General features: G+C 43.2%; 3 protein-coding genes and 1 long non-coding RNA gene across 8 annotated transcripts in view; 2 read left to right on the top strand and 2 right to left on the bottom strand.

Moving 5' to 3' along the window:
- Nucleotides 1-2,755: 2,755 nt before the first annotated feature.
- On the bottom strand, nt 2,756-133,724 carry LOC115196816 (guanine nucleotide-binding protein G(o) subunit alpha). 2 transcript variants are annotated; one of them, XM_029757736.1, is made up of 8 exons: nt 133,240-133,723; nt 133,017-133,059; nt 97,339-97,480; nt 25,677-25,837; nt 16,018-16,146; nt 13,359-13,488; nt 4,190-4,343; nt 2,756-3,112 (listed from the first exon to the last, which is right to left on the bottom strand). In XM_029757736.1, the coding sequence occupies exons 1-8, from the start codon at nt 133,355-133,357 to the stop codon at nt 2,925-2,927; spliced, it is 1,065 nt and encodes a 354-aa protein (XP_029613596.1). In that variant the 5' UTR covers nt 133,358-133,723; the 3' UTR covers nt 2,756-2,924. The 2 variants fall into 2 exon arrangements, with proteins under 2 accessions (XP_029613596.1, XP_029613597.1); XM_029757737.1 differs by lacking the exons at nt 2,756-3,112; nt 4,190-4,343 and adding exons at nt 5,266-8,294; nt 8,841-8,994 and having other exon boundaries at nt 133,240-133,724.
- A 65,121-nt stretch (nt 133,725-198,845) lies between these two features.
- LOC115196814 (heat shock factor protein 1-like) lies at nt 198,846-209,734 on the top strand. The gene is made up of 13 exons (XM_029757735.1): nt 198,846-199,071; nt 200,263-200,371; nt 200,559-200,686; nt 200,767-200,891; nt 201,476-201,551; nt 201,840-201,907; nt 203,153-203,252; nt 203,447-203,568; nt 203,692-203,883; nt 204,001-204,109; nt 204,293-204,358; nt 204,847-204,951; nt 208,338-209,734. The coding sequence occupies exons 1-12, from the start codon at nt 198,946-198,948 to the stop codon at nt 204,904-204,906; spliced, it is 1,281 nt and encodes a 426-aa protein (XP_029613595.1). The 5' UTR covers nt 198,846-198,945; the 3' UTR covers nt 204,907-204,951; nt 208,338-209,734.
- Nucleotides 209,735-211,595: 1,861 nt separating this feature from the next.
- Nucleotides 211,596-224,184, top strand: LOC115196815 (uncharacterized). Of its 2 annotated transcripts, XR_003878913.1 has the most exons (5): nt 212,532-212,644; nt 212,739-212,773; nt 223,243-223,318; nt 223,464-223,626; nt 223,775-224,184. It is a non-coding gene; the product is annotated as an uncharacterized LOC115196815 (long non-coding RNA). The 2 variants fall into 2 exon arrangements; XR_003878914.1 differs by lacking the exons at nt 212,532-212,644; nt 212,739-212,773 and adding an exon at nt 211,596-212,088.
- An 11,144-nt stretch (nt 224,185-235,328) lies between these two features.
- Nucleotides 235,329-241,504, bottom strand: part of LOC115196808 (breast cancer anti-estrogen resistance protein 1) — a 119,648-nt gene continuing 113,472 nt past the window's right edge. For 2 of the 3 annotated variants that reach the window (XM_029757729.1, XM_029757728.1), the window contains exons 4-7: nt 240,669-240,773; nt 239,214-240,428; nt 238,009-238,092; nt 235,329-237,546 (exon numbers count right to left, since the gene is read on the bottom strand). In XM_029757729.1, the coding sequence (XP_029613589.1) occupies nt 237,031-237,546; nt 238,009-238,092; nt 239,214-240,428; nt 240,669-240,773 (1,920 nt within the window). In that variant the 3' untranslated portion in view covers nt 235,329-237,030. The remainder of the gene's footprint in view (nt 237,547-238,008; nt 238,093-239,213; nt 240,429-240,668; nt 240,774-241,504) is intronic. The other variant, XM_029757730.1, reaches the window with a different exon arrangement.

Genomic DNA, 241,504 nt, shown 5'->3' with positions numbered 1-241,504 from the left:
TTTCTATTGTGACGCGTTTATCTCTCTCTTTTTTTCTACAAAGGCTGAAGGGTTGCTCATGCTATTTGTGTCAGGAGGCGTGACGAGGGACACCACTACCCAGCTAATGGCCAACCCAAAACATTGAAACGATAGGTGAGAGAGGTGGGTGCTAGGAAAAGATGAGTGAAGGAATAAAGTACAAGGTGTGTGGTGAGTGCAGAGGTGGTGTGTGGGACAGACAATAAATAAATAAATTAATAAATGATCATAAAAAAGTAGAAGTTCCTTACATGATCATGTTAATAGGTATTCATTACAGTAACAACGTGTTCCTAGGACTATCTCCAAACCTGTCATTCTCCTGGGGTTGGCACTGATATGACACTTTTCAGATATCCGGTTCAGAGGCTTTGGGTCACACGCTGTGACTCCCCGCTCCAAAATCCACACAACCAATGGCAAAGGCCCACCGGAGTGACAGGAAGGGATGGGTGGAAAAAGGGCGCATCAATCCTGGGTGTTTCCTTTGAACTAAATGATCAAATAGCTGAACAGAACTTCTAGGATTACCATGAAAACCCAGTCTGGTACAAAAGAAAGAAACTGATCTTGACTGTCGTACTCACGACCATCATACCTATCATAGCCACTGTTAGAGCTAGAGCAGTTTTCAGCATAATTACCACAGTAATATACTCAGGCATATGTGTACAGGTCACCCATGGACTGATATTCATGTAATAAATATAGACATGATAAACAAAAACATAAAAAAATTACAAAAACATTATGAAAAACAGGGTTGTTTTGTTAAAAACAAAAAGACACAGTCGGGAAGGGGAAAAAACAAACATTAAACGAGTTCTCAACTTTGTTCTAAAATTTTAAAGGCTGGGTTTCTATAAGAAATCAGTTCTGTTGGCAGCTCTTCGAAGACAAACTAAAAACAATGGGGCCATACTTGCGAACATTAGAACGTTTACATTTAAATCCACACCAGTCAATTAAAATCGTTGATGTAGTTGCACGTGATAGAACGCTACTTGTTAGCTTTTCCCATTAGATAACCTGGCATATTTAGCCCAATGCTAACACCACCAGCTGGACATGATTATTTCCTGTAACAAATTCTGTATCAGCCAATTACCAATGTTGACATAGTTGGACGTGACCAAATGTGACCAAAGTCGCACATTGATCTGCTAATCAAAGTTACTAAAACACACACACAATTTCAATTGGACAGATAGCTCACTGTTGTGATCTTGGCTTCTGGTAATTTTTGTTGTTTGCAGCAAGTTCGAATTCCAGGTGAGGTATAGTTTTTTTCCTATGAAATGTAGAATTACATTTATTGTGATAGTGTGTTAGTTAGTTGTGATAGTGTGTTGCGAAAACCTTGTAAATTACAAATATATTTAATGAGACGCTTCTTGGAGTCCCTCTTGCAGACTGACATATAGGCCACTGCTATACTGGGGTGCAGATCTGCTGGAGCACACCGGAGCCACACTTCGCCACTTAGAATGGTGCATGTTTAATAAAGTTTAGGTCAAAGCTGAATCAATGTCTCGCAATTCGTCGCCAGCCCCACTGGTCATCTAGAAGTCTTTGCTAGGTAAAGCTCCGCCTTATCTCACTGGTCACCACAACACCCACCCGTAGCATGCGCTCCAGCAGGTATGTCTCACTGGTCATCCCCAAAGCCAACACCTCCTTTGGCCGCCTTTCCTTCCAGTTCTCTGCTGCCAATGACTGGAACGAATTGCAAAAATCGCTGAAGTTGGAGACTTATATCTCCCTCACTAACTTTAAGCATCAGCTATCTGAGCAGCAAACCGATGGCTGCAGCTGTACACAGCCCATCTGTAAATAGCCCATCCAATCTACCTACCTCATCCCCACATTGTTTTTAATTGACTTTTTTTGCTCTTTTACACACCAGTATTTCTACTTGCCCATCATCATCTGCACAAATTGTAATGACTTCGCTACTACGGCCTATTTATTGCCTTACCTCCTTACTCCATTTGCACACAATGTATATAGATTTTTCTATTGTTATTGACTGTACTTTTGTTTATTCCATGTGTAACTCTGTGTTGTTGTTTGTGTCTCACTGCTTTGCTTTATCTTGGCCAGGTCGCAGTCGTAAATGAGAACTTGTTCTCAACTGGCCTACCTGGTTAAATAAAGGTGAAATAAAAAAACTTTTCAAAAAAACGTAATGATGAATTTGTGTTCTACATAGGCCTAACATACCATAGCAAATAGGTTTAAAATATCCCTCTGGTGGCCAGGGTTAACCTATTTCAAGAAATGCCATTGGTTGGTGGATAAAAAGTCTCATATCTTTGTGGAATTTGCTATACAGAATAATCACTGTCAGCTGATGAGGTTAGGATAGGGCTAAAATGTGCCAGGTTATTTGATAGAACAACGATACTAATCAACGATATTAATTGGCTGATGCGCATTTTGAGAGGGAGAAGCAGTTTAAAGGTAAACTGTTCCTAATGTTTGCAAGTACGGCCCCATTATATACAGGACCAGTCAAAAGTTTAGACACACTTAGTCATTCAAGGGTCTTTCTTTATTTGTACTAGTTAAGAGAAGGCCAAGAGTGTGCAAAGCTGTCATCAAGGCAAAGGGTGGCTACTTTGAAGAATCTCAAATATATTTTGATTTGTTTAACACTTTTGTGGTTTCTACATGATTCCATATGTGTTATTTCATAGTTTGATGTCTTCACTATCATTCTACAATGTAGAAAATAGTAAAAATAAAGAAAAACCCTGGAATGAGTAGGTGTGTCCAAACTTTTGACTGGTACTGTATATATATTTATATATACGTATGCCTATTTTTAAATTTCATTATTTACCAAGTTGCATTTTCAATTCGAATAATTTCCAGAGGTGAGGCGAGGGGGCGGTCAGGGCTTAGTACAAACCACAGCCTCGCAGGTTGTTGGCGATGATGATGTCAGTGACAGCGTCAAACACCACCTGGATGTTCCCTGTATCCGTGGCACACGTCAGGTGACAGTAGATCTCCTTATTAGGCGAGCGGTTCTTGCTCTCAAATTGTGCTTGGATGTAGGCAGCTGCATCATCATAGGTGTTAGAACCTGTAATGGAGGTAATGGAGAGAGTAAAGGAAAGGAAAGGACGAGGGAGAAAGGAGGAAAGACAGAACAGAGAGAAATGTAACAGTGAAAGAGTAAGAACTAAGCTGAAGAAAGCTTTTAGGGCCTGAATTCATTCCATTCAATATGTTTTAACATTCTGCTACATAAATATATTAACATAACAAACATAACTATGCAAATGTAGGATATTAGTTTGAGTCAGTTTGCTACAGAAGGAAAATAATCCTGCAGCAACAGGAAATGTGAATTACGTGGATTATAATTAATGGACATAATTAATGGACGTCCAAGTCTGAAATTTCAAACTTCAGAAGCCTTTTTAAACCTCAACTACACTACAAGTTTTTGTATTTCCTGCAACAGGGGGATCAAATTAAGATCTTACATCTGTAGTTAGCTCTATTGCAAAAATCCCAATACTCTATTGAGAGAACCCATGTGACTTTAGTTACCATGAGAATACAGCAGTCCCATTGGCTTAGCTTTGTGTGCCAGATGTGGAAGGCTGCAGAATAACGTCCACTTCTGCAGTGTTTATTTAGTTATTATTTATTGCACTGCGTTTCCCAGTCGTCACTGGCCAGGCCGTCATTGTAAATAAGAATTTGTTCCTTAAATTGACTCGCCTGGATAAATAAAGGCCAGAAAAAATATATAAAAGTGTCCCCTGCGGCTCTCTAAGCAGGGAGAGGAAAGAGTATGGTGTCTGTCTGTCTGTGCCTGAGCAGACAGTGACGGAGACAGCCCTCACTGGCCATCCCTTCTCCATGACTGCTCAAGCGTGGCTCTGCTTTTATTCTCTCTTAGGCTATGGTTGACCATCTCACCTTGTCAGATAGGGGAGGGAGAGGGGGCAAGGGGGGGTTAGAGAAACTAAATATTTGTATACCCCTGTGGTTGAATATACCACAATGTCAACTTCTTTTAAGATCACATAGTCAAGACCTAGGTGGATTTTTGCAGACTCAACGGCAGGGTTTCAGCTAGCAGATATGATTTGGCCAATTCTTACATTTACAAAAGGTACAAAAGTGTCCATTAAGTTACAAATCTTACCGGTATACTCAGGGAAACAGATACTCAAGGCAGATTTCTTGATCTTTTCGGCAAACAGATCTTTCTTGTTGAGGAAGAGAATGATGGAAGTGTCAATGAAGAATTTGTTGTTACAGATGGAATCGAACAGCATAAGAGACTCGTGCATGCGATTCTGCAGTGGAGAGAAAAGGAGGAAGAGAGAAAGGAGGACAGAAGCAGAGGGAGGAAGAGAGAGAGGAGGAAGAGCGGTAGGGAGGGAGAGAGAGAGAAACAGATCACGTGGAAAGGTTAGCACCAGAGCAATAAAAACCAAGCTGGAATAGTTGAACCAAGCTTCATGACTTGAGGACAGTAGAGAGAGAGAGCCTCCCAAAGCACTCGGACAGGACAGACTGCTAAGTACGAGAAGAAAGGGTTTCTAATGAAACTTTGTTGAACCAATCCGAACAATTGCGCTCTGCGATAAAGAACATTGAATGGTTAGAATCAGACATAATGAGATGTTTCTAGGAGACAGCTAGCAGCTGCTGTGTTCAGTGTCTGTGTGTCTGAAAATGACTCAGGTGATAAACAGGGGGCAGGGGAGAGAGAGAGACAGGACCAGACCAATCCTCCCTTCACAGTTCTCATCAACATGCATACAGAGAGAGATAGAGAAAGAGGATGGAGAGACATAGTGAAATATTGTGTGTCTGTAAGAGTGTGTGTTGTGGTACTGAGAGGTGTTGTGTTAGTGTAAAGTGTGTGTGAGTGTGCTGTGCAATGGGTAGTAGTTTGTTTCTCATAGTCCCCTGGGCTCTGTACTGCAGGCGGTGACACTCTCATAGTTAGTTCAGTAGCATCCCATCGCGCAAGGGAAGAGAGTAGAGAGAGAGCGAGAGAGAGAGAGAAAGAGAGCAAAACACTCACTGCACAGCGCATACACAAACTTGATCATCCTCCAACTTGAATCAAGCCCATGACCTCTATTTACATAATCCCCTTTTCCAGGGTAAACATGACGCAGAGCGAGGGCCATGAGTCATAAAGAAGCAGGCACTTGGCCTGGGAGAGAGTGACAGAGGGAGAGAGAGAAAAAAGAGAGCGAGGGAGGGTCAGAGTTTCATGTGGTGCTTTATTATTTCCTTCATATAAATACACCCTTCAATAAATAATCATAACAGTGAACAAGACGAATGAGCAAACAATAATTACATCAGTGAGACACAAACAACACCTACTAGAGAACAGGCACTAAATCATACCATGACGTACTGTACTGTCAGCATCCTAGTGCCGCTTGTGGGTTGGTGGCTTGGTACGTGTGGTATGGTTTGGACGGACACTACATTTTCAAATGAACAACAATTGAATTTCCTCATAGGGGTTGTGGTAAGCTCCAGAGAATAGTCTCCAATGTATTCCTCCCATGCTCATGCAGAGGCAGTCTTTGTGTAACACATGGTGAAATGCCTTCAGGGAAAGAATTCTCCTTTTCAAAAGTTATATTGTGCCGATTGTTTTATTATTTATGGCTGCAGTTGAAATATTGGAATGTTTAGCCTGCTGTGATTGGGAGTACCTTGGTGTGTGTATGCGTGCGCGTGTTTTATATGTGTGTGCGTGTGTGTGCTTGACTGGGACTGACACACTGGGTACTGGGAGAGCCTGACAGATAATCAACTGTATTACAGCTCCAGACAGCTTCTGTACATCACGTGAACCATCTCCACCAAGGCAAAGTGCAGACGTGGTAAACTAACCTCTATTACATCAGAGGACCACACTACTGTATATCATATCCACTGCTGTCTCTCTCTCTCTCTCTCTCTCTCTCTCTCTCTCTCGGTAACCACCAGACTGGAGATCCAGTTTACTCAGGGCCACATATTGTACCTCCCATCTGTGTCTCTCCAGCAGACACACTTACCAATCTGTCTCTTTACCTTGGCCCTAAGACTCCATTATCCATCAGCCTCACTGCTGTGCACATAAACTCTATTACCCAGCGTTCTCTCTGCCTGCCGTTCCCTGATCTTATTAGCCTTCATTCCCTGGACCAAGGACACAGGCTTTATAGGCCATCAGTCAGGTGTGAGGCCAAGCTATAAGATGAGCAGAGAGACCATCTGGGTGGGTGCTCTGGGACACACACATGCCCTGCTAGACTTCTGATGGCTTCCATCTTAGTTTAGCCTCTGGTATAGAAAACTCCAGCTGTGACTCTGCTTGCCGACACCGCAGCACGGACAAGCTTTTTATTCATCTTAAAATGTGGCACACCAACACTGTCTCAACAGATTTGGCACAGAATGAGATTTTTTCTGCCCATGAGAACTCAGAGACCATGTCCTGTTGTGGAGCTGGCAAAGCCTTTGCTTCCTGCTGCGCACCTACCGAAGCAACACAGTAACTTACTGCAATGGTGTTGTAGTGTACTGCAGTACAGTCAACAAATCTTTCACAGAGCCCAGAGAATCAACGCAGTGGCTGTCAGAGTCACCTGACACACAAGAGGCTGCACCTGCCAGCTAAGGCAGGCGTGGTGCTGAGAACGATCGTCATGGAAACATCTGCCCTACCCACACTCACCCGGCACCTGCATGGGTGTGACAAACGAGTGATTTCGTAGAGAGCTTCCTACAGCCATGACAAGAGCTCAGCTAAAAGAGGAGGACGGAATCAAACCTCAGGGAGCAGGGTTTATTTGGCAAGAAACCAACAGGTTTTCCCCCTTCTCGGAGTGGTTTGGCATTCTCTGGCAAATGACAGGGAGGGTGTTGTGACATTTGGTTTCCTCCCCGAGGTTCTGTGTAATGAGGAATGGAACAGCTGTTTCCTGGATAACCTCATCCTACACACGCTCTCTCTTGCAGTTTACTACAAACAGATACTAACGTATTTGACCTCGCACACATTAAATACTTCCTGCTTATCCTATTGACTCTCCCATTAAGAATATAGCATTGGCACCGGTAAGGCAAAGTAGTTACTGTCATAGCCAGGCCAATCACCATGAACGTAAGTCAAACAACTCCCAGTGCTTGATTGAGACTGCTGAGGCACCTAAACCTCAACAAGAAGATCTGGACTAAATATGACGGGTGAATATTTCTACAGCTCTAACTCAACAGGCAGTGACTTTTCTGAAGATTACCACTGCTACCAATTTCCATTATAAATGGGCTACAATTAGTTACGCAAATACACTGTACGGTTTGGGGAAATGTACCCTTCAGTGAGACCACTGCAGTGTAAAGGGCTCAAAACATCTTTGGCTGTACTTTCAAATCTTATACTGAATCATTGAATCGTACAAATATTAGACAATAGCCAAAAAAAGCCATCCAATACAAAAATCTTAGAACCCACATGACATATAAGCGGAACAACAAATAATATTTCAACCCAAAAAATAAATCCTGAAATTCACATTATTTACACGGTAACATCTTCCACCAGCCACAAACACATCTCCAACTCTTCAACTCTAATTCCCACTTCAAAGTGTTTCACAAAACTGTCCAGGCACAAATTCCTCTCATATCAGATGACTACTACTCAATAAGCAACAGAGATACTTCGTTGGTAAAGATGGGCTTTCCTTGTAAACTGTATATTCTTGTTTATGGTGGTGACCCAATTCCAGTTAGGCAATCATTACTGTTGTGTAACATTGTGTAAGTGTTTTAGTAAACAATGCAGCATATTGCCAAACATAAAATGACTTTTGTATCAAATTGTCAAAATGTATATTCTTTATCAAACTAAACTAATTGTTCCACTCAGGAGTCCTCTCTTTTTCCTGTCTTCACCTCTCCTTGTGATGTGCAAAGCCTGAGGCCTAAAATACAGCTGTCTCTCCTTCTACAACTGAATGAAAATGTTTTATTATATAAACAAATCTAAAAGCAAAAAAGACTGAGGAAAAAGTGGAGAAGGGTCTATCCTCTGGGTTAATACAGGCCACAACCACGCAGGTTGTTGGCGATGATGACGTCGGTGACCGCGTCAAACACAAACTGGATGTTGTTGGTGTCGGTGGCACAGGTGACGTGGGCATACACTTCCTTTTGGAGGGACTTGTTCCTGCTCTCGTACTGAGACTGGATGTGGCCCACCGCCTCCATGAAGGTGCCCGTGCCTGCAGAAAGGTGTGAAAAAGCAGGAGAAAAAGGAAATGGAGAAAATATATGGCCCAAGACAGGATGTGGAAAGGAAGTTGGTTAACAAAAGAAAGAAGAAGTAGAAAGATGAAAATAAAAGGGGAAGATAAGCAGACAAAAAAAATGAAAAGATATAAGGACAAGAACGGACACAAAACAATGTTTTTCCCCCAAATATTACACACCCAATGTAAAACCTAGTGCTTGTCTTAGTGGCTTGATTATGCTGTAACTGCAGAGGGAGGCCTTGGTTTACACAGCGAGTACAGCAGGCCAGACTCCTTGGCTGCTCTGCACTATAAGCCCTAAGATCATAACATGGAGTCATGCCAGGTAAGGCATGAGTAAATGACAAGACAGAATCCTCTTCTCCTGTTCTGATTCTGAAAGCTAATCATCCCTCTTCAAGCATTTCTACACATTATCCCTCATTACCACACTACCCCTTCTTCTAGTTGTCCTTCCTGCTGCTACTCCATCCCTCTTTTCTCCTAGCTCAATAGCCTCCACTCTACATCAATTACCTGTGTACTCCGGGAAGCAGATACTAAGGGGAGATTTCTTAATTTTCTGCTCGAATATGTCCTTCTTGTTGAGAAATAGAATGATGGAGGTGTCTGTGAACCATTTGTTGTTACAGATGCTGTCGAACAGCTTCATAGACTCATGCATGCGGTTCTGTGGGTATAGAGAAAACAACGTCAGTCAGTCTGCTGTGGGACTCTCTAACTACGTCACACCCACACAAAAATAGAGAAACAAGTGAAGAAAGGAAACTACAAAAGAACAGAAACTAAACTTTAAATGCCCCTTCCAGGAGCTAAAGCGTTAACTGTATATGAGCCACTTCCCCCCGAGATCCAAGAACATTCTAAAAGAAAGTGTCTACAGTATTTCATTACCATGATCCCGTTTGCCACAGTGTCATGGTAATATGTTAAGTATGACAAGTATTCAGCTTCCTGGGAGGGTAGCCTTGTTCATGCACAATGTTATTAGGTGCGTAGCCTTGGTCTAGGACAAACCCTGTGTGTTTCTCTCTAGAACAGGGATGGGAGGACATGCAAATACATTTCTAGACAATTGATATGTAATTTCACCAGGGTGTTTGTAGAGTTGGAAGCAGACACTCTCTCTGGTGTGAGTGAATTGTTGCCTTGTTCTCAATAACAGTGGAAAAGACACAAAGAACAAAGTCACGACTGCTCCTTTACAGCCAATCACCTTCCACTTAGAGCAGCAGCGAGGGCTCGCACAACCCAATCAGATGAAATAGAGCAGAGGAAAAAGCCAATCATAATCTGTTGATAGAACAAGATGAGTCACAGAGACTGTTCTTGGTGTGTTAGTAATTCTTAGAAAATGTAAGAGAGAGAAAGAGAAGAGATAGGAAAACTAATGACCATAGTTTAGCATTTATCTCATCAGTTGATTGAGCCTCTGACAAGTAACTCTGAGAACAAGGCAACACATACTAGAGTACAGACAGTGTCATATCATCCTCACAGTGCAAGTCACAGGCACTCACAGGTAAATACACACAGAATCACATTACAACCAGAACGAGTGCTGCTTTTAACTCTTTCCAGATGATTTTGGACTCTTTGTCCTTGTTTAAGGTTTCATACCTGTACACATGTTTGGTGGGAGGGTCCTCTGTGGAACCAGGTGGGTTTTTAGCATTTGGCGATTGGTTAGAGAGGACAGCCGATGGCGAGAGATGACAGGAGAGGAGCTGAGACGAGAAGACGTTGAAGGAGAGACGAGAGCTGCTGGGGGGGCTCAGTGGTGCGGAGATGGACATGCACAAGAGCCCAACTCATCTCCCCCCTCTTAAACACACACACGTGCACGCTCGCACAAGCAGAAACGCACCCACAGTCATGTGCCAGCACGCACACACACACTCCCCCCCAACGATGAAAGGAGAAAACTGTAGAGCAGGCAGGAAGGACCGAAACCAAACCTTGCAGTTACATTTATTGAACAGGATTGCTGTAGAAATTTTATTCGGTGCCCTGCTGTGCACGTCTTTGAGTGGGTGCCAGTACTTGCATGAAGGGGAAAAACAGGGAAAGGAAGCCAGATAGAGGGAGCGAGAAATTAATGCAAATGTGTGTGTGTGTGTACGTGCTGATACACACGTGCGGCCATATGTATAGGAGTCCAGGAGTAAACTTTGATTTAGGAGCCCGTCAACCTGTTAGAAGCATAGTTCAATAGAACCATTGTTCCTTCCTTGTTCGGTTTATCATGTCTGTTAATCAGTCTGTACTGAATTAAGGGAATTGCCTATTCTATTCTCAAACATTTTGTTGCATTTTCAAATAGGATTATCCTGAACTATAGAAATATTTCTAAAATAAACCCAGCTGCTTTTGGAAATGGCAGTAGAATAAATGTGATGAGGCTTTTAAACAGGCCTGGGAGAGATTATACTGGATGTTAGAGTTGTATATCGCACATATAGGCCCCCGAAAACACTGTTCACGCACTGCCATTGGCCATGGGGATGCTCAGGGATGCTCACTAACTAAGCAACTGGATGGAAATCAACTAATTTGCCTGGGCATTAACACCAGCTGATACAACCAGAGGTTATGGTAGAGAACTGGGTGGAACCAGATGGGAAGTGTGACTTCTACTGTGTTTGCAAAGAGAGAAATACAGTAACTATGTGGTCTAATCTAATGCTGTGTTATGTAAAGCTCCTCACATATTTTTGCTTATCAAAAAACGAATCCAAAATGAATCTACACTTGCATGTAAACGGTCATATCAATGTAAGCTACTGTACATTAGCAATGTGTTTCAGAGCAGAGATAAACCTGAGGATCCATAGATAAAAGGCCTGGTAATGGTAATTGTGAACCCTTCATTTCAACATGAGTAGCAGGAAACCAGGGATGTTTGTACACTGGCGTACCACACCTCCCCGCAGCCCTAGCAGGCACTCACTCTTAGTGTAAGAGCTGTTTGAAAAGATTGACTGAAATTTCAGACTGTTTTAGTGGGATGGAGATATGACATGCCTGTTGACATCACCAGACAGTAAATTAGTAGACCAATAAGAAAGAGAGTTCCAAACCTCTCTGCCAATAACAGCTAGTTTTCAGTTTTCCCCTCCCCACTCAGACCAGTCCCAGACAGTCCTAGCTAAATGTGTAGAAATGCAAGAAGTTAGACGTTTTCATTGCTCGGACCTCGCGAAACTGCGTTACGCCACTGGATGTGTACTGTACATACAGTGCCTTGTAAAAGTATTCATCCCCCTTGGCGTTTTCCTATTTTGTTGCATTACAACCTGTAATTTCAATGGATTTTTATTTGGATTTCATGTAATGGACATAAAGAAAATAGTCCAAATTGGTGAAGTGAAATGAAAAAAATAAATATATATAATAATAATATATAAAATAAAAAATGGAAAAGTGGTGCGTGCATATGTATTCACCCCCTCTGCCATGAAGCCCCTAAATAAGATCTGGTGCAACCAATTACCTTCAGAAGTCACATAATTAGTTAAATAAAGTCCACCTGTGTGCAATCTAAGTGTCACATGATCTGTCACATGATCTCAGTATATATACACCTGTTCTGAAAGGCCCCAGAGTCTGCAACACCACTAAGCAAGGGGCACCACCAAGCAAGCAGCACCATGAAGACCAAGGAGCTCTCCAAACAGGTCAGGGACAAAATTGTGGAGAAGTACAGATCAGGGTTGGGTTATAAAAAAAGAAACGTTGAACATCCCACGGAGCAACATTAAATCCATTATTAAAAAATTGAAAGAATATGGCACCACAACAAACCTGCCAAGAGAGGCTGCCCACCAAAACTCATGGACCAGGCAAGGAGGGCATTAAGCAGAGAGGCAACAAAGAGACCAAAGATAACCCTGAAGGAGCTGCAAAGCTCCACAGCGGAGATTGGAGTATCTGTCCATAGGACTACTTTAAGCCGTACACTCCCCAGAGCTGGGGTTTACGGAAGAGTGGCCAGAAAAAGAAGCCATTGCTTAAATAAAAAAATAAGCTAACACATTTGGTGTTCGCCAGAAGGCGTGTGGTTGACTCCCCAAACATATGGAAGAAGGTACTCTGGTCAGATGAGACAAAAATTGAGCTTTATGGCCATCAAGGAAAATGCTATGTCGGGCGCAAACCCAACACCTTATCACCCAGAGAACACCATCCCTACAGTGAAGCATGGTGGTGGCAGCATCATGCTGTGGGGATGTTTTTCATCGGAAGGGACTGGGAAACTGGTCAAAATTGAAGGAATGATGGATGGCGCTAAATACAGGGAAATTCTTGAGGGAAACCTGTTTCAGTCTTCCAGAGATTTGAGACTGGAACGGAGGTTCACCTTCCAGCAGGATAATGGCCCTAAGCATACTGCTAAAGCCACTCGAGTGGTTTAAGGGAAAACTTTTAAATGTCTTGGAATGGCCTTTTCAAAGCCAAGACCTCAATCCAATTGAGAATCTGTGGTACGACTTAAAGATTGCTGTACACCAGCGGAACCCATCCTACTTGAAGGAGCTGGAGCAGTTTTGCCTTGAAGAATGGGCAAAAATCCCAGTGGTTAGATGTGCCAAGCTTATAGAGACATGCCCCAAGAGACTTGCAGCTGTAATTGCTGCAAAAGGTGGCTCTACAAAGTATTGCCTTTGGGGAGGTGAATAGTTATGCACAACTGTTCTGTTTTGTTGTCTTATTTCTTGTTTGTTTCACTAGAAAAAATATTTTGCATCTTCAAAGCAGTAGGCATGTTGTGTAAATCAAATGATACAAACCTATAAAAAATACATTTTAATTCCAGGTTGTAAGAAAACAAAATAGGAAAAATGCCAAGGGGGTGAATACTTTCACAAGGCACTGTAGCCCCGGTGTAGGAAACTGTTGTTCATTATGTTGACGTATTCAACAAAGGAAACATACATGACTCATATTAAAAGGAATTTACTGTGCTGCATTGTAGAGTGTTTTATGGCGATATAGACACAACTAATTAAGTGTGTGTGTGTGTGCGAGACTCACCGTGGTTTCGTCTTCATGCAGCACCTGGTCGTACCCACTCAGTGCCACACAGAAGATAATGGCTGTCACGTCCTCAAAGCAGTGGATCCATTTCTTCCTCTCCGACCTCTGACCTCCCACATCAAACAGCCTATGGAACACACACCATCCATTACACGTGCACAGAAAAACCAAAAGCAACCACTCAGAGGATCACATACTGTAGTATAAAGTATACAGTATCAGTACAATATCTACCACATACAGTCAGTCTGACATAGCAAAAACACATTGGTATGGCATATCTCTATTCATTTTGAAATTGCTCCCACTTATAGTTTCTGAGAAACATAGCTACTGTAATTTTCCCATTGAGGTTAGGCTCATGCACAGATTTCCAACCCCTCCCTACATCTGAAGAACAATGGATTTCAAAAGGTTTGCTGCCACAGGCCAGCAAACAGAAGACTGTAGAGGTCTCTGTACTGTAGATACAGCATTTCAGGTCAGGGGCAGGGCACACCCACAACTGCTGGGGTTACTGGAACAGGTCTGGGAAAGGACAACAGTCCAGTACCACTAGACTAGAACATTCTTCAGTACCGGAACACTACATTAGCTCTTGCAAAAAGCCTGTCAGAGAGCAAGTTTTAGGATCAGGAATTAATGGAACATCACAGCCTGACAGTCCTGCAGCCTCTCTATGCACACCACTGTTTTATATTAAAGGCCCAGTGTAGTCAAACACGTGATTTCCCTGTGTTTTCTATATATTTCCACACTGAGGTTGGAATAATACTGTGAAATTGTGAAAAGTATGATAATGCCATTTTAGTGTAAGAGTTGTTTGAAAAGATGGTCTGAAATTTCAGCCTGTTTTGGCATGATAGATATTTTGCCCTGCCTGTTGACATCACCACACAGTTAATAGACCAATAAGAGAGCTCCAAACCTCTCTGCCAATAACAGCTAGTTTTCAGTTTTCAGTTTAGACCACTCCTAGAAATCCAAGCAAAATTATTTCTTGAGAAATTGAAAACAATCATAGTAAGGTTCCTAATTGTTACCCAGAAATGATTTAATATTGAGATAAAAACAGCTGAATTGGACCTTTAACACATTATTTTCATAATGTATTTTTTGTTCTCAATCAGCTGAGTCAGAGAAGGAGATGAACAAAGAGCTGCTTTGTGCTAGCAGGCCTTCAGGCAGGCAGGCAGGCAGGCCGCTGTGTGAGGAGCAGAGGAAAAATACAAGCCCTCTGTTTTGTGATAGAAAAACAACTGATATTAACATGACCATGTTAAACCAAGCAAATTGAAAGGAAAGGGGGATACCTAGTCAGTTGTACAACTGATTGCATTCAACTGAAATGTATCTTCCGCATTTAACCCAACCCCTCTGTATCAGAGAGGTGTGGGGGGCTGCCTTAATAGACAATCACGTCTTTGGTGCCCGGGGAACAGTGGGTTAACTGCCTTGCTCAGGGGCAGAACAACAGATTCTTACCTTGTCAAAAAACAAGATGAATTGTTGATTTTTATTGCACATCCTGCTTTTTCAATGTACATCCCACTTTAAAAAAGAATGAGTAATATAATGAATTGGTAGCACTAGATTTTACAGTGCATTAAATACCACAAAATATCCAGGTAATACTTAATGACTTATACAGTATGTCTTCAGGTTTGGCAGTTCTAGAATAATTAACTAGAGCTTATAATTTAAATGTAGATTCAGTCACAGCTCCTTTTCTCCCAGCGCTCTGTGCTGGTCCCAGCGCTCATTCATTTAAAAAAAGAAAATGTTAATTGCCATGGTACAATAATGAAAAAAAAAACATTAATCTAGGGTACAATCCATGTATGACACATCATAATCACCATTTAACCACACAAACTGTAGCTACAGAAGAATACCCTTTACACAACCAGGTCTCAGAGCATTTCGTATGATTCTGTATGTAAATCCGAGACACTCCATTTAGTATGATATGTTATGTTTCGTATGGTATGCATTAATTTGGGGATGTCCATCACCCATTTCGTACGATATATTGCGAATTACAATTCATATTATTTGTTCCGAATTTGCAAAATGTACAATATGTTATGAATTTGCAAAACGTATGATATGTTATGAATTCTAGCTAGGTGGCTAATGTTTGCAAGCTGGCTAACGTTAGCTAGGCTAGGGGTTAGGAGTTAGGTTTAAGGTTAAGTTTAGGAGTTATGGTAAAGGGTTAATTAAGGTTAGGGTTAAGGGAAGGGATAGCTAACATGCTAAGTAGTTGCAAAGTAGCTAAAAAGTAGTAAGTAGTTGAAAAGTTGCTAATTAGCTTACAAATGTTTTCCGTGATGAGATTCAAGCTTGCAACTTTTGGGTTGCTAGACATACACGTTATACGCCCACCCAACCACCCTACTTTTGTTTTTGCCTAAAGTGACCATCTGTCTTGTGCAACCATACCAAACTTAACATATCATACTCATTAGTGTCCCGGATTTACATTTACTATGTTACGTCTAGTCTATGAGACTAGACGTCTAGTCATGGTTCCATGAAAAGGTCAATGTAAATGCAGCATAACCAGCTGGAATATATATTAAAAAATAATCATTAAGTAGTTAGAGAAGAGAGATATTTGAGGAGTAAGAGGAGCACTGAGCCAGTGTCTTACCTGAAGTGCAGGTTCTTGAAGACAAAGTGAGTTTCTACAATGCCAGTGGTCTTGACTCGGGTTCTGAGGATGTCCTGCTCTGTGGGCTGGTAGTCAGGTGCACCGATCCGGTCTAAACTGTCTAGGTAGCTGAGGAGAGACAGAGGCCAGTTAGGATCAATCCATTGGACTAAACTGTAAGGACTGAAACAGGGCCTCAGTGTAATTCTGGGTCTGTAAGTACACACTGGTTTTCATTGTACCACAGAACTAAATTAATTGATTCAAATAATTGATTGGCGAGACAGTCTGGCCCACTACCCCAAGGACTAGATAAGGGACTGATAAAAAATATTATAATGACAACCTAACATTGGACTCTGAAGGGCTGGAACAGTGCACTCCAGTTACGAGGCCAATAATGGACATTTTGGACAGGAAATATCAAAGACTGGTCTATTGTTCAAAATATAGCACAACATCAGCTAGAGCAGCTGGGATTGCTTAGGACTGGGTGCAAATCTACTGCTCCACATGCAGGAGTGGTGACAATCAATATAAGGGGAAATAGACAAGGATGACAACCCAGGAAAAACAAGCTGTCGCTCCCTCCGTGTGGAGAGAGGATCATAAATCACACCCAAGACTAACAGTCAGCACCCAGTAATGTGGTAGAGAGGATCATCACACCCAAGACTAACAGTCAGCACCCAGTAATGTGGTAGAGGATCATCACACCCAAGACTAACAAACAGTCAGCACCCAGTAATGTGGTAGAGGATCATCACACCCAAGACTAACCAACAGTCAGCACCCAGTAATGTGGTAGAGGTTCATCACACCCAAGACTAACCAACAGTCAGCACCCAGTAATGTGGTAGAGGTTCATCACACCCAAGACTAACCAACAGTCAGCACCCAGTAATGTGGTAGAGGATCATCACACCCAAGACTAACCAACAGTCAGCACCCAGTAATGTGGTAGAGGATCATCACACCCAAGACTAACCAACAGTCAGCACCCAGTAATGTGGTAGAGAGGATCATCACACCCAAGACTAACCAACAGTCAGCACCCAGTAATGTGGTAGAGGATCATCACACCCAAGACTAACCAACAGTCAGCACCCAGTAATGTGGTAGAGAGGATCATCACACCCAAGACTAACCAACAGTCAACACCCAGTAATGTGGTAGAGGTTCATCACACCCAAGACTAACCAACAGTCAACACCCAGTAATGTGGTACACTTGAAGAAAACAACTACACTTAAACTGGCACAAACATACCACATACAAACATCTTCTCTCCCTTCATCTGTGTTTATGTGTAATGGTGTCATTCACTGATCTGTGTCCATTTGAGTGCTGTGAGACTTCGCTGGGAAGCTGCAATATTTGGCAGCAGTGTGTGAACATTCCACCCTGGCCACTGGCCTGGTGACACAACCCAATGAGGGGGTCACTTCCACTGTACAACACAACCCTACACTGCATGGAGCCGCAGTACAGTATGTTGCTGAATGGTTTTAAATGTGTGTACACGTGAAATGATTGATAAATGACTAACACAAGCCGATGTTCAGTAGTAAATGTGCTGCATCCATTGCCAAGCTCTCTGTTTGGGTGGCAGGCTGCCCAGCACTAATGCAGCTCATTAACAGTAGTGCCTAAAAAAACTGGGCTTTGTCCATAGTACTGCTTCCCTGTTCATAATATAAGGAGGGGGGCAGAGAAAATGACACAGGGAGAAAGAAAGAAAGAAAGAGGATGGAGGCAGGCCAGGGAGATAGAGGAAGAGCAGTGGGGGAGACCTATGATGCAACTGCTGGAAGTGGAATGAGATGTCAGATCTCATGTCCAAAGCTAACACTGACATGGCCATTTAAATTCAGATGAAACTTCTCCATAGAGCGGATTCACCCTGCCCTGCCTTAACAGGCCAGCCCACCTGCACAGAGAGATGAAGTCCACCTCACTGCATCCAGGGGGCGACATCAACACAACAAGGAACACAGTCATTTCTGTCTATGAATGTTTGATTCATGCACGTCTTATTCATACCACAACATCAGTTTTTATAACATATCAACCAGCCCTAACAAAATGCACATTTCCCCTCTAAAAGTTATTCTTCTAAACCAAAAGAGCATTAACAAGATATAATGAGAATATAGGTTACAGCCTCCAGCTTCTCCTTACATTTACTGTTTCAATATTACAAGGTAGCACACTCTCCTCTGCCACCCGCTCTGTCTCTCCCCTCTTTGTCCATCACTGATTTGTTCTCTCTCTCTCCTTTCTATCTTCCATCCCTCCTATCTGTGATTGCCTCTCTCCCCATTATGATGTATTGTTTATCCTCAAATAAAAACTGCCAATGCAAATTTCAGCTGGCTATATAAGAGGGATTTCCATGAAGGACTGTGAGTGGTAACTTGTACAGTCGAGTCTCATACAATAGTGTCATAGTTTCATTGCCGTCTACTTTGGAACAGAACGAGCACAGTCCAATGAGGAGTAAGCAGCAGAACGTGTCTAAGTGTGTTTACTCCTCTGCAATGACACAATTAACATTTCTATCCAACTGGATATCAGCGTGGTCTTGAATGAAATACTATTTCTGCCTTATCTGCCAGCCAAACATCTCTTGAAATATTTACTGGAGTTCATTAAACTAACATCCATATTGTCCACCAATGACTAATACGATGAATACAATCCCAAGGGATTTGAGGTCTGATATCTGATGTAATATGTCATGAAAATATAGCAGTTCTGTGGCTCTGAGATCCAGTGGTGCTGTGACCGTCATGCTCTCCCTAGCAATATGAATAGTGATGAGGTCCTATCTATGCTGGGAGGATAAGATTGGGTCATCTGGGGTCTGTTGAAATGGTGTAGAGGTGGGGTGCGTAGGAGGGGGCTCTCTTTTGTATGGGGGACTCATATCTGTCCCTTACTACTGGCTCCCTGCCAGTAACTCCCTCCAAAACACACCATCCGCCCTTCTCTCTTCCCACCTTTCCCCTCCTCCTCCTCATCGTCCAGCTTGAGTGCTCTGCATGGCAAAACCTCTCAGCACTATGCCTGCTGTCGGCTGCTTCCAATCACTCCACAGGCTGGTGTTGGAGGGAGGAGAGAGGGAGGAAAGGAGAGAGAGAGGGGAGCAGGGATGGTTGATATGGCAGGAAAGAAAGGAGTTGGTGAGATCTAGGGGAGGGAAATAGCAAGGAAAGAGGTGGCGCTAAAGAGAGCGATTCACAGAAAAAAGAGATCAGAAAGTAGAGGACTGAAAGAGAAGCGCAGAGAAAACAGAGAGAACTAAGTGTCCTGTGGTATACCTAGGGTTGCAAAATTCTGGAAGCTTTCAATAAATTCTCTGGTTTCCCCAAAATTCCAGTTGGAAGATTCTTGGCATAGGCGAAATTGCCACGAGGGATGGGGGGGGGGGTATGTCAGAACAGGTTGATTCGTCCCCCCAAATCATTTCTTTAAAATAAATATGAGTAACTCTTCATATTAGAATTAATGACAATGAGTGAAATATTATTAATACATTTTTGTATTTGGATGGAAGCTGTGGAGATCGGTAAGAAATGGCACTACTGTAGCCAAATATCTTATTCATGAAACATTTTTAAGCATGAAATGACCTGGTATGATGATGCATTGATCAGTTATACATTTCTAAAGCCTTTATTTTTGCGCTTTTGCCCAGAGGGAACACAGCCATACCATCAGTTATTTCCACTGTGCATCTACTGTATAGACCTGCCTGTGGCCCTGTGCTGAAAAACTCCAGAAAGGATAGTCATTTTGGCTATTCATTAAAGCCAAAACAACTATCCATTATAGCCAAAATGACTACCCAAGGGGTCAAGAAAACATCACAGTGAGTGCCTCATGCTGTTTCTGTCTCGCACGCATGAATACACACACACACACACACACACACACACACACACACACACACACACACACACACACACTTACTTTCACTCTTGATTCCCGGAACCACACCACAGTTCAGAGTGGCATGGTAGGGCTGTGGCCTAAGCACAGCCAGGGAGTGGGGATGAGCCACACATGGTAACAACTTATCTGATGGGCCTCTGGCAAAGTTTGTGGTAAATCACAGCATTGCTTCTGCGATGCTGATGGGTGGTGAGCTCTGTAGCACAAAATGGCTGCCATGTATGATCTAGTTGGGAGCTAGATCATAGTTGGGAGCTCTATGTAATCTTTTTTATTATTCTTTAAATAGCAACATATTATTTCAATTGATGAGAAGAACAATGTGTATTTTTGACTACATATCTTAAAATGGTGCTTTTGGTAAACATACTCCTCACAAGACACTGTACCAGTATAATAAATGTGCACATTGAAACTAAATGGGTCACAAATGAAGAGCATCCACACACTGATAATACATCAATGAGGTCATATCCAGGGTCACTGAGGTCATATCCAGGGTCACTGAGGTCATATCCAGGGTCAACTGAGGTCATATCCAGGGTCACTGAGAGAGAGAGACTGCTCTGAGTACCATGACTCTTAACTCTATATATCATGAGGGCTGCTTTCATATGTCAAAAGACATTGATAGACATATCCATCCATATCACCTCAAAGTGTTATGCAACGTTTCTATAATGCAGATCCGGACAAAACTGAATCCGTCAAGTTCTGCATGGTGTGTCAAGTTCCTGAATGAAATCCTGGACTGCTAGTAATCAAACATCATTCCTAAATGCTATGACATTTACAACACAATTAATTGAGTTCCATGTAAATGTGAAATAAATGTGTTTCGTGACCTTTCGCAGGACACACTAATGTAAATGAATTTTCTCAGGAATGCAATACTATGGGCTTAAGCCATCTCAGAGAAGCTGAGCAACTCGCTACTGGCTATGTCCTTTAATCATTCTCTCTGTAGCCTGCTCCAGTCTACAGTGTCACGGTGTATCACTGCTGCTCTACATGCTGTTGTTCTCCACAATGGTCCTCAGGGTTGGGTAGGTTACTTTCTAAAAGCAATTGTTTACAGTTATCTGTCCAAAATTGTAATCAGTAACATAACTTTTGAATTACCCAAACTGAGTAACATAATCTGATTACTTTCAGTTACTTTTAGATTACTTTCCAGCAACTCAGATTTTTTAACCAGCCCAATTTTTGGGGGGTTGTTGCTAAAATTACACCAACAAAACACAAAATAACAGATGAGCATGCTTTGTAATGTTTCTAAAAACAATACATCTATTACTAGTAAGAAGTAATGTGGTATATTGTTTAATTTCATATTTTTTGACCCGAGTCTTTTAACCAAAATATCACAGATGAGAGAAAAATGTTCACCTGCCCTTTTAATGGTTACCGTGGTAATGTGACTCAAGTCATGTTTGTGCCTGTGAGATTGAGAGCATGGCTGCATTCCAAACATGTTATTTTTACCCCCTCAGCCCTCGTAATAGCCACTTTCTCTCTGGGGAATCCCCATCGAAACCGGATGCAGTTTGTTTGCCATCTTAACTAGAGGTCCAATTCACAAACGTTGCCCTCTCGGCCCTCAATTTAGCTTGACGGAGCGAGTGAAGAACTTTGATCCCTTGTGGGGTTGATATGACCCACAATTCATAATGCTAGCTTGCTAAAAAAAAAATATATAAAAACTACATTGATTTTAGCATTGGCAAATTGGTTTAGTCTCGTAGTGAGGAGCCTATAAAACGTAGTTAGCTTCATAAACATATTTTTGGGAATTCTGAAATGTATTGGAATAAATGACCAAACTATAAAACAAGCTTGCCAGCTATGGGTAGCTAACTACCTGACAGCTAACGTACCTAGCTACGTTAGCTAGATAAGTACATTAATATCTATAGGTTGATTGTTTTTAAGCACAACTTCAAGATTTCCACCAAGGACGTTGCCTCTCCAAACATCTCTCCCTCTCCAAACACTCGGATGTAAAACGTCATTCAAAGAAAGGATGAGGGTTTAGGGCCGAGGGCTGTCTACTTTGAGTTTGGACTGCAGCCCCTGACTAGTAGCCGCCTTGTCTTCTCTTCCCTAGCAGTTGAAACTCAAACATTGAAAAACAACCTAGCTTGTGAACAAAACAATGTAAATAGCCAAGAAAGACAAGGACAAAGTCTCACTTCAGTAGACTTTCCTTTCAAGCAAAATAGACTGACTTTTATGCCTGTGCGCAGCTCTCCTAAAAATGAATCCTTCACTTCGTTGTTCATGTGCGCACAGTCCTCAGCCAGGCAGTGTTGAAGCTTGAGGTGGGATAGGCTATAGGAACAAAACGGCAGAAATACTTTGAAAACAGCTACTGTAGCATTTATTTAGCTATAAATGTAATCATACTTGACGATTTTTATTCACAAATGCGAGTGAAATGCTCGCACTGTAGAGCCCTGTCCACCTGCCAACGTGGCTGGTGAAACAGACATCTTACCCACCAATGCCAAAATCGACCCGCATTGTCATTTGGTGAATGTCGGTTGTTAATTTTAGGCCCTGATCATACATACACTACAGGTCAAAAGTTTTAGAACACCTACTCATTCAAGGGTTTATCTTTATTTTTTACTATTTTCTACATTGTAGAATGATAGTGAAGACATCACAACTATGAAATAACACCTATGGAATCATGTAGTAACCAAAAATGTGTTAAACAAATCAAATTATACTTTATATTTGAGACTTAAAATAGCCACCCTTTGCATTGATGACAGCTTTGTACACTCTTGGCATTCTCTCAACCAGCTTCACCTAGAACACTTTTCCAACAGTCTTGAAGGAGTTCCCACATATGCTGAGCACTTGTTGGCTGCTTTTCCTTCACTCTGCGGTCCGACTCATCCCAAACCCTCTCAATTTGGTGGAGGCCAGGTCATCTGATGCAGCATTCCATCACTTTCCTTCTTGGTAAAATAGCCCTTTCACAGACCTACTAGCACCATCACCCACTGTCACTGGACACTATCACCCACTTATCCCAAGGCAGCTCAACTGACCTTGTCCCGATGCTCAAATTACCCCATACCCGGGTTAAGTTGTGCCAAGAGACCACTTTTTTCAACAAGCAATGTTTTCAAAACTGTTATGTTTACAAAAATTCAGATTATTTCCAGGGATACACAACATCTTGAAACATATAAATATGTCTTTGTTAGAAAGAATTCTATATTTCCCTTGACGTAGTGATGCTGAATGTAACATTTTTGGGGGACAGACCACACTCTCCCCTACCAGATCCAAGATGGCTTCTCAAATACAGCTTTATAACACAGATTAAATAATTCGACTGATAGCCATTGTGATCGATGACTGAGTTAGGCTACATGTTTTTTGATTGGACAAGGGGGGCTCTGTCTCCTCCCTCCTAGTAAGCCTAACCTTTAAGTACAGGCCCTGTGAACTCAGTTGGATGGAGCCCTGTAGGCCAGACCTCCTCCACTATAGACGGTTTCAACAGTCAAAACAGAAACAAATCCACGCACGGCCTGATAAGAACGATCTCCACTGACCCCTGACTGATATAAACTCAAAAGGGCATTTATCTCCAACTGACACCCACTGCCTCTGACTCAGATTGCCTCCACACTCCACATCCATTCAACTGTTCAAAAGGCAGCTTAGGGCCATATCCCTGTGTCATCTCCCACTACTGGCCCTTAGAGAAGGCCACACATTTTATCAGGCCTTTACTGTCCAGCAGTCAAGCATAATATGGCGGTTGAACACTAGAAAACTGTTTTGTGCGACTCAAATGGTCTCATGATATTGGACGGCTAACCATCTTACAATAAAAATGGGCACATACTGTTTATGTGTTGTAGGCCTACAGGCAGTGACTTGTCCAGAACATTTTGAATGGGATGGACAATGCAAGATGGAAGTTTTCAATATAGTGAAGACATCAACACTATGAAATAACACCTATGGAATTATGTAGTAACCAAAAAAGTGTTAAAGAAATAAAAATATACTATATATTTTAGATTCTTCGAAGTAGCCACCCTTTGCCTTGATGACAGCTTTGTACACTCTTGGCATTCTCTCAACCAGCTTCATGAGGAATTATTTTCCAACAGTCTTGAAGGAGTTCCCACATATGCTGAGCACTTGTTGGCTGCTTTTCCTTCATTCTGTGGTCCGACTCATCCCAAACCCTCTCAATTTGGTGGAGGCCAGATCATCTGATGCAGCATTCCATCACTTTCCTTCTTGGTAAAATAGCCCTTTCACAGCCTGGAGGTGTGTTGGGTCATTGTCCTGTTGAAAAATAAATGATAGTGGGACTAAGTCCAAACCAGATGGGATGGTGTTTCGCTGCAGAATGCTGTGGTAGCCATGCTGGTTAAGTGTGCCGATGAATTCTAAATATTTCAGAGAGTGTCACCAGCAAAACACACCCACACCATAACACCTCCACCTCCATGCTTCACGGTGGGAAATACACATGCAGAGATCATCCATTCACCCACACTATGTCTCACAAAGACACAGAGGTTGGAATCAAAAATCTCAAATTTCCACCGGTCTAATGTCCATTGCTTGCAAGTCTCTTCTTATTATTGGTGTCCTTCAGTAGTGGTTTATTTGCAGCAATTCAAAAGGCACTCGCACATCAGAGCAATCTTTTTTGCAGGCGCAGCAATTCGACCATGAAGGCCTGATTCACATAATCTCCTGTGAACAGTTGATGTTGAGATGTGTCTGTTACTTGAACTCTGTGAAGCATTTATTTGGGATGCAATTTCGGAGGCTGGTAACTCTAAAGAACTTATCCTCTGCAGCAGAGGTAACTCTGAGTCTTCCTTTCCTGTGGCTGTCCTCATGAGAGACAGTTTCATCATAGCGCTTGATGGTTTATGCGACTGCACTTTCAATGTTCTTGACATTTTTCATATTGACTTACCTTCATGTCTTAAAGTAATGATGGACTGTCATTACTCTTTGCTTATTTGAGCTGTTCTTGCCATAATAGGGCTATCTTCGGTATACCCCCCTTACCTTGTCACAACACAACTGATTGGCTCAAACGCATTAAGGAGGAAATAAATTCCACAAATTAACTTTTAAGAAGGCACACCTGTTAATTGAAATGCATTCCAGGTGACTACCTCCTGAAGCTGGTTGAGAGAATGCCAAGAGTGTGCAAAGCTGTCATCAAGGCAAAGGGTGGCTATTTGAAGAATCTCAAATATAAAATATATTTTCATTTGTTAAATACTTTTTTGGTAACTACATGATTCCATGTGTTATTTCATTGTTTTGATATATTCACTATTATTCTACAATGTAGAAAATAGTAAAAATAAAGAAAAACCCTAAAATGAGTAGGTGTTCTAAAACTTTTGATCGGTAGTGTATGTGTTTGATTCCAATTGATTTACAACCTAGCACAGGAATTTACCAATTCACTTTGGGCCACATAAACTACTTTGTCTATAAAACACCAAATAATTGCTTCATATTTGTTGTATATGACTAATGTCACATGGACATCAATTCATGTAGTAAGTGGATGACATTTACGTATGTGTTATCCATAAACATTTTCATCGATTGGAGAAGAGTAATGAGAGTTGTATTGATCCTGCAGCACTAGGTCCTCCTGTGGGGGGCAGTAGAGGTAAAGTAGTACTCACTATTGGGCAGAGTCATTGAGCTGGTATTCTCGGGCACGGCTGAAGCACTCCTGGATGCCAGAGTCAGACCACAGGCGGATCATAGCCCCCAGGAGCTCAGGAGAGTAGGGCTCAGTGTCCTCCATACGACTCACCACGTCACACACCATCTTAGCATCAGCCTGAGGAGGGAGAGGAACAACAGGTACATTATACATAGCACTTTAAATACAGTACATTTTTGTCATTTAGTAACCACTCTTATCCAGAGAGACTTACAGGAGCAATTATGGTTAAGTGCCTTGCTCAAGGGCACATTGGCAGATTTTTCACATAGTCGGCTCAGGGATTTGAACCAGCATCTTTTCAGTTACTTTCCCAACACTCTTAACCACTAGGCTACCTGCCGCCCAATACACACAAGCCTGTAGAGAGGAAAACATCAGCCTGTAGATAGGAACAGATATAGCACTCACATTTAAGTATCCATATCACAATACAATCAGAGAGGTATTTCCTGTGCAAAGATAATACTTCCAAAATTACAGTGTAATTAGAAAATACCCTTTCGAAAAACAATTGCAGTTAGAGTGCAGTATAACTGTAGTACGCTGCAAATACTGCTTCCAAAATAAAAAAAATTTACTCAGTAATTTTGCAGAGTAACTGCAGTTACAGTGCAGTATAGTTGCAGTTTCACTGCAATTATTTCACAATTTCACAATTGCAGTTATTCTGCAATTACTGCGTCCAAAACGCCACAGTCGACTGCAGTTACTGCAGTTTCAAAACTGCATTATTTTTTTGTAAGGGTAGAGATATCTAAATCTAGGAGCTGAAATGAAATAACTGTTTTTCATTCCACTAGTGTCTACAAATGCGAAGGTCACAGGAAAGGAGCATCCTGGAAGGAGTGATCCTGCCTTCCCCGCATAACCCCAAACACTAGTCACGAATCACAATGTCCCGACCTGAGCACTGGGTCTGGGAAAGTGTTTCAGCTCTTATTACCGACCCCCCACTGCCTGGCTAGAGAGGCCTACAACAGTGACTCTATTACAGGCTGGGCGTTCTGTGTGTGTGTGTGTTTATGGACCACTACTCTGCCTCTCCTCTCTGCAGCTGCTAATCCCACCCACTTCCTGTGGGCTCTGCTCCTAGTCCATATTGAAACGGAACAACCACCCACCAACCCACCCTGTGTATTGGAGCGTGATAACATAGTAGTGTAGGGAGTCATTGACCTGTGTGTCTCTCTGAATGACCATGTGCAGTTGACACCCACCACAGAGTTTGATTGACAGGCTCTAGTATGTGCTGGGACATGCTACAGCTTTGACACAGCAGCTTCAGCCTGTTTGTCACTCACAGCACCAATCAGGTCCCTAGTTACCAACAGAGTAAAGGTCATGGGCGTCACTAACTCCTCAGCCTCTATGTTTCACCGGCTGCTGCTGCTCTGAAGCTGATCAATACCCAGAATCATTGATAATGATCTACACACCAGATACACGTTGGTCTGCACACACACACACACACACACACACACACACACACACACACACACACACACACACACCTACCTGCAATCCCCTCTCTAATAGTGGACAGGATGAGGCATGCAAAAAAATAAATCAGTGCTTTCTCCCTTCCTCTAATCTCCTCACTTGCTCAACACTTCCCTTCCTTACATAATTGCCCTGATGTCATTCTCACTTCTTTATGTAGCATTGGTCCAAAGTTACACTAACACAAAGCCATGCAGTGTCTGCAGCCAAGGTCCTGAAAAGAGCGTTTTGTTCCTTTTAGCAGGAGAGCTGGGCAGCTTAGCTGTGACAAAGCCCAGCGTTTTAGGTCAGACTCACTCTGCAGTCCTAACCTGGGGGAGAGAGGCTAGGCCAGCCAACTGAGCAAGGAGAGGGAGGAACACTTCAACCCAAATCTGCACAAAACCAAGCGTGGGAAATAGAGAATAGTTTTGATAAGGGGAGAGAGAGAAAACGAGAATCAGGTTGGAATTGCCAATTTGGTATCTCAGGAGATTCTCTCTATGCCATACAGTATTTTCCCTGGTGGGAGAGAGAGAGACTGCTGTGTTCACATCAACACAAAACGGCTGGAGACATCTGGAACCCAGCACAGGAGAAGTGACAGGAACTGCTATCACCATTTAGGTCTGACACACTAAAATACATCTCACTGGGAGATAAACTGAGATTAGGAAACCAAGAAGCTCCAGCTGTAATATTACCATACCACCTGTATTTCCATGCTAGGGGAGAGTGTGGTAAGTTGAGTCAAATGGTTAGTTGAGCCACCCCTTGTTTCTAGGAAACCATACACAAAAGTAGAGGAGTCTGAAGAAACCACATGGAAAAAGTGGTAAGCAAGTTAGGTCCAAAACACGGATTTTTACCAAGTCAAATGAATGTATTGTGTTATAGGTTTCATGATGCTTGTATCTAAGCCAAAGTAGATACATCATTTGGGGTCTCTATAAGTGCCAATAAGAGGTCCTAAATCTACACTCTTAGAAAAAAGGGTTCCAAAAGGGTTCTTCCACGGTGCCCCTTTGTGGTTCCAGGTAGAACTCTTTTATGTTTCATGTACAACTCTTTGTGTAAAGGGTTCCACATGGAACTCAAAAGGGTTCTACCTGGAACCAAAAGGGTTCTACCTGGAACCAAACGGGTTCTACCTAGAACCAAACAAGGTTCTTCAAAGGGTTCTACCTGGAACCAAACAGGGTTCTTCAAAGGGTTATCCTATAGAAAAGACTAAAAACCCTTTTAAGTTCTAGATAGTACCTTTTTTTCTAAGAGTGTAGCATGAAAGTGCATCCTTGTAGCTGTGTGGACAAAAGTAGCCAACATGTCTGCCATGGGGTAAGTTGAGCCAATGGCTACCATGCCTCATACAAATGATTACATTTAGTCAGTTTTATGCATAATACGCATCGTAGTGCATTTGTATTGTTACAGGCAGATATCATCATGTCCAGTGTATACAGACGTAAAACAAGCCGGGGCTAACCCCCCTTCAGGTTCTTCACAGCCAAGGAAGTAAGAAAAGGGAAGATGTCCATTTGAGCAGCAGCAAGGGCTAAATAAAATGGACTGAATGACACTGATATGTACATTGACAAAAAAGAAAAGAAACACGTATCTGTGTGAAAGAGAGGCGATGACAGAGTAGCAGAGGAACATAAGACATGACATGGAGTCTGAGCTGGCTAAACATATCAAGAATCACAGGACCCGTTTCATGGGCTTAGTTGCCTCAAATGCAGAGAACTTGCCTACGAATTGGCACATTGAAACAACATCCCTGACCCATACAACTGGTCAAGAAATGGAAGGGTAAGTGATATTGAACAGCGAGATCTATATTTGAATGTAGGCATACATTTAAGATATACAATATACCACCACACCCCCATTCCATGAATTAAACTTTGACCTACTAGCACCATCACCCACTGTCACTGGACACTATCACCCACTTATCCCAAGGCAGCTCAACTGACCTTGTCCCGATGCTCAAATTACCCCATACCCGGGTTAAGTTGTGCCAAGAGACCACTTTTTTCAACAAGCAATGTTTTCAAAACTGTTATGTTTACAAAAATTCAGATTATTTCCAGGGATACACAACATCTTGAAACATATAAATATGTCTTTGTTAGAAAGAATTCTATATTTCCCTTGACGTAGTGATGCTGAATGTAACATTTTTGGGGGACAGACCACACTCTCCCCTACCAGATCCAAGATGGCTTCTCAAATACAGCTTTATAACACAGATTAAATAATTCGACTGATAGCCATTGTGATCGATGACTGAGTTAGGCTACATGTTTTTTGATTGGACAAGGGGGGCTCTGTCTCCTCCCTCCTAGTAAGCCTAACCTTTAAGTACAGGCCCTGTGAACTCAGTTGGATGGAGCCCTGTAGGCCAGACCTCCTCCACTATAGACGGTTTCAACAGTCAAAACAGAAACAAATCCACGCACGGCCTGATAAGAACGATCTCCACTGACCCCTGACTGATATAAACTCAAAAGGGCATTTATCTCCAACTGACACCCACTGCCTCTGACTCAGATTGCCTCCACACTCCACATCCATTCAACTGTTCAAAAGGCAGCTTAGGGCCATATCCCTGTGTCATCTCCCACTACTGGCCCTTAGAGAAGGCCACGCATTTTATCAGGCCTTTACTGTCCAGCAGTCAAGCATAATATGGCGGTTGAACACTAGAAAACTGTTTTGTGCGACTCAAATGGTCTCATGATATTGGACGGCTAACCATCTTACAATAAAAATGGGCACATACTGTTTATGTGTTGTAGGCCTACAGGCAGTGACTTGTCCAGAACATTTTGAATGGGATGGACAATGCAAGATGGAAGTTTTCAATATAGTGAAGACATCAACACTATGAAATAACACCTATGGAATTATGTAGTAACCAAAAAAGTGTTAAAGAAATAAAAATATACTATATATTTTAGATTCTTCGAAGTAGCCACCCTTTGCCTTGATGACAGCTTTGTACACTCTTGGCATTCTCTCAACCAGCTTCATGAGGAATTCTTTTCCAACAGTCTTGAAGGAGTTCCCACATATGCTGAGCACTTGTTGGCTGCTTTTCCTTCATTCTGTGGTCCAACTCATCCCAAACCATCTCAATTGGGTTGAGGTCGGGTGATTGTGGAGGCCAGGTCATCTGATGCAGCACTCCAGCAATCTCCTTCTTGGTCAAATAGCCCTTACACAAAAACAAATGATAGTGGGACTAAGCGCAAACCAGATGGGATGGCGTATCGCTGCAGAATGATTTGGTAGCCATGCTGGTCAAGTGTGACTTGAATTCTGAATGAATCCATGACAATGTCACCAGCAAAGCATTCCCACAGCATCACACCTCCTCCTCCATGCTTCACGGTGGGAACCACACATGCAGAGATCATTTGTTCACCTACTCTCGATAAAGACACGGCGGTTGGAACCAAAAATCTCAAATTTGGACTCATCAGACCAAAGGACAGATTTCCACCGGTCTAATGTCCATTGCTCGTGTTTCTTGGCCCAAGCAAGTCTCTTCTTTTTATTGGTGTCCTTTAGTAGTGGTTTCGTTGCAGCAATTCGACCATGAAGGCTTGATTCACGCCGTCTCCTCTGAACGGGGGGGGGGGGGGGGCCTCCCGAGTGGCGCAGCGGTCTAAGGCACTGCATCTCAGTGCTAGAGGCATCACTACAGACCCTGGCTTGATTCCAGGCTGTATCACAACCGGCCGATATTGGGAGTCCCATAGGGCAGTGCACAATTGGCCCAGTGTCATCCGGGTTAGGGTTTGGCCAGGGTAGGGTGTCATTGTAAACATTAATTTGTTCTTAACTGGCTTGCCTAGTTAAAAAAAAGCTTAAAAAAATACAAATAGAAAAACAGTTGAACTCTGTGCAGCATTTATTTGGGCTGCAATTTTTGAGGCTGGTAACTCTAATGAACTTATCCTCTGCAACAGAGATACAGTTGAAGTCGGAAGTTTCCATACACAAAGGTTGGAGTCATTAAAACTTGTTTTACAACCACTCCACAAATTTCTTGTTAACAAACTATAGTTTTGGCAAGTCGGTTAGGACATCTGTTTGTGCATGACACAAGTCATTTTTCCAACAATTGCTTACAGACAGATTATTTCACTTAGAAAATGCCAGAAAATGATGTCATGGCTTTAGAAGTTTCTGACAGGCTAATTGACATCATTTGAGTCAATTGGAGTTGTACCTGTGGATGTATTTCAAGGCCTACCTTCAAGCTCAGTGCGTCTTTGCTTGACATCATGGGAAAATCAGAAATCAGCCAAGACCTCAGAAAAAAAATTGTAGACCAAAAGTCTGGTTCATCTTTGGGAGCAATTTCCAAACGCCTGAAGGTACCACGTTCATCTGTACAAACAATAGTATGCAAGTATAAACACCATGGGACCATGCAGCCGTCAGGCCGCTCAGGAAGGAGACGCATTCTGTCTCCTAGAGATGAACGTACTTTGGTGCGAAAAGTGCAAATCAATCCCAGAACAACAGCAAAGGACCTTGTGAAGTTGCTGGAGGAAACAGGTACAAAGTATCTATATCCACAGTAAAACGAGTCTATCGACATAACCTGAAAGGCCACTCAGCAAGGAAGAAGCCACTGCTACAAAACCGGCATAAAAAAGCCAGACTACGGTTTGCAACTGCACATGGGGACAAAGATCGTACTTTTTGGAGAAATGTCCTCTAGTCTGATGAAACAAAAATAGAACTGTTTTGCCATAATGACCATCGTTATGTTTGGAGGAAAAATGGGGAGGCTTGCAAGCCGAAGAACAACATCCCAACCGTGAAGCACGGGGGTGGTAGCATCATGTTGTGGGGGTGCTTTGCTGCAGGAGGGACTGGGGGACTTCCCAAAATAGATGGCATCATGAGAAAGGAAAATTATGTGGATATATTGAAGCAACATCTCAAGACATCAGTCAGGAAGTTAAAGCTTGGTCGCAAATGGGTCTTCCAAATGGGCAAAGACCCCAAGCATACTTCCAAAGTTGTGGCAAAATGGCTTGAGGACAACAAAGTCAAGGTATTGGAGTGGCCATCACAAAGCCCTGACCTCAAGCCTATTGAAAATTTGTGGGCAAAACTGAAAAAGCGTGTGCGAGCAAGGAGGCCTACAAACCCGACTCAGTTACACCAACTCTGTCAGGAGGAATGGACCAATATTCACCCAACTTATTGTGGGAAGCTTGTGGAAGGCTACCCAAAACATTTGACCCAAGTTAAACAATTTTAAGGCAATGCTACCAAACACGAATTGAGTGTATGTAAACTTCTGACCCACTGGGAACAGTGAAGAGGAGACTCCGGGATGCTGGCCTTCTAGGCAGAGTTGCAAAGAAAAAGCCATATCTCAGACTGACCAACAAAAATAATAGATTAAGATGGGCAAAAGAACACAGACACTAGACAGAGGAACTCTGCCTAGAAGACCAGCATCCCAGAGTTGCCTCTTCACTGTTGACGTTGAGATTTATGTTTTGCGGGTACTATTTAATGAAGCTGCCAGTTGAGGATGTGAGGTGTTTGTTTCTCAAACTAGACACTATAAAGTGCTTATCCTCTTGCTCAGTTGTGCACCGGGGCCTCCCACTCCTCTTTCTATTCTGGTTAGAGCCAGTTTGCGCTGTTCTGTGAAGGGAGTACTTTGAGTCAAAGTATCAATATAATATCGTCCAAAATAATATTGCGATATGTAACTACTGATTTTTTCCCCCATCACTCTCTCGTTTTTATTTTGCTACATAAAATGACGCACACATGGATAATGGGGTCTGTGATTGCCTACTGAATTTAAATCAGTTTCAAACAAACACATCATAGCGATTCATTATGACCCTTGTGCCAGGCTGGGGAGAATAGAGCAATCTTCATCAGCATTCATTCATTAGAGTAAGCAGGCAACCTTTAAAGGGATGCTGAGGGATTTGAATAATGTATATCTCTCTCTCTCGCTCCATGAAAAAGAGACGGTACACATTCCTTACTCCCCCTGAATCCCAAATTGACATTTTCCAACGTGAAAAGAAGAAAAGCTGTTAGGCCAATACAGGGAATGCCTGATAGCACCTTAATGCATAAACCTCATCCCACCTTTGTAGTGAGGAAACCTACGAACCGTGAAATGTAAAATTATTAGTGTGAACTATGGTGCATTTTAAACTCCATGGGCCAGTCTAGTCAAGGTGGCCTCCATTTATTTAGTGCCAACGCAGCGACAGAGGTGACCTTTCCTTCCTAATTAGGGCAGGGCCATCAGAGGCGATCTACTTCCTGCTGAGATATACGGTCCCTGGTCCCTCCCTGAGCCTGGCTGCAGCCTGCCTGCTCCCTGCTCCTGTGTGGGTCCACATCAAACAGGTGACTCCCTGCCTGCCTGCCTGCCCTTCTCACCCAGCCCTGTGAGATCCAGTACCAGCACCACTACTCCCCAGCACCAGCACAGATTAGGATTAAAACAAGGCCACAAAGTGCCTGTTTATTGGTATTATAATATACCCTTCTCAGACTGTATCACCACAACACCCTATGTTCTAAAGTACTCCCATTCTTAGCTACTGTTATCGTATCTTCAAAAATACATATTTTGATCACAGCTCAAAATTGAGGATTAGGATAGTGATGGGGATAAAGGGGTGCAGGTTAAATGTAATGTAGGACATTTTTAGGTTTCATACAGTACTATACTAGTCTGGTCCCAGATCTGTTATGTTTGGCATAACAATGACCATACAGTAGGACTTGGCTATACAGCACAAACAGATCTGGGACTAGGCTAATAGGCTTGTACTTTTCCCCCGGGTTACACAACTTCCTGTTCCACTGTAACAGTCTGTGTGGTGGGTGCGCTGAACAGCACTCCACTCCACTGATGATCCTGAGAGACTGCACAGTAATTATGAACAGTCAGGTGCTGGACATTATGCACAGATGGCTATCCATCACTGAGGGTTAATTATCCCAATGTGTGTGTGGTCATGATCACTTGGCTGGCTCTGTCAGCAGCTGCTGCTCAGGCCTCATGGTCCACTACTCATGGTACTGTACAGGGAGCCTCTGTGGCAGAAGACGCCTGCTCTGAGTTCTTCAGATGGAGAGATGCTACTCTGATTACAGCAGAACCACAGCAGAGGCTGTTTAACCACCCCTGGGGCCTCCACTACGGGCCTAGAACAGATAAGGATATAGAAAATATTGATCACTTCAGTTTACGGCTCTCCCTTTACCACATACATTTACATTACATTTTAGTAATTTAGCAGACGCTCTTATCCAGAGCGACTTACAGTAATGAATGCATACATTTCATTTCATGCACTTTTTTTTTTGTACTGGCCCCCCGTGGGACTCAAACCCACAACCCTGGCATTGCACACACCATGCTGGCGTTGCAAACACCATGCTCTACCAACTGAGCCACAGGGAAGGTACATGTTGTGTACTGTACTGTACAGTAACTATACAGAGGGATGAGGGGTCTGTGGACAAACTGTCCAACGATTAAACAGTGGGCTGCTTCCTCTTCCTCTCCCAGGAGAGACCAGTGGTCTGATCCAATTTCCTGAGCCCAAGCTCTGATATTACATGAACAGTTATTTTCATAAACAATTACTGTATATACTTAGTGACCTATAAAATGTATTTTTCTCTGCCAACATCTGTGTTCTCCATTTCGTTTTTCCAATTTTCAGTTTTTTCAGGGTTTCGCTCTATAAATCACACTTTTTTAATAAAACAAAAAAACAAAATTGGATGTTCTAAGTTCACAACAATCCTTAAACCACATCAGGAGAACAGAAAATCTAAATCAACGAAATGTAGATTTTTGGGTGTAGTTACTCTGTAATACAAGTGTGCACCCGCCAGATACCGTTGCTTGGTTAGCAATGCTTCTGTAGTGCTACTGTGACTGCAAAGTGTGCAAAACAAATGGCCACTGGATTGATGCAAACAATCATGATATCATTCTGCCAGGTAGGCACTAGCTACTTTGTTGTTAACATTTAATTGAGAAGGTTTTTGGGAAAGTTTTTCCACCTACCAGAAGACGGTTGTCATGACATTAGCATCATCGCTAAGTGGTAGACAAACGTGCACACACATACAGGGGCATTCTTGTGCCGTTGCGCTCTAAGAAAGTTGAAGGAACATACGAATCACCGATGCATTTTGTTCATGTCTTATGATAATCTTGGGCAAATTATTTACTTTTCTAATAAATTCAATACATTTAGTTGAACCCATTGTTTACTGCATGGTTTCTGTGATACCGTCCGCGTTCTCCGCAATGCCGATTTTACAGAGCCCTATATACTTCTTTTATCTGTCTCTTTCCTCTCTTGTATTCTCTGTGTTTGTGAATAGGGCCTCCAGATGAAGAGGGAGACCAGTGAGTGGATGTCTTTCTGTGAGCAGCACACACAGTTGAATTAGCAATGAAGGAAAAGGTCAAAGATCAATGCTCAGCAGCATTAGCCGTCCTGGGGCACAACATGGACGTTCTTCAGGAAGGTCACTGCAGCCGTCACCGTGGAGCTCCATGTGAAAACCAAATGTCCTCCGGTATCGACATCTATGATAATCACCTGGCCACAAATGTAGAGCATAATCCAGCAGAGAAGAATGTAGCTGAAGGGAAACCCAGAACGCAGCTAGAAAAAGTCCACTGTGATCAATAGCTCTGCGTGGGAATTCTATAGCCACCATCATGACAGCATCACCTCTTATTTAATATATTCAATAGAAAAGAACATAGTACATTAGAATACAGTATCTACAGTTATACTCAAAGCACAAGTTATGCCATCCATGTCAAAGTGTGTCCTTCTCTGTATGTATGGTGACACTGACATCATAGTAGACTGTGTCCATAAACATGGTTTCCTACACCTTTCTCACCTTTCTCACCTTTCTCTCAACCCCTCGTGTCCTTCGCTACCTCTCCCTTCTCCTTTCTACACCCCTCCCTTTCCCTGTGTGTTTTTTCTATCCCCTCTTAAACCTCTCCCACCCTCTCTCACCACTTCTGGACATACTAGATTGTTATGTCATTACTCTCCACGAGGCGCTTCTGATTTACCTGATAGACATAGTGCCTTTTCTAGATGGACACTGAATTGAAACGACACACAACTCAGATATGTACTACACCCCTCACTGCTGCCAACCCTCCACTTCATTATAGTCTCTCTTTCTCTGTCGCTTGCTCACTGGTTCCTCCCTCCCTCCCCCTTCACTACTCTGCATCATGACATTCAGCTCCAGTTACCATGGTTATCAGGCCCTTCCTGGGGAATGCGATCTTGGGTCTGATGCTCACTCTACCTCGCTCCCTCGCTCCCGCTACCTCTCTCCCTCCCTCTCTCTCCCTCCCTCACTACTCCGCTCTCACCTTTCTCCTATCTCTGTGCCTCCCATGGCAGCTGCTGAATTATTGACCTGATAAAATATTGAACTGTTATTCTGCTTTCCTACAGTTGTGGCCTAATGGTTGTCAGCCTTAAAGGCCATACTGTAGGCTACTATGTGTTGTGGCTGTGTCTCTATTGCCACGCTGAGTGGAGAGGAGACTAGGGGCCACGCCCACCATGGCTGCCACTCTCTTCACACAAACAGAGCTGACCCCCAGAGCTCCTGCCTGCCCCGAGCCACACCATTAACCTCCTGCCTGACCCGAGCCACACCATTAACCTCCTGCCTGCCCAGAGCCACACCATTAACCTCCTGCCTGCCCCGAACCACACCATTAACCTCCTGCCTGCCCAGAGCCACACCATTAACCTCCTGCCTGCCCCGAACCACACCATTAACCTCCTGCCTGCCCAGAGCCACACCATTAACCTCCTGCCTGACCCGAGCCACACCATTAACCTCCTGCCTGCCCAGAGCCACACCATTAACCTCCTGCCTGCCCCGAACCACACCATTAACCTCCTGCCTGCCCAGAGCCACACCATTAACCTCCTGCCTGCCCAGAGCCACACCATTAACCTCCTGCCTGCCCCGAGCCACATCATTAACCTCCTGCCTGCCCCGAGCCACACCATTAACCTCCTGCATGCCCCGAGCCACACCATTAACCTCCTGCCTGCCCCGAGCCACACCATTAACCTCCTGCCTCCCGCTGCTATGTCATCAGGGCCTGAAATGAACACCCGCCACCTGTCAAATGCGGGTAGATTTTGGCATTGGCATTGGCATTGGTAAGACGTCTATTTCATCAACCATGTTGATGGGTGGTCAGGGCTCTACAGTGCGAGCATTTGACTCGCATTTGTGAATAAAATAGTCAAGTATGATCACATTTATAGCTAAATAAATGCTGCAACAGCTATTTTCAAAGTATTTCTGCAGCTTTAGTTCATAGCTGGAAATTTCATCTCACAAAGTCAAAGAACTATGAATCCTACAATAGCCTATCCCACCTCGTGCTGCAACGCTGCCTGGCTTGGGGCTGTGTGCACGTGAAGAGTTGAGTGAAATATTTATTTTTAGGAGTGCTGGCACAGGTATAAAAGCTGGTCTAATTTACTTGAAAGCGAAAGTCTACTGAAGTGAGACTTTATCCTTGTGTTTCTTGGTTATTAACATGGTTTCAACTGTTAGGGCAGAGAAGACAAGGCGGCTACTAGTCAGTCTCAATCTCACAAGCACAAACATGACTGCAGTCACATTACCACGGTAACCTCCCGCCCTTAAAGGGGATGTAAAAATAATTTTGTTAAAAGAGTCCCTCCTGCAACAAAGCACCTCCACAACATGATGCTGCTGTAACAGTTTAGCTTCTGTCCCTCTCCTCGCCCCAACCTGGGCTTGAACCAGGGACCTTCTGCACACAGACAATAGTCACCCTCGAAGCATCGTTACCCATCGCGCCACAAAAGCCACAGCCCTTGCAGAGCAAGGGGAACAACTACTTCAGGTCTCAGAGCGAGTGACGTCACCCGATTGAACCGCTATTAGCGCGCACCACCACTAACTAACTAGCCATTTCACATCGGTTACATCGGTTCCGTCCCTCTCCTCGCCCCAACCTGGGCTTGAACCAGGGACCCTCTGCACACGGACAACAGTCACCCTCGAAGTATCGTTACCCATTGCGCCACAAAAGCTGCGGCCCTTGCAAGGGGAACAACTACTTCAGGTCTCAGAGCGAGTTACGTCACCCGATTGAACCGCTCCACCGCTAACTAACTAGCCATTTCATATCGGTTACACTGCCACCCCCGAACTTCGCGGTTGGGATGGTGTTCTTCAGCTTGCAAGCATCCCTCTTTTTCCTCCAAACATAATGATGGTCATTATGGCCAAAAGTATGATCTTTGTCCCCATGTGCAGTCGCAAACCGTAGTCTGGGTTTTTTATTGCGGTTTTGGCTTCTTCCTTGCTGAGCGGCCTTTCAAGTTATGTCGATATAGGACTTGTTTTACTGTGGAGATGTACTTTTGTACCTGTTTCCTCCAGCATATTCACAAGGTCCTTTGCTGTTGTTCTGGGATTGATTTGCACTTTTCACATGTAACGCCCTGGCCATAGAGAGGGGTTTTTGTTCTTTATTTTGGTTAGGCCAGTGTGTTACATTGGGTGGGCGTTCTATGTTCCTTTTTCTATGTTTTTCAAATCAAATCAAATTTATTTATATAGCCCTTCGTATATCAGCTGAAATCTCAAAGTGCTGTACAGAAACCCAGCCTAAAACCGCAAACAGCAAGCAATGCATGTGAAAGAAGCACGGTGGCTAGGAAAAACTCCCTAGGAAAAACTCCCTAGAAAGGCCAAAAACCTAGGAAGAAACCTAGAGAGGAACCAGGCTATGAGGGGTGGCCAGTCCTCTTCTGGCTGTGCCGGGTGGATATTATAACAGAACATGGTCAAGATGTTAAAATGTTCATAAATGACCAGCATGGTCAAATAATAATAATAATAATCATTGTAGTTGTCGAGGGTGCAACAAGCACGTCCGGTGAACAGGTCAGGCTTCCGTAGCCGCAGGCAGAACAGTTGAAACAGAACAGTTTTTGTATTTCTCTGTTTTTTTTGTAAAGTCAGGAGCCGCCAAAGCCGCCCGCCAGTCAGGAGCCGCCCGCCTGTCCGGAGCCGCCAGAGCCGCCCGCCTGTCCGGAGCCGCCAGAGCCGCCCGCCTGTCCGGAGCCGCCCGCCTGTCCAGAGCCGCCCGCCAGCCCGGTGAGTCCTTTGCCTGCGCCTAGGGCCAGGTCTCTTACATGTTGTCTCCTCAGCCTGGTGAATCCTGGGTCAGTGCCGCCGGAGCCGCCAGGGACGCCCGCCAGCCGGGCGCAGCCAGGGACGCCTGCCAGCCGGGCTCAGCCATCGCCGCCCGCCAGCCGGGCGCAACCAGGGTTGCCCGCCAGCCGGGCGCAACCAGGGTCGCCCACCAGAACTTCGGCGCAGCCAGGTGCGCCACCTAAGAGGGCGACGCCGAGGGTGGAGCAGAGGCCACGTCCCGCACCTGAGCCGCCGCCGTAAGAAGGCCCACCCGGACCCTCCCCTTCAGAGTCAGGTTTTGCGGTCGGAGTCCGCACCTGGGGGGGGGGGGTACTGTAACTCCCTGGCCATAGTCTTTGTTCTTTTGTTCTTTATTTTGGTTAGGCCAGGGTGTTACATTGGGTGGGCGTTCTATGTTCCTTTTTCTATGTTTTTGTATTTCTTTGTTTAGGGCCGTGTGTGGCTCCCAATCAGGCACAGCTGAAGTTCGTTGTTGCTGATTGGGAGTCACACATAAGGAGCATGTTTTTCCTTTGGGTTTTGTGGGTAAATGTTTCTGTTCAGTGTGTTTCCTGACAGGACTGTTTCTGGTCGTTTTTGTTTCGTTTTTGTAAAGTGTTCTCTTTTTTTAATTAAAATTCTAATGATGAACACATCCTCTGCTGCACCTTGGTCTAATTCTGACGACGGCCGTTACATCACACCAAAGTACGTTCATCTCTAGGAGACAGAACGCGTCTCCCTCCTGAGCGGTATGACGGCTGCGTGGTCCCATTGTGTTTATACTTGCGTACTATTGTTTGTACATATGAACGTGGTACCTTCATGCGTTTGGAAATTGCTCCGAAGGATGAACCAGACTTGTGGAGGTCTACAATTTTTTTTCTGAGGTCTTGGCTGATTTCTTTTGATTTTCCCATGATGTCAAGCAAAGAGGCACTGAGCTTGAAGGTAGGCCTTGAAATACATCCACAGGTACATCTACAATTGACTCAAATTATGTCAATTAGCCTATCAGAAGCTTCTAAAGCCGTGACATCATTTTCTGGAATTTTCCAAGCTTTTTAAAGGCACAGTCAATTTAGTGTATGTAAACTTCTGACCCACTGGAATTGTGATACAGTGAATTATAAGTGACATAATCTGTCTGTAAACAATTGTTGGAAAAATTACTTGTGTCATGCATAAAGTAGATGTCCGAACCGACATGCCAAAACTATAGTTTGCTAACAAGAAATTTGTGGAGTGGTTGAAAAAAATGAGTTTTATTGACTCTAACCTAAGTGTATGTAAACTTCCGACTTCAACTGTATCTAGTACGTAGCTATCTCTCTCTCTATCTAGTAGCTATCTCTATCTAGTAGCTATCTATCTCTCTATCTAGTAGCTATCTATCTATCTATCTCTCTCGTAGCTATCTATCTATCTATCTAATCTATCTATCTATCGTATCTATCTCTCTATCGTATCTATCTCGTATCTATCTATCTATCTATCTCTCTCGTAGCTATCTATCTATCTATCTATCTATCTATCTATCGTATCTATCTATCTATCTATCGTATCTATCTATCGTATCTATCTATCTATCTATCTATCGTATCTATCTATCTATCGTAGCTATCTCGTATCTATCTATCTATCTATCGTATCTATCGTATCTATCTATCTATCTATCGTAGCTATCTCGTATCTATCTATCTATCGTATCTATCCATCTATCTATCGTATCTATCGTATCTATCTATCTATCGTATCTATCTATCTATCTATCGTATCTATCTATCGTATCTATCTATCTATCTATCGTAGCTATCTATCGTAGCTATCTATCTATCGTATCTATCTATCTCTCGTATCTATCTATCGTAGCTATCTATCTATCTATCGTATCTATCTATCGTATCTATCTATCGTAGCTATCTATCTATCGTAGCTATCTCGTACCTATCTATCTATCTATCTATCTATCTATCTATCTCGTATCTATCTATCTATCTATCTCGTATCTATCTATCTATCTCGTATCTATCTATCTATCTCTCTCGTATCTATCTATCTCGTATCTATCTATCTATCTATCTCGTATCTATCTATCGTATCTATCTCGTATCTATCTATCTATCGTATCTATCTATCTATCTATCGTATCTATCTATCTATCGTATCTATCTCTCGTATCTATCTATCTCGTATCTATCTATCTATCTCGTATCTATCTATCTCGTATCTATCTAGCGTATCTATCTAGCGTATCTATCTATCGTATCTATCTATCTATCGTATCTATCGTAGCTATCTCGTATCTATCTATCTCGTATCTATCTAGCGTATCTATCTAGCGTATCTATCTATCGTATCTATCTATCTATCGTATCTATCTATCTATCGTATCTATCTCTCGTATCTATCTATCTCGTATCTATCTATCTATCTCGTATCTATCTATCTCGTATCTATCTAGCGTATCTATCTAGCGTATCTATCTATCGTATCTATCTATCTATCGTATCTCTCGTAGCTATCTCGTATCTATCTATCTATCTCTCTCATAGCTATCTATCTATCTATCGTATCTATCTATCTATCGTATCTATCTATCTATCGTATCTATCTCTCTCTCTATCGTAGCTATCTCATATCTATCTATCTCGTATCTATCTTTATCTCGTATCTATCTATCTCGTATCTATCTATCTATCTATCTATCTCTCTCTCTCTCTCTCTCTCTCGTAGCTATCTATCTATCGTAGCTATCTATCTATCGTATCTATCTCTCTCTCTATCGTAGCTATCTCGTATCTATCTATCGTATCTCTCTCTCTCGCTATCGTAGCTATCTCGTATCTATCTATCTCGTATCTATCTATCTATCTCTCTAGTAGCTATCTATCTCTCTCGTAGCTATCTATCTATTTCTCTCGTATCTATCTATCGTATCTATCTATGTATCGTATCTATCTATCTATCGTATCTATCTCCCTCTCTATCGTAGCTATCTCGTATCTATCTATCTATCTATCTCTCTCGTATCTATCTATCTCGTATCTATCTATCTATCTCTCTATCTTATCTATCGTATCTATCTATCGTATCTATCTATCTATCTATCTATCGTATCTATCTATCTATCGTATCTATCTAATCTATCTCTCTCGTAGCTATCTATCTATCGCTCTCGTAGCTATCTAACTATATCTATCGTATCGTATCGTATCGTATCTATCTATCTATCTATCTATCTATCTATCTATCTATCTATCTATCTATCTATCTATCTCTCTCTCTCTCTATCGTAGCTATCTCGTATCTATCTATCGCGTATCTATCGTATCTATCTATCGTATCTATCTCGTATCTATCTCTCTGGTAGCTATCTATCTATCTCTCTCGTAGCTATCTATCTATCTATCTCGTAGCTATCTATCGTATCTATCTATCGTATCTATCTCTCTCTATCGTAGCTATCTCATATCTATCGTATCTATCTCTCTCTCTATCGTAGCTATCTCATATCTATCTATCTCGTATCTATCTATCTCGTATCTATCTATCTCGTATCTATCTCTCTCGTATCTATCTCTCTCGTAGCTATCTATCTATCTATCGTATCTATCTCTCTATCGTAGCTATCTCGTATCCATCTATCGCGTATCTATCGATCTATCTATCTCTCTCTCTCTCTATCGTATCTATCTCGTATCTATCTCTCTCGGAGCTATCTATCTATCTCTCTCGTAGCTATCTATCTATCTATCGTATCTATCTCGTATCTATCTCTCTCGTAGCTATCTATCTCTCTCGTAGCTATCTATCTATCTCTCTCGTAGCTATCTATCTAGCTATCTATCTATCGTATCTCTCTCTATCGTAGCTATCTCATATCTATCTATCTATCTCTCTCGTAGCTATCTATCTATCGTATCTATCTCGTATCTATCTCTCTCGTAGCTATCTATCTCTCTCGTAGCTATCTATCTATCTATCTAATCTATCTATCTATCGTATCTATCTCTCTATCGTAGCTATCTCGTATCTATCTATCTATCTCTCTCGTAGCTATCTATCTATCTATCGTATCTATCTATCTATCGTATCTATCTATCTATCGTAGCTATCTCGTATCTATCTATCTATCTATCGTATCTATCGTATCTATCTATCTATCTATCGTAGCTATCTCGTATCTATCTATCTATCGTATCTATCTATCTATCTATCTATCTATCGTATCTATCTATCGTATCTATCTATTGTAGCTATCTCGTATCTATCTCTCTATCGTAGCTATCTCGTATCTATCTATCTATCTATCTCGTATCTATCTATCTCGTATCTATCTATCTATCTATCTCTCTCGTAGCTATCTATCTATCTATCTATCTATCTATCGTATCTATCTATCTATCTATCGTAGCTATCTCGTATCTATCTATCTATCTATCGTATCTATCGTATCTATCTATCTATCTATCTATCGTAGCTATCTATCTATTGTATCTATCTATCTATCTATCTATCGTATCTATCTATTGTAGCTATCTCGTATCTATCTATCTATCGTATCTATCTATCTATCTATCTATCGTAGCTATCTCGTATCTATCTATCTATCTATCTATCGTAGCTATCTCGTATCTATCTATCTATCGTATCTATCTATCTATCTATCTATCGTATCTATCTATCTATCGTATCTATCGTATCTATCTATCTATCTATCGTATCTATCTATCTATCTATCTATCTATCGTAGCTATCTATCGTAGATATCTATCTATCGTATCTATCTATCTATCGTATCTATCTATCTATCTATCTATCTATCGTATCTATCTATCGTATCTATCTATCTATCGTATCTATCTATCGTATCTATCTATCGTATCTATCTATCTATCTATCGTATCTATCTATCGTATCTATCTATCGTAGCTATCTATCTATCGTAGCTATCTCGTATCTATCTATCTATCTATCTCGTATCTATCTCGTATCTATCTCGTATCTATCTCGTATCTATCGTATCTATGTATCGTATCTATCTATCTATCATATCTATATATCGTATCTATCTAGCGTATCTATCTATCTCTCTCGTAGCTATCTATCTATCTATCGTATCTATCTATCTCGTATCTATCTATCTCGTATCTATCTATCTATCTATCTCGTATCTATCTCGTATCTATCTATCTATCTCGTATCTATCTATCTATCTATCGTATCTATGTATCGTATCTATCTATCTATCGTATCTATATATCGTATCTATCTATCTCTCTCGTATCTATCTATCTATCTATCTCGTATCTATCTATCTCGTATCTATCTATCTATCTCGTATCTATCTATCTCGCATCTATCTATCTATCTATCTATCTATCTCTCTCGTATCTATCTATCTCGTATCTATCTATCTATCTATCTATCTCGTATCTATCTATCGTATCTATCTCGTATCTATCTATCTATCTATCTATCGTATCTATCGTATCTATGTATCGTATCTATCTATCTATCATATCTATATATCGTATCTATCTAGCGTATCTATCTATCTCTCTCGTAGCTATCTATCTATCTATCGTATCTATCTATCTCGTATATATCTATCTCGTATCTATCTATCTATCTCGTATCTATCTCGTATCTATCTATCTATCTCGTATCTATCTATCTATCGTATCTATGTATCGTATCTATCTATCGTATCTATATATCGTATCTATCTAGCGTATCTATCTATCTCTCTCGTAGCTATCTATCTATCTATCGTATCTATCTATCTCGTATCTATCTATCTCGTATCTATCTATCTATCTCGTATCTATCTATCTCGTATCTATCTATCTATCTATCTATCTATCTCGTATCTATCTATCTATCTATCTCTCTCGTATCTATCTATCTCGTATCTATCTATCTATCTATCTATCTCGTATCTATCTATCGTATCTATCTCGTATCTATCTATCTATCTATCGTATCTATCTATCTATCGTATCTATCTATCTCGTATCTATCTATCTATCTCGTATCTATCTATCTCGTATCTATCTAGCGTATCTATCTAGCGTATCTATCTATCTATCGTATCTATCTATCTATCGTATCTATCGTAGCTATCTCGTATCTATCTATCTCGTATCTATCTATCTCGTATCTATCTATCTATCTATCTCGTAGCTATCTATCTATCTATCTCTCGTAGCTATCTCGTATCTATCTATCTATCTCGTATCTATCTCTCGTAGCTATCTATCTATCTATCTATCGTATCTATCTATCTCGTATCTATCTATCTATCTCTCTCATAGCTATCTATCTATCTATCGTATCTATCTATCTATCGTATCTATCTATCTATCGTATCTATCTCTCTCTCTATCGTAGCTATCTCATATCTATCTATCTCGTATCTATCTTTATCTCGTATCTATCTATCTCGTATCTATCTATCTATCTCTCTCTCTCTCTCTCGTAGCTATCTATCTATCGTAGCTATCTATCTATCGTATCTATCTCTCTCTCTATCGTAGCTATCTCGTATCTATCTCTCTCTCTATCGTAGCTATCTCGTATCTATCTATCTCGTATCTATCTATCTCGTATCTATCTATCTATCTCTCTCTCTCGTAGCTATCTATCTATCGTAGCTATCTATCTATCGTAGCTATCTATCTATCGTATCTATCTATCTCTCTATCGTAGCTATCTCGTATCTATCTATCTATCTATCTATCTCGTATCTATCTATCTATCTATCTCTCTCGTAGCTATCTATCTATCTATCTATCTATCTATCTATCGTAGCTATCTCGTATCTATCTATCTATCTATCTATCTATCTATCGTATCTATCGTATCTATCGTATCTATCTATCTATCGTATCTATCTATCTATCTATCTATCTATCGTATCTATCTATCGTAGCTATCTATCTATCGTATCTATCTATCTATCTATCTCTCGTATCTATCTATCGTAGCTATCTATCTATCGTATCTATCTATCTATCGTATCTATCTATCTCTCGTATCTATCTATCGTAGCTATCTATCTATCTATCTATCTATCGTATCTATCTATCTATCGTATCTATCTCTCTCTCTATCGTAGCTATCTCATATCTATCTATCTCGTATCTATCTTTATCTCGTATCTATCTATCTCGTATCTATCTATCTATCTCTCTCTCTCTCTCGTAGCTATCTATCTATCGTAGCTATCTATCTATCGTATCTATCTCTCTCTCTATCGTAGCTATCTCGTATCTATCTCTCTCTCTATCGTAGCTATCTCGTATCTATCTATCTCGTATCTATCTATCTATCTCTCTCTCTCGTAGCTATCTATCTATCGTAGCTATCTATCTATCGTATCTATCTATCTCTCTATCGTAGCTATCTCGTATCTATCTATCTATCTATCTCTCTCGTAGCTATCTATCTATCTATCTATCGTAGCTATCTCGTATCTATCTATCTATCTATCTATCTATCGTATCTATCTATCTATCGTATCTATCGTATCTATCTATCTATCGTATCTATCTATCTATCTATCGTATCTATCTATCTATCTATCGTATCTATCTATCGTAGCTATCTATCTATCGTATCTATCTATCTATCGTATCTATCTATCTATCGTATCTATCTATCTCTCGTATCTATCTCTCGTATCTATCTATCGTAGCTATCTATCTATCTATCTATCGTATTTATCTATCGTATCTATCTATCGTAGCTATCTATCTATCGTAGCTATCTCGTACCTATCTATCTATCTATCTCGTATCTATCTCGTATCTATCTCGTATCTATCTCGTATCTATCTATCTATCGTATCTATGTATCGTATCTATCTATCTATCGTATCTATATATCGTATCTATCTAGCGTATCTATCTATCTCTCTCGTAGCTATCTATCTATCGTATCTATCTATCTCGTATCTATCTATCTATCTCGTATCTATCTATCTATCTCTCTCGTATCTATCTATCTCGTATCTATCTATCTATCTATCTCTCGTATCTATCTATCGTATCTATCTCGTATCTATCTATCTATCGTATCTATCTATCTATCGTATCTATCGTAGCTATCTCGTATCTATCTATCTCGTATCTATCTATCTCGTATCTATCGATCTATCTCGTATCTATCTATCTATCTCTCGTAGCTATCTCGTATCTATCTATCTATCTCGTATCTATCTCTCGTAGCTATCTATCTATCTATCTATCTATCTATCTATCTATCGTATCTATCTATCTCGTATCTATCTATCTATCTCTCTCATAGCTATCTATCTATCGTATCTATCTATCTATCGTATCTATCTATCGTATCTATCTCTCTCTCTATCGTAGCTATCTCATATCTATCTATCTCGTATCTATCTTTATCTCGTATCTATCTATCTCGTATCTATCTATCTATCTATCTCTCTCTCTCTCTCTCTCTCGTAGCTATCTATCTATCGTAGCTATCTATCTATCGTATCTATCTCTCTCTCTATCGTAGCTATCTCGTATCTATCTATCGTATCTCTCTCTCTCTCTATCGTAGCTATCTCGTATCTATCTATCTCGTATCTATCTATCTATCTCTCTAGTAGCTATCTATCTATCTCTCTCGTAGCTATCTATCTATTTCTCTCGTATCTATCTATCGTATCTATCTATGTATCGTATCTATCTATCTATCGTATCTATCTCCCTCTCTATCGTAGCTATCTCGTATCTATCTATCTATCTCTCTCGTATCTATCTATCTCGTATCTATCTATCTATCTCTCTATCTTATCTATCTTATCTATCTATCGTATCTATCTATCTATCTATCGTATCTATCTATCTATCTATCTATCTATCTAATCTATCTCTCTCGTAGCTATCTATCTATCGCTCTCGTAGCTATCTATCTATATCTATCGTATCTATCTATCTATCGTATCTATCTCTCTCTCTCTCTCTATCGTAGCTATCTCGTATCTATCTATCGTATCTATCTCTCTCTCTATCGTATCTATCTCGTATCTATCTCTCTCGTAGCTATCTATCTATCTCTCTCGTAGCTATCTATCTATCTCTCTCGTAGCTATCTATCGTAGCTATCTATCGTATCTATCTCTCTCTCTCTCTATCGTAGCTATCTCATATCTATCGTATCTATCTCTCTCTCTATCGTAGCTTCTCATATCTATCTATCTTGTATCTATCTATCTCGTATCTATCTATCTCGTATCTATCTATCTCGTATCTATCTCTCTCGTATCTATCTATCGTATCTATCTCTCTCTCTATCGTAGCTATCTCGTATCCATCTATCGCGTATCTATCGATCTATCTATCTCTCTCTCTCTATCGTATCTATCTCGTATCTATCTCTCTCGTAGCTATCTATCTATCTCGTATCTATCTCTCTCGTAGCTATCTATCTATCTCTCTCGTAGCTATCTATCTATCTATCGTATCTATCTCGTATCTACCTCTCTCGTAGCTATCTATCTCTCTCGTAGCTATCTATCTATCTCTCTCGTAGCTATCTATCTAGCTATCTATCTATCGTATCTCTCTCTATCGTAGCTATCTCATATCTATCTATCTCTCTCGTAGCTATCTATCTATCGTATCTATCTCGTATCTATCTCTCTCGTAGCTATCTATCTCTCTCGTAGCTATCTATCTATCTCTCTCGTAACTATCTATCTATCATCTCTCTCTCTCTCTATCGTATCTATCTCGTATCTATCTATCTCGTATCTATCTATCTATCTCGTATCTATCTCTCTCGTAGCTATCTATCTATCTCGTATCTATCTCTCTCGTAGCTATCTATCTTTCTCTCTCGTAGCTATCTATCTATCTATCGTATCTATCTCGTATCTATCTCTCTCGTAGCTATCTATCTCTCTCGTAGCTATCTATCTATCTATCTATCTATCGTATCTATCTCTCTCTCTATCGTAGCTATCTCATATCTATCTATCTCGTATCTATCTTTATCTCGTATCTATCTATCTCGTATCTATCTATCTATCTCTCTCTCTCTCTCTCTCGTAGCTATCTATCGTAGCTATCTATCTATCGTATCTATCTCTCTCTCTATCGTAGCTATCTCGTATCTATCTCTCTCTCTATCGTAGCTATCTCGTATCTATCTATCTCGTATCTATCTATCTATCTCTCTCTCTCGTAGCTATCTATCTCTCGTAGCTATCTATCTATCGTATCTATCTATCTCTCTATCGTAGCTATCTCGTATCTATCTATCTATCTATCTCTCTCGTAGCTATCTATCTATCTATCTATCTATCTATCGTAGCTATCTCGTATCTATCTATCTATCTATCTATCTATCGTATCTATCGTATCTATCTATCTATCGTATCTATCTATCTATCTCTCGTATCTATCTATCGTAGCTATCTATCTATCGTATCTATCTCTCGTATCTATCTATCGTAGCTATCTATCTATCTATCTATCTATCTATCTATCGTATCTATCTATCGTATCTATCTATCGTAGCTATCTATCTATCGTAGCTATCTCGTACCTATCTATCTATCTCGTATCTATCTCGTATCTATCTCGTATCTATCTCGTATCTATCTATCTATCATATCTATGTATCGTATCTATCTATCTATCGTATCTATATATCGTATCTATCTAGCGTATCTATCTATCTCTCTCGTAGCTATCTATCGTATCTATCTATCTCGTATCTATCTATCTATCTCGTATCTATCTATCTATCTCGTATCTATCTATCTCGTATCTATCTATCTATCTCGTATCTATCTATCTATCTCTCTCGTATCTATCTATCTCGTATCTATCTATCGTATCTATCTCGTATCTATCTATCTATCTATCTATCGTATCTATCTCGTATCTATCTATCTATCGTATCTATCTATCTCGTATCTATCTATCTCGTATCTATCTATCTATCTCGTATCTATCTATCTCGTATCTATCTAGCGTATCTATCTATCGTATCTATCTATCTATCGTATCTATCGTAGCTATCTCGTATCTATCTATCTCGTATCTATCTATCTCGTATCTATCTATCTCGTATCTATCGATCTCTCGTATCTATCTATCTATCTCTCGTAGCTATCTCGTATCTATCTATCTATCTCGTATCTATCTCTCGTAGCTATCTATCTATCTATCTATCGTATCTATCTATCTCGTATCTATCTATCTATCTCTCTCATAGCTATCTATCTATCTATCGTATCTATCTATCTATCGTATCTATCTATCTATCGTATCTATCTCTCTCTCTATCGTAGCTATCTCATATCTATCTATCGCGTATCTATCTTTATCTCGTATCTATCTATCTCATATCTATCTATCTCTCTCTCTCTCTCTCTCTCGTAGCTATCTATCTATCGTAGCTATCTATCTATCGTATCTATCTCTCTCTCTATCGTAGCTATCTCGTATCTATCTATCGTATCTCTCTCTCTCTCTCTATCGTAGCTATCTCGTATCTATCTATCTCGTATCTATCTATCTATCTCTCTAGTAGCTATCTATCTATCTCTCTCGTAGCTATCTATCTATTTCTCTCGTATCTATCTATCGTATCTATCTATGTATCGTATCTATCTATCTATCGTATCTATCTCCCTCTCTATCGTAGCTATCTCGTATCTATCTATCTATCTATCTCTCTCGTATCTATCTATCTCGTATCTATCTATCTATCTCTCTATCTTATCTATCTTATCTATCTATCGTATCTATCTATCGTATCTATCTATCTATCTATCGTATCTATCTATCTAATCTATCTCTCTCGTAGCTATCTATCTATCGCTCTCGTAGCTATCTATCTATATCTATCGTATCTATCTATCTATCGTATCTATCTCTCTCTCTCTCTCTATCGTAGCTATCTCGTATCTATCTATCGTATCTATCTCTCTCTCTATCGTATCTATCTCGTATCTATCTCTCTCGTAGCTATCTATCTATCTCTCTCGTAGCTATCTATCTATCTCTCTCGTAGCTATCTATTGTAGCTATCTATCGTATCTCTCTCTCTCTCTCTCTATCGTAGCTATCTCATATCTATCGTATCTATCTCTCTCTCTATCGTAGCTTCTCATATCTATCTATCTCGTATCTATCTATCTCGTATCTATCTATCTCGTATCTATCTCTCTCGTATCTATCTATCTATCTATCGTATCTATCTCTCTCTCTATCGTAGCTATCTCGTATCCATCTATCGCGTATCTATCGATCTATCTATCTCTCTCTCTCTATCGTATCTATCTCGTATCTATCTCTCTCGTAGCTATCTATCTATCTCGTATCTATCTCTCTCGTAGCTATCTATCTATCTCTCTCGTAGCTATCTATCTATCTATCGTATCTATCTCGTATCTACCTCTCTCGTAGCTATCTATCTATCTCTCTCGTAGCTATCTATCTATCGTATCTCTCTCTATCGTAGCTATCTCATATCTATCTATCTATCTCTCTCGTAGCTATCTATCGTAGCTATCTCATATCTATCTATCTATCTCTCTCGTAGCTATCTATCTCTCTCGTAGCTATCTATCTATCTCTCTCGTAACTATCTATCTATCATCTATCTCTCTCTCTATCGTATCTATCTCGTATCTATCTATCTCGTATCTATCTATCTATCTCGTATCTATCTCTCTCGTAGCTATCTATCTATCTCGTATCTATCTCTCTCGTAGCTATCTATCTTTCTCTCTCGTAGCTATCTATCTATCTATCGTATCTATCTCGTATCTATCTCTCTCGTAGCTATCTATCTCTCTCGTAGCTATCTATCTATCTATCTATCTATCGTATCTCTCTCTATCGTAGCTATCTCATATCTATCTATCTATCTATCTCTCTCTCTCGTAGCTATCTATCTATCGTATCTATCTCGTATCTATCTCTCTCGTAGCTATCTATCTCTCTCGTAGCTATCTATCTATCTCTCTCGTAGCTATCTATCTATCATCTATCTATCGTATCTCTCTCTATCGTAGCTATCGCATATCTATCTATCTCTCTCGTAGCTATCTATCTATCTAATCTATCTATCGTATCTATCTATCTATCTATCTCTCTCTCTATCGTAGCTATCTCGTATCTATCTATCGCGTATCTATCTATCTATCTCTCTCGTAGCTATCTATCTCTCTCGTAGCTATCTATCTATCTATCTATCTATCTATCTATCTATCGTATCTCTCTCTATCGTAGCTATCTCATATCTATCTATCTATCTCTCTCGTAGCTATCTATCTCTCTCGTAGCTATCTATCTATCATCTATCTATCGTATCTCTCTCTATCGTAGCTATCTCATATCTATCTATCTATCTATCTATCTCTCTCTCTATCGTAGCTATCTCGTATCTATCTATCGCGTATCTATCTATCTATCTATCTCTCTCGTAGCTATCTATCTCTCTCGTAGCTATCTATCTATCTATCTATCTATCTATCGTATCTCTCTCTATCGTAGCTATCTCATATCTATCTATCTCTCTCGTAGCTATCTATCTCTCTCGTAGCTATCTATCTATCATCTATCTATCGTATCTCTCTCTATCGTAGCTATCTCATATCTATCTATCTCGTATCTATCTATCTCTCTCGTAGCTATCTATCTCTCTCGTAGCTATCTATCTCTCTCGTAGCTATCTATCTATCTAATCTATCTCTCTCTCTCTATCGTAGCTATCTCGTATCTATCTATCGCGTATCTATCTATCTATCTATCGTATCTCTCTCTCTCTATCGTAGATATCTCGTATCTATCTATCTCGTATCTATCTATCTATCTCGTATCTATCTCTCTCGTAGCTATCTATCTATCTCTCTCGTAGCTATCTATCGTATCTCTCTCTCTCTCTCTATCGTAGCTATCTCGTATCTATCTATCTCGTATCTATCTATCTATCTCTCTCGTAGCTATCTATCTATCTATCGCTCGTAGCTATCCATCTATTTAGCATCTATCTAGTCTCTCTCCCCTCTCATAGCTATTAGCTACAGCAAGGTGTGAGTTTGTGTGAGTGTAGTGTACAGACTGACGATGGATTTGGCAGTGGGTGTGGTGCTGTCTGTCTGTAGGCCTGCGGGTTGCTGCTGTGTCAGCTGAGGCCTGGCATTTATTAAAGAGCAATCTACTCTCCACTGTCGGCTCCAATAACAGCAGAATTAACCTTGGCCTGCTCCTCTCCTCTCTGCTCCTCTCTGCCTCAACACAGACACTTATTTTTCAGAAGCAGCACAAAGCTACCACCCCCACCCCTCTGAAACACACCTCAGTGAGATTCCTCATTTGTCTAGGTGTCAGTCTCTCTCATCATTTTGTAGACAGTAGGCTATGTGGTTAACGCCATACCTACCAGTAGGTAGGTAGCTACATGGCTTCAGTATGGTTGCTGGATGCACTATGAATGTTACCAGAAAATCTCAGCTATCTCACTCCTCAGCCTCTGTCTGGGCGCAGGTCCACAGAAGTTACAGCATGCAGTAAAAACACTCCATCCTTTCTGTCAACACATTGTTTAGGAGTGCACCCCCATATGGGACTATCCCCAACCCTTAACCTCACCCCTCTCAGGCGTCCCAGAGCAGTTCGCAGGGCACTCAGGGGAGCCAGCGAGAGGAGGAAATCAAATTAAGTGGCAGCCTGCGAATAACAAACAACATGGGCGTCAGGGCGTTGTCTCTGTGCTGTGGCAGGCTGGCAGGCCAGTAATTACGCTGGCCTGTGTGCCCAGCCAGGTGGAAATGACATGCCCACAGGTGGAGGTTGCACACAGTGGCGCCCGTCTGGCAAGACCCCTGGGACACCACACAGGGAGGAGGAGTAATTAGACAGAGTGCAAAAGGATCCATATCTTCTCCTGTCTTAATGTTACTGCTTTGTCATCATCCTGACCTATACCTTTTAATTTCATACTTAAGTTGTAGTAGTAGTGGTCCATTGGTGCAGTAGTGGGTGAGAGGTGAGTTCAAATGATGGAAAAGGGATCTGGTACCATATTCTCTGTATCAAGTGTATGGAAGTATTGACCACTCATAAAAATTCAATTCCAGCCCTTAAACCACCCATAATAGCATCAATAGTCATAGTATCATTCCACCAAAGACAGAGATAATGTGTTACATAGGGAGGGTGGGAAAATGTAAAAGAAAGAAAGTCTGGGCCCTATTCAGAGCCATCCCAACCAATGAAACACTGAGAAAACTTAGATGCCGTGTTCCTATTCTTCTTTAAGTCTCCGATGAGCTATGTCTCTGTGGCAACCACCTGTTTCCTAGCAGCACAGCTCCGCTTATGGAAAAATGAATAAAAATCCACCCTGAGAGAGCGGGAAGGGAAGAGAGCAGACAGGACGGAAAACCAGATGTCCACAGAGTTACCGACAACTCCCTCCGTGTGGAAAGAGGATCATAAATCACACCCAAGACTAACCAACAGTCAGCACCCAGTAATGTGGTAGAGGATCATCACACCCAAGACTAACCAACAGTCAGCACCCAGTAATGTGGTAGAGAGGTTCATCACACCCAAGACTAACCAACAGTCAGCACCCAGTAATGTGGTAGAGGTTCATCACACCCAAGACTAATCAACAGTCAGCACCCAGTAATGTGGTAGAGGATCATCACACCCAAGACTAACCAACAGTCAGCACCCAGTAATGTGGTAGAGGTTCATCACACCCAAGACTAATCAACAGTCAGCACCCAGTAATGTGGTAGAGGATCATCACACCCAAGACTAACCAACAGTCAGCACCCAGTAATGTGGTAGAGAGGTTCATCACACCCAAGACTAACCAACAGTCAACACCCAGTAATGTGGTAGAGGATCATCACACCCAAGACTAACCAACAGTCAGCACCCAGTAATGTGGTAGAGAGGATCATCACACCCAAGACTAACCAACAGTCAGCACCCAGTAATGTGGTAGAGAGGATCATCACACCCAAGACTAATCAACAGTCAGCACCCAGTAATGTGGTAGAGGATCATCACACCCAAGACTAACCAACAGTCAGCACCCAGTAATGTGGTAGAGAGGACACTGGACACACACTACACTTAAACTGGCACACACACACACACACACACACACACACACACACACACACACACACACACGTGCTGCTTATCAGCTGAAGAGGAGCACCTTGCTTCATGGACCTAAATATATATCTAGCCCCTGAATGCATTAGTTTGATAGTGATAACTGTAATGAAGAGCTATTGAATTAGATTATCTTATTTTCTCAGGGTGTCAGATGAAAAAGTACACACAGTACCCTTCTAAATCAGCTATAAATAACACAGAAAAGTAGTCACTCAAACCATTGTCCCTAGCCCCCTCTATGTAACCCACAGACAAATACACACGTGTGTGTGTGTGTGTGTGTGTGTGTGTGTGTGTGTGTGTGTGTGTGTGAGTATGCCTTGCCTGGTTGTCTCTATGCTAACTAGCATTAGTGGCGGCAGGTAGCCTAGTGGTTAGAGCGTTGGACTAGTAACCGAAAGGTTGCAAGATTGAATCCCCGAGCTGACAAGGTAAAAATCTGTCGTTCTGCCCCTGAACAAAGCAGTTAACCCACTGTTCCTAGGCCGTCATTGAAAATAAGAATTTGTTCTTACCTGACCTACCTAATTAAATAAAGGTAAAATAAATAAAAAATTAGCCACACTTGGACAGTCAATCACCAACTCAACTGGAACATACTGTGTTAACAAAGGGAGACAGAATAGGACCTTCACACTGGAGCTCATTCTCTCTGACTACTACTAACAGCACCACTTAGTGCACTGAAACTTTGGTACTTTTTTGATAATACAAAATGAAAAACGATTCGGTACTAGAATTTTTGTTACTTTCGGTACTTCTGTCAAATGTGTCTAACGTCATATACGGATTGAGGGGATCGAGTTTGGATAGTAATTTGTCTGAATCTTCTCAAAGGGCAGTAGCTAGCCAGGCAACTTGTGCTTGGGCATGCAGCTGACACAGGTGCTTAGTCCCAGGGTCCTTAGCTTAGTGATGAGCTTTGAGGGCACTATGGTGTCGAACGCTGAGCTGTAGTCAATGAATAGCATTCTCACATAGGTGTTCCTTTTGTCCAGGTGTGAAAGGGCAGTGTGGAGTACATCTGTGGATCTGTTGGGGCGGTATGCAAATTGGAGTGGGTCTAGGGTTTCTGGGATAATGGTGTTGATGTGAGCCATGACCAGCCTTTCAAAGCATTTCATGGCTACAGACGTGAGTGCTACGGGTCGGTAGTCATTTAGGCAGGTTACCTTAGTGTTCTTGGGCACAGGGACTATGGTGGTCTGCTTGAAACATGGTGGTATTACAGACTCAGACAGGGAAAGGTTGAAAATGTCAGTGAAGACATTTGCCAGTTGGTTAGCGCAATGCTCGGAGTACATGTCCTTGTAATCCGTCTGGCCCTTCGGCTTGTGAATGTTGACCTGTTTAAAGGTCTTACTCACATCGGCTGCTGAGAGTGTGATCACACAGTCATCTGGAACAGCTGATGCTCTCATCCATATTTCAGTGTTACTTTCCTCGAAGTGAGCATAGAAGTTATTTACCTTGTCTGGTAGGCCCGTGTCACTGAGCAGCTCTCGGCTGTGCTTCCCTTTGTAGTCTGTAATAGTTTGCAAGCCCTGCCACATCCGACGAGCATCGGAGCCGATGTAGTACGATTCGATCTTAGTCCTGTATTGACGCTTTGCCTGTTTGATGGTTCGTCGGAGGGCATAGCGGGATTTCCAATAAGCTTCCGGGTTAGAGTTCCGCTCCTTGAAAGCGGCAGCTCTAACCAGTGTGAATGTTGCCTGTAATCCATGGCTTCTGGTTGGGGTATGTACGTACAGTCACTGTGGGGACGACGTCATCGATGCACTTATTGATGAAGCCAGTGACCGATGTGGTGTACCCCTCAATGCCATCGGAAGAATCCCGGAACATTTTCCAGTCTGTGCTAACAAAACAGTCCTGTAGTTTAGCATCTGCTTCATCTGACCACTTTTTTATAGACCGAGTCACTTGTGCTTCCCTGCATTAAAGTCCCCGGCCACTAGGAGTGCCGCCTCTGGATGAGCGTTTTCCTGTTTGCTTATGGCGGTATGCAGCTCATTGAGTGTGGTTTTAGTGCCAGCATTGGTCTGTGGTGGTATGTAGACAGCTACAAAAAATACAGATGAAAACTCACTAGGTAGATAGTGTGGTTTACAGCTTATCATGAGATACTCTACCTCAGGCGAGCAAAACCTTGAGACTTCCTTAGATATCGTGCACCAGCTGTTGTTTACAAATATGCATAGGCCCCTGCCCCGTGTCTTACCAGAGTCTGCTGTTCAATCCTGCCGATAGAGTGTATAACCCTCCAGCTGTATGTCATTAATGTCGTCATTCAGCCACGACTCGGTGAAACATAAGATATTACAGTTTTTAATGTCCCGTTGGTAGGATATACGTGCTTTCAGTTTGTCCCATTTATTTTCCATTGAACGCTAGCTAACAGTACTGATGGCAAAGGCAGATTAGCCACTCGTCACCTGATCCTCACAAGTCACCCCGTGAAATCTCAGTTTCTTTCTCCAGCGATTGACGGGGATGAGGGCCTGTTTGGATATTTGGAGTATATCCTTCCCATCCGACTCATTAAAGAATAATTATTTTTCCAATTTGAGGTGAATAATCACTGTTCTGATGTCCAGAAGTTATTTTCGGTCATAAGAGATGGTAGCAGCAACATTATGTACAAAATAAGTTACAAGCAATGCGAAAAAACTAACAAAATAGCACGGTTGGTTAAGAGCCAATAAAACAGCAGCCATCCCTTCCGGTGCCATCTTGCATTACAAGATGACAAGAACCCTGATATTTATGAAATTACATTTTAAAACAGTTTAGATACTTGTAAAATTATTTTGTATTCTCTGAGTCAGATATGGTTCTGCATGAGGAAACTTAAGATATTCTTCTGATATTTAAAATTGTGTTTTATTTTTTGCAAGAAATTTTATATAGAATATAATATATTCTATTTGTTATTTTAGTTGTTCTACCAGTTCTACATATTGTTCAATGTAAAAATAAATAAAGCCAAGTGGTTATTTTGTGACTAGCTAATATGCTTTCTTTTTTTTGCCGTGGTATCGTTCCAGTTTTGAGTATCGTGATACTAAACCTGGTATTGAAGTCAAAAATCTGGTATTGTGACAACACTACTACCACCACCACTACTACTACTACCATCTGATCATAAGGGTCTAATTGTAAGCCTACTGTATCTGATACCTGTCCTTTCATCGTGGGCATTCCCATCCATATTTCAATCAAATCAAAATGATTTTTACCTCAGAATTGTGTTCTTATGCTTATATTAATCTGCAAACTATTTCAATTACACAAAGGCCAGATTATTTGGGATGTCAAATTCGATTCAATCTGCATGAGCGCAGGGTTCGGGGACGATATTAAGCTATTTAGACTTAGCCAGTGCTTTTCAATTTGGAGTGATTTGTATTAATTGCCGATGATGGCTTCTTTCCTCATCTGCCCATTGAGAAGTAGGGTGCAGTAGAGCTGACTTGGTGATGCCATCCGGCTGCTTCTCTAATGCTTCCATTTAATTTTGCATATAGAACATTACTCAGAATTACATTTGGAATGCTGACAGAAAACGACTTACGCTAAAGACTTAAAGTCATATTGTGGGTAGATTAACATCTACTGTGGCTGCCAATACAAATATAAATCATTCTACAACGGGTTGGTCAAAACAAGCATTGTGATTGGTTGAGATGCATTCTAAGCCATACTAAAAAAAACTGTTTAGCACGGCTAAGCCTATGACGCAAAAATGGGCATCTTGTTTTCTGTTCCATCTGAGAAATCCCTGCACATCCACTGTCCCATCAGCCCAGCCAGCCAATCCATTAACTTGATTTCCACTGTAAAAATCCTCGATATTATTTCTTCTAGCCTAACATTTGGTTTGCAACAACGGGAGTTTGCACAAATGTTGTCTGTCTCGATATTTGCAACATTGTTTCAATATTGAAATTCGATCTCCACTGTCCAATTGTGTAACGAGTGTACTGAGAGTCGGGACGCAAGTACAGGGAGTGAGTGTTTTAATAAATAAACAACACAATAAACACAAACAACGCACCGACATGAAACAGAGTCAATAACACCTGAGGAAAGAACCAAGGGGAGTGACAGATATAGGGAAGATAATCAAGGAGGTGATGGAGTCCAGGTGAGTGTCATGAGGTGCAGGTGCGCGTAACGATGGTGACAGGTGTGCGGGATAATCAGCAGCCTGATGACCTAGAGGCCGGAGAGGGAGTACACGTGACAAATTGAGAATTAACGTGTCAGGACGAGACAGACATCTTTTCTCAGCCAGTCGAAATCATGAATCAGCATAATTTTTATGGATATATACAAAGAAATGTCAATAAAAAAAAACAGGTCAAACTAAATTAACTGCAGCTATTTTGCTGTTTTTCAGGGATTGATTTGCACTTTTCGCACCAAAGAACATTATTGTTTGTACAGATGAACGTGGTACCTTCAGGTGTTTGGAAATTGCTCCCAAGGATGAACCAGACTTGTGGAGGTCTACAATCTTTTTTCTGAGGTCCTGGCTGATTTATTTTGATTTTCCCATGATGTCAAGCAAAGAGGCACTGAGTTTGAAGGTAGGCCTTGAAATATATCCACAGGTACACCTCCAGTTGACTCAAATTATGTCAATTAGCCTATCAAAAGCTTCTAAAGCCATGACATCATTATCTGGAATTTTCCAAGCTGTTTAAAGGCACAGTCAACTTAGTGTATGTAAACTTCTGACCCACTGGAATTGTGATACAGTAAATTATAAGTGATATAATCTGTCTATAAACAATTGTTGGAAAAATTATTTGTGTCATGCACAAAGTAGATGTCCTAACTGACTTGCAAAAACTATAGTTTGTTAACAAGAAATTTGTGGAGTGGTTGAAAAACGAGTTTTAATGACTCCAACCTAAGTGTATGTAAACTTCTGACTTCAACTGTATGTGTGTGGTTTGTGCTCATGCATGTGTGTGTGTGCGACTGTGTGTGTGCAACTGTGTGTGTGTGTGTGTGTTGAACTCCTGGAAGACAGCACATGGGCTCAGCTCTCTGCAGCAGACAGATAGTAGAACTCCTGGAAGACAGCACATGGGCTCAGCTCTCTGCAGCAGACGGTTAGAAAGCAGCAGCTCCGCACCAGCTAAGCAGATGACTAGGCTCTTTGAGATGACATCTACCACCCCCCTAACACATTTCACATCTTCCATCCTTTTCTGTCCTTTCTCTTCCTCCCCTCTCCTCTCCTCTCCTCACCACCCCATCCCACTCTCCATTCCCCCTCCAATCCATTACCTCCATTCAATCGGGCTCTATTAAGCCTAGGCTTCACACTAGCTACCCACTCTGCTTGCCAGTCTGCTCTCAGCTGGGCCCTGCACGGAGCACCGCTTTCAGGGGCTAGATTGAGAAAAGTGTTCTACATTAACCCACAACAACCGGCAGGCACTGTTCACACACACACACACACACACACACACACACACACACACACACACAGCAGAGGCATAAAAACGTATGCCTGGCAAACAGGAGCATGCCTGCCCATAAGGAATCCAATGCAGTGCTGTTATTCTATTTACGGGATGTGAGCACAAATAAAGGCCAAAGATAATATTCAAATATCAGTTGAATAATAGAAAGAGATGATACTGTACAGTTCCTGAGGTTTTCACCAGGGCCTGTGGATGAAGAGTAATGGGTATTTTTTTTTAACTAGCCAAGTCAGTTAAGAACAAATTCTTATTTATAATGACGGCCTACCCCAGCCAAACCCAGACGATGCTGGGCCAATTGTGATCCACCCGACAGGACTCCCAATCACGGCCAGTTGTGATACAGCCTGGAATCGAACCAGGGTCTGTAGTGAGGCCTCTCCCACTTAGATGCAGTACCTTAGGCCGCTGCGCCACTCTGGATGTGATGGCTGAGGTGATGTGATGTTAAGTCTGCTCTGCTCTTCTAGCAGTTTTAAGTACAGCTTCTACAATACACTTATCCTGATGTCTAGTCAAAGAGATGGCAGAACAGATACATACTTACATAAATATTGTTGCTCTTTGGCTTGCAGTGAAACATTAAACCAAGGCCGACAGTATTGATGGCCCACTGAACGACAACTAGATATGTTCAGTGCTTTCGCAAAGTATTCAGACCCATTGACTTTATCCACATTTTGTTATGTTACAGCCTTATTCTAAAATAGATTTTTTTTCTCCTCATCAATCTACACACAATACCCCATAACAACAAAGCAAAAACATGTTTAAAAAATAAATGAAAAATGACATTTACATAAGTATTCAGACCCTTTACTCAGTACTTTGTTGAAGCACCTTTGACAGTGATTACAGCCTTGAGTGTTCTTGGGTATGATGTTACAAGCTTGGCACACCTGTATTTGGGGAGTTTCTCCCATTCTTCTCTACAGATCCTCTCAAGCTATGTCAGGTTGGATGGGAAACGTTGCTGCACAGATATTTTCAGGTCTCTCCTGAAATATTTGATCGGGTTCAAGTCCAGGCTCTGGCTGGGCCACTCAAGGACATTCTGAGACTTGTCCCAAAGTCAGTCCTGCGTCGTCTTGGCTGTGTGCTTAGTGTCGTTGAACCTTCATCACAGTCTGAGGTCCTGAGTGCTCTGGAGCAGGTTTTCCTCAAGGATCTCTCTGTTCTTTGCTCCGTTCATCTTTCCCTCGATCCTGACTAGTCTACCAGTCCCTGCCGCTGAAAAACATCCCTACAGCATGATGCTGCCACCACCACCATGCTTCACCATAGGGACAGTGCCAGGTTTCCTCCAGATGTGACACTTGGCATTCATGCCAAAGAGTTCAATCTTGTTTTCATCAGACCAGAGAATCTTGTTTCTCATGGTCTGAGAGTCCTTTAGGTGCCTTTTGGCAAACTCCAAGCTGGCTGTCATGTACCTTTTACTGAGGAGTGGCTTCCGTCTGGCCATTCTACCATAAAGGCCTGATATAGGTCATAAAGTCTTGGTGGCTCCAAACTTCTTCCATTTAAGAATGATGGAGGTCACTGTGTTCTTCGGGACCTTCAATGCTGCAGACATTTTTTGGTACCCTTCCCCAGATCTGTGCCTCGACACAATCCTGTCTTGGAGCTCTACGGACAATTCCTTCAATCTCAGGGCTTGGTTTTTGCTCTGACGTGCACTGTCAACTGTGGGACCTTATATAGACAGGTGTGTACCTTTCCAAATGACTGGACATGATTTGGATTTACCACATCCTCTAATCAAGGATGATCAATGGAAACAGGATGCACCTGATCTCAATTTCAAGTCTCATAGCAGAGGGTCTGAATACTTATAGAAATAAGGTATCTGTTTTTTATTTTTAATACATTTGCAAACATTTATAAAAACCTGTTTTTGCTTTGTCATTATGGGGTATTGTGTGTAGCTTGATGAAAAATGTTTATTTAATACATTTTAGAATAAGGCTGTAGCGTATCAAAATGTGGAAAGGGTCAAGGGGTCTGAATACTTTTGGAATGCACTGTCACTGTACTGATGGATGGCTTGTAGGGTTTACCAAGATCTTTCCATGAGTTTCAAATGGTGCCCATGGGTGGCAACACCGCTACAGCGTAGGATTATTTTCACATGCATATTCTTCTCGATCCATTTCAGATTGGGCAGACGTTGTAAACCGTTTCAGGGAGACTGCTATTTGACTGTTTGATCGTCAATAATTCAAACAGCATCTTAAATAAGTAAACAAGTGGGGTTGTCTAGCATCAGAAATACGTGAAAGGCATTTCACGGGTAAACAGGTCAATGCAGGCCTGGGGGCTAGGAGCAGGTCACTGCCTGGTCCAGCTGCCTGGCATCAAGTGTCCAGAAGGCTCTGTCTAACATCAGGGTGAGAGGGGGAGAGAGAGAGAGAAACAGAGAGAGAGAGAAACAGATGGGCGGAGAGAGAAAGAGAGAGAGAGAGAATGGGAACGGGAAGCAAGAGTGAAAGAAAGAGACTTGTGGAAGAGCACCCCATTACGAGTCCAGACACATTGGGGCCGTCTTCTTCTCATATCATCTCACACTCCCCTTCACCCCCTCTTCAGCCTATTCTCTTCCCCATACAGCCTCTTCCCTTCCTCCAGCAGCCCAACACAACACTCCCATTTAATCAACCGTGGAGCACTTTAAACTGAAACACAAAGAGCATTAAAGCCAGGGAGAGACCTAGTTGCTCATTGCACTCATAATGGAGGGGTTTGGTAGGGAGGGATAGCTGTAGAGATGGAGTATAGTCCACACGGAATACTGAATGACGCTCCCACAGCCATTAACGCTTATCACTAAGCGAAAGGTCCATGATGATCCGGAGAGATACCAACATTGCCTATGATAGTGTAAGGGCTGGAGATGCATCATGGTTGTATTGGATCCTGTTTGTGTTATTGTGTACTGTCGGTTACTGTCTAGACTGTGAAATTATACTGACTACATACAGAGGTAGTGTGTGAATCAGCAGCCATTTATCTGCAGGTTTCCAATGATGAACTGCACCACAGTTACACAGCAATGACATGATCTCAAACCACAACATTCGATAGCCTACTGTTTATCATTCTGCTCAATGGCAATGTCGGGTTAATAGGTTATCTACTTAGTTCACCGGGTTTAGATAAGGTCCTTTATCTCAAACAGTAGGGTTCCTTATATTAGCTTCAACATCATTTATGTTTGTCAGTCAGTTGGCTGATCACACGGCAATGGGAATTATCTGCCTTTGAATTATTCTTGAAAATGAGTCAGACGTTGAGCACAGATCTCTCTTGGTGTGGAGCTGTGGACTGGTGGTGAGAGCAGAGCACCTCTCTGGGAAGAACATTACCAGGACGCTCTAGCCAGCTCACTGGGCTCAGGTATTGAGCGTGGAAGGCTGTAACATCCAGCCCTGTCTGCTCTGATCGTACCACTACATCTCCCTGCCTGGCTGGTAGAATGGATGGGGATACAGTATATGGGCTGGCTCATACACCTGCTAGTCCCTTCTCTCCTCTCCCTGACCCTTCCTACCTCCTCTCCAGTGGAACACCCATTTCAACAGTCAATAATTCATCCACAGACAGATGCAGCTTTCTATTGAGTTCATAATTAAAAGCTATTTCCCCCAATGTAGATCTGTGCAGCCCTCTATCCTAGCCTCTTCCTGGTGGGCCCTGGTCAGTGCAGCAGCCCTCTATCCTAGCCTCTTCCTGGTGGGCTCTGCTCAGTGCAGCAGCCCTCTATCCTAGCCTCTTCCTGGTGGGCCCTGGTCAGTGCAGCAGCCCTCTATCCTAGCCTCTTCCTGGTGGGCCCTGGTCAGTGCAGCAGCCCTCTATCCTAGCCTCTTCCTGGTGGGCTCTGGTCAGTGCAGCAGCCCTCTATCCTAGCCTCTTCCTGGTGGGCTCTGCTCAGTGTGAGAGGGAATGGAGGCCTATTGTACCTCACAACTCATAACTAAAATGGTGCCCCTCCCTGGCTCCCGTTTCTATTCCCCTTTTCATTTCACTGGCTGCACATAGTGAACTAGAGGCTCCTCCACGTCTTCACTGCACTGTGTTTCCCCTCATTTACTAGCGTATGCAAATGCGTCTAACTGTGGCTCGTTATCAGACCAGAAAACACACACACCCACTCACGCAAACACCCACACACAGAAACAAGCATAACACACAACACAGCTCCGATTCTGGGGTGTGTCTGTTGTGTTGACCAGCTAGTCAGATGGATGGGGGTGTCACACACTGAAAGCTATGCATGAACCCAAATCTCAAGAGCAACCGCAGTTATGAACCAAACCCAATAATACCACACTTTAATGGTCTTATTTACAACGGCCATTTCCATTCCATGATAATGCACTCTTGTTCAATGTGTGAGTGGGAGAGTGAGAGTGTTGACTCTGATAGTGAGTGAGGAGGGAGAGAGAAGTGTGTGGGAGGGAAAGGGTAAAAATAACACAAACAACAAATGATGATCACCAACAACAACACCCTCAGTGTAGTTGGTTGGATAAAAGAAACACACGATTTATCCCTGGACATACATATACCGTAAAACTTCAATTAAACGCAGTCTCTCAAACAGCCGCCCGTCCCTTTTTAATAACCGTTACGGGGTTGTTTACGGGGTTACAATGGGCACAGCTCTGATGTTCTCATGGTCATGTGCATTAAAAACATTGTATTTGTATTCTGTCATCGTTGCTAGCCATGTCATCGTTGCTAGCCATGGCGCCACCAAAAATAAAACACAACATCAAATTCAAGCTAGCAGCGGTACCGCTCCCCGCGGTGCTGAAGCGCCAAATCGTGGGTGTATGATAGGCAGCCTAGTCTTTGCGAGTCCGATCTACGATGGATTTGTTATTATAATGTTTATACTGGTCATACTTGTCACAACACACAGTGTGGTAGTCTTTTCAACATTTTATTGTGCAAAAGCTGTGTGCATTAAGGAAATGGACGCCTGGCTTAAAAAGAAGTCTGTCTGTAAAAAGCACCGGACGTGTTCAGTGATTGAAGCAAATAAACGGCCGGTTCATTAATTGAAGTTCTACAGTACTGTGCTCTATGTCTTCAAAGAGGAACCAATCTAGATCCGCTTCAACACCAGTTATTTATTCTGCCTTAAGCTCCACATACCTGGAATCTACATTTTAACAGTAGGTTGCCAGATTAGCCTCACATTGTTCTAAGTATTGTGCCCTAACTCTTAGTCACACAAAGGCAAGGCCAGTCAGGTCCTTTCAACTGCACTCTCTTTTCCTCTATTTGTGTGTCTTAACATTTCACCCTCTGTCTCCACTGTCTATTTCTCTTCCTGTCCCTCCCATTCCTCTAATCTGAGTCCCCCTCCAGAGGTGGAGGGGGAAAGAATACCACCAGACATCAGAATGAATCACCAATGACCTGCAGCAGGGTTGTTCCCCGCTCCTCCTCCTGCTGCTGCTGACACCGTGCAGCATCATGGTCCGATCACAGCCAGCAATCATCATTCTCCGTGTTCTGCCCATTCAGCAGAGAATTGACAGCTCAAATTCATTTGTAAACCCCTGGCTCATGTGACCAGAGGTGCTGCAGATCCCCAGAAATAAATTGCTAGGTAGCCTTTGTATTGATTTCAAACAGGACGTAAAAGGGCAGAGAGATGAGTAAGAGAGTGAGGTAGGGAGAGGCTGTGGCTGGTGATGTTCTGCTCTATTCCACAGTGAGCACCGGCTCATGCTGCTGTTCTCTCTTAACCTTCAATTAGCAGCACCAGGCAGCGCAGGGGATTGATTAGGTGCTAAATGCCAGCGCGTGTCCGCACACCAGCTGTATACTCAGCCACACAGTCAGGGTATTCCTTAGGCCCTGCATTATTGAAGACCAGCCACTAATTGCAGCGCCAGCGTGGACAGAGATACGCGTGCACAAGCACACACACACACACACACACACACACACAAATACAAACACACCCTCACACAATAGCAAACAACAATACCAATTCTAACATGCTCAAACATGCTCCTCAGCACATCCTATTCACCCCATTGAAAAGAACATATAAAATCACTTCCAGTCACAATACATCAACAAGCTGTCTACTAGACTAGTAGATTCTGGATTCTTTCCTGTTACTTTATGACCAGTTCAATCAGGAGAAAGGACAGGGTTTATCCAGCCGCTGTACATTTGAATGACCTGAAACATGACAATTCTACCTTTAGATTTTGTGGCATAGAGAAAGTTAAGACATCAGACAGGGGAGGTGATATTAATAATACTCTGAGCAAAAGGTCATGTTTTGGGATTTTCACCCTCCAGACATTATTTCCTAAAGGTCTAAATGATGAAATGCCTATGTATGTTATGTTGTGAATGAGAACATGAATTCATGCCTCCACTTCAGATTACTCGGACGTTTTCCTTGCGCTGTACCCAATGATTTATGAAAACTTACTTGATGGGTCGATGTCTTCATTGTGGTTTTACAGATGTGTTTAATACACACTTTATTCTAATATTTATGAAATGCACATTGTTATGTTTGGTAGCACTTATTTGTTTTCCCTCGACTCCAACCCCATTCGATGCGGGGAACGGATGTGGGCGGGGTTATGTCTACATAAGGGTGCTAATGAAAAAAGCTCTGACAAAGACCTGGAAGTCGATACGTAAAGATTACTAAACACCAGTGTGCAGGTTTCTCCTTTCTTCTTACTTGCAAACCATCAAATGTGCTATGGCCCAAATGTACTTCTATAAAGGCTTTGTGAGGCGGATAGAGAGCCAATGCTGTATCTCTGACGTGGACATGAGCAGAGAATGGGCTTTGAAAGCACTGAGTCAGTTTGTTCATTACCTGCAGTAGCACAAGGCCAAGGATCATTAAGCTGCCGGTGCTGAATCAACCACACACACACACACACACAAGAGAAACAATGACAAGTAATGGTATCTTCGGGGGGAAAAAACTCTTGCAAAATACATCTTGATAACAACCGGTACATCAGAGTCTGTCTCATAAGACTGGCCCAACGACTACAGAACCTGTGTTTTTACATTCACTGGAGGCATCCTAGAGATGAATTATTCTGACAATGGAAAAAGCCAGCTGAAGTCAAGGTCACATTAATAAAGCTGAATCGGGAGTCAGGGTAGGCTGGTCTGCTCAGAGGAAGTGCTCTCACCTCTGCCCTGTGGAAAGCTGGGAACATGAATGTTTTCTTATCAGGACGGAGGTTTAACAAACGGTCACGTTCAGTTCTCTTTTCCCCCACAGAAGATGCTAAAGATAAACCCTCTTATAGTCCCAAACCAGATGTTGATGTTTCCATCGGTCTACAAAGAGAGGAATGTGCCTGACTTCACCTACCTCCAACCCGATGAACTCAGACTGTTAAATATGCAGAACACTGTGTGTGGTTACTATGTGTCAGGATTATAAGCCACACAGCTTGGAGATGATCTCCATTGATGTAGAGTATCTGACACCAAAAGAGCTGGGAACTATCGGTGCACCCCTGCTGAGGTGGTACAGTCCACTGAGCTAGATAGCAAGCTGATTGACAAGATGAGACAGGGGACTACACCAATCCCATGTAACAGGGTAGTTCTCAGGAGTCTGGGAACGGCTTTGAATCCAAATAAAATACTAAAGAAAGAGCTATGAGCAAAGAAATCAGTAGTGTCAGAACAGTGGAGTGACATGTTGTGGAACGAGGTGCAAAGTGACGTATCACCTGTACTGAGGTTCAATAACACCGTCTGGGGCTGAAAGTGATCCTGCGAGATGGATCGGTTTGTCTTCGTCAAGGACACAGATCTGTCAATCAATCTATCTGGGAGTGGGGACAACGTGGGAGTTGATATACTTTACCCAGAGGACCATACACATGCTCCCTGGTGAAAGTGTCTACATCCTGTACTGTTGAGGGGATTTCTTGGAAAATGTAGGGTACGGTAACTCATCTTTCATCCTGTGACTAACCCCCATCCAGCAGTCACCCCCTGAACCACATACCCTCTACACACATTCATTATTCTACAGGCCTGTCATGGCACGGGAGGTGGCAGACAAGTGGAATTTGGGAAGGACACGTCATAGCGCCGTTTGTTGTCAGGCAGACAATCTGGGGTTCTCTGGGATAGGCTGGAGTGGAGAGCTACACTACCTCACATACAGTACACATACACTGTACACTGTACACAATTGTTCACACATGCACAAAACCACATGGCCCAAAGTCCCTTCTGTGTAGTGCATATTGCGCCCATAACAACACAATCTTAGCCGACATAGGCACTCAGTCTGCCACCGGAACAGGGAGCCAACCTCCGGGACAGGGAGCCAACCTCCGGAGCAGAAACTGACTGGGCATAGACCCACATGGCTTTAACATTTTTACCTCTCACCCTCCTATTCTGATCCAAACAACACCTCTAATTCTGCCTCCAAGCTGCCAAATGTATCAGCCAGTTATAAATAAGATTAAATATTTAAATAGAAATTCATACTGTATTATTTAGTGCTACAAGCAAAATCATTGTTCATAGGCAGCTCAGTCGGGACATGAACTGAAGACAGGGGGAAAGGAGGGATGTAGGTGGGGTGGGGGGGATAGAAAAGTCACAAAGTAGGAAACTTGGGAAACGGAGCAAGCATGGCCAAAAAGGCCCTCCGCTCAGCGTGCTCTCTCCCGGTCCCCGTTTCCACCAGCTCCGACTTCGGGTTTACTAGGCCTAGTCAGTGGGCCAGGGGAGGAAGGAGAGAGAGATAACCCCCCCCCCATCCCCCAGTCCTAGCCCCAGTCTGTGACGGAGAGCGGCTCTCTCCACTCCTCTTTTCTATGACGGGCCCAGCTGCCCTTCTCATTCCTCCCCACCTGCTGGGAGACGCCTTAACTTCCTCTCTGTGATGTGTCAGCCTTCTCAGAGCTCCGGCCAACACCCCCTTCCTGCCTCGCCCCGCTACCCCTCAGCTTCCACAACACCATGCCGTTTACAATCCTAACATTTAGCAGGAATCCAGTTAGAGAGGATTTATATCTTAATTATATTCCTTAATTAACGGCAGGCATTCAGATTCATTACCGACACACTGGCCTTATATTCAGACCGTGCTGCTGGCTGAGGGCTGATGCATTATTAAAGACAGATGTTTCTGTTGCTGAATTGAGCTCACGAAAATACAGAAATATGGTATTCTCATATGAGCAATGAGAACATACAACTCACATAGTGTATAAAGTAAACAGCAGCACACATCACAGAACACACACGCAAAACAAACAGACAACCAGAAACGCACTGAAGCACGTAGTAAGAGAACACTGGGTTCTCTACTTGATCACAATGTTCCATCTTTTTCACTCCTGCATTGTATTTATAGACTGTCTTTTCCTCTGTCCTCTCCCTTTCTCTCCCATCCCCCATCTTTCACTGTCTTATTCTTCCCTCTCTCATTTCAATTCAATTTATTGGCATGGCAAACATATGTTAACATTGCCAAAGCAGGTGAAGTAGATAATAAACAAAAGTGAGATAAACAGTACAAATTAACAGTAAACATTACACTCACAAATGTTCCAAAAGAATAAAGACACAAAAGGCAAAATAAATAAACATAAATATGGGTTGTGTTTACAATGGTGTTTGTTCTTCACTGGTTGCCCTTTTCTTGTGGCAACAGGTCACAAATCTTGCTGCTGTGATGGCACACTGTGGTATTTAACCCAAAAAATATGGGAGTTAATCAAAATTGCTTGAGAGCCAGGTCTGCCTACGGCAGCCTTTCTCAATAGCAAGGCTATGCTCACTGAGTCTGTACATAATCAAAACCTTCCTTAAGTTGGGGTCGGTTACAGTGGTCAGGTATTCTGCCACTGTGTACTCTCTGTTTAGGGCCAAATAGCATTCTATTTTGCTGTTTGTTGTTGTTGTTAATTCTTTCCAATGTGTCAAGTAATTATCTTTTAGTTTTCCCATGATTTGGTTGGGTCTAATTGTGTTGCTGTCCTGGGGCTCTGTGGGGTCTGTTTGTGTTTGTGAACAGAGCCCCAGGACCAGCTTGCTTAGGGGACTCATCACTCTCTGTAGGTGATGGCTTTGTTATGGAAGGTTTGGGAATCGCTTCCTTTTAAATGGTTGTAGAATTTAACGGCTCTTTTCTGGATTTTGATAATTAGCGAGTATCGGCTTAATTCTGCTTTGCTTGCATTATTTGGGGATATTTTTGCAGAATACTGCATGCAGTCTCAATTTGGTGTTAAATTCTGGGTTGGTGAGTAGACCCAGACCTCACAACCATAAAGGGCAATGGGTTCTATAACTGATTCAAGTATTTTTAGCCAGATCCTAATTGGTATGTTGAACGTTATGTTCCTTTTGATGGCATAGAAGACCCTTCTGACTTGTCTCTCAGATCGTTCACAGCCTTGTGGAAGTTACCTGTGGCGCTGATGTTTAGGCTGAGGTATGTATTGTTTTTTGTGTGCTCTAGGGCAACAGTGTCTAGATGGAATTTGTATTTGTGGTCCTGGCAACTGGGCCTTTTTTGGAACACTATTTTTGTCTTACTGAGATTTACTGTCAGGGACCAGGTCTGACAGAATCTGTGCAGAAGATCTAGATGCTGCTGTAGGCCCTCCTTGGTTGGGGACAGAAGCACCAGATCATCAGCAAACAGTAGACATTTGACTTCAGATTCTAGTAGGGTGAGGCCGGGTGCTGCAGACTCTTCTAGTGCCCTCGCCAATTCGTTGGTAAATATGTTGAAGACGGTAGGGGCTTAAGCTGCCTTCCTGTCTCACCCAACGGCCCTGTGGAAAGAAATGTGTTTTATGCCAATTTTAACCGCACACATGTTGTTTGTGTACATGGATTTTATAATGTTGTATGTTTATCCCCCATTTCTCTCACTCCCCCTCGTCTGTCCCTCTCTTTAATAACTCTCCTCTCTGTGTGTCTCATGACTTCTTACGGCTGGGGCTGAGGGAAACAGAAGCAGGGCCTTGTGGTCCCCAGTGTGTGGAGCCGAGCATGTAGATCCACTGAGAGAACACTGTGGCCCTCTTGTCCTTTCAGCTCTGGTTAACAGAGCCATGGAGGTTCAGCTGTTCTCTAGAGATTTTAATCCAGTTCATCAGACAGCTCTGTTTCCCCCTGACCTCCTTGATATGACAGAGCCAGTCGGCAGCGTGGAGCGGAGCGGAGCTGAGTTGTGGGAGGAGGAACTGTTCCTTGAAGCACATTTAATGCTGGGATGCATGCCGCAGCCCAACTAAACCCCTTGCTCTGCAGAGGAATGAACAACTGGGTTCTGTGCTTGAGGTCTCATGGGAGAGAGCGATGTTCATTTCTCTGACTGTCGGCATCTGTGACCATCCCCGAAGGCATGTTATTCCCCATAGGTATCTGACCTGACATACACTCGCACACACTGGCGTCAAGCCCCCACCACACATCTGAAACACACATGGGATACACACCAGATACACTGTGTGTATAAGCCTTCTATGAATGACCTCAATACTAGACCTGACCACATCTGATTTGCTACATTGACTGTTCAGAGCCAGTGAATAAATACTAAGGGTATCATGTTCTGTATAGATCTGGACAAACCTCAAAGCGAGGCCACTACAATAAAACTCCTTACTACCTAGTGGGTGGGCACCAGCGGTACTTTCATAACTCATGACAATGTGGATAATTTGGAAAATCCTTCGGGTTTCCAGTCTAATGACTGAGTGGTGATGGAATGAGTGCCAGGCTGTGTCTCGTCCTCCTCCTCATCACCCAGGACCAGAGATGTGATGTGCTGACAGGAAGACCCCACCACGCTGAGGGCAGAGCAGAAGACATCTCATCTATCTGCCTGGCTGCAGAGGAGCTGAGGTGTACACCCTCAGAGCCAATCCTCTCTGACTGGGTCCTCTAATGGTGATGATAAATCTTGTGTAATGGTTTGACTGAGCTGTGAGCCCGCCGAGCCATAGGAGAGCTCCCCAGACAGAGTCACAGCACTGCCTCAAACAAACCAACAGCTACTGAGTAAACAAGGAAATACAAAACTGCCAACACTGGGACAACAGACGGTGTCTGACAGTCAGCCCACTCTCCTGCTCTGCTCTGCCAACCCCGTCCGCAGTCTCTCTCCTCACCTCCCCTCTCTCATCCCCTTGCAGTGCATTAGAATGCAGCACAGCTCACTGAGGGCCTGTCAACATGACTGATAGATGGCACGCAATAAAACACAAAGGGGCTCAGACACCATGAACACAGGGAACCGATCAGAGGCAGGAAGGCCAAGGTGACCAATGAATAGAACCCATCACCTGGGGGAGGGGCATGTCATCCTCGGGAGTGTCACAGAAAGATATGGAGAAATCTGAGATAAGGAAGGGAAAAGGGCCCAGGTTATCTGAATACTAACACAGTCACAACAAACAACATCTGTGAGATGCTAAACAAGATTAAGCCTGATTCAGCAGTGGCATTTCTCTAGCTGCTTCTCTTCGGTGATTGGACCTCTAAATCACAAATGGCACATTTCCAAACTCTCTGCTGAGATGCACTGAGAATACACACTCGCCAAAATGAGTAGCTTTCTTAGTAGCCAATATCAGATGTGAATTTCTGTATGACATTTCCAGCACCATGCAACTGTAGCAGATATGAGTCGGTCATGGTCATGTGGTGAGCAGCACCGCCTGCGAACTTCAAAACCATTGTCTGCCCTGAGGTCCACTCTTGGTCCGATGGTCTAAGACGTTAGTTGCTCACGTGGGAGACCCCGGTTCATATTCCGACGAGCATCATAGTACCACCCAAATAGAGCATCTACTGCAAGTACAATACTGATCCTCACCTTGCTGAAAGCAGTGGTGGAAAAAGTCTTGATCTACAGTGGGCTCATAGTTACTGTACTGAGGGGAGCTTTGCATACCCCTCCTTATAAGGAGAACTTTGTGGACCACCATTTCCTCTGTGGAGAGTGGCTTTGGCTCACATAAACATGAAGAGTGATGCAGAGCGGAGCTGAGCATCCACCATCTGCTGAGCTAACCCACCTCCAGAGCCTCATCTCCCTAACGGCACCACACTCCAACAGAGAGAGCAACAAAGAGCAGCCTGATATCTGGCTATATAACTATAGACCTACTGAGGTAGGGCATTGTTATGACAGAGAAAAACAATGACAAATTGTCTCCCCCACCAATTTTGTATAATTATTTTTTAAAGACATACCACACAATCAGGTACATGGCTGAATGTTAACGTGAATGTAAAAAGGCCATAGAGAAACTGAAAACCATATAATTACATATAGGACAATTGAAGGATCTCTATGCTCTCTAAGCACAAGCACAATTGTGGATACACCAAAAAATTGAAAAAGCAATGATGTTGAATTATTACAATAACTGGCTTAAATGTGAAGTTCAACCTAGCAGTGGCTAGGAGTAAACAGTCATTCTGGGGAGGGAGAGCAGCGTTAAGTGACCTTTATCAAAATGGACTGATGATGTGTTTTTGGGGCTATTTTCAATCTTCCACAGAATCGTCAATGCCATCTCTACCCAGAGGAAATCAAGTCCAATCTCAACCTGGCCATTATTACAACACAGAGTAAAAAATCCTCTTGTGACGATGTGGATTTATACCCACTCGTCATGAACACGCAAACACTGTCTATTCTGCCGTTAGGCCCTGTATTAAAATAGCTTGTTTCATGTCTCTTGTGAATTTTGCCATTTATTTCTAAAAGCATTATACTCCACATGGCTAGATTATTCTTTAGCTCCTTTGTTAGCAGTTACTGTTTATAGTTCATGCTCGGTTCGGTTGGAAAATGTTTATAGAAAAGTATTTCCGTATAATCGGTTCCACACATAAACGCTGTTATTTTCCTGTCTGTAACCTACCAGAGTGAAGGGATGTTTCGGTGCACAGAATCCTCATAACACTCACGAGCTAGAAACCGTTTCATTCTGTTAATGCTCGACTTTGTTCATCCTTCCCACGTTGTGTCGGTCCTTTGTGCGTCCTGCCTTGTCTGTGTCGTTGCGCACCACTACATGTTGCTGGGCTGCCGTTATTCGCCAGTTTCATTCATGTAAAAATTCCTGATTAATGTTTAACGTGTGCCAAATTTAAAGTGTACATGGAAGTGGTCACGTCTGTTTTAGACGGAATGTGTGTAACGGGGTAATTATGAGAGAGACAGATACATTTGTATACCAGTTATGTGGTTACTTGTCATTGGACATGGGCATGTCCCAGGGAGGGGCTTAGAGGATATAAGCGCCTGTTTTGGGGTTTCTAAGTAGATTGGGTTTGGTGATAGAGTGGGGAGGCTGCTTGAGACAGGTACACCACTAACCTCTAATAGCGATGGAAGCTTCAAGGTAAGCCTCTTATGGGCTTATAATGAGGTTTGTTATTTTGTTTGAGAAGTCTATTGTCTACCTGTTTGTCTTGTAAATATTTGTTGCCGGCTATCACTATCACTGAAAATAAATATGGTCACCTTTGCATCAGAAGCTTCTGTCTCCTCCTGAATATCTGCTCTCAAGACCGCATCTCTACATGCCCTATTTCACACTTCTTCCCTCCAGATGAGTCACTGAGAATGTTTAAAGGCACACGAATAATTCGCCATTAAACTGATTATGGCAGTAGGCAGGTTTTGCGATAGTCATGTAAACACCTTACTCTGCTTATCTTAATCGGTGTCAGGTCAAAACTGAAGTAAGCATAAGCCGATTAAAACACATGGTTTTCTGAGCAATCTTTCAAATTATTAGGACATTTAAACACCTGAGTCGGCGTTCCAGCGGTGTATTTAATATGAGCACCAGCCGAGCCAGCCTCCCTCTTTAGCGCAGGTGAAGTGAGTTCGGAACAACTGAATGTATACATCTTAGAAGTAGTTTTCACATACAAACTTTATATGTCCGGGCCTCCCGAGTGGCGCAGTGGCCTAAGCTGTGAAAGTGGTCTAAGCTGTGCCACTAGAGATTCTGGGTTCGAGTCCAGGCTCTGTCGCAGCTGGCCGTGACCGGGAGGCCCATGGGGCGGCGCACAATTGGCCCAGCGTAGTCCGGGTTAGGGATGGTTTGGCCGGCAGGGATATCCTTGTCTCATCGTGCACTAATGACTCCTGTGGCGGGCCGGGCGCAGTGCACGCTGACACGGTCGCCAGGTGTACGGTGTTTCCTCCGACACATTGGTGCGTCTGGCTACCACGTTGGATGGGCATTGTGTCAAGAAGCAGTGCGGTTTGGTTGGGTTGTGTTTCGGAGGACGCATGGCTCTCGACCTTCACCTCTCCTGGGAGAGAAAAAGGGGGTGAAAAAATATATATACTTTATGTCTGTACTTTATATGTAGAACGTTTATTTTGATTGGTGATTTTCTGCATTTATTAGAGTGGCATCAGGTTGCCTGATTTCAGATGTGTCCATGTAAACAGGATTATTAGGGAAATTGTTCTTGCAAAGCATGTAAACGGTTTAATCAAACTATTATATTAATTGCATTATTGTGTGCATGTAACGGCACTCACTGTGACAGCTCTGTTTGAAATGCCAGCGCCGAGCCATGGAAGTGTAGTCAGCTTAGTGTGATACCCAAATAGAACAACACACTCACTTCCTGTTATTATCACTAGCTACAGTACTATTCACAACAAACTACCAAGATCAAGCACACCTCCCCCGTCTCCTCTGTGAACTCCAGCTAATTCTACCACCTTGTGATGGTGTCTGACAAACAAGGGGAGACAAGCAACGCATCATGGCTCCATTTTTAGCAGGAATGTCCACCTTGAATGGGCTGTGCTTTTTGAGTAGATCATATGATGTGAGGGATCGGTCCTGGCAACAAAGACAAAGATGTCTCTCAGGCGGCTCCAAATAATAATCCTAAATAACAAGTCAGAGTGAATTCAACTCAAGCTGGTGTCCAGGGGCTGTACTTACAGGATGAGTGGCTGAACCCACCACAACCCAACACTTCAGACCAGTCATGACGCAGACACACAGCAGCAACATTATGCCTCAGACTATCCATGGACCTCAGCTACACCCGAGTTAATAACACGGCCAAGGTGCTGCTGACTGATAAAGGTAACAAATCACTGTTCGTTTCTGCCTTGCATGGTATCTGTGGATACAAGGTGCTGAATCCTGCGATCCATGAAGAGTTAGGCAGTATATAAACTACCCTCTCTTGTCCAAGGAGCTTTCACCCTATTATGTCTGCCTTCCCACTCCCTCATCAGTGAATGAGAGAACAGTGGGTGTTCACACGACCAGTGTAGAAGGTCTTGGTAAAAGAGAAATTCTCTCCTGTCATTAAAGCACTAAAAGGGCAATAAGTTCACGCCTACAACTATCGACTTCCTATTACCAGCAATTTTTTCTAATTTGTGTCATTGTGCTTTTGAAGCTGGGCCAGCTCTTGCCCACGTTCAAGGGCCCTTTAAACGAATGCAGATAGTTTGTTAGCCTGGGGGAGAAGTGAAGAGAGACCCTGTAGGGCTGGGAATTGCCAGGGACCTTACGATATGACATTCTCACCATACTTAGGGGCCGGAACTATATGTACTGCAATTCTCACGATTCTATATGTATTTAGACTCGATCCTGTGATTTTATTGCGATTTGATGTTCCAAAACATATTTCTCACTATATGTCTCCTACAGAGAGACAAAGAGCATGAGAATAGTTTTTTTGATCAGTCATGGAAATAAAAGTGAAAAGAAGACTGAGAACAAGCTATAGGATGAACAATACTTGAGTTTTGGCGCAGGTACAGCCGACTACCGCTAGCTAAAGCTACCTAGTCAAAAAAATTAAACATATATTATATACACTACCGTTCAAAGGTTTGGGGTCACTTAGAAATGTCCTTGTTTTTGAAAGAAAAGCACATTTTTTGTCCATTAAAATAAAATAGATCAGAAATACAGTGTATACATTGTTAATGTTGTAAATGACTATTGTAGCTGGAAACATCTGATTTTTTATGGAATATCTACATAGGCGTACAGAGGCCCATTATCAGCAACCATCACTCCTGTGTTCCAATGGCACGTTGTGTTAGCTAATCCAAGTTTATCATTTTAAAAGGCTAATTAGAAAACCCTTTTGCAATTATGTTAGCACAGCTGAAAACTGTTGTTCTGATTAAAGAAACAATAAAACTGGCCTTCTTTAGACTAGCTGAGTATCTGGAGCATCAGCATTTGTGGGTTCGATTACAGGCTCAAAATGGCCAGAAACAAAGACCTTTCTTCTGAAACTCGTCAGTCTATTCTTGTTCTGAGAAATGAAGGCTATTCCATGCGAGAAATTGCCAAGAAACTGAAGAACTCATGCAACGCTGTGTACTACTCCCTTCATAGAACAACGCAAACTGTCTCTAACCAGAATAGAAAGAGGAGTGGGAAGCCCTGGTGCACAACTGAGCAAGAGGACAAGTACATTAGAGTGTCTAGTTTGAGAATCAGATGCCTCACAAGTCCTCAACTGGCAGCTTCATTAAATAGTGCCCGCAAAACACCAGTCTCAACGTCAACAGGGAAGAGGCGACTCCGGGATGCTGGTCATTGTTACAGCCTTATGTTAAAATGGATTAAATAGATTTTTCCCCCCCTATTCAATCTACAAACAATACCCATAATGACAAATCAAAAACTGCACTGTAACAGTACTGTAAATAGCCGTATTAGACTAAAATATATAAGGTAATATTGTCAAACTTGTGAGTCTCTCCATGCTCATTTGTTGTTCATTCAACATATTTTCTGCTACTTCACTCAATCCCGTTAAACAAATCTCCCTACCTAACTGTTACATTCCCTGAGACAAACAAGAAATGTTTACTTGGTCAAATATTTCCAGATTTTCATTAAACAGCCACAAGTGGTTAACTGAATAGTAAATAAAATGTATCATGCGGCCACTAAGCAGAATGTGCTTTGATTGTAACATACAGCAAGGCTATATAGTTTAACACCGTCTGCTCTAATTCACTCACCAAACAGTTAATGTAGAAGATCTAAATGCATGTTCCAATGAAACTGATTGACATCGATTGGCATGAAGACGCAGTTTGGACATTTCACCGGTAAAATGTGAAGAATGATCAGTGATGACAGTGATGATGGCCTATTTTGAAATGAGGTATGCCTAACTTGGTGTTTGAGGGTATTAAAAATAGAAAATATTATTGAGACATTATGTGTGGGCATAGAAAAATATTGCAATTTGAGTATGCAAATTGGGGGGGGTATTCATGTGGTCACGCAAGATGCTAGCCTGGGATGGTGGTTGCCTGATGAAGATAGTCTCTGAGAAGATGAGGGGAGGCCATCAGGGAATATTTTAACAGCTGCAGAAGTAAGTTATGTAGGTTCTTTCTTTAAAGCTGCCTGTGTGCTGCTTTCTTTCTCTCTCTATCTATCTCTCTCTCTCTGTCGAGTTAACAAATCTGAGAGAGAAAACTCTTCCTAAACAAAGCAAAACCACACCCGCCATTTCATAGACTGGTTACTGCAGTGGTACCATGACAAACGCACACATGCACTCACACATACACACACAGTATTTGTGCTCTAATGAGAGGTGTCGGGTGGGTGTGAGTGGTGGCTAGCTCGTCACCACTCCAAAGATCGTCTGGATGAGGTACCGCTCGTTGTTCTAACGGCATAATGTTTTCAACTCCATGGCAGGGGCATCATCACTGGCAGAGAAGCCATGAAAAGGAACTTGATACCATGACATAAAACTCCGGCTACTGGAATGTGTGAAGTCTATGATTGGTAGGTACAGAGCAAATCATTGTGATTGGTTAATAAGCCCCAGCTAAAATGAGTGCAGGGTCAATATATTGATTGAGTGACAGAACATTTATCACAGCTAGTGAAGGCTATTGACAGGGAGGAATCAGACGACCCGACACCAGTCATCCTCCAGGGGAATATCACTAGGCTCAGTCAGAAGGTCTGTGCAGCACTGGCTTAGCTAGCTGAGCTCCATTCATTTACAGACTGAAATGAATTAGTCTTAACCAAATTGGATGAGATCATTCTGAATATTAGAGGATCTGTGGGTTTCCCTCCCAACCCTCAGCCCTGTAATGAGGTTCAATGATTTGTATCAATGAAATTGTATAAATGAACACAGACATAATCCTCTCAGGGAGACATTCTCTGCCCTGCTCTGATCTGCCAGGGAAAGAAGTCTTCTAGTAGTTCCCGGGGGCATTCATTCTCAGAATCTATAAATGACCACATTACCCCTTGGATGAAGCCCATGGAACTGACCATTTAGCCATCAGAGCTGCTCATTACTGAAGATTACTGAAGTTCACTAAAGTAACAGCTGATATCAGTGGAAATCTTACAGAGGTTTGCATTTATACGGAGTATGGGTTTAGATTGTTTAGTGTGATAATGATGCTACTGCATTGGAAATGGCATCCCTTTCTGACACAGGAAAATACACAAGTGCTTTATCAATAACCTAAAGTAATTGATTTATGTCTAAATACAAACCTTGGCTAAGCCAAAAGCAGCTCATAGATAATGTGAAAGTAGCCACTCATGCCCACCACATCTGAAATGATGTCCCATAAATGGGAGTTGCATGTGTAGTGTAATCATCACTAATAATATATGTCTACAGTGTGTTAGGGGTTACTCAGCAAACGCATTTAGAATATTAAACATATACTCCCACATATATTTTCCTGGGCTATCAAAACGAATCATGTCGACCAAACAGTATGATAATATATTTTCCTGGGCTATCAAAATGAATCACGTCGACCAAACAGTATGATAACATTGTTTACTTGGGGTAACAAAATTGGACAAAATGCAACAATGATGCAGGAATATATTTTTCAGGTATTCCTCAAAGTTATCATAGTTGCTAAAATACTGTTCATTTTTCTGCTAAGATGCATTTAGTTTCTCGGCTAATAAGCCAACAGCCAGGTGACCCAGAGTTTTAATGACATCTTCTGGGATGTGCAGCATTAATGATATGACTTCATTAAGCTGGCTGTCTAGCAATGTCACCAACATGGAGATCACCAGTGGGAGGCAGAAACCTGCTCTAAACATCAGAGGTGATTGATTGATTATCAACTGATTGTTTAAAAGTCTAATGGATCAATCCTTTGGGACTGTTTGTGTGCTTCTGTGGATATTTGGAACCTTCTCTGGCAGAGAGCTGTGGGATCAGAGGAGGGAACAGGGGATCAGAGGAGGGTAGGGTGGAGGGGAAGGGAGGGGAAGGAGAGGACAGATGAAAGGTGCCCACCTCTGCTGGACTACACCCAGCTGCACAGATGAGAGAAGAGAGACCATACACTTCAAAAAAAATGTGATCTGTTCTCCCCAGCTCTGAGTCGATGAGCTCCCTCTAAATGTGGAAGGCTTTTTCTTTTAAAAAATGACCTTCATAACCTGGTTAGAGTTCATACTGCTTTCACCCCCACAGGGGGACCTTCAAAGCACCACACACACTCATCAAACGCCTCTCATGTCTGTCACTGGCACAGACACACCAGAAGTGCATTTTACAGAGAACATTAGACTGATGATTCAACACATACAGAGCAAATGGCATGAAGCATTGGTTTCCAGTAGGAGGCAGGATGTCAACAGAACAGTGATGTATTAACCCATAAACACAAATTGGCTGTGTTGCCAGGGGAGGGACAAATATCTGGCTATGCCAGGGACTGATATTTAGACCGGTATTATAGTACATTCACAAAGCATTGGTGATACTGGGAAAAAGTTATCATTACAGATCATAGCACAGGAAACAAATATGTTCGCAAAACAGAAGGATACGGAGGTTGAGAAGCCAGTTGCTCTCAATATGATGGCTGGGTTGCGTCACTCTGACAGAGGGGTGAATTTGTGCAAGTGTTTTTACCTGACCCTTTGTCTCTTTGTCTCTGTGGTTGTTTCCTCTAATGAGGAGTGGGAGTTTAATCAGCACCACGGCGTCGCTGTGACATGCAGGAATAGACAGGCGCCAGCCCTCCTCTCAGCCTCAAAACACAGCTTGGGGGACAAGAGGGCAAAGCGGGAGCCAGGTGGACTATACCATCACACTCACAACACTTCCCCTTCCAGACCACCACCCCAGTGCTTAAGAACCGCACCACCAGTCTCCCTCAACAGCAACAGACACCCAGACTTCCAGGCTGGCTGAGGCACTGTGGACATCTGCCACCTCCTCTCCTCACTGGAGGCCCTCCCTCCTCCCTCTGTTCACCTGTCCACAGGGACAGCCCTTGCCCCTCCTTTCCTCCACCTGTTGTTCTGTTGTGTTCTCTCACTAACCCAGCACTGACAGCACTACCTCTTTAAAGGGGCAATCAGCAGTTGCTAAATCCAATTTTGGACTTAAATTAATTATATGTACCCATTGATTCTTGAAGAATATAACTTATAAATGACTTTTGAGCTTAGTTCAACTGTCATACCCCATCACAACCAAGAATATAAACATGTTTTACTCCAATGTTTGTCAACAAAGTTAATGTAAACAAACGCTATATCGCCTCAAAACATGTTTAAAACTACAATTTTGATATCATAGATGGTCAGTCCTTGCATCCACAGCTCTATAGCTCTATGAATTTGAGAGTTGGTTACATTTCTCCAGACCCATCCCTTAGCTTTTTACCGAAACAGGGGTGAGGAGTATGCTTTGTTATTGTTTCTACTGTTGACTGCAGCTTTAATAAACTATACTGTGTATGTATTATGTCAGCGGTGAACATCACTGATGTCACACCCTGATCTGTTTCACCTGTCTTTGTGATTGTCTCCACCCACCTCCAGGTGTCACCCTTTTTCCCCATTAGTCCCTGGGTATTTATTCCGGTGTTCCCTGTTTGTCTGTTGCCAGTTCGTCTTGGCAAGTCAACCAGCGTGTTTTTCCGTGCTTCTGCTTCTTATTATCTCTCTTTTTGCTAGTCCTCCCGGTATTGCCTGCCTTGACTCTGTACTCGCCAGCCTGACCATACTACCTGCCCTGACCTCGAACCTGCCTGTCACTCTGTACCTCCTGGACTCTGACCTTGTTATGATCTTTTGCCTGTCCACGACCATTCTCTTGCCTGCCCCTTGGATACTAATAAATATCAGAGACTCAAACCATCTGCCTCCCGTGTCTGCATCTGGGTCTCGCCCTGTGCCCTTAAAGTACGAACTGGCCATTACAGACCCAGCGGACTTGAACCAGTTCTGCCACGCTGTCTCCCTGCAGGGAGCCACCATTGGGAGGCATGAGGAGCTAAGGCTGGACCTTTTGGAAGGGCTTCGTTCCCTGACGGAACGCCACGACCAAGGGTTCAAGGCTATTATGGAGCAAATCAGTGAGTTAGTTCATAGGCAGCCCGCCACCTCTGAGACCTCCCAACCACCCAGTAACCTTTTTACTATTAGTGGTGGGTTTGTACAGCCTAACCTGGCTCCCCGAGAACCCCGCTTACCTCCTTCAGAGTGATATTCTGGGGATCCTGGAACCTGTCAGGGTTTTCTTATTCAATGCTCCCTCATTTTTGAGCTGCAACCATCTTCGTTCTCTTCGGATCGGTCAAAGATAGCGTATATTATTACACTAATGTTGGGAAGGGCGCTCTCCTGGGCTACGGCAGTTTGGGAGCAACAATCCGCTATTTTTCGTGATCTGGAAGACTTCATGGCAGAGGTGAGGAAGGTTTTTGATTCTCCGGTATCCAGGAGAGATGCGGCCCGAAAACTACTGGAATTACGTCAAGACTCCCGCAGTGTGGCAGACTACGCTGTAGACTTTCGCACGTTGGCCGCGGAGAGTCACTGGAATCCAGAGTCCCTATTCGATACCTTCCTTCACAGATTATCAGAGGTGATAAAAGATGAGCTAGCTGCTCGGGAGTTACTGGTGGATCTCGATTCCCTCATTGCCCTTACCATTAGGATTGATGGACGTCTACTGGAATGCAGGAATGAGAAGAGGTTTGGCCTAGGTCACATTCGTCCATCCGCTGCGGCTCGCTAAACCTACGAAGGAATCCGGAAGTCCCCGAAGGCTGTTTTTCCGAGAGGATCCGAGGCCACCCGAGCTCCCTCGAGAATCATCGACGATGGGTGAGTCGGACACACCGGAACCTATGTAACTGGCAAGAGCTAGATTATCGCCTAGGGAACGTTCACGCAGGCTAAGCTCCAATAGTTGTCTGTACTGTGGTGCTGTTGGGCATTACATAGCCACCTGCCCAGTGAAGAGACCTGAATCCTTAGTAGGTACACGTACACTGGTGAGCCGGACTGGGAACCCTCTAATTCCCATTACCCGAACTCCTTTTTATGTGATCTTGCTGTGGGGAGACCAGTCTGTCTCTCCGGGTGCTCATTGACTCTGGGGCAGATGAGAGTTTCATGGACGCTACCCTGGTATCGGAACTAAGTATCCCTACTCAACTCCTCTCCGTTCCCATAGATGCCAGGGCTCTGGACGGCCGCTCCATTGGAAAAGTCACGCAGAGCACAGTTCCCATTAATATGTGGGTATCTGGAAACCACAGTGAGTCAATACAGCTTCTCCTCATTGTGTCTCCCCACATCCCTATTGTTTTGGGATTTTCTTGGCTCCAGAAGCACAACACCGATATTAACTGGACTACGGGCTCAATCCTGGGTTGGAGCCCGTTCTGCCATTCACATTGCCTGAAGGCGGCGCAGCCTTCCCCGGAACATCTGCCTCCAGGTTTGAGTACGGCCTCGGATTTCTCTGCCTTTCCCGCAGAGCACCATGATCTTCTGGAGGTTTTCAGCAAGGCTCGTGCTACCTCCCTTACTCCACATCGTCCTTACGATTGTGCTATTGACCTCCCAGGCACCACACCGCCTCGAGACTGGCTATATTCCCTGTCTGGTCCTGAGACCAAGGCCATGGAGGAGTACATCGAGGACTCACTGGCTGTTCGTCCTTCTGCCTCTCCTGCTGGCGCAAGATTTTTATTTTGGGGGAAGAAGGACAAGACACTGCATCCATGTATTGATTACTGGGGCCTCAATGACATAACGATCAAAAATCGGTACCCTCTACCACTCCTCTCCTCGGCTTTCGAACCTCTCCAGGGGGCTACCATCTTTTCCCAACTGGACCTTCAGAATGCCTACCACCTTGTGCGGATACGCGAAGGAGTTGAGTGGAAGACGGCTTTCAACACTGCCAGTGGACACTATGAGTACCTGGTCAAGCCGTTTGGACTCGCCAACGCACCCGCTGTCTTCCAGGTCCTGGTCAACGATGTGCTCCGTGACATGTTTTGTCTACCTCAACAACACCCTGGTTCTCTCGTTCTGCCCAGGAACACATTCTCCATGTTTGACAGGTTCTTCAGTGCTTCCTGGAAAATCAGTTGTTTGTAAAAGCTGAGAAGTGCGAGTTCCACTGCTCCACTATCTCCTTTCTGGGATACATCATCGCTGAAGGGAATGTTCAGATGGATCCGGAAAAGGTGAGAGTGGTGGTGGATCGGCCCCAGCCCACATCCATTGTGCAGCTACAACGGTTTCTGGGGTTTGCTAATTTCTACTGCCGTTTCATTCCAGGCTCAGCAACCTGGCGGCTCCCCTCTCTGCACTCACCTCTCCCAAGGTACCGTTCACATGGTCTCCAGCAGCGGACAAGGCTTCTGGCGATCTAAAGCAGCGATTCATTACTGTCCCCATCCTCATCCATCCGGACCAGACTCGTCAGTTTGTTGTTGAGGTTGATGCTTACGACGTGAGAGTAGGGACCGTACTTTCCCAGCGATCTGTCCAGGACCAAAAGCTTCATCCCCTGTGCCTTCATGTTCCATCATCTCAACCCTGCAGAAAGGAACTATGACGTTGAGAATCGGGAACTCCTAGCGGTTAAGATGGCTCTGGAGGAGTGGAGGCACTGGCTGGAAAGGGCGGAACATCCATTTTTGGTATGGACGGACTATAAGAATTTAGAATAACTCCGCACTTCCAAGCGCCTCAACCCAAGGCAAGCTCGCCAGGTTCAATTTCACCATCTCCTACCGCCCAGGGTCCAAAAACGTGAAGCCAGACGCTCTCTCCCATCTGCACAGTTCCATTGCCACTCCTTCTGAATATGAGACCATCCTCCCTGCTTCATGTTTGGCGGCTTCGGTTGTTTGGGGTATTGAGGCTCTGGTCCGCAAGGCACAATGATCCCAGCCGGACCCTGGGGGGGTGGGGGGGGGGCGGCTAACCTGATGTTCGTTCTTGATTCCGGCCTCAGGTCCTGGAATGGGCTCACTCCTCCAGGCTTACCTGTCATCCTGGTGCTCGTCGTACCCTGGCTTTCCTCCGACAACGCTTCTGGTGGCCCACTCTGGCTCCTGATGTCTCGGCCTTTGTCGCCGCATGCATGGTGTGCGCTCAAAGCAAGACTCCGCGGCAAGCTCCGTCTGGCCTCCTTCAGCCACTCCCTGTCCCTCATTGCCCCTGGTCCCATATTTCCCAGGATTTTGTCACTGGGCTTCCCCCGTCAGATGGTAACCCCACCATTCTGACGGTGGTGGATAGGTTTTCCAAAGCCGCCCATTTCATCCCTCTTCACAAGTTAACTTCAGCCAAGGAGATGACCCAGTTCATGGTGCAGCACATCTTCCGAACCCTTGGACTCCCAGTTGACATTGTCTCGGATCGGGGTCCTCAGTTCTCGTCCCAATTCTGGAAGGCGTTCTGCATCCTTATCGGGTTTTGGCCAGTCTGTCCTCCGGGTTTCAACCCCAATCCAAAGGCCAGTCGCAGCGAGCCAATCAAGACATGGATACAACACTTCGGTGTCTCGTTGCTAGTAACCCCACCACCTGGAGCCAGCAACTGGTCTGGGTGGAATATGCTAGGAACACTCTTCCCTGCTCGGCTACTGGACTCACCCCATGGAGCATTCGAAGGGGGAATCAGCCTCCGCTCTTCCCAGAGCAAGAAGTTGAGGTCAACATACCCTCAGCCAAGGTGTTTGTCCGCTGCTGTCGGCGTACCTGGAAATAAGCTTGGGCGGCTCTTCTCAAGACCACCTCCGGGTATCGTCGACAAGGGGACCGCCACCGGACTCTGGCTCCCCGCTATCGGGTCGAGCAGAGGGTATGGTTGTTTACACAGGACCTGCCCCTCCGGGTGGAATCCCGCAAACTTTCCCCCCATTTCATTGGTCCATTCCCCATTTCTAGAGTCTTTAGTCACACTGCTGTCGCCTGCTGTTAGCCCGTACCCTCATTGTTCACCCTACTTTTCATGTGTCCAAGATTAAGCCCTTGTCTCACAGTCCTTTGTCTTCTGTTTCTCGGCCCATCTCTCCCCCCTGTGTCATCGACGGTCAGCCAGTGTACACAGTGCGACGTCTCCTGAGGGTTCGACCACGGGGCAGGGGTTTCCAGTACCTGGTTGACTGGGAGGGTTACGGCCCGGAGGAGAGGTGTTGGGTTCCCGCTAAAGACATCCTGGACCCGGCCCTCATCACCGACTTTCACCGCCGGCACCCCGGTCAGCCAGGTATGCGCCCAGGTAGGACGCCAGGTGGTGCCCCTAGGGGGGGTACTGTCACGCCCTGATCTGTTTCACCTGTCTTTGTGATTGTCTCCACCCACCTCCAGGTGTCACCCATTTTCCCCATTAGTCCCTGGGTATTTATTCCGGTGTTCCCTGTTTGTCTGTTGCCAGGTCGTCTTGTCTTGTCAGCCAGTGTTTTTCCGTACACCTGCTTCTTCTAATCTCTCTTTTTGCTAGTCCTCCCAGTTTTGACCCTTGCCTGCCTTGACTCTGTACCCGCCTACCTGGCCATACTGCCTGCCCTGACCTTGAGCATGCCTGCCACTCTGTACCTCCTGGACTCTGACCATTCTCTTACATGCTGCTTGGATTATAATAAATATCAGAGCCTCGAACCATCTGCCTCCCGTGTCTGCATCTGGGTCTCACCCTGTGCCCTTATTACTGAAGGTTGCAGACTACAACAGGCCCTGGGTGGTGAAAAGAAGCAAGCCAGTGGAAGAAATATGGGCCATGTCCGAATACCCATACTACATACTATGTACTCATCGTCACATACTATTCATGCAAAAAGTATGCAGTATGCCACGGCAACAGCCCCTGACTGGTTATCCTATTTAAAAAGGACTGAAGACAGAAAATATAATTTGGTTCCATTTCAACAAATGTATTAGTGAAACCAAAGTCCTATAACATACATTACTAGTCAAAATGTGGACTCCCCCTACTCATTCAAAGGTTTTTCATTATTTTTACTATTTTCAACAGTGTAGAATAATAGTGAAGACATCAGAACTATGAAATAACACACATGGAATCATGTAGTAACCAAAAAAGTGTTAAACAAATCCAAATATATTTTAGATTCTTCAAAGTAGCCACCTTTTGCCTTGACAGCCTTGTACACTCTTGGCATTCTCTCAACCAGCTCCAACTGGAATGCTTTTCCAACAATCTTGAAGGAGTTCCCACATATGCTGAGCACTTGTTGGCTGCTTTTCCTTCATTCTGTGGTCCAACTCATCCCAAACCATCTCAATTGGGTTGAGGTCGGGTGATTGTGGAGGCCAGGTATACTGATGCAGCACTCCATCACTCTCCTTCTTGGTCAAATAGCCCTTACACAGTCTGGAGGTGTATTGGGTCATTGTCCTGCTGAAAGACAAATGATAGTCCCACTAAGCGCAAACCAGATGGAATGGTGTATTGCTGCAGAATGCTGTGATAGGCATGCTGGTTAAGTGTGCCTTGAATCATAAATAAATCCCAGACAGTGTCACCAGCTAAGCATCCCCACACCTCCTCCTCCATGGTGGGAACCACACATGCAGAGATAATCTGTTCACCTACTCTGCGTCTCACAAAGACATGGCGGTTGGAACCAAAAATCTCAATTTGGACTCATCAGACCAAAGGACAGATTTCCACCGGTCTAATGTCCATTGCTCCTGTTTCTTGGCCCAAGCAAGTCTCTTCTTCTTATTGGTGTCCTTTAATAGTGGTTTATTTGCAGCAATTCGACCAGGCCTGATTCACGCAGTCTCCTCTGAACAATTTATGTTGAGATGTGTCTGTTACTTGAACTCTGTGAAGCATTTATTTGGGCTGCAATCTGAGGCCGGTAACTCTAATGAACTTATCCTCTGCAGCAGAGGTAACTCTGGGTGTTCCATTCCTGTGGCTGTCCTCATGAGAGCCAGTTTCTTTAAATGTTTTTGACATTTTAAAGTAATGGACTGTCCTTTTTCTTTGCTTATTTGTGCTGTTCTTGCCATAATATAGACTTGGTCTTTTACCAAATAGGGCTATTTTCTGTATACCACCCCTACCTTGTCACAACACAACTGATTGGCTCAAGAGCACTCAGAAGGAAATCAATTCCACAAATGAACTTTTAACAAGGCACGCCTGTTAATTGAAATGCATTCCAGGTGACTACCTCATGAAATTGGTTGAGAGAATGACAACAGTGTGCAAAGCTGTCATCAAGGCAAAGGGTGGCTACTTTGAAGAATCTCAAATATAAAATATATTTTGATTTGTTGAACACTTTTTTGGTTACTACATGATTCCATGTGTTATTTCATAGTTTTGATGTCTTCACTAATATTCTACAACATAGGGAATAGTAAAAATAAAGAAAAACCTTTGAATGAGTAGGTGTGTCAACTTTTGACTAGTACTGTATATAAAATAAATAAAATAGCCTAGTACATACCAATTTTTTTTCAAATAAAAAGGCTATTTGCACAGAAAAACGTGGACAGTCGGGAACATCACATATTCAGAACCGTTGAAAAGCAACATAATAAACTAAAGCACCGATCATTAGGAACGAGATCAGAATGACTGCTAAGGCTTGATCCATGAATGAAATAATTAAATAGATAGCCACGCCTACAAAACTAAAACAATCCATGTGTTCAAATCAAAAGGCCTGATTAACATGACATCATTACCGCAGCCACATCCCGAGTCCCCGGTGCCGACACATTCAGAAATCAAAAGATGGCTTAGTATTTAGTTTATAAGCTCTGACGAAGGCCAAGAGAACAATAAACACTTTTCAATGAGAAATCAGCAATCCCCCCCCCCAAAAAAAGAAAAAGACTTCTGTTTTCAAAGACGTAGCCTAGGATGCAATACTCATTATCAATTTAAGGAGAACAAAAACTACTCAGCCTACATTGTAACACCACCACAGAAGCTTCGCTATTCGGCATCTTCCCAATTAAGTAGCATAGTTTTGTTGATTGGCTACTTGAAGAGAACTAGGGCCCATCACTCACAGCCCACCTCTTCCAATGCATTGTGTGCATCAAATTCTACTAAATGAAGAGCCGAAATGACAATAAGATCCTAGCATACCTCATTTTGGAAAATTCACATACTATAAGTCATATTTTATATACTGAGAATGCGTCATGTGCCATTGTGTTGTTTCCCGCTATTTGTTATTTTCGATAGCACATCCCCATTTCTAATTGATCAGCTGTTGTCGAAGCAGAAATTAGTATGGCATCCGGGCATTTAGCGTATGTTTGAATTTCAAAATGTTGTATGCTATTAAACGGCCTACTATTTAGGACACAAGTAAGGGTATCCGGACACGGCCATGGTCTCTGATGTGCCCTTCAGCCACTTCTTACATAAACCGCTTTGCTGATAAAGTGCAGCTGACCTATAAATACGATGCTGTGTAAGAAATGTGGCCTATGTAATTTGTTCTGGGCATCTGATAAGTGAATAAACAAGATAATAAATGGTGCCATGAGCAATTGCATGCGTCAGTCAGTGACTAGGTGAATTACTAGGTGAATTACTAGGTGAATTACTAGGTGAATTACTAGGTGAATTACTAGGTGAATTACTTAGTGACTCTAAAAAACGTTGATATTATAATATCAGTGCTGCCATGGTCCATTTCAGATCCCTTGTGCATATATTTACATGTGTAGCACACAGTCTGGTCGTTCCCAGATTGGGGTGTTGGTCAAATTAACCATGTTGGCAGCTAAATGTAAGAGGACCAGGGGAGGCCACATGGGTGCCTTCGGATGGCCAGCAGTCGTGTTTGGTGCCAGGCCAGAGACTGGCTTTTTGACTGGGTTATCATGGCACGACACGAGGCCTCTACCACCAACCATGCAAACCACACCCATATGATCCAGGAACACGGAGATCACAGTGAAAGTTGCTTTCCTTACCTTAACTAAACCTTGCCGTATTGGATCAGTTGAATGCTCCACCATGGCTGCTTTTGTGAGCATAGCCGTAGCAGAGATGAAATGAATGTCAGAGAGTCACTGGGCTGGACAGAGGGAGGGAGCCAGGGAGGAAATGGATGCTGGCTCATTGGGGTTTTATCATGTGTGGTGAGCACAGGGAAATGGATCATAAAGAGTGAAAAGCTTCGGAAGCTGGAACAATGGAAATAGTTCTGCCAGCTATGGGACTGGAGTCATCCACACTCTCCAATGAGCAGGGAGATGATAACACTGGCAGGGCTCAGAGTCAGAACATCATTAAACCATATTGATAGAAACACATCAAGTAGGCCTATATATGGCTGCATACAGAGGAGTGGGTGTGGCAGCGAGTGACTGCATGGACTGCCTCTCCACAGTTCCAGGGCTGATGTATAGGAGTGTTTTCTCCCTTCATGTAAGTGACATTGCCCTTGGACAAAGACTTGTGGAATGTGTTGAGAGGAAGGAAAAACACAAGGTAGCCATGGCAACAGGATTATACTGAGAGAAGGAAGTAGAGGAGGGAGACAATCAGATGACTAGTGAGAGGAAGGGAGAGAAAGAAAGGCTAAGGACAAGGACACATTTGAAAGATGGCAGGAGCGAGAAGGAGAAGAGAGAGAGGAAAAGGGAGAGAGTTTGAGAGAAAGACAGAAGGAGCGAGAGCGGTTGCTTGACTGTTGAGAGAGCAGCTCCAATAAAAGCTTCACACTTCAGATAAAGAGGTGTGAGCCAGCTGGCCAGCCGGGGGGGGGGGGGGGGGGGGGGGGGGGGGGGGGGGACTCCGTTCCATGCTGCCACACCCCTGTCTGCACATTAGAGGTTGACACAGAAAAAGGTATGGGAGTGAAGTTCTAGAGTCAAGTTCGGGACAGGACAGGATCGACAGTCCACAGGAAAGGGCAGTACAGGAATAGTTAGAAACATTATTTTTGGGGGGGAGGGGGATTAGAAATATGTGATCAACCGGCTCGATTCGGTCTTATGTAGCATAAGAGACTCAGTAGAGACTCAGAGCTAGAAAATTGAGTATCATACACTACAGTTGAGGAACAATGAGAAATTAATTCTGCTTTGAAAGTTGATAAACTTGTAACCTTACTTTTGGTCCTTGAATATTTTGGTACACCTACTGGAGGGCTCTTTGTCTACACCCATTCAACATCGTTCACACCCTCTAAAGCCTTAGCCCCACCCATGTCTTTAAGGATTCCCATGTGAGGCCATGTACTAAACAACCAAAGATTTCAAAACTAAAGGCTGGTTTAAATTTGTGTTTGTAAATTTAATCTGGAATGCCAGAGTGTGCTCAGTGTGCTCTGGGTGTTCATAAACTCAGAGCATTGCCAGATTGTTCATACGTAAATTCAGAGTGTTTCGCTCAATGAGCATTCAGAGTGCACGCAGGACGCTATGGCCGAGGAGTTGGGTTGATCCGTTCGTTCTGACACAACAACAGCAGTCAAGCACACAAGCTAACTGGTTAATGTTGGCTAGCTTGCTAGCTACTTTCAGACACAAATGAGAGAACAGTTCACTCTGATCATTTTACTCACCCTAGCAGAGCTGGTTAGGCTGTTTTTATGTTATCCAGAGCGTTGATGACTGCAAATGTGCTGCTGGCAACAATTTAATTACGCTTTTTTGCCAACGTTTACTGACACTGGCAATATTCAACGGGTGTTGAGCGTTCATAAATTCATTAGTTATTCTGCGCTCTGGCACACTCGGACGAGAGTGCTCTGAAATCGTGGTAGAGAGCGAATTTACCAACCATGTCTATCGACAGTTGTCGTAGTGACATCATGAACATTCTATTGAAATGGTTACTTGCATAGTGGAGTCTTTTGTTTAGACATGTAGCTAGCTAGCTAAACAATGAACCATAATCCCAACTCATAAAGTTACTACCCTGCATGAATCTCAGGTAGCTAACATACCAGGTTCAATGTTAGCAAGCTAACATTAAGCTATAACTAGCAATGCAAATGTCTCTGAGATACAAATAATATAACTACACAGATCATACACGTAACGTTAGCTAACGAGCCAGCCATCTAACGTTAGGTAGCTAGCTAACAGTACACTTTAACTTTAACAAAATTAGAAATGTGTAATATCTGAAAATGGTGCTAGCTAGACTATCTCACCCGTATACATGGATGGACGCTTCTCCCTCTCTGTCATGGATGCCATGGTTGCCTTAGTTTGAAGATGTAATCCGGAGACAGGTGTTTTATACAACAGCCTTCTGTGTGTTCTCTTTTCGACTCCATCTGCATATTTGCAATCAAACGCCTGAATTTTCTCCATCTCCTTGGCTATCATACTCCAATTCTACCGTGCATTCCACTGATTTCAAAACTCGGTCCTCCAGAAAGTGGAGAGCAACACCTTTGCAGTTCTACTATGTGATATATCTTTTAAAAAGCAGCGTTAGAAAGGGTTACCTACACATACTGACCAGCTCATGTTATAGACAGAAGTGTGTCTAAACCAACTAGGCTCGTAATTTAACAATTTTATTCGTATTTACAGATGGCATACAAGTTTGTTATTAAGGCACATGAAAGTTCACATGTTCCAGAAGGCATTTCTGACAAAAAAAACACATTTTGATTTTTAAAAAAAAGTTTCCATTCAAATGGCTCTCCTGTGAAGTAGTAACAGACACCTAGTTTCCTGAAATGAGTCACATATTTGTTTTCCTCCATTCAGGGTTCATACACATTTTGATAAATGGAATTTCATGACTTTTCCATGACTTTTAACCTAATTTCCATGACCAACAATTGGTGGCCTCTCTATGTACAATACGTATAAAAAAGTAAGTGTAATGTGGTATCGACACTGGAGGCTGCTCTCTGATTCCATGTACCATCTCCTGTCTTTGAGCAAGGCACTTATCCTCCCACAAAGTAGAATACCTGTTAGGCAACTGTCTAAAACACATGCAGTCAACCCTCAGTCTGGAAAGATACTGGGTGTGCAGGCTTTTGATCAAGCCCTGCTCAAACACGTCAGAGACAGTTTATCAAGGTCAGTTGAGCAACTCATTTCTAAAATGTGGTTTGTTCGAGGGGGAGAGGAATAAAAGCCTGCCCACCCATTAGCTCTCCTGGAGGATGGTTGACCACCCGTGACGTAAAACATTGCAACATTACAACCAAATACGTTTTATGCCTTTTCGAAATCATTTGCTCATTCAATATATTAAAGATTAAATGGCTATGATAGGCGAAAAATCTTTTTATTCACCTGTAGTCATATTTAGCTACCTTAGAAGTGTTTACTTTGCAGGCTGACTAGCATCATTGAGTTACAATGCTCCATACATTGGATCCCCAAATCAACTGGAAGTATCCAGAAAACAAGTTTTGTATAATCATAATCCAAAAGGAAAGGCTACATATCATTTGTTTTCCTAAAATGAATGTTCACGATTCACAAATGATTCATTTGATTCACATGATTCGATTCAATGCGATTGAACCGATTCAAATAATACAATGATGAAGTGAATCATTAGTTTCATCAAAAATATTTGTTTTAATGAATCATATGAATCGTTCAAAAAAGTAAAACTTTGTATGGCCTTATTCACGAGTGTCAGTGGATGTTTTTTGGGACATTGATGACATGACAAAAACATTTATAGCTTAACAGTTAACTAGAGGGTACAAGATATGTTTTGAATTGTCTACCTACCTAGTTAGTCTCTTCTTTATCATATTTTACAGGCTAGGCCTACCTGATGCTGCATTGTCCGACTGCCTCACTCTCCTTGACCAACGGCCCACACTTCTCGCACACATGCAGGTGATGCGTGCAAACACAGAAGCGCTAAAGTGTCGTCCTGTGCCTGGCTGATTTTTATTTGATTATTAAAATATTTAAAAACTGTGCCTGAATAAATTACATTAAAATAAATTAAATACATTTCCATGACATTTTCAAAACTTTTCAGATTTGAACATTTTCCAAAACTTTTCCAGGCCTGGAAAACACAATCGTGAAACTCCACTACTTTTCCAGGATTTTTATGACCGTACAAACCCTGTCCATTCGAGTACTAGGAAAAAAATCATGCGAGTACTCGAACAGTCAAAAAAGGTCAAATGAGCATCCCGGTGAGCAGCTATGGAAGGAAGTTATTTCTGATTTCTGCCGTGTAAAAATTAACATGGGATGGGATAGAAGTGATTTTTATTGGGACCGGACCACTGGAAAGGACAGGAATTAATTTTCACTCCCGTGTCAACCTCTACTGCACATATTGGCTATATGGAGAAACACTCACACATTCACACTAAAATACAAGTCTAAACAGGGGTCCTCAACAGGACACACCGTTCAGGGACTCACCTACCCTTCATTCCCTATTCTCCCTCTCACATTCATTCTCTCCTCTAATTCTCCCCGCCCGTCTCTCTGAGGCAGCTAATCATCTCTCTTTCTGTGGCGGTACCTCGTTCTCTCTCTTCATTAGGGAGAGAAAGAGAGATTCTCCACCTGGGGACAGTGACCTCCGACCGATATCACAAATTGCTTTTGGGGAGTTTACTTTTGGGTCATAGACACACACACACACAGGCATGCATGCAGGGACGAACACAAACTCACGCATGTGCACAAACACACGCAAGGACGCGCACACACACACGCACGGACGCACACACACGCACACACGCACGCACAAACACACACTCGCGCGCACACACACTCTAAATTACTTGACTGAGAATGGCAAAAGCATAGAGAAAAGTATTTCTAAGTACACAACCCCTGTGGCCTGTCATCTCCTGGCTCAGGTTCTAGTAGCAGAAAGAGATAATATCACAATCAATAGCAGCTGGGTATTTCAGAGGCCTTGTCCCAAGGTATTGATAGCATTGGTTTGATTAAAATATAAAGGACTTCCTGGAAAGGTCAGAGTCAGTGGTGTGCCTCCTGTTTTAGAGAGGGAACAGAGCACGGCAGGGGAATGGATACAACACAACACATGAGAGGAGGCATTAGGAGGGCAGCTCAGATATCCTACTGTACACATTCCTTCACCCTGTCTTGTCCTCTTAATAAGGCCACTCTGAGGTCATGTACTGACACAGCTATGGACCCTTGACCCCATTACCCTCCAGCTCACACTGCAATCCAGCTATCGGCAGTTTAACATTGTGGATAGAACCAATACCCAAACCATTCCCACCATCTTCGTCATTCATCATCGTCATTGTTGGCCCCACCGTAATTTAACAATGCTGCTATAAACGAATCATGGCACAGTACAAGTGACATGTCTACTGAACACATGTATCTGATGTTCTTCCTGACCGTATATTCATCATGGTCTGAATGCAGTATTAGAATTTGAACTGTCTGCTTACCTCCTTGGTGCTGGGTAATAATAGTATAATATTAAAGACAGATAGTGTGTTGTGTGAATCTACATGTTCTCCTGCACTCCTCCTCTCAGTATGTGCTCTGTTCCACATCCTGTCAGAGCCTTGTGGCCAATTATCTGCTAAAACATTGAGGTTACGGATTTTCACAGATGGATAAGGATGGATGGGTGTTTTGACTGGTTTCACGTGTTAAAATCCCGTGGGTGAATATATCGGTGTCCGTCAGTGTTTGACAGTTTGTGTATTTGTTAATATAAACATGTTTGGGAGGCCTTCACTACAGTATATAGTGGTAACGGCACACAATGCTCTGCTTACTAATGTTCGTGACAGTGGGTATGCATGTGTGTGTGTGTGTGTGTGTGTCTGTGTGTCTGTCTGTCTAGTTGTAGTCCATTCCCTCAGTGCTACAGTGTACAGATGGAGCAGTAGAGAGACTCACTTTTCTCTCCTTGTCTCCGTACTCCAGGCCCAGGGTGTCCATGGCACGGACGATGGCAGCCAGAGACTGGATTGTGTTGCTGTAGACCACAGGCTTGTACTGCTTCACATCATCTCCAGAGAAGCCATCCTCATGGATAATCCTGCAAACATGAATGTGATTCATACAGGTCAGGTGGGCATTTACCTAAACAGGGACATCATGTCCACGGTACACATACTGGTGGCAGACACGCAGAGGCACACATACTGGTGGCAGACACACAGAGTCACACATACTGGTGGCAGACACACAGAGTCACACATACTGGTGGCAGACACACAGAGGCACACATACTGGTGGTAGACACACAGAGGCACACATACTGGTGGTAGACACACAGAGGCACACATACTGGTGGCAGACACACAGAGGCACACATACTGGTGGCAGACACACAGAGGCACACATACTGGTGGCAGACACACAGAGGCACACATACTGGTGGCAGACACACAGAGGCACACATACAGAGGCACACATACTGGTAGCAGACACACAGAGGCACACATACTGGTGGTAGACACACAGAGGCACACATACTGGTGGTAGACACACAGAGGCACACATACTGGTGGTAGACACACATAGGCACACATACTGGTGGCAGACACGCAGAGGCACACATACTGGTGGCAGACACGCAGAGGCACACATACTGGTGGCAGACACACAGAGGCACACATACTGGTGGCAGACACGCAGAGGCACACATACTGGTGGCAGACACACAGAGGCACACATACTGGTGGCAGACACACAGAGGCACACATACTGGTGGCAGACACACAGAGGCACACATACTGGTGGCAGACACACAGAGGCACACATACAGAGGCACACATACAGAGGCACACATTCTGGTAGCAGACACACAGAGGCACACATACAGAGGCACACATACAGAGGCACACATACTGGTAGCAGACACACAGAGGCACACATACTGGTGGCAGACACAGAGGCACACATACTGGTGGCAGACACACAGAGGCACACATACTGGTGGCAGACACACAGAGGCACACATACTGGTGGCAGACACACAGAGGCACACATACTGTATCACACACACACACACACACACACACACACACACACACACACACACACACACACACACACACGCGCACAGCCAAGCGCGCACAGCCAAGCGCGCACAGCCAAGCGCGCGCAGCCAAGCGCACGCAGCCAAGCAGGCACAGCCACACGCACACAGAAACAGAGGCTTGGGTAGCCCTGAGCTCCTCTCTCTTCCTCAGCCTGGCTCCATCTTAATTCTATTTTTCTTTCATTTGCTCCGTTGCCGCTGTAGATGGCCGTTGAAGAAAGGGGGAGAGAGGGGAGATCTGAGAGTTTCTCCCCCACCCAGCAGCCAGAGCTAGTCCAGGACCAGATGTGGAGAGTGCGCCCCATTAGGCAGATACACATGGAGACACATTGACCCCAGGCCTGAGATCTCCTCTTCACGACACAAACACCACAGCAGAGAGAGGCTCAGCCTATTTACCCCCGACAGGCACCATTAACACCTCACCTCACCGCCCAGCCCTACACTCTCACTGGTCATGATATCCAGATCCCCAGTCCATTTAATGGACCAGATGGAGCACGAGCTCCTACCAACAAAGAGTACAGTCTGAGCATTGTGTTTGTGAAAGTGAGCGTGTGTGTGCCCTTTGAAGTAGGCCAAGCATATAAAAAGAAAAGGCAGAGAGATGTCAGTGCCCTAAGCCCTGACTTACTGCGCAAGAGAGAGGCAGAGTGTCCCAGCCCAAGAAGCCTGCGGCTGTAACATACAGATACAGTTTGTGATCCTCCAACAGCAATATGCCTCCTCTCCAGTAACATGCCTTTCATAAGACTCTTTGCAATGACTCCATGTCTGTCTCAACTCATATCACTACTCTCCCAATACACTGACAAGCCTGAACTTGCCCTGCTGTGTGTGTGTGTGTGTGTGTGTGTGTACTTAAGTAAAAATACTTTAAAGGTACTACTTAAGTAGTTTATCTGTACTTTACTGTACTATTTATATTTGGACTATTTTTACTTCACTACATTCCTTAAGAAAATATTATATTTTTTACTCCATACATTTTCCTTGACATTCAAAAGTACTATTTACATTTTGAATGCTTAGAAAGACAGGAAAATAGTCAAATTCACACACTTATCAACAGAACATCCCTGGTCATCCCTACTGTCGCTGATCTGCTGGACTCACTAAAACACACATGCTTAGTTTGTAAATGATGTCTGAATGTTGGAGTGTGACCCTGGCTTTCAGTAAATAAATAAAAACAAGAAAATGGTGCCGTCTGGTTTGGTTAATATAAGGAATTAGAAATTATTTATACTTTTACTTTTGATACTTAAGTATATTTTAAACCAAATACTTTTATACTTTTACTCAAGTAGAATTTTACTGGGTGACTTTTACTTTTACTTCAGTTATTTTCTATTAAGGTATCTTTACTTTTACCCAAGTATGATAGTTGGGTACTTTTTCCACCACTGATTATCTGGAGCCCAATGTCCTAACATTTCACCCAAATGTCCTGAAAAGGTAGGAAAATAACTTTTTAGAGGTCCTGAATTTGTTAAAATGCCATTTTAAGTTTAAGGGTTAGGATTAGGTTTTGGGGTTAAGGTTAGGGTTAGGTTTTGGGGTTAAGGTTAAGGTTAGGTTTAGGGTTCTGGGGTTAAGGTTAGGGTTAGGGTTCTGGGGGTTAAGGTTAGAGTTGGGGGTAAGGGTGTTGTTAGGGTTAGGGAAAATATGATTTTTAATGGTCAACATTTTTATACTCCAAAAAGTCCTGAAATGTCACAAAAACAAAGCTGTGTGTGTGTGTGTGTGGCAGGCTGACATTTACTGTCATGAGTCTTGTCCTGGAGGCAAAACTGAGAGTTTTAAACAGCTGCAAAGTCAAAATTGGCTATGTTGTAAACATTCATGAAAACAAAAATTAACTTTTTGGTCTTTATTTAAGGTTAGGGTTAGGCATAAGGGTTAGCAGTGTGGTTAAGGTTAGGGTTAGGCATAATGGTTAGCAGTGTGGTAAGGTTAGGGTTAGGCATAAGGGTTAGCAGTGTGATTAAGGCTAGGGTTAGGCATAAGGGTTAGCAGTGTGGTTAAGGTTAGGGTTAAGCATAAGGGTTAGCAGTGTGGTTAAGGTTAGGGTTAAGCATAAGGGTTAGCAGTGTGGATAAGGTTAGGCATAAGGGTTAGCAGTGTGGTTAAGGTTAGGGTTAAGCATAAGGGTTAGCAGTGTGGTTAAGGTTAGGGTTAGGCATAAGGGTTAGCAGTGTGGTTAAGGTTAGGCATAAGGGTTAGCAGTGTGATTAAGGTTAGGCATAAGGGTTAGCAGTGTGGTTAAGGTTAGGCATAAGGGTTAGCAGTGTGGTTAAGGTTAGGCATAAGGGTTAGCAGTGTGGTTAGGGTTAGGCATAAGGGTTAGCAGTGTGGCTAAGGTTAGGCATAAGGGTTAGCAGTGTGGTTAAGGTTAGGGTTAGGCATAAGGGTTAGCAGTGTGGATAAGGTTAGGGTTAGATTTGATGACTTTGTGGCTGTGCCAGCTAGTGACCACTCTGCAGAGCTGCCTCCAGAACAACATTCATGACGAAATGGCTAACTTGCATGTGTGTGTGTGTGTGTGTGTGAGAGACAGTGACTTACCTACAGCTCAGCAGTAATGCTGCTGTGACACAGACATGTGCGTGTCAACGACAAGAGAATATTGCCTCTTTATCTCCCCTTTACTCTCCCTGTCTTCTCTCTCCCTCCCTCCCTCCCTCCCTCCCTCAACAATAATCTTCCTATGACAAATGCTTTATCTGTGGGTGTAATAAACAGCAGGGGGAGACACTGGTTCTGCATTACTGATACCTGGGCTGGTGGGCGGGGGTTCCAGAGGAGAGGGGGGAAGGTTCCTACTCTCCCCAGCACAGAGCATATGTGGAAGGGTTGAGGAAAGTACAGAAGGGAGGGGAGCTTTGCATTATATAGCCTACTGCAAACTGTGTGTAGTTGTGTGAGTCACCTTACTTTGAGTAGTCCCATAATCCTGTGGTCAATGACTCTGGTTTCGATTGTCAGAGCTTAGCTCCTCTCCAGGGGAAATGAAAGCTCTCTCAGACACTGTTTTCCTTCCTCTTTAACAGACTTGTTTTACTTACCCCCCCCCCCCCAAGTAGTATGGTGCTGAGGCTTGGAGTATTGTCATGATTGTCTCGATGGTGATGTCTCCCCCACCCCTGATCAGATAAATGAGTCCATGCCGTCCCTAGGAGGGGTGTGTCACTTGAGTGGCTTGAGTCACTGACGTGGTCTTCCTGTCTGGGTTTCCTAATTCCATTCTTTTACTTTTAGATGTATGCGTATTGTTGTGAATCGTTTTTAGATACTACTGCACTGTTAGATACTACTGCACTGTTAGATACTACTGCACTGTTGGAGCTAGGAACACAAGCATTTTGATACACCTGCAATAACATCTGCTAAATATGTATATGTCACCAATAAGATTTGATTTGATATACTGTATATACACTGAACAAAAATGTAAATGCAACATGCAACCAGTCAGTATCCATTTGCCTCATGCAGCACGACACATCTCCTTCGCATGCAGGCAACGGAAGAACTGGGACCTTTGCAGCTTCCAGGAATTGTGTACAGATCCTTGCGACATGGTCATGCTGAAGCATGAGATGATGGTGGCGGATGAATGGCACGACAATGGGCCTCAGGACAATATTTCGAGCCGCAGCTCCATATTACTTGCCAGACATAGAGAACTGATACTATATACTCATTGTGTTGGGATTGGAGTGGGACCTGGGGTATCTGTGGGTGGCTTTTGACCAGTTCTTTGGATTCCTCATGTCTAACTCATTGTTTGGTCCAAATCAGATGTTGGGTACCATAGTTATTGAATATTATATGAATCCTATAAATTAAAATGGCCAATTTGGGTGCAATCAATTCTCTTAATTTCTCAGAGATAAAATTATATTTCAACAAAATAATGATGCAGGAATGCAAATCTTATCTGTTTCTAACAGAAACAATTTTGGAACAATCTGAGATGGAGGGTGTCGAAATCCTTTTTCTTATGCTTTTGAGGTGGAACGACCCACCTGGCAAAGACCTGCCAGCATACCTGCTCTGTACATGTTCCACGGGACCACCACCACACTGGACATTACATTTACTAAACAAACACTGCTGCTCAATGTCTTAACCACAGAGCCAACAGAAAGCAGAACATCCGTCTCCACATCTCTCCACACTGACCACTGCCCCATTGGGATGACCCATAGTGACCACAGCTCTACTCTGACCCTACACAACCACAGATCTCTAAATCACCATTAAAACAACACTCTACACCTGCAACCTTGCAAACGTTTAGTAAATATCACGTCAAGCCAATATCCCCCAGCACCGCTGCCAGCTGTGCCTCTGTTTTCCTCTGTGCTGAAACTCCAGTGAGCGCACCATCTCAGGTGACTGATTAATAATCCAGGGGTTCAAAACAACACGTCTTTAAGCAATCTCTAAATCACAAAGCTAAGTGCATGTCCCAGGGGTTGCTGATGTCCCAGGGGTTGCTGATGTCCCAGGGGTTGCTGATGCCCCAGGGGTTGCTGATGTCCCAGGGGTTGCTGATGCCCCAGGGGTTGCTGATGCCCCAGGGGTTGCTGATGCCCCAGGGGTTGCTGATGTCCCAGGGGTTGCTGCTGTCCCAGGGGTTTCTGCTGTCCCAGGGGTTTCTGCTGTCCCAGGGGTTTCTGCTGTCCCAGGGGTTTCTGCTGTCCCAGGGGTTTCTGCTGTCCCAGGGGTTGCTGATGTCCCAGGGGTTGCTGATGTCCCAGGGGTTTCTGATGTCCCAGGGGTTGCTGATGTCCCAGGGGTTTCTGATGTCCCAGGGGTTTCTGATGTCCCAGGGGTTTCTGATGTCCCAGGGGTTGCTGATGTCCCAGGGGTTGCTGATGTCCCAGGGGTTTCTGATTCTCACAGGGGCCGAATGACTCATTGTTCTGTTTCTGATAGGAGACACTGAAAGGACAGCAAGTCCTTATACCAGGCCACCTGTCAGAAAGAGCAGATCCAGGCCCACACACAGTACAGTCTGCAGAGCGCATGTCAGGAGCTGATACAAGAGTGATTACAAGTCACTCTACAAGGGTGATTAAAAGTCTTGTCTTTCCCCCTGTGTCCCATTGCAGAGCAGTGGAGGGAGAGAGCTCTGAAATGAGACTGCAGGATTTACCATACCACACTGTGCAGTGTAACCTGCTGTCTAGTACAGTATATGGTAAAACCAGCCTTCCCAGTAAGAAGGGTCAAAAGGCTCTGCTATACCCTTGAGTGCAAGGACATGAAAAGTACAGATGATTTTTTTTTAATCGTTATGGCTTTCATTAGTGTGCTACATTTTCAAAGTCATCTTCCCTTGGTTTCCATTCCTCTCTGCAAAGCCTCATCAGGCAGTGTGTGGGTGGAACACCACAGGAGAGCTCAGATCATTATTACTGCCTTCCCTTCCCACCAACTTTATTAAGGGACCCTCATTAAGTAACAGATAGAGAGAGAGGGAGAGAGGGGGAGAGAAAGAAAGAGAAAATAGGTACAGAGTAACGGAGCAGCACAATTGGAGGATAATTTTAATGTTCGAAGGGTCTGTGCTTTTCACGCTTGAGGACTTTTCTCATTTGGGTCTCTCTCGGCCGTCTGTCAGCTGGGAGGAGAGGAGAGGAGGGAGGGGAGGGCGGCAGGTAGCCGCTGGGGAGGGCAGAACAGAGAGCACATTAGGCCCTCCTTGGTGTCTGACACGTGGAGATCTGTGAACTGGAACCTCTACCACCACGTCACTGTCACTGGCTCTCACACAGAGGGAGGGGCTTCTAAGAAGGGATGGAGTGGTCATTTTGCATTCTAGCCATGTACTGTACTGTACTGTACTGACTAAATGCAACGTACTTGTTTACATAATGCTTTTGGTCTTACAATAAATGGAGCGCCTTGTATTGTGTACAGGTTTATTACACCTATTTCACTGTTGAGAGAAGTACGAGGGGGATGAATGGGATTTTGAAGCCAGTAATTTTGAGTTTGCAAATCGTCATGCCAAACAAATGATCCTTTGTGCTCCCGGCACGCTCCAGTGCTGTTGCTGTCATCGGCCCCGGGACAGAGCTACTTTGATTCCCTACCAGCGTTGGGGGCGCTATTTATAACCTCTGCAATCAGAGGAGCGCTGCCTCCCAAGCATCAGATGCTCCAGCCTTTAGCACCAATCTGTCCCCCACACCCCGAGGTCGACCCACAGACACACACATGGACTGCTACCTAAATGGCACCCCCTTTCCTTTTTAGTGCCCATAGACCCCATTGGACTGTGATAAAAAGTAGTGCACTATATTGGGAATAGGATGTCATTTGGGATGCACAGACACAGCCAGGGTTACGGCAGCACCACACCTCGGCTAGCCCTAGATTGGAACAGGCACACAACATCACTCCCTCACCGCTCCCTCACCGCTCCCTCACCGCTCCCTCACCGCTCCCTCACCATTCCCGCACCGCTCCCTCACCGCTCCCTCACCGCTCCCTCACCGCTCCCTCACCGCTCCCTCACCGCTCCCTCACCGCTCCCTCACCGCTCCCTCACCGCATTCAACTTCCATCTCACATTAGCTTTCTGATATCAAACCACAATGTCTATATTCATACAAAAACACAATCACACAACAGTAATTATAGGGTGTATCTAAGGACCCGCTGTATTTTCCCCTCCCCCCTCTCTCTTGCTAAAACGCTGCATCTTCCTGACTATGTCTGCTGATCTCTCCTCTCACCCTCCCAGACCCCGCTCAGAGCTAAATCCTACCACTGAGATTATGAAGTGTCCTCCCTCAGTTGGGACTTGCCAGCTGGTTGCTGGGAGAGGGTGACAGTAATTTTGGGTTTGCTTCACACCCAGCCTTGATCAGTCACAAACGCTGAATAATTACAGCGACAGATCTGCATATCTACAGCTGTCATTAAATCCCAGCCTGATCCCTCCCTAAACAGCAGCCATTGTCCCCTCATTCACACAGTCCTCTGCTTCCACCCCTCTTCCTCCTCTCCCTCCTGGTCGTTTGTCATCCTGTAATTATATCTGCCATTGTCATCTCCCCTGGAACCCAAGGAGGAGAAGGAGCAGGGGAAGAAAATAAGAGGTGTATTGCTGAGTCAGCAGAATATCATCGCTGAGGCCTGCAGGGTTTTGGGCTCTAACCCACCAGCCTGTTCTGATCACAGCTATTTTTAACCAGTTTGGAGGATACAGGGTGGCATCTCAGCCCTGCATAAACTAGTTGTCACGTCCTGACCAGTGAGAAGGGTCATTTTTCCATAGTAGAATGGTCAGGGCGTGGCAGGGGGGTTATTTTGTGTGTTTTGGGGTTGGTTTGTTTCTAGGGGAATTTGTTCTAGTTTTCTGTTTCTATGTTTCATTTTCCTTGTGTGGCCGAGTATGGTTTCCAATCAGAGGCAGGTGTCTTTCGTTGTCTCTGATTGGAAGCCATACTTAGGCAGCTTGTTTTTCTTTGAGTTTTGTGGGTGTTTATTTTCCGTTTAGTTATTGTACCTGACGGAACTGTTGGTCGTTTTTGTTATTTTGTAAGTGTTACTCATTAAAGTATTCAGAATGAGCACTATCCACGCTGCGCCTTGGTCTAATCCTTTCGACGCCTGTGACACTAGTGTTGCATGGTATACCGAAATATCTGTACTTTTCAGTACTAAAACATGAAAAACGGTTCCGTACTTTTTGTTAGTAGCTCTAGCCTGTCCCGGGAGTCTTGGCTACATCATGTTAGCTCCCCACTCATGCTGCACAGAAGTTAACACACTTAAATAATGGAACACGGCATGTAGAAATGTTTCAACTTAATTACTGTTCGCAAAACAATGTCTATACAGGCTAGCCTAGAACACACTAACTACAATGCAAGAAGATACCATCAGCTTTGTAGGCTTACAGTACTTTCCTTGCTAGTTTACAGCTAAAGATAACATCAATTCACTACCCTTGTACTTTGTTTGTGATAATATGCAAACCATAATGCAAAATATGCTGATTTCAAAGCTGATTTCACTTAACCGTCTCTCCCTCACGTCTCCCCCTTGAACTGACTGTAGCCTCTATTTAACAAACCTAACGTAACGGTACATCTTAGTGCTAGTGGTAGCGGCATAGGTCAAGGAGTGTGTCAGAAATATGTTTGCTATTTTCACTGCGGGAATTATGAGCACAAGAGCTGCCGGTAGCCAGTTATAAATAAATTAGTGTTGGTGTGTCGAGGCTTGACTCCTCACTGGCTTATCAGATTGTGCTCCATAGATGGATATGTGGTTGCTTCAAGTTGTGTATTTACGTTTATGCATTGCGTCGTTTGTCACCAATTCGAATGTTAGTTCATTATAGCCTAGTTTGATAAATAGCCTACAGAAACAAAATAACTAAATGTAGACCTATCCCATCCTTGCTAAATATGTTGAACGTTTGCAGTCCACATTGTTCTAAGTAATTGCATGGCTTCAATATGGAAATGTAACATGGCATTCGCACTGATATAGGGGCAAGATCTGCTGTAAATTGCATTATGCATATGTCTCAGCCATGGGCATGCCAAACTTTGTCAATTTACTATCGATAGGGCCTAAAAAGACTGAATAATTGTAATGAAATTCTAATAAAAACTAAACTTGTTTTAAATAAACAGGCACCGTAATTGCTCCCAATGGGCATATAATATTAAGACAACTTAGACTGGAGGGTTTAACACATAACCAACGTTTTCACAGAACCTGGACAAAGATCCAATATGAAGAGAAAGGGGTCGACTCACCGTTACACAGCTCCCAAATGTTTTAGAAACATCATGGAATCTTACAGATCGCACTGATACTTCTCCAGAAATAGCAGAAGGCTCCTAAATTGCATTGCATGCGAGCCATGGACATTCTCACCATAAAGTCAGGATGGTGAATCATTCTAATAACTTTGGTTTTTAATCAAATTAAAACAAAAAACAAACAATCCGGTTTTTTTCAAACAGGATAAAAATCGTCAAAAAAGACATGAACAGGCCTTTGTTATAGTAGCCCAGCGGTAAGGGTAGCCTATGGAGGGCTTGTTTTTTAATCATATGAAACGGAAAACAGGCAATTGTTACAGGAAAATAACTTCTAAATACGTGGGTCACCAGCATCATGCCATCTCTCATTTCATTATGGGAATATGCGCATATGTAGCCTACACGGAGGGGGTTTTACGCATGTTCAAAATGGGAGTTAGCTAAAATAATGTAGACCTACAGATACAAAGGGGATGTCCAAAATGTGATCTTTTAATAAGGTTTTGGTGATTAAGATTTATTTCAAAGCAGTCTCATGAGCCAAACCCTTTATTGATAGGCTTGGCTACTTGGTGATGTCACAACTTCCGCCGAAGTCGGTCCCTCTCCTTGTTCGGGCGGCGTTCGACGTCACCGACCTTCTAGCCATCGCTGATCCATTTTTCATTTTCCATTGGTTTTGTCTTGTCTTCCATCACACCTGGTTTCAATCCCATTAATTACATGTTGTGTATTGAACCCTCTGTTGCCCCTCATGTCTTTGTCGGTGATTGTTTGTTGTATGTTTTGTGCAAGTCATGTTCTGGTGTGCGACGGATTTTGTACCCTTTTATATTATTTTTGTATATATTGGTTTTCTGAGTTTTTTAGCATTTATTAAACTGCTCCGTTTATACCAAGTTCACTCTCCTGCGCCTGACTTTCCTGCCACCAGCACGCACCCATTACAGCTGAACGCATTGGGCATGACAAAAAAAATACAGCCTTCATTGAGGGGAGGCTATACTTGGTTTTTAATCAAATGAAACGAAATGGCAAAAAACATTTGTTTTTATGTTTATTAATATGAGGGTTACCAGCACAAAAAGCGCATCTCCTCTCTTGTTCAATGAGCATAAGGGCACTGTGCTTCATAGCTGGATAGGTTGAACTTCCGCTGACATATGTTATAATAAAAAAATAATAGCATGAGAAATAAATACACAATGAGTAACGATAACTTGTTTATTACACAGGGTACCAGTACCGAGGCGATGTGCAGGGCTACGAGGTAACTCAGGTAAATATGTACATATAAGTAAGGGTAAAGTGACTACTGTAAGGCAACAGGATAGATAATAATCAATAGCTGCAGCGACGTGATGAATCAAAAGAGTTGGTGCAAATGGGGGGGTCAATGCAGATAGTCCAGGTAGCTATTTGGTGAACTATTTATCAGTCTTATGGCTTGGGGGTAGAAGCTGTTCAGGGTCCTGTTGGTTCCAGACTTGCTGCATCGGTACCGCTTTCCGTGCAGTCGCAGAGAGAACAGTTTATGACTTGGGTGGCTGGAGTCTTTGACAATTTTTAGGGCCTTCTGACACCATCTGGTATCTAGGTCCTGGATGGCAGGGAGTTCGACCCCAGTGATGTACTGGGCCTCACTACCCTGTGTAGCGCCTTATAGTCAGATGCCAAGCGGTTGCCATACCAAGCGGCGATGCAGCCAATCAAGATGCTCTCAATGGTGCAGCTGTAGAACTTTTTGAGGATCTGAGGGCCCATGACAAGTCTATTCAGCCTCCTGAGGGGGAAGAGGCGTTGTCATGCCTTCTTCACAACTGTGTTGGTGTGTGTAGACCATGCTAATTTCTTAGAGATGTGAACACAGAGGAACTTAAAGCTCTCGACCCTCTCCACTACAGCCCCGTCAATGTGGATGGGGATGTGCTCAGCACTTCCAAATGGAAGGGTAATTGTTTGTCACCTGTAGCTCCATGAAATCAGCAGAAACCAGCTCAATAACTGAATGCAAGCACACACTTCTATCAAATCTGCATTTCCCTGTATTGTGGATAGGTCTAAGCTGCATCTTGAGATCAATAGATTTACCATTCAAATAAATGATTACCATTATATTATGTAGTTAGATTGGTAAAAACAAAGTCAAATTGACTGTATGATTCTATAATTGATTCATTAATGCATACGTGGCTATCTGAAAAATGGACATACAAATGTTCTAATGTAATGATATTGCATTCAGAAGATGCCCAATGATTGAACAGAGCAGTAGCAGAGTATATCTGTCTGGATCAAGTGCCATTTTGGGACTGGCTAATACACCTTCTTTTCTGCTGAGGAGGGCTGTTCCTACTAGTCTGATGACAACGAACAGTGACACACCAGGCCTGAGGTGTAGAGGTGCTGGTAGAGGGCAAAGCACTGTGACTCCACGTAGAATTGACTGCCTCTGAATTTACTGCTTCTGCCCCTCACCCTGCCCGGCGCTGTCCTCCTCTCCACGCTGTTCCACCTGCATCTGTAATTAACATTAAAAGCAGCTAGAGCTAATTTACAGCCTCCTCCTCCTCGTCCCCCTGGAGGCTATCTGCCGGTGGGAGGGTGTTGCTTGCCACACAGGCCAATTTAGCTACCCCACACCTATCTGGCAAAGGTTACTCTGACACAACCCAGTAAACACTGTCACAACCTCCTCCAATTAACACCGCTCACAGCAACACAAACCAGAACAACTACGTAACTGACTATTACTCCGAGTAGCTAAAGAAGCCGGTCAACACATGGTTACACCATTCTGATTGTCATGGATAAAATGACAGTCCAGGTCTATAGTATTCATATAGATGTTTCAATTCACACAATGATATAAGAGCTCCGTGTTGTAATGTACATCAGCGTTCGTACCATATAATTAGACTGCGCATGGTTACAGTAGTTAGGTATTGGCTAAATTCAGACATCAGACATGTCACAGATGTGCTCCGGATCACCTGACCTCAGATCAGCTGAGGGGCCCAACACAAACAGCCGTTCCAACAAGGCCCCTTTGTCTGATCTGTACAGGACCTGACCGTGGATCTGCTGCCCGACACAAACACCTCCCAGACCACAGACAAAGCCCCTTTGTTCCCCTGCATGGACCTGACTGGCTGTACTCACTGACTGGCTGGTTGGTCAGTTCTGGCTCTGCAATCGACGAGTGCATCTGGACCACAGTGAGAAAGGGAGGGAGGGTGGTAGAGAGGGAGAGAGAGTCATAAAGAGAGCAAAGGAGGGTCCAGATGGGAGAGCGAAAGAATCGGAGAAATAGAGAAAGGTTAGAGGCAGAAAGAGCATAAGTGAAGTAGCAGACTGTCCCAGTGCACTAGCAGCACTGCCATCATTCCCCTCAGTGCACAGACAGAGAGGAGGAGATATGGGGAATATGCCACATTCCTCTTTTCCAGATACTAATCATGTCCTCCAGGCAGCCCTCCTGGCAGTAGCAACAACAGCAGAGCCAACCAGAGCTTAGTCCCTCTGCCCAGCCCAGCCTTCAACTACCTGTCCCACTCCATCCTGGTACAAGGGCCTTGATCACACACTGACACATTAACTGTGATACTCTAGTGTAGTTGAGTACAGTGGAGAGAAAGAGAGGACCTCACATTAGCGAAACCCTCACAAGTAGTGCATCTCCTCACTCCATTTATTCTGTAGATGAGTGAGAGCATATACAAAAATTGCATTCGGAAAGTATTCAGACCCCTTGACCTTTTCCACATTTTGTTACATTACAGCTTTATTCTAAAATTGATTAAATCGTTTTTTGCTTCTTAACAATCTACACACAATACCTCATAATGACAAAGCAAAAACAGGTTACTTGACATTTTTGCAAATTTAAAAAACGGAACTATTACATTTACATAAGTATTCAGCCCCTTTACTCAGTACTTTGTTGAAGCACCTTTGGCAGCGATTACAGCCTCGAGTCTTCTTGGGTATGGCGCTACAGGCTTGGCACACCTGTATTTGGGGAGTTTCTCCCATTCTTCTCTGCATATCCTCTCAGGCTATGTCAGGTTGTATGGAGAACGTCGCTGCACAGCTATTTTCAGGTCTCTCCAGAGATGTTAGATAGAGTTGAAGTCCAGGCTCTGGCTGGGCCACTCAAGGACATTCAGAGACTTGTCCCAAGCCACTCCTGCGTTGTCTTGGCTGTGTGCTTAGGGTCGTTGTCCTGTTGGAAGGTGAAACTTCCTGAGCGCTCTGGAGCATATTTTCAAAAAGGATCTCTGTCCTTTTCTCCGTTCATCTTTGCCTCGATCCTGACTAGTCTCCCAGTCCCTGCCGGCAAAAAAAATCTTCACAGCATGATGCTGCCACCACCATGCTTCACCATAGGGATGGTGCTAGGTTTCCTCCAGACGTGATGCTTTGCATTCAGGCCAAAGAGTTCAATCTTGGTTTCATCAGACTAGATAATCTTGCTTCTCAGTCAAAGAGTCTTTAGGTGTCTTTGGCAAACTCCAAGCGGGCTGTCATGTGTCTTTAACTGAGGAGTGGCTTCCATCCAGACACTCTACCATAAAGGCCTGATTGGTGGAGTACTGCAGAGATTATTGGCCATCTGAAAGGTTCTCCCATCTCCACAGAGGAACTCTAGAGCTCTGTCAGAGAGACCATCGGGTTCTTGTCACCTCCCTGACCAAGGCCCTTTTTCCCCGATTGCTCAATTTGGCCGGGTGGCCAGCTCTAGGAAGAGTCTTGGTGGTTCCAAACTTCTTCCATTTAAGAATGATGGAGGCCCTTCCCCAGATCTGTGCCTCGACACAATCCTGTCTCGGAGCTCTACGGACAATTCCTTCAACCTCATGGCTTGGTTTTTGCTCTGACATGCACTGTCAACTGTGGGACCTTATATAGACAGGTGTGTGCCTTTCCAAATCATGTCCAATCAATTGAATTTACCACAGGTGGACTCCAATCAAGTTGTAGAAACATCTCAAAGATGATCAATGGAATCAGGATGCACCTGAGCTCAATTTCAAGTCTCGTAGCAAAGGGTCTGAATAGTTATGTAAATAAGCATTACTGGTTTTTTCTGGGTTTTTTATAAATGTGCAAAACATTCTAAAAATCTGTTTTCGCTTTGTCATTATGGGGTGTAGTGTAGATTGAGGAGGAGCCTTTTTAATTGAATCAATTTTAGAATAAGGCTGTAATGTAACAGAATGTGGAAAAAGTGAAGGGTTCTGAATACTTTCCGAATGCACTGTATGCCTAAGTTGTACTAGAGCTCCTGGCTACACATCTCACGTGACCTGCAGTTACTCAGGCAGGCACAAGAAAAACATTTGTCCACATAATGAATGCTGATGATTATCATGCGTTATAATGCAGTGCAGATAGACTCAAGGGAACACAGATTAATATCTCGCTGAGACCATGAATGGCTCAACAGCTTAAGATTCCTTTGAAGCAGGGCTTCTCCACCTTCTTCCCTCTCAGACCTAATGACATTCCACCTAAAGCCAGGGACCCAACGACAGACCAAACTTTAACAGCGGCGCTAATTTGATAAATGCTGTAAACTGCTAGAGCTAGCTGAATCCATTGTTGGCCTGAAATGTGAACAAAGATTGTGTTACTGTGATCTTCCCTGACCCATTGAAAACCCACCGAGGCCCCTTAGGGAAAAGGTTAAGAGGACTCAAGTGGCTGGAAAAATCCCATCCTGAACTCTCCCTGGGTCTGGACGTCTGATGTGATGTGATGATGTCAAATGTGTGTCTACATTGTGCTTAAGCAGTTCAAGCATGGCTATAATTAGACCACACGGTCTTTGCCCTGTGTTTTGCATGTCTCTCTCTATGACGGTAGCTAATGCAAAGTGGATGCAAACCTAGCATGATATGGCAACACAAGGACAGCTATCTAGAGATACTGTATGTTACCATGAGCTTCAGTGTTCTGCAGCGCTGGGTGTCTGTCACTGAACCAGCAAACAAACAACAAACCCATAAGAGAGCTCAGCCAATGTATGGCAGAGCATGGGACTGTTAGATGGCGACTGCGGGTGTGAGACAAACACGTAGGCTATATTCAATTTGTGACTTCCCGTTATGTAACACCCCCCCCCCCCCCCTTCTCTGCCGTCTGAGCCCTAAATGAAACCTGTTCTGGAGGGAAGGCAGACCTATGTGCCAGAGCGGATCAGCATCCTCCAACCCCCTACCCCCACCACTTCGGGCCTCACGGTGGGAAAATTACAGTAAGGGTCTGGGAATGGTGCAGCCTGGCCGGCTGGCCCTTGTTTGTTCTTGCTCCGGTCAGTCACCTCCAATCACGTCATCAGAGGTGGCTAGACTGGCCCTCTTAACGTGATTAGCATCCCAACGCTAAGTGTGGAAGCAGCACCGAATGAGGAACAGAGAGAGACTACAGAGATACAGGGCCCAAAGAGCGAGAGAGCAGCCATAGAGAAAGAGAGAAACAGGAGAAAACAGAGAGAGAGGGAACAGAGAGTGAACGAGAGCAGGGCGAGTGTATAATGAGTGTCTAGGAGAAGAGAGACTTTCAAGAGATGAGAGTGGACATAGCGCCTGAAACAGATAGAGTAGGCATGGGGGACTTTCCAGAGCTTAGTGACAAGGATAAGCAGAAGCGGGGGAAGTTCAGTATAGACCATATTGAGCGTACAGAACATGCTTCACAACCCAGCAGTGTGCCACGCTGCACCTTTTCTTTTCTATGTCAGCTCAGCTTAGCCAGAGATGCTATATATAATGACAAGATGGTCTTGTCTCTGCTCTAACAATGGGAGTCGTTGTCCCAAAGGCGGGAAGGCAGGCGGTCTGCTTATTAAGCAGAATCGTGTGTTCACGCGTGGACAGATTTTGACGGGAGTGGACCCTCTCGTTTCGCCTCTTCCTCTCTGGCTTAGCTCAGTGAGTCAGTTTCCTCTGAAGGCAGATAAAGGGAGTGGTCCCTTTCCTAGGCCATCAGGATGAGAACACACACAATACAATTTTATGGTCTTCATTTGTATTGTCCCTCGCACATTTACCTATAGAAATGAGTCATTTTAGCAAATCAGCTCATACTAAAGCATGCTGGTTGCACACTCCCACGTCTTCACACACAGTCTGCTCTCGACACTGTTCCAAAGCGTGTCATTTTGGCACTACATTGCAGCTCGATTTCAATTCACATTTGGGACTGTCCTGGGGACATTCTATAGAACATTCCACAGTTACATTTTTTATACCCAAGAAAAGGGAACCATCTCTATTGTGTCCAATAAACTGATTGCCTATTTCCTAATAGAAAGGTTAGCTAAACAAACTAAGGTTCATAGTATTATGTGACCACAGTACAGATATGAATGTAGCTGTTATTCAGGCTCATAAATAGATGTAAAACACAACGACGGCTGTGGAACAAAACCTTCAAGTCTGCATATCCAATGAGATCCACAGCGAGTGTGTGTGTCAATACAGCCCAGTTCTATTGATTCTTCTGACAGCAGTAATTCAGTGGAGGGTGCTCTGTGTCTTTGTTGCTCTCCTTTTATCACTGCCTCTGCATCAGAAAGAGCCATCAACAAAACACTGGCCTCTTCAGGTTACACCAGGAGGGAATCTAGGGGTTGTTTAAACTACAACATGAACACAAAAATCGCTTTTTCTGATATGAAGAGGAGACAGCTGGTTTAAAGGAAGAAGGTTTGACGTGTGTTCTATACTATACCACTGTTCATTTTGGCACTCTGTTTTAGATTTAGTCTAGCCTTAGTCATTTTGACTAAAATAGCATTGTCTTAGTCCCATTTTTGTCGTTTTAGTAGTTATTTAGTCTAGTTATTGTCAAAATGATGAAAACAGTGGACCGTTTTAGTCAACTAAATAAACATTTATTTTTTGTCCTTTTTTGTCACATCACATTTGTATTGCCTCATTAACCTATAGTAAACATAAATCACTGACTTCCATGTGCACCAACATAAATAGGCTGGTTCTATCAACATGTTTTCCTGCATAACATCCGATCGCATGATTTTCTTCCCAACAGCCAACAGCAGATTACAAATCACACCCCTTAACAGGACTCCAGCCTAACATTTCACCAGCGCCACCAACTTTTCCAGTGCCACCAGCCCATGACTTGGTAGCACCCAATTTTTTTTTTTGCGGCGTCACGCAATAGAAAAAATGCTTTTTCATTCACCTTTTAAAGTATTCCATAGTGCTTTAGACTGTGTAATAGACTACTGAGATATTTTGTGGGGCAACCTAATCCAGTGATTGTCATGAATTGTGAGTTAACAATAGGGTATTGTTATATTTTACTGTTAAAATAGGGCTCCCGAAATGTCAAATTTTTTGGGTTCAATAGAGATGAATTTGCCTACATCTTTAAATACATCAATATCATAGGCTAATTTTGGGGCTTATTCAACATGAGGAAGTGAAAACTCAAAACACATTAGCTAGATCACTAACACTAAATACAATACCCACTGCTAGTAGCCATGTGTTAATCCAACAGTAAATATGTCACTTTTTTTGTGCAATTGCGCATTTCGCACGCTTCATATCTGAAAGCCATATCAAATATCTCGGTTGTAAAAATAGTTGCTATTGAGCTGAAATAAAAAGTATACCCACAGAAAGCTGAGAACAACAGTAGTTTCCAAAGCCATGTACAGTGCATTCGGAAAGCGTCTTTACGTTACAGCCTTATTCTAAAATTGATTAAATATAATTTTTTTCCTCAGCAATCTACACACAATACCACATAAGGAAAGTCAAAACAGGTTTTTGGACATTTTTGCAAATCTATTAAAAATCGAAACCGAAATACCGAAATAAGAATTCAGACCCTTTGCTATGAGACTCGAAATTGAGCTCAAGTGGATCATGTTTCCATTTATCATCATTGAGATGTTTCTACAACTGGATTAGAGTCCACTTGTGGTAAATTCAATTGATTGGACATGATTTGGAAAGGCACAGACTTTTCTATATGAAGTATAAGGAATTGTCCGTAGAGCTACGAGACAGGATTGTGTCGAGGCACAGATCTGGGGAAGGGTACCAAAAAATATCTGCAGCATTGAAGATCCCCAAGAACACAGTGGCCTCCATCACTCTTAAATGGAAGAAGTTTGGAACCACCAAGACTCTTCCTAGAGCTGGCCGCCCGGCCAAACTGAGCAATCGGGGAAGAAGGGCCTTGGTCAGGGAGGTGACCAAGAACCCGATGGTCACTCTGACAGAGCTCTAGAGTTCTTCTGTGGAGAAGGGAGAACCTTCCAGAAGGACAACCATCTCTGCAGCACTCCACCAATCAGGCCTTTATGGTAGAGTGGCCAGACGGAAGCCACTCATCAGTAAAAAAACACATGACAGCCCGTTTGGAGTTTGCCAAAAGACACCTAAAGACTCAGACCTGAATACCAAGCATCACGTCTGGAGAAAACCTGGCACCATCCCTACAGTGAAGCACGGTGGTGGCAGCATCAAGCTGTGGGGATTTTTTCAGCGGCAGGGACTGGGAGACTAGCCAGGATTGAGGAAAAGATGAACGGAGCAAAGTACAGAGAGATCCTTGATGAAAACCTGCTCCAGAGTCCTCAGGCAGTAATCGCTGCCAAAGCTGTTTCAACAAAGTACTAAGTACTTAAATAAAATATATAAAAACCAGTTTTTGCTTTGTTATTATGGGGTACTGTGTGTAGATTGATGAGGGGAAAAAAACTATTTCATTTTAGAATAAGGCTGTAACGTAACAAAATGTTGAAAAAGTCAAGGGGTCTGAATACTTTCCGAATGCACTGTATTTCCTGCAATTGGACTTTTTACAATTAGATTTAATCAGAAGCCTTTTTTCTCTCTCCCGGAGGGCACATACAGTGGCTCGCTCATCACAGCAGCCGGTCCCAGCAGAACAGTCCCCAGCAAACAGGCCCAGGGGGTGGGCAGACACTTTCATTACTGGAATCATGAGGTTTTTATAATGCACTTTACTGTTTGACCAAATCATGGTTGTAGCCGCCCCAAAAAATAGGACATTTTAAAACTTTTGAGTGAGGTGAATGTTCAGCTCGCACACAATCAATTACAAATTTAACTCACACAGCCAAGTTAAAGGGTCACAACATGCCAGAAGATGGTTGCAGTCTGGTGCCCTGCTCCTTTGCATGTTGTAGTTATATTGTAATCAAAGTAGTGGAATGATAGGCTGCAGAAAACAACTAGCTAGCAGTATCAATCTGTTAGCCTACCTAAGCGTATATATTGGGATGGTGCTCTTTCAGATGTCTCTTGAGGTAGGTAGTTTTTTTCCCCGTCAACTTGTGGGTGCTAACTCTATCTTCTCTTGTGGTAATGTTGCATTCAGTCTTCGTTGAATCTACACGATAAGTAAAATGTCTCCAAACATTTCCCCTTTTTCTACCGGGAGATTTTACCACGGCATGCCTTTATTGGCATCAGTGATTTGTTGCCGCCAGATTGCAAATAACATCTCAATCTATCCAAAAACTCTTGTCCAGTCCACTTACTAGTCAGATTTTAGTCACAGAGATAATTTAGTATTGTCTCGTTTTCATCAACCCTAATGAAAAATTATGTTTATTTACACTGTATAAAAACATAAATGCAACATGTAAAGTGTTGGTCCCATGTTTCATAAACTGAAAATAAATATCCCAAAAATGTTCCATACGCACAAACAAATGATTTCTCTCAAATTCTGTGCACAAATTTGTTTACATCCCTGTTAGTGAGCATTTCTCCTTTGCCGAGATAATCCATCCACCTGACAGGTGAGAAGCTGATTAAGAAGCTGATTAAACAGCATGATCATTACACAGATGCTGGGGGCAATAAAAGGCCACTCTAAAATGTGCCGTTTTGTCACACAACAATGTGCAATTGGCATGCTGACTGTAGGAATGTCCACCAGAGCTGTTTCCAGAGAATTTAATAATAATTTCTCTACCATAAGCTGCCTCCAATGTTGTTTTAGAGAATTTGTCAGTACACCCAACCGGCCTCACAACCGCCAACCATGTATAACCATGCCAGCCCAGGACCTCCGCATCTGGCTTCTTCACATGCGGGATCGTCTGAGACCAGTCAACCGGACAGCTGATGAAACTGTGGGTTTACACAACCAAAGAATTACTGCACAAACTGTCAGAAACCGTCTCAGGGAAGCTGATCGTCATCACCAGGGTCTTGACCTGACTGTAGTTCAGCGTCGTAACCAATGTGGGCAAATGCTCACCTTCGATGGCCACTGGCACGCTGGAGAAGTGTCCTCTTCACGGATGAATCCTGGTTTCAACTGTACCGGGCAGATGGCAGACAGAGTGTATGGCGTCGTGTGGGCGAGCGGTTTGCTGATGTCAACCTGGTGAACAGAGTGCCCCATGGTGGTGGTGGGGTTATGGTATGGGCAGGCATAAACTTCTGACAATGAACACAATTGTATTTTATCGATGGCAATTTGAATGCACAGAGATACTGTGATGAGATCTTGAGGCTCATTGTTGTGCCGTTCATCCGTCGCCATCACCTCATGTTTCAGCATGATAATGCACAGACCCATGTCACAAGGATCTGTACACAATTCCTGGAAGCTGTAAATGTCCCAGTTCTTCAATGGCCTGCATACTCATCAGACATGTCACCCATTGAGCATGTTTGGGATGCTCTGAATCTACGTTTACGACAGCGTGTTCCAGTTCCTGCCAATATCCAGCAACTTCGCACAGCCATTGAAGAGGAGTGGGACACAGGCAACGATCAACAGCCTGATCAACTCTATGCGAAGGAGATGTGTCACATTGCATGAGGCAAATGGTGGTGACACCAGATACTGACTGGGTTTCTGATCCATGCCCCTACCTTTTTTAAAGGTATCTGTGACAAACAGATGCATATCTGTATTCCCAGTCGTGAAATTCATAGATTATGGCCTAATTTATTTATTTAAATTCACTGATTTCTTTACATGAACTGTAACTCAGTAAAATCTTTGAAATTATTGCATGTTGCATTTATGTTTTTGTTCAGTGTAGTCATAGTTTATACTGGGTCTATTTAGTCAGTTATCGTCTCCTCAATTGCCACTGAAAAATATTATTTTGACGAATATTTGTGTCACTATTTTAACACTGTGGTATACTGTGGATGTTCTAGGATGACAAAACATTGTCAGAGTTGAGATTATTTCACAGAAAACAATAATGTTTTATGAGTTTTGTCAGAGTTTAGAGTGATGAAAAGTAGCTCGCTAACAGCTATTTCACATCTCGTCATTAAGCAAGCTAACAAAAGTGGAGCCGTTGCTATGGATACTCACACACGGAACGGAGGGGGCTGTGCGGGGGACAGATAGAGACTAGCAGTTAATGGATATACTAACTATGTGGGCCTTAAATTTGGCAGAAGCAATTTGGGCCCCGGTATGGTAGGGCCTGAACGTCACAGGCATGGGTAGGGCTCGGCCTAAATTTCATGCCCGTGCAGGGCTTTAGTGTATGTGTGTGTGAGAGGCTGGACCACAGACGGAGGTAAAGAGAACAACAGGGACTGCCTCACACAACAGAGACTGCTAATGAGCAGAACAGAGACCAGAGAATCATGGAAACTAATGTAGACAGGCTGAGGAAATGCTTGACAAACATCTAAAACCTCTCCTACTGTTTTCACTATCAAACTCAGTCATATTTTGAAAGGAGAATAGTGGTGACTGCTGTGATGAACATCACAGTCCAATCAAAGAGGAGGACACATAGGCCATGTGACCAATATAAGCAGAGTCATCAGACTGCTCTACCCTTAGAACTTCAACGATCATGTCAGTTATCCAGGTCTAATAAAATACCAACTTAGATATAGGCTACTTTATGCTGTTAAACTCTAAATGTCAGCAATTCCTTTCCTTTATCCAATCATTTAATAAACTGTTAATACATCCAAACTTGACTTACAAAGCCCCTTACAGTGCCTTGCAAAAGTATTCACCCCCTTGTTATTTTTCCTATTTTGTTGCATTACAACCTGTAATTTAAATGGATATTTATTTGGATTTCATGTAATGGACAATAATTCTAAAAAATAAAAAACTGAAAAGTGGTGCGTCCATATGTATTCACCCCCTTTGCTATGAAGCCCATAAATAAGATCTGGTGCAACCAATTACCTCCAGAAGTCACATAATTTGTTAAATAAAGTCCACTTGTGTCACATGATCTGTCACATGTTCTGAAAGGCCCCAGAGTCTGCAACACCACCAAGCAAGCGGCACAATGAAGACCAAGGAGCTCTCCAAACAGGTCCGGGACAATGTTGTGGAGAAGTACAGATCAGGGTTGGGTTATAAAAAAATATCAGAAACTTTGAACATCCCACAGAGCAACATTAAATCCATTATTAAAAAATGGAAAGAATAGGACACCACAACAAACCTGCCAAGAGAAGGCCGCCTATCAAAACTCACGGACCAGGCAAGGAGGGCATTAATCAGAGAGGCAACAAAGAGACCAATGATAACCCTGAAGGAGCTGCAAAGCTCCACAGCAGAGATTGGAGTATCTGTCCATAGGACCACTTTAAGCCATACACTCCACAGAGCTGGGCTTTACGGAAGAGTGTCCAGGAAAAAATAAGCAAACATGTTTGGTGTTCGCCAAAAGGCATGTGGGAGACTCCCCAAACATATGGAAGAAGGAACTCTGGTCAGATGAGACAAAAATGTAGCTTTTTGGCCATCAAGGAAAATGCTGTCTGGCGCAAACCTAACACCTCATCACCCAGAGAACACCATCCCTACAGTGAAGCATGGTGGTGGCAGCATCATGCTGTGGGGATGTTTTTCATCGGCAGGGACTGGGAAACTGGTCAGAATTTAAGGAATGATGGATGGCGCTAAATACAGGGAAATTCTTGAGGGAAACCTGTTTCAGTTTTCCACAGATTTGAGACTGGGATGGAGGTTCACCTTCCAGCAGGATAATGGCCCTAAGCATACTGCTGAAGCAACACTCGAGTGGTTTAAGGGAAACATTTAAATGTCTTGGAATGGCCTAGCCAAAGTCCAGACCTCAATCGAATTGAGAATCTGTGGTACGACTTAAAGATTGCTGTACACCAGCGGAACCATCCAACTTGAAAGAGCTGGAGCAGTTTTGCCTTGAAGAATGGGCAAAAATCCCAGTGGCTAGATGCGCCAAGCTTATAGAGACATACCCCAAGAGACTTGCAGCTGTAATTGCTGCAAAAGGTGGCTCTACAAAGTATTGACATTTCGGGGGTGAATAGTTATGCACGCTCAAATGTCCTGTTTTTTTGTCTTATTTCTTGTTTCTTTCACAATAAAAAATATTTAGCATCTTCAAAGGGTTAGGCATGTTGTGTAAATCAAATGATACAAACCACCCAAAAATCAATTTTAATTCCAGGTTGTAAGGCAACAGTATAGGAAAAATGCCAAAGGGGGGTGAATACTTTCACAAGCCACTGTATGTGCTCGTGATGAATCAGGAATAAATCAATCTACACACATGCACGCATTGTCGCACACACATCATCATGGCATGCTTACAAATACAAAACGTCACAGAGAGCCCTCAGCAGGGTTGGGGAGTAACTGATTACACCAGGTTTCTATTCAAATATTTCATGCGGATGAATTACCTGACGCATGAAAAAAGTCACAACCGGGCTGATGGAAACAGGAAAACAGACAATTTGTTTGTTTGATATGGTGCTATTTTTTGGGTGTCTTTAAAAGTATTACGTAAGGAATGGTGGTGGAAACGTCTTTAAAAGCAAACATTGATGTAATAACCATCATTTTTTACTTGGAGTCATGCGATATGATGTTGTGTGGTCCTCCCACTACCACTCGGGGAACCATGCAGTTTATTAGGCTACAAATGAATGAAGTTACGATGAACTTCACAGGGTGGTGAAGGTTCAAGGTGATGAGCTTGATGCTGCTTTCCAAAAAATATTGAGGGTCTTATTCTGGTGACATGATGATCGATGCTTGGCTGCCGTTTGACAAACAAAAAATATCTTGTGATTATCCATAATAATCTCATCATGTAGGCTAGCCTACTCGCAATGTATCTGAGAGCTGTTGGCTAGAGGGCATGTGCCGAGACCAGAGTGGGCACATCTGCTATATAACGCAACAGTTTTTCTGACAAAACCATCAGTAGAGTTGAAAATGCGATGCCAACCAATTTAGCTTGTTTTCTTTTCTCGGTACATGGGAATTTAACCACAAAATATATTTTTATGTGACTATGTCATCACGCACTGCCTTTTATCTGCAATAAGTCTGATGGAAATGCACTTTTGTTTCATGCCGATTTTAAATTCAGAAAGGATGTTTGCGAAAAAATACATAATTACACATTTCTGTTTTCTCAATGACATTCAATTCAGCATTGAAAAAAGACACAAGTTTAAGTCTGACTACTGTTATGACACACAAAATGCGTTTGATGGATTATTTTTGTCTTCTTCTATTGCTGCTTAAGGGGAAAGTCATCCAAAAAGAATAATCAGATTACGTTACTGAGTTTGGGTAATCCAAAAATTACGTTACTGATTACAATTTTGGACAGGTAACTAGTAACTGTAATGGATTACATTTAGAAAGTATCCTACCCAACCCTGGAACTAATGGTCAGTTTACCACCTGGACCAACTCTGGACCCACTCTTCCCATACACATAAAATACACAGTCTTTATAAGCAGATGGTCCAAACATTCCTCTCAGAGAGAATGAGGAGAAATAGGTGGAAGAGATAGAAATGCCTGTTCACACATGGCCTACATCTCACACATGGCCTACATCTCATCGACACACACCTCGGTCTAATACACAGTGCACAATGTATTACTCTGACCGTCCCTTGATAGTAAAGTGTGGCCTAAGCATTAGGTAAAAGAGTCCAGTCCAGTTGGAGTTAGTGTGACATGAGTTCAGTCACTTCCTCCTCACACTGCTAATGATGAGGCAGATGGGTTTTGCTGCCTGGACAAAGGTCAAGTCAAGTAGCATAATAACATATCCTGAAAAACCTTTACTGCATGCACTCTGCTTGGCAAATATTGACTCTCTGACTCTCTCTCTGACTCTCTGACTCTCTCTCTGACTCTCTCTCTCTGACCCTCTCTCTCTGACCCTCTCTCTGACCCTCTCTCTGACCCTCTCTCTGACCCTCTCGATCTCTGTTCACGTCTCTCTCTGACACACAGAAAACAAACAAACACAAAGAGCGACATGGTTTCACACCTTTTCGTGAAAAGCGTGGTGTGAAAATCAAGCCCATGAACACTTAACACACTAGACGTTGTTCCTCTCAGGTCAGACAAACACACCGATTTATTCTCACACACACGCCAACATTCCAGACATGCTTCCATTGCACCTGTAGCTACATATTATTCTGTATTGTAATCACTGCTGGCTAGAGGTTTCACAGTCTTGCATTCTCATCCAATTAAATCCCTCATTAGCTGGGCTTTAAAACTAATGCTCCCCATTCCCCATTCATCTACGCTTCACTAACAAAAAAAAGCTCAGGGTAGCTGTTCTGAAGGTTCATGCCATCTCACCAATTCCCTAATGACCCTCTGGACACGCCCCCTCTCCTGCCAACTCACCAAACCTGAACTCACTCTGATAATCAGCATTCCTCTCCCTTCCTCAGCTATAAATGCAGTTTCTCCATTTCCATGTGTTTGGTGTTTTTGGTGGCCTGAGTTTAAGTAAGGAGCTGTCCATGTGTAAATAAGACTACATAACGCTGACTTCCTTGCCTGTATATATAGTGAACTCTGAAAGTACTGGGACAGTGACACATTTGTTGTTTAGGCTCTATACTCCAGCACTTTGGACTTGAAATGATACTATGAGGATAACATGGACACTGTCAGCTTTAATTTGAGGATATTTCCATCCATATTGGGTGAACCATTTAGAAATTACAGCACTTTTTGTACAAAAGTATTAGGACATTCACTTGTGTATTCAAGTAGTAAAAAGTATTTGGTCCCATATTCCTGGCACGCAATGACTACAAATGTGTGACTACAAATTTGTTGCATGCATTTCCTGTCTGTTTTGGTGGTTTCAGATTATTTGGTGCCCAATAGAAATAAATGAATAGTAAATAATGTAGTGTCTGTTTTCTTGTAAATAAGAATAGAATGTTTCTAAACACTTCTACATTAATGTGGATGCTACCATGATTATGGATAATCCTGAAAGAATTGTGAATGACTGAGAAAGTTAGGAGCACATATCATACACACCCCCCCCCCCCCCACCCCCAAAAAAATAGATTAATCCCTGTTATTGTGAGAGGTAAGGTTATCATGTCTTGGGGGTATGATATTTGTGAGAGGTAAGGTTATCATGTCTTGGGGGTATGATATTTGTGAGAGGTAAGGTTATCATGTCTTGGGGGTATGATATTTGTGAGAGGTAAGGTTATCATGTCTTGGGGGTATGATATTTGTGAGAGGTTAGGTTATCATGTCTTGGGGGTATGATATTTGTGAGAGGTTAGGTTATCATGTCTTGGGGGTATGATATTTGTGAGAGGTTAGGTTATCATGTCTTGGGGGTATGATATTTGTGAGAGGTTAGGTTATCATGTCTTGGGGGTATGATATTTGTGAGAGGTTAGGTTATCATGTCTTGGGGGTATGATATTTGTGAGAGGTTAGGTTATCATGTCTTGGGGGTATGATATTTGTGCGTCTGTCTTTCTCACTCATCATTATTCGCGATTCATTCAGGATAATCCGTAATCATGGTAGCATCCACATTCATGTAGACGAGTTTTATTTATTGTTATACAAAATTGTTGAAACCTATAGAATCTTTTTTTTGTGTGTATATATCAATGTATATATATATGTATATCAATGTATGTATGTGTATATATATATATATATATATATATATATATATATACATACATACATATCTCACACAAGTATGTGGACACCCCTTCAAATCAGTGGATTCGGATATTTCAGCCACATCAGTTTGACAGGTGTATAAAATCGAGCACACAGCCATGCAATCTCCATATATAACATTGGCAGTATTATGGCTTTAGTGAAGAGAGCTCAGTTACTTTCAACGTGGCACCGTTATAGGATACCACCTTTCCAACAAGTCAGTTTATTAAATGTCTGGCCTGCTAGAGCTGCCACGGTCAACTGTAAGTGCTGTTATTGTGAAGTAAATGTATAGGAGCAACAACCGGCTCAGCCGGGAAGTGATAGGCCACACAAGCTCACAGAACAGGACCGCCGAGTACTGAAGCGTGTAGCGTGTAAAAATTCTGTCCTCTGTTGCAACACTAACTATAGCGTTCAAAACTGCCTCTGGAAGCAACGTCAGCACAAGACTGTTTGTCAGGAGCTTCATGAAATGAGTTGCCATGGCCAAGCAGCCACACACAAGCCTAAGATGACCATGTGGAATGCCAAGTGTCGGCTGGAGTGGTGTGAATCTCGCCGCCATTGTACTCGGGAGCAGTGGAAACGTGTTCTCTGGAGTGATGAATCAAGCTTCACCATCTGGCAGTCCGACGGACGAATCTCGCAAGGAGAACACTACCTGTCCCAATGCATAGTGCCAACTGTAAAGTTTGGTGAAGGAAGAATAATGGTCTGGGGCTGTTTTTCATGGTTCGGGCTAGGCCCCTTAGTTCCAGTGAAGGGAAATCTTAACAGTATAGCATACAATGACATTCTAGACGATTCTGTGCTTCCAACTTTATGGCAACAGTTTGGGGAAGGCCCTTCCCTGTTTCACCATGACAATGCCCCCGTGCACAAAGTGAGGTCCATACAGAAATGGTTTGTCGAGATCAGAGCTGTTGCCAGAGAATTTAATGTTAATTTCTCTGCCATAAGCCGCCTCAGACATCGTTTTAGAGAATTTGGTAGTATTTCCAACCGGCGTCACAACCGTAGACCACGTGTAACCATGCCAGCCCAGGACCTCCACATCCGGCTTCTTCGCCTGCGGGATCTTCTGAGACAAGCCAACTGGACAGCTGATGAAATTGAGGAGTATTTATTTCTGTAATAAAGCACTTTCTGTGCGAAATAAGTTATTCTGATTGGCCTGATTAATTTATTTAAATTGACTGATTTCCTTATGAACTGTAACTCAGAAATCGTTGAAATTGTTATGTGTGTGGATATCTATCATATATAGCTCTATCTCATGACAAAAGTATGTGAACACCTGCTTGTATAACATCTCATTCCAAAATCATGGGCATTAATATGGAGTTTGTCCCCCCCCCTTGCTGCTATAACAGCCTCGACTTTTAAACCCCCTCTATGTTCCGTTCTATTGATGAACAACATACAATCACTGGAGAACAAACTGGACAAGCTCCGTTCAAGACTATCCTATCAACAGGACCTGGAGAACTGTAATATCCTACATTTCTAGGAGTCGTGGCCAAACAAGGACATGGATTTTTTTTATGCATCGGCAGGATCGAACGGCAGTCTCGGGTAAGCTCAAGGGGGTGGTATTCTTTTGTTAACAGCTGGTGCACAATCTCTAATATTAAGACAGTCTTGAGGTTCTGCTCGCCTGATGTAGAATAAGCTGTAGACTATATTATTTACAAAGAGTTTTCATCTAGATTTTTTGTAGCTTTCTATTTACCACCACAAACCGATGCACTAAGACCACACTCAATGAGCTGTATAGCAAAGGAGGTTGGTGGCTCTAAGACCACACTCAATGAGCTGTATAGCAAAGGAGGTTGGTGGCTCTAAGACCACACTCAATGAGCTGTATAGCAAAGGAGGTTGGTGGCTCTAAGACCACACTCAATGAGCTGTATAGCAAAGGAGGTTGGTGGCTCTAAGACCACACTCAATGAGCTGTATAGCAAAGGAGGTTGGTGGCTCTAAGACCACACTCAATGAGCTGTATAGCAGAGGAGGTTGGTGGCACTAAGACCACACTTAATGAGCTGTATAGCAGAGGAGGTTGGTGGCACTAAGACCACACTTAATAAGCTGTATAGCAGAGGAGGTTGGTGGCTCTAAGACCACACTTAATGAGCTGTATAGCAGAGGAGGTTGGTGGCACTAAGACCACACTTAATGAGCTGTATAGCAGAGGAGGTTGGTGGCACTAAGACCACACTTAATGAGCTGTATAGCAGAGGAGGTTGGTGGCTCTAAGACCACACTCAATGAGCTGTATAACAGAGGAGGTTGGTGGCACCTTAATTGGGGAGGACGGACTCGTGGTAATGGCTGGAGTGGAATCAGTGAAATGGTATCAAATACATCAAACACATAGTTTCCTTGTGTTTAACGCCATTCCATTACCACCGTTCCAGCCATTATTATGAGCCGTCCTCCCCTCAGCAGCCTCCACTGCTGTATAGGACCATAAGCAAACAAGAAAATGATCATCAAGAACCGGTGCTCCTACTGACCAGGGATTTTAATGCAGGAAAAATGAAATTGGTTTTACCTCAATTCTACCAGCATGTCACCTGTGCAAGTAGAGGAGACAAAACTGTAGATCACCTTTACACCCCACAAAAACACATACAAAGCTCTCCCTCGCCCTCCATTTGGCAAATTTGACCATATCCTCCTGATTCCTGCTTACAAGCAAAAACTCAAACAGGGAGTATCAGTGATGCGCTCAATACAGAAGTTGTCCGATGAAATGCATGCTAAGCTACAGGACTGTTTCACTATCACAGACTGGAATATGTTCCCGGGATTCATCCCATGGTATTGAGGAATTTACCACATCAGTCACCGGCTTCATTAATAAGTGCATCATCGATGTCTAACCAGAAGACATGGATTACAGGCAACCTCCGCACTGAGGCCAGAGCTCCCGCTTTCAAGGAGCGGGACACTAATCCGGACGCGTATAAGAAATCCTGCTAAGACATCTGACGAGCCATCAAACAGGCAAGGTGTCAATACATGACTAAGATCGAATCCTACTACGCCGGCTCTGCCACTCGTTGGATGTGGCATGGCTTGCAAACTATCACGGATTACAAAGGGAAACCCAGTCGCGAGTCTACCAGACAAGCTAAATGTCTTCTATTCTCGCTTCGAGACAAACAACACAACCATGGATGAGAACCAGCTGTTCTGGACGACCGTGTGATCACGCTCTCCGTAGCCAATGTGAGTAAGACCTTTAAACAGGTTAACATTCAGACTTGATTACCAGGACGTGTACTCGGAGCATGAGCCAACCAGCTGGCAAGTGTCTTCACTGACATTTTCAACCTCTCCTTGACCCAGTCTGTAATACCTACATGTTTCAAGTAGATCACCCTAATCCATGTGCCCAAGAATGCCAAGGTTACCTGTCTAAATGACTATTTCCCCTTAGCATCTGTAGCCATGAAATGCTTTGGAAGGCTGGTCATGGCTCACATCTACACTACACAATTATCCCAGAAACCCTGGACCCATTCCAATTCGCATACCGCCCTAATTTATTTTTACCCATCTACCAATAGGTACTCACTTCTGTCATTATAAAGTGCTTTGAGAGACTAGTCAAGGATCATATCACCTCTACTTTACCTGACACCCTAGACCCACGCCAATTTGCATACCGCCCCAATAGATCCACAGATGATGCAATCTCTATTGCCCTACACACTGTCCTCTCCCACCTGGACAAGAGGAACACCTATGTGAGAATGCTGTTCATTGACTACAGCTCAGTGTAGGACTGAACACCCTGGGACTGAACACCTCCCTCTACAACTGGATCCTGGGCTTCGTGACAGGCCACCCCTAAGTGGTGAGAGTAGGCAACAACATATTCGCCACACTGACCCTCAACACAGGGGGCCCCTCCTGTACTCCCTGTTCACCCACGACCCACGAACCTCCTTACCCATTTTTAAGTTTGTTGACGGCACGACGGTGGTAGGCCTGATCATCGACGACAATGAGACAGCCTATAGAGAGGTCAGAGACCTGGCAGAGTGAGACCAGCTGATCGTGGACCACGGAAAACATCAACATGGCTGTACACTCTTAGAAAAAATGGTTCCAAAAGGGTTATTTGGCTGTCCCCATAGGAGAACCCTTTTGGGTCCCATGTAGAACCTTCAGTTGAAAGGGTTCTACATGGAACCCAAAGGTTCTACCTGGAACCAAAAGGGTTCTTCAAAGGGTTATCATATGGGAACAGCTGAAGAACCCTTTTAGGTTCTATATAGCAGATTTTTTGTAAGAGTAGTGGGGTGGGGCGAGAGCGTCAAGTTCCTCTGTGTCCACATCACTAAGGATCTATCATGGTCCACACACAACAACACAGTCGTGAAGAAGGCACGACAACGCCTCTTCCCCCTTAGTAGGCTAGAAAAGATTTGGCATGGGCCCTCAGATCCTCAAAGTTCTACATCTGCACCATTTGAGAGCATCTTGACCGGCTGCATCACCGCTTGGAATGGCAACTGCTCGGCATCTGGCTGCAAGGCGCTACAGAGGGTAGTGCACACGGACCAGTACATCACTGGGGCTGTGCTCCCTGCCATCCAGGACCTAGATACCAGGCGGTGTCAGAAGGCCCTAAAAATTGAGACTACAGCCACCCAAGTCATAAACTGTTCTCTCTGCTACCACACGGCAAGTGGTACCGTTGCACCAAGTCTGGAACCAACAGGACCCTGAACAGCTTCTACTCCCAAGTCATAAGACTGATAAATAGTTAGTCCGGGTAGCTATTTGGTTAACTATTTAACTATCTGCATTGACCCTTTTTGCACAAATGTTTTTGACTCCTCATATACGCTGCTGCTACTGTTTTATCTATCCTGTTGCCTAGTCACTTTACTCCTAGTTATATGTATATATCTACCTCAATTACATTGTACCCCTGCACATGTTATCGTTACTCAATGTTGGAAAAGGCGCGTAAGTAACCGTTTCACTGTTAGTCTGCACCTGTTGTTTTACGAAGCATGTGACAAATATAATTGTATTTGGTTAGAGTAGTTCCGAAATTGCTTTTAAAACCTTCCCTTATAATTTTTCACTCACTTTTGCATCAAATGCAATTTTGTTTCTTCTTCATAATGAAATGATGTTGCACATGCCACCAATGTACCCGTTTACAAAAAACACAATCTCAATCGAATCTGCCGAGGCGACAGCTCTCTTAGCAACACAATGGTGATGCGTGGGTCAGCTGTTTGTTCAACCGCAAACGCCCGTAATTGCTAATAACCCATCGGCAACCGCCCGACTATGTAATGAAGTGAAAATCTGAGGCCTGCACCCGACCCTAACCCGCAAATATAGAAAATACACTGTACGGCCAGATGGTGAAAAAAATTTTGACAGGCCTTTTTAGGTGGGCCTATGTTTCTTCTTATTTCTGACATTTTGTTAGTCAACTTGTCTATAATTAGATACATGCAGCTTTTCTTCTGTCATTTCTTGTTGCTCTAGAAGACTAAATATACCCTTGCTCACCAGAATGTCATAAATCGATAGAACGAATGCTTCATCTAGTTGACATCGGTAAAGTTTTTCTCTTTCATCTCTGCTTCTTTGTAGTAGCAAAGACGTTTAGGGACTGGGGAGAAAATTAAATAACTCAACAAAAATAAATGGGAAAAAATGTTCGGGTAAAATTTCCAATTTTATAATATTTCTCCACTCCTGTTCATGAGTCAATTTACATTTGGTCTATAATTTTACTGCAAGATATGCTTAGATCTGTTAATATTATACTAAGCTATTTCAGTGTCCAGACTTCAGTTGGGCTGCTATTCCATTTAACCCATCTGAACAGTACAGTTCCCATGATGTGCCATTTTGAAGTCCCGGTCTTGTGACTGTCGAATTTGTATAGTGCCTCACAATCATTACACATAACACAGCCGGCCATCATCCTCTTTTACCACTTAAATATTTCCCAAAAATTAGACTACTGTTCTGGCCCTCCCCTCTGTTTATTTTCATCTCTCCATATTACAGCTTTTCTCTAATACTTTTTCTGCCAACATTCCCAAAAGCATTTGCCAATTGGTGTGTATTTGGCATGCAACAGTTAGGCCCTAAAGCTTAGGCTTAGGCTACGCACTAACAGCAGATACAAATAATGAAAGAAAAACCTAAATGTAGCCTACAGATATGAATTCAACAAGAATTATACATTTTATGGATTTTTAATGCAATGTTTTCTCTTTATTCAACCCACCCGCCACCCACCCACCCTTCATCCACACAATATTTCATTACTCTAAACCTCCAGACCCGCTGAAATCACTACAACACAACACGTCATTGAACATCCAGAGATGACCAAAGGTGTGAAATGCCACTCCGGGTTTTCCACCCTTGTTCAGAGAACTTGATCCCAATAACGGAAAGAGTCGAGAATGTCCGAAGAGAAACGATTGAGCACAGGCTGAGGGGCGCTGTCCACCACCGAAACCGGCTGAAATTATTCTGAAATAGGTACTTCGATTCATGTGGTAAAAAAGTTGAAACTGGAAAAAGTTGTGGTAGCTATTAGATGTTATTCAATCACAAACAGCAATTACTGTCTGAAAATGGCAGTAGCCCTGCAATAACTTGAAAATGTGAGGCGTTTATTTATCAATATCTGACAACCAGTCGCATTCCCTTCCCTTTCTTTACTATAGGTTGCGTAAACCATAATCAAAACTACGAATGTGCCAATGCCAGTGTAGGGTAGGCATACACGAGCACACGAGTCTATTCGAGGCAAGATGAATATACAAGTCTAGATGCATCCCCACAGCAAACTGAGACTAAGACGCACACTATGCTGGTATACAGTTGAAATAATGACAGCCATTAAAACATTAATCTGACTTCTTAATTAGATGAATGTCTGAAATTGCGTAACGATTGATTTGATTGATTAAAGGCATGTAATTCGGCAAAGAAAGGGTGTTGGCTTTGAGGCAGGGAAATAAAAATGGCCGTGTGAAGTTCCCACCCAATCATTCGACCAGATATCCTACATGTGTGTAGGCTATTTGAGAACAATTTAATATTTTCATCAACTATATCGCTTGGGTTTACTTCACAGAATCAACTAATTTGGCATTGACACCACCCAAACGTTCAAACCAGCAGATAAAGCCCACAAATGGTGTCCAGTTTTAGGCTGTATTCTATACCCCGGTTAGATATATAGCCTAGTGGCTATTACACGCTTATTTCTGTACACTTTATAAAGCAGCTCGCACACCGCGAGATCAAATAAGGAAGGGCAAGGGGGCATAAATGTGCGATTAAACATGCCACTGAGATTAATTGAAAGAGGGATTCTCGAAACTGGTCAGTGCACAGTGTATTGTAGACAGACAAGCTCTTAGTGAAAGCCAAAGTGCATTAGCTGTAGGCAAAACAGGTTCCGATTTCAGCACCATTTATGTGAACAGCTCATCGATATTTTCCCGTAACCGCAACGCTGTTGGTTTAAACCAATAAATTACACCGCCAGTAGCTCTTCCCGCCAGTAAAGGTAATAATTACTTTAAAATATGGCGGACCAAATAAGCTTCTGTAGCCTATACTCGTCAATCACAAGCTATAGCCACTGTGTGTGTAGCCTCATGCGTAGCCTATCCATCACACACATTCAATGCAAATAATTGCTAGACCGTGGCACTTACTTCATCTGTTTCACGATGGTACTTTTTCCTGACTCCCCAGCCCCTGAAGAGATGAAAACAGACACGGGGCTGTAAAGTACATACATGCTGTAGTTTTCATTTATATTCACATTCATAGTCAGATTAGCGTCTGGCTATGGAACCAGAAAGCGGGTGTGTAATTTTGACACTTCAGATTATGGACAAGAAGCCGAAGGCCACCCCTCCTCCTGAAGCATCTTACCAAGCAGGAGTAGTTTTACGTCTTTCGCGGCAGTGACTCCATCTTCTTTTAGGTTTTTCTCGATAGCCTTGCTCCTGTCCAAAGCCGCTCTCTCCTCGGCGCTCAGTGTACATCCCATGACTACACAACCTCTGATCTTCTTGATATCCAAAGTAACGGTTGGCGAGGACCAAAATATACCAGCAATTGTTTTCCCTCTTTCTTCCTTATCCCTCTCTAGGCTGGCTGACTCGCTCTCGTTCCACTCTCTCGCGCTCTGTCGGCGACTAGTTAAAGCATTAAAAAAAATCCCCCACGATAACGTTTGACACTTGTTTGTAAAAAGCACTGGTCTTCGTATATTGCCCTCACACGGTCTGTTTTTTTCGGTGTTGTTGTGCTTGGTCCGCGGGCTGGGAAACTCTACTGGGCGGCGGCGACGGCTTCGAGCGCTCGCATCGTTTAGCTTGTTCAATGTAGGGGGAGAGCGCGCTTGGCTCCGCACTCAGACAATCTAGCTGACGTCAGGACCAATCAGCGCAGGAGACATGCTCGATCCACCATCCTGGTGGCAGAGTACCGTTTTGCACTGCCTGTTTGACAGTCTCAAGTCATTTTTTAACATTTTATTCTACAGGGGTTAACTTTTCGGACAGGGATTTCTGTAACAGGGCAGGTAGCTTTCCAGTTCTGTCAGATTTACACTGATATGCAAAGGACGCAAAACAGATTGTCTCTCTGGGCTAGGTGTGATCTTATTAAATCATAATTGGCTTGTAATTAACTTATTATGCAAATAGCACACAGTTCATCTAATTATGGGTCGGCAGGTAGCCTAGTGGTTCAGAGCGTGTGGCCAGTAGCCAAAAGGTCACTGGTTCGAATCCCTTAGGTGAAAAGTCAATGTGCCCTTGCACAAGACACTTAACTCTAATTGCTCATGTATGTAGCTCTGGATAAGAGCATCTGTTAAATGAGTACATGTAAATGGCTGGAGTACATCATTCAGTCAATATTCCAAAACGGATTTGAAAAACAAAACTGATTTGAACATTGAGGCATGCAGTGTGAACAAGGCTTAAGAGCTTTGGACACCTGGGTTGTACAATATTTGGCCATTTATTCTTAAAATTCTTCAAGCTCAGACAAGTTGATAATTTTCAAGCCTGCCATAGATTTTCAAGACGATTTAAGTCAAAACTGTAAATAGTCACTCAGGAACGTTCAATGTCATCTTGGTAAGCAACTGCAGCGAATATGTGGCCTTGTATTTAAGGTAAATTGTCCTGCTGAAAGGTGAATTTGTCTCCTAGTGTTTGTTGGAAAGCAGACTAAACCAAGTTTTCCTCTAGTTTGTCACCTGTGCTTAGCTCTATTCCATGTATTTTTATCCTAAAAACACTCCCTAGTCCTTGCCGATGACAAGCATACCCATAACATGATGCAGCCACCACTGTGCTTCAAAATACAGTGCCTTCGGAAGTATTCAGACCCCTTCACTTTTTCCACATTTTGTTGCGTTACAGCCTTATTGTAAAATAGATTAAATACAAATATCCTCAGCAATCTACACACAATAACCCACAATGACAATGCTAAAAAAAACGTTTTTTAGAAACTTTAGCAAATGTATTAAAAATCAAAAAGAGATACCTTATTTACATACGTATTCAGACCCTTTGCTATGAGACCTGAAATTGAGCTCAGGAGCATCCCGTTTCCATTGATCATCCTTGAGATGTTTCTACAACTTGATTGGAGTCCACCTGTGGTAAATTCAATTGATTGGACATGATTTGGAAAGGCACACAACCATATAATGACCCAAAGTTGAATGTGCATGTCGGAGAAAAAGCCAAGCCATAAGGTCAAAGGTATTGTCCGTAGAGCTCAGAGACAGGATTGTGTCGAAAAATGTCTGCAGCAGTGAAGGTACCCAAGAACACAGTGGCCTCCATCATTCTTAAATGGAAGAAGTTTGGAACCACCAAGACTCTTCCTAGAGCTGGCCACCCGGCCAAACTGAGCAATCTGGGGAGAAGGGCCTTGGCCAGGAAGGTGACCAAGAACCCGATGGTCACTCTGACAGAGCTCCAGAGTTCCTCTGTGGAGATGGGAGAACCTTCCAGATGGACAGTCATATCTGCAGCACTCCACCAATCAGGCCTTTATTGCAAAGTAGCTAGACGGAAGCCACTCCTCAGTAAAAGGCACATGACAGCCTGCTTGGAGTTTGTCAAAAAGCACAAAAAGACTCTCAGACCATGAGAACAAGATTCTCTGGTCTGATGAAACCAAGATTGAACTCTTTGTCCTGAATGCCAAGCGTCACTTCTGGAGGAAACCTGGTACCATCCCTACGGTGAAGCATGGTGATGGCAGCATCATGTTGTGGAGATGTTTTTCATCAGCAGGGATTGGGAGACTAGTCAGGATTGAGGTAAAGATGAACGGAGCAAGGTACAGAGAGATCCTATGCAAACTGCTCCAGAGCTCTCAGGACCTCTGACTGGGGCGAAGGTTCACCTTCCAACAGGACTTCGACCCGACGCACACAGCCAAGGCAACGCAGGAGTGGCTTCGGTACAAGTCTCTGAATGTCCTTGAGTGGCCCAGCCAGAGCCCGGGCTTGAACCCGATCGAATATCTCTGGAGAGACATGAAAATAGCTGTGCAGCAACGCTCCCCATCCAACCTGACAGAGCTTAAGAGGATCTGCAGAGAAGAATGGGAGAAACTCCGCAAATACAGGTGTGAAAGCTTGTAGCGTCATACCCAAGAAGACTCAAGGCTGTAGTTGCTGCCAAAGGTGCATCAACAAAGTACTGTGTAAAGGATCTGAATACTTATGTGAATGTGACATTTCCGTTTTTTTTTCATTTATAATACATTTGCAAACATTTCTAAAAACCTGTTTTTGCTTTGTCCTTATGGGGTATTGTGTGTAGAATGATGGATTGTTTTTGTTTCAATATTACTTTAGACCTTTATTACAAACAGGATGCATGTTTTGGAATATTTTTATTCTGTACAGGCTTCCTTGTTTTTACTCTGTCATTTATGTTATTATTGTAAAACCATCCTTAGTTACAATAGCTCCTATCACAGCCGTTAAACTCTGTAACTCGCCTCATGGTGAAATCCTTGAGCGGTTTCCTTCCTCACCGGCAACTGTTATGAAGGGTGCCTGTATCGTTGTAGTGACTGAGTGTATTGATACACAATGTAAATAATAACTGCACCATGCTCAAAGAGATTTATTATTTTTTTACCAATAGGTAAAATCTTTTCATACCATTGAAAAACTTCCCTGGTCATTGTGGTTGAATCTGTGTTTGAAATTCACTGCTCGTGTCACAACGTCCACAGAAGGTGGCGCCACTCCCCGGTCGGGCGGCGCTCGGCGGTCGTCGTCACCGGCCTACTAGCTGCCACCGATCCATGTTTCATGTGTTTGTTAGTTATGTCTGTTTTGTGCGCACCTGTTTCGTGTTTGTAATTAATGGGAGGGTATTTAGTTTGTCAGTTTCTTGTTTGGGGTTGTGCAGGATTGTTTTGTGTCTGCTGTTGTAGGTTGGGGAATTTATTTTCCTGTCATTTTTATATCTTAACGTTTAGGCGTTAGGGTTGCTGGGCTGCGTCCCAAATATTTTAGAAGACTGTGTTAGTCTTCCGTTATTGGAATTTTCCCTGCCTTTTCAGCTTTATATTTTAGACTGGGTTTTCCCTTTATTAAAATACTACATGTTTCATGTACCTGAGTCTCCTGCGCCTGACTTCACCCCTTCCTGCAGAGCTATCTTATGACAGCTCGACTGAGGGACCTTACATATAATTGTATGTGTGTGGTTCAGAGGGTAGTCATTTAAAAATCATGTTAAACACTATTATCCATACAACTTATTATGTGACTTGTTAAGCACATTTCTACTCCTGAACTTACTTAGGCTTGCCAATCCAAAAGTGTTGAACACTTGTTGACTCGAGACATTTCAGCTTTTAATTTTTAATTAATTTGTAACAATTCTAAAAACACCATTCCACTTTGACATTATGGGGTATTGTGTGTAGAGCAGTGACACAATATAAATTGAATCTATTTTAAATTCACGCTGTAACACGAAATGTGTAAAAAGTCAAGGGGTGTGAATCATTTCTGAAGGCACTGTATTACAATTTTGATAGTTATCATATGGTGAATTTAGCATATGTTTCTGGTCAATGTTCTCAATTTTGACAGTGAGTGTTCCTTTCAGAATAGAATAGAGAGAATTGAAACTTGGTAGTGGATGTCTGCCCACACACCATTACATAGTAGTCAGCCAGGGCTTGTCTTCTGTCAGCCTATGCAGATTACAATGCATTCAATCATATCGGTGCAGCCCCTAAATACACACACGCAGAAACAGTCACACAAGGATTCTTAATCATAAACATTTCAGGTTCTCTTTTATGCTCTCCCTCTCTTTCTGAAACAGAGTGACGTTACATATGCAATGATTTTCCTCATCTTTCTTTTCCCTTTCCTATTACTTTCTATTTAATTTTTATTTAACCCTTATTATACCAGGTAAGATGACTGAGAACACAATCTCATTTACAGCAATGATCTGGGGAATAGTTACAGGGGGGAGGAAGGGAGATGAATGTGCCAATTGGAAGCTGGGGACGATTAGATGGCCATGATGGTACGAGGGCCAGATAGGGAATTTAGCCAGGACACCGGGGTTAACACCTCTACTCTTACAATAAGTGCCATGGGATCTTTACTGACCACAATGTCAGGACACCGGTTTAACGTCCTGTGCAAAGGACTACACACTACACAGGGTAATGTCCCCAATCACTCCCCTTGGTTTCTTGTAATATAATTGAATCCTCTATCTTGTGGGAGTCTCACCTGCTATGTCATGGTGATCTCAACAATAGGCTGACCTGGGACTTGCTCTGGGGTCCTGTATAGAACAAATTAGCAGGTGACAGGTCCATGCGAGAGGAAAGAAAGCTGATTTAATGAAGAGGTATTTTCTCATACACTATTAGTCCCCATGAAAAACCTCAATATTTCTATAGAACACCATTTTATCTTTGTGTGGATACTGGAGATATGTTGCTGACAGCATCTTCCTTAAATCAATTAATAGATGCTATCAAGATTACTCTCTGAAAGTGTAAAGCTCCTTTTCATTCTCTATAAGTGATCTGGGCCAGCCTGTGGATATAAATTGTATGTGATTTCTCAATATGAAAAATACATCATGTACAAAATATTCAGTATCCTTTGGATTTATTGTACACACATTATCACTTATTTAACAACACTGTGAGGCTGATATAAGCAACAGGCAAGAGAGCGAAGGAATAACAGTTGAAGGAAGGAGACAGGAGTATTATGCTCTCTGCATTACATTAGCCAGAAGAACTATCTAATCTCCTGCTCAGGAATCAATTGTGTGAGAGGGTAGGCTGCCACATGATAGCTGAAATGGCCAACTTTAGTGATGATGAGTTGAAGGGGTATGATTACAAAAAAATCGTCTTGACTGTGAGTGAAAACCTATAATCTTCATCTATACTCATACAGAACAATTGGAGAGAGTAAGAGTTCTTATGAAAAATCCCCTAATCTAAGTAACAAGTTTAGGGGGAAAATCCCCAAATCTAAGTAACAAGTTTTGGTAATATATTTGATCCTGTTGCACAATGAATACATCTGATATGATGCAAGGTTTCCAGGAACCATGCAAGAGGCAGCCACAGGCAGATAAAAGGTAAATAAACAGCACTCGATGAAACCGATTCAGTCCATTAGATGAAAATTATACTTTATTCTGATATAATATGCCTTTTTCATAAGTAATCAAATATCAATGCTATATTTGATTTTTATTGGTGGAAAGATTATTCCCTAGGGCTGACTATGTGTGTGTGTGTTTGCGGCATGGAAGGATATTAGTTAAAAGTCAGAACTTATCAACTTAATGTATCATCGTCACCACACATTCTAGCCTTTTGGTAATACAGTGTCCTCAATACAGATTTATTCTAAATAATTCACTCTATGGAGTTCATCACATTCTGTTCTCAGCAGCTGCCCAATCCAAAATAATGACACCCTAACAGTTACTCATTTGACCTATTCACTGTGAAAGTGCCAGAGGTCAGACTTGATCACATATCTCCATCTCTATATTCAAACTGGATGGAAGTGCTAATTTACAACAATTGACTTTTTCAACATCCTGCCTAGGCCTTCAATCTTTGGAAATTAAATCAGGCCAGAGGATTGTAACTTTAGCGTCAGTGTCTGAAGGAGCTCTGTAATAGATATCTGAGAGCATGAGGAGCAACATTCAGCCTTTGCCAGATGAGCAGCAGTGTCCCTGAGATGGGATGGTCATGGAGTGACAATCTCCCTGCTTTAATGTAACAGGCAGTATAATTATCTCCAGACTTTTGAGGCATCTCCCAGAGAAGCTTTTTAATGAAATGTCAGAAAGCTCCAGTCTGAACATTCATAATTGTTGTTCTTTCCTAAATTCTTCAACCTCTTCTGTAAACCTTTATTTTCTCGTCTAACCTCATTCTGTAGCCTACAGGTCAATTAAAAGCAGCCTGAGTATACGGCTGGGCTGGCCCCCTTCAGAATGAACATGATAAATATTTGTCATCTAGTACAGCGATAGATTTTAAGCTCTGCAACAGATCTGTCTGAAATGAGTTAGTGGTAATACAGAAGCCATTCAGTTCCTTTACATACTGTGGGAGGGACGATAAGGATGAAAAGAGAATGACAGAGGACAGAGAGCGAAGCAAAGATACTGTAAAATGTTGGTGTTTTTTAAAGAACTTAATTCACACTCATCTGCAGCATTCTCAAGTTGGCACCGTTGCAGTGCATTTGGAAAGTATTCAGACCCCTTGAATTTTTCCACATTTTGTTACATTACAGCCTTATTCTAAAATTGATTAAATTGTTATTTTCCTTCAATCTACACACACTACCTCATAATGACAAAGCAAAAACCTTTTTTTTTGCAAATGTATTAAAAATAAAAAACTGAAATCACATACATAAGTATTCAGACCCTTTACTCAGTACTTTGTTGAAGCACCTTTGGCAGCGATTACAGCATCGAGTCTTCTTGGGTATGACACTACAAGCGTGGAAAACCTGTATTTGGGGAGTTTATCCCATTCCTCTGCAGATCCTCTCAAGCTCTGTCAGGTTGGATTGGGAGCGTTCCTGCACAGCTATTTTCAGGTCTCTCCAGAGATATTCGATCGGGTTCAAGTCCGGGCTCTGGCTGGGCCACTCAAGGACATTCAGAGACTTGTCCCGAAGCCACTCCTGCGTTGTCTTGGCCGTGTTCTTAGGGTCATTGTCCTGTTGGAAGGTGAACCTTCTCTCCAGTCTGAGGTCCTGAACGCTCTGGAGCAGGTTTTCATCAAGGATCTTTCTGTAATTTGCTCTGTTCATCTTTGCCTTGATCCTGACTAGTCTCCCAGTCCCTTCCGCTGAAAAACATCCCCACAGCATGATGTTGCCACCACATGCTTCACCATAGGGATGGAGCCAGGTTTGATCCAGACGTGATGCTTGGCATTCAGGCCAAAGAGTTCAATCATCACTCCAGAGAATTTTGTTTCTCTTGGTCTGAGAGTTCTTTAGCTGCATTTTGGCAAACTCTAAGCGGGCTGTCATGTGCCTTTTACTGAGGAGTGGCTTCCGTCTGGCCACTCTACCATAAAGGCCTGATTGTTGGAGTGCTGCAGAGATGGTTGTCCTTGTGGAAGGTTCTCCCATCTCCACAGAGGAACTCTAGAGCGCTGTCAGAGTGACCATCAGGTTCTTGGTCACATCCCTGATCAAGGCCCTTCTCCCCCGATTGCTCAGTTTGGCTGGGCAGCCAGCTCTAGGAAGAGTTTTGGTGGTTCCAAGCTTCTTCCATTTAAGAATGATTGAGGCCACTGTGTTCTTGGAGACCTTCAATGCTGCAGAAATGTTTTGGTACAATCCTGTCTCGGAGCTCTACGGACAATTGCTTCGACTTCATGACTTGGTTTTTGCTCTGACACGCACAGTCAACTGTGGGACCTTGTATAGACAGGTGTGTACATTTCCAAATAATGTCCAATCAATTGAATTTACCACAGATGGACTCCAATCAAGTTGTAGAAACATATCAAGGATGATCAATGGAAACAGGATGCAGGTCAATTTCGACTCTCATAGCAAAGGGTTTGAATACTTACAGTATGTAAATAAGGTATTTCTCTTATTTTTTTGTTGTTGACATTTGCAAACATTTCTAAAAACCTGTTTTCACTTTGTCATTATGGGGTATTGTGTGTAGATTGAAGCTTTTTATTTATTTAATCAATTTTAGAACAAGGCTGTAACGTAACATTTTTTGGGAAAAAGTCAAGGGAGTCTGAATACTTTCCGAATGCACTGTATATTAACAGCTTTTCTTACCTTCTCGCATCCCAGCTGTGGCGAGGCAGGAGGAGAAAGAGCCAAGGAAAACTGAGCAGCTACAGAGAGAATGGAGCTGTACAGAAGAGTAACTTCATTACTATATCTATAGGCAGACAGAGAGTGAGAGAGGTGTGAATAATCGAGAGACAAACAGAATGACAGTTAGCAAAGTTACTTTTCAGAGCACCTAAATAAGTTCAGGAGTAAAAATGTGCTTAACAAGTCACATTTGTATTTGTATTTGTATTTATTATGGATCCCCATTAGCTGCTGCCAAAGCAGCAGCTATTCTTCCTGGGGTCCAGCAAAATTAAGGCAGTTTATACAATTTTAAAACATTACAATACATTCACAGATTTCACAACACACTGTGTGCCCTCAGGCCCCTACTCCACCACTACCACATATCTACATTACTAAATCCATGTGTATGTATAGTGTGTATGTTATTGTGTGTGTGTGTGTGTGTGTGTGTGTTTGTATGTATGCATTGTTTATGCCCATGTTTGAGTTGCTTCACAGTCCCTGCTGTTCCATAAGGTGTTTTTTATCTATTTTTTAAATCTAATTTTACTGCTTGCGTCAGTTACTTGATGTGGAATAGAGTTCCATGTAGTCTTGGCTCTATGTAGTACTGTGTGCCTCCATATTCTGTTCTGGACTTGGGGACTGTGAAGAGACCTCTTGTGGCATGTCTTGTGGGGTATGCATGGGTGTCTGAGCTGTGTGCCAGTACTTTAGACAGACAGCTCGGGGCATTCAACATGTCAATACCTCTCATAAATAAAAGTAGTGGTGAAGTCAATCTCTCCTCCACTTTCAGCCAGGAGAGATTGACATGCATATTAGTAATATTAGCTCTCTGTTTATATCCAAGGGCCAGCCGTGCTGCCCTGTTCTGAGCCAATTGCAATTTTCCTAAGTCCTTTTTTGTGGCACCTGACCACACGACTGCACAGTAGTCAAGGTGCGACAAAACTAGGGCTTGTAGGACTTGCCTTGTTGATAGTGTTGTTAAGAAGGCAGAGCATCACTTTATTATAGACCGACTTCTCCCCATCTTAGCTACTACTGCATCAATATGTTTTGACCATGACAGTTTACAATCTAGTGTTACTCCAAGCAGTTTAGTCATCTCAACTTGCTCAATTTCCACATTATTTATTACAATATTTAGTTGAGGTTTAGGGTTTAGTGAGTGTTTTGTTCCAAATACAATGCTTTTACTTTTAGAAATATTTAGGGCTATCTTATTCCTTGCCACCCACTCTGAAAATAACTGCAGCTCTTTGTTGAGTGTTGCAGTCATTTCAGTTGCTGTAGTAGCTGACGTGCATAGTGTTGAGTCATCCGCATACATAGAAACTCTGGCTTTACTCAAAGTCAGAGGCATGTCGTTAGTAAAAATTTTAAAAAGCAAGGGGCCTAAACAGCTACCCTGGGGAATTCCTAATTCTAACTGGATTACATTTGATAGGCTTCCATTAAAGAACACCCTCTGTGTTCTGTTAGACAAGTAACTCTTTATCCACATTATAGAAGGGGGTGTAAAGCCATAACACATATTTTTTTCCAGCAGTAGACTATGATCAATAATGTCAAAAGCTGCTCTGAAGTCTAACAAGACAGCCCCCACAATCATTTTATCAGCAATTTCTCTCAGCCAATCATCAGTCATTTGTGTAATTGCTGTGCTTGTTGAGTGTCCTTCCCTATAAGCATGCTGAAATTCTGTTGTCAATTTGTTTACTGTAAAATAGCATTGTATCTGGTCAAACACCATTTTTCCCAGAAGTTTACTAAGGGTTGATAACAGGCTGATTGGTCGGCTATTTGAGCCAGTAAAGGGAGCTTTACTATTCTTGGGAAGCGGAATGACTTTAGCTTTAGCTTCCCTCCAGACCTGAGGGCGCACGCTCTCTAGTAGGCTTAAATTGTGGCAAATAGGAGTTGCAATATCATCTGCTATTATCCTCAGTAACTTTCCATCTAGATTGTCAGACCCTGGTGGCTTGTCATTGTTGATAGACAACCATCATTTTTTCACCTCTTCCACACTGACTTTACGGAATTCAAAAGTACAAATCTTGTCTTTCATAATTTGGTCCGATATACTTGGATGTGTAGTGTCAGCGTTTGTTGCTGGCATGTCATCCCTAAGTTTGCTTATCATGCCAATGAAAAAGTCATTAAAGTAGTTTGCAATATCAGTGGGCTTTGTGACGAATGAGCCATCTGATTCAATAAATTAAGGAGCCGAGTTGGCTTTTTTCCCAAAATTTCATTTAAGGTGCCCCAAAGCTTTTTACTATCATTCTTTATATAATTTATCTTTGTTTCATAGTGTAGTTTATTTTTATTTAGTTTAGTCACATGATTTCTTAATTTGCAGTACGTTTGCCAATCAGTTGGGCTGCCAGACTTAATTGCCATCCCTCTCAACCATACAATTTTTAAATTCCTCATCAATCCAAGGGGATTTAACAGTTTTTACAGTAATTTTCTTAATGGGTACGTGCTTATTTGTAACTGGAATAAGTCATTTTATTAATGCGTCAAGTGCAGTGTCTGGTTGCTCCTCATTACACACCACAGACCAGCAAATATTATTTACATCATCAACATATGAATCATAACAAGTTGCTTGGACTCACTCTGTGTGCAATGATAGTGTTTAACATGAATTTGAATGACTACCTCATCTCTGTACCCCACACATACAATTATCTGCAAGGTCCCTCAGTTGAGCAGTGAACTACAAACTCAGCTTCAACCACAAAGACCAGGGAGGTTTTCCAATGCCTCGCAAACGATACCTAAAACAAATTGAACCTAATTTTATTTGTCACATACACGTTTAGCAGATGTTCTTGCGGATGTAGTGAAATGCTTTTTTTTCTACCTCCGACAGTGCAGTAATACCTAGTAATATTTAACAATTTCACAACAATACACACAAATCTAAATTAATGGAATTAAGAATATATAGATATTTGGATGAGCAATGTCAGAGCAGCATAGACTAAGAAACAGTAGAATAGGATAGAAAACAGTATATACATATGAGATGAGTAATGTAAACTATGTAAACATTATTAAGGTGACTAGTGTTCCATGATTAAAGTGGCCAGGGATTTCAAGTTTATGTATAAAGGGCAGCAGCCTAGTCTAATTTAACAGTCTGATGGCCTTGAGATAGAAGCTGTTTTTCAGTCTCTCGGTCCCAGCTTTGATGCACCTGTACTGACCTCGCCTTCTGGATGATAGCGGGGTGAACAGGCAGTGGCTTGGGTGGTTGTTGTCCTTGATGATCTTTTTGACCTTCCTGTGACATTCGAGTGCTGTAGGTGTCCTGGAGGGCAGGTAGTTTGCCCCCTGTGATGCGTTGGGCAGACCGCACCACCCTCTGGAGAGCCCTGCGATTGCAGGGGGTGCAGTTGCCGTACCAGGCGGTGATACAGCCCGACAGGATGCTCTCAATGTGCATCTGTAAAAGTTTGTGGGGGTTTAGGTGCCAAGCCAAATTTCTTCAGCCTCCTGAGGTTGAAGAGGTGCTGTTGCGCCTTCTTCACCACACTGACACTGTCTGTGTGGGTGGATCATTTCAGTTTGTCAGTAATGTGTACGCCAAAGAACTTGAAGCTTTTCACCTTCTCCACTGCAGTCCCGTCGATGTGGATAGGCGGGTGCTCTCTCTGCTGTTTCCTGAAGTCCACGATCAGCTCCTTTGTTTTGTTGACGTTGATGAGAGGTTATTTTCCTGGCACCAAACTCCTAGGGCTCTCACCTCCTCTCTGTAGGCTGTCTCGTCATTTTTGGTCATCAGGCCTACTACTGTTGTGTCGTCTGCAAACTTGATGATTGAGTTGGAAGCGTGCATGGCCACGCAGTCATGGGTGAACAGGGAGTACAGGAGGTGGTTGAGCACGCCTCCTTGTGGGGCCCCAGTGTTGAGGATCAGCGAAGTGGAGTTATTGTTTCCTACCTTCACCACCTGGAGGTGGCCCATCAGGAAGTCCAGGACCCAGTTGAACAGGGCAGGGTGCAGACCCAGGGCCTCAAGCTTAATGATGAGCTTGGAGGGTGCTATGGTGTTGAATGCTGAGCTATGAACTGCATTCTTACATAGGTATTCCTCTAGTACAAATGGGATAGGGCAGTTTGCAGTGCGATGGCGATTGCAGTGTCTGTGGATCTATGGATCTATTGGGGCGGTAAGCAAATTGGATTGGGTCTAGGGTGTCAGGTAAGGTAGATGTGATATGATCCTTGACTAGTCTCTCAAAGCACTTCATGATGACAGAAGTGATTACCTATTGGTAGATGGGTTAAAAGTAGACACTGAATATCCCTTTGAGCATGGTGAAGTTATTATACACTTTGGATGGTGTGTCAATACACCTAGTTACAACAAAGATACAGGCGTCGTTCCTAACTCAGTTGCCGGAGAGGCAGGAAACCGCTCAGAGATTTCACCAGGAGACCAATGGTGACTTACATTTACATTTTTACATTTAAGTCATTTAGCAGACGCTCTTATCCAGAGCGACTTACAAATTGGTGCATTCACCTTATGATATCCAGTGGAACAACCACTTTACAATAGTGCATCTAAATCATTTTAGGGGGGGGGGGTTAGAAGGATTACTTTATCCTATCCTAGGTATTCCTTAAAGAGGTGGGGTTTCAGGTGTCTCCGGAAGGTGGTGATTGACTCCGCTGTCCTGGCGCCATGAGGGAGCTTGTTCCACCATAGGGGTGCCAGAACAGCGAACAGTTTTGACTGGGCTGAGCGGGAGCTGTGCTTCCTCAGAGGTAGGGGGGCCAGCAGACCAGAGGTGGATGAACGCAGTGCCCTTGTTTGGGTGTAGGGCCTGATCAGAGCCTGAAGGTACGGAGGTGCCGTTCCCCTCACAGCTCCGTAGGCAAGCACCATGGTCTTGTAGCGGATGCGAGCTTCAACTGGAAGCCAGTGGAGAGAGGAGGAGCGGGGTGACGTGAGAGAACTTGGGAAGGTTGAACACCAGACGGGCTGTGTCGTTCTGGATGAGTTGTAGGGGTTTAATGGCACAGGCAGGGAGCCCAGCCAACAGCGAGTTGCAGTAGTCCAGACGGGAGATGACAAGTGCCTGGATTAGGACCTGCGCCGCCTCCTGTGTGAGGCAGGGTCGTACTCTGCGAATGTTGTAGAGCATGAACCTACAGGATCGGGTCACCGCCTTGATGTTAGTGGAGAACGACAGGGTGTTGTCCAGGGTCACGCCAAGGTTCTTAGCACTCTGGGAGGAGGACATGATGGAGTTGTCAACCGTGATGGCGAGATCATGGAACGGGCAGTCCTTCCCCGGGAGGAAGAGCAGCTCCGTCTTGCCGAGGTTCAGCTTGAGGTGGTGATCCGTCATCCACACTGATATGTCTGCCAGACATGCAGAGATGCGATTCACCACCTGGTTATCAGAAGGGGGAAAGGAGAAGATTAATTGTGTGTCGTCTGCATAGCAATGATAGGAGAGACCATGTGAGGATATGACAGAGCCAAGTGACTTGGTGTATAGCGAGAATAGGAGAGGGCCTAGAACAGAGCCCTGGGGGACACCAGTGGTGAGAGCACGTGGTGCGGAGACAGATTCTCGCCACGCCACCTGGTAGGAGCGACCTATCAGGTAGGACGCAATCCAAGCGTGGGCCACGCCGGAGATGCCCAACTCGGAGAGGGTGGAGAGGAGGATCTGATGGTTCACAGTATCAAAGGCAGCAGATAGGTCTAGAAGGATGAGAGCAGAGGAGAGAGAGTTAGCTTTAGCAGTGCGGAGAGCCTCCGTGACACAGAGAAGAGCAGTCTCAGTTGAATGACCAGTCTTGAAACCTGACTCATTTGGATCGAGAAGGTCATTCTGAGAGAGATAGCAGGAGAGCTGGCCAAGGACGGCACCTTCAAGAGTTTTGGAGAGAAAAGAAAGAAGGGATACTGGTCTGTAGTTGTTGACATCGGAGGGAACGAGTGTAGGTTTTTTCAGAAGGGGTGCAACTCTCGCTCTCTTGAAGACGGAAGGGACGTAGCCAGCGGTCAGGGATGAGTTGATGAGCGAGGTGAGGTAAGGGAGAAGGTCTCCGGAAATGGTCTGGAGAAGAGAGGAGGGGATAGGGTCAAGCGGGCAGGTTGTTGGGCGGCCGGCCGTCACAAGACACGAGATTTCATCTGGAGAGAGAGGGGAGAAAGAGGTCAAAGCACAGGGTAGGGCAGTGTGAGCAGGACCAGCGGTGTCGTTTGACTTAGCAAACGAGGATCGGATGTCGTCGACCTTCTTTTCAAAATGGTTGACGAAGTAGAGAGGGAGGAGGGGGGGAGGGGGAGGAGGATTCAGGAGGGAGGAGAAGGTGGCAAAGAGATTCCTAGGGTTAGAGGCAGATGCTTGGAATTTAGAGTGGTAGAAAGTGGCTTTAGCAGCAGAGACAGAAGAGGAAAATGTAGAGAGGAGGGAGTGAAAAGATGCCAGGTCCGCAGGGAGGCGAGTTTTCCTCCATTTCCGCTCGGCTGCCCGGAGCCCTGTTCTGTGAGCTCGCAATGAGTCGTCGAGCCACGGAGCAGGAGGGGAGGACCGAGCCGGCCTGGAGGATAGGGGACATAGAGAGTCAAAGGATGCAGAAAGGGAGGAGAGGAGGGTTGATTAGGCAGAATCAGGAGATAGGTTGGAGAAGGTTTGAGCAGAGGGAAGAGATGATAGGATGGAAGAGTAGCGGGAGAGAGAGAGCGAAGGTTGCGACAGCGCAATACCATCCGAGTAGGGGCAGAGTGAGAAGTGTTGGATGAGAGCGAGAGGAAAAAGGATACAAGGTAGTGGTCAGAGACTTGGAGGGGAGTTGCAATGAGATTAGTGGAAGAACAGCATCTAGTAAAGATGAGGTCAAGCGTATTGCCTGCCTTGTGAGTAGGGGGGAAGGTGAGAGGGTGAGGTCAAAAGAGGAGAGGAGTGGAAAGAAGGAGGCAGAGAGGAATGAGTCAAAGGTAGACGTGGGGAGGTTAAAGTCACCCAGAACTGTGAGAGGTGAGCCATCCTCAGGAAAGGAACTTATCAAGGCGTCAAGCTCATTGATGAACTCTCCAAGGGAACCTGGAGGGCGATAAATGATAAGGATGTTAAGCTTGAAAGGGCTGGTAACTGTGACAGCATGGAATTCAAAGGAGGCGATAGACAGATGGGTCAGGGGAGAAAGAGAGAATGCCCACTTGGGAGAGATGAGGATTCCAGTGCCACCACCCCGCTGGCCAGATGCTCTCGGGGTATGCGAGAAAACGTGGGCAGACGAGGAGAGAGCAGTAGGAGTAGCAGTGTTATCTGTGGTAATCCATGTTTCCGTCAGCGCCAAGAAGTCGAGGGACTGGAGGGTAGCATAGGCTGAGATGAACTCTGCCTTGTTGGCCGCAGACCGGCAGTTCCAGAGGCTGCCGGAGACCTGGAACTCCACGTGGGTCGTGCGCGCTGGGACCACCAGGTTAGAGTGGCAGCGGCCACGCGGTGTGAAGCGTTTGTATGGCCTGTGCAGAGGGGAGAGAACAGGGATAGACAGACACATAGTTGATAGGCTACAGAAGAGGCTACGCTAATGCAAAGGAGATTGGAATGACAAGTGGACTACACGTCTCGAATGTTCAGAAAGTTAAGCTTACGTTGCAAAAATATTATTGACTAAAATGATTAAAATGATACAGTACTGCTGGCTGGTGAAATAGGCTAGCTAGCAGTGGCTGCGTTGTTGACTTTGTTTGAAAGTGTAGCTGGCTAGGTAACCTCGATAGTTTCAGTACTACACCTTATCATGATACAAAGGCAACTATGTAGCTAGCTAACATAACACTAATCAAGACGTTCCTTTGTAATGTATTTAGTTTCTACAATGCTGCTCGTCGGTAATAGTTGGCTAGGTTTGGAAAAATGGCGTCGCGGGGGACGAAAATAGCTGGCTAGCTAACCTCAATAATTACTCTAAACTACACAATTATCAAACTATGACAAAGACAACTTATTGACTAAAATGATACAGTACTGCTGGCTGGTGAAGTAGGCTAGCTAGCAGTGGCTGCGTTGTTGAATTTGTTTGAAAGTGTAGCTGGCTAGGTAACCTCGATAGTTTCAGTACTACACCTTATCATGATACAAAGGCAACTATGTAGCTAGCTAACACTAGCTAACCTGGCTAGCTAACCTCGATAATTACTCTAAACTACACAGTTATCTTAGATACAAAGACAGCAAAGACAACTATGTAGCTAGCTAACACTACACTAATAAAATCGTTACGTTGTAATGTATTAGTTTCTACAGTGCTGCTAGTCGGTAGAAGTTGGCTAGCTAGCAGTGTTGACTGAGTTTGGAGAACGCGTTGCGGAGGACGAAAATATCTGGCTAGCTAACCTCGATAATTACTCTAAACTACACAATTATCTTTGATACAAAGACAGCTATGTAGCTAGCCGAAAAATTGCTCAGATCAAACAAATCAAACCGTTGTAGTGTAATGAGATGTAATATTACCTGCGGAGCACAAGTGCAGCACGACTTTAAAATAGTTACGGAGTTTAATGGCTGTGATAGGAGAAAATTGAGGATGGATCAACAACAGAGTAGTTACTCAACAACACTAACCTAACTGACAGAGTGAAAATAAGGAACCCTGTACAAAATAAAATTTAAAAAAAAACATGTATCTCGTTTTGCAACAAGGCACTAAAGTAATACTGCAAAAAAATGTGGCAAAGCATTTAACATTTTGTCCTGAATAAAAAACTGTTATGTTTGGGAAAAAATCCAATATGACACATTACTGAGTACTACTCTCCATATTTTCAAGCATAGTGGTGGCTGTGTCATGTTATGGGTATGATTGTAATCGTTTTTTGCATGTCAGTTAAGATCAAATAATGTTTTTCAATGACAGCCTGCCCCCCCCCCTGGTAATTCTATTTTTTCTGAATACAATTTCTAAAAACCTGTTTTCGCTTTGTCATTATCGGATATTGTGTGTAGATTGAGGATTTTTATTTATTTAATCCATTTTAGAATAAGGCTGCAATGTAACAAAATGTGGAAAAAGTCAAGCGGTCTGAATACTTTCCAAATGCACTGTATATTAACAGCTTTTCTTACCTTCTCACATCACAGCTGTGGCGAGGCAGGAGGAGAAAGAGCCAAGGAAAACTAAGCAGCTAAAGAGAGTGGAGCTGTACATAAGAGTAACTTCATTACTTTATCTAGAGGCAGACAGAGCGAGAGAGGCGTGAGAAATCAAGAGACAAACAGAATGACAGTTTGCAAAGTCATTGAGTTACTTTTCAGAGCGTCTGATAAAATTAAGTTATCGAATATCGAAGTCATTAGCCCTCCTTACAACTCACCCAAAGCATCAAACCACATAATGGAACTGTAACCTAGAATTCAGTGTCTGAGGCCTTCTCCCAGACAAACATAGCTGAAGACCAAGGTCCATTCTAAGGGCAGAATTACTGTACAGGGCATCTCTGCACTTCATCACAATAAAGTTAATTTAATTTACAGTAGCTTCTTAGAAATGCTTGCATTCTCAGTGAGTATTAAAGCTAGAATCCTCAGTTGAAAAAAGCTGAGGGATGGGCCTGGAGAAATGTAACCACTCTCAAATGAATACAGAGCTATGGATTCAAGAACTGCCCATCTACAATATCAAGTATAGTTGTAACCATGTTTTGAGGATATATAGTGTTTGTTTACATGTACGTTGTTTACCAACATTGGGAGTAAAAAAAAACGTATATTTTGGGTTCTGATAGGGTACGACAGTTGAACTAAGCTCATGAGTCATTTATAAATTATAGTCTTCAGGAATCAATGGGTGTATATATAATTCATGTATAAGTCAAAGTGATGTAGGTAGCAAGTAAGGATCCTAGCTTTAAAAACTAAGCCCTGTACTTGACAATATATCAAAAATCATTTAAAAAAATGTCTGAAAGGAATGCAAAGCACTAACCTGATTTGACAGCACAATGTAAAAAAATGATGTAATCCATCCAGCACAGCTCTACATGGGCTGCTTGGGAGTTGATGGTCGAATATGAAAAAGGAAGACTAGAGAAGGGGGGAGGAACAGAAACAAGCTACTTATATTTTTTGTTAATGTGTCACAGATCTTTTCATCATAAAATATAACCATGGGATAATTCAAAGTCACTTTCATCATTTGCTAAATGAAATGCAGTGATTATAGGGGAAATCAAATTAGGTTCTGTTGATGCTATAGAGTGCCTTCAAAAACTATTCACACCCTTTGACTTTTTCCACATTTTGTTGTGTTAGTCTGAATTTGAAATATATACACTTTTAATTATGTTTTTTTTCTCACCCTGTTACGTGTAAATACAACAACAAAAATACATAAATCTTCATGTTACATAATCATGTGCTTGTTTACATGATAGAAATGTCAAATCACATAGCTAACTATATCTTGAAATTAATACAATAAGTGATGTATTTCGATTTTACTACTGAGAAGGGGATATAATAAGAATTTGATGGGTGCTTATATTGGTCCTATTTCACACATATACAAGTGTGTGTTAATACACATGACTAAAATCATGCATAAGTCTGTCACTGGGGTCATTACAACAATCAACTTAATCTTATTGATTCATAGTCATGTCTCTCATGGGCTAATCTTTTATTTTAAATCGCCTCATTAGCCAATATATTTGTTGACTAAAATTAAACTAGTGTGTATACATACATACATACATAACATAACATTACATTACATTACATTACATACATACATACATTGTCACAGTTGACTTGGACTGGTGTAAGGCGGAATCAGATGCAGGAGACAGGTGCTGGAGTTGAGTGTCCTTTTAATAATTTGACACACAAAAAACAAAACCCCGAGGCACAGGGCGCTACAGACAGACTGCCTGGGAAAAACGCATTCCCGATATGGCGAACAAACTATAAATATTAGCGGCACAAAAAGGCACGGGGCGCAGCCCGGTAAATTCTCTCCTCCTTAAACTGTCAGATAACAAACCCGTAATAAAAACACGGACCACCGTCCTGAGTGGACAATCAACAATCCCGCACAAAATCCCAACTGAAAACACACCTTAAATAAATCCCCACTAATGACAACACAAAACAGGTGCGGAACAGACAGACAAAACTAAACGACAGAAACAACGATCGATGGCAGCTAATAGGCCGGCGACGACGACCGCCGAGCGCCGCCCGACCGAGGAGGGGCGCCACTTTCGTTGGATCCTGTGACATACATACATACAGTACCAGTCAAAAGTCTGGACACACCTACTGATTCAAGGTTTTTTATTTCTTTTACTATTTTCTTCATTGTAGAATAATAGTGAAGACATCAAAACTATGAAATAACACATGTAGCAACCAAAAAAAGTGTTCAACAAATAAAAATATATTTGCTATTTGAGATTCTTCAAAGTAGCCACATTCTGCCTTGATGACAAATTTGCACACTCTTAGCATTCTCTCAACCAGCTTAATGAGGTAGAAACCTGGAATGCATTTCAATTAATAGGTGTGCCTTGTTAAAAGTTAATTTGTGGCACTTCTTTCCTTCTTAATGTGTTTGTGACAAGGTAGGGGTGGTATATAGAAGATAGCCCTACTTGGTAAAAGACCAAGTCCATATTATGGCAAGAACAGCTAAAATAAGCATAGAGAAATGACAGTCCATCATTACTTTAAGACATGAAGGTCAGTCAATACAGAACATTTCGAGAACTTTGAAAGTTTCTTCAAGTGCCGTCGTAAAAACCATCAAGTGCTATGATGAAACTGGCTCTCATGAGGACCGCCACAGGAAATGAAGACCCAGAGTTACCTCTGCTGCAGAGAATAAGTTCATTAGAGTGAACTGAACCTCAGATTGCAGCCCAAATAAATGCTTCACCGAGTTCAAGTAACAGACACATCTCAACATCAACTGTTCAGAGGAGACCACATGAATCAGGTCTTCATAGTCGAATTGCTGCAAATAAACCACTATTAAAGGAAACCAATAAGGACAAGAGACTTGCTTGGGCCAAGAAACATGAGCAATGGACATTAGACCGACGGAAATCTGTTCTTTGGTCTGATGACAAATGATGTTTGGTTCAAACCGCCGCGTCTTTGTGAGATGCAGAGTAGGTGAACGGATGATCTCTGCATGTGTGGTTCCCACCGTGAAGCATGGAAGAGGAGGTGTGATGGTGTGGGGTGCTTTGCTGATGACACTGGTGATTTATTTAGAATTCAAGGCACACTTAACCAGCATGCCTACCACAGCATTCTGCAGCGATACACAATCCCATCTGGTCTGCGCTTACTGTGGCTAGCATTTGTTTTTCAACAGGACAATGACCCAAAACATACCTCCAGGCTGTGTAAGGGCTATTTGACCAAGGAGGAGAGTGATGGAGCGCTGCATCAGATGACCTGGCCTCCACAATCACATGACCTCAACCCAATTGAGATGGTTTGGGATGAGTTGGACCATTGAGTGAAGGAAAAGCAGCAAACAAGTACTCAGCATATGTGGGAACTCCTTCAAGACTGTTGGAAAAGCATGGGCTATACTCGGCCTTGTCTCAGGATGGTAAGTTGGTGGTTGAATATATCCCTCTAGTGGTGTGGGGGCTGTGCTTTGGCAAAGTGGATGGGGTTATATCCTGCCTGTTTGGCCCTGTCCGGGGGTATCATCGGATGGGGCCACAGTGTCTTCTGACCCCTCCTGTCTCAGCCTCCGGTATTTATGCTGCAGTAGTTTGTGTCGGGGGCTAGGGTCAGTCTGTTATATCTGGAGTATTTCTCCTGTCTTATCCGGTGTCCTGTGTGAATTTAATCTCTCTCTCTCTCTCTCTCTCTCTCTCTCTCTCTCTCTCTCTCTCTCTCTCTCTCTCTCTCTCTCTCTCTCTCTCTCTCTCTCTCTCTCTCTCTCTCTCTCTCTCTCTCTCTCTCTCTCTCTCTCTCTCTCTCTCTCTCTCTCTCTCTCTCTCTCTCTCTCTCTCTCTCTCTCTCTCTCTCTCTCTCTCTCTCTCTCTCTGCTCTCTGCTCTCTGCTCTGCTCTGCTCTGCTCTGCTCTGCTCTGCTCTGTCCTAACTAACTTTCTAGATCTTTTCCTTACATTTTATTTTCTATGGTGTACGGTTAAGTTAGGGTGGAAGAGGACAGAATAAGTTCTGGGGTTTGCAAGGTGTGGTATGCGCGACGGCTTCTCAGCCTAGCGCGGAGGAGATGCTGTCGATACGGCATGGATTCAGGTGTGTTCCTGAGAATGGAGTTAAGGTGGAGGAGGTTCTGCTCGCTTTCGGTGAACAGGTAGGAGCTGAATTTAACATTCTGATTCTAGAATGAACAAAGCTGTGGTGGTGTTCATGAAAAGAGAACATTTGGTTGGTAGGCTAATTGCTAGCGGAATATTTGTAAGGGATGTGTTGGTGCCAGTTTTTTGAGCTTTGCTCTTGGTCTTTTTTCTCTGCTGGGTTTTCTCCCACTTCTTATGGAGACTCTACGGGTAGGCTCGATCAATATAAATGGCGCCAGAGATGCGAGAAAGAGGAGTCTGTTGGGCGAATATGTAAAACAAAAAAAAGTACAGGTGTTGTTTCTGCAGGAGACACGTAGTGATGTGTTGAATGAAGTCGATTGGAAAGGGGCAAGGTGGAAAGGGGCAAGTGTGTTGAGCCATGGGACAAATCTTAGTGCAGGAGTGGCAGTCCTTTTTGCACCGGGTCTGTCTGTAAAAATTTGCTCCTCAAAGGAGGTGTGTAGGGGTAGGCTCCTTGTTGTTAAAGCAGAAATTATCAACATGGGTTTTGTCTTTATAAATGTGTATGCGCCTAACACAGGGAGAGAAAGAGGGGTTCTATTTGGGAGTCTTAGACAGGAACTCTCACAGGTAGCGCCTGAGGAGACACTGGTGGTTGGAGGGGACTGGAACTGCACAAGGGATTTTACAAAAGACAGAAATGGGGAAGAGCCTCATTCAGTGTCAGTGGGAGTGTTAAGGGACATTATTAATCAGTTCGATCTAGTGGATGTTTGGAGAACTAAACATCCAAACACAAGACAGTACACATGGGTGAAGGTTTTTGGGGCTAGGGTGAGTGCAGCCCGACTTGATCGTTTTTATATGTCTAGGAATCGGAGCAATAGGCTGTTGGGCGCTACCATTCTCCCAGTGGGGTTTTCCGATCATCACATAACCATGGCTCGGCTGTCTATTTCACCAGGGCCCCGGCAGGCATCCTATTGGAAGTTCAATGTAAAGCTCTTACAAGATGCCACTTTTTACACAGGTTTCCAGACCTTTTGGGAAAGGTGGAGGCAGCGAATAGAGGAGTATGAGATATGAGGCATGGATGTGGTGACAGGAATAGCAGTGTCAGCATATGCAGATGATGTTTCTGTGATGGTCAGGGATGGTCAAGATATGCAGGCACTGGAGACCAGTCTGAGGGTGTACGAGGGAGCTTCATCAGCTAAGGTAAACTGGGGCAAGAGCAAAGCTCTATTATGTGGGGCATGGGGGGATAGGGCTCCTCCTCTGCTTCCAGGGGGTTTGCAGTGGGGTTGTGAAGGGCTTAAAGTGTTGGGGGTGTACCTGGGCTCGGAGAGGTGGGTCAGGAAGAACTGGGAGGGGCTGTCACAGGCAGTGGTGTCAAGACTGGCCAGGTGGAGGTGGCTCCTGTCCCAAGTGTCATATAGAGGGAGGGTGCTGATTATTAACAACCTGGTGGCATCTTCCCTGTGGCATAAACTGGCTGTCCTCAACCCCCCCGCCGGTCTGCTCGCAGACCTGCAACGCAAGCTGGTGGACTTCTTCTGGTCGGGCCATCACTGGCTGAGGGCGGCAGTGTTGTATATGACCGTCCACGAAGGAGGACAGGGCCTGGTGGAACTGGAGAGCAGGATGGCTGCTTTCCGGCTAAAGGCGCTGCAGAGACTGCTGTACCATACTGATGTTGGCTGGAGGGAACCAGCATGCACACTGCTGAGGAGAGCTGGTGATTTAGGGTTGGACCGGCAGCTGTTCCTCATGAAGCTGGAGAGGCTGAGTACAGCAGGTCTCTCAGATTTTTACTATGCAATGCTGAGGGCCTGGCAGCTGCTAAGGCCCGCACGAGAAGGGGGTGTGGAGCCTGGGCTGTGGGAGGAGCCCAGGCTCCACAACCCAGCCACAACCCAGCCATCCCTTTGAGATCGGTCCAGTCGGCCACCCTGCAGAGGCAACTGATGGCAGGGGGTGTAAAAAGGCTGGGTGACCTGAGACTGCTGGGAGAGGAGGGGTGGAAAAGCCCGGAAGTCTTGGCACAGCAAAAAGGAATAACGTCTCTTAGGCTGCTGGAGAGATTCCTGGAGGAGGTCCAGGAGGCACTGTCTGAGCCGGTAAGGGGGATGTTTGAGCAGCCAAAGGGAGAGGGCCCACCAAGTTTTCCGCAACTGCAGGTGACGGCAGAGACTGGAGACTGGCAAGGGGGTCTGGAGGACTTGTTAGATCTTAACACTCCGAGCCTGGGGGAGTTTGAAGGGGTGGGAGGTAAAGCCCTCTACAACCTCTGCGTCAAGGTTAGGAACATTAGGAGCCTAACAGGAGTGAAGGCACATCAGTGGCAGGGGGTATGTGGGGAGGAGAGTATGGTGGGTATTAGATGGAGGGGGCTCTACAAACCCCAGTACCAAAGAGGTCAGGGGACCTTCAGTGGAGGGTTCTTGTTTGGCCCTGTCCGGGGGTATCATCGGATGGGATCTAGAGTACCTTTAGACCAGATATTTTGGAGGATGTTTGTTGTTTCTCCTTTTCTTGTTTTCATGGCTTTCACACACTCCAGGTTTAGCTTGCTCCAGGTGTTCCTGGAAAAACTCATGCTTGGCCTTTGCCCGCCACCTTTAGTGCTGTGTAACCCAGTTGTAAGCCAGAAAGGATATACTTAGAATCCTATCTTGTCTATAAAAAGCAACTGTGTGAAAAATGCAACATTATACGTCACAGTACAGATCACACTGTGTGAGTGTATGACTGTCATCTGGTCCCACTTTACAGTATATCATGCATCGCTAAATCTATGGCTTTACATGGTACTTTCATGTCCAGGTACAGTGAAAGCCATATGTAACAATGTGTACCTGCCTTGTACCTAGCTATTTAAATAGTTTTAGTGAAACTTGGTGTTAAGTGGGAGGACCAGCAATGGGTTATGACAATGCTGCATATTTCCATGAAATAATTTTCAATTTAAACCACTTTCACAAGGTCCAGTGTCTGTTGTTCTGCGTCCTCCAGTGGTATGCTCTGTAACTCGTACTGTAGCTAAAGTGAGGTTGTCTGTTGCATTATGTGCTACTGCTTCTTAAGTGATCTCGGAGGACACCGTGATGTGTTTCCAGCCTCCCGTATTTGCGGGAGAGTGTGTAGGGATGCAGTAAGGGGTTACTGGAGGGGGGAGCTCCTTGAGCAGCTCTGTGGAGCATGAGGAAAGGAAATGCACTTTGAGGCCCTCACTCTTAACAGCTCGGTCTCTGAATAATGCAGAGAGCTGGGAGGAAGAGATGAGGAGCAGGGAAGTGAAAGGAAAGGAGAGGATAGGAATGCCTCTGCCAGCTTTATTCTGAATTACACACTGAAATGACATTCAACTACACTGGGGGAGGAATCAGGGAGGGAACAAGGTGGACGGAGAAAGAGAGAGACAGGGGAACAAATATCTGACATTCATTTAATATGTACAAAATATGAACATATAAAACAGTTACGTAAAGCAATAACCACCATCATAAAAATGGAAGAAGTTTGGAACCACCAAGACTCTTCCTAGAACTGTCCGCCAGGCCAAACTGAGCCATTGGGGGAGAAGGGCCTTGGTCAGGGAGGTGACCATGCACCCGATGGTCACTCTGAGAGAGCTCTAGAGTTCCTCTGTGGAGATGGGAGAACCTTCCAGAAGTACAACCATCTCTGCAGCACTCCACCAATCAGGCCTTTATGGTAGAGTGGCCAGTAAAAGGCACATGACAGCCCGCTTGGAATTTGCCAAAAGGCAGCTAAAGAACTCAGACCAAGAGAAAAAAAATATCTGGTCTGATGAAATCAAGATTGAACTCTTTGGCCTGAATGCCAAAGGTCATGTCTGGATCAAACCTGGCACCATCCCTACGGTGAAGCATGGTGGTGACAGCATGGGGGTATGTGGGGGATATTTTTCAGCGGCAGGGACTAGGAGACTAGTCAGGATTGAGGCAAAGATGAACGGAGCGAAGTATGGAGAGATGCTTGATGAAAACCTGCTCCAAAGTGCTCAGGACCTCTGACTGGGGCTAATGTTAACCTTCCAACAGGACAACGACCCTAAGCACACAGCCAAGACAACGCAGGAGTGGCTTCGGGACAAGTCTCTGAATGTCCTTGAGTGGCCCACCCAGAGCCAGAACTTGAACCCGATTTTTGGAGAGACCTGAAAATAGCTGTGCAGCAATGCTCCCCATCCAACCTGACAGAGCTTGAGAGGATCTGCAGAGAGGAAGGGGAGAAATTCCCCAAAAACACGTGTGCCAAGCTTGTAGCGTCATACCCAAGAAAACTTGAGGCTGTAATCGCTGCCAAAGGTGCTTCAACAAAGTACTGAGTAAAGGGTCTTAATATTCATGTAAATGTAATATTTTGTTTTACTTAAAAAAAAAAAATTGCAGTAGTTTCTAAAACCTGTTTTTGCTTTGTCATTATACGGTATTGTGTGTAGATTGATGAGGGGAAAAAACTATGTAATACATTTTAGAATAAGGCTGTAACGTAACATAATGTGGAAAAAGTCATGGGGTCGGAATAATTTCCGAATGCACTGTATAGCTTATGAAAGCCACAGGAAACCTCTCAGACCAATATCTGGATAAAAGGGTTTAAATCTAATTCAAATGCCACACAGATCGAATCCCAGCTGTATAAAGGTAATAATGGAGGAAAGTATTTCACTAAATGAAAAAGGAAAAAATATAGTCAGGAGAATGTATGTCTCACTGTAAACAGAAGCAGTTCTCTTAACAGCCTCTCTTTAACTTTCACACACCTGGACCTTAGTCTACAGTAGATAAGCAAACATGAAAATTCACATTCAGGTGGTGTTTCTCGTGGCCAGTGATTTTAAAGCAGGGAAACTTTCATCCATTTTACCTCATTTTTACCAGTATGTCACCTGTGCAACTAGAGGTGACAAGACTCTAGATCACCTTTATTGCACACACAGAAGCGCTAATATTAATACGATGCATGCCAGTCTCTCTTCACTAAGAGTTGAGGAAAGACTGACTGCGTCACTTCTTGTTTTTATAAGAAACATGAATGTGTTGGAAATTCCAAATTGTTTGCATTGTCAACTTACACACAGCACCAAAACACACACTTACCCCACCACACATGCCACCAGGGGTCTTTTCACAGTCCCCAGTTCCAGAACAAATTCAAGAAAACGTACAGTATTATACAGAGCCATGAATGCATGGAACTCCCTTCCATCTTATATAACGCAAGTGAACAGAAAACCTGGATTAAAAAAAAATAATAAAGCAACACCTCAGGGCACAACGCCTCTCCCCCATGTGACCTACTTGTAGTGTGTGTGTGTACTGACGTATGTGTAACTGATAGACGCACACACACACACTACATGTTAATGTTTTTAAATGTATGTAAATTGTATAGTCTTTTGACTTTAATGTGTCGTACCCCAGTAAGACTAGCTGTCGCCATTGTTGTTGGCTAATGGGAATCCTAATAAATAAAATCTAAATACAAGGCCCTCCCTCGCTATCCAGGTAGCCTAGTGGTTAGAGCATTGGACTAGTAACCGAAACGTCGCAAGATCAAATCCCCGAGCTGACAAAGTAAAAATCTGTTGTTCTGCCCCTGAACAAGGCAGTTAACCTACTGTTCCTAGGTGGTCATTGAAAATAATAATTTCTTCTTAACTGACTTGCCTAGTTAAATAAAAATAAAAATAAAATAAAAATCCCTTTGGCAAATCAGACAATTACTCTATCCTCCTGCTTACAAGAAAAACTCAAACCGGAAGTACCAGTGACAGACTCAATACGGAAGTGGTCCAATGAAATGGATGCTAAGGTATAGGACTGTGTCACTAGCACATATTGGAATATGTTCTGGGATTCATCCTATAACATTGAGGAGTTTACCACATCAGTCACTGGCTTTATTAATAAGTACATCCAGGATGTCGACACCACAGTCACCGTACATACCTCCTCCAACCAGAAGCCAAGGATTACAGGCAACATCCGCACTGAGCTAACGTTCTGCCGCTTTCAAGGAGCGGGACGCTTATAAGAAATCCTGCCGCGACCTCCGACGAACAGGAAACATTTCAATACAGGTCTAAGATCGAATCCCATTACGCTGGCTCTGATGCTTGATGCATGTGGCAGTGCTAGCAAATTATCACGGATTACAAATGGAAACCCAGCCACAAGCTGCACAGCGATGCGACGTACCAGATGAGCTAAATGCCTTCTATTCGAGGCAAGAAACACTGTACCATGCATGAGAGTACCAGCTGTTCTGGATGATTGTGTGATCTCGCTCTCCGTAGCCGATGTGAGTTAGACCTTTTAACAGGTTAACATTCGCAAGAATGCGGGGCCAGATGGAATACCAGGACGCGTATTCAGAGCATGCGCTGACCAGCTGGCAAGTGTCTTAACTGACATTTTCAACCTATCCCTGACCCGGTCTGTAATATCAACTTGTTTCAAGCAGACCACCTTAGTCCCTGTGCCCCAAAAAGCCAAGGTAACCTGCCTAAATGACTATCGTCCTGTAGCACTCACATCTATAGCAATGAAATGCTTTGAAAGCCTAATCATTGCTCACATCGACACCATCAATCCAGACACCCTGGACCCACTCCAATTCGCATACCGTCCCAACAGATCCACAGATGACGCAATCTCTATTGCACTCCACACTGCCCTCAACCACCTGGACAAAATAACTTTATAAGAATGCTGTTCATTGACTACAACTCAGCATTAGTCCCCTCCAAGCTCAGCACCAAGCTCAGGACCCTGGGACTGAACAACTTCCTTTGCAACTGGATCCTGGACATCCTGACGGGCCACCCCCAGGCAGTGAGGGTAGGAAACAACACATCCGCCACGCTGACCATCAACACGGGGGCCCCCCAGAAGTGTGCTTAGTCCCCTCCTGTACTCCCTGTTCACCCACGACTGCCTGGCCACACACAACTCCAACACTATCAAGTTTGCAGACAACACAATGGTGGTAGAATTGATCAATGACGACGATGAGGCAGCCTATAGGGAGGAGGTCAGAGACATGTCAACGTGGTGCTAAGATAACAACCTCTCCTTCAACGTCAACAAGACAAAGAAGCTGATCGTGGACTACAGGAAACGGAGGGCCAAGGACACCCCCAACCACATCTATGGTTGGGGGTGTTGTGGAACAGGTTGAGAGATTGAAGTTCCTCTGTGTCCACATCACTAAGGTTAACATGTTCCACACACACTCACACAGTTGTGAAGAGGGTACGACAGTGCCTCTTCCCCCTCAGAAGGCTGAAAAGATTTGTCATGGGCCCTCAGATCCTCAAAAAATTCTATAGCTGCACTATTGAGAGTATCTTGACTGTCTGCATCAATGCTTGGTATGGTAACTGCAAGGCACAAAGACTCCAGCCACCCAAACCGTATACTGTTCTCTCTACTACTGCATGGCAAGCGGTACAGCTTCTACCTTCAAGCTATAAGACTGCTAAACAAGGCTGCTAAATAGCTAATCAAATGGCTACCCGGATTACCTGCATTTACCCTTTTTTTACTAACTCTCTTGCACTGATTCTATGCACACACACTGGTCGCTACCCACACACACGAACATACTTATACTGACACCAGGGTTTCCGTTAAGCGGCAATTGCCAGCTTTTGGCAACTAAAAAAATGAAAAGCAGATAAAACTGTTGCCGGTCATAATGACCTAGAGAAATAAATCTCATTGCAAAATAATGCTTTTTATTCATTGATGGAAATACTGTACCAGTGGATGTAAATACATTTGACTGTCATGCTTATAGGTTCATTTGCATAATTTTGTGGAATAAAATTGGCCTGTGTGTATGTTCATTAGTCATCATGCACACTACATGACCAAAAGTATGTGGACACCTGCTCACCGAACATCTCATTCCAAAATCATGGGCATTAATATGGAGTTCATCCCCCATTTGCTGCTGTAACAGCCTCCACTCTTCTGGGAAGGCTTTCTACTATATGTTGGAACATTGCTACCACAAGAGCATTAGTGAGGTCGGGCACTGATGTTGGGCGATTAGACCGGGCTTGCAGTATACGTTCCAATTCAGAACAAAGGTGTTCGATGGGGTTGAGGTCAGGGCTTTGTGCAGGCCAGTCAAGTTCTTCCACACCGATCTCAACAAACCATTTCTGTATGGACCTCGATTTGTTCACGGGGGCATTGTCATCCTGAAAAAGGAAAGGGCCTTCCCCAAACTGTTGCCACAAAATTGGAAGCACAGAATCGTCTAGAATGTAATTGTATGCTGTAGCGTTAAGATTTCCCATCACTGGAACTAAGGGGCCTAGCCCGAACTATGAAAAACAGCCCTAGACCATTATTTATCCTCCATCAAACTTTACAGTTGGCACTATGCATTCGGGCAGGTAGTGTTCTCCTGGCATCCGCCAAACCCAGATTCGTCCATCGGACTCCCAGATGGTGAAGTGTGATTCATCACTCCAGAAAACACATTTCTACTGCTCCAGAGTCCAATGGGGACGAGCTTTACACCACTCCAGCCGACGCTTGGCATTGCACGTGGTGATCTTAGGCTTGTGTGCAGTTGCTTGGTCATGGAAACCCATTTCATGAAGCTCCCAACGAACAGTTCTTGTGCTGACGTTGCTTCCAGAGGCAGTTTGGAACTCTGTAGTGAGTGTTGCAACCAAATTTTTGGGGGAATTTATACGAGCTACGCGCTTCAGCACTCGGCGGTCCCGCACTCAGCAGGCCTACCACTTTGCGGCTGAGCCGTTGTTGCTCCTAGATGTTTCCACTTCACAATATGTCACGTAGAGTAGGCCAGAAGGATAAACTGGAAAACCTAACCTCTATCAAAATAAAAAGATGGCGGAGCCGCGAAAGTTCTTCTGTGCAAGGGTGTTTATTTACATAGTGATTCCGGAACAAAAACAACAGTACTGCCATCAAACGTATACCTTATGGGACAGCTAAAAACAATGCTGCCCCATCCACAGCTCAATCCAAAATGCCTCTGTATGTACTGAAAGAGAGGCTCCTTTTGTAGGGGTAGCCCCTCCCCTCAGAACAATTAACACTAATTAATTAAGCAATTACCTACTCAAACCTACATTTTCCATTTAACTAAACATACTAAAGTATATACATTGCAACACGTTTTTTATAAAACAATATCCCAATATAACATTTACAAAGTTACATCACTACTGACATAGTCTTTCAATATGCCCATTTACATTAATGAGCCATTCGGGACAGGCACTACAAAGTCAGCCCAATTCCCTTAGCTCGGGTCCTTATCCAGCATACCCGGAAGCTACAGAGATGGCGAGAGAGAGGAACAGAACAAACAAACAACGCGCTCATCCATAACATCGATAAGTATAATAAATATTGCTTATATTAAATATGAACACTTGTCTGTTTATTTCTCTATACCATAACCGGTTACTGACGTAAGTGTGAAATGTCTGTACTAACATAGAGAAGTTAACTTGTGTGTTGACCCAACTTGTGTGTCGACCCACATTGTTAACCTGTTTGGTATAGGGGGCAGTATTTTCACGGCCGGATAAAAAACATACCCGATTTAATCTGGTTAATACTCCTGCCCAGAAACTAGAATATGCATATAATTAGTAGATTTGGATAGAAAACACTCTAAAGTGTCTAAAACTGTTTGAATGGTGTCTGTGAGTATAACAGAACTCATATGGCAGGCCAAAACCTGAGAAGATTCCATACAAGAAGTGCCCTGTCTGACAATTTGTCGTCCTTCTGTAGCATCTCTATCGAAAATACAGCATCTGTGCTGTAACGTGACATTTTCTAAGGCTTCCATTGGCTCTCAGAAGGCGCCAGAAAGTGTAATGGGGTGTCTGCAGTCTCTGGGCGAAGAACAGCAGGAGTATTTGTGAGTGGTCAGGCTGGGAACAGTGACACTGGAGATGCGCGTCCACGAGACTACTCCATTTTTTTCTTTCAGCCTTTGAATGAATACAACGTCACCCGGTTGGAATATTATCGCTATTTTACGAGAAAAATCGCATACAAATTGATTTTAAACAGCGTTTGACATGCTTCTAAGTACGGTAATGGAATATTTTGAAATATTGTCACGAAATGCGCCCACGCGTCACCCTTCGGATTGTGACCTGAACACACGAACAAAACGGAGCTATTTGAATATAACTATGGATTATTTGGAACCAAAACAGTAGAAGTAGAAGTCCTGGGAGTGCATTCTGACGAAGAACAGCAAAGGTAATCCAATTTTTCTTATAGTAAATCTGAGTTTGGTGAGGGCCAAACTTGGTGGGTGTCAAATTAGCTAGCCATGATGGCTGGGCTATGTACTCAGAATATCCCCAAAACGGGGGATATTTGGACATTAACTATGGATTATTTGGAACAAAAACAACATTTGTTGTGGAAGTAGCAGTCCTGGGAGTACATTCTGACGAATAATAGCAAAGGTAATCCAATTTTTCTAATAGTAAATCTGAGTTTAGTGAGCCCCGAAGTTGGCGGGTGTCTGAATAGCTAGCCTGTGATGGCTGAGCTATGTACTCAGAATATTGCAAAATGTGCTTTTGCCAAAAAACTATTTTAAAATCTGACATAGCGATTGCATAAAGGAGTTCTGTATCTATAATTCTTAAAATAATTGTTATGTATTTTGTCAACGTTTACGATGAGTAATTTAGTAAATTCAGCGGAAGTTTTGGGTGGGAATGCTAGTTCTGAACATCACATGTGTCACGTTCTGGCCAGTATAAGGGTTAATTAGTATTGTAGTTTGGTCAGGACGTGGCAGAGGGTATTCGTTTTATGTGGTTCGGGGTGGTGTGTTTTGTTGAAGGGGCATTTGGTTTAAGTATTCCGGGGTTTTTGGGCACTGTTTGGTTTTCAGGTATTCTATGTTTAGTCTAGCATGTCTGTTTCTATGTTTGGTTAATTGGGGTTGGGACTCTCAGTTGAAGGCAGGTGTTGTCTATCTGCCTTTGATTGAGAGTCCCATATATTAGGGTGTGTTTGTGTTTGTTATTTGTGGGTGATTGTTCTGTGCTTAGCCTTGTGCCTAGTCAGACTGTTTTGTTGTTTGTGGTTTCGTTTTTGTTATTTTTGTATGTTCATTTTGGAAAGTAAATAAACATCAAGATGAGCCTGCACATACCTGCTGCGTTTTGGTCCTCCATTACCGACGACAACCGTGACAGAATCACCCACCAACTATGGACCAAGCAGCAGAGGAAGGAGCAGAGGGACTTCGAGTTGGACTGGCGGGAGAAGTGGACCTGGGAGGAAGTTCTGGACGGGGCCGGACCTTGGCACCAGGCTGGGGATTATCGCCGCCCGCAGTGGGAAATTGAGGCAGCCAAGGCAGAGAGGCGGAGGTACGAGGCCATGGACGCGCTGAGGGAGAAGCACGAGAGGCACCCCCAATAAATGTTTTTGGGGGGGCACACGGGTAGTTTGGCTAGGCGTAGGAAGAGCCGGAAGCCAGCTACCCGTGGTTATATGGAGGAGCGTATGGGGTGGAGAGCGCTATGTTTCGCTGAGGAGCACACTCTCACCCATACGCACGCACAGTCCGGTGCGAGTTATTCCAGCCCCTCGCAGGTGCCGTGCTAGAGCGGGCATCCAGCCTGGTAGGAGGATGCCTGCGCAGCGCATCTGGTCGCCGGTACGCCTCCGAGGACCAGGCTACCCAACTCCCGCTCTACGCACGGCTACCATCAGGCCCCTGCACAGCCCAGTCTGCCCTGTACGAGCACCCCGCTCGTACAGGGCTACTAGTTCCATCCAGCCAAGGCGGGTTGTGCAGGAGGTAAGATCTAGACCGACTGTGCGCCTCCATAGCCCTGGGTTTCCAGCTCCTGTCTCTCGTGCGGACCCGGAAGGGCGTCAACCCAGTCCGACACGTCCTGTTCCCGCTCCCCGCACTAGCCTTCAAGCGCGTAAACCCAGCCTCGCCAGTCAACAGTCGTCGGAGCTGCCCGCCAGTCAACAGTCGTCGGAGCTGCCCGCCAGTCAACAGTCGCCGGAGCTGCCCGCCAGTCAACAGTCGCCGGAGCTGCCCGCCAGTCAACAGTCGCCGGAGCTGCCCGCCAGTCGCCGGAGCTGCCCGCCAGTCAACAGTCGCCGGAGCTGCCCGCCAGTCAACAGTCGCCGGAGCTGCCCGCCAGTCAACAGTCGCCGGAGTGGCCAGACTGCGCTGAACTGCCGGAGTGGCCAGACTGCGCTGAACTGCCGGAGTGGCCAGACGGCCCTGAACTGCCGGAGTGGCCAGACGGCCCTGAACTGCCGGAGTGGCCAGACGGCCCTGAACTGCCGGAGTGGCCAGACGGCCCTGAACTGCCGGAGTGGCCAGACGGCCCTGAACTGCCGGAGTGGCCAGACGGCCCTGAACTGCCGGAGTGGCCAGACGGCCCTGAACTGCCGGAGTGGCCAGACTGCCCTGAACTGCCGGAGTGGCCAGACTGCCCTGAACTGCCGGAGTGGCCAGACTGCCCAGACTGTCCCGAGCTGCCAGACTGCCCAGACTGTCCCGAGCTGCCAGACTGCCCAGACTGTCCCGAGCTGCCAGACTGTCCCGAGCTGCCAGACTGCCCAGACTGTCCCGAGCTGCCAGACTGCCCAGACTGTCCCGAACTGCCAGACTGCCCAGACTTGCCCGACTGCCCCCCGGCGATGCCAGAGTGGCCCGACAGCCTGGAACGGCCAGAACCAGAGCCACCTCCAGATATAGGTGGGTTGGGGAGGGGGGGTGTAGCACAGTGCCGTCGTTGACGGCAGCCACCCTCCCTTCCCTCCCTTTAGTAGAGGGGAATTTTGGTTTTGTTGTTTGGGGTTGTTGTTTTTTTTTGTTTTTTTTGTTTTTAAGGTGCTTCCGGGGTTAGCACCTTTAAAGGGGGGGGGGGGGGTACTGTCACGTCCTGGCCAGTATAAGGGTTAATTAGTATTGTAGTTTGGTCAGGACGTGGCAGAGGGTATTCGTTTTATGTGGTTCGGGGTGGTGTGTTTTGTTGAAGGGGCATTTGGTTTAAGTATTCCGGGGTTTTTGGGCACTGTTTGGTTTTCAGGTATTCTATGTTTAGTCTAGTATGTCTGTTTCTATGTTTGGTTAATTGGGGTTGGGACTCTCAGTTGAAGGCAGGTGTTGTCTATCTGCCTTTGATTGAGAGTCCCATATATTAGGGTGTGTTTGTGTTTGTTATTTGTGGGTGATTGTTCTGTGCTTAGCCTTGTGCCTAGTCAGACTGTTTTGTTGTTCGTGGTTTCGTTTTTTGTTATTTTTGTATGTTCATTTTGGAAAGTAAATAAACATCAAGATGAGCCTGCACATACCTGCTGCGTTTTGGTCCTCCATTACCGACGACAACCGTGACAAGATGCTAATGTAAAAAGCTGTTTTTTGATATAAATATGAACTTGATTGAACAAAACATGCATGTATTGTATAACATAATGTCCTAGGAGTGTCATCTGATGAAGATCATCAAAGGTTAGTGCTGCATTTAGCTGTGTTTTGGGTTTTTGTGACATATATGCTTGCCTTAAATGGCTGTGTGATTATATTTGGCTGTGTATTCTCCTAACATAATCTAATGTTTTGCTTTCGCTGTAAAGCCTTTTTGAAATCGGACAATGTGGTTGGATTAACGAGAGTCTTATCTTTCAAATGGTGTAAAATAGTCGTATGGTTGAAAAATTTTAATTATTGCATTTGAGGTATTTTTATTTCGCGCCACATTCTTCCATTGGATATTTGGCGAGGCGTTCCGCTAGCGGAACATCTAGAGCAGGCACATTACATTTTCTGATCAACGACAGGGAACTGCCGGTGTCAATCATTGCAGTAAGACTTACCATTCACTTTTACAGGTACCAAGCCTGACCCTTCCGCACTCTGTCTATTCTGAACACCATCCCCCTCTCTTGGCACATAACAGTAACCTGAGAGCTTGGATTTACGTAGCGGATACATTGAAGCCTTGTGCCCCAGCTGCCGGCAGTAAAAACAGGTCAGACCCCTCCCATCAGAGCAAACTGCATGATCCCTTACCTCCCTCCTCCCAGACACATAACCCCCAGAGTTACCTCCACCATCTCTGGCGTCTCTGATGTCCCTTGTGTCTCTGAGACTCCTTGGAGCGGGTGCTGCAGGTCGTGGTGGGCCCCCTTTACGTGCATTAAGGTACTGCAGTGCAAGCTTGGCCGCCATAAGCCCGTCCTTGGGCTCGTGCTCTCGAACCCAGGTTCAAATGTCGTGTGGTAGAACTTGTAGAAGTTGCTCGAGGATGATGACCTCACCGATTTTGTCCTGTGACTTCTCCTCCGGTCGAACACATCGTCGGTAGAGACCCTTGACGCGGTGGTACGTCTCTGTCGGCGACTCACCCGATGGCGTCGATGTATCTCTGAAGCGTTGACAGTAGGTCTCCGGGGAGATGTCGAACTTCACCAGCAGCTCTTCCTTCAAGCCGTTGTAGACGTTGGACAGCCCCTTATCCATTGCTGTGTAAGCCTCTAAGGCCTTGCCCATGAGCAATGGGACAAGCCTGCAGGCCCACTCTACCTCCGGCCACTGCCACGTCTTGGCCATTCGCTCAAACCTGTATTCAGCGCATTTGGCAAATAAAGTTGGATTTGATGATCTCTTTGTTTCTTGTGACCTAGAACTAGCATCTCTGTTTTGTCTGAGTTTAAAAGTAAAGAATTTGCCGCCATCCACTTCCTTATGTCTTAAACACAGGCTTCCAGGGAGGGCAATTTTGGGGCTTCACTAGGTTTCATTGAAATGTACAGCTGTGTATCATCTGCATAGCAGTGAAAGTTAACATTATGTTTCCGAATTACATCACCAAGATGTAAAATATATAGTAAAAACAATAGTGGTCCTAAAACGGAACCTTGAGGAACACCGAAATGTACAGTTGATTTGTCAGAGGACAAACCATCCACAGAGACAAACTGATATCTTTCCGACAGATAAGATCTAAACCAGGCCAGAACTTCTCCATGTAGACCAATTTGGGTTTCCAATCTCTCCAAAAGAATGTGGTGATTGATGGTGTCAAAAGCAGCACTAATGTCTAGGAGCACGAGGACAGATGCAGAACCTTGGTCTGACACCATTAAAAGGTAATTTACCACCTTCAAGAGTGCAGTCTCGGTGCTATGATGGGGTCTAGAACCAGATTGAAGCGTTTCGTATACATTGTTTATCTTCAGGAAGGCAGTGAGTTGCTGTGCAGCAGCTTTTTCATTTTTGTTTTTGAGGAATGGGAGATTCGATATACTGTAGGCTGATAGTTTTTTTAGATTTTCTGGGTCAAGGTTCAGCTTTTTCAAGAGAGGCTTTATTACTTCCACTTTTAGTGAGTTTGGTACACATCCGGTGGATAGGAAGCCATTTATTATGTTCAACATAGGAGGGCCAAGAACAGGAAGCAGCTCTTTCAATAGTTTAGTTGGAATAGGGTCCAGTATGCAGCTTGAAAGTTTAGAGGAAATTACTATTTTCATGAATGTGTCAAGAGATATTGGATTAAAAAACTTGAGTGTCTCCCTTGATTATAGCATGGGCATAATGCTATGTAAATGGTGATGCACTTCACTGGGTAGTGCTGCTGGGGGACACCATGTTAGCAGCTTACATGAGGCTTTTAACTTGATTAATTACTAGATCATGAGCCTGGGGCTGCACTGGCGACCACAGATTAGTGTTTTAAGTCCTTCATCTTATTTTTATCTTTCCTGGCGGCTGACAAGTCCAGGATTGCATGGTGCCCATGGTATGTGAGACTGCCTGCCATAGATTTAGGGAACATCACAGAAAGATGCATATCATTGGATCCAATTAGGTGGAACAGATATGTCTGATATAACAGTGTAATATAACAGAAACATGACAGGTGTAAATCCAAACTGTAAAGAGCAAACAGGATTTGGCTTTGCAAGTCAGCTTATCATACATCCCCTAATGCCCCCACTAGACTTGACCATGGTGTGACCTTCAACCTTCCCCTGGTGTAAATAAGTACTTACTGTGTGTGTTTAGGGAGTAATGAGATAAGAGAAATCCAAACAAATCCTCCACCTGGGAAGAAATAAGACATTGAAAAGCATGTTAATGCATTGGCCTCATTCATTATGGTTAGATTTATACTGGACCTTCTCTGCTGGATTCTACTGTTCTGTCAACAGACTGTAGGTACAACATCTATTATAGCTCTTCAGTCTAGCATGCCCATGATATACATGACCAGGCCAAGAGAATAAACATCAAGGCAATGCATTTTTTACTCTGCATAGGTATTTCCAGACCCGGCGCCAGGATAAAGTGACAAAGGGGGCAGTTGAATTTTTTTTCTTACATTGGAATTATATTGAATTCGGTTTATCATGCTATAGCACAATAAATATAACATTCAAATGCAGAGACTCATTGAGTGCTTTTTGAAGCTGTGCTGTACACCAAAAAAATGCTGGGTTGTTTCGGTGACCAATCTGCTGGGTTGCAGGCATTGGGTCATTTAGTTGGGTTGTTTTCTTTAAAAAGAGCAAGGTTGGGTTGTTAATGCTGGGTTATTGATGTTGGGTTATTGAGATATGACTCAGTGGGTGGGTTAATTCTCCCACCAAATCCAGAAGATCAAATTCATCCGGCAAGCTCGTGAATGAGGACTGTTGCAGCTGTAGCAAGTCTACCAGACAGTGGAGCCAGCGCTGAGAGGAATTACTGTCCAACGGACAAATGGGTATCACTTTTCAACGGACAAATGGGCAAGGTAATGTGGCTGACCAAAAACGGTGAGTAAAAAGCTAGCTAACATTACTAATTATCCATTCAGGTTAAATAGATCTAGCTATCAATATGACATATTATCTCAGTCATCGACAATTTTAGATCACGTTAGCTAGCAAGCTAGCTAGTAAACCACTCCAGCAGTTAGTTAGCTAGCTAATTAACTACTTACCTAACGTTTGCTAACTTAGCTGGCTAGCTAAGTATTTTTTCCGTCAGTCATTTTACCAGGCAGGTGACCCGTGATACAAGTCAATATTCGACATTCATCCATATCTGAGGACGTCAGGAGATGGCGTGGAAACCGGCCACTAGGGGCAACAGTGAGAGCTATTACCTTCAATGAGGTTTCGGTTTTGCTATGGCATTGTGGACAGGGATGGTGGATGGGCGTAAACATCTGCCTCTGGTTCCGTGTTCAAATCCAGCGATAGAAAGTCGTTTTTAATATTTTTGTTTTCAGCCTATCCCAAACCTTAACCCTTACCTTAACTATTCAAAGTTAATGCCTAACCTTAAGAATTATGAGTAAATGCCTAAACTTAACCTTAAACCCTTTGAAATATTACTTTGGAACAACTTAGAGATTTTACTTTTTGAGAAACATGGATGAACATCTAATTCTGACTTGAGACCAGTGGCGATTTTAGCATGTCAATCTTGTTGGGTTTTGGGGGGTATGCATGCCAGCAAAGCCACTACACAACACAACACATTAACTGCACTATAATGGTGGCAAATGGTGCCCACAAACTTGTTACGGAGTCTAGTTGATAGGTAATCGACTAGCCGGACTGTTCCCCAGACTCCGCGTGTAGGGATTTGTACAATGCATGAACAAGGCTATTGAACTTGACATTGGTGTCTCCCTTTATTCCTTTATCCAACATATCAAACTGAAACATGGTATCAGAAGTGGCTCGAAAACCACACGTTGTCACGTCCTGACCATTGTAAGAAGTCATTTTTCTATAGTAGATGGGTCAGGGCGTAGCAGGGTGTTTGGTTGGTTGTCTGGTTTGCTATTTCTGTGTTTTGGGTTCTAGGGTTTCTATTTTTATGTCAGGTTTTGTTTGGGGTTGATCTCCAATTGGAGGCAGCTGCTTCTTGTTGCCTCTGATTGAAGATCATATTTATGTAGGGGTTTTTCCATTTGTATGCAGTGGGTTGTTAATTTTGTGAGTAGTGTATGCCTGCTCTGCGTCACGGCTTTCTTGTTTTGTATTTCAAGTTTATTGTATATTGCATTAGTTTCACGATTGAATAAAAGATGTGGCACTACGATCATGCTGCGTATTGGTCCGATCCTTCTGATAGCCCTGACACACGTTTGTTATTTTTGTAGCTAAGTACAGTATAGGCGCAGTTACGTTCCATATGAGAACACATGCCGTTTCCTACTCCTAGTCACAACACTGATCTACTTGTTGTTAGCTGGCTAGCTAGCATCACTACCTACCTCGATGACTGAAGGCAAAGAAATCTCCAATTCCATTGCTATGGAAGCGAACATTCCACCACCAAATCCCATGGTTCTCACAGGGGACTGGAATACTGATAGAATAATTTGTATGTTTAAGATAATGACTAAAGTATTCCATCCTGAAACCATATAATGGTTTGAAATGTGTTAAGAGTCATAATTCAATAATGTGTGTGACTAGGCCATTGTGTTACTATTTCGCAATATGAGCTGGGCATAGTTGAGACACTCAAGGCCAACTGAACTGTCGACTTGTGAGAACTCTGAAACCAATAACAGGAAAGAGCCCTCCCCAACCTAGGTAGGGGAGTAACTGTTAGAAATGGCTAGGCTTGCAGAAGATAATGAGAAACTATGTGTTAGTATTGTGGGAAAATTCAGCCCACCTAAAGAGGTGGAGTTTCTACTGATGTGAGTTCATTTGTGTGTGTGTGTATGTTATAAAAGATTGTGTTCTCATTTTGAAGTCAGAATAAAGTATTGATCTATCGCAGAATCTGAGACTTTGTCTAATTCTTTATTAACCTCTCTCGGGTATGTGGGACGAAATCGTCCCACCTAGTCAACAGCCAGTGGAATCGAGTGGAGCGATATTCAAATACCTTAAAAATGCTATAACTTCAATTTTTCAAACATATGACTATTTTACACCATTTTAAAGACAAGACTCGTTAATCTAACCACATTGTCCGATTTCAAAAAGGCTTTACAACGAAAGCTAAACATTAGATTGTCAGGAGAGTACCCAGCCAGAAATAATCACACACCCATTTTTCAAGCTAACATATAATGTCACAAAAACCAAAACCACAGCTAAATGCAGCACTAACCTTTGATGATCTTCATCAGATGACACTCCTAGGACATTATGTTATACAATACAGGCATGTTTTGTTCAATCAAGTTGATATTTATATCAAAAACCAGCTTTTTACATTAGCATGTGACGTTCAGAACTAGCAAACATACCGAAAACTTCCGGTGAATTTACTAAATTACTCACGATAAACGTTCACAAAAAACGTAATTATTTTAAGAATTATAGATACAGAACTCCTTTATGCAATCGCGGTGTCAGATTTTAAAATAGCTTTTCGGCAAAAGCACATTTTGCAATATTCTGAGTAGATAGCTCGCCATCACAGGCTAGCTAATTTGACACCCACCAAGTTTGGCGTTCACTAAACTCAGAATTACTATAAGAAAAATTGGATTACCTTTGCTGCTCTTCGTCAGAATGCACTCCCAGGACTTCTACTTCATCCACAAATGTTGCTTTCGTTCAAAATAATCCATAGTTATGTTCAAATATCCTCTGTTTTGTCCCTATCCGAACGGTGACGCGCGGATGCATGTTGTGACAAAAAATGTCTAAATATTCCATTACCATACTTCAAAGCATGTCAAACGCTGTTTAAAATAAATTTGTATGCGATTTTTCTCGTAAAATAGCGATAATATTCCGACCGGGAGACGTTGTTTTCGTTCAAAGACTCAAAGAAGAAAATGGACTCTTCACGTGCACGCGCACCCCCGTTTCATTGTTCTCAGATCGACCACTTTCCAAATGCGCTACTGTTTTTCAGCCAGGGACTGCAGAGTCATCATTCCCCGTTCTAGCGCATTCTGAGAGCCTATGGGAGCCTTAGAAAATGTCACGTTACAGCAGAGATGCTGTATTTTTGATAGAGATGCAACAGAAGGACAACAAATTGTCAGACAGGGCACTTCCTGTATGGAATCTTCTCAGGTTTTGGCCTGCCATATGAGTTCTGTTATACTCACAGACACCATTCAAACAGTTTTAGAAACTTTAGAGTGTTTTCTATCCAAATCCACTAATTATACGCATATTCTCGTTTCTGGGCAAGAGTAGTAACCAGATTAAATCGGGTACGTTTTTTATCCGGCCGTGAAAATACTGCCCCCTAGCCCCAACAGGTTTTAAACTGGAGATTTACGACCTCTGGGGAAATAGACAAAGCTTGAGTGATAGTTGAGTTCAACCATTGGGATAAAAATTATCTTGACAACTTGGTCCTTTGAGCCGGATCTCAATACCTGTTTCTGTCATCCCATGGGAGCGCTGAGAACCATGAACGGGCGGATCAGAGATCCGTAAGATAAAGACCTGACCTCTGAAATTGAGGGTCCATTTCAGGCCGGTGGCAAACTGGTACACAACAGAAACGGTGACGAGATCCAACCAACATTTGAATCTCAGCTTCAAGGATAAGGTCAGTAATCTTTATTCATTAGTTTGGGGGTTAAGTTTAAAAACTCGCTTAAAAATTTACTTTAATGGACTGAATTAAATTCCTCTAGAGCATTAGTCAAAATAGAGTGGGAAAAAGCTTGATTCTTAAAACTAACAGTATTGATTAGTACCGGGTATACCATCCATATAATCTAATGTAGAGAAAGTTTAAATGCAGAAGTATCTATGTTAGTGTTGGCGGCACTGGGTGACAGATCTCAGAACAGAGAAGACGGGTCCGAAATTATTCGTGGTAGTTAAGGCCATTGCCAAAAGAAACTACCCTGTATTGAGATAGTCCGTGACTGTTGAAAGTATACAGGGGGGATTGAACTTGTTGAGTATTGGTGTAGAGATACATTAAAATAGTTAACAGATAGAAATCCAATTAAAAAGGGTTTAGGATTATTCTAAGAACGCTCGTAGGTAAATAACAACCATATAACCCTATACCGTATAGGACAATTTTCTAGAAACCAACAGAGGATGCCATGGGTGGCAAATCCTCAAAGGAGGTCCCGGAATTAACCAGGGATGAGAGATATATGGAGTCTAAGGATAAGAGGAACGTATATTATGGTGTGAAATGGAGGAAGAAGTATGGTTTTGAAGGGCGCCTAGATGTAGATAAACGAGAAACTATGATAAAGCAGATACATAAGAGGTGTGTAGATAATCAAGGGAAACAGCAGGTCGAGGGTTAGATACAGCCAGGGTGTGGCTGTCTAAAGCCCGGAAAAGAAGGCAAGTGTAAAGAAAGAAGATGAAAGTGATAAAGGAACAGAGAAAGAGAGAGAGAGTTTCAAGAAGGATATCAGCAGGGGAAAAATTATGTGCGTGTGAGATTGGTTAATAAACCTGTCAAAAGTCATAAGAAGCGGTAACTCGTATACGTGTGAGACCTAATAGTCTATTGTTAACCGGGGATGAGAGGTATATGGCTGGGGAATAATTACGTACGTGTGAGACAGAAATATTAACCAGTCAAAAGTCATAAGAGGCGATAACTCGTGTACGTGTGAGACCTAATAGTCTATTATAGAGATAGACATATTAATCAGTCGAGAGTCACAAAGACCATAACTCGCCCACGTGTGAGACCTAATAATCTGTCAAAAGTCATAACAGTGATTATTCCTAGTTCCAAGAAGAGTAGAGATGGATATATTAATCAGTCGAGAGTAAAAAAAAAAAAAAGATAATTCGCTCACGTGTGAGACCTAATAATTTATCAAAAGTCACAATAGTAATTATTCCTAAATTCTGAGAAGGAGATAGACAGAGACAACGAGAGCGAGAACAGAGAGAAAGTTTCAAGCTAGACACAGGGATACCGGAGATGTTATGGTTATAAGGAGTGACAGATGTGTGATTTATTAAAGGAGTTTTACCTGTAACTGTTACTCCTAAATTATTTTATTGACCTTATTGAAGGCAGTATATATTGAAACCAGAAGTAATAGCAGGGATTATACCTATGTTTAATTAAATAATGGATAATGATGTTATTATTGGAGAAGAAGATGTTTTTTGAAACTTGTCCATATTTTTAGTCCGAAAGGCTCCACCCTTAGTGGGATAGAGAATGGTGCTGGACTTATAAGGAGTAAATAGAAGTATTATTTTAAGAGTTTCTTGCATCCCTGATTCTAGTACTGTCCTACATTTGGGAAAATTAGATAGTAGATATTTCTCTGTGATTGATTTGGTTGTCACGTCCTGACCAGTAAAGGGGTTATTTGTTCTTATTAGTTTGGTCAGGACAAACACACCCTGAACCACATAAAACAAATACCCCCTGTCACGTCCTGACCAGTAAAGGGGTTATTTGTTCTTATTAGTTTGGTCAGGACGTGACAGGGGGTATTTGTTTTATGTGGTTCAGGGTGTGTTTGTGTATGTGTTCATGTAGAGGGGGTATTTGGTTAATATGGTTTGGGGTGGTTGTGTATGTAGAGGGGTATTTGATTTATGCATTCCGGGGTTTTGGGGTTATTGTTCTATGTTAGTTTATTTTTATGTTCTGTCTAGGCGTTTGTATTTCTATGTTTTGGTAATGGGGATTGGGGCCTTCAATTAGAGGCAGCTGTCTATCGTTGCCTCTGATTGAAGGTCCTATATTTAGGAGTGTGTTTGTTTTGGGAATTGTGGGAGATTGTTTCTTGTTTAGCTGTGTGCCTGACGAGACTGTCCAGTTTGTTAGTTTTTTTGTATACGTTGTTTGTGTTTTCCTTCTTCACTCAATAAAAAGAAGATGAGTATACATTTTCCTGCTGCGTTTTGGTCCACACCCTACGACACCCGTGACATTGGTCAATGAGTTTTTCATTTTTGTTCACCCAGATAGTTAGGGGTGGTTTGGATTCTGAGTCTTATTCTCCCTTAGGTAGTTAGCTGTTGTTGTATGTAGATGATATGTTTGTGAGGAATTTAACACAACAAGGCTGTAAAATTGATATTATAGTATTATTATATTTTGTTGTTGAATAAGGTTACAAAGTTAGCAAGAATAAGTTTTAATTTTCAGTATTTAGGACATATTTTAAGCCAACAGGACAGGGAAATGGATAGAGATAGAAAAACAGTGATTTTATAAGCGTTAAAAGTAATTATGAAAAGAAATATGATGCCGTTCTTAGGGATGGCAAATTACTGTAGATAATGGATCCCAAACTATGCAACATATATTCAATTATTGATGGAACTGATTTAAGATTAACCCATGTTATTGTTAAATAGAATACAGTGGACTCCCGAAGGAGAGATGTCATTAGTACAGATAAAATATATGCTATGTTTAGCATTCGTTTTAGTTTAATTTAATTATTAGAAGATTTTTATTTAAATAGTAGAAAGTTACAGGGATATATGGCATCTGTGGTGATCCAGGATCATTGAGAGTATCGAGATCAACTTAATCAACTATGTAATAATCGTAGAGATTACTACCATAGACATGTTGATTTTTCTCAAATCCATGAGTGCAAACAGGGAGACAGTGAGACAGTTAGTCAATATTTGGAAACAGAAACCATACTTGACACTGACTGTTATGGGAAAGAAAAGACACGTAAGAAAGAACAGAGAGAAAGCGCATCAGGCAGATCGTAGGAAAGGCAGACGGAGAAGGGCTCCCCCGCCCTATGTTGTGCCGAAGTGACCTTGATGGTTATGGAGTAATAGGAAGAGGGGGGGGGCAGGAGGAGAGCAAGACAGAGAGAAAAGGTTACAATCTCATAATAAGCCAGGATTGAGAGAAGATAGAAGTGACACAGAATGGTTAGATAACAGTTACTGAGTGGAGACCAGCATAGTTAATTTATAGACAGGTATAGATGAAAACTGAATTGGAAAAGCGAGAACTAAACCTGGTGTCCACTTAGACGTGGGGCCCGAATAATGACAGGATGACTTGTTTTTAACTTAGGAACAGGAAGAGGAGTTAGAAGCTGTACCCTCCGTGTTATGGACCCAAGGACCCATTGATGTGGGGTTAATTAAAGGAGTTATTTTAGTATAAGTAGTCCCGAAGTCAAAGTATAGATTATATTAAAAGTAATATTTAATGAAGCCTGAGGTTATAAAAGGGATTACTCCCATATTTGAGTAATTGGTAGAAGGGGGAGTAATCAGAGAAGGAGATGAAGCATAGTGAAATTCTCCAATGATTTTGGTAAAGAAAGCAGCCCCGAGTAATGACTGGAGGATGTTATATCTACTCGGCTACTATAAGGAGTGATTTAGAGTATAATACCTGGAGCTTTATGTCTACCAGATGTATATACTTTGTTTAATTAATTAAAACTAGAAAAAACTTGTTTTACTGTGATAGATTTGGTTAATGTATTATTTTTTTTAGTAATACTAGTATATCCTGATAGGCAAGGTAGGTTGGGCTTTACCTTTTAGGGGAGGGAAGGGATATATACTAGGGTATTATGATTTTTTTTATAAGTAATTATGTGTAATTTAGGTCAATTTGAGCCCCCAGAAGGAAGTTAAATTTTGATTTATGTAGATGATATTTTAGTGGCTAATCCTACTTGTGAAAGATGTAAAAAAGATATACTGCAGTTGTGGACGTATATGGCAGAATAAGGCCATAAAATAAGTATAAGGAAATTATAATTGTGGTAAACCAAGGTCGTTTATCTGGGATATATTATAATTCGAGAAGGGTGTACCCCTCTAGAAAAAAGGTGATTTGTCTTGGAATTATTAATTACTGCAGAGTCTGGGTGCTATATTATGCTTTCTATATAGGGAAGTTAAGTGCAAAGAAGGAAGCCTTAAAACCATATACAGCAGCACAGATAAATCTTAGAGGACAGAACAATTGATAAATGTGTTACAGTAAAGCTGAGAACAAGCACCTCAAAAGGAATTGGACATGTAGAAAAAGAAATGGGTAATTCTACAAGATAATGTCTGGTATAAGAATTATTTATTTATTTTATTAAAGTTACTGTTTAGATATGCGGTAATATTGACACATGGGTAAAGCCATGTGTCAACAGGGGGATGGTAGAGCAGGTTAGGAAACACTTTGTGGCCTATGGGGCCTATGGTATAACTAACTACTTCAAAAAATATATATTCACGATGTGTTATCTGTGCACAGAATAATCATCAAGGTAGAGTAATAGCACCACTGGGGGAATACCCCCAGGTAGAATATCCATTCCAACAATTGGAAATGGACTTCATTTGAACTATCCCGAAGTGAGGGAAAGAAGTGGTGTTTAACAATAATAGATAAGTATATTAAATGGGTAGAAGCGTTCCCAACTTACTTGGCGGACACGATTATGGTAGCTAAAATATTAGGTCCAGATATTATCCCTAGTGTTGGTTTACTTGGATCTATTTCTTTTAACAATGGATTACATTTTAGCTAATCAGGTAGACCATATAGAATGCCAGAGTTGGGGATACCAGAACAGGCAGACATAGAAGTTGAAGACACACTAGCAGAACACATGAGAAGAACACGTATGTCCAAGATTTTGTGCCCAACAGGTGAATTACAGAAGAAGGTGATTCACTCAATCCAACCAGGAGACTGGGTGTGGATCCAGTCCCTGAGGAGAAAAGACTGGAAGCAGCCCCGTTGGGAAGGCCCATACCAGGTTCTGTTAACCACCGCCTTTGCCGTTAGAATAGCTGAGAGAGCTATCTGGGACCACGTTACCCACTGCAAAAAGGTAGGAACACATACAAGCACTGCTGATCACACACAGAGTTAGGAGAAGAACTGAGTACCAACAGGGTTCGGGGGTTACCTCCTTAACGAAGATCCCCTATCCCGAACTTTCATCACTGTGTGTGCTCCTAGAAGTGTGAGTATGGGGTGGTACCTAGCAGACCGACTAAGGGCAGGAGAGTGTTGGCGGTTTTTGGGAATATTAGGGACTCTGAGCTGCATCATAGTCTTGGTAATCTTTCTGATACATCCAGATCCACCACCTTCCGGTACTAATTATACGACGCCGTTGTCATTGATAAGAAGTAAAAGACAAACTATATAACACACCGACCATCAAGGACGAGTGACTTACAGAATAGGAGTCAAAGAAGGTCAAGATGTAGGATTTAAGGTAAACATTAAACAATTCCCTAGGAAAGCAGACAACTGTACAGGGATTGGGTTGGCCAGATTGAAGTACTCGGCCAACCCACCTCGGTTCACTTTAACTCCTGGTGAGTACCAGTGTTATAGACACAAGAATGGCACCAGGAATTTGGGAGATTTTAATGGATGTAAGGCGATAGTTACTGTGACTGACTTCTTAACCTCACAGCACCTATAACTGATGTATGGTGGGCTTATACCAGCAAAGGACGCATACGACAGACACTACCAAAAGTGTGTTTAGGTACTTGCACCCCGGTGTTATTGGTCCAACCAGTTAGAATTAGTCATCAGAGGCTAGTTATGGGAGGCCAAAGTAGGCACAGGAGGAGTTTTTGACCAGGATGGGAGTAGCCCTGTCTAGATGGATGCTATTGGCATCCCTAGGGGAGTTGCAGATGAATACAAAGCTATGAATCAAATAGATGAAGGCTTTACCACTACGTTCTTTTGGTGGTTGACAATAAATAAAAATGTGGATAAGATGAATTAAATCTATTATAATCAACACAGATTCATGAATAAAACCGGGGATGCAGTAAAGGGGATCTCTGACCAATTATCCTCCACCTCCCTCATGACCTGGCAAAATAGGCTGGCTCTATATATGTTATTGGCAGAAAAGGGCGGGGTATGTAGAATGATAGGGGTTCATTGCTGCACGTTTATTCCTAATAACACATCACCAGATGGGACAGTTACAAGAGCTCTAGCAGGGTTAACGGCTCTAAGTGAAGAATGGGCTGAGAACTCAGGGGTGAATACATCTGTGACTGGGTGGTTTGATGAAATGTTTGGTAAATGGAAAACTATAGTAGCTACCATTTTGGGGGCTGCTATTGCATGTATGGGTATGCTTGTATTATGTGGTTGTTGTTTTAGTCCTTGTGTTCGAGGCTTGGTGAGCAAGAGAATGCAGTGACTCAGCAGATGGGGAGGTACGGACCTATTCCAGACTCCGACCAATGGGATGAGGCCTGGTGGACACTGATGATCCCTTCGACGCCGATAATTTACAATTAAATAAAACTTTTCTTAGTTCTAACGTGTGTAGGTTATAGTGAAAATCTCAAAAGGAAGAGTTATAACTGGAAGTAGAAATAGAAATATACCCAGGTGAGGTGAAATAGACGTTGTAAATACATTTATGGATGTGATGATGTGATTTTTAAAAAAACAAATGTTGTATCAAGATGTAATATTTAGTCAAAGGGTGGATTGATAGAATAATTTGTATGTTTAAGATAATGACTAAAGTATTCCACCCTGAAACCATATAATTGTTTGAAGTGTGTTAACTTCTTACATCTAGACGTTCTGCTAGCGGAACACCTGCTCCAATATCCAATGATGGGCGTGGCGCGAAATACAAACTCCTCGAAAAGCCGAAAACTTCAATTTCTCAAACATATGACTATTTTACACCATTTTAAAGACAAGACTCTCCTTTATCTAACCACACTGTCCGATTTCAAAAAGGCTTTACAACGAAAGCAAAACATTAGATTATGTCAGCAGAGTACCCAGCCAGATATAATCAGACACCCATTTTTCAAGCTAGCATATAACGTCACAAAAACCAAAACCACAGCTAAATGCAGCACTAACCTTTGATGATCTTCATCAGATGACACTCCTAGGACATTATGTTATACAATACATGCATGTTTTGTTCAATCAAGTTGATATTTATATCAAAAACCAGCTTTTTACATTAGCATGTGACGTTCAGAACTAGCATTCCCACCGAACACTTCCGGTGAATTTACTAAATTACTCACGATAAACATTCACAAAAAACATAACAATTATTTTAAGAATTATAGATACAGAACTCCTTTATGCAATCGCGGTGTCCGATTTTAAAATAGCTTTTCGGTGAAAGCACATTTTGCAATATTCTGAGTAGATAGCGCGCCATCACAGGCTAGCTATTTTGACACGCACCAAGTTTGGTACTCACCAAACTCAGATTTACTATAAGAAAAATTGGATTACCTTTGCTGTTCTTCGTCAGAATGCACTCCCAGGACTTCTACTTCAACAACAAATGTTGGTTTGGTTCCAAATAATCCATAGTTATATCCAAATAGCGGCGTTTTGTTCGTGCGTTCAAGACACTATCCGAAAGGTGATGCGCGGACGCGTATCGTGACTTACACGGTTGTCGTCTGGAATGGAGGACCAAAACGCAGCAGGAATGTGGATGCTCATCTTGATATTTATTTGAACCAAGAAAACACCAAAATAACAAACGAAGAACGAATGATCAACAAAACAGTCTTGTAAGGCTCACACACGCAAAACAAGAAACAATCTCCCACAAACACTAAACCAAACACATACCCATATATAGGACTCTCAATCAGAGGCAACGAGAAAGCACCTGCCTCCAATTGAGAGTCCAAACCCCCATTAACCTAAACATAGAAATACAACTAACTAGACTAAACATAGAAATACATTAACATAGAACAGTGCCCAAAAACCCCGGAATACATAAATCAAATACCCTTCTATAAAACCACCACCCCGAACCACATAAAACAAATACCCTCTGCCACGTCCTGACCAAACTACAATAACAAATATCCCTTATACTGGTCAGGACGTGACAGTACCCCCCCTAAAGGTGCAGACCCCGGATGCACCTCATAAATAAACAAAAAACCCCAAACAACAACAACAAAAAAATCCTCCTAAACTAAAGGGAGGGAAGGGAGGGTGGCTGCAGACTCCCTCGGTTCCGGATCGCAGGCAGACTCCCTCGGTTCCGGATCGCAGGCAGACTCCCTCGGTTCCGGGTCGCAGGCAGACTCCCTCGGTTCCGGGTCGCAGGCAGACTCCCTCGGTTCCGGGTCGCAGGCAGACTCCCTCGGTTCCGGATCACCGGCAGTCTCCCTCGGTTCCGGACTAGACACTGCTGCCGGATACTCTGGACTGCACACTGCTGCCGGATACTCTGGACTGCACACTGGTGCCGGATACTCTGGACTGCACACTGTTGCCGGATACTCTGGACTGCACACTGTTGCCGGATACTCTGGACTGCACACTGTTGCCGGATACTCTGGACTGCACACTGTTGCCGGATACTCTGGACTGCACACTGTTGCCGGATACTCTGGACTGCACACTGTTGCCGGATACTCTGGACTGCACACTGTTGCCGGATACTCTGGACTGCACACTGTTGCCGAACTCTCGAGGCTGGGCTGACGCACTGGAAGCCTGATGCGTGGTACTGGATGTGCCAGTCTGGGGACATGCACCTCAGGGCTAGTGCGGGGAGCGGGAACAGGCCGAGTCGGACTGGGTTGACGCACTGGAAGCCTGGTGCGTGGTGCTGGTACTGGACGTGCCAGACTGGGGAAACGCACCTCAGGGCTAGTGCGGGGAGCGGGAACAGGCCGAGTCGGACTGGGTTGACGCACTGGAAGCCTGGTACGTGGTGCTGGTACTGGATGTGCCAGTCTGGGAACATGCACCTCAGGGCTAGTGCAGGGAGCGGGAACAGGACGAGTCGGACTGGGCTGACGCACTGAAAGCCTGATGCGTGGTGCTGGTACTGGAGGTATCAGCCTGGGAACACGCACCTCAGGGCTAGTGCGGGGAGCGGGAACAGGACGAGTCGGACTGGGCTGACGCACTGGAAGCCTGGTGCGTGGTGCTGGTACTGGATATGCCAGACTGGAAGCCTAGTGCGTGGAGCGGGAACAGGATATATTGGACCGTAGAGGTGTACTGGCAGTCTCGAGCGCAGAACTGGCATCGCTCTTACTGGCTTGATGCCCACTACCCCCTGGCAAATGCGGGGCGCTGGTATAGCGCGTACCGGCCTAAAAATACTTGGCCTCGCCACCGTACCCATTACCCCGAAGCACGGGACCTGTCCATTCACTGGTTGCCCAGAAAAGGTACGGGGATTTGGCCTGGGGCTCAAACCTCGCCCAGCCAAACTACCCATATACCCCCCCCAAAAAATTATTGGGGCTGCATCTCAGGCTTAAACGCCAGTCGTGTTCCTCGGTAGCGTTCCCGGTCTTCGCTCCATTTTCTCCATGGGCCCTCTCCGGCCATAATCTGTTCCCATGTCCATTTCTCCCGTTGGTCCAACTTAAATTCCCCTTGTTCCTCAAAGTCCACCTGTTGCTCCTTCCTCCGCTGCTTGGTCCGTTTGTGGTGGGAGATTCTGTCACGGTTGTTGTCTGGTATGGAGGACCAAAACGCAGCAGGAATGTGGATGCTCATCTTGATATTTATTTGAACCAAGAAAACACCAAAATAACAAACGAAGAATGAACGATCAACAAAACAGTCTTGTAAGGCTCACACACGCAAAACAAGAAACAATCTCCCACAAACACTAAACCAAACACATACCCATATATAGGACTCTCAATCAGAGGCAACGAGAAAGCACCTGCCTCCAAATGAGAGTCCAAACCCCCATTAACCTAAACATAGAAATACAACTAACTAGACTAAACATAGAAATACATTAACATAGAACAGTGCCCAAAAACCCCGGAATACATAAATCAAATACCCTTCTACAAAACCACCACCGCGAACCACATAAAACAAATACCCTCTGCCACGTCCTGACCAAACTACAATAACAAATAACCCTTATACTGGTCAGGACGTGACAGTGACAAAAAATTTCAAAATATTCCATTACCGTACTTCGAAGCATGTCAAACGCTGTTTAAAATCAATTTTTATGCAATTTTTCTCGTAAAAAAGCGATAACATTCCGACCGGGAGACGTCCTTTCCGTTCAAAGACTCAAAATCTAAAATGGACTCTTCACGTGCACGCGCACACCCATTGTTCTCAGATCGACCACTTACCAAATGCGCTACTGTTTTTCAGCCATGGGCTGCAAAGTCATCATTCAACGTTCTTGCGCCTTGTGAGAGCCCATGGGAGCCTTAGAAAATGTCACGTTACAGCAGAGATCCTTTGTTTTGGATAGAGATGACAAAGAAGGCCAAGAAATGGTCAGACAGGGTACTTCCTGTACAGAATCTTCTCAGGTTTGGCCTGCCATTTGAGTTCTGTTATACTCACAGACACCATTCAAACAGTTTTAGAAACTTTGGAGTGTTTTCTATCCAAAGCTACTAATTATATGCATATTCTAGTTTCTGGGCAGGAGTAATAACCAGATTAAATCGGGTACGTTTTTTATCCGGCCGTGAAAATACTGCCCCCTATCCATAACAGGTTAAGAGTCATAATTCGCAATATGAGCTGGGCATAGTTGAGACACTCAAGGCCAACTGAACTGTCGACTTGTAAGAACTCTGAAACCAATAACAGGACCCAACCTAGGTAGGGGAGTAACTTTTAGAAATGGCTAAGCTTGCAGAAGACAATGAGAAACTATGTGTTAGTATTGTGGGAAAATTCAGCCCACCTAAAGAGAGGTGGAGTTTCTACTGATGTGAGTTTATTTGTGTGTCCGTATGTTATAAAAGGATTGTGTTCTCATTTTGAAGTCAGAGTGCTCTCTGAATAAAGTATTGATCTATTGCAGAATCTGAGACTTTGTCAAATTTTTTATTAAACCGGAGATTTACGACCTCTGGGGAAATAGACAAAGCTTGAGTGATAGTTGAGTTCAACCATTGGGATAAAATTCTTGTGACAAATACTGATTGGGACAACTTCAGGGATGAATTCGAGGACTACGCGCTGGCGACCGGTCTACATGAGAAACCCAACGAGTTACAAGCGGCAACTCTGAGGAGTTGGCTGGGCAGCCAATGCAGGCATATCTACCGGCACAATCTCACCCTCACAGCACAACAACAGTATGATGCAAAGGCTATATTGGATGCATTGGAGAATTACTTCAAACTCGCCAGAAACGTCATTTACGAGCCGTTCGTTTTCGGAAGCTGCAAACAGGAAGAAGGTGAGTCAGTACACAACTTTGTAACCCATTTGAGAGAAAAATCCGGCACTTGTGAATACGGGGGATTGAAAGATGAATTGATTCGTGACAAAATAGTACTGGGAATTGCAAATGAGGATACGTGCCGGCGTCTACTGAGAGAGAGAGGCTTAACATTAATAACTGCCATCGTAATGTGCCGCACTGCTGAAGTCACTGACATGAGAATGAGAGCAATGGAAATTGAAACCCCACGCTCCGACGTTGATACTGTTCACACTGTTGCTAGGCAGACATTCAGACAAAACCAATCGAGGCAGAGTACTTCACCACGAACGGTGAACACAGAGAGCCCCGTAGCATGTAAATACTGTGGGAATACACACACACGTGGCAAAGAGCACTGCCCTGCCTACGGAAAACCATATAGAGCTTGTGGAACTAATAATCACTTTGCAAAAGTGTGTCTCAAAAGCAAAAGAAGGGTGAGTGAGGGCAAGATTCACTGTGTTGATGATATCACTCAATGTTCAGAGCTGAACAGTGAAAGTGACATTTACATGCATGAATCCATTGGGGGCTGTACACTCAAGAGGGAAGAAATGGTTTGTGACACTATGATTACACAACAAGCAACAACAATGTCAACTGGATTCTGGTGCTACATGCAACGTAATGAGCTACAAAGAAAAAATCAATATGGCACCTGACACACATCTAATGCCCAGCGATACTAGACTAAAGCTGTACTCAGGAGAGCTAATGAGCTCTATGGGCACCTTTGAGACCGAATGTGTTATTCGGGGATGCAAACACAAGCTGGAGTTTGAGATTGTGAAAACCAGTCAACATCCTCTCCTCTCAGGCTCTACATGCAAACACCTGGGACTGATGCAGTTCACTGTACCAAATGACCTGCACATTGTGGATCATGTCCAGCATGGACCCCTGTCCAAAGAACAACTACTCAGCAGATATGACGATGTATTCAACATGCCCGTTGAATCAGTGCCTGGAGAGGTACACTTTGAAGTGGATGAGAGCATCACTCCAGTCCAGTGTGCTCCTCGCAATGTGCCAATTGCAATGAAAGTGGCTGTGAAGGCCCAGATGGACAAGTATGAGGCCGCCACATGACATCTGTGACTGAACCAACTGACTGGATCAGCAATATGGTCATAGTGAAAAAAACAGAGAAGCTGAAGGTCTGCATCAACCCAAAGCATCTGAACCAAGCACTGAAACGATCCCACTACATCATGCCGACACTAGAGGATGTCCTCTACAAGCTTCCAAAGACAAGGATTTTCACCTTGGTGGATGCCCGTGATGCATTCCTTCAATGCAAGCTGGACGAAGAAAGCAGCTTCATGACTACCTTCTGGACCCCCTGGGGTCGGAAACGCTGGCTCAAGCTCCCGTTTGGTGTCTCAGTGGCGCCTGAGGTATACCAACGCAAGCAGCACGAGTTACTGGCTGGGCTCAAGGGCATTGAACCCATTGCCGATGATGTCCTGATCGTAGGCTGTGGTGACACAGACGAAGAACCAGAACGCAACCACGATGTGAAGCTCCTGGCACTGATGGAGCGCTGCCGATCAGTTAAGCTTTGTCTTGGCCTGAAGAAGCTGCAGTTCAAGGTGAAAGACGTCCACTTCCATGGCCACATTCTCTCGGCAAAAGGCCTGAAGCCAGACCTAGACAAGGTCCGAGCGATCCTCGACATGCCAAACCCGTCTGATGCAAAAGGAGTACAGCGTCTCATCGGTTTTGCAAACTACCTTGCAAAGTTCATGCCACACCTATCAACAGTCTGTATGCCACTGCGCCGGTTGCTGGACAAAGACACACCATGGCACTGGCTACCCAAGCACGAGGCTGCAGTGCAGGAGATGAAATCTCTGGCTTCATCCATGCCAGTGTTGCGCTACTACGACGTCACGAAGCCTGTCACAATCCAGAGCGACTCCAGCCAAAGGGGACTTGGATGCTGCCTCATGCAGGAAGGCCAGCCCGTTGCGTTTGCCTCGAGAGCGCTCACCCCCACCGAACAGAACTATGCACAAATTGAGAAAGAGTGCCTCAGCATCGTCTTCTCCTGCCAGCGATTCCATTACTTACATGGTCGAGAGCTGGTCACTGCTGAAACTGACCACAAATCACTCATTGCCATATTCAGGAAACCTCTCCGAAACTCGCCCAAGAGGCTTCAAAGCATGCTCCTGACTCTGCAAAACTACAGCCTGAAGGTTCTTTACAAGCCAGGACCAGAGATGTACATCAGCGACACACTGAGCAGGGCAACAGCACAATGTACAGGCAGAGGCACTGCCTATCAGCGGCAGGCCATCTGTTCGCTACAGCAGGAACAACAAGATGTTCAACAGATAAGTCAGGCAGACTACTTAAACGTCACAGATCACCGCCTAGCCCAGATCAGGAAACACACTGACAAGGACGAACAACTACAGTCACTGAAGTCCATGGCTCTCGCAGGTTGGCCATACCTGAAAGAGCAGACACCTTTCACAGTGAGAGAATACTGGACCTTTCGAGATGAGATCAGCGTGCAAAATGGCGTCTTGTTCAGAGGTCAGAAGGTCATTATTCCCAAATCACTACGTCCAGAGATGCTTACCCGCATACACTCCAGTCACGTTGGAGATGACGCATGCTATTGCCAGGCTCGTGAAACATTATACTGGCCAAACATGCAAGCAAAAATGAAAGACTTTGTCAGCAACTGTACCACATGCAACGAGTACGCTCATGAACAGCAAAAGGAAACCATGATGTCACACGAACTGCCCACAAGGGCCTGGCAAATCATCAGCATGGACTTATTCAGCCACAGAGAAAAGGACTATCTTCTCATCGTTGATCACTACTCTGACTTTTGGGAAATTGAACTGCTCCCTGACTTGTCTGCAGAGACGGTCATAAGGCGCTGCAAGGCGCAGTTTGCAAGGCAAGGTCAGCCTGACAAGATAGTCACGGACAATGGCCCACAATTCACTGCACAGTTCAAGTGTTTCGCCTCAGAATGGGAATTTGACCACGTGACCTCCTCTCCAAGACACCCAAAAGCAAATGGCAAGGCAGAATCAGCTGTCAAGATTGCAAAAAACCTGTTAAGCAGGGCCTTACGCGACAGCAGCCTTCACACAACATTAAACATGACGGAGAAACCAGACACAAACCAGACTGTCACGGTTGTCGTCGGTGAAGGAGGACCAAAACGCAGCAGGTATGTGTATGCTCATCTTGAGATTTATTAACTTCCAAAAATGAACGTACAAAATAACAAAACAAAAGAACGAACGAACGAACTACAAACAGTCTGGCCAAGCAAAGCTCAACACAGAATAATCACCCACAAATACCAAACACAAACACACCCTACTATATGGGACTCTCAATCAAAGGCAGATAGACAACACCTGCCTTCAACTGAGAGTCCCAACCCCAATTAACCAAACATAGACATACACTCACTAGACTCCACATAGAAATACCTAAACATAAACCAAAACCCGGAATTACTAAATCAAACACCCTTTTAACAAAACACACCACCCTGAACCACATAAAACCAATACCCTCTGCCACGTCCTGACCAAACTACAAAACAATTAACCTTATACTGGCCAGGACGTGACAGTACCCCCCCCTTAAAGGTGCTACCCCGGAAGCACCTTAACAAAAAATAACCCCAAGCAACACCAAAAGAAAAATTCCCCTTTTCTAAAGGGAGGGAAGGGAGGGTGGCTGCCGTCAACGACGGCACTGTGCTACACCCCCCCTCCCCAACCCACCTATTTCTGGAGGTGGCTCCGGCTCAGGCCGTTCCAGGCTGTCTGGGCAGTCTGGCAGCTCGGGACAGTCTGGGCAGTCTGGCAGCTCGGGACAGTCTGGGCAGTCTGGCAGCTCGGGACAGTCTGGGCAGTCTGGGCAGTCTGGCAGCTCGGGGCAGTCTGGGCAGTCTGGCAGCTCGGGGCAGTTCAGGGCAGTCTGGCAGCTCGGGGCAGTTCAGGGCAGTCTGGCCACTCCGGCAGTTCAGGGCAGTCTGGCCACTCCGGCAGTTCAGGGCAGTCTGGCCACTCCGGCAGTTCAGGGCAGTCTGGCCACTCCGGCAGTTCAGGGCAGTCTGGCCACTCCGGCAGTTCAGGGCAGTCTGGCCACTCCGGCAGTTCAGCGCAGTCTGGCCACTCCGGTAGTTCAGCGCAGTCTGGCCACTCCGGCAGTTCAGCGCAGTCTGGCCACTCCGGCGACTGTTGACTGGCGGGCAGCTCCGACGACTGTTGACTGGCGGGCAGCTCCGACGACTGTTGACTGGCGGGGAGCTCTGACGACTGTTGACTGGCGGGCAGCTCCGACGACTGTTGACTGGCGGGCAGCTCCGACGACTGTTGACTGGCGGGCAGCTTCGACGAATGGCGGTGCTGGGTTCACGCACTTGAAGGCTAGTGCGAGGAGCGGGAACAGGACGAGTCGGACTGGGTTGACGCCCTTCCGGGTCCGCACGAGAGACAGGAGCTGGAAACCCAGGGCTATGGAGGCGCACAGCCGGTCTAGATCTTACCTCCTGCACAACCCGCCTTGGCTGGATGGAACTAGTAGCCCTGTACGAGCGGGGTGCTCGTACAGGGCAGACTGGGCTGTGCAGGGGCCTGATGGTAGCCGTGCGTAGAGCGGGAGTTGGGTAGCCTGGTCCTCGGAGGCGTACCGGCGACCAGATGCGCTGCGCAGGCATCCTCCTACCAGGCTGGATGCCCGCTCTAGCACGGCACCTGCGAGGGGCTGGAATCACTCGCACCGGACTGTGCGTGCATATGGGTGAGAGTGCGCTTCTCAGCGAAACATAGCGCTCTCCACCCCATACGCTCCTCCATATAACCACGGGTAGCTGGCTTCCGGCTCTTCCTTCGCCTAGCCAAACTACCCGTGTGCCCCCCCAAAAAAAATTCTTGGGGGTGCCTCTCGTGCTTCTCCCTCAGCGCATCCATGGCCTCGTACCTCCGCCTCTCTGCCTTGGCTGCCTCAATTTCCCACTGCGGGCGGCGATACTCCCCAGCCTGGTGCCAAGGTCCGGCCCCGTCCAGAACTTCCTCCCAAGTCTACTTCTCCCGCCAGTCCAACTCGAAAACCGTCTGCTCCTTCCTCTGCTGCTTGGTCCTTGAGTGGTGGGTGATTCTGTCACGGTTGTCGTCGGTGAAGGAGGACCAAAACGCAGCAGGTATGTGTATGCTCATCTTGAGATTTATTAACTTCCAAAAATGAACGTACAAAATAACAAAACAACGAACGAACGAACGAACGAACGACTACAAACAGTCTGGCCAAGCAAAGCTCAACACAGAACAATCACCCACAAATACCAAACACAAACACACCCTACTATATGGGACTCTCAATCAAAGGCAGATAGACAACACCTGCCTTCAACTGAGAGTCCCAACCCCAATTAATCAAACATAGACATACACTCACTAGACTCCACATAGAAATACCTAAACATAAACCAAAACCCGGAATTACTAAATCAAACACCCTTTTAACAAAACACACCACCCTGAACCACATAAAACCAATACCCTCTGCCACGTCCTGACCAAACTACAAAACAATTAACCTTATACTGGCCAGGACGTGACACAGACACACACACTCCAAACAAAGACAACTAAGAAATTGACAGTAAACTGGTATATACAATTAAATCAACCAAAGGTTATTTATCAGAAGTGTTGCGCATCTTGTGAGCTCTCCAAACAACATTTTCAGTTGGAGAATGGTATGAATGTATAGGCTATTATATTTAATGAATTATCAAAATGTCAATAACCAATAATGGAGAGAGATGTGCCTATAGGGCATCTTTGCCACACACCCCTCGCCTTATTCTGGTCTCTAAATTTTGAATTATGCTTGAAACACATTCCTCACACATTGGCAGTAATCTCAAACATTGTCAGGACGTAGCAGTGGTCATTTTCCCTTCAACTGAAATCATTATAGTTCAGAACTTCTAACCACCCTCATTAAACACACACACTACCCAAACTAATGGACATGTGACAGCAAGGCAGAATGGCATATTCCAAACGAGCACTGGGTACATAATAAATACTGACCAACATGGTATGTCCATTTGGTGAATGTGGATTGGCGGAGCAAATAAAGGAACATCATAGCACTTGCCCCAAAGCTGATGAACACTTTGCCCAGGCCCTAAACACTGTCCACTATCATTTTGGTGATGTGGGGGCACTAACTTCCCAGCATGGGCCTTTGTTGAAGCAGGTAAGGGAGCATTATTTTCCCAAACAATGCACAGTGGACACTGGTGGATCCGGGTACAGGTATTACAGCCATATCTCTCCCAGGCACATGCGGGGTAAAATGCATCTAAATGCAAATGCAAGTGATTTCCTGCTTCACATTTAGACAAAATTCAATTTGTTGCAGCTTTGTAGTCTCTCTCAGCCTAAATGTCTTATTTTGGAGAAAGCCCTTCTTATCCTGATACTTTCTATCTCAACTATTCTCAGATTTTCAGAAATCTTAAGATAAATGTTGTTTTGGGATATTAAACTTACTGTATATTTGACAGGTTGCTTAAATTAGCTAGCAGTGCAGTATGTTTCTCTAATGGACCAGCGCTGCTGATGTTTTATGCTTCCAGGGCAGAGAGGGAATTTTTGGCCTGCCTGCATGAAGCCTCTGAACCTGGCTAGCTTTTGGAGACATCCTGTTGGTCCACCTGGAAGATGTCCTGAACCTCATATTCAAATGAAAGAGTATATGAGACTCCTTGTTATTACAGTGGTGACCTGTTCTATGTGCAGTGACTATAAACTGGCCATCCGTAGTATATGATTTTTGTGTCCATAAATCTAAACACCAGATGGCACCAGAAGTCCATTATTTTAACGTTGTAGGCCAGAACAAAGTAAAATATCCATTATGAAGTGGTGGGAAAAGTACCAAATTGTCATACTTGAGTAAAAGTAAAGATACCTTAATAGAAAATGACTCAAGTGAAAGTGAAAGTCACCCAGTAAAATTCTACTTGAGTAAAAGTCTAAAAGTATTGGGTTTGAAATATACTTAAGTATGAAAAGTAAATGTAATTTCAAAAAGTATAAATCATCTCAAAGTCCTTATATTAGGCAAACCAGACAGCATAATTGTATCGTTTTTTTAATTTACAAATAGTCAGGGGCACACCTTTTCTGCTAAGCATTCAAAATGTAATGAGTACTTTTGGGTGTCAGGGAAAATGTAAGGAGTAGAAAGTACATTATTTTCTTTAGGAATGTAGTGAATTAAAAGTAAAAGTTGTCAAAAAAATAAATAGTAAGGTACGTATACCAAAGCAAACTACTTAGTAGTACTTGAAAGTATTTTTACTTAAGTACTTTAACCACTGTCCTCATGTGAGATGGAAAAAGAGTGCTGGGTGAGTGATTATTGAAGGGCTCATTGTGGGCAAGTGTTGTACAAAGGTTGCTGCACAAAGGTTGCTACTAGTTTGAAAGGTAGCCTATATGTCAGCCTTAAATATAAGTCAAACATTTTCATGTTACTATTTTGCATTCATGTATATGTGTATGGACCAATATAATTTGATTTGATGTTTCGCACTTTGGTGTTTCTTTTTGTAATTGCCTTCAGTTCTGTTTAATCATGTCAATTGTTTTCCCAATTATAGGCTTGATTTAATTTGTATTTCATAATTTGTTTTTAGGTGAATTTTTTTTAAATATAAGGAAGTTAACTACACTAAACAAAAATACACTGCTCAAAAAAATAAAGGGAACTCTTAAACAACACAATGTAACTCCAAGTCAATCACACTTCTGTGAAATCAAACTGTCCACTTAGGAAGCAACACTGATTGACAATACATTTCACATGCTGTTGTGCAAATGGAATAGACAACGGGTGGAAATTATAGGCAATTAGCAAGACACCCCCAATAAAGGAGTGGTTCTGCAGGTGGGGACCACAGACCACTTCTCAGTTCCTAAGCTTCCTGGCTGATGTTTTGGTCACTTTTGAATGCTGGCGGTGCTTTCACTCTAGTGGTAGCATGAGACGGAGTCTACAACCCACACAAGTGGCTCAGGTAGTGCAGCTCATCCAGGATGGCACATCAATGCGAGCTGTGGCAAGAAGGTTTGCTGTGTCTGTCAGCGTAGTGTCCAGAGCATGGAGGAGCTACCAGGAGACAGGCCAGTACATCAGGAGACGTGGAGGAGGCCGTAGGAGGGCAACAACCCAGCAGCAGGATCGCTACCTCCGCCTTTGTGCAAGGAGGAGCAGGAGGAGCACTGCCAGAGCCCTGCAAAATGACCTCCAGCAGGCCACAAATGTGCATGTGTCTGCTCAAACGGTCAGAAACAGACTCCATGAGGGTGGTATGAGGGCCCGATGTCCATAGGTGGGGGTTGTGCTTACAGCCCAACACCGTGCAGGACGTTTGGCATTTGCCAGAGAACACCAAGATTGGCAAATTTGCCACTGGCGCCCTGTGCTCTTCACAGATGAAAGCAGGTTCACACTGAGCACATGTGACAGACGTGACACAGTCTGGAGACACCATGGAGAATATTCTGCTGCCTGCAACATCCTCCAGCATGACCGGTTTGGCGGTGGGTCAGTCATGGTGTGGGGTGGCATTTATTTGGGGGACAGCACAGCCCTCAGCACAGCTCGCCAGAGGTAGCCTGACTGCCATTAGGTACCGAGATGAGATCCTCAGACCCCTTGTGAGACCATATGCTGGTGCGGTTGGCCCTGGGTTCCTCCTAATGCAAGACAATGCTAGACCTCATGTGGCTGGAGTGTGTCAGCAGTTCCTGCAAGAGGAAGGCATTGATGCTATGGACTGGCCTGCCCGTTCCCCAGACCTGAATCCAATTGAGCACATCTGGGACATCATGTCTCGCTCCATCCACCAACGCCACGTTGCACCAAAGACTGTCCAGGAGTTGGCGGATGCTTTAGTCCAGGTCTGGGAGGAGATCCCTCAGGAGACCATCCGCCACCTCATCAGGAGCATGTCCAGGCGTTGTAGGGAGGTCATACAGGCACGTGGAGGCCACACACACTACTGAGCCTCATTTTGACTTGTTTTAAGGACATTACATCAAAGTTGGATCAGCCTGTAGTGTGGTTTTCCACTTTAATTTTGAGTGTGACTCCAAATCCAGACCTCCATGGGTTGATAAATTGGATTTCCATGTATTATTTTAGTGTGATTTGTCAGCACATTCAACTATGTAAAGAAAAAAGTATTTAATAAGATTATTTCTTTCATTCAGATCTAGGATGTGTTGTTTAAGTGTTCCCTTTATTTTTTGGAGCAGTATATAAATTAAACAATTTCAAAGATTTTACTGAGTTACTGTAATGAAGACGCTGAGAATCGAGAAGCAGGTGAAATGTTTAATAAAACAACAAACGAGACACCATAACATCTACGCATAATCTACGCATAAACGCAGGAACAATAGTGACTGAGGAAAGAATCAAAGGAAGTGGCAGATATATGGGAGGTAATCAGGAAGGTGATGGAGTCCAGGTGAGTATCATGATGACGTGTGTGTAATGATTGATGCCAGGTGTGCGTAATGATGAATCCCAGGACCGGTGGTTAGTATACCGGCAACGTCGAATGCTGGAGGGGAGGAGTGGGAGTAGACGTGACAGTTCCAGTTCATATAAGGAAATAGGTCTACTGAAACGAAATCATTAGGCGCTAATCTATGGATTTCACATTATAGAGAATACAGATATGCATCTCTTGGTCACAGATACTTTTTTAAAAAGATCGGGATGTGGAGCAGAAAATCAGTTGGTATCTGGTGTGACCACCATTTGCCTCATGCAGAGCTACACATCTCCTTCGCAAAAAGTTGATCACGCTGTTGATTGTGGCCTGTGGAATGTTGTCCCACTCCTCTTCAATGGCTCTGTGAAGTTGCTGGATATTGGCGGGAACTGGAACACGCTGTCGTACACGTCAATCCAGAGCATCCCAAACATGCTCAATAGATAACATGTCTGGTGAGTATGCAGGCCATCGAAGAACTGGGACATTGTCAACTTCCAGGAATTGTGTATAGATCCTTGCAACATGGGATTGTGCATTATCATGCTGAAACATGGTTATTGCGGCGGATGGATGGCCGAAACAATGGGCCTCAGGATCTCGTCATGGAATCTCTGTGGTTTGAAATTGTCATCGATAAAATGCAATCATGTTCGTTGTCCGTAGCTTATGCCTGCCCATAGCATAACCCCATCGCCACCATGGGGCTCTGTTCATAACGTTGACATCAGCAAACCACTCGACCATACGATGCCATACCGTGATTCATTGAAGGTGAGCATTTGCCCACTGAAGTTGGTTATGATGCCGAACTGCAGTCAGGTCAAGACCCTGGTGAGGATGACGAGTGTGCAGATGAGCTTTCCTGAGACAGTTTCAGACAGTTTGTACAGAAACTATTTGGTTGTGCAAATCCACGGTTTCATCAGCTGTCCAGGTGGCTGGTCTCTGACGATCTCGCAGGTGAAGAAGCCAAATGTGGAGGTCCTGGGCTGGCTACATGTGGTCTGCGGTTGTGAAAAAGTGAAGTTGGAGGCGGCTAATGGTATAAAAAGGAACATAGAATTCTCTGGCAAAAGCTCCGGTGGACATTCCTACAGTCAGCGTGCCAATTGCACGCTCCCTCAAAACATGAGACATCTGTGGCATTATGTTGTGTGACAAAACTTCACATTTTAGAGTGGACTATTGTCACCAGCACAAGGTGCCCATGTGTAATGATTATGCTGTTTAATCAGCTTCTTGATATGCCACATCTGTCAGGTGGATGAAATTATCACCAATAGGGATGTTAACAAATTTGTGCACAACATTTGAGAGAAATAAGCTTTCTGGGATCTTTTATTTGAGTTCTTGAAGCATGGGACCAACACTTTACATGTTGCGTTTATATTTTTGTTCAGTGTTTTTGTCATGTGACTAACCACAGATCAAGGTGCATAAAATTAGCATTCTCCAGGGATGCAAACAAGAATTCAAATTGCATGGTCACAAATAGGAACTAATTTATTTCTGACCAGAATTTGAAATGTATTTTATCAGATTTTTCAATGACACAAACAACTTCACAAAAATTTTCTTGAAAAATTGTGAAACAAAACCAGTGGTTGTGACACAAAACCAGTGGTTGTTGATACAAAAATCTTACAAACCACATACTGTACGATGTACTCTTTCTAAGGGTTACATGTTATATGATATTTATGTGTATGTCCTTGAGCTATGAAGATGAGTCTGTGAGTGTAGGTCGGTGTATCATGGCCTTCGTGAATTGTGATGAATGTGCGGTCTTCAAGACAACGACTCTCCTCTTGGAACTGGCCCTGAAAAGATGTTCTTACAGGAGTGTTTATATCTGGACACACACACACACACACGTATTCACCAGCGCTCCTGTGCTGTATCGTATTGTTTGGCATGACAGTGTGGTATTATTTTAGGCTTTGTGATGGCCTGTATTGTTCCCCAGTGGGGTCTTTTGTGTTGGAGGGCTATGGTGACGCTGCAGGGGCAGGTTTGTGCTGACGCTGGCCTGTAGGGATGACAGTGCCTGATATGGCCGAATGAGTAGTCCAGAGAGAGTCAGCAGCAAAGCAGCTCAGAGATGGAGTAGGACCTGTGCACGTACACACTCTCTCATACACATTCTTAATAACAGTTTGTTCATCCAACTGAAGCGCAGCCATGCAGGAATCTCCTGGCTCTATTGGTGTGGATGGGGGTTATGCCAGTAACGTGCCTGCCTTCCTAACCAAACTGTGGACCCTGGTCGAGGACCCGGACACCAACCATCTCATCTGCTGGAGTGCTGTGAGTACCTGAAGCACTGACACTTCTGGTTGGTTAAAGAGAGTTAGCGGTCTTTCATACAGTGGAATATATTTCATGTGTTTGATAGAAATTACAAGATAGAGAAGTCCTGTTTTAGTGAAGATTCTACTTGTCTATTACTCAAGGATAGTTCTATGGTTGAACATCAAATCAATTGGTGACCATTTATACCCGGATTAACAAAAAAAGTTATCTGTTTAAACCTTTGGCTAACTCAAAACACGTGCCTGCCTTGCAATTCATCAGTGAAATTAGAAAATGCCTCTGAATGAAACAAAGTTGTATTTCCGACATCACAACTAGGAAGTTCCGATGAGCACGTGAATGCAGGATTAGCTTCACCGCTACATGGCAAAAAAGTTCTGAACTATTTAAAACACTACCAAGATTTGAATTTAGTTCAACTACCACCAAGTAGTATAATTACTAGTTGAACAACATGTAGATCACTAGGCTACTCCCCAACACTGAGCTACAATGGTAACACATTTTCACTTATTGCAGCTGTTTAGCTTGTTAAACAAAGATTAGCCATAAGTTGGCAAAATAAATTATATCCAAGTCAAGAAATAAAGTTGTCATCATTAGAAAGAAGACATGCTCCTCTTTTCTACTGAAAATGTATTTATTCTGTTGTTGCTAGCAATATTCAAAAAGACATTGGGGGGGAATTTTCTAAAAATATTTTCGCTGACCCCAGGTTGATTACCCCTGTGCTACTGGACTTTACCTAGGTGACAAAAGTCCATAATCTTGTCATTGATTTACTGTCAAATAGGTTGTGTACAGCTTACTGATAAATGTGTTTTTCCCTCAACTTTCATTTCAGCTTTTAGCATACTTAAATTCTAAGAAATTAAAAAGGGAAGTGGCTAAGGTTCCCCTGTCTGCTCAAATCCAGATAGTCTTTTCAAAAAGAACTAGGATATGCAAAGTAAAGATTTAATATGGACTTCTTGTTGTAAAAAGCAAATAAGACTTCCTATTTGATCAATCTTCACATGATTTATAGGACTGAGCCTTAGATGGTTTTGACACTAACGTCCTTGACTAAAAAGCATTCATCTGTGTCTGGGAAACTGGCTCTGAATGTTGAATTGAGGTAGTCAATGGCCAATCAGTGGTTCATAGAACTTAAACACAAACCCATATTTTGGTTCTGTCCCTCAGACTGGAACCAGCTTCCATGTTTTTGACCAGGGCAGGTTTGCCAAGGAGGTGCTGCCAAAGTACTTCAAACATAACAACATGGCCAGCTTTGTCCGACAGCTCAACATGTGTGAGTACCTCTCCTCATCCCTAAAGAATAAAGACTCTCTCGAATATTTAGCAGTATTTAGAAGTGAATAGTGTAGGAATGATTTGTGTATTGTTTATGTGTAGGTACTGTAGGATAGGCATTCATTTGAGTGTTTGTGCCTCTGGAGGTGTGTGTTGTGTGCCGCTAACTGTGGACTGGTGTGCAGATGGCTTCAGGAAGGTGGTGAACATAGAGCAGAGTGGCCTGGTGAAGCCAGAGCGAGACGACACAGAGTTCCAGCACCTCTACTTCCTGCAAGGCCACGAACACTTGCTGGAGCACATCAAGAGGAAGGTGAGACAGAAACCTAGGAAATAAAACACACACACACACACCAACAAAGTACACATGGTAAGACCTCTGTGTGTGTTTAGGTCTCAATCGTGAAAAGTGAAGAGACTAAAGTACGACAGGAGGACTTGAGTAAGCTGCTGTATGAGGTGCAGGTGCTGCGCAGTCAACAAGAGAACATGGAGTGTCAGATGCAAGACATGAAACAGTAAGTAGGAAGAACAGTGTGCTGATACAACACGTCAATCATAACTACATCCACAATGTATGACACATGCTAAATCAATACAGTTACAATTATCAGTACTGTAGTTGGTTTAATGCTATGAAATTTAGTTTGAGGCACTGAACTGGGACAAAACATATTACTAATCATACTAAGCCATATGCAACAGAGTCAAAGCAACTCATAGTCCATCCTCAGTAGTCCATGCATTGTCCCTGGCCGCATTGTATGTTCCAATGGTTTGGTCTATTGTCTACATTGGTTGAAGAGAACATTCAGCCGCTCACCTGACCGTTGCGCCCTATAATAGTGTCCGGTGTGCTGGTCAGGTGCATGCGTCAGGTAGCAGTACAGGTGACCTTTCACATGTCTCTGTCTGATCTGGAATAGGTGGATGACATTTGGCTGAGCACTCCGATATGACCCATCAGGGTGAACGGGCTGAAACCAGAGCATTGCCTAGTCACACCATTTAATCACACATAGATCACACACATGCGGGATGGTGAGTGATGGGGTTGATAATGAAATGGTGAACGTCACAGTGGTCTGTCTTACTCCTCCAGGCAGAATGAGGTGCTGTGGAGAGAGGTGGTCTCACTGAGACAGAACCACACCCAGCAGCAGAAAGTCATGAACAAGGTGAGAACCTCTGAACAAACGTGACAATACTGTGTGTGTGTGTGTGTGTGTGTGTGTGTGTGTGTGTGTGTGTGTGTGTGTGTGTGTGTGTGTGTGTGTGTGTGTGTGTGTGTGTGTGTGTGTGTGTGTGTGTGTGTGTGTGAGAGAGAGACAGGGGGGAGGAGTCCAAGTGTGTTACTTTGGTGCTGGTCTCAGAACCCCAGACCGCGGAACATTGCAAGAGGAAACTCGTCTGTCTAGAGAGACTACTTAGTGCTGCATCGTTCTCTGTTTTTTGCTCCTTTATAGCTGATTCAGTTCCTATTCAGCCAGATGCAATCAAGCACACCCAGCACTGTAGCAATGAAGAGAAAGCTGTGAGTATACTGCTTCTCTTTGTAGTGCGTGCCCACACACACACACGTACACACACACAGGCTAAGATTAACAATACATGCACTCAAAAACACACACACAAACACACCTGTATGTACATACACTATACTAACAAATCGACAATAGTAACACAAACACTGCAGTGGGAACGGCCAACTCAGCTGGATGTGGTCAGCTGCACAATCACAGTTGAGATGAATGGAGCTGAATGCTGAATCAGACCTACTGAGCTCTAAGCCCCTCACACACACACACACACACACACACACACACAATCACTCACCCCCCCTCCCATCCTCTCACACCCACACCACCCCACTTAACCAGGGCGCATGACCCTCTATCCTCTATGAGAAATGCACTGTCAGCTTGTGTGACCCGTGTGAACAAATCGGTCGAAGGACAAGGCACAGTCACATACAACGCTCATATGTTCGCAGGTAGCCTAGTGGTTAGAGCATTGGGCCAGTAACCAAAAGGTTGCTGGATTAAATCCCAGAGCTGACAAGGTAAAAAGCTGTGGTTCTGCCCCTGAGCAAGGCAGTTAACCCATTAGAAGATGTGGATGTTGATTATGGCAGCTCCTCTCTGATTCAGAGGGGTTGGGTTAAATGCAGAAGACACATTTAAGTTGTACAACTGACTAGGTATCCCCCTTTCTCTCATTACAGCGGTCATGTCCATAACACCTAAAGATTTACAATCACAACTGACATTAACTGTACATTGTTCACATTCATAACACTGTGGCATAGCTGTGTTCTACAATACAATTCATGTTGTCATTGTGCCCTGCTGTTTGTGCTTAGTATTGGTTGCAGTAAATTAAACTGATAGATTTATAGCATTGTGTACAGCCTTGGCAAAATAGAAACAGTAGTGGCTGGTATAGGATGAATGAAATAAAATATCACAAAAGTAAATTACGTAGTGTAATTACTAACATACATGATTAACTTTTCTCAGTGGTTGAAAAGCAAGTGGGTTATTCAGTGTTTTAAGGTCTACGTGTTCTTCACAAGCCAAGCTAGTTTCTCAAAACTACCACTGCTTTCTTAGTCACCCTTGCAATAGAGGTTACAGTTACTTCCCCTTGTCCTTGGCTCTCGTCCAGTAAAGACGAGCAGACACTGCTCTCTCTGTCAGTTCCATGGCATGTCATTGCATAAGAGTATTTATATTGTTTTCTCAATATTCCCCCTCATGGTGATGCCTGGCCCATCCAGTCCCCTCATGCTGGATGTTGGCTCCACCACGCCCCCAGCCTCTAAGTTCAACCATAGCCACCAAATGGAGTCCCTGCATGAGCCCTTCTATATCCAGTCGGTGAGAACCCACTTTACCGTTCACCATTACACTACTTTTTTGCTAGTTGTACTGCATTTATAGTTTCCATTTAGCATTGTGATATTATGATTATCATAAAATAAAGCCCTTCATATTTTGAACTGCATAGTGACTGTCAGGCTGTGAGCTTCACATACCTTTCATCAAACTCTCTTACTGCTCCTTCTCTACAGCCATCTACAGAAACTGCCTCTTGCTCCAATAGTGCAATGACAGGAGGACCAATCATATCAGACGTTACGGAAATGTCACAACCCAGCAACATGGCCATTCAAATGCAAACAGAAGAGACAAGGTGAGGATCAAATGTCACCTTTTATCCTGTAGTGATTCCCAAAGTAACAAAATCCAGTATCTACCCTTATTCAGCAGGACTGATATGAACAGATGAGACTGCTGTGTTTCTGTCAACACACAGGGATAAGTGTATGATGCTGATCAAAGAGGAACCAGTGAGCCCAGGGGTGCGAGGCCGGGGGGAGGGTGTTCCACTGGGCTCCTGCGAGGTGTGTTCTGAACCCCCTGTCCTCCATGTTGCCATGGTACAGTCCGTCCTGGAGGGCAGAGGGTCTGGAGCAGAGAGGAGGAGCAAGAGACCTGCTCTGGAAAGGTACACCCCCCCCACACACACACAGATAAACAGCTTTATATTGTTTTATTTTATTACATATTAACGTATTGTTTTCAAGTGAAGCCCAAGTAGTGTGATATGGTGTGTGTGTTGTAGACCAGAAGTACCTGATGCTGTAGATAATGTGGACATGAGTCTGGAGGACTTGCAGCTTCTCCTGAGGACCCACCAGCAAAGTGTGGAGCCCACCGCTGCTGTCGTAGATGTGAGTAGGACCCTCCGAAGCTTAGCAGACAGTGTGTTTAAAGCCTGACTCCCGGAAGCATGGGGAAACGTTACTGCAGAAACAGGCATAATAGCTCCCATGTGAAGTTTCTCTTCACTAGATAAGAGTGATAACAGTGATCACAGCAGCTCATACTGATAGGACGCTGTTCTGTCTTTATAGCCATTCAGTTTCAACCTGCCCTTGAGTGAGTGGAACTTTAATGACATGGAGTCCAACCTAAAATCAGTGAGTAGAATATGTTTATGGGGTTTGAATTAGCTCTGCACAGATATTACATGTTGAAGTCGTCTAGTTATATATTCAGTAAAGTCAACACAAGTTATGAGTTACTGTGATTTTCCACTAGTTGCCTCAAAGTTAAAATGGTATATATCGTAAAATTCTGTCTTAATATAAGGTTAGTAGTGTGGTTTAGGTTAGGGTTAAGATTAGGTTTAAAATCAGATTTTAAGAAGATAAATTGTAGAAATAGGCTGGGTTTGACTTTGTGTTTGTGGTAACTAGTGATGACCATTACTGTGTCAGCCATAAATGACTGGCTTTAGTCAGACAAAGGCAGGTAATGGTAAAACAACTTGTCAACATTTGACCTCACTTCTTGGGAGTATGAATCATTGTGTGCTGTGCAGGTAGCCTCGCTGTAGTTGGTTTATAGTACTGGTCAGTGTTATCTTTAGTAGTATCTAATCCCCCCCATGAAACACGTGTTCCAGTACATGTTTCAGAGCCAGGAGGCAGAGGCTTACCCCAATGCTGGATGTGAGGAACAGTAACGGCTTGACAGATCAGCTGGCACAGGCTAGTCCTGACAAAGAAAGGTACAGTAAGTCGTTTTTGGGGGGTGTCTGTACTTTACTATTTATAGTTGACAACTTTTACTCCACTACATTCCTAAGAAAATATTGACTTTTTACTCTTACATTTTCCCTGACACCCAAAAGTACTCGCTACATTTGGAATGCTTAGCAGAACAGGAAAATGGCCCAATTCACACACTTATCAAGAGAACACGTGGTCATCCCTACTGCCTCTGATCTAGCAGACTCGATAAACACAAATGCTTTGTTTGTAAATTATGTCAGTGTTGGAGGGTGTCCCTCGCTATCCGGACATTTTTTAAACAAGAAAACCATGCTGTCTGGTTTGCTTAATATAAGGAGTTTAAGTGATCTATAGCATTTGCTTTTGATACTAATGTATATTTTAGCAATTGCATTTATTTTTGATACTTAAGTATATTTAAAACCAAATACTTTTAGACTTTTACTCAATTATTTTACTGGGTGACTTTCACTTTTACTTGAGTCATTTTCTATTAAGATATCTTTACTTTTACTCAAGTATGACAATTGGGTACACTTTGAACCACAGGGCATTTCTCGACCTGGATCTTTGTGCGTAGTTGAATGATTATATGGGCAGCAGTGGCGACCAAGAAAAAAAACATAAATATTATTTATTTTGTCTCTCTGTGTTTCATAAATTTCCTTAAATTCGCAAGAGGCTGAACGTATCTTACTGGAGGAAGCTAACGAAACAGCGCCACTCTGTCTCTGTATGTGTAGCCCATCTATGCTGTCTGATCAAAAAGAGTATGACATTGTTGCCGTCTGTAGCATTGAATGCAAGTGAAGGCAGCGAGCATTTGGCCTCCCTTGGTCATTCTTTAACCTCTCTGGGACATGTGGGACGCTAGCGTCCCACCCGCAAGACACACTGCCAACAGCCAGTGAAATAGTAGGGCGGCAAACTCAATACAACAAAAATCAAAAATCTCATAATTAAAATTTCTCAAACATACAACTATTATATCCCATTTTAAAGATAATCTTCTCGTTAATCCAACCACATTGTCCGATTTCAAAAAGGCTTTACGGCGAAAGCATAACATTAGATTATGTTAGGACAGCGCCTAAACAAGAAAAACCACACAGCCATTTTCCAAGCAAGGAGAGGCGTCACAAAAACCAGAAATACAGCTAAAATGAATCACTAACCTTTGATGATCTTCATCAGATGACACTCCCAGGACTCAATGTTACACAATACATGTATGTTTTGTTCGATAAAGTTCATATTTATATCCATAAACCCCATTTTACATTGGCTCGTGATGTTCAGAAATGTTTTGCCTCCCAAAACTTCCTGTGAATGAGCACATCAATTTACAAAAATACTCATCATAAACGTTGATAAAATTTACAACAGTTATTGCAAGAATTATAGATACACTTCTCCTTAATGCAACCGCTGTGTCAGATTTCAAAATAGCTTTACGGTGAAAGCACATTGTTCAATATTCTGAGTACAGAGCTCAGTCATCAAAGCAAGCTATACAGTTACCCGCCAAGTTCTGGAGTCAACTAAACTCAGAAATAGTATTATAAATCTTCACTTACCTTTACTGATCTTCGTCAAAATGCACTCCCAGGACTCCCACTTCCACAAGAAATGTTTGTCTTGTTCGATAAACTCCATATTTATGTCCAAATACCTCCGTTTTGTTCGTGCGTTCAGATCACTAATCCAAAGGCATAATGTGCGAGCGCAAAACCCGAGACGAAAAGTCAAATAGTTCCATTACCGTTCGGAGAAACATGTCAAACGATGTTTACAATCAATCCTTAGGGTCTTTTTAACATAAATGTTCGATAATATTCCAACCGGACAATAGCGTATTCATTACAGAGGAAAAAGAAGGAGCGGCGCGCCTGTGTAAGCACGCAGTAAACAACTTGTTGGTCCCAGGCTTGAGACAGCTCTTATTCTCTCCCCAGTAACAGTAGAAGCATGAAACAAGGTTCTAAAGACTGTTGACATCTAGTGGAAGCCTTAGGAAGTGCAAAATGACCCCACAGACACTGTAGTTTGGAAAGGCAATCAGTTGAAAAACTACAAACCACTTCCTGGTTGGATTTTTCTCAGGTTTCTGCCTGCCATATGAGTTCTGTTATACTCACAGACATCATTCAAACAGTTTTAGAAACTTCAGAGTGTTTTCTATCCAAATCTACTAATAATATGCATATCCTACCTTCTGGGCCCGAGTAGCAGGCAGTTTAATTTGGGCACGTCATTCATCTGAATTTCCGAATACTGCCCCCTGTCACTAAAAAGTTAAATAAAATAATAGCCAATCAGCGTTGCGCTAAACTGAGTGAGTTCAGCTGGGATTGGTCCTGGCACACCAAAAAAAAGTGTCAAGGGAAGCCAGTTTGCATTTGGCTTCACACCTATCACATATGAACTCATTGTGTCATTGTCCTCCGGTAGCTAGCTAGCTAAAATCGTCCCTTTCCTAAATTAGCCATGGATGGAGAGAGGGATTTGGGCTTGTGGTTTTACTTAATTCTCTGTACTGACCAATGATTATAACGGTGATTCTGATCAAACCATAAATGCATACATTGAGCCCCTGGCCTGAGAGGATGGAAATTCAACATGTCGCTAGCTAATGTATATGTAGTTAACTTGCTGGCCTGGCGCATCGTTGCTCGTGAAAGGAAGTTAGGCTAGCGAGAAAGTATTTTAGCCAAGTAATCTAGGACAACAAAAACTAAAAGCGTGTATGACAAAGTCATAGACCGTTTAGGCAACATGAAAGAAGATGGCATTTGCATTTTTCAACAAGTAGGGTGAGTCAACATGTTTTTTCCACTGTACAGCCACATCATATTTAGCTTACGTTGATTGGACTAAATAGTTTTTGGTATCTTTTAGTTGTCAATGTATTAGACTAAATATAGGTGATTAGATGATGAAATGGTGCTGGGATAGTGGAGGCAGTGCCTGTTTTCTTTGAAACTTTCTATAACTCGTGGTTCTAAATCAATAGTTGTTTTAGTAGTCCGAAAATGTCAAACATTAACTTGCTTGACCATGCTGTAGGTCATGTAACTGTTTGTTACATGCAATATGTTGTGTGGACTTCACCGGACATATGTTGTTCTCCGGTTTTGTGATGAAACAAAAGTTTACTCTGCCACTGTCTTCTTATTCTCTAGGCCTTAGGTCTATATTTCAGTGTGAAGGCATATGAACTAACAGGTTATAGAGCAAACAACGCAATAGGTTGTAATATGGCTTTTTTTTCCTGGCTTGGCTTCCCCAATGGTTTTACCCACACACCACTTCTGATGGACAGCTCAGTTTGTACAATAATAGAAAATATTTACCTTTCTTTTGTGTTTCCGCTTTTGGCCAGAAAACAAGACATTCCTCAAGGCTCTCCGATGTGTTCCATCCCCAGTCGTCACGTCTTAGACCCAGCGCACCTGACCCAATGTGAGCAGACCAGGAGGGATTCCTGTCACTCAGAGCTCTATGGGCCCACCTTCCATCCACCAGAGTGTCAGCTCTGGGGAGTTTTTTTCAGAAGCACTGTATGGCTTTTCAGAGAACCAGAGGTTAATCTATTTGGAATTATTCAGACTTCTTTCACTGAAGTTCAACAGTTTTATTGATGGAGACCCTGGCAGTTTTCACTTCAAAGGCTGATCCGCAGGACATCCTGACATAAGCAATGGCTTCTCTCCTAAAGCTGGACTGAGCTACATTTGGAGTGCCTGACCGAGGGACTTCAACTCGCACAGAATTGGAGTACAACCAGCAAGTTCTACTATTCTCTGCCATCATGCCAGTGGTAGTATGCAAAGCTGCATCATACCAAAGTGGCCCAAGTTTGTAAGCACTTTAGTCTGTGTGGGAGAGTTTCTGCTTGTGGCGCTGATTTATTTCCCAAATAGCCCATTTGGTATGAAAATTATATTCTTGTGCAAATACTATATTTGTATTTCGAAATGATATTCATAAGATTACAGAAATAGTGTTCTCTTCTGTATGTTTTAATGTGAGAGGTCTAGGAAATATTTGATGATAGACTTCCCATTTGAAAAAACAATGAAGACACCATACATTGCTGTTTTGCACAATTTGTATCACAATTTATTCTTAATCACAATCCATATATTTCCCTTGAAACAGTGCTTTTGTGCACTCCTGTGCACAAGAGTAACTTAGACAAAATGTTAGTCAAATTTAGAACAAGGAGGTAGATGACCCAACTTCAGCTGGAGTTTAGATAAGATCAATGTGTAGACTCACAAAACAGGGAGGAAAGAGAGATGTACTAGTGTCACTTAACCCATGTCTGTCTATTTGTCTTTTTTCTTCCATCCATATAACTTTCGAGCTACTACATTTCTCTTTTTTTCTGACTAGTTTAACATTATTTATTATAGATAAACATTATGACCTTCCATTGATTTTAGTGGTGGATAGAGGCAAAGTAACGTTTGATTTCAAGACAGATGAAGAGCCTCCCTAGAGCATTTTGACTCTATGATGCCTCCATTTGTTTCAGAGACAGGCCAAATCCCATATTGGGATTATACACAATATACAAACAAAAGTATGTGGACACCCCTTCAAATTAGTGTATTTGGCTATTTCAGCCAGACCCGTTGCTGACAGGTGCATAAAATAGAGGACACAGCCATACAGTCTCAATAGACGAACATTGGCAGTAGACTGGCCTTACTGAAGAGCTCAGTGACTTTCAATGTGGCACCGTCATAGGATGCCACCTTTCCAACAATCAGTTCGTCAAATTTCTGCCCTGCTAGAGCTGCCCCGGTCAATTGTAAGCAATGTAATTGTGATGTGGAAACGTCTAGGAGCAACAACAGCTCAGCCGCGAAGTGGTAGGCCACACAAGCTCACAGAACAGGACCGCTGAAGTGCACAGCACATAAAAATCATCTGTCCTCGGTTGCAACACTCACTACCAAGTTCCGAACTGCCTCTGGAAGCAACGTCAGCTCAAGAACTGTTCTTCGGGAGCTTCATAAAATAGGTTTCCATGGCAAAGCAGCCACACACAAGCCTAGGATCACAATGTGGAATACCAAGCGTCGGCTGGAGTGGTGTAAAGCTTGCCACCATTGGACTCTGGAGCAGTGGAAATGCGTTCTCTGGAGTGATGAATCATGCTTCACCATCTGGCAGTCCGACGGACAAATCTGGGTTTGGTGGATGCCAAGAGAAGGCTACCTGCCCCAATGCATAGTGTCAACTGTAAAGTTTGGTGAAGGAGGAATAATGGTCTGGGGCTGTTCATGGTTCGGGCTAGGCCCCTTAGTTCCAGTGAAGGGAAATCTTAATGCTACAGCATACAATGACATTCTAGATGATTCTGTGCTTCCAACTTTGTGGCAACAGTTTGGGGAAGGCCCCTTGTTTCAGCATGACAATGCCCCTGTGCACAAATAAGACCCATACAGAAATGGTTTGTGAAGATCGGTGTGGGAGATCTTGACTTGACTGGCCTGAGCATAGCTCTGACCTCAACCCCATCGAACACTTTTGGGATGAATTGGAACGCAGACTGTGAGCCAGGCCTAATCGCCCAACATCAGTGCCCAACCTCACTAATGGCTGAATGGAAGCAAGTCCCTGCAGCAATGTTCCAACATCTAGTGGGAAGCCTTCCCAGAAGAGTAGAGACTGTTATAGCAGCAAAGGGGGGACCAACTCCATATTAATGCCCATGATTTTGGAATGAGATGTTCGACGAGCAGGTGTCCACATACTTTTGGTCATGTAGTGTATCTTTCTTATACAAACTCCAGAAGGTATGGATGTAGACTGATGATGTAGGAGGGGGGTGCAATAACCCCCCCCCCCCCTCTTTCTCAATGATCTGAGCAGGCTCATATGATTTTGATAGACATCCTATATTCCTATATTCCTCAGATAATTTGGAATTTCTGGAAAACCATTAGAATCTGAAGAAACACCAGTGCACTTCCTTTGACTGTGGAGGACACATCTACATGGAAAACAGCCCAGGTCTTGACAATCTTCCTTTTGAACTGATAATACTATACTGTGCAATATTACAGAGTTGTGAGAATTCACAAGGTTGCAATACATCAATGACCCTTGGAATGTATAAAGTAACTGTATCAGAGGCTGCATCATAAGTAACACCTGTAGACTATAATCTTAGAAGAGGGAAATGTAAGGTGGCGTATAATTGAAATTGCACTAAGAATTATCATTGTATTAGATTTAGCAGTGTTCATTTAGACTTAGTATTTATCAGTGTTTTCTTTATTACTGAAATATGAGTTTCTCTGATTTGCTAGGAGTGATACTTTACATTCAATTGGCGTTGTATTTCTTTTTTATTCATTTGCACTGATCGGATGTTGATGATCGGATGTTTTTAAATATACATAATGCTTGTCAAGATTGCAGACTCATCAAAATATTAAAACATTTTTGATTAATCATCATCTTCCGTAACAAAAGAAATCCATGGTTATAATGCATCATTGTCTATGGCTTTGCAAGGACAGTATTGTACATGGGCAGAACTGGACTAAAGTCACAATGAAACAAACATGTATGCAATGACAATAAATGTAGTTAAAAATAAAAGTGAGCATTTTACAAGTGCTCTCGTTTGTGTGTGGGGAAGAGGGAGTGGTGGAGTATTTTACCAAAAGGAGGCCTATCATGAAATTATAGTATTTTACCAAAAAGAGGCCTATCATGAAATTATAGTATTTTCTAATGTATATGTATATTTTTTCTAAGCAGAATAATTATTTTACATGATTTCTGTAAGAACTATATGATAGCTGTTAGCTCATCAAAAATGTAAGGAAAACTCATTTTTGGGGGTGGGAGTAGAGGGTGGCACTGAGGGTAGAGGTTAACAAGCAGTACAGATTCTAAGTATTTTTGCTCCTTCATTACTTTCATCCAGTGGGATATGATCCTGCTTACAAGACTCTGGGAAACAGGAAAAAAAAACCTGCAAGATCTCCTTGGATTAGGTTGAATTTCTGCCTCATCAGGGTCATCAGTATTAGATCCATGATGTCCAGTTTGAAGTTGGTGCTGTTGAAAGGTGTAAGGAAAGAAACGTGCAAAGAATGCAAGAAAAGGTAGGCCAGTGTAAATTGTTGAGCTGGTGTCGTTCTTGAACGGTTTTGGTTAATAGTTCCTCAACTTTGTTACATTGGATTTGTTTATGACAGGTGGATTTATTTGGAGGCCATTTTGTCATGTAGCTGAATCTTCCCACTTGATTTGAATTCCGCAGTTTGCATCTGGTCATCCTCATATTCAGTAAAGTTACAGCTTTGCGGTAAACTGTCACCATGACGATCATCTGTACAAAATGTAAGAATGTTAACTACTTATTTTTTGCAAACTTGACCAATGCCACATACACGTCATGTTGGGAACTGTAAATACGACCTTCCTACTGGGAAAATACACATGAAGGCCCCTCCAACTTGTAATTACAACTGGAAACGACTGATTTCTGGACCCTGATCTGTCCCACATGCTGAACTCTGATGTCATGCACCGCTGAAAATGGCAGCGATTTCGGCTGTCAATGATGAGAAGGTTTCTTGCTTTCCTTCCGAGCACTTGAATGCTCAGTCGTTCCTCTGATCACTCCGACATAACATAACACTCAAACATAAAAAACAAGTAAGTTAGCTAAATACAATGTGTCTCAAATCAATTAGGTAACGTTAGCTAGCTACATTTTCTAACCTGAATGCATGTTCTCATATCTACACAGACTAGCAGCTTGTTGTTGGCAAAGAAAGTAAACAGGTAGGCTACCATGTGACTAACATTAATTGTAGCTGACCTACTAGTATGGTCAGTGTGTTCAGAGTTGGATCGTGTTTCCTTAGCTAGAGCAGCTATGTAAGTATATTATTTTATTACATGTTAGCACCTTTCCCACTTGGCTAGCTAGTGTTAGCTTTAACGTTACACACATTACTTGTTTGAATTGATGACGTCCTGAACAGTAGTTGCCTTTCCTTCTTTACATGGGCATCGTAGCCAAGATACTTTTCTGGAATAGGGTGCTCCTCTGTAGGTTTCCTGTCCACAAAGTGGAAAGAGCAATTGAGGGTAGTTTCGGGTATTTATTCAAATGTGTGGCTTTGAGCCAAATCTGAATGGATGCCTCGTCTTTTGAGGTGGGTGCAGATCGTATGGCAGTCCAGGGCGACCAAATGTCCCAGATTGTGCGGGACAGTCCTGCATTTTGGCTCTTTGTCCCGTGTCCTGCAACCAAACAATCATGTCTCGCATTTAGTCAACGAATTCAAACACCTCAAATCTGAAAAAAAATGTAGATTTGCCCCATATTCTAGTCAGACATTCCAACCTGTGTTGCATTTATGAAAATATATACAATTGAAGTCAGAAGTTTACATACACTTAGGTTGGAGTCATTAAAACTCATTTTTCAACCACTCCACAAATGTCTTGTTAATTAACAAACTATAGTTTTGGCAAGTTGGTTAGGACATCTACTTTGTGCATGACACAAGTAATTTTTTACAACAATTGTTTACAAACAGATTATTTCACTTATAATTCACTGTATCACAATTCCAGTGGGTCAGAAGTTTACATACACTAAGTTGACTGTGCCTTTAAACAGCTTGAAAATTCCAGAAAATGATGTCATGGCTTTAGAAGCTTCTGATAGGCTAATTTACATCATTTGAGTCAATTGTAGGTGTACCTGTGGATGTATTTCAAGGCCTACCTTCAAACTCAGTGCCTCTTTGCTTGACATCATGGGAAAATCAAAAGAAATCAGTAAAGACCTCAGACAAAAGATTGTAGACCTCCACAAGTCTGGTTCATCCTTGGGAGCAATTTCCAAACGCCTGAAAGTACCACGTTCATCTGTACAAAAATAGTACGCAAGTATTAACACCTTTGGGACCACGCAGCCATCATACCACTCAGGAAGGAGAAGCGTTCTGTCTCCTAAAGATGAACGTACTTTGGTGCAAAAAGTGCAAATGAATCCCAGATCAACAGCAAAGGACCTTGTGAAGATGCTGGAGGAAACAGGTACAAAAGTATCTATATCCACAGTAAAACGAGTCCTATATTGACATAACCTGAAGGCCGCTCAGCAAGGAAGAAGCCACTGCTCCAAAACCGCAATAAAAAAGCCAGACTATGGTTTGCAGCTGCACATGGGGACAAAGATCATACTTTTTGGAGAAATGTCCTCTGGTCTGATGAAACAAAAATAGAACTGTTTGGTCATAATGACCATCGTTATGTTTGGAGGAGAAAGGGAGGCTTGCAAGCCGAAGCACACCATCCCAACTGTGAAGCACGGTGGTGACAGCATCATGTTGTGGGGGTGCTTTGCTGCAGGAGGGACTGGTGCACTTCACAAAATAGATGGAATCATGAGCAAGGAAAATTATGTGAATATATTGAAGCAACATCTCAAGACATCAGTCAGGAAGTTAAAGCTTGGTCGCAAATGATCTTCCAAATGGACAATGACCCCAAGCATACTTCCAAAGTTGTGGCAAAATGCCTTAAAGACAACAAAGTCAAGGTATGGGAGTGGCCATCACAAAGCCCTGACCTCAATCCTATAGAAAATGTGTGGGCAGAACTGAAAAAGCGTGTGCGAGCAAGGAGGCCTACAAACCTGACTCAGTTACACCAGCTCTGTCAGGAGGAATGGGCCAAAATTCACCCACTTTATTGTGGGAAGCTTGTGGAAGGCTACCCGAAACATTTTACCCAAGTTAAACAATTTAAAGGCAACGCTACCACATACTAATTGAGTGTATGTAAACTTCTGAAACCACTGGGAATGTGATGAAAGAAATGAAAGCTGAAATAAATCATTATCTCTACTATTATTCTGACATTTCACATTCTTAAAATAAAGTGGTGATCCTAACTGACCTAAGACAGGGAATTTGAATGACTTTCTGAGACATTGCTTAACTTCAGATGAATTATCTCTAGACTAGGAAGTTCTAGACTAAGGTAAGTAATGACTAACCAGTTCATCTTTGTGAAGCCTAATTAGAGCTGACCTGAGGATTCTTCAGAAATCAGGGATGGGACATTAATAAGCATTGTGTGGAATTGGAGCAGGTCACCTAAACCAAAAAAGGGTGATGATCAAAACATTGTTTTAAAAAATCCCTCACTTTTCCCCAATTATTATGATAGGTGTATACTGATGATATTATAGTAGTCATCGTCAAACAGAGTCAAGTATACTGAACAAAATGATAAATGCAACATGCAATAATTTCTAAGATTTTAATGAGTTACAGTTCATATAAGGAAATCAGTCAATTGAAATAAAATCATTAGGCCCTAATCTATGGATTTCACATGACTGGGTAGGGGTACAGCGATGGTTGGGCCTGGGAGGGCATAGGCCTACCCACTTTGCAGCCAGGCCTAACCACTGGGGAGACAGGCCCAGCCAATTAGAATGAGTTTTTCCCCCACAAAATGGCTTTGTTACAGAGAGAAATTCCCCCACCCCCTTCAGATGATCCCGCAGGTGAAGAAGCTGGATGTGGGCGTCCAGGGAAGGCGATTATGAGCCCGGTTGGACTTACTGACAAATTCTCTAAAACAATATTGGAGGCGGTTTATGGGAGAGAAATTAACATTAAATTCTATGGCAACAGCTCTGGTGGACATTTTTGCAGTCAGCATGCCAATTGCACGCTCCATCAAAACTTGAGACATCTTTGGCATGTGTTGTGTGGCAAAACAGCACATTTTAAAGTTGCCTTTTATTGTCCCCAGCACAACGTGTACCTGTGTAATGATCATGCTGTTTAATCAGCTTCTTGATATGCCACACCTGTTAGGTGGATGGATTACTGTATATTGGCAAAGGAGAATTGCTCACTAAAAGCAGTGTAAACAAATTTGTGCACAACATTTGAGAGAAATAAGCTTTTTGTGTATATGGAACATTTCTGGGATTTGTATTTCAACTCATGAAACATGGGCCCAACACTTTACATGTTGTGTTTAACATTTTTGTTCAGTATAGCTTGCTAGCAGTGTGACGCGCCAACTGGATGTGCAAACACAAAGTAAATAAAGATGCCTTCTTCTTCATGTGGCTTTTTGGCAGACTAGACGCTGTGTTTTTTTATTGCTGTCTTTCGCAGGTCGGAGAGTGGTTTTCACATTTTGGTCACCAAAAAAAAGGGGGTTTTGGGAAAAACATACACGTTCGAATCCTTGGCACCTAAAGCACCGAAGCGGGTTTGGAACATAGGCCCTCACAGAATAGCAAATATAACCTAACGTAGAAACTCTGTCAAAGCTCAACAAGACAGAAGGTATTCTGTCATGCCATTGCCACCGGGTCTACGTCTCACCAAACGGTGGGTGTCACAAACACTAGGAATATACCTTTTCATTTGATCCACCGCTACATTCAAGGCTACCCCACTGATCACTCCTTTTAGCGGTGCCCTGCTCCGGAGAGCAAAGCACACCACAGGTTGAGCATTGAGCTGCGTGACACGAAGCTCCCACTTCTCCTCAGAGGCGGATACACAAAAAATCAGAACAATTCCACTTCTCAAAATTTTTACAGATGTAACCATTCCCAGTTTGTCCTTTACCCAGCTTGACACAACGGACAAATACAAAGCCCTCCTTTGCCCCTCATTCTGAAAATCTGACCACGCCTCCATTCTGCTACTCCCCGCCAATAGGCAGAAATTAAATTACCCGTGGTAAGGTCTGTTCAATGCTGGTTAACCAATCGGAATCCATGCTACAGGAAAGCTTGATCACACGGACTGGGATATGCTCTGGGCTGCCTCTGGGAATAACATTGACAAATACACTGACACAGTCTCTGGGTTCATCAGGAAGTTTATAGAGGATGTTGTTCCTAAAGTGAGGATTAGAACATACCCAACCAGAAACCATGGATAGAAGGCAGCATTCACGCCAAACTGAAACCACCGCTTTAACCACGGTAAAGTGACTGGAAACATGGATGATGACCTCTGCAAGACAATCAGAGGCAAAAAGACAGTAAAGGGATAAAGTTGAGTTGCAATTCAATGGCTCAGACAAAAGACACGTGGTAGGGACTTCAGACAATCATGGATTATAAATGGAAAACCAGCCACGTCGAGGACTCAGAGGCCTCACTGCCAGATAAGCTAAACACCTTTTCACCCTCTTCGAGGAAAACAACACAGAGCCGCTGCTCACGAGATCTGTGGGCCCCCGATCTCTGTAGCTGACGCGAATAGGACCTTCAAGGACCTTGCAAGGCCTCCGGCCCAGACGGCATCCAAGCTGCGTCCTCAGAGCATGCCACGACCAGCTGGCTGGAGTGTTTACAGGCCTTTTCCAACTTCTTACTATCCCAGTCTGTCATCACCACTTGCTTCAAAATGGCCACCATTGTTCCTGTACCCAAGCCAGCCAGGGTAAATTAACTAAATAACTATCACAACCCTCACTTCTGTCATCATCAAGTGCTTTGAAAGTCGAGGACCATATCACCTCCACCATACCCGACATCCTTCACCCACCACCATTTGCATACCGCCCCAACAGATCCACGGACGACTCAATCGCCGTTGCACTGCACACCGCCCCATTCCACCTGGACAAGAGGAATACCTACAGTACCAGTCAAAAGTTTGGACAACCTACTCCTTCCAGGGTTTTAATTTATTTTTTACTATTTTCTACATTGTAGAATAATAGTGAAGACATCAAAACCATGAAACAACATATGGAATCATGTAGTAACCAAAAAAGTGTTCAACAAATCAAAATATATTTTATATTTGAGATACTTCATTGTAGCCACCCTTTGCCTTGATGACAGCTTTGTACACTCTTGGCATTCTCTCAACCAGCTTCATGAGGCATGTAGTCACCTGGAATGCATTTCTATTAACCTCTTATGGCTAGGGGGCAGTATTTTCACGGCTGGATAAAAAACGTACCCGATTTAATCTGATTATTAGTCCTGCCCAGAAACTAGAATATGCATATAATTATTCGCTTTGGAGAGAAAACACTCCACAGTTTCTGAAACTGTTTGAATGGTGTCTGTGAGTATAACAGAACTCCTATGGCAGGCAAAAACCTGAGATGCTTCTGTTCAGGAAGTACCCTGTCAGACCTTTTATTTTCTTTGTTTGACATCTCTCCCAAAAACTAAGGATCTCTGCTGTTACGTGACACTTCCCACGTCTCCAATGGAGTCTCAGAGCCCGGGAAAAACAGGAATGACGTAATTCAAAGCCCAGGCTGAAACAAAGGAGAGCAAAAGCTAAGTGGTCACTCAGTGGACTAAGCCTTACGCTCGCGACCCGCCCCGCCCCCGGCTTTCGGTTTTTCCCTCAGTATACAGACAGGCAGATTCCCGGTCGGAATATTATCGCTTTTCTACGAGATAAATTGCATAAAAATTGGTTTTAAACAGCGGTTGACATGCTTCGAAGTACGGTAATGGAATATTTAGAAATTTTTTGTCACATTCTGCGTCATGCTCGTGGCCGAGATTTAGCGTTGGGATAGTGTCTAGAACGCACGAACAAAACGTCTTGATGGAACATAACGATGGATTATTTGGGACCAAACCTACATTTGTTATTGAAGTAGAAGTCCTGGGACTGCATTCTGACGAAGAACAAGCAAGGTAAGAACATTTTTCTTATAGGAAATGTGATTTTGGTGAAGGCTAAACTGGTTGGGTGTCTAAATAGCTAGCCCGTGATGGCTGGGCTATGTACTTAGCTTTTCGGATGAAGCACATTTTGCAATAATCTATTTTAAAATCGGACATATCGAGTGCATAGAGGAGTTCTGTATCTATAATTCTTAAAATAATTGTTATGCTTTTTGTGAACGTTTATCGTGAGTAATTTAGTAAAATCACCGGAAGTGTTCGGTGGGAATGCTAGTTCTGAACGTCACATGCTAATGTAAAAAGCTGGTTTTTGATATAAATATGAACTTGATTGAACAGACATGCATGTATTGTATAACATAATGTCCTAGGTGTGTCATCTGATGAAGATCATAAAAGGTTAGTGCTGCATTTAGCTGTGGTTTTGTTTTTTGTGACATGATATGCTAGCTTGAAAAATGGCTGGGTACTCTGCTGACATAATCTAATGTTTTGCTTTCGCTGTATTTTACACCATTTTAAAGACAAGACTCTCGTTAATCTAACCACACTGTCCGATTTCAAAAAGGCTTTACAACGAAAGCAAAACATTAGATTGTGTCAGCAGAGTACCCAGCCAGAAATAATCAGACACCCATTTTTCAAGCTAGCATATAATGTCACAAAAAACAAAACCACAGCTAAATGCAGCACTAACCTTGGATGATCTTCATCAGATGACACTCCTAGGACATTATGTTATACAATACATGCATGTTTTGTTCAATCAAGTTCATATTTATATCAAAAACCAGCCTTTTACATTAGCATGTGACTAGCATGTGACTAGCATTCCCACTGAACACTTCCGGTGAATTTACTAAATTACTCACGATTAACATTCACAAAAAACATATCAATTATTTTAAGAATTATAGATACAGAACTCCTTTATGCAATTGCTATGTCCGATTTTAAAATAGCTTTTCGGTGAAAGCACATTTTGCAATATTCTGAGTAGATAGCCCGGCCATCACAGGCTAGCTATTTTGACACCCACCAAGTTTGGCCCTCACCAAACTCAGATTTACTATAAGAAAAATTGGATTACCTTTGCTGTTCTTCGTCAGAATGCACTCCCAGGACTTCTACTTCAATAACAAATGTTGGTTTGGTTCCAAATAATCCGTAGTTATATCCAAATAGCGGCGTTTTGTTCGTGCTCAAGACACTATCCGAAGGGTAAAGAAGGGTGACGCGCCCGGTGCGTTTTGTGACAAAAAAATTCAAAATATTCCATTACCGTACTTCGAAGCATGTCAAACACTGTTTAAAATCAATTTTTATGATAATATTCCGACCGGGAGTCGTTGTTTTCGTTCAAAGACTGAAAATGTAAACATGGTGGAGTCTCGTGCACGAGCGCCCCAGTCTCATTGTTCTCAGATCGACCACTATCCAAATGCGCTACTGTTTTTCAGCCATGGCCTGCAAAGTCATCATTCAATGTTCTGGCGCCTTCTGAGAGCCTATGGGAGCGTTAGAAAATGTCACGTTATGCCAGAGATCCCCTGTTTTGGATAGAGATGATCAAGAAGGCCAAGAAATAGTCAGAGAGAGCGCTTCCTGTTTGGAATCTTCTCAGGTTTTGGCCTGCCAAATGAGTTCTGTTATACTCACAGACACCATTCAAACAGTTTTAGAAACTTTAGGGTGTTTTCTATCCAAATCAAACAATTATATGCATATTCTAGTTACTGGGCAGGAGTAGTAACCAGATTAAATCGGGTACGTTTTTTATCCGGCCGTGCAAATACTGCCCCCTATCCCCAACAGGTTTTAAGACATGAAGGTCAGTCAATCTGGGAAATTTCAATAACTTTGAAAGTTTCTTCAACAATGACCCAACACACCTCCAGGCTGTGTAAGGGGTATTTGACCAAAAAGGAGAGTGATGGAGTGCTGCATCAGATGACCTGGCCTCCACAATCACCCTACCTCAACCCAATTGAGATGGTTTGGGATGAATTGTGAAGGAAAAGTGAAGGAAAAGCAGCCAACAGGTGCTCAGCATATGTAGGAATTTCTTCAAGACTGTTGGAAAATCCTTCCAGGTGAAGCTGGTTGAGAGAATGTCAAGAGTGCAAAGCTGTCATCAAAGCAAAGGGTGGTTACTTTGAAGAATCTAAACTATAAAATATATAGTGCTCAAAACTTGAGAGAAATAATCTTTTTGTGCGTATGGAGCGTTTCTGCAAACTTTTTTTTCAGCTCATGAAACGTGGAACCAACACTTTTTTGGTTACTACATGATTCCATATGTGTTATTTCATAGTTTTGATGTCTTCACTATTATTTTACAAAATAGAAAATAGTAAAATGAAAGAAACCCTTCACTGAGTAGGTGTGTCCAAACTTTTGACAGGTACTGTATATCACAGTAAACTTGAAGTCATGCGAGGATATGTTGTGTGGTCCTTCCACTATGACCCAGGAAAACATGCGGTTTATTAGGCTATAGACAGTGCTGTAAAGTACTTAAGTAAAAATACTTTAAAGTACTACTTAAGTCGTTTTTTGGGGTATCTGTACTTTACTATTTATATTTTTGATTACTTTTACTTACTACATTTCTAAAGAAAATGTACTTTCTACTCCTTACATTTTCCTTGACGGTCAAAAGTACTCGTTACATTTTGAATGCTTAACAGGACAGGAAAATGGTCCAATTCACGCACTTATCAAGAGAACATCCCTGGTCATCCCTAATGCCTCTGATCTGGCAGACTCACTAAACACAAATGCTTCATTTGTAAATTATGTTAGTGTTGGATTGTGCTCCTGACTATCCGTAAATAAATAAAAAACAAGAAAATTGTGCCATCGTGTTTGCCTAATATAAGGAATTTGAGATTTATACTTCTACTTTTGAAACTTAATTATATTTTTTAAATTACATTTACTTTTCATACTTAAGTATATTTAAAATCAAATACTTTTAGACTTTTACTGAAGTAGTATTATACTGGGTGACTTTCACTTTTACTTGAGTCATTTTCTGTTAAGTTATCTTTACTTTTACTCAAGTATGACATTTGGATACTTTTTCCACCACTGGCTATAGATGAAATAAGTTATGAACTTCACAAGGTGGTGAATGTGCAAGGTGATGAGCTTGATGCTTCTTTCCAATAAATATTGAGTGTCTTATTCTGGTGACATGATGATCGATGCTTGGCTGCCGTTTGACAAATACAAATGATATCGCTCTTATCCATAATAACCTCATACTGTAGGTACTGTAGCCTACTGGCACTGTATCAGCGAGCTGTTGGATGTAGCGCATGTGCCGATACCAGAGTTGGCACATCTGCTAAATAACGCAACACTTTTGTGTTTTGGTTTTTGTTACAAAACCATCAGTAGAGTTGAAAATGCAATGCAAACCCATTTAACTTGTATTTTCATTCAGTACATGGGATTTTGACAGTAAAAGTAATTTTATGTGAACTGCATCATCACGCACAGGCTTTTATCCACAAAAAGTCAGTTTGATGAAAACGCTCACTGGTGGGAAAAATGCGCATATTATTTTATGCAGATTTTGAAATATTCGCATGAATATCGGTCGCAAATTGGATGGAAACCTAGCTATTGGCAACAATGGACAATAAAACCACTTTGCCATCACGTTCTAGGTAAAAGGGTTACACTTTGAACCCTTCTGAATGGTAACACATTGACAAGAAATTGTAATTTTCCCATCACAGAGTAAAACCACAAGTGTGATGAGTGATGCATTCCAGGGAAGGAGGAGTTGATTATTTCAGTTTCATTTTAGATGGTTAACCAAATGACTAGACAGCTTTTGCCTGTCTTCTGGAGAATTCTGTGGTGGCAAACACGCATGCCAGTCGTGTTGGTCTCACGTTTCATGAGCTGAAATAAAAGATCCCAGACATGTTCCATATGCAAAAAAAAAGCTTATTTCTCTCATTTTGTGCACAAATCTGGGACCGAGAGACTGAAAAACAGCTATCTCAAGGCCATCAGACTGTTAAACAGCCATCACTAACACAGAGAGGCTGCTGCCTACATACAGACTTGCAATCATTGGCCACTTTAATAAATGGATCACTAGTCACTTTAATAATGCCACTTTAATAATGTTTACATATCTTGCATTACTCAACCCATATGTATATACTGTATTTTATACCATCTATTGCATCTTGCCTATGCCGCTATGTCATTGCTCATCCATATATTTATATGGATATATTATTATTCCATTCCTTTACTTAGATTTGTGTGTATTAGGTAGTTGTTAGATATTGCTGCACTGTCAGAACTAGAACCACAAGCATTTTGTTACACTCACATTAACATCTGCTATCCGTGTGTATGTGACCAATATGATTTGATTTGAGGTGGGTGTGCTGTCCTTCCTGTCATCTTACTCTAATGGTGACTCCGAGAAGTCACCTGACCTGTCCCAGGTCTCTTGGTTTCCATAGCCTTTCATACTTATGCTGGCCTTTTTGAATTTTAGTATATAAAAATCCATGTCATGAGAATCTATGAAGTATGTGTTTTTCTGTTTTATCTACAGTACCGCTACATCCCAGCACACATGACCAAACCCAAGGAGCACAATAATCTCATCCTTGTTCACTTGCAGGACAAAGGTACTTTGACCAGCCTGTAATGTTTGACTGTGACATAGTTCGTATCGATTGACTGATGCTGATGGCTGTGGTTACAAACATGATGTAGTAGTTAAGCAGACGATCACATGTTGGTGTGTAGTTATCATGTTGATATACTCTGCAGTGTGTCTGTGAGCGGATGTGGATATTGTCGTCTCCCAGATTTCTCCCAGCACTGTTTGCAGTCCCAAGAACTATAAGCTGGTGACTGACTCTCTGTTTGAGCTGTATGACAATGCACCAGGCTACGGGCCAATCATATCCAGTCTCCCACAGCTTGTGAGCAGGTAAGGTACTCCTGTATATTCACCATAATATGAAATACTGTAATTCATAAGACAAAATTAAATTAATTCAGCTTGAAGATGGACAGACGTGCATTGTTTTTAGATTCGTTTGTATATTCACAATACAAGCTTTTTATTTTTGTTGCAGGTTCAACTTAATTTACAATGAAATCCCAACAACCTGAGTGTGGTGACCAAGGACTGTCTCTGTGAGTTCAGTCTGAGCAGAGGAAAAGGGGCAAGCAGGATTCCACTACACCTGCCTTTAAACAGAGTGCCCAGTGGTACTAAACATTTGAATATTGATCTGTATAGAAAATAAGATGTTTTTAATCGTTTTCTGTGTCAACTTTTTTATTCTCACAGAATTATAACTTTGTGACATGAAACCTTTTTGTATTCACACAAAAGTAGAATTTTTATGTTGGTGTAGATGTTAACAAAATAAAACAGTGTGCTTTTGTGTTTTTAATCATCGTAACATACTTCATTGTCTTTCTTGACTTTTCAATGAATTACCAAGGAGTTATCTTTTATATTCAATTAAAGATAGTTTTAAAACATTAAACTAAGAAACAGTTTTCTTTAATATACTGACCAGATTGTAATATTGCTGTTTCAATACTAGTGATAGCGTAGCTATTACACCAGTCTTAAAAAGTTACAAAAGTTTGTCTATTCCAACTGATCGCCATAAGACTATTCTACATCAATAGCGGTGTATAGAATGTTGTTCATTTGTCAATTAAGCATATTGTTCAGATGATGACAATATGACAACTTTCATCTTAGTGGCCATAAGTGACAGCATGTCTAGACTGATATTGAAAGCAAGACTTGTAGTGCCAGTGTGTCATTTGTGCCAACAACTTACACAACAGTTGTGGTCATTGGTTTTGTGGTCAAAGTGTGTTGTCATAAACTCAATTCATGACACTGGTAATGTGGCATATGCTGATAAAGAATGTTCCAAGATAGCATTGTAAAAATGGAATAGCCTACACAAGGATCAAACAGAACTAGCTATAAATGTCCAGTATAGTCAGAGCATTGCGAATGGAGAATAGCAGAGCTTCTAACCTCCAGGATCACAGCTTTGTCAGGCAACTACCGACCATAACATCTATAAGCAAGAAAAATGGATAGACAAGGTCCACAGATTGTTTATTTTCTTCAAAAGATTTTTAGTATGAGGACAGTTTCCTTTCTTGTAATCTGCTATCTACCACTGTTGCCCTCAAATATCTATCTTCTTAATAAATGCAAAATTATGTAAAATGCTTCAGGTGATACACAATGTATAGAATATTTTTGAAAAGGTGCCAAGTAGGCTAACATTTGATTGGTGAACCAAGTGTGTGTGGGGGGAGGAGTAGATGTTGTCATGCTCATTTAAAACATGAACCAAGTTATTTTCCTGAGCTTCTGTTTCTCTTCACTCTGCTGCGGAGTACTAACACAAAGCCATTTCACCATGCAGCCGACCAACTTTTCTACCTCCTTCAACTTTGATGGGAACTTTACTTCCAACCGTACCACCATCTTGGACAGCAATCTCACCTCCAACAATACCTCCAGGGACTTTAATGTTGTAGCCCCTTGCTTGGTTCTGGGGCTGTGCTTTCTAGTGGGACTGCCTTGCAATATAGCAGTGATCGTCACCATTGCTAAAAAAATCAAGCACGTGACGTTGAAGGAGAACAAGAGCTTCTCTCTGAAGTTGATCCTGAGCCTAGCTGTTTCAGACACTTTGTCCCTCAGCACCATCCCTCTGGTCATCTACGTACTGACCTATGAATGGAGCCTTGGTACTTGGATGTGTGGCCTCTCCACCTACGGCCTGTACTGCTGTTTGTATGGCAGTGTTCTGAATGTCACCTTGATAGGTGTGCACCGGCTCTGCATTGCGAAGAATGAGACTAGAAACACAATGAGCAACCCTTCCAAGGAGCAACACCTCAAGAAGCGACATAATAAGATGCTGGTGGGCCTCTGGGTACTGGTGTGTGTTCTCGCCTTCCCCATTGTCTTCACTCGAGGGGTTGAGCCCAAGAGGGGACGGCTGAGGTGCCAAAGGAGTACAAGGTTGGAATGGGAGAAAGTGTCAATTCTTCTGATGGAGACTATTTTTGGGTTTGTCATCCCTTTCTCCATCCTGGCCACATGTTACTTTTGTTTCCAGAAGAGGACCAAGCCAGAGGACACAGAAGAGGAATGCTCAATGCATCGAAAGGCTGTCTCAAGGCATCAGAGAATGAAAAATCTAGTGACCAGCATTTTAGTAAGCTTCTTTATATTCTGGATACCTGTAAATGTCATCAATGTGGTAGATATTGTAACTACTTTAGTCAGAACGGCTCATCCGGGGGACTACAACAACATTAAATCTTTTAGGAGGATGGTTGGGGATAATGCCAAGGCTCTGATCTTAATCAACAGCTGTTTGAACCCCTTCTTGTATGCCCTTGTTTATGAAAGGCAAGTGAGAATTAAGCCACAGAATCAGAATCAAACCAACCCCATGAATGCAACTTCGCGTCTATCTGATTAGTGTGATTACTGCAGTAGCTTCATGTGGAGCCAACACAGTGGTGTAGTGCAATCAGGCAGGTGATCAAACAAGTTCTTTGGCGGAATATGTGTCTGCATTTTGGTTGTAACATTTACATTACTTTGAACTTTCAGTGGACAACCCCATCAGAGTCTTTCAGAACCCCTCCTAAAACTCTTTTACTTCCCCTTTCTGTTTGAGCGAAATGTTTGGTTTTCTTGCTGGGGAACGTAAAATCTGTTCTAAATGAATGTTTTTATTACTAAGCAATAATTATCTTATGATTAGAAGAATGTAAGGATACATTTTGTGGTATCTTTTTAGATACTTAGCTACATCACTGTGTTTTACACAAGCCAGAATCCTAATGAATCAAAGTCGAATAGTGGATGATCCGAATTTCTCTGCAAGCCCTCTCCTTTTGTCTTTTTCTGTGTTCAAAGCGTGTTTGATTTGTCTATATTTATTTGATGGGTAATATTTTGTGATCGCTTGTCAAATGTAGGCACGTGCGGTTTGTTTCTGACGTGTATAGCTCTCTGTCTCTCAAAAGCTTAAGCCTCACAGTTTCCAGTGAAACACCAAAACACTTGGTGGATAAAAAATCATCAGAGCAAAACTATCAAATTCTGTGTGCTATAAAACAGGCCTCCTGAATATTTCACAATCTTTTCACAATCTAAAACTCATTGATTTGCTGAATTAAATGTTTGACGCTAAATTGGTATCAGATACCTGATTATGAACTGACCAAATAACTATTTTATATGAAGAAGAAAAACCATATCAAGGCTTTGAATAAAGTGCATATTGTAATAGTGTTTCATCTGTTGTTTCTAACTGTGTAGAGAAACAATCCTGATAACATCGTTGTTTTATGTTTTAATTAATGATGAATGTAATTATCACTTAACAATGCTGCTGCATTGATGTATTTGATGTATTCTATGGTGAAAGGAATTGCTAATAAATCATTGCCTGTGGTGGCTTGGTGTAGTGTACATGTAGAAGAAGTAAACAGCTATTTGTTTGTTATACGTTTGCCTTTTGTGGTACGGCCTTTGTTTTATCTGATGTTTCATTTGCATACAAAGTGTGTGTGTGTGTGTGTGTGTGTGTGCGCGCGCACGTGTGTGTGTGTGTGTGTGTGTGTGTGTGTGCGTGCGTGCGTGCGTGCATGCGTGTGTGTGTATGAAATTATGCCCAACTTCCTTTACACTAGCTGTGGCTATACTCCATAATCCCTCAAATACAGTAACATTGACAAAGTCAGTGTGTTAGGAATAATCAGGCAGGGTCACCGCTGTGTAGTAATAGACTGACCTTGCAATCATTGCTGAAATTCATAAGGCCACATGAAGATAAAACACAACTAAACATTGCCATCAAGTGTCTTCATAATAGGATTCATGCTTAATATTGCTGCACTGGTATAGACCAGAGGCCTTTTCTTTCCCTGGGACCCCCTCCCAGACAAACTGGTGAACCAGGGACCCCAATCATACGTTAGCAAAAACTTGTCTCCACATCTTGTCTTATCATCAGGTGAATGATAATGGCAAGGAGACGTAATCAACATTTTAACATGAATAGATTTGGTAGATCGTTTTTCATTATTTTGACCTCCCCACATTATAATTGTAAGAGGTGTAAACTCTAACATAGCCTATTAGCTAGAAAGGTAACTCCAAACATACAGTTGAAGTCGGAAGTTTACATACACCTTAGCCAAATACATTTAAACTCAGTTTTTCACAATTCCTGACATTTAATCCTAGTAAAAATTACCTGTTTTCGGTCAGTTAGGGTCACCACTTTATTTTAAGAATGTGAAATGTCAGAATAATAGTAGAGAGAATTATTTATTTCAGCTTTTATTTCTTTCATCACATTCCCAGTGGGTCAGAAGTTTACATACACTCAATTAGTATTTGGTAGCATTGCCTTTAAATTGTTTAACTTGGATCAAACGTTTTGGGTAGCCTTCCACAAGCTTCCCTCAATAAGTTGGGTGAATTTTGGCCCATTCCTCCTGACAGAGCTGGTGTAACTCAAATCAAATCAAATGTATTTATATAGCCCTTCTTACATCAGCTGATGTCTCAAAGTGCTGTACAGAAACCCAGCCTAAAACCCCAAACAGCAAGCAATGCAGGTGTAGAAGCATGGTGGCTAGGAAAAACTCCCTAGAAAGGCCAAAACCTAGGAAGAAACCTAGAGAGGAACCAGGCTATGAGGGGTGGCCAGTCCTCTTCTGGCTGTGCCGGGTGGAGATTATAACAGAACATGGCCAAGATGTTCAAATGTTCATAAATGACCAGCATGGTCAAATAATAATAATCACAGTAGTTGTCGAGGGTGCAACAGGTCAGCACCTCAGGAGTAAATGTCAGTTGGCTTTTCATAGCCGATCATTGAGAGTATCTCTACCGCTCCTGCTGTCTCTAGAGAGTTGAAAACAGCAGGTCTGGGACAGGTAGCATGTCCGGTGAACAGGTCAGGGTTCCATAGCCGCAGGCAGAACAGTTGAAACTGGAGCAGTGGCACAGCCAGGTGGACTGGGGACAGCAAGGAGTCATCATGCCAGGTAGTCCTGAGGCATGGTCCTAGGGCTCAGGCTCTCCGAGAGAAAGAAAGAAAGAAAGAAAGAGAGAATTAGAGCGAGCATACTTAAATTCACACTGTAACTGGTTTAGGTTTGTAGGCCTCCTTGCTCGCACACACTTTTTCAGTTCTGCCCACACATTTTCTATAGGATTGAGGTCAGGGCTTTGTGATGGCCACTCCAATACCTTGACTTTGTTGTCCATAAGCCATTTTGCCACAACTTTGGAAGTATGCTTGGGGTCATTGTCCATTTTGAAGACCCATTTGCGACCAACCTTTAACTTCCTGACTGATGTCTTGAGATGTTGCTTCAATATTTCCACATCATTTTCCTTCCTCCAAAATAGATGCCATCTATTTTGTAAAGTGCACCAGTCCCTCCTGCAGCAAAGCACCCCCACAACATGATGCTGCCACCCCCCGTGCTTCATGGTTGGGATGGTGTTTTTCGGCTTGCAGGCCTCCCCCTTTTTCCTCCAAACATAATGAGGGTCATTATGGCCAAACAGTTCTATTTTTGTTTCATCAGACCAGAGGACATTTCTCCAAAAACTATGATCTTTGTCCCCATGCGCAGTTGCAAACCGTAGTCTGGCTTTTTTATGGCGGATTTGGAGCAGTGGCTTCTTCCTTGCTGAGCGGTCTTCAGGTTATGTCGATATAGGAATCATTTTACTGTGGATATAGATACTTTTGTACCTGTTTCTTCCAGCATCTTCACAAGGTCCTTTGCTGTTGTTTTGGGATTGATTTGCACTTTTCGCACCAAAGTACGTTCATCTCTAGGAGACAGAACGCATCTCCTTCCTGAGCGGTATGACGGCTGCGTGGTCCCATGGTGTTTATACTTGCGTACTATTGCTTGTACAGCTGAACGTGGTACCTTCAGGCATTTGGAAATTGCTCCCAAGGATGAACCAGACTTGTGGACATCTACAATTCTTTTTCTGAGGTCTTGCCTGATTTCTTTTGATTTTCCCATGATGTCAAGCGAAGAGGCACTGAGTTTGAAGGTAGGCCTTGAAATACATCCACAGGTACACCTCCAATTGACTCAAATAATGTCAATTAGCCTATCAGAAGCTTCTAAAGCCATGACATAATTTTCTGGAATTTTCCAAGCTGTTTAAAGGCACAGTCAACTTAGTGTATGTAAACTTCTGACCCACTGGAATTGTGATACAGTAAATTATAAGTGATATAATCTGTCTATAAACAATTGTTGGAAAAATTACTTGTCATGCACAAAGTAGATGTCCTAACCGACTTGCCAAAACTATAGTTGGTTAACAAGAAATTTGTGGAGTGTTTGAAAAATGAGTTTTAATGACTCCAACATAAGTGTATGTAAACTTCCGACTTCAACTGTATGTCCAAGTCAAGAAAGCTTACCAGCAGCCAGCAACACTTGCTGCACTGGTAGCCTGTTCACCGGTGCTTTTTCAAAGCCTATGTTATTCCAATGAGTGTAATTTTCTATTTTCTACCGTAGGTATGTATTCTCTTGTTGCTAGCGATAAATCCCACTAGGGACCCCAGACTCCCGGTTGAATACCCCTGGTATAGACTCATCATATCCCTAAGACATTTTTTTAAGCGTAAAGAGCTGGACTGTATCTATGTCAAGCCATAAGCATGAGTTATGATCCTTATGCGAGTAGCAGAGATTCAGTTCCATTAGAGCAGCGGTTCTTGAACTATAAGTGAGAACTATTTTCATTGTATGTTAAAAATAATACACTTTGGCTGTTAAGACAATTATACTTTGACCATTGTCTCCCATTTTATTTTATTGTGATGTTAATGACATTTGTTTTTTATTATAATTATTTGGTGCACGTCGCTAGATACAGTATAGCCTAGCTTTTAGCTAGCTAGCTGCTCTATACCCTAACTTGCTAGAAAGTTATAGAAACAAGTTGAGTAAAAAGTAATTGAACGTAATGTTTTATTATCAACTAAAACAATATGTTTATTCTGTCGAATGAAAAGGTCATATTTTGCCATCTCCCAAAATAAATGTGATCTCTGACGAGAGACTAGGCTCTCCTCCACCTTGTCTTGAGTTGTTAAACCCTATCCTATACTCTCCGTCCAGTAGCGGAACGAGATTGTATGAAGTTGAAGCACAACATAATGAAATACATCACGATCACGCTGGATCTGATTGAATCTAGGCCTTAGTTCTACATTAAGATATTAACAATTTCGTTTCTGTAGTGTCCCAGAAGCCTCCTTTATACCTGCCGCTAACATGCACCCTTTGTCCTAATCTTGTCCACATTCTGATTGTGCCCACATTTTCAGAAATATGTGTCTCATATCCATCCACTGTGTCCGTACTATGACAAGATTTCCAGGTCCTTCCCTGTATGCAAATTATTTGACATTAATTCTTTCATTTATTTATTTATTTTAAGACATATTGATGCCATAAGTCAATGGTGCCCCCTGTCAATGATTTTAGAGGGCGGGATAATGATGGTTTAAATGGTTTCACTCTCCATGTCCATCTACACTTGTAAGATATCCAGTCACAATGCGTGTCTGACTACCTCAGGAGGTGGTCAGGAATACCTGATCACAATCAGATCACAATGAGTATTTTAATCATCTACACCTGTCTAAAAATGTGGACACAATCAGAATGTGAACAAGATCATGACAAAGGACGCATGTTAGAACTAGGTATAAACGGAGCTAGAATCACTGCGGCCCGGGGCCTCCTGAGTGATGCAGTGGTCTAAGGCACTTAAGGCGTCACTACAGACCCAGGATTTGATCCCAGGCTGTGTCCCAACCAACCTTGAACGGGAATCCCATAGTGTGGCGCACAATTGGCCCAGTGTCGCCCGGGTTAGGGGAGGGTTTGGCCGGAGGGTCTTTACTTGGCTCATTGTGCTCTAGCGACTCCTTGTGGCGTTCCGGGCGCCTGCAGGCTGACTTTGGAATCACAATTGGATATTACGAAATTGGGGAGAAAAAGGGGATAAATACAAAAAAATATGTAGATACAGTCGTGGCCAAAAGTTTTGAGAATGACACAAATATTAATTTCCACAAAGTTTGCTGCTTCAGTGTCTTTAGATATTTTTGTCAGATGTTACTATGAAATACTGAAGTATAATTACAAGCATTTCATAAGTGTCAAGGCTTTTATTGACAATTACATGAAGTGACTGATGGCAGCCCATTCTTGCATAATTAATGCTTGGAGTTTGTCAGAATTTGTGGGTTTTTGTTTGTCCACCCGCCTCTTGAGGATTGACCACAAGTTCTCAATGGGATTAAGGTCTGGGGAGTTTCCTGGTCATGGACCCAAAATATCGATGTTTTGTTCCCCGAGCCACTTAGTTATCACTTTTGCCTTACGGCAAGGTGCTCCATCATGCTGGAAAAGGCATTGTTCATCACCAAACTGTTCCTGGATGGTTGGGAGAAGTTGCTCTCGGAGGATATGTTGGTACCATTCTTTATTCATGGCCGTGTTCTTAGGCAAAATTGTGAGTGAGCCCACTCCCTTGGCTGAGAAGCAACCCCACACATGAATGGTCTCAGGATGCTTTACTGTTGGCATGACACAGGACTGATGTTAGTGCTCACCTTGTCTTCTCCGTACAAGCTTTTTCCGGATGCCCCAAACAATCGGAAAGGGGATTCATCAGAGAAAATGACTTCACCCCAGTCCTCAGCTGACCAATCCCTGTACCTTTTGCAGAATATCAGTCTGTCCCTGATGTTTTTCCTGGAGAGAAGTGGCTTCTTTGCTGCCCTTCTTGACACCAGGCCATCCTCCAAAAGTCTTCGCCTCACTGTGCGTGCAGATGCACTCACACCTGCCTGCTGCCATTCCTGAGCAAGCTCTGTACTGGTGGTGCCCCGATCCCGCAGCTGAATTAACTTTAGGAGATGGTCCTGGCACTTGCTGGACTTTCTTTGGTGCCCTGAAGCCTTCTTCACAACAATTGAACCTCTCTCCTTGAAGTTCTTGATGATCCGATAAATGGTTGATTTAGGTGCAATCTTACTGGCAGCAATATCCTTGCCTGTGAAGCCCTTTTTGTGCAAAGCAATGATGACGGCATGTGTTTCCTTGCAGGTAACCATGGTTGACAGAGGAAGAACAATGATTCCAAGCACCACCCTCCTTTGAAGCTTCCAGTCTGTTATTCGAACTCAATCAGCATGACAGAGTGATCTCCAGCCTTGTCCTCGTCAACACTCACACCTGTGTTAACAAGAGAATCACTGACATTATGTTTTTTTGAGATTCAGTTCATTTGCATGGCAAAGAGGGACTTTGCAATTAGTTGCAATTCATCTGATCACTCTTCATAACATTCTGGAGTATATGCAAATTGCCATCATACAAACTGAGGAAGCAGACTGTGAAAATTAATATTTGTGTCATTCTCAAAACTTTTGGCCACGACTGTACAGTACCAGTCAAAAGTTTGGACACACCTACTCATTCAATTGTTTTTCTTTATTTGACTATTTTCTACATTGTCGAATAATAGTGAAAACATCAAAAATATGAAATAACACATATGGAATCATGTAGTAACCAAAAAAAAGTGTTAAACAAATCAAAATATATTCTATAGTTTAGATTCTTCAAAGTAACCAACCTTTTCCTTGATTCAGTTGGCTTCCCTGTGGCTCAGTTGGTAGAGCATGGTGTTTGCAACACCAGCATTACATTTTAGTCATTTACCACACGCTCTTATCCAGAGCAACTTACAGTAGTGAATGCATACATTTCATGCATTTTTTTATTTTTTTGTACTGGTCCCCTATGGGAATCAAACACACAACCCTGGCGTTGCACACACCATGCTGGCATTGCAAACACCATGCTCTACCAACTGAGCCACAGGGAAGCATGATGTGTGCAATACCAGGGTTGTGGGTTCGAATTCCCACGGGGAGCCAGTACAAAAAAAAGAAAAGAAAAATGCATGAAATGAAAATGAAATGTATGCACTCACTAATGTAAGTCTCTCTGGATAAGAGCATCTGCTAAATGATTAAAATGTAAAAAATGTAATGTAAAATGTAATGACAGCTTTGCACACTCTTGGCATTCTCTCAACCAGCTTCACCTGGAATGATTTTCCAACAGTCTTGAAGAAATTCCCACATTTGCTCAGCACTTGTTGGCTGCTTTTCCTTCACTTTGCAGTCCAATTCATCGCAAACCATCTTAATTGGGTTGAGGTAGGGTGATTGTGGAGGCCAGGTCATCTGATGCAGCACTCCATCACTCTTCTTCTTGGTCAAATACTCCTTACGCAGCCTGGAGGTGTGTTGGGTCATTGTCCTGTTGAAAAACAAATGATAGTTCCACTAAGCGCAAACCAGATGGGATGGCATATCGCTGCAGACAGTGTCACCAGCAAAGCACCCCACACTATCACACCTCCTCCTCCATGCTTCACGGTGGGAACCATTTACATTTAAGTCATTTAGCAGACGCTCTTATCCAGAGCGACTTACAAATTGGTGCATTCACCTTATGATATCCAGTGGAACAACCACTTTACAATAGTACATCTATATCTTTTTGGGGGGGAGGGTGGGGGGGGGGGGGGGGGTTAGAAGGATTACTTTATCCTATCCTAGGTATTCCTTAAAGAGGTGGGGTTTCAGGTGTCTCCGGAAGGTGGTGATTGACTCCGCTGTCCTGGCGTCGTGAGGGAGCTTGTTCCACCATTGGGGTGCCAGAGCAGCGAACAGTTTTGACTGGGCTTCCTCAGAGGTAGGGGGGCCACACATGCGGAGATCATCCATTCACCTACTCTGCGTCTCACAAAGACACGGTGGTTGGAATCAAAAATCTCAAATTTGGACTCATCAGACCAAAGGACAGATTTCCACCGGTCTAATGTCCATTGCTTGTGTTTCTTGGCCCAAGCAAGTCTCTTCTTCTTATTGGTGTCCTTCAGTAGTGGTTTCTTTTCAGCAATTCGACCATAAAGGCCTGATTCACGCAGTCTGCTCTGAACAGTTGATGTTGAGATGTGTCTGTTACTTGAACTCTGTGAAGCATTTATTTGGGCTGCAATTTCTGAAGCTCGTAACTAATGAACTTTGCCAAGAGTGTGCAAAGCTCTCATCAAGGCAAAGGGTGGCTACTTTGCAGAATCTCAAATATAAAATATTTTGTTGTTTAACACTTTTAACACTTTTTTGGTTACTACATGATTCCATGTGTTATTTCATAATTTAGATGTCTTCACTATTATTCTACAATGTAGAAAATAGTACAAATAAAGAAAAACCCTGGAATGTCCAAACCTTTTTACTGGTACTATATATATATATATATATATATATATATATATATATATATATATATATATATATATAATCATGGCGGTCCAGCATACAGAGCCCCAGGGAGGGAGAGACACACTTGACAAGGAGATCAGATATCTCTCAGGAGTTGGTGTTAGTGCTGAAGTTACTTGGGTACAATTATCTTCCAATTAACTATAACCATTTCTAGTATATGCAATTTCACTCACAGCACATAGCTTCTTAAAGAGAGAGTAGGTTTGACGTTTATTTTTTAATGAAAATATATTAAACATATATTTTCCAGTAATGCAATGTCCTTAACATATATATTTCAAATCTTAAAACACAGATTTGAGACCATAATAACATCACCACAAATACCAGTCTGCTTTGTTTTCAATGTATTATTTTTACTTGATAGGGGTTTCAACTATATCCACAACAACATGTTGCAGTGCTTTATAGTACAATATGTAATCTGATACTTAGAATACAGCCAATCAGGTTTTAGAAAACTGGACAATGGAAACTGGAGTGTTAGCAGATTCCTCTGCTTCATGTGGAGATGTATCTCCAGGACTCCAGAACTAGTAAAACACACCCGCTGGCCAAGCTAACTCACATCCCTCTGGTACAGCTATTGGAAGTAGGGATATGATACAGCTGCTCCAAAGTTTTTTGAAGTATCAAGAATGGTTACTGTTATGCAAACAGACATTACCATCAATATTGTGTGTGTGTGTGTACACATACATTTGGTAAAATGCAGAGATGTAGCTCACAAACAACCACTCCCTAATTTGCTCATCAATTTAGAAGGGTGTTGAGTGTATGCTAATGAAACAAATGCACTTCTCACACCTTTACCCCCTTAGCGGGTTTCCCTGGCCTGCAGGGTGCAGTGTGCTGTCCAGGAAGTGCTAGGGGGAGGGAAAGCAGAGTTTTTCCTGTATGAGGTGAGTGACTTCTAGAACAGTGGAGCCACAGAGGAGTCCAAACCAACCCTTTTTAGATCACAGAGAGCATGCAGGACTATGAGAGAGTCTGGGAGAGTGTGGTGGATACAACAAGCACTCTAGGAGCAGCAGACAGACGGATAAAGCTTTGTGCTTTTGAAGAACAAGGGAAGTTGTAATGCTGAAAAAAATACATCAATTCATATTTCCTTTAACCTCAGATTTTTTACCTCCAAATCAGGTTTGTTCTTTTCATTCTTACTTCTATCTCAAAGGAAGAGATGGTATTATAAGACAGTCTTCTAATTGGGGCATTTTAATTAGCATGTAGAACTACTCAAATGAATCCTGTCCCATGACAGCAGTATATCTGAGAATGTTATTAACTGTCAAGGAAACCTCTCCCTCCCAGCCCCTACCCAGAATGCCTTACACTCACAACACGATCCCCAGCCTCCTTTGACAGCTCCAAGGAAAGCTATTCATTTTCTGTCAACATATCCTACAGCTCACCTGACAAGTACATTACTTTTACAAAATCCACCATATTTGATCATCTGGGATGAAAAACAGCATTAAGTACTACATACATTGTGTTTGAAATGTAAACATCCTTAATCAACGCATTATAACAATAATGATAACAATTATAATAAGCAGAGCAATAATTACAGTATAGGAATAATAATAATGGCCATTGTCTAAAAACTACATCATGTTTTCCATAAGGTCTCAAAAACATATATATATATATGTAGTGGAAGTTCATTTTCTTTGACTTTTTTTCTGGCTAATAGTAACTTAAATATTTACAATGATTAATTTACAACCAATGGCCCAGCCCTGTCAGATAATTGTCCTTTTTTGAAATGAAAAGCACAAGAGGAGGATGAAGGGCCCATGTGTCTGTGACAGTGGCCCACTGGGTGGGTGGGTGATGTGTGTCCCAGTGTGGACTCCCCATATCAGTGTCTCAGGACAGGAGGTTCACATGGCCACCAGCTGGCCCAGAGCCATGCGGAACTGCTGTGTGCAGCCGGCCAGCTCCCGCACCCTCTCCGTCATGTCTCGCGCTGCACCGGGGGACGGGTACTGCAGCGCTGCAGTCTTGGTGCTCACCACGATGTCCTTGAGTTTGTCACACAGCGTGTTACTGTGCTGGGCCACATGCGCCCGCACCTCTGGGGACTTGGCCTGTCGCGAGAGCGTGTCCCCGATGAACACCAGCTTGTGTGCGCTGAGGATGACAAACTTGCTGTGAGCCACAAAGATCTTGGGTGGCTGGTTGTTGTTGATGGAGGAGTAGAAGGCGTCGATGGCGTTGGTGAGGGTGGTGACGTTGGACTCACACTGCTCCGAGTAGAAGAGCAGCAGCTGCCGGTCGCCCATGCTCAGCTTGCTCCGCTGGGCCGTTGGGTAGTGGGGAGGCGGAGTCCAGCCTGAGATATCGTTGTTGATTGGCCGGCTGACTTCCTGCTCCAGTCGCTCAAACTGTTTCAGCTGCAGTAGATGGGAACACAGAGAGTAAATAAATATCTGCCTGATCTGTAAACATCCCATATGAACTGACTGAAACCACAGCCTCTGAGACACCAATGTAACACTACAGTCACATATAATGTCCTTCCAAACACTCCCTTATTACTGACAAAGGCTGCGTTTAGACAGGCAGCCCAATTCTGATATTTGTTTTACTAATTGGTCTTTTGACCAATCATATATGGGCCCGGTTTCCCAAAAGCATCTTAAGGCTAGGTTCATCGTTAGAACCGTTAGATCATCGTTAGAACCATTGGATCCTATTGTTCTAAGATGAACTTAACCTTAAGATGCTTTTGGGAAACCGGGCCCTTATATGATTGGTCAAAAGACCAATTAGTAAAACATATATCAGAATTGGGCTGCCTGTCTAAACACAGCCTTTTACACATCCACTCGCTCACTGACAGACCCACAGGTCCTCACCTGCTGCTGTTCCAGTGTGGTTTTGTTGTGTCTTGTCCCTTTCTCTAATAATTGCCTCTGATTCTTCTCAAACTCCTCCTTACCCTGGAAACCAAAGGACGGAAAGAAGAGTAAACTTACTTACTGTTCCAAGCACACAGACACAAACACGCTCAGACAATGCTGGGATGGAATTTGAATTCTACTGGCTGAAGGAAGGATCGCCCATATAAAATGATCCGTCTGACTCGACGTGTGATAATTCTCCTAATCAGCAGAGGGCAGTATGAGCTCATATCAGACCAGACCACACAGCAGCTCTGCCACGACCCTGAGGGTAGGTGACACATCCATTCAGGGTTTGTATGTTAGTGTGCTACACACACATAAAGCACTGAAACAGTGAATATATAAATGTCTTTTAGATAATAATAATTTGGTGGGTGCTTATATTTTTCCTATTTCACACATGAACAAGTGTGTATTAATATGTATGAGTGAATTGGAAATGTGTTTTTTTGCATATCCCAACTCAGAGAGTGGGGTCACGGCCAGGCTCTGCCATTATCAACTGCAACCCTGGAGAATTAGGGTTAAGTGCCTTGCTCAAGGGAACATCGACAGATGTTTCACCTTGTCGGCTTCGAACTAGCAACATTTTGGTCACAGGCTCAACACTCTTACCGCAAGGCTACCTGCCACCCACAATGATATCATATCGTCTTACCATCATCTGTTCCTCTTTCGCAACCACAATACTGCTGCACGTGAGATAACAACAGCAGCAATGGACAGAGAAAGTGATGATGTATGATGGTATGTAGAGAAACACGCCTGCACATGTAGTAATGATGATTGATGATGACACCTGAAGCAGTGCACCATGGGAGTATGTGTCGCCCACATGGGGAAGCCTTGTATGGGGCATTGATCTGCTGGCTGTGGTGTGGAAATGGAGATACACCTGGAGTCTATCCTCTCTCTCATCTCACACACCGGCGTATCATTGAACACAGACAGACACCATGGCTCGACATGCTTAACATAATCCATGGGCTAATGTAGAGTGCTGCTGATTGTTCCGAACCACCGTACCGTTATGAGGAAGTACTGGTGCTGTTGATTCAGAGTACCAATATACAGTACACCAAACTAATTCTCTACTGATAAATTAGGACATAAATGTGTGATGATCTGTGCTGTGGTTTCATAAGAGGAGGTTTTACCTGTAAATGCACATAGTCATAGTCCTCCATCCAGCCCTCCTCGGTGGTCTCGTAAGGCCGGTCACGGGTCTCCTCCTCGGCTGTGAGCTTGGGCGGGGACGGCAGGGGACGGGATTGGATGTTGGCTCTCCCGTCTCCCATCTGATAGGCTGAGATGTTGTTGTTGGTCATCTGACCCATGAGGTCAGCAGTGTGGGGGACGGGGGGCAGAGGGAGCTGCTGCTGCTTGTTTGTCCTTTTGAAGAGCAGTGAGGCGTTGCCATGGAGAAAGGAGGCCAGCTGTTTGGTGTCGTCAGGCACACCCCGGGCACACATGACCAGCCGGTCCAGGTCATCCCCACTGCTGCCTGCTGAGGGCGTCATCAGGGCAGAAGGGGCCCAGGCCACAGCATCCAGAGCCTGGCTGGACTTGACAAGGCCCTGGAAGGCCTCCTCCATCTTCTGCACCTGCTTGCCTAGCTTGGCCTGTAATGTGCGGTCAGTGGCCTGGGCAGAATTGGCCACAGCCCCCCTGGCAAACTCAAGCAGGTCCCTGACAGCCACCCTCATCCTGTCTACCGCCTGCCTGATGGCTGGCAGGTTGGCCTCCATCTGGGTGGGGCTGCGCCAGTTCCCACTAATGAAGGACATGAGGAGGGAGACGGAGCCCTCCACCCCCTGCTGCAGGCGGGAGAGGCGCTCCATGGCCTGATCTAGATCCAGGATCAACAGCTTCCCCGGGCCGGCCTGGCCGGGCACCGCCGACTCCCTGACTGGCACCATGTCCAGAGAGGAGGTGGACAGGTTGCTGCGGGTGCTGCCCGTGCTGGAGGCAGACAGGCGTTTGAAGCTGACCGTCAGCTCCTCTGTGGCGCCCGCATCTCTCACCACCTGAGGGGGGATGTCATAGATGGAGTCCTCGCCTGCAGGCCGCTCGCGGGGGAAATCGTACACATCCTGGGGGTCATGGGGTCCACCCTTCCTCAGACTGGCGGGGATGTCGTAAATCTCCTGACCCAGGTGGGCGTCTGGGTGGTGCTTTCCGGTGAGGGGAGGGGGAGGGATATTGTACACATCTTCAGGGATGGGGGGCTCAGGCCCCCCAGGGATCAGATAGCCCTGGTTCTGGCTCTCCAGACTCTTCAGCTTGGCAAAGTGGGGGGGCACGTCATAGGTCTCCTCCCTGATAGGAGCGTCTGGAACATCCTTACTGACGGAGGGGGGGAAGTCGTACACCTGGGAGGTAGACAGAGGCAACGTCAAACACACACACTGTACTTACCCTCACTGCCATAGGACATCATAATGACATCAAACACACATTCTGATAAGGAGAAGGGGTGGTTACTTTAAGACACCCCTATCAAGTACAGATGTTAAAGCCCACTGGGATTGATGAGTATCCCCCTGTGTCCCTCCTCTACTACAACAACAGACAGAGAGGATGTGTTAGTGGTGCAGTAACTACAGCCTCACCGTTTGCTGAGAGAGCAGTTGGCTCTTGTCCACACTGGGGGGTGTGTCATAGATGTCTTGACCACTGGGGGGGCCTTTCACCGCCATTGGGGGCGTGTCATACACCTGGAGGGGGGGGGACACAATGCACAGAGAGATAAAACACACACCCCACAATAAAGAACAATTTACATACACACATCAGATATATACACACATACACACACACACATGTTCATACTTGCACACATACAGACACACATAAATATACAATCAGCAATAAGAGCTCAGCTGCAGCAGACTCAATTTATGAGCATATTAAAAAGGGAGGAACAAATTAAATCAAGCTTCTGAGGGCGTGTTGGATGAATCCAGTTTAATGTGGAGGAGGTGGGGAGGGACCCAGACACTCTGCCCACTTTGTCCTCTAATCTCCTTTCTCCCTGGGGCCCCTCTTTTCTCCACTGCCTTCCCTACAATGAATGCGGGAGGGAGGCATTATTGAGGCTGCAGGCTGAGAGGGGGTCAGTGAGGGCGCTGACACACGCAACATGGGGACCATCTCTCCCACTCCTACACAGAGGACACACATCCTGTCTGGGACTGACACGCACACAGGGAGCTGGACGGACTGGAGCATGACCAAAGTTGGAAACAGCTGAAGAAAATGTCTTATACAGCAGAGACCTTAACCTCAGTGCTAACGCTGTTCTGACTAAACCTCTGTGACGCTGGTCAGTTGTTGCCTTGCCTGACGACTCACCCTGAATTTCTTCCCGCTGCTCTAGCGATCGCTACATTCAGTCTGAAACTGACACCCTAAAGTCGTTGTGTGACTTCAAAATGAAGGGGCGCCG

This window comes from Salmo trutta, chromosome 7, assembly GCF_901001165.1.
Source record: "Salmo trutta chromosome 7, fSalTru1.1, whole genome shotgun sequence".
Classification (NCBI taxonomy): Eukaryota; Metazoa; Chordata; class Actinopteri; order Salmoniformes; family Salmonidae; genus Salmo; species Salmo trutta.
The sequence above is the reverse complement of the archived record's forward strand: the minus strand, read 5'-3'. Positions and strand labels throughout refer to the sequence as shown.

What these genes read in the sequence shown, in the direction of transcription:
- LOC115196814 (XM_029757735.1), top strand. Translation starts at nt 198,946, where the DNA reads ATGCAGGAATCTCCTGGCTCTATTGGTGTGGATGGGGGTTATGCCAGT. An exon ending in AGCAGAAAGTCATGAACAAG is followed by an intron (nt 201,552 to 201,839) that starts GTGAGAACCTCT and finishes GCTCCTTTATAG; the next exon opens with CTGATTCAGTTCCTATTCAG. An exon ending in TGGAGTCCAACCTAAAATCA is followed by an intron (nt 204,359 to 204,846) that starts GTGAGTAGAATA and finishes CACGTGTTCCAG; the next exon opens with TACATGTTTCAGAGCCAGGA.
- LOC115196816 (XM_029757737.1), bottom strand. Translation starts at nt 133,357, where the DNA reads ATGGGATGTACACTGAGCGCCGAGGAGAGAGCGGCTTTGGACAGGAGC. An exon ending in ACGGAGACAAGGAGAGAAAA is followed by an intron (nt 25,838 to 97,338) that starts GTGAGTCTCTCT and finishes CTCCCTCCTCAG; the next exon opens with GCTGATGCTAAGATGGTGTG. An exon ending in TTCAAGAACCTGCACTTCAG is followed by an intron (nt 13,489 to 16,017) that starts GTAAGACACTGG and finishes TGTGTTCCATAG; the next exon opens with GCTGTTTGATGTGGGAGGTC.